The sequence below is a fragment of the Cavia porcellus genome, unplaced genomic scaffold (genome assembly GCF_034190915.1).
Source record: "Cavia porcellus strain 051 isolate PalLab524CR breed Dunkin Hartley unplaced genomic scaffold, mCavPor4.1 scaffold_5, whole genome shotgun sequence".
Lineage (NCBI taxonomy): Eukaryota > Metazoa > Chordata > Mammalia > Rodentia > Caviidae > Cavia > Cavia porcellus.
The window spans coordinates 13,465,082-13,752,278 of record NW_026947488.1 but is presented as its reverse complement, the minus strand read 5'-3'; the positions used below and the strand labels follow the sequence as shown (position 1 = coordinate 13,752,278).

The 287,197-nt window shown below is 52.8% G+C and overlaps 1 protein-coding gene across 2 annotated transcripts; it reads right to left on the bottom strand.

Moving 5' to 3' along the window:
* Positions 1–86,997: 86,997 nt before the first annotated feature.
* Prex1 (phosphatidylinositol-3,4,5-trisphosphate dependent Rac exchange factor 1) lies at positions 86,998–251,240 on the bottom strand. Of its 2 annotated transcripts, none has more exons than XM_023564245.2 (40): positions 250,863–251,240; positions 179,939–180,010; positions 176,100–176,222; positions 168,315–168,419; positions 161,415–161,516; positions 148,322–148,483; positions 142,160–142,293; positions 134,602–134,720; positions 133,287–133,436; positions 131,535–131,682; positions 126,112–126,212; positions 125,059–125,162; positions 124,768–124,817; positions 123,188–123,263; positions 117,725–117,797; positions 114,856–114,998; positions 113,477–113,569; positions 112,412–112,560; positions 111,025–111,110; positions 108,965–109,101; positions 108,246–108,366; positions 106,986–107,173; positions 106,535–106,696; positions 105,880–106,090; positions 105,181–105,454; positions 102,345–102,551; positions 101,137–101,225; positions 99,835–99,917; positions 99,584–99,674; positions 98,050–98,178; positions 97,131–97,172; positions 96,139–96,359; positions 94,796–94,895; positions 92,939–93,082; positions 92,729–92,843; positions 91,683–91,749; positions 90,646–90,818; positions 89,408–89,510; positions 89,214–89,281; positions 86,998–88,491 (listed from the first exon to the last, which is right to left on the bottom strand). In XM_023564245.2, exons 1-40 carry the CDS (start codon positions 251,088–251,090, stop codon positions 88,449–88,451), a joined length of 4,986 nt encoding a protein of 1,661 aa, XP_023420013.2. In that variant the 5' UTR covers positions 251,091–251,240; the 3' UTR covers positions 86,998–88,448. The 2 variants fall into 2 exon arrangements, with proteins under 2 accessions (XP_023420013.2, XP_063104275.1); XM_063248205.1 differs by lacking the exon at positions 250,863–251,240 and adding an exon at positions 233,900–233,968.
* Between the last annotated feature and the right edge of the window lie 35,957 nt (positions 251,241–287,197).

Below are 287,197 nucleotides of genomic sequence, written 5' to 3'. Positions count from 1 at the left end.
TTCAGTAAGAGTCAGCAGAGAAGATTCGGCATTAGGCAAAATACCGCGGCAAACTCAGTCACAGGAACTCAGACGTCCCCCGGGATGCAATCAAGGAACTTGGTTACTTAAAACACAGCCCCTTGTGGAGGGTGGAATGGGTAATGATTCTTATTTTTGTCTTTATGCAGTTTCTCTGCTGTGTGGAGACTCTGGCAATGAGCCTGTCGTTTCTGTAATCGGAAGACAGCCGTAGCCAGGAGACAAAGTACAAGCTCCTGTCCATATGGTCAGGTTTTCCCTGGATCAGCCCATGGGACCAGGAACTGACCCCTAAGCAGGGCAGGCTGTGCTGCCCATGAATCAGGAGGGTGAAGGTGCCCCAAGGTGGGTGGTTAGAATCACAGAAAAACAAAATGGCCAGTGTCACACCTTGATTGTCTTTTCCTAGGGGATGGTCATCTCACTGGGTTCTCCAGGTTACAGATCTAAGCTAGTGATTGTGGAGCACAGGGCTGGGGTGGGGTGGGGTGGGGACACTAGTGGCTTCCTGGTTCCTCCATACACCACTGACAGGCCCCACACTGGCTGCTCCAGTGAGCACACCAGAAATTGAGGGCTGAGCTCAGGGACTCATCACTAGCTGATGTGGACTCGTGGCCACATGTACGATGGAAATCAGATATCGGCTGATTCTTGAACCTGCTGACCCACAACCATCAGTATTATCTGCCCTCTTTGGAAAGGGACCCTACACACGCTTGCAAGACATTACCAACAGGTTGAGGGTTCTCAATCAACTCATAGAGAAATCATCAATTGGGAAAATGTAACAAATTTCATGTTAACACCAGCCCTAGGCTTTGAAGGCCAGCAGCTATCAGCTCTTAGTATTGGGGACCTCCCCGCCGCTCAGAGGCAGCAGCAAGGACATTCCTCAAGAACTCTTGCAGCCACTGGAAACAGCAGTTCCCAGGAATTTATTTCTCTTTGGCTGCCAGCTGTCTTTAGTGTTCCAGCCCCTGCCACTGGCCACACAGCACCACCAGCCCTTGGTGTCACCAGCCCCACGCAGCCTCTTTGAGGAGGAAATCCTGAACAGCCAGGAGTGCGCCACCCAGCGGAGACTTTGTGAGATCTTACTCAGCAGCACTGCGGCATTGGGGAAACAAGGCACAGTATGGTAAATGGGTTTAAAAGGGAAAAGACTTACTATAGGGCATATAATTTATGGGATTATTTTAAAATAGTCACCCAAAGGGTCAAATGCAAAAGAGTGAAGAAGATCTGTCCACATAGGAGACCCAAAGAATGTAGTAGCTGAGGGCCTGGATCCCACAGCAACGTCCTGCATGAATCCAGCTGGAGGCCTAGAGCTCATGCAAGTCTGTACAAGGATCTGCGCTGGGAAGACTCAAAGGTCAGTGGTGCAAGCTAGAAAGTCTGCACCAGCTGGGTGAAGGACCCATGCCAGTACTCGAGGCAGGAAGCGATGCTCAAGATGAGGACCAGAACCCTCTCAGAAAGAACCACAGCTATCCTCAGCCATAGAGAGGTCTCAAGCTCCTCCGACAGTGAGAACAGCTGAGTTCACATCAGGAAAGCCAGCACGACACACTTCTCCAGGAGGATCAACATCGCACCATCTTCCCAGGCCCCAGTTCTCCTTTATGCTGCTGGCCACAATCCTCAGGTGGGCCTTCCACACCCAGCGCCACGCTGACTCAGTTCAGCTGGGCGTTACAGGCTGACCATGAGTTAGTTCACCACATATGGACTGGTCCAGACATACCCAAGGGGGTTGCTTATACGAGAGACCTTCACAGGCCAGGATGGGGAGGGCTGTGGTGAGGAGCTGCCTGTGACAAGTCCATGACAAAAGCCTCCTGCAGCCAAAGCACAGGAGCTGACAGGAGCTGACACAGCTGCAGCCTAGCTGCAAGGTACCGGGGCAGCTACAGAATAAAAGTCCCTTTGTGGGGAACATTAGGCCCCTCTCCCCTGTCTCCTTTCCACCCAGGACCTTTGCACCTGTTTCATGTTGATGTATCCTTTAAAAATAGCCCTGTTTACCCCCACCAATGCTCGGGGGACTCTTAGGACCACACGTCTTCCTTCCCGCCCCCCGTGAAGGGAGCCTTGTCCAGTCCCGGGTGGAGGTGCTGGGATCTACCACCCTTGCTGGGTTACACCCTAAGTGTGCGGTCTCTTTCTCTAAGATCCTGGCTCCAGCCCATCAGGAGAACCCACACTGTGGTGCTGTGCTCCTCCTGGGTCCTCTTGCCCCAAGGCCATGAGCTTCAACTCCAAGGAACTGGGCGATGGGTAAGATGAAGAGGCCCAGGCAGCTCGGGCATTTGAGAATATTTCTGCAGATCTAGCAGCACAGGAGGCTGGAGAGACATGAAATACCTGGATAATCTTTCTTTTCTCCTGATGCTGGCAATTTGGGGACAGCTCAAGTGGAGGTGGAGGTGACACAGAGTTCTCAGCACTTTTTTTAGAGGTGCTGAGAACTCTGTGTCAGAGGCTTCTGAACTCTGAAATGTATCTGAATCTGATTTTTATCAGGGGACATGAAGCTCAGACACTGTCAGTGACCTGTCAGTGACCTGACAGTGGCAGGGGACATCTGATGGGCGCCACAAGGTGTTGACCCAGGCAGGCGTCATCTCATCCCCATCTCCTGGCGTACTTGGAGGTTGGTGTGATGTCCAGATCTGTGCTGCAAGTGAAGAAACTGAGTCACAAATTAGGCGATGTGGCTATGGGTTCATGAATCTCTAAGGCCCAAATATAGTCTCCAGCTTTTCCCCAAGCCCATGGTCTCAATCCAGGAGCTCCGGTGATGGACACTGAGTCCTCCAGAACAGAGAGGGGCGACAGGGACCAAAAAGCCATGGAGAATAGACGGACTAGGGACACACAAATTTGCCCACTGGGTGTCTGCCATCCCTGTGTCCTGACCTTTTTGGCAAAGCCACCCCAGCTCTGCATCCACAGGAGCGGGTGGGCGTGGTTCTGCATGCTCCTCAGTCCAGCCCTGTCCACAGCCAAGGCCATTGCTGCATGGAGGACCTCGTGAGACTCCATTCAGATGAGCTCACCCAAGGTTGGTTCTGGTCCAGAAGGAAAGTCCGGCTCCCTGCCCACTGGGATAAGAAGCTGGGGGCAGGAACACTGGGCTTCTGGTGGGCTGCCACCCACTGTAAGCAAAGAGCCAGCTTGCGAAAGGTCTAAGGAAATGGGACTGGAAAGATGCAGAAGCCCCGTCCGGGGGCTGAGTACCAGCTCACAGCCCTGCCTGAAAGCCACTTGCCTCTGAACTTTTCAGTGACATGACTCCTTATCTTCTTCCTTGTTCCTATAAGTCAATTTAAACTGAGTTTCTTCCTCTAACCACCAGACTTCTGACAAAAACAAAGTCTCAGAAATCGTGGGCCAGCATGGTTTGGAACAACGGGGCTCATTCATGCTATTTCTGTATAAATATGAAATTTTATCACGGAACCCTTCCCCAGAAACTTTTTATGGGCTCTGCAATTCACTGAGAGGAAGGACAAAGACAGACGGGGGAATAAAATTATTTTTAATTCATACATTATGCAAAGTTGGCCTGAGCTCAGCTTTTGCAAACTCTTGCTTACTCTGAATATAATATGACAGGCTTTGAGGAGTGGCCTGGTGCTGCTGGTCCTGCAGAAGTGAAGGTGATGGGCTCTGATGAGTTCTGGGAATTGATTCTTATATGAAAACAGAAAGTTCACTGTGACAGTGGACGCGTGTGCCTCAGTCCCCGGGGAGAAGGGGGCCACTCGTGAGATAATGAACTGTTCTGACTGAGGATGCCACATTGTCCAGGAGTGTGTGCCGGTGAGAGTGGACACACGGCTCTCGTGTCTTCCAGAAGGAGGAGTATGTGGTATCAAGGGCATCCTCACCTAGACAGAGAGGTGGGCCATGGGTGGGCTCTGTGCCGCAGAGAACATGCAGGTGGCCGAGCAGAAAGGCTTTATTAGTGGGGTCTGAATCCTCCAAGTGGACAATAAGTGGGAACCACAAAGCTCATGCAGCCAGGATGCAGCGTCTCCTATCAGGACCCGGAGGGTCAGGACACTGCCTGGGCACAGGCTGCTGCCTTTCCCCTGGCTGAAACTCAGAGGTCCAGAAAAAAGCAAATCTGTCTGACCTCTTTGGAAAAAGTGTAAGGAGCAGAAGCCTGGAGAGAGAGAGAGAGAGAGAGAGAAAGAGAGAGAGAGAGAGAGAGAGAGAGAGAGAGAGAGAGAGAGAGGCTGACCAGGGATGCACCCCACAGAATGGGATGCGCCACTGTAGAGCGTTTTGTAAACTGCGGAGGCCTCTGAGAAGCCCGTCCCAGACTCACTGTGCTCTGGTGGAGTTTATATTATAATCCCTTGTAAGTTATTACCTGAATTAAGTTATTATTGGATAAAGTTATTATCAGAATTCCAATAAGTTCATTCCAGTGTACCATTTTCAACGCAACCCATGGTGAGAATACACTAAGGCATATTTGTAGTTGGGGGGAGCCAAGGGGGTCCCAGGTCCAGTCTGAACAATGGCTAAGCAGAACAAAGGCCTCGACCGAGCGCGGAACCTGGGTTTTATTAATTCATGAAGAGGGGAGTAGCTCATGGATGAGTGACAGAGAGAAAGTGGGAAGCACCTGAGTGCTGTGATCTGGGCCAGGTGGGAGGCCTGAAATCACCTCTGCAGTTTGCAGAGACAGTTGCAGACAGTAATCTGCATGTCACAGATTGGGGTGGTACCTAGTGTTTTGGGGCCAGTGCTTCAGCTCTGATGTGTAATCCTCATGCCCTGAGAGGTCACTGCCTCCTTCTGAAAGCCCAGTCTCAGCTGACAGTGTGGTGTTACTCAGCCTAACTCACGCATACAACTTGGGGGCTACAGGTAAGACATCACCCTGTCCCTTTGCGTTAAAGACCACACATCAGCACCTCGCCTGGACCCATTTGCATTGCTTAAAGCCAATTAAGGGATTAAAGAAATATCCTGGCCAGTCTGTACATATCCATACATGGACATAGGGCCAAATGCTCTTCTTTCAAGGACAGCCATCCTGTGGTCCTCCCAGAGGCCTGTCAACCTCAGGCTGTCCCTCATGACCTTCATAGTAGCTGGTCAACAGCAAGTGGTCCTGCATGTCACACATCTCAGACAAAATTGATCGCATGATGCATTATTGCTTCCTGCACCACTAAGAACAAAAAGCCTGGTAATCAATGGTGATGCTGCTCAGGCTCCATCGATTATGTGGCAGATGCAGCGCAGAGAGATATTAACCTGTGAAAAAAGTGCACCTCGAACTTGGTGAAATTCAGTGTCCCTTCCATTTTACAGACTCAGCAATGGAAGCCCCAAGGGGTTCTAGTTTGTTTAAATACATCGGGCCAAGGGTTGAGCCTGGAGCCTATCTCCAGTCCCTGAGGGGCGGGGAGATGCACTGAACTAGTCCCCCTCAAGGAGGCACTTGCTGCCTGGCTACTACGGTTCAGTTCTATAATGTCCCCCAGAGTCGCCTGTTTGGAAGGTGACTGGATCATGGGGGCACCGCTGAGTTAATAGCTTGCGTATTTATAGGTGTGGCGTGGTCAGAAGTGACAGGTAACTGAAGGCCTGCTGAAGGGCGTGTTCTTGGCCCCTGCTGCTCCTTTCTCTCTCTGCTTCCTGGCGGTGATGGGGTGAACGACTGTCATACCCCAGGCCCTTCTTCCATGCTCTTTCTGCTTTGGAACCAACCAACCATGGGCTGAGCCAAATAAAACAGTGGCCCAAATAAACCTCTCCCCCTTAAGGTGTGGTGCTGAGTATTGTTTCTCAGCAACTGGAAAGCCTCTAGTACACAGCCTTGGGGTGTGTGGTTAGCAGACCATCTCACTTCTTTAACGTGACCCCAAAGCCCCCTAGAGGACAGTCGGTGCATTGCATATGCAACAAGCAATGGGAGACCGTGCATCATGTCTTCCTCCATGTCTTCCTCCGCACACTACCAGGATGGACGGGAGAGGCAGGGTGTGCTAACCAATCAGCCCCAGAGCAGTGATCATGAAAGTCTGTCCACAAGACAAGGGGAGGGGCCCAAGGTGAGGGTGGACAAGACAAGGTGAGGGAAAAAGATGGTCCCATCCTCCTGTCACTCTACCTCGTCCTGGGTGATGAGCGTGTGGAAAGTGGGGGAAACTATAATGTGTGGAAGACCCCAAGCTTCTGCCTGCATGTGGCCTCCCCAGGGAGGTGATGGGGGAACACAGCGCTGGCACCTCCTCCACAGGCGAATGCCATGCAACTGCTTATGTCACCTGACTGGGCTGAAGGATGCCCAGTGAGCTGGTACCACAGTTTTTGGTGGTGGTGGTGGCCGGGGTTGCATGCTTCTAGCGTGGTGTGGTGGTGCACACCTGGAACCCCAGCATTTGGGAGACTGAGGCAGGAAGAATGCCATGAATCTGAGGCCAGTCTGGGCTATATGGTGAGTTCAAGATCAGTCTGACCTTGTCTCAAAAAAAAAAGGTGGGAGGGAGAAAAGTGTTTCTGTCAGATTCAACTCGGGCGTGACTTTCCCAGCACCCAACCTGTTTTTCAGCACCCACATTGATCTCAGCAAAAAGAAAGAAAGAAAGAAGAAAACCCTACAGCCTGCCCCAGGTGCTACCTTTAGCAAGCACAGGACAGGATGTCGTAAAGAAGACATCAGGCAGAGTCTGGACTCTCCCCAGAGCCTGGACATCTGATGACATCCAGACACTTGCACCAGATGCTCTGAGAACTTGGACCACCGCCGTTTGCTCAGACCTGCTCACACAATGTCCCTTGCCAGACCCCCGTCCTTTTCCAAGTCCTATAAAAAGCCCCACTTTTTTGTTCCCCAAGCCGGTCTTTCCGCCCTCCATCTGCCTGCACCAGGCATATTAAATCTTGTGCCTTGTTACCTTCACAGAAGTCTGTCTTTGACTCACATCATTCATTTCCAGAAGAGATGGGAGAGCCTTCGACTCTGCAGACAGGAAAGAGGACTGAGCTCACCAGTGTGAGCAGGACCATCCCTGAGACTGCTGATCAAACAGTGGAGTGAAAAGGCAGAGTGGCCTGCTCACTCTGCAGGAGCTGCAGCCTGCATCTTCCGCCTGTCGGCATGAGCCCCTGCCTCTCAGACCTGGAGACTTGCACTGAATTAACTCCCTGGCCTTCCTGGGTCTCCAGCTTGCAGGTGGCTTCTCACCCTCCCTGATCATGTGAGCCAGTTCCTAGAATAAATAAAATCATTAAATAAATAAATCCTGGTGGCTCTGTTTCTCTGGAGAATTTGACTAATACAGAAGAATCACATCGTTAGACTTTCCCAATCAAGGTTTTTTGTAAATGTCATAACTTGTTCCATAGATGTCTCTTGGAGTCCTACTTTAGTACATGCAGAAATCCCACAAGTGTTTGAGATTCAGATATAGATAGATAGATCCCCAAACTCCTGACTTCAAGAAGTATTTTTTTCTAGTGAGGAAAGTTGGCAAACTCATAACCTCAAAATGGAGGGACATGCACCAGACCTGTGTGATGGCCCCAGCTGGAGTTCCCTGCCTCTCACTGCAATGAGCTCAGCCCAGCCCCTGGGATTCCACTGTGGTCCCCAAGCCTCCCGTGGGCTCCATTATTGGAGGAAAGAGCCTTCACCCTGGTGGTGTGAGATGAACAAATGCCTAACACTGGATATTTCACTGAGGCGAGGAACAATAGTTTGCAGGAAGACTATTATCCAAACGTTTACATTTATGGCAATTTCTGTCAAATAAAAACTTTACAATGTGTGTCTCGGTTACTTTTCTCATGACTAGGACAAAATACCCGACAAGTTAAAGGAAGAAAAGTTTATTTGGGCTTTGTAGAACTTTCAGTCCACAGTCTGCCAGCTCCAAGGCTAGGCAGCATGGCAGAGAGATGTGATAGAGGAGAAACAGTCCTTGGTAGGCAGGCAGGAGGCAGTGAGCAGTAAACCTCGCTTCATGCAGGCCACAAGCCTGTTGCTCAGTGCCAGGCTGGGTCTTTCGTCTTCAGTAAATCCATTCAGCCACACTCAGAACCCACTAACCCCATCAGCGTGCTAATCCAGTTATCACACCCATCATCCATAGCCACACATACTAGATCTAGGCGCCTCCAAAAGCCCCACATGTGAGCACACAAGGATTTGGGGGAACATCCCAAAACAAGCCATAGGTGTGTCTTCACACTTATTTACTGAATCTGGCATTCTCCAACTCTGGTTCTTCTCCAAAGTCAAAATGACCATGAAAAGTAAACATTTTTAACAAATTCAGGACCTTGAGGCAGCCACAAGAACACAACTAAAGACACTTATAAAAGAGGAGTGCCAGAAAGGGCTCAGAAAGGGCAAGGATGGTGGGATAAGGGAGTTCAAACTCAGGGCGCATTTTGAGAGATATTAATGGCACGTGTGCCTGTTTCTGAGGGAGGCGTGTGAGCTTGTGTTGACCAGTCCCACGCCCGGCAGAGAAGGAGAAGCTGTTATATAGAGGACCAGAAGAGAACAGCAGGTGGGGATACTGCCCCACCCGAGGTGCATCATCTGCTGACTGCAGGGAGCTAATTGTCAGCCTTTGTGCTCTATGAAGCTTTAAGACTAAGCTGTACCTAACCCAGGGCTCTGGCTTCAGGCTGTGTACAAACACGGGCTGAAAACAATGCCCCAAAGTTCTGGATCCTCCCACCAAATCTGCTCTCAGGTAAGGTGCCACCAATGACATATACAAAAGAGAGAGTTTGTCCTATATATCTGTGTAAACAAAAGAGCCCCCTGAGGCACTCACCAAATCTCCCCAATTAGTCTCACTGATGGGACATGACCCATCTGCCTATCAACCAATCACCAAAAGCTCAGTGAAGAGACCAGGAAGAAACTCCACCAATCGTAATCTGTCCCTGGCACTGGAGCACACCCTTCTTACAATATCTAAGCAAACCTGGATTCAGGGCGGGGTACATGAGTCTGCTTTCCCATCACCAGACCCAATAGCCATGACTCACAGGAGGAGAGGTTTATTTAGGCTCACAGTTTTAGTGCATTCAGTCCATGGTCAGCTGGGTCAAAAACGCATGGCAGATGGGAAGCGGCTCGTCTCTATGGCAGCCAGAAAGCAGAGAAAAAAAGGAGCTAGGTACAAGAATATGCCCTTCTGGGTCAGGGTGTTCGGGTCCAGCCTCCCAGAGCGTCAGTGGGTTATTCAAGTATAGCAGTGCCGTTCAGTCACTCCCCAGACACAAGAGACCTAGGGGACACATCTTAGATCCAAGACTTAAGAGAGGAAGGAAGATGTTTGACTGTTGGGGTTCACACCAGACTCAGCTTGGTGACACTTGTTGGAGCCCTGAGGTCAGGATCTTCTTCTAGGAACACAGACAGAAGCACTTCATCTCTCGGTCCCCTTTTTCTTACTTTAGGTGACACGCAGAAATGGCATAAGGACAGTTTATCACCAGGGTACCTGAGCCCGGGAGAGAGGAGCTGGTATGCTGCTCTCCGGACTGGGCTGGCTGGGCAGGAACCAGGGCACATGCTCACGGACTTTCAGTGACACATCCCTGCGTCCACGCGGGCTGGCATGACCTGAGGCTCATTCACTGGAGGCCGTGATGGATGGACTGTGGCAGAAGCCACAGGCTGCACCTGGATGACCTTGAACTTCAGACAAAATTCTTTGTGACCCGAATTGTTAGAGACACTCCCTCCCCCAGCTTCCTGTCCAGTGGCTTCCCATGAACACGAGGGCAGGTGTCCAAGCCTCCATTGGTTTTTTTCTACCAGAGGAAAGGTGACCAGGGACCTTCACCAGCCTGGCTCTGACTCCATGACGGTGACCTGAGGTCGTGGGATGGCTGCTTCACCAGCACAAAGGCCCCGCTTGACGTGTGGGTGACTCAGTGTCGCATGGCAGGGGGTGGAGGGCGGCTGCCTGGTTTCCCAGCACCCCTTCCCTGGCCTCTTCGCATTGATACAGATCAGGGCCCACAGGCCGCGCCAAGGAGCTCATGAACTACCCGCCCCTCACCACCACCACCAAGGTCTTGCTTTCTGGATGGGTGGTTGATGGTAATCAGATCTGTGGGTTTGACATTGCTGTTTACCTGCCAGGGACCTTGAATTTGAGGCTGTCCTCACCTCACAGTGGTCCAGGTGGTACTTGTGGTGTCAGGAACATGAATTTGAGCAACAAGAAAAAGGTGGACAGGAGGAGAGGCGTGCTGCTGATCAGAGTATCACCACCAGACTTCCAAGAAGTGAGGGACACAGTGAAGCCCCAGAAGGCACAGAAAAGTGACTGCCTTCAAGCCAGAGGCCATTACTCCAGGCCATCACGGGCTGCCCGACTGTGCAGCCAGGTGCCAGCCTGACACGCAGCAAATTTCGAAGGGTGCTCTGATTATTCCACAAGTTCCAGGTGATGCCCTCGGGGCCCTTTGAGGAGGACAACTGGCCGCTGGCAGGGAACTTGCCCATGTCCTCCTTGCCATGGTGAGGCAGGGCAGTGAGGTGAGGCTCCATCTCCTCCACGCAGAATGCAGCATTTTCCGAGAAAGCATTGCAAAGTTTGTAACAATGGAGCCCGAGGAAATACAAACACCTCTGTCTCCTCAACAAATAAGATTTAATTAAGGGGCCCTGCGTGCTGGGAAGCAGGTCTTGTGTGACAGGCTGAGGAATGAGCCTCCTTGAAACGCAGCCACGCATGGGACCCTTAATGATTCACAGTCATCTTGTCACTGAATTCCACCGCTTCAGGCATCTTTGGTTAATTCTTTAGTTTTGAGACTAAAAATCCTTATGTTGTGAGTCCCGCTCCGCCAGGTCCCCCGTCTGGTGGCCTGTGTTAGACTCACACCATTCTCCCGTGTTCCGAGTGGAGATCCGCTGCCCCCACACTGCTGCTCCCCTGAGGACTGAGGTACAGGCTCATGGTCCTAGGGAGGAGCCTCTGAGCCGGTACCCCCGAGTCAGGTACAGAAATAGTTGCCCCACAGCATGGACCAGTGAAGCAGGGAAGCTCTTTTGGCCTCTTAAGGAACTTCAGCAATTCCACCCGTTACGGGCATCACAAGTGGACATGAAGTCCCTTGCAGAGAAACACGTGGGTCCCCTGCTCCCCACACGACCCGCAGCCCTGGCAGAAGGTGAAGTTCCCGTTGGTCACTGGCACCAGCCCACACACTGGGGTCAGGCTCTTTCATTTTACCCCTTGACTGCTCCTTGCACTGCTCTTTTATCCCCAGACACATCTTGAAGCTTCTCCTCCACACCCTGTAACTGCTGTAGTCTCAAGGACAAGACCCACGTCAGTCACTGGCCACTGTGTTTATTCAGTCATGGCTACTCTGAACTCCTCTCCATACTTGTCCATGCCAACACCCCCAGCACCTCAGGACCTTTGCACATGCTGCTCATTTCCTGGAAAGTTTCTCTGCCCCGACCCTGGGCCTTCACCCACTTATGTCCAGTGGCCTGGTCACTTGTCAGGTCTGGGATGAAGTGTTACTTCTTTGGTGACTCTTCTGGTCTTTTGGCCACCTCCTAGTCCCCAAAAGTCCCTCCCATAATATCTGGTACCTTTCTGTCCCAACAATCAGCCCTCCCTTAATGACACAATGTCCTGTGACCTAAGGACCATCATTCGTGAGGACAAAGGCCATTGGAGGGAAATCCAAGTCACATGGGCACCGAGGTTTCCCAGAAGAGGCTCTGTGATTCACTTTACAAACACCAACATGGCCCAATGCTCTCAGGCTCTGCCCTAATAAACCGCTCTCCTCCCAAGCACACAGCTGCTGCCACCTTCCCTTCCCAGTCCCAGGCACAGAGAAGGTGCATGGCGGCCGCGGGCATTATGAGAAGCAGCTGCCAAGGGTCTGCTCAGGGTCCCCGCTCTGCACCACAGTGCTCCCTGACTCTCTGGGACAAAAGGCCAGAGCTAGCACAGCGCGGGGAGACGGGCTGTGTGCTTGTGTCCCCTGTTGGCAGCATCGTCCCTGTGGTAAATGGGCCTTACTCTCAGGTCCTCGGTGTGGCTCAGAGACTGATTTTCCTGTAATTTTTCTGATACAATTGCAGCTGCCGGCTGTTACCTTCTTCCCTCCGGGCCTGCGCTCTGCAGCTGATGAAGGGGGGGCCGTCTGCAAAGGTCCAGGGGCTCCTCGGGCTCCGGGCTCCCCCTCATCCCCCGCCCCTCCCTGATTGTGCCCATCTTCCTTGAACCCCGCAGGAAGCTGCTGGTTGGGTTCTGTGAGTGAGCCCAGCCTCCCGCTGTGTGTGGCAGGGGTGCTGACCACCACCTCTGCTGGGAGACACGCCCGGCCCGGTCTCTCACAGCAGCTGGGTGCTGAGCCCTTTGTAAAAGAGGCAGGAAAGGGGCTGGGGATTTAGCTCAGCGGCATAAGCGTCTGCCTGCCTGCCTTCCAAGCAAGCAGTCGTGAGTTTGATTCCCGGTACCAATAAAAAGAAAAAAGACCAAGGAAAAAAAAAAAAAAAAAGAGGCAGGAAAGTAGGGGTTGTCAAGTCTGGAAATCAACTGTGAATAAATTCCCACCACAGAAACCAGTGATTGCTACAAATCATGATGTTTTTCTCTTTTTTTTATCCCTTAAACCCCAGTTTACCAACTCGTAGCCACATCTGATGCATAGCCTTGAATTTTGGTGAAAACCACTGTATCTGATTTGGGGGTACCCACTCAGAGACACCACGGGCCAGTGCCAGGGGCTCTGGGCTCCGGATTTTCACCTGCAAATCCTCCCCGCACAGCCCCGCGTCCTCTGGGGAGCAGCATGTGGGGACATCGGATCTCCATCAGAACACGGGAGAACGGTCTGCGTCTAACACAGCCCACCAGATGGGGGACCTGGCGAAGTGGCGCTCACAGCTTCATCACCCAAGACCACACAAATACATTTCACTCTTGGAATACCCACACTTCCTTTGGAATGTGTACTTTTTCTGCTAAATAAATCTTTTACTGACACATCCCGAGAACCCATTTTCTGTTCTTTAGTAGAGTGAGCTGACGATCTCTGTCTCCTTTTGAGGGACCCTTCTTGGACCTGTTCAGTAACATCCTGCTGGTCAGTCACTCCTGCCCAGTCTGGGACAGCCACAGGGTGGGGGACAGCAGGCCCCAGAACGATTTCCTCTCAGGAAAAAGCATCTGAAACACCGTCGGCCCTGCCGCCCTGGGAGAACACTGTCACCTGCAGACCTGCTCATGTCCTGTCTCCTGTGTCAAACAAGGTGCAGCTCCTTCTGGCCTGCTGTGACCTGACCTCAGGAAATGCTGACCCAAGAAGTGTGCACAGAGGGAGCAGAGCTGTCTCTGCTGACACATGGATACCTGCTGACACCTCCTTGGTCCTGCTCCCAATATCTCACTGTCAGACCTGTGCTGGGCCTGACCTGTCCCGGGCCCCAGGCGAACTCCTTCCCAGGTGAGCCCAGGACTTCATGTCTGGGGTAAGCTGCGTGACATTTCCGGCTGTGGAGTAAGAGCCATCCCAAATGCTCCCAGCAACCAAGACATCTTTCCTTTGAATGTGTGCATCAAATGTGGCTTTTTCTTTCTGAGATGTTGATTTGGTTTCTATTTTGGACTCTGTCCACATGGGACTTGAGTCTCAACTCCCTGGGATGTGGAATGCAGTTGGTGTGCAGCCTTAATTGGTTCATTTGCCTCTGTCTCTCCTGCTGTGCAATCAGGAAGAGCCCTCATCGATGCCCTTCAGACGGCAGAGATGTCCCTTCCTCCCCATGGCAGGTGTCCTGGCTGGGTGGGGCTGGGGAAGAAGATATATTCACCCTAAATGAAGTACAGGACCCTGCCAAGGCACCTGCCATGAGACCCTCCCTCGGGAGAGATTCGGGCTGAGAATGAAGCCCCCCCAGGGGCCTGCTGTTCTGTCCAGGCTGTGCCACAAGAGTGGTTCCCTGAGGAGAAAGGGCCAGTGAACCCAGCAAAAGGATCATCCCTGTACTCACTCCAAAACCTGTCCTCTGGGCTCAGATCTCAGCCTACGTAGGGGTCAGGGCATCCCCGGGGTATCTCAGCCTAAGGACACAACTTCCCTCTGCAAAGCCTCCTTCCAGGACTGGCACACCCTGCCTGGAATTTGAAGATCTCTTGGCCCCAGTAACCTTTGACCGCTCTCTCCTGTGGCTCATTGGTTTAATCCTGGCACTTTACTGGGAATCTGCAGCTGCCCGCTGAGCAGCACAGCGCTTCCTACAGTGTGTGATCTTGCTCAGCCTGCTTTCCTGTTCTTCTAAAGTCCCGTGATGGATTATCTGATAGCTTGTAAGGCCCGACTGAACTGAGTCAGCAAGGTGCTGGGTGTGCGCTGGGTGTGCAGGGCCCGCCTGAGGGTGGTTGCCAAGAGCATGAAAGGAGAAGTGGAGGGGAAGATGGTGCTGGTGATGCTCCGGGAGAAGCTTGTCGAGCTGGCTTTCCTATATGAACTCAACTGTGTTCATCAGCGGAGGGGCTCGGGGCCTCACTGTCGCTGAGGATGGCTGTCTTTGGAGGGAGCTCCGGCCCTTACCTTAAGCATTGCTTCCTGGCTCCAGTGCAGATCCCTCAGCCTGCTGGCACAGATCCTAGATTTTCTAGCTTCCAACACTGACCTGTGGGCCTTCCCGGTGCAGGCTCGTGGAGGACATGGCCCTGGGTTCTAGGCCTCCAGCTGGGCTCGTGGAGGACAGTGCTGTGGGATCCAGGTCCTCGGCCAGATTCTTTGGGTCTCTAACGCATGGACAGATCTTCCACACGCTTGCATTTGGCTCTTTGGAGGAATATTATAAAATAATCCTGTGAATTGTGTGTCTTATGTTAGATCTTTTTCCCTTGTAAACCCTGACTACATCAGGGTCCTCGCTGGACTTTAAGCAGTGATGTTGGAGGAGGTGCTGGCCATAGCCCTGGCTCACATTTCCTGACCGCCTCGGGCCCTTGGCCACCCCACCACCCTGCCTTAGAACACCTTCCCCTGGCGTGAGACAGAATCTGTTATTCTTCAGCTCTGTCTAGATTTTACTCTTTAGAGCTTTAAAAAAAAAAAAAAAACAAGATAGAAAAACACTCCTTGTCATGGTGTTAGCAACATTGAGACACGTTTCAGCGAGGCAGGCTGAAATCCTGGCTGTCCCCAGTCCTAACTAGGAAGCCGTCCTGTCTGGTTTTATAATTTTTTTCATTTTTTTCCCCATGTTCAGAGTCCTACAACGAACATCACATGTCTGGTGTGGGTCACCAGTTGGGCATCGTATACCATGTGAGGTCCTCTGTCTCCAGGGGAGTGACCGTGCAGTGTGTGTGTGTGTGTGTGTGCGCACGCTCGTGTGTGGGCACATGTGTTTCCTATTCTGGAAGCCATCTAAGTATGTGTAGAGACCGTGCTGTTTCACCTCTCAAACATTCAGTGCTTTTCCTAAAGGACATTCTTATATAATCTCAAGATTATTTTCACACCCAAATCAGATGCTGAAGACACAGTCATATAGCCCAGGGGCCAAATTTAGAACTTTTGCTTTCAATTCAGGATTCAATCAAGGGTCACACAGATGTAGAGATGGAACCTTTGCCATCAGGAATCTGTGTCCTTGGGGTCTTAATCATTTGGACAATTTCTAAAACGATGTCACCTTCTCCAGTAAAGGAAGAAACAAAAATACAAAATCCTTGTCACTAGAGATTGCGCTCAGGAGCAATTTCTGGGCTCCTGATTGTCCCATCGAGCTGGATGGCCGGGTAATTGGGACCATTACCATCACCATCACGGCTGCCTCAGGACTCATGGCGGTGACAACATCAAAGGGCGTCTCCTTGGAGCCTCAGCAAAGCGCAGGTGAAACGGGAGCTGTAATCCGCAGTGGCTCCAAGCCCCTCCCCAGCGCTGCTTCTGCCGGAAAAACCGACTCGGCCGCAGCTGTCACAGGCTCCAAAGCCACCCAGAGAGCAACGGCAGGTGAGGTCTGCAGCTGCCCGGCCACCTAGCCCTGTCTGGAATTTGAGTTCTTTAAGGTTCCCAGTGTCCAGCACAGCAGCCCAGGAGATGGACCGCAGAGACTCTCAGCACGTAATCAGAAGGGTCAAGCGGGCCCGCACAGTGATCACAGAGCTGGGGAGGAACAAAAGGTACCAAAAGGGAGAAGCCCAGGCCACAGGGAGCGTACAGTCCCCAGGAGAAGTGACAAGCAAGTGACAACCGGAGACAGTAAGTAAAGCAAGCCCACCAGGCCCTCAGTTGTCCTGCAGAGGCTTCTCACTGCCCACGTGGACCTTTACCTGAGGTCTCCCCGGGCAGGACCGTGTGGAGGTCCCTCAGAGACCTGCCACGGTCACCCACCTGTCGTCTCACCAAGATGGCACCTTTTCCTTCTATCTCACTTCCTGCCCCCCAAGAGTCTCCTGGGACCACCTCAAACGACTGAACTCACACCCAGCCTCAGCTTGGCTTGCAGCCCCCATGTAAAGTTTGCAAGAGGTCGGACGCAGGAAGGACTCCAGGAAAGGACAGAGCTGAGTGCTGGGCCGCTGGGGGCACTGGGACAGCTCACACAAAGTCAGAGCAGCCTCCCTGGAGGCAGGTGATATAGCAAGTGCCCAGCTGGGGAGAGGGCAGAGCAGGTGTGGAGACCAAGGGACAGAGACACCTAACCCATCCTGGCGGAGCAGAGGCCACGTGACTGGGGCAGAGGAGTCATTCTGCAGGCACCGGACAGAGCAGGAAAGAAGCAGGCGGCAGATTGCTAGGCGGAAGAGGCCCGATCCTGGCAGTGGCTTCTGCACTCGTGTGAGATTTCAGGACTCAGGCACATGGCTGACCTGGTGCCATATAAAAGCTGGCCCTGTCCCAATGGAGGACAGGGCAGGGACACCAGGAGAACTGTCTCTTAACACCCCCAGAGGCAGTGGGCCCGGACCTCCGGTGAGGTGGAGAGAAGCAGGGCTCAGACGGCAGGACTGAGCGGAGGAAAGGAGTCAGCAGACGCAGGCTGAGCCCTAAGAAGGGGCCCTCCATTGCTGAGAGCCTGCAGTGAGGAGGGGCAGGGGAACCCCTGTGCCCACAGACACCGAGAGGTGCAGACCACAGCCAAACAGGCCAACCTGCACATCAGAGAAGAGGTCTAGATGTGACATGGAGATACTCTGTTTTTTTGAGACAGGGTCTCACAGGCTAGCCTTGAACTGACTGCAATCCTCCTGCCTCAGCCTCCTGAGTACTGGGATTACAGACATGAAAACAAACATTTAATAATAAAAATAAAAGATGATTCCTCATGTCTCAGGTAAATCAGATGAGAATCCCTAAAATGACACTTTCTGTCAATCTTGAGACTCTCAACTTGAGGGGCTTCATGATGAAAATACACAGCGGCCAGCAGACCGAGCCAGACGTGTGGATTCCTGCCATCTCCTCCACACCAACCGACTTCTTGTGCCTCAGGCTGGCAGCTCCAGGGGCAGAGCTCAAGGTGCTCTTAGGAATCCATGCCCGTGAAAGGAAGTGGCGGGAGCTCGTGGAAAAGCTGGCCCACAGGCAGGCCCCTCACACAGCTGTGTTACACTACGGCTCTGTTAGAGTATTGTGTTGCAACAGAGAAGCCAAAGTACAAAATGAACAGTTGTATTGAGATGAGGACTGGAAAGGAGCACACAAACCATGGCGGCTGGGCTGTCTCCTGTCTCCTTCAACTAGATATAGACAGGCAGAGGGTTGTGTGACCTCTGATTGAAGTGGCGCATGGGGCGGACATTGATGACGTGTGAGGAACCGAGTAGAATTCTCGGTGCGTGCAAACAGGAAGGGGGTTGCAATTAGGGCTGAAGGAGACGCAGGAGTGGTAGGCGGTCCTGCTTTGGCCTTCTGTCACGTTAGACCTCCGCCATAACTGTGCAGTAATTTATACTCAGGCAAGAACCTTTCAAGCTCCACTCACTTGGGCCCAGGGCCCTGTCGTCAGTCCCCAGGGGCTGCCTGTCCTGGGAAGAGCCTGACCACAGACAGAGGGCTCCCTGCAGCTTTCTGCCTCACTTTTGAAAAAAAAAAATCAAGAATCATACAATTATAGTCTAGAGAGGTTGGGCAAACTTTACAAACCAAGACTCGAAAGCTTGAAAGGACTAAAAAAGGCACAAGCACTGACACTACTGTTTTGATAATCTGTGATGATTACATGAATGAAACTTTCATGCTCTGGGAGGCTGAAGCAAGAGGATCACAAGTCCAAGCCTGGCACGGGCAACTTAGTGACTTAGAAAAAAACCTGTGTCAAAATAAAAGTTAAAAGAAGGGCAGGGATGTAGCTCAATGCAAGGGCACTGGGTTCAATTCTCAGTACCACCACACACACACACACTGAATCTTTATGCAAATTTGTAAAAATATTTGTAAGCTGTTATTAGGTGGTAATAGAGTTAATTTTTGTAATACACAAACACTTCTTTCAAGTTGACGAGAAGAAAAGGCGGTGATGGCTGTAAATATACAATTCTTAGAAGAGCCTGTCAGCTCTCAACTGCTGAAAGGCCATCCCCAGACAGAAAAGTACCCAGAACTTGTACTAATATGCACAAAAGCTGTAGCTTTAGTCCTAGTGGCTCAGGATTGGAGATAAAACAAATTCCTATGACTAAAAGAATGAGAAATTTACAAGTATATTTACCCCAAGATATTTGCACAGCTATTGTAAAGAACCGCTTTAATTTAGAGTGATGTAAGATAGCTTAAAGGTGTCCCTACAAAAAACTGAGTCATAAAATCAAGATGTAAGAGTGCCGCTTACAGGTTTATCAACTCTGCTTTAAAGAACTGATTTTAGCTTTAGTTTGTTTTGTTTTGTTTCGTTTTAGTCCTGGGGATTGAATCCAGGGTCTTCACACTGAGCTACATTCCCAGACCTTTTCTGGAAACAAGGTGTCCTAAATTGGGTGTCACTAAATCACTGAATGACTCACTGAGTTCTAACTTTTGATCCTCCTGCCTCAGCCTCCCAAGTACTGGAATTACACGTATATAGTGCCACATCTGACTTAGCTTTAATTTGGTCTGCTGACCTCTGTTTACTATGTTACTGTTTTCACTTCTTCTCTTTATCCCTCTTGATTCTATTTATACTTGGGTTTTATTTCAATCCCTTTTTAAGCTGGTACCTTAAAGTGGGATCTTAGGTCATGGTTTTTCTGTCTTTCTTGTTTTAAAATATATACTCACAGATGCCTACAACTTTCCCTGTCTGCACTGCTTTAGGTGCATCTCCCAAATTTTCATGTTGTGTTTTTGCTTTCACTCAGCAAAATTTCCATTTATTATAAAAAGTTTACTTAGAAAAAATACTGACCCTATATTTAATGACTTATAAAACAAATTATAGGCTAACCCAGGCATGGTGGCACACACCTATAATCCCAGCACTCAGGAAGCTGAGACAGTTTGAGGCCAGCCTGATTTACATAGCGAGTCAAAGGCCAGTTTGAACTATGAGGCTAGACCCTGTGTCCAAAAAAAATTGCTAATTAGTAGGCAAATGTGGCAAAAGGGATGAAGGAAAATATAGCAGTTACCAAGGTTTGGAATGCAATATTGTGACAGTAATTTGAAAATCTTTTTGCTTTAAATCTGGTTAGCGAGTCAGGAGTAAAGCTGAATCTCGTGGAGAGTCCCGGGGCGATGTTGGAATTGTGTTTGTGCGTTTGACTCTGAACTGTCCTCCTCCTCTGCTTCACTGACTGTGCCCCCAGTGCCCTCCTCCTCTAGTAGAGCCTCTGTTATTTGGCAGCCAGGACACTGTGACCCAGAATAAGGACCCTGGTCTTCACCCTCCCTGACAGAGCCGAGGGGCCAGGTGCAGAAGAAGTCCCCGTGGACGCTGAGGCCGGATAAGGCTGTCGCCCACCCCTGCCTGCCCGGTGACCTACTCCTCTCTTCTTTCCTCGGCTCTCACCAAAATGCAGTCGGCAGTGGGGCCTCCAGACCAAGAGGAAGATTCCCTGGGCCAAGGGAATGTGGAGCAGAAAGCTAGAGGGAGACCGAGCCCCTCAGAACTTCATGAACCCCAACTGCCACACCAGCCCAGCCATTTCCATGGGTAAAAAAATAACCTTGATCTTGGCTAAGCCATCATCTCTGTCATAGCCACCAAGGCTAATTCCTAACTAATTCAGGGTCCAAAGACCCCAGAGGAGCCCAGCAGGGTGTTAGGGTGCAGGCCTGGGTCTCTGGTTAATCTCTCCAACTGCCAAGCTCAGTGAGGAGCCAGAAGTAGATTTTAGAGCCTTTGAACCTAAATTGCAGCAGAAATAGAAGGAGCTTATTTTAGAAACAGAAAAACTCATGTACCTAACAGATGGAATGAATCACAGACCAAAATTAGAAGCACATTTTGCTACGAAGGTGTGCAGACAACTGTTCTGTCCCAAGCCATGGACCCCAGGCCACAGCCAGCCAGGCGACATGGGACCAGACAACAGCACGCTGGCCTAGTTGGGTTTTTTGACATTAAAAGTGAGATTTCATATTAAAGATCTAAAATCCCATCTTCCTCTGAAAAAGAAGTCATAGAAAATCGGATGGACCTTCCAACGGTGAAGTCACGGCTTACCTCGCTGGCCTGGGCAGTGGGCTCCCCGCCCCCACCACTCTCTGGGTCCCCCTCATCGAGGCTGCTCAGAGAGCCCTGTCCTTGTACCCTAAAACCAAACCTCTCCGGCATCTCTCTACTGCAAACAGCCAAACAAAACCCTAATCATGAGACATGAGCTTCTAGGAACACGGGGGCACATATTTCTTTGTGAAAGTGAATGTCCTAAGCACGAATAAATACCCTCTTCCAGCTTCCCTCTCGCATACCTGCCTCCTGGCCCCTGGATGCCTGAGGGATGACCCTGGTCCCTCTGTCCTCTCCCTCACACCCCCATCACTCAGCTGCGCCCCTGTGGTTTCACTCCCAGGGGTCCCAGGTTCACGCTTTCCAGTGACCTCATCCCCGCCCCAGCCCAGTCGCCTTCAGAGGTGGTTGCTTCCAAGCCCCAGGAACCAGTCCAAGCCACGTTTGCTCCCCGATGTGTTAACACCGCGCAGCTCTCTTTGCAACCAGAGAGCCACATGCTCCTTTAATTACACGGCTGCTATTGAAACACTGAGTGAGAGACAAAAGCCTTCATTTGGGAGGAAAATTAATTGTATACAAACAAGAACACATTTCATCCTGAATTAAAGTCTTCAGCACTCCCTTGGCAGAGAACTCTGGCTGTTTCTTTGCTGTTTGGCGTCCAGTCTCCACCCCCACTTCCCTGGGAGATTTTCCTGCAAACAGGGCCAGGCCTGCAGGTCCCCCAGGGCTGTGCTGGGCACTTCCGTGCACTGCTTCTTCTCTTGCCCGCCGAGGCTGCCACTGCACCAGCCGCCCTTGAGCTGTGACCCTCCCACGCCAGCCCTGTCCCTTCCACAAAGACCCCTCCCCTCCAGCCGTGCCCCATCCACAGCGGCTGCTCCTCCCGATGCCCACGGCAGGCATCCGAGGTAAGCGAAAGATTAAACGTGATGAATCACGGGAGCGGAAGGCACAGCGTGGGGAAGGAGCTCACATTCCCGAGGCTCCGAGATTTATTGCCGAGTGCCACAAATAATGAAATCATCCGTCTTCCGAGGGCGAAAACAGGAGTCTACACTGCAGGTTTGAGAGGGAAGTGGGAAAGTCCTGCCTCATTCTGCGGTGATCCTTTGATCCCTGTGGCCTGGCTAATGCACCCCCTCACTGCACAGCGCGGTCACCCGCTGCCCCCTGAGATCTGCCCTGAAGAGAGAAGAACCGTTAGCAACACCCTGACCTGCCCCCGGGAGGGACTGGCTGGTCACTGACTGCAGTCAGCTTAGCAGTTACACCCTGTCAGCTCCTGCCCCTGTCAGCCCCTGCCCATCTGGAATCCTGGCATCTGAGGTGGAGAGCATTTCAAGGCTGCTAGAACCTTCCTAACCACCCCTAACATGCCTCAGCCAGAGTCCGAGCAGCAGCAGCAGCAACAAAAAGTCCCCATTCATTGCCACCATCCTGAAGGGCTACAAAAGGGTTTGCCCTGAGGTCCCGGTAGCATGAAGGTGCCCGCCATCCACAGTGCTCCCCACAGGGCTCCCTTGCGGGTGTCCGGGTTGGAGCGACAGCTGCTACCGTTCCAACCACACACAGCACCAACACCTCCAATCAGATCCTTTTCAGCCTTGGCACCTGCTGTGGTCTGAGGGTCTGTGTCCTCCCAAACGCGTTCTGTGGGAGCCCAAGCCCCAGGACGATGGCATTGAGAGGCCGGCCTTAGGGAACTGGGTAGGTCAGGAGTGCTCTGCCTGTGCAGATGAGATCAGGGCCTTTCTAAGATAGCTTGAAAGGACCCATCTTGTCCCTTCTGCTTCTCCCCTGTGAGAGTACACAGAGACAAGATGCCATCTGTGAGGAACAGGCCCTCAGCAGACACCGGATCTGCGGATACTTTGAACCTAGAATTGCAGGCCCCAGAACTGGTGGGAAAGAATTGCTATTGTTTATAAATTATCCAGCCTGAGGTATTTTGTTACAGCAGCCCTGATAGTCTACGAGTAGATGCAGGAAGGAACACAGGCAGACCCCCCTCTGCCTCCTGTGTCAGCAGAGCCCAGGAGCTCCCGTATATTAGTTTCACAAATTAGAGCTCAGAATACAATCTCTGCAGGGAAGAGTGCTAGAGATGAACCCAGGAGTGCCCAACCACTGAGCGCATCCCCAACCTTACTGTGTGTCCCAGGCTAGCCTCAGAATAGATCCTCCTGTCTCAGCCCCCCAAGTAGCTGAGATTGCAGCTACATTGCATTTGATGAATAAGATTCTCTTCAATAGCCAGAGGCCAGGCCTAAAAGAGTTTAATAACCAGCAACCACTTTTCTCATCTAAAAGTTCCTTTATTACAAGGTTTTTTGAAATTATAGTATGGTCCCCACGGAGGTGGTTTGGCTCTTATTAACTGACCATTGTCTGTTTTAATTGTCTGAGACCATCTGAAGTGTTTCAGAAAGCAAGTGCATGATTTCGCTGACATTATTGCCTACCCTGAATAGAAAGGGTTGCTTGGTTTGTTTTTCTTTGTTTTGAGGCAGGGTCTCACTATGCAGTTCAGGCTGGCCTTGAATTCATTACATAGCGCAGGCTGGCTTCAAACTTACAGCAATCCTCCTGATCAGTCTCCAAAATGCTAGGATTATAGACATTCACCACCATGCCTGTCTCTAGAAAGATTTTTTTGAAGTAAATTTATTTAAAAGAAAAACTAATATTCTAGACCATCTATACAAATCCTGAAAGGCAGAAGGTCACTCGGGTCTGTCAGTTTGGGAAGCTCAGTTGCAGTGAGGCCTGGTCCTTGGGCACACAGCCTCCCTGTGCCACGCTGGCCATGTAACATCGCACAGTTGAATAAGCTCCTTGAACTGCAGCTCCCCAAGTGTCACACTGTGAGGTCACAGTGGCTCTGTGGGTCCTTTTCCTTCAGGCACGAAGACTGGTTGGCTTGTGGACTCTAAAGATGGCACCAGCACTGATGTGTCTGGAAATTCCTGCTGCCGAGATTCCTGGGGTGGCAGTGGATGTATCCCCTACACTCCTAGCACCCCGCTTTCCCTGTGCCTGAAAACACCCCAGGAGCCATCCAGCATGTCTCTGTTTGGGTGGAGTTAGGTGTCTTCCTCAGGCAGCCAGAGGACCCCAGTGCTTGTAAATGGCCCATATTCCTGGAACTTGTCTCAGATCGAGTCCCTGTGGCCTTGCTGGCCATCCCGTGCACGTCCTGCCCTCCCTTCCTGGGACCCTCTTCCTCACCCCCTCACTCTCCATGCCCAGCACTGACCACATGTCATCTGCTCTCAGGACATCTCCTGACTTCCCTTCTCTGGCCACATGGCATCTGCTCAGCTGGGCAGGTGACACCTGCCATGGACCAACTCCCCCATAAACTGACCAACTACCCCACTGGCCTGGGGGCCATCACTGTGCCTAGCCTAGGGCTATTCAGACAAGACTTCCCTTCCTCTATTGGCACTGCCCTAGAAAACATGTTCTGGTTCTTTCCCTTTACACACCACACTTCTGTATGAACTTCCTATTTCCCGGACATCAAAAATCTATAGATTTGTAAAAATAGTTTGATTGCTTCCCAGGACATAAACAGCCACAGAATATAATGGGATATTAAAACGCACATTCTGTGGATAGAGGCAGGACCATCAGATGAGTGTGGTCACATACTGAGCTTCCGCTCTCCATTAGAGCATCCTAAAGAATGCCCTGAAGCCTGCAGCGGTCAGCACGCTCTGAACTGCAGCTGTGAGGGGCAGGCAATACGTTCTCCGCTGGGAGCAGGTAGTGACTTTAGAGCTGCTCTTGAACCCTTTCCCCTTCACATTATTTTCAACTGATGAGCAAATCTGCTGACTCTGCTTTCAAAACAGATCCTGAACTCAACCATGACCCCCTTCCCCAGCTGCCCCACTCCCATCCAGAAGTCATCCTCTGCATCAGTCTGCTGCTTCCTAGCTGCTCCTTGTCCATCTCGCCCCCTACAGGCCATTTTCCACCTGGCAGCCAGGGGGCTCCTCTTAAAAGCTGCTCAGATTCTGTGCTTCTCTGCCCCAAACCCCGCAACGGCCCCCAGCACACTGGAGTCAGATCCAACTCCTCACCCTGGTGACGAGACCCTACATGTGGTCTAGAATCTTCCTGACCCTCTGACATTGTCCCCAACCTTGCATCCCACCGTTCACTCTGCCCAGGGTGAGCTCCTCCGACTCCCCTGCACCCCACTCTGGCACTCGCTCAGGGCCTGCCCTCACTGGGACTCTCTTCCCTGATACCCCAATGGCCTGAGTCATAGCTCAGCTGTGATTTCTCAGGATGGCCTCTCCTGATGTCCCCTCTCCCTGTCTGGGACTCTCTGCCTCATCCCCCCACTTTCAAGCTCAGCATTGATTATGCACCAGCTCTTCTCGGGAGACCTCCCTGACTTCCCTGAGACGCACCCCACTTGCCCACGATACACTCCTCGACACAGCAGCCCTCGGTCCTGCACAGAGCAGACCATGTGGCTGTCCTTCAAGCTGGTCACTGTTTGCCCTACAGATCCACAGTCCACCCAATCTGTGCCCTGAGGCCCATCCGCAGAGGTGGCGTCCAGGCTCCCTGGCCTCCACCGGGAATGTGACCAAGGGGAAGAACATGGTGCGGTTCAGGTGAGGGCAAGATGCCACCTTCCTGTTCTGCTGGCCCGCAGCTCCCGCATTGGCTACATCATGGAACACCCTCAGCTCCCAGTGGCTCCCAGTGGCTCCCGGTCCCCCCACCCACAGTCCCTAGGATTTGATAAAGCAGTATCCTTGTGACTTAACTGCATGAAAGTTTTCATGAAGTTTCTTCCAGCTTTACATAACCAGCCTGCTGAGGGCTGTGTAATTCTTGTCTCCCTTTACACTTAATCAAGTGTGGGGCCAAGGGGACAATGCCCCTTTCTCCCCCATCCATCTTGGGGGATTAAATGGCTCTGTCCCACTTCCCCAACTGCACCGAAGCCACCGTCCCTCCCTGTTCCTCACATCCCACCTAAAGCTTCAAACAGTCGCTTTCGATAGGGCCATAATGATCGTCGTCTTCTTTCTGTTTAAAAAGGTAACACTGGGCACAAGAAGGGTTTTAATAGAACTGGAAAACATAGGAATGTCAGTGGACAAAGACGTAAAGACAAGGCATGTCTATGATTCCAGCTACTCAGGAAGCCGAGGCAGGAGGATCACAAGTTCAAGCCAGCAGGGCAACAGCCAAAAAAGCCCCAAGTGTTTCAGAAGGATCAGGTAACAGCTCAGGGATCCCTGAGTCCAGTCCCCAGTAATACCCCCACAAAAGTGTAAAGGAAACAGGGGCACTCTGGGTAGACAAGGATAAGGATGGGCTGAGTTTTGGGGAGCAGGCAACAATAAGAAAACCTAACGTTGCCAACAGAAATAAACTTGCCTGAGCCAGAAGGCGCATGAGGGATGTTTCGAGAAGTGGGAGATCTTTAAACCGAATTACCAGGCTTCTAAGAGAGGGCGGGAGTGATTTAATGAGAAGCCCGGCTCTGCAAAAAATCCAAATTAATTCTTCTCCTGGCTGTTCCCAGGGGAAGATGAAAAAGAAGTTACCAAAATAAAGCTAACCAAAATATTTTTTTAGCAGAAGCAGAATGCATGTGTGTGTGTGTGTGTGTGTGTGTGTGTGTGTGTGTGTACGTGTGCATGTGTAAATACAGAGATGGCGTGAGCAAGAGACAGAGGAAGGAATGGGGGAACCACAATGAAGGGGAGCTGAAGTGAGCCGCTTCTGGACGCTTTGTGCAGCTTCTCTGACACGAACACACTGAAAGCCAGCCCTGACCTGTCCTCGACGCCATAGCTGATACCTGCCTGCAGTCCAGGGTGCAGGCGGCCCCCAGAGCTCTCAGGGAGCACCACCAAGGTCCTGCGCACTGTGCTGCGTCCTGTGGGCCCCACACCACCCTGCCCACGAGGGCACCCGTTTCCCTGCCCCAGGATGGGCACGATGCTTCCCCCACCTCCCTGCGCCTGGTCCTGCTCGCAGCCTCCCGAGTGCCAGCGCGGACCTCAGCTCGCACCCGCGCCCTCCGCACTTTCCATCCTGCACTGATTCCTTTCGGTTCTTCCAGGTACCTCAGAGAAAGCACCTTGATTTGGTGCGAACGTGCTCTCAGCTCCTGCCTCAACCTAGTCATCATCTTTTTGAGCAAAGAAAGAACTGGCCAGGCTCCGTGCGGACGCAGCCCCTCTGTTTAGGATGATTGTCCTTACTTACGGGTTCCCTTCCCTCCCAGCAAGAGATGCGGGAGGCCCATTTACTCCAAGTACAGAGCTCTCCTTTCAAATAAAAATTGCTTAGTGACAACAAAAGTGGGCTTTTTAAAAAGAACACTATTGAGTAGATCGGGGATCAGCAAACTCCAGCCTGCAGACCAACTGCCTGTTTCTGTAAATCGTGTTTTACTGGGCCACCGGGCTCCACGCTGTTTATTTACTGTTTCTGGCTACGCCCGTCCCCACACACCACAGCACGGGAATGGCTGCAGCAGAGACCAGGAGCCCAGAGAAGCCTAAAGTGTCTGCTCTCTGGCCCTTTAAAGAAAATGTTTGTCCACCCCTGGAGTGAAGGATCGGCCAGGGGGGCCCCAGCTACCCCACTGATCCCCGAGTCCGGTCCCCTGACTGGGCCTCGCCTGTGGCCTCTGAGAGGAAAACAGGCCCCACTGCTGAGGCCCCTGTGTGACGTGATGAGATCACACATGAAAGGCTCAGGCCCAAGGCCCCGCACAGAGCACCCAGCCAGGAAGCGGCCACCGGGGTGACCACCGGTGTAGACAGTGAGAAAATCCACTCTGACAACTGGGTGACTGAGCCTCAGGGGAGAGGACGTTCACAGCCAGGGAAATGACCCTGACAGCTACTTAGGCTTGGAGAGTGTGGGCCCAGGACGGAAGTACGGCCACAAAGTAGCAGCTCCTCAGACCTGAGGCGGGATGTGGAGGTCAGGGAGGAGGGAGGAGGGAGAAGGGGAAGGGTTGCTAAGCAACCCGTCCTGATGCTGGAGTTGGCAGAAATGGCTCAGGTGCCAGGCATCCATAAAGTCACCCGTGATATTCCAAAGTCATCGATGGGATGTGTCCTTCACGGCTGCCCTGGGGAGGCCCACACCTTATATGGATGGATGGACTCCTGCAGGGGCACAAGAGGCAACAGAAAGTCAGGGTACAGAATGAGAGGAGGAGGGCAGGGCTGCTGGGGGAAGATGGTTCTGTGGGCAGCACCAACCTGCAGGACACCCTCAGACACAAGCTATGAGCAGCTGAGTCCCAGTGAGACCCTTTCCAGTGGATACGCTGGGTGCTTCCTGCTTTCTGTAGGTTTGCAAGCCAGAGCTCTAACACAGCTGTTCATCTTCCCACCATGTTGCTTTTTCCTTGAGTTTTACAAAGTTGAGTATCTTTTTGTCAGTGTCTCCATCACTGGCTGGACATGCCACAATAGCAAGAGACTATTATTTGGGGTGCTGGGGATTTAGCTCAGCGGCATAAGCGCCTGCCTTGCAAGCAGGCGGTCGTGAGTTCGATCCCTGGTACTGATAAAAACCAAAAAAGACCAAAAAAAAAAAAAAAGAGAGAGACTATTATTTGGAATCCCAGTATAGAATAGATGTGTATCTTGCTTTAAAAATGAAATGAACAACAATAAAAACCTCTTCCCTTTTTGGTCCCTACTTCATAGTGGGTTATTTCTGAAGTGATTCCTTTCTGGAATCTTCCTGAGCCAATAAATTTTTTGCCTGTGAGTTTGGGTTTCCATCATTTGACAAAAGAAAGATTCCTAATTTCTCAAAAGCAGAGAAGGTAAGTACAATTAACCTCCCAACAGTACAGATAAGGAAGCTGAGGGTCCTTTTTTCTATCTCAGTCTCCTGCCATTCCAAAAAAGAGGAAAAAATTGTATTCTTACCCCACTGGTAACAAAGAATTCTGGGAAATGTAGTCTTTATTCTAATAAGCCATGTTCCTTGCCATTGGAGTTTGATGTGAGACACTAAAGGAACACAGCAGTCCCTGGCCTGTCCTCCATGGGGCAGCCATTAGTGTGGAACAGATGAACTCTAGCCCTGCACCAATATGTCAGGCCATGTTTATCACTCTGGCCTAGCTAGGTTGTCCCTGTGGAGGGCAGCGCTTGGCCTGGTAAGTTCAAGCCTTCTGCAAATTAACAGACCAGCTGGGCATAGTGCTGCATGCCTGTGATCCCAGCACTCAGGCCAGCACATGGGCCAGCTGGGCTACATAGTGAGTTCAAGGTCACCCCGCACTATGTAGGGAGAGTCTATTAAAAACAAAACAAAGCAAAGCAAAACAGCCCAAAAGGAGATGATGAGGGACTCCCAGGGCACCTGGGTCTTCCCCAGGGCTGTCGGCCTCACCTGCCTCAGGCCCCTGAGACAGCTGCTGAGGGAGGGGACCATGGCTGTCCTGCCCTGTGCCTCGCTGAGGCTCCAGTGTTTGAAGGAAGTGCTAATCCAGGCTCCCGGAGTGCAGTCTGCCACCTGCTCAAATTCTGTCTCTCTCCAGCTCCAAAGGTGCAGCCCAGTGGGGAAATCTGCAGTCATTAGCACTGGCACAAGCAGGGGGTGACTGACTCCCCCTCAGCACCCTGTCTGTCGGCACAGGAACTGGTCTCCAAGAGTGCCACCGAGGGCCCATCAAAAGAGGCGTCCCAGCCCACTGGGATGAGGGACTGGAGCTGAGGGTGGAGGATGCACTTCCTGGAGCAGGACAGAGCTGTCTAGAGGCAGCCTCAGCTCCGGATGAGAGACATTCATCACCCCAGCTGTTAAAGCAGGGAGGATTGCACTGGGGGCCAGTTCCACCCACAAAGACCAGAAAATGGGGAATCAGGGAGGTGAGGAGGAGGAGAGAGTCTCAAAAACAGCAGAGGAGGTGAGGGAGAGATTCATTCATACATTCGTACATTCTACAAATATTTATTGAGTCCTGCCACATGCCAGGCACTGCTCAGAGCTAGACTGAAAGAGATAGATACAGTTGTAGTCCTCAGCCATTGGTCAGTTGAATGTTGCAGCAAACGTTCTGAACCAGGTATTTCCCTAGACACAACACTGAACAAACCCTCCCTCCCAGAGCAGAGATTATAATAAAGAAAGGATCTGATGCCTCCTCCCCAAGAGCATTTACAGTGGACCCTAAGTTACGAACTCAATTCGTTTGCAAGGGCTGGCTGTGACTCAAGTTGGTGGTAAGTTAAGATTATTTTTTCCATAAAGAATAATAAAAATACCCATCATGCATTCCAAACCTCCCAAAGCACCCCTTAACTACCTTTTCATAATAAAAATTGTCGTATGTGTGTAATTAACCAGAAATAATTGTCCTAGTGTATTCACCATGGCTAGTTTATCAGAACAAGTTTATGCCATTCTCACCATCCAAGCTGACATCTTTGGCTTGCAGGAAAAGAGGATGAAGTATAAAGTGTTACAGTGTTGTGTGGAAGGAAGAAATTGGGAATCCAGCTCCTTTCTTTCCTGGGGAGAGTCTGTAGCCCTCCAGAACCTGCTTCTTGGTCATTAAGTCTCAACCTTTTCAGAACTCCCAACTGGCCTAAGGTCATCTGCATCGTCTTTTCTGTAACATCGTTCTGTAGTGTGGCGTGACACTGTCGTTAGGTGAATGCAATGGTTGGCTTTTTCTCTGTCTGGGGGGTCTTCTCTATCCATGTTTGCAGCTCTGTCCATTTCCCCAGGATTTCCTTTATTTTAGAAGAACTTTGCTGCACTGATTATTGGTACTCTCCCTCCTCTTCAGAAAGCCCCTCCGCCATTCACTGACTGTGGGGAGAGAGAACAAGGCCACACCAGGAAGCAAGCCCCATCTGGGAACCAGCATCATGCCCAGGCTGCCACCAGGATGGGGACAGCCAGACCCCAGCTCCTTCTGGCATACGGACTGGCAAACAAGAAGTATTCCTCCACCCCATAAGTGAGCAGCTGATCCAGAGAAACACAAGCTGTGATGATAGCCATTGAGGTGAGATGCAGTTGGATGCCTGTGGTGCTTTGGAGTTTCACTAATATTGCAGGTCTGAGGCCAGTGGTCTGATCATAGGTTCAGAGGACAGTGGTACACAGTGTGACATCTAGGGTGTTGTAGTCAGGGGTTGTGCAGAGAACAATTAGGATCAGGACATGGAGTTTATAATATTATTTTTATAATGATCACTGGGAGTTAACACAAGAAAATGCAGGAAATCTATCCACAACACCAAAGACATAGATTATTTAGTCAAGAGCCTAAATCCCACAGCAATGTCCCACATAAGTCCAGATAAAAACCCAGAGCTCAGGACAATGCCTCCCAGGAGTCCAACTGGAGGTCCAGAGCCCACAAGAAGGACTCACACCAGTCTCTTCTACGGATCCGTGCTGGGAAGGCCCAAGGGTCAGCGGTGGAAGCCAGAAAGTCTATGCCAGCAGGATGAAGGGACTGTGCTGGTGGGATGAGTGTTCTACACTGGAGCCAAGAAGTCACACTCACAACAAAGACCAGGGCTGTCCTGAAAGGCACCACAGCCATCCTCAGTGACACGAAGGCCCCGAGCTCCTCCGATGACAAGCACAGTCGGGTATATGTCAGGAAGCAGCATGACGAGTTCATCCTGGAGACCAAGAGGCACATCTCTTCCCCTCCAGAGCCAGGAAGCAATGCTCTACGTGAGGACCAAAGCTTCTTCAGGAGAACTTAATGGCTCAGACAGCAACTCATAGAAGAACCCACAATGCCTCCTTAACGCCTCAACCCTCCACACCTCCCTTCTTCTCCACCTATTTATGCTGGCAACTTTCCTCAGATGGAGCATCTTCACTCAATGCCACGTTGTAATCCAGCTGGCGTTAAATTGACCACCAGTTCTTAATCCATAACATAGGGAGAATCTCCTTCTGAGGGTTGTAGCCATTGTTGATTCCCTATGGTCTTGTTTTGAAGTCCTGTATCATTTTCATTGTTTTGTTGGTTGGGTTTTATTCTCTTTTGTTTTGTTTATGTTAAATCCAATGGCATGAGCAGCTATTTCAAAGATAACAAGACATATTATGGTAGCCATTTTGGATTTACTATGGGCTTGTTTTGAAGTCCTTTATTGCATTGTTTTGTTCTTATTATTTCTATTCTGTTACGTTATATTTGATTTTTACTATGTCCGAAAGTATCTGCAGCTATTTTGAAGGCAACAAAAAGGCTTTATGCTAACTATTCTTGATTTCATTATGTTTGAAGTTCTGTATCACTTACACTGTTTTTTTATTGGTTTTATTCTGTTTTATTATCCTTGGCTTTATCCTCTTTAAAATTAAAAAATGGAAACCTTCAGACTGCCTCTCTCTGTGGCTCAGCCAGCAGCTGCTGGGGCTCCTCTGTAGACAGTTCCTCTGAGTGTCCCACAAGTTACTCCACATCACCACTTCTACCTGCAAGCCTGTGGACTCTGCTATAGTGACCAGATCGTCCACCACAACGTCACTTGAAGGCTCAGGCTCCCCTGTACAGCCTTCCACATCTCTTCTGTATAATTTCGGGCCCCACTTCCTTCCAGGCAGACCCCAGTGTCCTTAGAGAGACACTGGCCCAGGATTTCTCAGTTAATCCCACACCGGAAAGGATATTGTAATATTTCTCTAAGGTTAAATCTGTGTCTGAGACCATCTGCAAGCACTCCAGGAACAGTTCCTTGGAGTGCAGCTTCTTACAGTTAGCTATGACCGCGGGTCCACAGGCTGCAGTAGAGGAATTGTGTTAGGTGGGAGAAGCTCGCCTGCTAGCCCTGCGGATCCTCAGCCAGTCTTTCCTCCAGAGCTCTTGTGTGAGCGGGAGCATTGTCCATGATGGGGAGAGGGGTAAACCTTTGTCCTCTAGGTATTTTTTAACAGTAGGACAGGAAGCATCCCTGATCCATTCAAGGAAAAGGACTCGTGTTACCTGGACTTTGCATTAGATCTCCACATGACCCTTAGCCTATTCTTTATGACTTTGTTTTCTGAACACTCTAGGAGTCTCAGGGTGATGGATCAAGTGAGGATTTATCTTGAGGCCACCACTCACAGTGGCACGTAGCAGGAAGGCTAGTCTGTGTTTCATAGGTTCGTGGCCTGGCATTTTCTTCTCTGCCTGAGTTATTTACATCCTTCTGGGCATTGCCTTCCAGAAAAGGGTGGTTTCATCACTGTTGAAAACTTGATGAGTGCAAAAGCCGTTTCTCTGTGTCACCATTTCTAAGTGCTCTGGCTGCTTCACTGTGCCTACATACACTCCGAACCCCAGTTCTCACAAACATTGTGAAACCCACCTTCTACTGCCACAAAACGTTTCACCATTTTCTCTAGCTGATAGATTATCCTTTATGAGAGTTGCATGGCTTCTTCACAAATTACAGACTCAAAGAGGCTACACCTTGCCATCCGCCCTTCATTCATCCACACTCTCGGTAGCCTTTCTGCCCAATTTAACCCTGTTGATTGCGACTTACTAATTTGAGTAACACCTTTAGCAACACTAACTTCCTTCTACAAACCTTTTCTTTGTAAGATTGCTGAGATGGTGACTTTTGACACACTGTGCATGTTAGCGAGATCAGTTACGTGAATGCCACTCTCACATTTTCCCACAACTTTCTTCTCTTTTGGACTGTGATGGCTTTACTTTGCCTTCCTTAGTTTCTTCTCTAGGTTTTTTGGGGGGCATTTTGATAGCAGTAATTGAAGCAGTTACATAAAGCCATGACCAAAATCACATGCACACACACGCACATCTGGGCTCAGACTGACGCTTACATACACTTTTGTGGCATCGCTGCTGTACGCTAGCAAAAAAGAGCTTTGTTATGTTTGAGTTATGCCTAAGTTACATGACCAAAGTACCTGTAACACCGCCTTACTGTTCTGTATGCGTCTTTTTTTTTCTGGGTGACCTAATTGATATGTTCATCAATGCTGCCCTCTACAAATAACAGATGTTATATAAAATTGAGTGCTAAAATAAGTTGACAAAGGATTGTTAATTCCTGCTAGACATCTCTGTCCTCTGCAAAGGGAAACAAAGGTCTTCCTTAGCAGATTTCCTGATCCATGCCCATAACTCCTTACTTTGTAAACTGGGCTTTCTACAAAAAGTCTGGAAAGTTTTGAGGGAGACACACAGCTTTTGCAAACTCCAACTGCACTGTGTCGCTGGGCCCAGAATAAAATAAACCAGTGCTGCTTTAAAAAAAAAAAAAAAGCATGTCTTGCCCCATTTTTGGACTCGAGACTGGGGGCTCTGGGGGGCTCATTTGTGGATTACAAGAATTGCAAGTCTGTTTACAACCACACAAGCAGCCGGTATTCAGGTCATGAATCAAGACTTTGGTCATAAACTTAAAATTCAGTCCTAACCCAAATTGCTCATATGTGAGGCTGGTTGTAACTCAAGAATCCCCTGTAACAAAAAAATCATAATAGGAGACTCCAAGAGTCTGTTCTAGGCCTAGGTCTCCAGATCTACCTGCCTGGGCCCAAATCGGGGCCAGTTTTTCCACCTGGCAGCATCTTCTGCATCTATTCACCTCTTGTGTCCTTGCAAGATTCCCACACTATCAACCCTGTGTCTCCTCACTCTGGGGTCACCCTGGAAGGGTCCAGGTGACCCAGACACCAGGGACCTCTGCCTCACTTTCACCATGGGGTCCAGATGAGAGACCTGGGTTGGCACAGCTCTGTGCATGCCCAGAGCCCAAGCTGCAGGAGACTGGTTAGTGCCATTTCTCACACCCAGATCCCACTGAGGAAGGTGCAGACACCAGACACCAGTGAGGCCTGCCCTTCGTGACCTTCCCAACAGCAAGATCACCTCCCACATGTCCCTGCAATGTGCCCTGATAAGCCTGTGCAAAGGACAGTGTGCCTCCTGAGGGAGACCGGAGCCTACCTTCCCTAAGAAATGAGAGGGGAGACCTGCTTTCCTTTCCCCGGGAACCCCAGGCTGGCTGCTGTCTGGCAGCTCAGAGCTCAGCCACCCTCATGTCCACACCAGGCTCTCCCAGCACCCAGGGAGATGCCCCAGAGCATGAGCACAGCCACCAGCCCTGTCCTGTGTACTACCAGCCCAGGGAACATCTCATGTGACTGAGTCCAGCAGGGAGGCTCAGCCCAGCCTCAGCTCCTGAAGACTCCACCCTAGAACTTAGGACCCTGCGAATGCAATGGGGACACAGTCACACATCCCTCCATCCTGAAGAAGGACCGGCCCCCTGCAGGCTGCTGCTGGGCTCTGCTGGTCCCAGGTCCCCATCCATCGTGTCCCTGACATCCGGTAGGTGCACTCCTGGCTATGTCGCTTGAAATATGTGTTTAGAGTGCATGATTGCAGTAACAAATACACCTGGAACAAGCTTGTCTGGGGACATTCCAGAGAGAAGATGGGTATCCCAACCTGTGGACTTTCCCTTCCCCCTACCCTGCCCATCACAAGTGAGAGGCTGTGTATCGCCGTGGCCGGGAGCTGAGGCCGGTGCAGTGTGCACTTCCTGTGATAGACAATCCTAATGACCTCACCCGTGTCTACAGCTCGCTTCACAGACTGTGAGTAGTCAAGCATTGCCCGCCCCCGAAAGAGAAAGATAAACACAAATCAAAACATTTAGCCAGATAATGAAGGGAGAGGAAAAGGGTTGTAAGTGAGCGAGAAGTGCGTTTGCCAGCACTGAGCGCAAACATATGTTTCCTCCTGGTCTCGGATCCGAGAGGAAGCCCAGAGGAGGAAACGCTCAGAAAAGACGGGGCTTCATCCCAAGATTAGCGCACAGCCATGCCGGGAATCTGTAGGCATGGAGCCTTTGGGCAAGCGTCTAGAAATCAAGAAGCACTGATTGTTCCTCCTGCCTGGGGTGGCTGTATCGCAGGTCATCCAGGGACACTGGCCCTCTGATCGCTGGTTTAAGGATAATCACTGGATTGTCTCTCGGGAACAATTAGAAAGGCAGCTGCAGACTACCCACCAAACCCCTCAGTGCTGCTGCAGGAATCCCACTTCCTAAGCCCCAAGCCCTGGATCCAGGGCCACTGATTGACACCATTTATCTGCAGCTCTGCCTGGCACCGGCAGATGACAGTGGGGTGGCACATGCTGGGAACCACAGGACTGATTGTCCTGGGCACACTGATTTGCTTAGTCCTCATCTGGATACAGGCAGGCAGCCCACCGGTCCCCAGCTCCCCTGTGAGCAGAGTTGGGCTGGACATGGTCAGCGCTTCCTGGAGCCCAGGCTGCCAGCCTGTACTGCAGCAGAACCAGGCCCCTACCACTGACCACTGACCACTGACCACTGACTACGCTCCTGCGCTCACGAAGTGGAAGAGGAGCTTGTCTCTCCTAATGTAATGTCTCGGTTCATCCATGCTGTAAATGACAGGATTTGCTTATTTTTAGAGGCTGAATAGCACCCCACTTCCTTCATCCATGCATCCACAGAGAGACACTTAGGTTGATTCCCCTCAGGGATTGTGACCCTGCAGTGAACAAGGGTGTGCGGACGTACTGATTTTCTGCCTTCGGACGGTACCCAGTGAGTGGGACTGCTAGATCTCCAAGCTCACTTTCAACTTTTTTTTTATTCTATGCTCCCAAATAGTACAACTTATTTTTCATGAAAGCAATGGTTTTCTGTACTATTTAGTTTATAATAATGTGTTTATATTAATAATTGAAATAATAAATACAATTGCAAAAGTATGGTAGGGAATAAACCCCATGGATTTAGGTTAATGAGTAGCTCCAGGACTCTCTCCCCAAATTCTTCTTTCCTAAGAGAACCTCAGTGTTGTCAAGGGCCCCCCTTGCCCTCCCCCCAGGCACCCTCTGGCCCTAGGAAAGCAGACTCTATGCTCACTGTCAGGGTGCTCCTGTCTGGCTTGCTCTTATTTGCATTTATTTGCCTGGGGTTGGGAAGGTCCCTTAAAAGAAGCTGAAAGGACTTACAGACCATATTATCCCAGTGGACTGCACTTGATGATGTGAGGTCCACAGCAGCCATGTTGTGAGTAGGAGGGAAACCAGACTTAGATCAAAGCCCAGAGGAAGCAGCCAAGCAGAGAGGCTACATCCCCATCACCAGTCACCTCGAGTCCCTGTAGAGCTGCCCATCAACCCACCCCATCCTTTTGTCTTGGAGATCACAATCCCTGTGCCATGCTGAGAGATTCATGGTGGGGGTCATTTACTTGCAATCAAAAGCTAAGTACTTAACACACCATCCCTCCCCAAAAGCTTCTCTGACCCCAGCAACTGGAAGCCTCCCTTCTCCGAACCCCACAACCTTCTCACTGTGCTATCCCACTGTACCCTGTGTACCCGTTACAGCTACACATCTCCTCCACCAGCCACAGGCTCAGTGAGAACTCGGTTTCATTCTCTGCTGTCCTCTTCAGCTAAGTCCCTACACTGAGTAGAGACTTTGTAGATTTCATGTCAGAAGTGAATTCATAACTTAGAAGCCTGATAGCTCTGTGTTCGTTTTTGTCTTAGAAGCTGAGCAGAAATGGTCCTTTCTTTTTTCTTTTTTCTTTTTTTTTTTTTTCTCTCTTTTGAGACAGGTCTTACTGCATAGCCTAGCGCAGTCTCAAATGAAAGGGTTTTGGCCCAGATAGGACACTGTAGCCAAGAAAGCCTTAACGGGAAGCAGGAAGCCCCTATCTCCCCTGCCCCTAGGAAGTTACCTGTGACACCATCTTCCCGCCCCTGGAAATTTACATATGGCACCAAACCTGGGACCAATGAGCTACCTGTGCATCCCTAATGCCCTCCCTAGGTTCCACCCAAAAGCAAGGCTATTTACGTGCCCCCATGCCACGTGTCCGCCGAAGAGATCACCGGACGCCAGCAGTGGGGGTGCCGGTCATCTCTCTCCGTGTTCTCAGAATAAAGGCCGCTTTTTATTTTATACTTCTCATCTTTTGGAAATATTTTTCATCTTTTGGAAATAATCCTAGCATTTGGTGCCATGACTCCATCGGCAGGTGATTGACTCCTGGGACACACCCAGTTGAGTCCCCTAGCTGATAACCAGATAACATCCTGGATTAATCTTGAGCTTTTTCCTCTCCCAAGATGTCCCTGTCACCAGCCACCTGCACTCAGCATCAGCCAGATTGATTTCAGGTGAGCACTCCCCGGGGAACTTTTGGCACTGGGCAGCCCCAGTCGACTGTTCTCCCCGTTCGCCCAGGGCAGGGTTCTTTCTGGGCAAACCTGTGTCCACAAAATCTCTCACGTTCTTTGGGTTCGGATAGCCCAAAGCAGAGATTTTTGGGACCGCCCACACTGAAAGAATGCCTCACTTCCCTTAAAGCCTTGCGCTTTCACGGGCAAAACTGTTACTGACCCCACGTGGGCTCCACTCGTAAATCTCTCAGTGACGACTGGAATATACGAGTTTTTGGAACCGTAGCCACCGCATGGTGCCACAGATGAGTGACAGCTTGTTCTGGACCACGGCTTTTTTCTTGCCTGAATCAGTCACGGGGAACGTATTTTCTAACTCCCAAAAGACGCCTTTACAATGCCTAATTTCCAATTTACGTACTCTAAAAATTAAAAGTACCATAAAAACTAAACAACTAACTTTTTACTGCCAGAAAGTCTGGCCAACCTACCCACTTATCGGCAAGCCTTGGCCCAAACAAGGAACATTTGACCCCTGCATTCTCAGAAACTTGTATGATTTTTGTCAAGCTGGCAACAAGTTATTAGAACTCCCTTATATTCAGGCCTTTCTTATTCTGAGAACACGTCCATCTCTCATTAAGTCTTGTGCTCCCACTCAGATACTTTTAGCTAACACTACTGCGCTGCAAACTTTTCTGTCCTGCCCTCTGGTGTTTTCCCGGCCGCCGCCTGCCTACCACCAAACTCATTCCCTGCCATTACCTCCCGCCGGACTGCTCTCCCCTCCCCCTATGCCTGATTCTCTCAGCAGCTCTAATCCCTCTCCGTCGCAGATACCTCCCGCTGTGCGATCGTCTCCCTCTCCACCTTCCAGGACCCACAACTCTCTCAGCAGCTCTAATCCCTCTCTGTCGAAGTTATCTCCTGATGTGCAATCCTCTTCCCCTCTGTCTCCCAGGACCCATAACTCTCCCAGCAGCTCTAATCCCTCTGTTAGCGCTTCCTCACAGTCTCCGACTTCTTCTCCTGAGAATTCTCTATCCCCTACAGCATTCTCATCGCCCGCCCACCATACTAGGTCTTGGTCGCTATGTCCTTCCAGCAGGCCGTGTGATTGTTCCAGCTTGCGCCAGGAACAGTCGCCATGTTGCAAACCTCTGCCACGTGGCCGGGTGCTGCCATGTTCAGGAGGGCCACATGGCGACAGGGCGCCGCCATGTTTTGGGTCACGTGACAAGGCGCCGCTATGTTCCCAGGACCCTCACTGTCAACGGGTGCCGGCGTGCTGCGAAACAGCAGCTCAGCGGCTCCGCTCAGGCATGCTTTTTTTGCAATTTGGCTCCGCTCAAGAGATGCTATTTTTTTTATCACAATTCTCAAACCATTTAATCAAGGTTATTGGCCACCTGATAATTTTACCAGCCTTGTTTATCAATCAAAGCCTTCACCAATCTCCTGTTTAACAACTAAGGTTATAAATTCCTTTTTGCTGGGAACCACTAGCTCTATTTCAAGACAAGGGTTTTCTTCAAAGTTTTATTTTATTTGTCTTGGTTCATACTACTGCAAATAACAACTTTAAAAAGTAAATGTGTTCAAAATTTGACAGTATTAGATCAGTTTTGATAGATTTATTCATAATATTGCTAAACCTTTACTGCAAAATGTTTCCATTAAAGTCTTTTTAGACAGACTAAAGCCTTTTTTGTTAATTCTATGTGTCACCCTATAAAAAAGCGATATGCCATCCAGATAAAGCCTGTTCTCTGATCTAAAATGCCAATATTAAATTCCTACATACTTACTTAATTCTACTATAGTCCAAATCCCAAACAAAAAGGCAAAACTTGACCTTCAAACCTTATAGAGATCTTAATATGGTTTTTCATATTTTTAACACTTGTGACACTTGGAGTTCTGAGGCAGGTAAACCTACACAAGGTGGAGCTGCCTGGCCCCTCCATGGACCACGCTCAAATGCAGCAGAAGACATTGGACAAGAAAATGCCCCATCCTGGCGTTCTTTGAGACCTTACTCCAGGGCTGCTGGACTGTCCTAGCCACGAAAGAGTGAGTAAGCCATCCTAACTTCTAGCCCTCACAGGAAATGTCGACACTGCCAGATTCATCACCGACAGAAAATTGCTGCTGAAGACTGAGGGGGTTCAGGGCAACAACAGCCCCCTTTAAGGTGTCTGTCCCAGATTCCAAGTCGCACTAAAGTCTCAGGTAAGACATTCTCTATATTTGTGGACATAGAGGCCATATATACAGAGTTCTTCCTGAGTTTTCAGGCTGCTATATCAAGTCCTCAATCTCTATGACGGGGTATTGATGGTCAACCTATGCCATTTGCAAACAGGGCCTATTTTGTGTAGGTCCCAGTCCTAAATCTTAAAATTCCTTTTATACAGGCTGACTTAGACACACTGAGGCCTCAACAGCTTACACCTGTTGTCGCTGGTGTACCTCTCCTCAGTGCTATAAGACCATCCCCTTCCTTTCTTGTTCACCAATTTGTCAGACAGCCCTGGTCAAGACTGATAGATACATTTTTGTCTTGTCACTTTGTTTATACTTTTTCAGGATACATAAAAGCCTTTCCCACAACCAGGTAAACTGCTAATACAAATGGGTTACAGTGACCCATGCCTAAATCAAAGTTGCTAGACTGCCATTCTGGTTTCACATCACTCAGGCTAAGAGGTGCCCTTCCAGCCCTAAATCTGATCATTCTGAGTGGTCATCTCATTTTCTGTCGCCTACCCGTCTCCATCTCACAAAGGCCTCGCAGCCACAGTTAACAGGCTAAGTCATGTTTTGTTATCCACTTTGGTTCCTAATTTCTTTAGTTCTATTAATGATCATTTTTACAGCAGGACTCTTGACAGTCTTTCCTAAAGACTCCCACATTATGCGTAAGATCATCTTCATAATGTTTTATATGATAACAGCTGCAGTTCTTTCTATTCTCAGCTGTCTGGTTAAACATGACATCTCTGAAAGCCTAAGCCCTTACCTTCCCTATACTGGTACAGCCACTGCCTTCCCTGCTCCCCCTATTTTTTCCAGTTCAACTCCTAGACCAGAGACAAGTTTTATACACCTACCCTCTTAACTTCTATGCTTTCAGATGGGGGAGTAAGCACCTCTCATAACTCCACTCCTCCTAACCCCACGTTTAATTTTCAGAATTATGCCTTACCGTGGAACATTCTAAATCAAAGGCACCTTTCCCTCTACCTCACCTAGGTCCTTAAATATGACAGTGCCATATCTCCTCATAACATCTTGTCTCTTTGTTTTTCCAGTCTAACATACATGCATTCACCAGTGAAGTTGTCCTGGCCAAAACACCTGGCACCAGCGTCTACCTGGGCATCAACCTTCATCCCGTCAACTCCCCTAGGCTCCAGTACAGCGCCCCCTGCCAGCAGGAAGTAGTTAAAGAGAGAAATCTTCGCCCATTTTCATAATAATAATCATAAGACGGGATATCAACGGGTTTTGGCCCAGATAGGACACTGTAGCCAGGAAAGCCTCAACCAGAAGCAGGAAGCCCCTATCTCCCCTGCCCCTAGGAAGTTACCTGTGACGCCATCTTCCCGACCCTGGAAATTTACATATGGTGCCAAACCTAGGACCAATGGGCTACCTGTGCATCCCTAATGCCCTCCCTAGGTTCCACCCAAAAGCAAGGCTATTTACATGCCCCCACGCCACATGTCTGCCAGAGAGATTGCCGGACGCCAGCGGTGGGGGTGCCGGTCATCTCTCCCTGTGTTCTCAGAATAAAGGCCGCTTTTTATTTTATACTTCTCATCTTTTGGAAATATTTTTCATCTTTTGGAAATAATCCTAGCATCAAATCCTCCTGCCTCAGCCTCCCAAGTAGTTGGGATTACAGATGTTCATCATTATGCCTGGCTTCTTTTTTAATTTGAAAGAAACGCATCTATATTCTATAAACTGGTTTTTCATATGAAACAGTAATATGTTGATGTCAGTAGAAATGGATATTAAGGTGTTCTGTTGTAACAAACTGCATGTCCTCGAAAGCTCTTTCCCTCTATTTCCCAATTGCATTTATTTGAAGACTGAGTAACTCCCTTCCAGCAAATGATATTCCTCTTTAGAGTTATTCTTTAACAGATGTAGTGCTTCCCAACGAGCACATCTGGACAGGTGTCTGTCAAGATAAATCTTCATAATGGGCCCATAATGGGACTTGGGGCCACCAATGAGACTTTCCACAATTCATCCCCTTGTTAACTGCAAGGGCTGCCTGTTCCATCAGGAATAAACCTCAAACTGGAGGATGAAATGTTCTTGCCCTAGAATAAATTACTGTCCAGTTGATAGGATTTTCAGTGTGAGGAAAGAGAAAAAAGAATATAAAGAAACAGTAGCCTTTATTTAAGGATGAGGAGAAGCACCCCACAACCAAGGACAGCCGGGCTTCTTCTGAGCCAGCCATTGGGAATGGGGACATATATATAACCTCTGACCCGGGTTTGCACTTAGGGCAGGCATTGGTGATGCTCGATCAGCTCATTGGGACTTTTTTCGCGCCACTGGTAGAAGGAAAAGGAAGTTCTCATAGGAGAAGGAGGAAGTGACCTCAAGGTAAACATCGCTTTGTCCCGCCTTCCACTGCTGTAATATCCTATCTAGGGCAAAGTCTTTTCACCGTTTATGGCGATAGTCTGACGTGGTGGAAGGCCAAAGTGGGAACACCTCCCACTTCCTGCTTCTTCCTCAGCCTTCATTGCAATTCTCCTTCCTGTTTGCACATGAGGAAACCTCCAATCAGCTCCTTGAGTCATCAATGCCCACCCTAAATGCCACCCGGGTCAGAGGTCATGTGTATATCCCATGCCCCACATCCAAGCCAGAGGGACCCAGACCATCATCCATGGTCATGGACTCCTCTCCATGGCCTTGGAATAAAGGTTATTTTTTACTTTATATTCTGTCTTTTATCGCACCGAAAACTCTTTTATAATGGTGCTGTGCAGAGTGCGTTAGCTCCTGGGAGTCCCTCCCAGTTGGGGCTCCCCTGCCTAAGAACCACCTTTTTCTTCCTCCTGGACTGTTTATCCGCATGCAACAGCGACCTTCCTCACTGATCACAAGTGAGCTACCATCTGGGGTTTTCTGTTTTGATTCCTAATTTGCAAGCTTGCAACAGAAAACCCATCCTGCCCGTCCCTGGATAGAGATAGTTCCTGGATAGAGATAGCAGTTTTCACGCTCCTTAGGCCACACAGCCTGGGGCAAAAGCGTTATTTTTGTTCCCTGGAACCCTACTCCACACTCACTGGTGATGGGTCTAGGAGAATGGGTGTTGGGACTTTCCCTGTCACACATTCAAAACTGGTGACGATCTCTTTTGTGAAGTGTGACCCAGGACAGCCTCCCCATTCCTTGGGAGAGAGCTAAAGCTCTTACTTCTGGAGGCAAAGGTGTTTTCTCAGCTAACTTGTAATTCGGTCATGGGGACCATATCCTTTCCCCCAAAAACCACACCTCTGGGGTGCCTGGTTCATAATCTTGGTGCTCTTGGCCTCTAAAAGGCTATAAAAACCAAAAAACCTGATCTCTTATTTATGTTTTTGTCACAATGGTGTCAAGTTGGCAGAAACCCCCATCTTTCAGCCTTTTTCTCTTTAAGGACGTGTCCCCCTCTCACTCTGTCTTCTGTGATGGCCCAAATACTTCTGGTTTGCTCTGCTCCACCAGGAATTCTCCCTCCGTCCCCACCGGACCCCTTAGATGATGGCTCCTGACTTTACATCTCCTCCCTTGTATCTCCAAGATCAAATCCCACAGACTGTTCAGCCAGAGGTTTCTTTGTCCCCTGCACCATCCTCTCCGCCTCCCTCACCCACAGCAGCCTCTAATCCTTCCCTTCGCATCTCTCCCCAGTCTCCAACTTCTCAATCCCCCCACCCGAGCCATCTGTTCCATTGGAGGGTTCTTTGTCCCCTTCCCCTGCATGGCCATTTTCTCCACCAGGTCACATGGTTCTCCTGTAGGCCACATGGTTGTCAGCAGCCATCTTGCTGCAGCTCCTGTGGAGGACAGCTGCCATCTTGTGGCCCTCCACCACGTGACAGGGCACCCCCATCTTGCAATGGGTCTCAGGGTCAATGGCTATTATCTTGCAACCCCTCATGTGATCAGCAGCAGCCATCCTGCTGTGGGTCACATGATGACCAGTCGCCATCATGCTGTCCCTCACTGTGTTACTGGCAATAGCCAGGAACCCACCAACAGCCTGTGTTTCCTTGTTGAATGGTGACGAGCAGCTGTTTTATAGCCAATCATCAGGTAATTGTCCACACATGCCTGCTGGATGGTTGGCCACGCAGTGGCCACAGCCTTATCAGCCTCAATCTCTACTCCTGCTTCAAGAACAGGCTGGCCCTGAGGGATTAGTTAATATCCACGTTCCTTTTTTCCTCTCTGACCTATGTCAGATTAGCCATAAATTAGTTTCCTTTTCTGGTATTCTTACTTCAAGAGATCTCTATTAACTGATCTACAAAAAGGTTCACACTAGTCTTATCTATTATAGTTCAAACTGGCCAAATATATTGGAGTGCACTCTGATTTTATAAGATGATTGTCAGTCTATATATCTGTTGTCTTTCCATTTGCCTGCTCTGTAAACAGCTGTTTCTTTTTATTTGAGATCAACAATTTTTCCTCCTCTTTTACATTTTCAGATCATTTAATCACAGTTTTTTTGGGTTATGGATTTAAAAAACATGCTTCCACCTAGGTTTCCAGCTGGTCAAAATGGTGCTAAAATTGGTTAAGCAAAATCCTTTGGGGTGAGGAGACATTGGACAGGACTTCAATTGATGAATAAGAAAGTGGCCACCTGGTAACTTTAACCAGCTCTTGTTCATTAATCAGAGGCCCCAATAATCTCCATAGCCTTATGGGAGACACTCCAACTAAGACAGTTGCTGATCTGATGGTATATTATGCCTTCAAATATAAAATTGGGATGACAAGTGTTTTCTTTCAGATCTAGACATCTGCCTTTTTCTTGTGCTCCAGCCAGGAGATTTAGGTCAGACCAACGTGAGGTTACCAGTCAAATGATAATTTTTAAACAAAATTTATGTAATGTATATGTTATATTTAAAGATGCTTAAATAGTGGGCAGTCCAAACAATGTCACAAATTTCTTCAGTGCTCAAATGTTAAAACATCTATTAACAGAAAATAATAGTTCCATTTAATGTTCTTTGTTAAGCTTACTGCCTCAACTACACTGTACTGTTATCAATCTTTTCTTCTGGATGTTCAATAACTAAAACTAAGAGATAATTATAAATTCCTTTTGGATTTCTTTTGCTGGGATCCACCAGATCTTTTCTTTAAAAAGGTTATATGATGCATATTGGGGCCATAATTAACTATACTCAGCTGGTGTTAAATAAGACTACATCTGATCTCTCTCCTAAATAAAAAGGTAAAATTAATAAAACAGACTATCCTCCAAAAATCAATGGCATTAGACATTCCAACAACACAGGAGGTACTTATACAACTGTAAAACCTAAATGTGTGAATGACAAAATGAATGACATGTCAGTTTCTAAAATTCCCTGGACCTTATCCTCACCCTCCTTATGGGAAGGCATTACTAAAATTACACTCATAAATACCCTGGTGATTCTATTATTTGAGTCCTGCATACTTAACTGATTCCTTGCCTTTGTCTCCTTTAGACTTAAAGCTGTACACCTCCCCAAGATAAAAACCAGATGTCTTGTGACTGTGGAAGAGACAGATACCTTCTACTGTGGGCCAGATCCCAAGACAAAAGGCTAAACTTGGCCCTCATACCCACAGGAAGACCTTCTTAATATGGCTTTTTGTGTTTTCAACAGCAGAGATAAAAATCAAAAGGAAAAATAACAATCTGATCTTTTAGCAGTGACACTTGGAGCTCTGATACAGGTAAACTGAGACAAGGTGGAGCTGCCCAAGCCCCTCCCAGACCATGCTTCAAGTGCAACAAAGGAGGACATTGGGCAAGAGAGTGCCCCAACCCTGGTGTTCCTCTGGGGCCATGTCCCTATTGCAATCTCAAGGGCCATTGGAAGAGCGACTGTCCTAGCCACCAGAGAGCAGCTCTTTTTGCCTTCACAGAAGATCTCATCACCACCAGCTCATTGCTGACTGATATGCTGCTGAAGACTGATGGGGCTTGGGGCCCACAGCTCCCATTAAGGTATCCTCAGAGCCCCAAGTTCCACTGGAGGTCTCAGGTAGGACATTCTCAGTACTTGTGGACATAGAGGCCACGTATAGTGTTCTTCCTGAGTTTTCAGGCCCTTGTATTAAGCCCTCAGTTTCTATAGTGGGTGTTGACGGCCAACCTATTCAGTCTTTGCAGACAGGGCCTATTCCATGCATGTTCCAGACTCTCTTCATTACCCATAGCTTCCTAGCAATTCCAACATGCCCCACACCCCTTTTAGGTAGAGATCTTCTTCAAAAGCTTAACTTCTTCACTTTCTCCCTGCCCCACAACTCTCTGTCCTCCAGCCACCCTCACAGTGTACCACAAAGCCATCCCCTCCTCTCCCTTCTTCTCTGGTTGATCCCGTAGTTTGGGATACCTCCAATCCCACCTGCACTACCCATGCCATGCCTATTTTAATTCATCTCAGGGATCCTTCAATTTTTCCTTGCATCCCCCAATATCCCATAGCTCCCAAACATTTACAGGGACTTAAACTTATAATTAAGCGCCTTTTAGACAATAGTTCTCTTAAACCTACCCATTCACCCTATAATACTCCCATTCCCCTGGTACTCAAGCCTGATGGGTCTTACCACCTAGTGCAGGACCTTGGGGTAATCAATAGTGCTGTTACCCCAACCCCCCAAGTGGTGCCAAACCCTTATACCATGCTCTCTCTTATCCCTCCCTCCACCACTCACTTTGCAGTCATAGATCTTTAAAATGCCTTTTTTTTATTCCTTTGTGTTTATGTAGACTAACCCAGACACTCTGAGGTCCCAACAACTTACACCTGTCATCTCTATAGTAAAACCTCTCCTCCGGGGCACATAGCACCCCCTTCCTTTCCTGTTCATCAATTTCATGGACACACCCCTGGTCAAGACTGGCAGGTAGATTTTACACACATGCCCTGCCACAGATCTCTCAAATATCTTCTCACCTTTGTTTGTACTTTTTCAGGATAGATAAAAGCCTTTCCCACAATCAGGGAGACTGCTGATATGCTTACTAAAGTCCTGTTACAGGAAATCATCCCAAGGACTACAACCAAGGTGGAACGACCCCCACCTGCTCTTCTTGGCAACCCCAACAGTGGTTAAAGTTGCTGGACTGCCATCTTGGTTCCACATCACTCAAGCTAAGCAGTGCCCTCCCAGCCCTAAATCTAACCATCCTGAGTGGTCATCTCACCTTCTGACTCCCACCCATCTCCATCTCACCAAGGCCTCATAGCCACAACTCTCAGCCTAAGTCATGTTTTGTTATCCACTGTGGTTCCTAATTCCTTATAGTCTATTAATTAATTATCTTTTTTACAGCAGGACCTTAACAGTCTTTCCTAAAGACTCCCACATCATGCATAAGATCATCTTCATACTGTTCTACTTGACAACTGTCTTAGTTCTCTCTACCCTCAGCTGTAGAGTCAAATGTGAGATCCCTGTGGGCCTAGGCTCTTACCTTCCTTACAGTGAGTGACACAGCCACGGCCATCCTCTCCTCTACTCTGTAATTTCCCAAATATGATTCAATCGGGCCTTATATTTCTCATGCCTCTTATCCTTTCCAGCTTAACTCCTCATCCAGAGACAAGTCCTACCCTCCTACACCTTTAACTTTTACCCTTTAAGAGTGGGGATAATCGCCTCCCATAACGTCACTCCTCCTAACCCCTCACTTATTTTTCAGGATTCTATCTTACCGTGGTCCTGATGGAATGTCATATTTAAATCAAAGGCATCTTTCCTTCTACCTCACCTGGGTCCTTAAATATGATAGTGGCCTGCCTCCTCATAGCATCTTGTCTCTTTGTTTTTCCAGTCTAAGATGCAGACATTCACCAATGATAAAGTTGTCCTGGCTGAAACACCTGGTACTAGCTTCTACAGGGTCATCAACCATCATCCTGTCAACCTTCCTGAACCCCAATACAGCATCCCCTTTCAGCAGTAAGAGAGAGACTTCGCCCTTTTCCTAACAATACAAAGACAGGAATGAAAGGTTCTTGCCCTAGTATAAATTATTGTACGGTTATGGCGGTGGTCTAACGTGGCGGAAGGCCAAAGTGGGAACACTTACCACTTCCTGCTTCTTCCTCAGCCTAATTGCAACTTCCTTTCTTGTTCGTGCATGAAGAAAACTCCAATCAGTTCCTCGAGTTATCAGTTCCCACCCTAAGCACCAACCCTGATCAGAGGTCATATGTATATCCCATACCCCACATTCCAGTACAAGTAGCTAGACCACCTATGGTCATGGACTCCTCTCCCTGTCCTTGGAATAAAGGCTATTTTTTACTTTATATTCTCTCTGTTACTGCACTGAAAACTTTCTCAGGACACAATGAAGCCTGGGCTGTTGCAAAAGGAAATACAGGCTCCTCTGTGCAGGTTCAGATTTCAAGAAGGAGAGTGAAAGTCATGTTATAAAGCTGCAGTGGATGTGCCAGGACCTCCTGTGAAGATGGGCAGAGGCATCCCAGGGCAGGGCTCCCCAGTGTTCTGACTGGCGTCCTCTACTAGTCAGCTTTCAGTTTCTGAACACAATAAGCAGCACCTACAAATTAGGGGAAGAGAAGCTCCATTTGGCTTATACTTTAAAGGAAGTCAGTCCATAGTCAGCTGCCTGCAAGGTAAGCATCATGGTGCCAGGATGCTGCAGAGCAAATCTTAGTTCAGGGCATCTGAGAAGCAGAGCACAATTGTGGCAGTGAGGATGGGGTCAGGGGCCAACACAGACCCCAGTGCCACACCTTCCTGACTCACCCAGATGCATCCAGAAGTGCACTGTGCGAACCTCCTAGGCTAATTCCAAAAATAATCAACTTGATACTCTGTTGTAAAACTTCATAAAACTAAAAACCAAGTTACATCATCCCAAGGTACCATGGCACAAGGTAAACATTCCCAATCCAAAAGGCATAAAAAGGGGGATTTGAAAAAAAAAAAAAAGAATAGGACCAAAGCAAGACCAAAACACTGCAGGGCAGTGTTATATCCTGTAGCTCTGTGCCTAGCATTTGGGGTCCTGGTGGTGATGGCTTAGTGGGCAGCCCCCTCCCAATGGCCTTCCTGAATGCAGTCCACACAGCCTCTCTCGTGAGCTGACTCTGCTCACACCATAAATCTTTCCTCAGCAGATGTTCTATGTTCTGGCCTCTCTGACTTTCAGGGGTCTCCACTGTACTTTTCATCCCCACATCATACCCCACCCTCTCAGGAGCTTCTTGCGTAGCCTCCCAGGCCTTCCTTTGAACTCTGGGTGGAAGGTTTCCTGATCCCACAACATGCATTCTGCATGCTGAAAAAGGGGTACCCTGTGAATGATGTCAAAAATCTGTTGTAGCTGGGTCCCAAGGACCACCCCTGTTTTGCTAAGCACTTCCCTACGTGATCCTCAGTGATCAGGGAACCCTGAAGCTCTTTTCTCAAAGTGAAATATTTCAAAGGAGTTCAGCCTTTTGCCTCATGGAGCCTGAAAAGTGTGGGGTCTCAGTGATTCTAAGATGACCTCAAAGTATCTTTCTTCTTATCTCTGTATAAAGTACTGGGTTTTGTTTTAACGGCACTAACATCAGTGACCAAACCTCTTTTGACCTCAAGTTTACATGTGGTTCCTTCTGGATCAAAGTTCAAGTTTTTCCAATTTTTCTGCTTTGCCTTTTGCCACCAATTTTCATACTACAAATCTGGCTAAAAGCAGCTAGAAGACCCCCATGCTGCCTTGAAATCTTCTCCATCAGATTAATTAATTCACCAACCTCAATCTCAGTCTCTTACAAATAAGTCTCAGGACATGGACAGAATATAGATAGATTTTCTGTATATGCAATCTATATAGCCTCACTTTGCCAGTGGAGTTCTTATCTAACCTCCCGAGCCTGGCCTTTCCTGTCCAAATTCCTATCAGTATTTTGGTCTTTTGAGCTCTGACCAGACTCTCCCATCACGTTAGCTTACAATGTAGTGGGGCTTTTCTAACTAGCATCTCCAAATCTTTCTAAATTCTTCACACAATACAGTTCCAAATGCTTCTAAACCACAAGGTCAGACATAGCCACAGCAACCACCCCACTTCTCTGGTACCGATTTTCCCTATTGGCACCCTGTTGCTAAGACACAATACCCAACCCTGACGATTAAAGGAGGAGAGGTTTAACTTGGCTCAGAATCTCAGCCCATGGTAACTGCATCCAAGGCAGGAACATCACGGCGGCTGGGTGTCACAAGCAAAGCTGCGTAGTTCACGGTGTCTGAGATGTAAAGCAGGAGAATAGTGCCCATGAGGAAGGGGCGAGGGACTAGACACAGACCCTAAAACACACCCCTATGACCCACCCAGACACACCACTAACCCCCTGGGTGAATCCCAAGGTCAATTAAGTCAATACTGCATCCTAACTGCCATATCACCCCTGTAGTTTCTGAGGTCTCTGTCTCCCCCTGAAGCTGGATCCTCCACTGTCCTGGATCCTGGGTGGGATCCCCTCCTACCTGGATCCCGGGTGTCTTTTGGACAGGCAGCTGCCTCCTCACTGGACCTCCGATTCCACTCTCTCTGCATAGCTTATCTTTTACACATAGCCAGAAAGACTCATCAAATCCTCTGTGAAAACCCTCCCCTCTCATTCCCTCTCATCAGAATAGGATCCAAATTTCTATATCATGTATAATGAACAACTTGTCCAGACTTACAGAACTCTCCAGGAAAACCTCATGGTCTAGGCAAACCAAGATGCTCATCAACACCAGTATCTATAGAACTAAAAGTCCAATGGAACTTGGATTACTCTTGCATTGCTCATGTGATTGTGGTAGCCACACTTGTGCCCTCCTCGAACCAGTGCTGTTTGTGTCACCTCCCTTAATGAATGGCACCTCACCCACATGCTAATAATCTGCATTGTCTTGGAGATTATTCCTTTTTTTTTTTGCCATCAGGGCTGGCCTTGCACATGCCAGGCATGTCCTGTACCACTGAGCCACAGCCACAACCCTTCCTCATTCTTAAAATGAGGAAGCTGAGGCCCCAGGGGGTGAGCTAAGGTCTCCAGCCAGTGGGAACAGAGCCCCGTGAGAACCTTGGTCTGAAGGCTGCTCTGCCCTGCTTTTATCAAATCACCATGCATCAGCTACTCTGGGGTTTTCTGGAAGGGACTATAAAGATGGGAGAGCTGTCCCACAGAGCCCTGAATGACTGCACTTACGGTCAATGCATCGCGCTCTTCTCCTTGAAGAACCTCTCATCCACCAAAGAGCCACGAGGTCGCCCTGTCCGCAGCTGCACACCCAGGGTACCTCTCATCTCCACACTTGGTCAAAGCATACTCTTCACACTTGCTTCTGGGTGACTGGCCCTGGAGGGGACCATGTGCTCAATCTCCTTGCCATTTATCCAAAAGAGGATGAGAGGCGGGTGGCCGAGTGACTAGAGAAATTGCCAGCGACATCTGTTCTTAACCAGAAGCAGCCTCGCACCCTCACTGATGAACTCTCACAGCTCTCCAAGGTCACCAGCAAGCGGCACCCCCAGAGGACAACCCTACCTGTTTATAATCTCCCTGGCCCCCTGACCAGCCCTTTAATTCTGAACATGCACTCCCAGGCACCAGACATTAGTATAAATTACACTAATTATTTGTAATTAAGGGAGAAAATGTGTACTGTGCTACAAAGATTAGCTGTATTCTGCTAAAGTAAATCATGTCCACGCCAGCATGCTGGCCTGGGGAAGCAACATGAAACACGATTAACTTCTACCTTAATGGAGCTTATGTTGCTGTTTTTCATAATCATAATATTTCAAGACATGCAATTTTTCCCTAATGTAATTGCAACTTACCAACAAGACAGCCTGGGTTTAAATGAAAACGCAGGCAGGGTGTTTATAGGGACGACACTGGAGTCCTGTTATAAAACCCATATACAACTGTCCCCACGCAGGAGCTGAGACGTTGATCCCAAGTCCACAAGGGTGACTGCAGCATTGTCTGCCGCTGGGCCCTTCCACTTCCCTTTAGCTTATCATCTTATCTTATTTTTGGCAGTACTAGAAATTGAACCCCGGGACTTTCCCACTAAGCTACATCCCCCGTCCCTTTTGTAAACGTTGAGACCGGATTTCTCTAAGCCATTCAGTTACCCATTCTGAGCTCCAACTTGCAAATCTCCCCCCTCCAAAGTGCCGGGATCATGGTATGTGTTATCACACCCAGCTTCCCTACTTTTAATCTCTCTCCTTTCTACACTGATTTGCGGGAGAGAAATTATGAGTGTGACTTTTATAAAACTCATAAAGTTCCATCTGCTCGATGTTCCACTCCAAACCCAGCCAGAAAGCCCTCAAGCGGAAGCCAGTTGGCCCATGTTTCAGCCTCTTGATTTAGAGACACAGGAAGTGATAGCAGTTCATTTTGCCACTGCTCGTAAGTCAAGATTCTCCCCGAAACACTGCTGAGAGAGGCAGAAGCAGGAACATGGTCCCTATGGGGCAAGAGATGAGGTCCCCACAAGGAGAAGAGGGGAGGAATCGAGGCAGTAGGGGTCAGGGGTGTCACAGTGAGATGTCCGGGCCCGGAGAGGAGAAAGCTGTCCACACAGTGGGGATGCAGGCGTCAGGGACTGGAGACCCCGAGGTCCTGAGTTTCTGCAGAGCCTCCCGCGGCCCTGGCTGAGCCGTGGCTGAGTGACTCCTAGGCTGGGGGACACCTGACCCCTGAGCCCCTGTCTGTGTCCAGCCAGGCGCTGACGCCTGAGTGGGATCAGTGACCCCACCTGTCTGAAGGGGACCTGGCCAGCGGTCTGAGGCCCCAGCCCTGGAGAACCATGGGCTTTGCTGGGAGTTCTGGGAAGACACGGGGCAGGTGGCGCTGTGGCCGTTCCAGCCCCACGGTTGTCTGTGCTGGTGAGCAGGTCCCCACGTGGAACACGCCATGCACACACGACCCTGGCTATCAAGCCCACCCCCACCCCGTCCTTTCCTCCCTAAGGAAAGATGAGGGGACAGCAGATGCCACCTCGGGAGACCTTTCAAGAACAAAGACAAAAATAACACCAAGGTTCAGGGTGACACTGCCCCACCCAGCCCAAGCCACTCTTCCCGAGTGAGTACAACTCCCGAGCCACCAGGACTGATCGCGTTTCCTTAGAGGGAACAGAGAATCATGGAAAGCGGGGAGCCTCGGGGAGGAAGACCTCATAAAGCTGAAGCCTAGGGGCTGGGGATTTAGCTCAGCGGCATAAGCACCTGCCTTGAAAGCAGGCAGTCGTGAGTTTGATCCCTGGTACCGGTAAAAATGAAAAAGCCAAAAAAAAAAAAAAATTAAAAAAAAAAAAAAAAGCTGAAGCCTCTAGTGATACGGTGGTTTTCAAAACGATTTTTGCCACTAAACATACACCTATCAGGTCTGCCAAGTTAACACACAAACAAGAAATTTGTTTCTCAGTTGAACAAGGAATAAATTTTTTTGTATAAATGTACCAAATATTACATGGGACATAGTTATACTAAAATATTACTTTGTTATTTATATGAAGTTCAAATTTCCCTGGGAATTCTGTTTTTCATTTGTTTTTGGCAGCTCCCCAATCCTTCCCTTTCCTCCCTTCCCCAAAACTTTTCTCCTGAGGAGAAATCTCATCTAGGAACCCCCCCACCCCGCACCCCTTTACTCTTCCAAAAAAAATCAACCCAGAGGCCTGAACCACCTACAGGCTTCTGAGGGCCACCATGTGTGCAGGACCGCCACCCTCTCCCGCCATCTGTCCCCTTCTCTTTCCCGCAGTGCCTGGCTGCTCTGGAGCCAAGTCTCTGGGGGTGACAGCTTTTTCCCTGGAGGGCACCCCTAGGCCTGCTCTCTCCCCAGAATTGTTCATGTTGTAGTAAACAGAGAGACCCCTTCCCGCCTCCCCTGGCACAGTGTGAGGAGCAGTTAAAGCCATTTATTCAGGTTGAAAGGAGAAATCCCCAGGCTAAGAAAATGATTCGCCTTCTTTCCTCACAAGCAGCTTGAGGGTGGTGCCGGCCAGTCTGTCTGATGACAGGTGTCACATTTGTACTCCTGGCTCCTGTCCCCACCAGCTGAGGAAGTAAGCCTGAGGTTTGGGTTTTGGGCTTATTTTGCTGTTTTGTTTTGGTCTTTTTAAAAAAGGTATGACTTTGCCTAAAACGTTAATAACCTGTCGTGTCAATCAGTGCTTCCTAGAGAAACAGATTTAATGCACAATATACAAATATCTAAGAACTTGCAAGATTGGCTTTACAGTGGTCACCCAGAGTCCAGATGGAAGAGGGCAGAGGGTCTGCCCATGAGCTGGACACAGAAGGATCCAGTCAAAGGCCTGGAGCTCGTTTAGAATCCTGTGCGAGATGGGATCAGGAGGCCCAAAGATCTTTGCGGGGAGACTCAAGGATCTGTGCCGGAAGCCAGGAGCTGACTTCCAAGGTGCGGGTGAAGACTCAGCTCCTCCAAAGAAGCAGAAGCCAGCCTCCCTTCGTGTTCCTTTTATACTGTGCTTCCTGAGGGGTCTTCCACACCCAGAACTACGCTGGCCCAATTTCGTTGGGTGATTCTGACTCGAGTTGAGGCAATCAGCCCCTTCTCACATGTACTAAGTTTTCTGGCATCAATGAGCGATGAGTGGACTGCAGAGAGCACGGGTTGGACCACGAGCCTGCGTGCGTGTGTCTGCCCACAGGTGGCCTGACAGACGCGGTTTGTGTCTTTGCAGAGCAAACAGTGTGGAGGAAGCCTGCTGAGGCTCCGCGTCCACAGGCCTTTGATTTGGGGTGACCCTTCTCTCCTCGGGGAACTTGGCAGCCTCCTGTCCAGGTGATACAGGGGAATAAAACTCCCAACCTACAATGTCCGCGAGTTCGTGTTCTCTAAAACCAAAGAATGAATTTTAGGAACAATAGAGGTGAGAGTAGAATATATTTATTTAGAGAAAGAAAGCTTCTGTCTGGGAGAGACAGAAGGGGTCCTGAGCAGGTTGCCCAGGACTCTGTCTTTCCAAGGATTTTTATAGAGTAACACCATGGGTTCAAGGCGGGGGGAAGGCACATGGGCAGAAGGTGGGACATAACTATAGTTAGCCAGTAAGATCAACAGTTCAGGTAAAATTGATTGCATTAGGGACAAATGGGAAGCAAGTCATATAGGAAGCAGACATTCTTGGAGCTATGACCTTTTTCCCCTAGGGGGATGGGATAGTGACTCCAGGGTGATGGGGAATTAATTAGAATATCAGCCCTTAGGATGGGGATGCATTTGTGTTTGATCCTGTCTTGAGGCCTGGCCCACAGCAGGAGGTGTCTCTCTCCCCAACAGTTGCAAGGTATCTGGGCTTCTGCACTGGCTCCTTTGAGGACCCAGCCCTGTCTCACTGCCTATAATGTTTCTAATTAACTCAGCTGCCTGCAACTCGAGGATGACCTTCATTGCCCGTTCTTCGACCGCACCATTCCAGAAGCAGGAAATTCCACCTTGGAGACCACTCGCCTCAGATTCCACTGATCTTTCGTTGTTGCTGTTGTTGGTTTTCATTTTGGTTTTGTTTGCATTGTGGTATTGATAATCGAAGCCAGGGCCCTTGCACTAAGCTACATCCTCAGATCTTTTTTGAGACAGGATCTCAGTAGGTCACAAAATTGCCCAGGCTGGGCTCAAACTTGTGATGCTTTTGCCTCAGCCTCCCAGAGAGCTGGTATTAGAGATGTATGCCACACCCATCTTCTCAATTTTTTGATGTAGAACCCCCTGCACCCTGACCTCTGAACCACAGCTTCAGCAGGCCTGGCCCACAGCTCGGCTCACCCTCGTCACATTCTGTCCCAACTCCCATGTTACCCGAGCAGTTCACACATGTCCAAACTGGAGACAGGGCTATCCCCGGGAGCCAGGAGCCATATCCAGGAGCTGTGCGGTCAGATGGACCATGGAGGTGTCTTGGGAAAAAGGTATCAACAGCCTTTTTTGCTGTCTCCCACTCTGGGCCCCAGGGCTGAGTTAAGTGACCCCAGAGTCCAGAGGAGAGACAGGAGAGGACTCTTGGCTGAAAGGTTGACCAAATTATCACCACTCTAAATTCAAGATGGGCCTGTGCTCTGGTAAAAACCAGAAGGCTTCAGAGGACCTGCTCCAGGGATGGATAGCTCACCCCAGGACACAGCTCCACTGGCTGGTGGGGACACAGGTCTCTGGAGTGTTAACCACTGTGATCCAGGTTTGCCTAGACGTGAGGAGTAAACTAATCCACAGTGGCTGAGTCAACTAGTTCTGGACAACAGCTGTATTAGGCTCCAGGTACAGCCACACTGCTGCCCAGGGGGCCCCTGTGAGGAGCAAGGAGCTAGACATTGTGATCACCAGGGAAGCTCTTCAGAACCACCCATGCCTCAGTCCCATCACCAGGGATTCTGATTTAATTCGCATGGAGTGTGGCCTAGCTATTGGCTTATTTAAAATCTCCCCAAATTCTCATCATGTGCAGCCCATGCTGAGAACCACTGGCCTGAGCAATAAACGTTTAATTATCTCACATAACAAGAAGTCCAGAGGAGGGTACCCCTGTTTCAGTGGCACTGCAATGATGGGTCTCTGACCTTCTTCACTGTGTCCCCGAATTTTATGTCTCATGGCCTCAAGATGGCTGCACAGTTGCAGGCAGCACTTCATCACATAGGCAGAAAGACAGCAGGATGCTTGGCCTGCTCTCTCTTAAGCAAGCAACAAAGTCCTTCATGAATGTTAGTCATAATTCCTTCTGTGCCCCCCACAGTAGCAATATGTCCTTTTGGCCTGTCAGAGTTTACAGGGGAAAATTTTTAATACATAATATGTAACTTATAGGATTATTTTATAATATTCACTCAGAGTCAAATACAAAAGAGTGTGGGAGACTAGACTCAATCCAGATGAAGACCTGGATCCCACAGCAATGTCCTGCATGAGTCCAGCTGGAGGCATAGAGCCCACGACAATGTCTCATGCAAGTCTGTACCAAGGATCTGCACCGGGAAGGCCCAAAGCTCAGCGGTGGAAGCTAGAAAGTCTGCACCGGTGGGATGAAGGATCTGTGCCAGCAGCTGAGGGATCTGCCCTGGACCCAGGAAGTGATGCTCAAGGTAAGGACCAGAGCTCTCCCAAAAAGAACCACAGCCATCCTCAGGGACAGCGAGGACTTGAGCTCCTCTAAGGAAAACAGCTGAAAAGCCAGCTAGACAAGCTTCTCCAAGAGGATCAACAGCGCACCCCCAGTTCTCTTTTTAAGCTGATGGCAACAATCCTCAGCTGGGCTCTAGTCATGGTTTGTGTCTGTGGCCCCCAGGCCTCATGCATTTGCATTGTGCTTTTGTGATTGGTTCCTTGTCTAGCACTTGGATTGGTGGTGTGAGCGCTACACCCGCCTAGGGGTGGAGCCAGGATATTATGTAACGGCAGGAAGAAGGTGTGTCTCGCTCTCTTGCAGGTTTCTGCCTTGCTGTTTGCAGCCGCCATGAACTGCAGCCCCGCCATGCCATCCTGCCTTGGAGGCAACTGAGTATGGATTGAAACCTCCAAAATCTGTAAGAAATAAACCTTTCCTTTCCCAACTTTGGGCATTAGGTGTTTTGTCTCAGCGATTTAGTAAAAAGTAATTAAGGCAGCCCTCCACACCCAGCACCACCCTGATTCTATTCAGCTGGGTGTTACAAGCTGACCATTAGTTAATCAGTCACAGGAGGGTTACATACAAGGTTCTCACATTAACAGTAAACATGCAGACCATCCCAAATTTAAATTGGGAGATGGTGATGCTAAACTAGTATTCCACAAATATCTGAAGTTCAAATTTAACTGGGTAACCTGTGTTTCATCTGGCCCTGGTTATACATTCATAAACAATCTTTGACAAAAGGAAACACAGACATCACACTTGGCTCAGCATCCAGTTCTGCCCTCTAACCCATTCTTTACCCCTTTCTGAGCCTGAATCTCTCTTCTCTCATTGGCCAGATGTGAGTCACATGTTTGTCTCAGAACCAGTCACTGAGCAGGAGCAGCAGAATGCATGATGGGAGGGACCCTGGTGCTCAGATGTCTCCTAGCCTTCAAAAGTTACTGGACCATGACTCGGCCCAGGTCTCAGGGTGACTGCAGAACCCCAAGACTTTGGCAGCTTCCAACTGTTTTTTAACTGCAAACAGCTCATTTAAAGAAAAGCAATCAAAAGCTGTGCAGGTGGTGGACCAAGACAGCCCAGAACAGCAAGCTTAGGGACACTGGGAGAACACTTGGTTCCTAGCAGGCTGGGTGGTCTTAAAGTCCAGTCAGTCGGGGGCTGGGGATTTAGCTCAGCGGCATAAGCACCTGCCTTGCAAGCAGGCAGTCATGAGTTCCATCCCCGGTACTGATTAAAAAAAAAAAAAAGGCCAGTCAGGCGCAGGGCAGGGTCCTCCCCGGCCCATCGGAGTCAGAGTGACCTCCCCCAGCCCTTGTGATGGAAAGATTGAGTCTCTGAAAGAACTTGAGTCTGCAACTTTTCTCCTCAACTCCCCCAGCTGATGCTGGAGGAAAGTTTGGCCTGGCTCCCGGCTTTGCTTAAAATATTTAAACCTGGCTTCTTTCTCCCTTCAGGCCCATGCCTTCCGGTTCTCACCTCCCACTTGAGGTGTCTGTCTGCACAGGGCAGGCGGCAGAAGGAGTTCAGCTCCTGTTTTCATGTAAAAGATGCTGATTTCCAACCTTCTTTATTAGGGCTGCTTTAACGAAGCAGGTTACCGCCCCATGGGAACTTTAGCATGTAGTGCTGCGTATACATTGACGCTGCTGTCACTTAAAAGGAATGTTAAATTCGCTCTTTAGTAGCAGGCTGACCTAAATCTGCGTCTGGCTTGTTTGGGCAGTGAAGGAAAGCCGGGTGGGGGGCGCAAGGGTGCTTTGCAGGTGTGAGGGACACAGAGCACTCCAGGCCCTGGTCTCCTGCCCAGGAAAGTAAGAACAGTCCGCAGCCTGCGTGGTTTTTGCCAACGCAGCATTTGGGGATGCTGACTGCAGACAGTAAATTATTCACCAGGTCGTGTGGCCTCCCCTCCTTCAGGAGGAGAGTCTGACAGATGGGGCAGCCCTGCAGCTTTAGCTCGAGTCCCCGGAGACCCAGAGGAGATGAGTTCTCATTACTAACCGCTCTATCACAGCTGGGGCTGGGCAGGCAAAGGGCCGATGCTGCCTGATCGTGCTGGATTCAGATGCTGTAGAGAGACTCATAGAGTTCCAGAATGTGCCCTGGGCAATAGCACACACGCACTCCACCATCTTGTCATGGTTAACACCCAGATACAGAGCCACGCGCCCAGTAGTGAGGACCTTGCAGGGCTCTCCCAGCCTCGGACGGTGGCATGGAGGCAGGTTGCCAAGCAACATACTCATGGTCCAAGAGTGATCCCTGATCCACAGCTAGTACGGGGTCAAGGTCTGACCAATCAGAGTACACCATTCCCCAACCCTGGTGGTCGGCTTAGAGGTGTGCATGTGACCCAAGTCCCTGCTGGCCTAGCTGGACCCAGACAGGACCCAGACACATTGGAAAGAGGTGGCCATCTTCTGCGGAGGTGGCCAGGCTGGGAGGACGTAAGTCAAGAGCTGCTGAGGGTCCTCCCTCTGCCCCAGAGCAGGCTGGCCTTTGGGTAAAGACACCTGAAGGTCACAGAGAGTCCAGACAGCACTGCCCCTTTCCACCTCACAGTCCTCAGGACATCTGTGGTCTGAGGAAACTGAGGCTCAGAGCTTCAACTCTCAGTGGCCATCTTGGTCACCCCATGGGGATAACCTGTGTGTGCAAAGCCATCATGGGGGAGAGCAGAGGCAGCGATGGAGACGAGTCACCTTTCAGCTATTAGAGTCCCTGGATCCAGCTGGGACACAAGCCTGGGTCACCTTGAATTACCTGCCTGGGAAACTTTCGCTTTTCACTGAGGTCCCTCGGAGCTGAATTTCTGTCAGTTGTGACCAGAAGCCCAGAGTCGGCCCTTGATGATCTGAATAGTGGCCCTGACCCACCCACAGGAGGGCACCTGCTTCACAAAGGCTGTGTCCCCTGAAGGTGGACAGCAGGGACTGCTGGGTGGCTTTCCCGGGAGTCCCACCCCCTCCCAGCTGGCCCCAAGGCCCAGGGCAGCACCCTCTCCCAGTCCCTGTCTGTGGAATTGGCCCAGCAACCCGCACAGACCCTGGAGAGGGGCGTGCTGAGGGGCCTTCGGGAGGGAGGCTGCTTGGAAAGCAGAATTCGTGTCGTCTGTCCAGAAGGCTCTGCCCACCATGGAAGCTCCCTGAAGGCAGAGGCCAGTGCCCATCCGTTCACCATCTACAGGGACACAGCTCTTGCTGCGCACTCACATCCTGTCCCTGCCCAGCTCCCAACTAGCCCCGAACAGTGACCCACGAGCCCTAATCCACCGGCTCACCCCGTCCTGGGCAAACTGCTGCCTGTGCACCTCAAACTCCACCCACAAACAGCTCCACACTGGCCTCCGGGTCTACTGCCTGTGCCAGCGGAGCCTTCCCCGGCCACCACGGGTTACTGGCCGTCCTGCTTCTTGTCCTGCCTCCTTGTGTGCCTCGGCACTGTTGTCAGGGTCCTTACAGAACCTGAGAGTCATGGAGGTTTTGTTTATTTTCTGAACTAAGCCCTAAGCTCCATGAGGACAGCTTCTGCATCCACTGCCTTCCCTGCACACCGTGAGCATTTTCTGAAGACGAGACAGCTGCGTAGGCTCCCTGTGGACACCAGCACTGACTGTCCTTTAGGGAGCCTCTGCCCTCTACTCCTAGATCATCTGCCAGTCCCATGAAAGGTGCACAACCCAGGGCTGGCCACAGCATATGCGGGACCCCCAGGCACACCTGGGAAGGTTGTGCCCCACGGAAGGGGCTGAAACCCTGCCTGACCCTGGCATGGGCTTGCTTCTCCCAAAGGAATGGGTACCCTTTCATTCCAAGCACCTCAAGGGGTAACCCTGGCCATGGCAAAGCCCACCTTGACTCCAGTGCTTAGATTAGCACTGGGCACACAGCCAAGGGAGCCTAATCTGTTGAATCCTGAAACATCAAAGGTACCCTGGGAAGGACAGGTCTTCCCTTGGGATTTGCTTTATCAGCAGGTGGCCTCTCCCCAGGAGGGGATGGGAGGGGTCCCTGGATCCAGCCCTACCTGAAGCTGCATCCACTCTCAGCACTTTTCGGTTCTGTGAGTGCATGCATTCCCCTTTTTACTTAAGTGAGCTGGGATTGGGTTTACCATTACTAACAACCACTGGATGCCTGCTGGACTCCAAAAGTAAAGTGGTGACCCCCCAGTGGGGGACCTGGTCATTAAATTACACCCTGCCTTGAAGAACCCCGGGTCACTCTTAAACACTGTGTTTAAGAGTGCAGCTGGGGGTGTGGACTCTGACTTCACCATTCTCCCTCTGTCCAGGGCTGTCCCGGAGAATCCCAACCCCTCTGCAGGGCGCCCTCTGTCCCACTCCCAGGGGGTTCTGGCTGTCACAGCACCTCTCTCTCAGTAGAATGCTTTCCTCCTTCCCCATTTTGTCATTTTGAAAGATGGCGAATTGAAGCGCTTAATTTTCCTCCTCCAGCCCAATTAATACGAACACGCTCCGTGCAGATATGCAGCTGTGAGAGGCGAGGCATTTATATCAATTAGCAAAGCTAAGCTCCGTGCAGATTCACAGCGACGATGACCTCAGTGCCCAAAGCCCAGCAGGGCAGCCTGGGATTGACCCCCCAGGGCCTCTGGTAAGAAGCAAGGACCAGGGGTCTGAGAGGGCTGCACCGCACCCCTCTGTCCCACTGGGCCCCAGGAAGGATTCATCCAGGGACAAGCAACTCCCAGACAAAGCTGCACCCCTCTGTTCCCAGTGCCAACAGACTCCATGGCATGGCCAAGCCCCACTGGCCATGGTGCTGTCCTTGGGTCATCGTCAGAGCCTCCTCCCTGGTGTCCTGGCTCCCCCTCTAGCCCCCTTCAGTCCACACCCACACTGCAGTCAGCTGGAGCTTTGAAAAGGTAAGTCAAATCTGATTTACCCAGTGGCTCCCTAAGGCTGTTAGAATAAAATCTAATAAAATCTAAACAACTCCATCACGTTCTCTGAGGCCCTGCCCAATCTGGCTGCCACTGATCTCTCAAACTCTTCTCCCCAAGCCTCCCTTCCGTATTCAACTGCGGCCACACTTGCCTGCTTCCTCCTTCTCTAGGTGAGCACATTGGTTCCTGCCTCAGGCCCTTTGCACTTGCTGTGTCCCCACACTTTTCCCTGGTAGCTCTTTTCCATCTCTCACGTCTTGGCTCAGATGTGATTCCCATCAAGGAGAGCTAAGCTTGTACTCTTCAGCTGCCATTCCTGCCTTTCATATCTGTTCAGTGCACAAACATCTGCTGAGCGGGTGTCCAGGAGAGGGCATCCCAGGCAGAGGGAGCAGTGGGTGCAGAGGCTCAGTGACCAGCTCCCCCGTCCCGTCTGAGAAGCAGCAAGAAGGCCACAGTAGCTGAGAAGTTCCCCAAATTGCGATCCTGGCACCTGGGAGGGTGGTTCTGCCATCTTGGGAGGGATAAAGCTTTACTTGACCACCGAAGCAGGGGGCGCTGAGGCCAAGCCAGGGTGGTGGGCTTTGGGGTTCGAGTCCCAGAGGCGGGGTCACCAGGTAGAGTGACCTGGACCCCCTGAGTCTCGGGTTCCCCACCCGTAAAATGGGCGCAGTAATTGGCCTCTTTTCTGGGTTGTTGAGGAGATTCAGTGAGATATTCGTGTGCTACCCAAGTGTCCAGCGTGCAGTCCCTCATCAGGAAGGCCTGGACCTTAGATGTGAGAAGTCTAGGAATAAAATTTGCCGGTAATCCTGGGTCCAGAAATGCGAGGATCCTGCGGTGTGAGCAAAGGGGCGTCTTCCCAGTGGACGGGCAGAGAGAACCGCGTGTCCACCTCGCTGGGCTCCTTTGTCATGTTGGCCTAGTCCCAAGGCCACCCCTAGGTAGCCCCTGCTTTGAGGCCCTGCTGCAGCTTTGTCACCTGCCCAGCCCTGTCCCTCCAGCCCCTCTGACCATCTGAGCACCCTTCCTCTACCCCGGAAACCCCCAATTGCTGGAAACCAAATGTCCCAAGTGGTCACTGCACCCCAGCGTAGCCCATGTGATTTGGGTAGCGGAGGATGAGCCCCCACACCTGCAGCAGGTGGGTTTGTGAACCAAGCCAGGCCAGTCGGAGCAGCCAGCGATGCAAGGCTCCCTTAGCCCCGGGAGAGTCAGCTTCCAACACTGCTGGATCTCTCATAAGGGAGAAGGAATCTTTCCTCCTGATTTGCTGAGCTGGGGCAGGGAGATCACTTTCTTCTAAGAGAAGAAGCTTCTAGGGAATCAGGCCAATGTCAAGGTCTCAAAACTGAGAGATACAGACAGATACTTTACAGTAATATCTGAACTCCTGGATCCAGCCCCTCTTGAAACCCCTGAACCTGTCCCGCTGCTGGACTCATAACTTCCCATTTTGGTTTAAAGTGACCTTACATTGTTTTTAATTTTTTTAAAAAGCTTTGGTTTAATATAAAGATTACAGCAGTAGAAACAATTGACTTCCGGGAGAACATGGCAGATAGATAGCAGCACTTTCAGAGGCTCTCTGAGAAACCACACTTGAAATCCAGGAATGGTGCCGGCAGGAAGTTCTAGGCAAGGGGGGATATTCTTTGCTGACCCAGGAATGAACTAAATTAAGAGAAACCAACTGGAAATGCAATCCCGGTGATATAACGGGAACAGATAAGATCTCAGCGCAGAAGCTGGACCCCGCGCCACTGGAAACCGCGATTTGAATTTCCTGCAGCCACTGCTGCTTCCCAGTCAGCACGGCAGGGAGAGAGGCGTGAAGGCTCTAAGAGTGGGAAGCATTGAATAGAATTGGGAGCAGGACAGGCCGGGTGCCCTGCATCGACCTGCGGTGAGTGAGTGGATCGAGGACCCTTCCATAGAGAAGGAGGCTTCAGCAAAGGACATAGTCGGACTGGGCAGACTACCCGGAATGAGATGCTGCAGTGACTTCAGTCACATATTCCCCTCCCCAGCGGGATTGGTGGGGAGTGTCTGGCCTGCGTGACGCCACTGGCTGAGACCCAGTAGGCTAGCCCAACCCAGGTCCCAGCAGCCTGGAGGTTTGCCCTATCGGTGAAGCCTTTGGTAGGTTGACCTGGAGGGGCAGACCCAGCATAGGCTGCCTGGTCTGTATCTCCCTGGTGTGCTGTGGTGGGCAGGAACACCCAGCCGGTGCAATTCAAACAGACTGTGGCCGACAGAGAAGGAAGCTGGGCCTCCTATATACGCTTGTATATAAGGAACAAAGAATATGGGACGAGGGAGCAACAAGAAAGGGTCCTCGGCCCCCAATCCTGGGAAACATGCAATAGCAGACGCAGCACCAATAGACATAAAGTGCTGTCTCCAGAGCCTCATAGACGAGTTCAGGAATGAAGTTATTGATGACCTGAAGCAAGACATAAGCAGAATAGTTAGAGAAATGCTAAGCACCGCCCAAGAAAAAACAGATGGTGGAATGGAAGAACAGAAAAAAAGGGGAGAATTGTTTGATGGAGAAAATAGAGAAAACATAGAATACGTGAAGCAGGTTCAAAGAGATTACCAGGAAACTAAAAACTCTATCAAAAACTGGCATAACAGCTTGAAAGAAACTAAAGATAGATTATCTGAACTGGAGGGCAGATTTGTAATATGGAGCATGAAATGAAAAACTTCTTAAAAATAACAAAAAAACAAACAGCAACAATACAAAGGATAGAAGATGATAAGAGGATCTATAACTTAAGAATCAAGAACATAAAAGAAGAAGTAGGGACACAAACAAATGAACTACAAAAGCTTTTCACAGAAATAATCCAAGAGAATTTCCGTAAGTTAGCAAATGGTAAAGATACTCAGATGTATGAGACATACAGGACTCCAGTCACCTACAACCCAAACAGAGCTACACCCAGGCATATAGTAATCAAAATTCTAGAAATCCAATATAAGAACAGAATATTAAAAACCATCAGAGACAAGAAACAGATCACTTATAAGGGAACCCCCATCAGAATTACAGCAGACTTCTCAGCAAAAACCATCAAATCACGAAGAGCGTGGGGGGAAATAATTCAAGCTTTGAAAGATAATAACCTCCAGCCAAGATTGATATATCCTGCACAACTGTGCCTAGAAATTGATGGAAAAACAAGGTGCTTCCAGGATAAAGAGGAACTAGGGGAATTTGCAACCACCAATTCAACTCTACAGAGATTACTGCAGGATAGTCTAAAAAAGGAAAATACCAAGATTTCAGAAATAGTGGCAGAGAGGCCACAATGAGTGGAGCAGAAAGCAAAATGAAGAAAACAAACTGAAAACAAACGACAGAAAAAGAGCTCAACAGAAATGAGGCAGAGAAGATTGGATGGTAGGAACAGCTATTTTGGAGAAAACAAGACATCATAATAGCTAGTGCTGATTTAGTATCATCTTGTTTTGAAGTCCCATCAAACGTGTATTCTTCTGTCTCCATTGGTCTTAAAAGGTTGTATCTTATTGGATTTTATTATATGTGATAATATAAGCAAAAAATTTTATAGACAAGGAGATTATACAGAAACCATTGTTCATTTTCTGTTAGCTGGTTCTGAATACCCCGTAATAATATCATTCTCTTGAATGGTTTTATAGTGTCTTGATATGTTTGGTGCTACAGTATACGAAGTTATACTCAAAGATTTCAAGGAAAGAGACACTATGGTAACTATTCTTATGTCGGGATTATCTTGTGGTGAAACACTATTTTGCTTAAATGGTTATGTTTTGAACTGCACTGTTCTGTTGTTATGCCCTCTTTTATTTCAATCCCCTTTTTTTTAATTATTTACTTTTTTCTCTTTATCTTTTTAATTAAGGGAAAAATAAAAAATAGCAGGATACATTATAGTAACCTACTTTGATTTCCTATTAACTTGATTTGAAATCCTGTATTGCCCTCACCATCTTGTTTTGACTGATTTTCCTCTATTCTGCTTTGCTTGATAGTACCAAGTTCGAAAGTATAGGCAACAACTGTGAAGACAATAAGATTCATTATGATGTCTATTCGGTTGACTATTATTTTCTTTAAAGTCCTGTAATGTCTCCAATGCTTTGGTTTTATTCTTTACTGTTTTGTTCAATTTTATTATAACTGGCAATTCTTAAAATAGCAAGAGGCAGTATGGTAACCATTGTTGATCACCTTGTATTTTGTTTTTACATTATCTATTATGTCCATCCTTTTGATTTGACTGACTCTGTTCTGATATGTCGCATTTGGTTTTACTCTCTTCAAAAAAAGTAATAAGAACTGTAGGAGTAATAAAATCCAAAATGTGTAATTGTCATTGTACAAAAGAAAAGAAAAGAAAGTGCTCTAAAGGTTATAACTGCATATATGTTTAAGTGTATAAGATAGATAACCATATTACTGAGGTTTTTTTTGATCATTGAACAAACTGTTTGTACTCTCACTGTTTGAAAGTCCACTTTATATGCTTCAATTTTGTAACTTGAACAACTATTTCTAAGATGAGAATATGTAACCTATTAACTAGTGATTTCTTACTGTTTATTTTTTAAATTTTGTATTCCTCGTACCCTTTTTCTGTTTTTTTCTTTTTCTCCTTAAATAAAAAAAAAAGATCACAACAGTAAAACAAATAACAATTTCTACATTTATTCATGGGCAAATGGCTTTACAGACAATGATAAAGCTAAACATCACCACATGACCCATCTGCTGTCCCCCACAGGGACTTGGGTGAGCTCCTTGGCCAGCGGACACTAAAGGGGAGTCCCAGACTGTTCTCCAAGGTCAGCAGTGGGAACCCCAGATGCCTCTGCCTGCTAAACTTGCAACCTCCACATTGCAGCTCTGCATCTGGTCTTGGGCCACCCAAATTATTCCGAAACAGAATAATTGTTATATTCTAAGAAGACGAAGACAGAGCTAATGAAATGTTTAATGTCTGTTACAGCTCATATGTTAGTTTTATATCAAATTTATGGGCCTAGAGCAGTACAGTTATAATACACAATGCATACTTTTTATTACATTGGAGGACCCACATATAATCAATGTGGACTGCGGATTTATAGCCCCCTTTATAAGTCCCGGAGCATAATTTGATTACTGTTAATATCTGCAGCAGTTTAAAGTTGCGTCTCAGCACAGCCTGGTACAACGCAGTCGGTAGTGGTGGATTAAAAACCGGTGGTCAGCTGAGCACCGACTGACCTGAATCGGCGTGGTGCCGAGGCTGGAGGGCCCACTGAGGAAGGCGGGAGAGGAGAGCCTTGCTGTGGGTTCTCCTCGGTGGTGTCTGGAGCTGTCACGCTGGCTTCCTGACAGGTACTCAGCTGTGCTCGTTGTCAGAGGCGCTCGGGACTTCACTGTCGCCGAGGATGGCTGTGGTACTTTTCAAGGGAGCCTTGCTTGTTATTTTCAGTGACATTTCTTGGCGCCAGTGCAGAACCCTCAGTCTCCTAGTGCTGATCCTTCACCCCGCTGGCACGGACTTTCTAGTGTCCACCACTGACATTTGGGCCATCCCGTCACAGATCCATGAAACAGACTTGCACAAGTCATTTTCATGAGCTTTGGGTCTTCAGCTGGACTCGTGCAGGGCATTGCCATGAGATCTAGGCCCTCGACTGGATTTTCTAGGCCTTTAGTGTATGGACAGATTTCCTGCATTGTTAAAAATATTTGACTCCTCTGGTGACTATTATAAAAATACTATAAATTATGTGTCTTGGCCTGTTCTCCTTGCAATCCCCAAACGACAAAGTGGTCCTATCTGTGACTCGTCTGATGCTAAGTCCTCGTGGGGGAGAAAACCCCAAGGACAGCTGCAGGCCTGCAGTGTTAACATGAGCAGTGTTCTGATGCCAGGAGGTGGCATCTGAGCGTGGGACATCTGAATAGAAGTAATGCCAGGGCTGCTCAGACTGCTGTGACCCGAAGTCCAGGGTTGGGGCATCTGGGGAGGAGCCAGTGGGCTGGGCCTGGGAGGGAGGGGTGCATAGCAGGCAGAGGACCAGGCCCCCAAGCCAGTGACATCATCAGCTCAATGGTGAGAACCATGGCTCCTGGGAGAGGCTTCCTCCCCTCCAGAGATGCTGAGGTTGAGGACCCCTCAGCTTCTGCCTGTTGTGTCTCACGTAGATCTTCCACAGCCGCCCCTGCGGCAGAGATGGGGAGGTGGACGTGGAAGCCCACGGAGGCCACGGGTGCTGAGCAGAGGTGCTGAGTGAGGGGGGTAACTCGCTTGTTCTGCCTGCGCCGTGAGCACCAGCTAAGTGTCAGGCGTGGAATGGGAATGGGTCTTCCCAGAGGTTACCAGACTCAGGCAAACTGACTAGAAGCTGGGTATCAGTCAGTAACAAGTGCCTCAGGCATGACACAAGACTATTCCCCTCTTTAGAATCAAAGCCCAGAAGTAAGCATCTGGGGCTAATGGGGTAGCTTCACCGCCATCAAGGAGTCGGGGTCTCTCTAACATTCTGAAAACACCACCACGGCTTCTACCTGATACTCCAACAAGGCTGCTTGAGCTCCAGCGATCACACTCACATCTCAATTAGCAGTGGCAAGAAAGGTACAAAAGAACTTGTTCTTCCTTGAGGACATCGTCCAATAATCATACACAGTACTTGTGGTCCCTTGTGACAATGACCTTACACAACCATATCCCTGCAAGGAACTAAGAAATGTAGTCATTATTGTGGGGCCCTTCATGTCCCCTGAATTCATTCACTCTAAGGGGAGAACGGCAAAGCGTATTGCAGAATGGTTTAGTCGCTGCCCGCTGTTGGTTATTAAGCTCCCACTGGACGGGCACTGCTGAGCCGGGAATGAATGAACGCAGGAGGGATGGGTGAGTGACGTGGGTTGTGCACGTGGCCCACCTTACCCCACGATCTGTGTGCATGTGGAGAAATGGTGCACACATGAGCTCATTTGGTCTACAACCCCTTAGTCCACTGATAACCAGTGAGGTCACCTTGTGATGACACCGTGTGATGCTTCAGGGAGCCCTGGGCAGAGAGCTGGGGAGGCTGTCCCTGAGCCGACAGCACTGAGGAAAACATGGCCCGCCATGCCCTCAGACACCGCCTCCTGCCCAGACCCCTGCTCAGAGCGCCAGGTAGCTCCTGTTCCCCATCCCAGGTGTCCTCAACTCTGTGCGGCTCACTGAAACACGGGAGGAGCCAGGGGAGGAGCCAAGTGCAAAGGTCCTTGGACAAGAAAGGCCAGGGCAGAGGCAGGCCAAAAGGAAGGACCCAAATGAATCTGCACCTCAACAACTCCACCCGACTGCCCGCTGGGGCTCCCTGCTAGGTCAACAAACCCAAAAAACGGAAAGGAGTATCAGCCCCAAGGGTCACAGAGCAGGGCAGGAGGGGAAAGTGGCTCAAAGCAGCCATGGAAGACACGGGGCTCCTAAGTTTGCTTTGCACAACCAAGTGACAGGTCTGTGGCCTGAACAATGGCCTGAACCCCTAGGTAGACAAAAGTTCTCAGACTTGCAAGATGCTGGAAGGTGGAATAGGACCATGAGCAGGGGCCTCTCCAGCCCTGGCCACCAGAGCCACCAGAGGATGACAGAGTCCCAGGCAGCCAGGCCAGGACCCTGCAGCTCTCCCACCTCCTCCCCATCCATTAAGGATAAATGTGCTGGGCTGGGCGAGAGCAACTTTCCACTAAAGATCAAGGAGCCCCTGGGACTCGATCCACAGCTCTAAAGGGAACCCCCTAAGGCCTGAGCTCTTCCTAAAAACCAGAGGCTCTGCCCAGCTCCTCTGCACAGACACAGGAATGGATTTGTGGAGTCCGGAGCTCTGAGCCTCTGTGAGGAACAGGAGGCACAGGAGTCTAACTGTGGGCACAGATGCCACAGACCGTACCCGTCATCAGGGCCACTGTGGAAGCCCCTCCCTCCCCAGTCATGTGCTTTGACAACGTCCTCTGCTCTGCGTGGGGCCATCATGCAACTTCTGTTGAGAGATATGATTCTATGGATGTCACCCCCTGGGCTCTCACACCATAAGAGGAGACAGCAGATAAGCACATTGCCATCCCCACCAACCTTCCAGAGCAAAGGTTGCAGCTGCAGATGCCTGAAGGGCTGGGCAGGCGACCCCCAGCACCGGGGCAGGGGGGCTGCAGGACAGAGGGGGCAGTGACCAAGGGGCCACCCCGCAGCTCCAGCAGCCCCCTTTACAGGTGCTGTGTGAGGGAAGCAGGCCCTGCACGGTTTATTTTTCTGTCATTCAAAGAAACCAGGGTTTTTATGTGAGCCTGTATTTTTAAGAGCAAAAACTACAATTTCTAAAAAGCACCATCAGAAGCCAAGAAAAGCAAAGACCAAGGCACACAGAAAAGCCGGCTGAAGGAGCCCGGCTGAAACACTTCCGCCCTTCCCTCACGGACTTCAGGCTTCCTTTCCCAGAATAGCAGCCCCGGGCTGACGGGCCCGGAGACCACAGAAATTGCCACCAGCACCTGCGTTCCCCGAGGGGACCCTGCACCCTTGTAAGCAGGCGGGATCCCCTTCACGCCTGCTGTGACAGCTCTGTCACTGCAGCAGTTTGCTTTGCTCTGAGAGAACCCCACAGACTGGAAGAAACTTGCCTTCCTGGTCGCTGCACCCAGATAAGTCCCCTCCTGAGCCTCTAATAAGACGTGTCCTCAGCTAGGGAGCTTCCTTTATTCCTTTTGCCTAACACCAGCTATGTTTCTAAATTATAGTAATGTCTTATTAGAAAAATATCAAAGACCCCTGGCTCCTGCAAAGGAAATCGTAATCCAACAAATCTGAACAGGATTTGTGTAGTATAAATTATAAAACCCTGACGAAAGACATCAAGACCTCAATTAATGGAAAGACATACCATCTTCATGGACGGGAAGACTTTTTTGTATCTTTATTGAAGTCTGATTGATTGGTTGACCATGGTACTGGGGATTGAACCCAGGGCCTCAGGAATGCCAGGCAAGCACTCTACCACTGAGCCACACACCCAGCCTGGAAGACTACTTAAAATAGTAAATTTTACCTGATTTCTCTTGTATGAAAACCCAAATTATAATAAAAAAGCAAAATAAATAGAGATAATGGGAATTACAGATATAGATCTTTCTCAAGTGGGAAGGAAATCAAGAGACGGGGGAAGGAGGGCAGGGAAAGAAATGAAAGAAGAAATTAAGCTGTGACAGGTACGTGTTGTGACTTCCCCCAAGGGACGCAAACATTCTGTACTGCAAACATGTACTTTAAAAAGTATAAACAAAAAAAAATTGGTAAAGATGTGAATTCTCGCCTAGCTGATCTACAGATTTAATATGATAGTAATAAAAAGTTCCAGCACTATTTTTTATACAAATACCTGAGCTAACAGAGGTGTTGGTTCAGGTCACCCTCAGCGTCATGTCCCCAGGACAGTGTCCCTCTTTTCCAGGGACACCTTTCTGTGTTCCTCCTCAGGTGCCTTTGGGTGCCACAGTGGAAAACAGGGGACACATCCTTAACACCTCCCAAAGAGACCAGACCTGCACGGCAGGACTTAGGCATCACAGCTGTCTCCAGACAGTGGCCACAAAGTCCAGCACCCGCTCTTCCTGATGGAAAGCACAGGGCAAAGACTGGGCGCTGAGCAGCAGGGGAAGTGGCCAGGACTGGGCTGGGACTTTACGTGGGGGCAGCAAGGCAGAGCCAAGACCTAAAGCAGGGTCAAGTCTTGTCACAGTCCCCCCTAGGCCACCATGACCGCATGTGGCTCCTCTAGGAGCTCGGAGGGCTTTGCTACCTTCCTGGGGCCCCATGGGTGCTGAACCCAATTTCTGGCTCCTGACCTGGGTCCCCTGGCTCGGGTCCCAGGGAGCTCTTGCTCTGGGGTGACCTGGGCTGTGTCGCCATCAGAGCTCTCGGGCCTGGACGGCTGCCCAGGGAGGGACCCCAGGCTTCCTCAGGGCTCCTCCTCTCCCCACAGCCTCCTGATTTCTAATGAGCAGGGTGACAGGACGCTGCACAACACCGCTAGAGTTCATTTCAATGTTAATTCTGAAGCTCATTTTTAGCAGATAATTAAATTACTCTTCGGTGACAGGCACAGTGTCTGTGCCTCCCTGGGACTAGGCTCAGGTGGATGTGGGCAGAGCCAGGAAGGAGCTGTGTGGCACCACCTGGGCCCCAGTACAGGCTGTCACCACCCTGGCCCCTCCTGCGTCTCGCCTGCAGACCGAGAGCCTGTGTCCAGGTCACCCACCTGCCTGTCACCAGACAGGCCCTGCAGATGTCCCTGCGAGCTATGCTCCCTGTGGACAGATGTTCCCTTGTGATGGCTCCCTCCCTGCTAGAAAAAGAAAGGGACCAAGTTCCCACTAAATCAAAAACAGGGATTCACTTTGGGGCCAGCACTGGACAGGAGTGGCCATGAACCTGGGGTGAGGTCACAGGGGGGTCTGTGGTAAGGAGCAGGGTCCTGGCCCCAGGCTCCTTGACCCTCCGAGCCACCCAGCACAAAGTGGCTGCAGAGAGACACCGGGGACCACAGTTTCCTCCCCTCTGACACTGTGATGACTGTGTGGGGCACAGTGGCCTGTCTCCCTGCCACTCCTTAGAGCCCCTCCTGCTCTGGCAGTCACCGCTCACTGGGTGTCCAGGCTGTCCAGCCCAAGGAGAGGCCAGAGGGAGCTCCCAGGGTGCCGCCTCCAGGCCTTGTTCATTGTGGCCTAGTAACAGTCCCTGGCTCTCTGGCTACCAAGTGCTTGGGACAGAGTGTCCTAGCGGGCACAGACTTTGGAGCCCGAGGTGCTGGTTCAGATCCTGGTGCAGAGATTCTGCTTGTCACTGAAGAGCGATTTAATTATCAGCCGAAATGAGGTTCCGGAATTAATATCGAAAAGAACTCTAGCTGTGTCTTACACCCTGCTCACCAGGAAATTGGGAGGGGGTGGGGGCAGAGGAGCCAGGAGGAAGCCCGGGGTCCCTTCCAAGGCAGTCATCCCAGGCCTGAGAGCTCTGGGGCAGACGCAGCCCAGGACACCCCAGACCCAGAGCAGCCGGGACCTGGCTGCCAGCTGAGAAGGGCGCTGCCCTGGCCCTGCCTGAGCAGGAGGCTCCCCTGGGGTGAGCTGAGGCCAGAAGGAGTGGGCACAGATGGTGACAGCTGCCCAGCGCAGCTCTGCCCCGAGTCACCATCTGTGGGACCAGCCCAGGGCCCCTTCTCGGCTTCCTGGTCCCGTGACCTTTGCCCGGAGCTGCCCCTCCCCCAGAGGGTGGACGTGGGGCTCTCAGCACAGTGCAGCCCAGAGCAGATGGTGGCCCCAGCCCAGCCGCATCCCGCTTGCCTCTCACATGAAAACGGGGAGACGGCCAGACAGACGTCCAACCTGCTGGCCTGGCCAGCCAGCCAGACCTGAGGCCACGTCTGCACCAGGCGGCTGGAGCACCCACGACAAAGGCTCTGCTGGGCCCTCACTCTGTGCCTCCCAGCCCTGGCGCCCCATGGGGTAAAATCACATCTGGTTTCCCCTCCCTCCCTTCCCCGGCCACAGGAGGGGGCAGCCAGCAGGGCCCCCACGTTTGAAAGGGACACCCCGTGCCATGGGGCAGCACAGCAAGAAGAAACTGAAGGGAGGGCTGCCCCCAGCACTTTCAGGCCTCCCGTGTCCCCTCCTGTCCCCGGGGCTCTGGGAGCACCACGGTGACATCCCCGGGAGACACCAGCACAGCCTGGCTCAGGAGCGCAGTCACCAGTGTCTTCTCAGCCCTGGGCTCACTGGATGCCGTGGGAGCCATGAAGGGTTCTGAGTGGGGCGATCAGCTCAGATCTGGGGCCTAAAAAGCTCCCTGTGGCTCCCAGAGCAGAGGCAGCCAGAGCAGATGTCCACGAGGCCCAGCAGATGAGAGCCACTGTCCCCAACCTGGTATTGGCCTGAAGTCAGAGCCAGGGTGGCAGAGCCCAGAATCAGCCCTGCCAGCCTCTATTCCGAAGCCAGGCTCCAGGCTCCCTGCTGTGGTTCAAATCAGGCAGGTCCCCAACTCACCCAGAGCTGTCACAGTCCTGTGCTGTGGCAGAGCCTCCTCCAGCCCATTGGAGCCTGGAGAGGAGGCCCAGTGGCGTGTTCAAGCCCTCTACCCACAGTGGCTGCAGCGGGTAGGAGAGGAGCCCGCGCCCAGCCGGGGATTCGCATCCTGAATCCAGCTGCTCCTCCCTGTGTGTCCAGCACTGGGTCAGAGCCCTCCAGGCAGGAGAGGCCGTAGTGTGCCGTGTGTCTAAGAGCCTCCCACAGGCTCGTGTGGGCCCATGAGAAGAAGAGAGTTAATGCCCCTCTCTATCACTCCAGACTCTGCAGAGGGAGGCAGAAAGTAGCGACTGCAGTCCCTGCCCCTAAGGAGCTGAATTTCCTCACTTGCTAACGGGCTTAGGAGAAGTAACAGTCACAAGATGCCCCAGCACCCCAGCCTGGCGTTGGTGGGGAGCGCATTTCCCGGCCACCCACATTCTTGACCATGTCAGGCTCTCACACCTCCCTGTCACTCTCTGAAATTACCTTTGTGGTTTATTTATTTTCTATTTTTCCAGCACTATATGATCCCACAGGAGCAGGATTCCCTGATCTACAACTGCAAATCCTGGCTCACAAACGGGCTGGGAAGTATTTGTTCAATGAAAGGGGAAAGGCTGAACAGGGCTCATGCGACCTTGGTGCTGCCCACGGGGACTCCTGGCCCTCTCCTCCCCTTCTCTCCCCCACCACCCCAGTTATTCCTCCCAAACCCTAGCAGCCGCTCCTCTAGGCCTGTGACAGACTCCTACCGCCATCTCAGGCCCTCCCTGACCTCCCAGGCCAGCACTGCAAGCCATCCCTGCCTCCTGGCCTTCCTGTCCTCTCCACAAACTGCCTCACCCCTTGGCTCTCTTTGCTCTGTGGCATCCAGTACCTTCTACACACCCACAATGCCTCTCTTTCATTCCCTTGCTCTGCTCACTAGAAGGCCGGCTCCTAGAAGGACACCCTTGGCTGTTTCACTGACTGCTGTGTCCCACATGCCTAGCGCCACCAGTGCCTGACACACGGTGGATGGTCAGTCAGTGTTTACTGAATGAACGAGTGAACTTCAATCAGACAAAGGAGGTGGGGGAAAGGCTGAGGTGAGCATGGAGGCTTCCTGGAAGAGGGGACTTCAGCTGGGCCTGATGGGTTGGGAGTAAGAGGATTCCAGGTCACACAAAAGATTCAAGATCCAAGCCCCGAGCCCAACGCAGGAGCAGCCTGAATCTCCATCCTCATGATACACATAGATCTTACATCGCTTGACAGCAGTCCTTTGAAAATTAATTCAATGTTTTATTCATCCTTAAATTCTTTAAAGCTGTAAGTCAAACAGTCACGGGGTGCTCCGCTAACCAAGTTCTGGGCTCTTGGGTTGCAAACAACTGTGCTGTCATGCATTCCAAGCAGACCTTTCTCTGTCCCAGGAAAATGAATTTCTTCGGTGCACAATGTGCTAATTGCATCCACAGTGAAGCAGCGCAAACATCTCCTCCTGATTTGCATTATGCAAAACCTTAATCTCCCCAAGTTTCCTAAAGCCTTGTGAATGATTCACAGCCTTCCGGTGCCAGGAAATGCAGCGCCTGATCTCCCCATCCATATAAATTAGATTTACCGGGGGAGGAGGGTTAAGGAGCCTCGATACCATAAACTACCGGGAAATGATGACCCCTGAGTGTGGATTTCCCATCAATTTGCCTCTTACGAGGAAAAATGATGGGGCTGTGATCACACACAGATTGCTGGGTTTATTTCCTTTGTGCAATTATCGAAATGAAGAGGATTGTGGGTTTCTGTCTGGAGCAACTCCTGCGCTGTCCAGGGTGGGGCCTGCTGTCCCTGAACCAGCGTAAACTGGCATAAACAGCGAGCCCTGGAAAGGGATGCAGGAAGCAGAGGGCTCAGCGTTGTAGCAAGAGCATATTAGGAGAGATCCAGCTTTCAAACCCACTATGTGCATTCACCGCTTTGTGACACTGGGCAGGTGACCTAACCCTTCCGGGCCTCTGCTTCCTTACTTGCTGTTGAAGATAACACAGCTGACCAAAAGAGGAGTTAAGGGGGGAATGTCATCCTGGATTGAATCTTTGTTGGCCACGTGCTGAATGCCAGGCCCTGGCCTGGGCTCTGTGGACCGGTGGAGACCAGGACACACCGGGCCCCTGACCGCAGGATGCTTAGAGAAAACAGGCCAAAGAGAAAGCTATGGCCTGCTGAGTTGGGACAATGTTAAGGTCTGCACCAGTGCCCAGGGAGAGGGACCATGACAGCCAAATAACACACGTGGACCCATTAGTGTGGATTTCCCATTTCCAAGTGGGTGTGGTGCACACACCAGTCAGGGGAAGACCCCGTTAGAGCCACAAATCCATGTGGACCTGGCAACCAGCAGCACCAGCCATGTACATGCTGGGTTCTGGTGTTGGATGTCAGCACTGAACAGCTGAATACATTTACAACAGATGCATGATTATTGTTACCAGTATTTCATGGCCATTTTACAGACGTAGAAACTAAGTCCCTATCATGAAAGCTACATCTGCAAGGCATTCCTGGTGGATATGCACACTGTCTTCCGTTCTGTCTCCTCTGCCTGGAGCTGAGAGGAAGGGAATGCCTGTATCCTGTCATTGGTTTCTAAGGTAATGTGTCTCAGCTGAAACCCCAGCCACCCCACACTCCCAGCACCCCTGGCGCTATGGTAAAGGGCGATGACTCTGCAACCACGTTGAGCTCCATGGGAACTTCCCATGGGGATCAACAACAGGGGGCACCAGAGAAACCCAGAGCACCTGAGGAGGAAGAGAGTCCTTGCCATTTCTTGTCTTCTTCCTGTCCTGGTTTTGCTTCTTCCTATTTTTAATACATCCCTGCCAGTGTCACCATGGTGCCCTCAGACACACCAGGATCCTCAGCCAGCCAGGTGAGTTGCATCCCCAGTGTTTCAGTTCTGCAAGTCTCAGTCGCTATCTCTGTGGCCCCTTAGCACGGGGCTCAGTACGTATTTCCCTAAAGGGCACGCAGTAAATATGTGGGCTTGCATGTCTCGTGATCTCTGTTGTAACAATTCACCCCATCCTTGTGCAACTGCAGCCACAAGCAATAGCTAAACAAAAGGTCACGGCTGTGCATCCAAAGAACTTTATTTGTAGAAACAGCCAGTCCACCCACGAACGGTAATTTACACCCCTGCCTTAGTGTTCTCTCTTTGTATTTTGGTTTTTCAACACTAGTTAACAAATTTTATTATATGTAAGAGACATACATGTGAGAGACAACTCTAGTAACTCCCTTTGGATCCAAAACAGTTGCTGTGACTTTGATTACTTGGGGACTCATTTCCTTATACTGACATGTAAAAGGCTGGCCAGGGTATTTCCTTCTCTCTTCACTGGCTCTGAGCACTGCAAATCAGGCCAGCCGAGGTGCTAATGTGCAAAGTCTAAAGCCATTAGACAGTCCTGTTTCCTCGCATGGTGCTCTCCACATACAGGATTGAGATGTTAGAGCAAACAGCTCCGGGAATGTCAACTGGGCAGAGCCTCAAGATAAGAGGCTGTGACTCCCCAGGGCACAGGAGTTTGCATATCACAAAGCAAAGCGATAGCTGCCCAAAACAATTCCACTGTTACCTTAATCAGGTTATGTAAATGGACCCTTCTGCATATCTTTATCTCTGCAAATTATAGAGATGCCATCCTTGCCCCTGGCCAGCCAGCTCAAGTTACTCAGTAATCTCGGACATCCTCACTATCACTCATCCCTGAGCCACCCCCCAAGCTTCATAACATAATAAATGCTGGGAAGAGGCCTAGGACGGAGGCCTTTGTCTGCATGTCCTCACAGGAATTGGACTTAGGACTCCTTGGCTGCCCTTAACTTGGAACATGTCTTGGTGTCTTTACTCTCGCCGTGGGTTGGATTGGTGGTGGTAGATTAGGATTAACTTGCTCGGGAGTCCAATAATGGGATTACAAATATAACTTTTTGGATTGTGAGAAAAACTAGAAAGAAGATTACAATACTTGTATGACTGGACTCGATATTTGGGTTTATAATACATACATATATTATAATGACTCACACACACAGATGCACACACATATACATAGCACACACATACAGGCTATTTTTGCTGTTAAAATAACCGACCTCCCGGTCTGTTGCTGATACAGAAGTTGGGACTGTGGCTAGCAATCCCATTTGCCTTACTAAAGAAGGCATTGAATGTCCATGCCCTTTTGGGTCATCAGGTCTGAGCAGCAAAGGAGCATGAACACAGAGGACCCGTGAGCCCTTTCCCACCGCAGAGTGAGGACCAAGAATCCCTGAGGACCTGGAGGATGTGCGAGTTGTTTTATCTGAATCCGTTTCTAAGGACCAGTAGAGGGGTTGCGCCTCCCTGCCAGGGCCGCAGTGCCAGGACCGCAGTGCCCACTCACGTTGTCCTGGCCCGAGGCTGCGCTCAGCCCCCTGCCTCGGCCTTCCCTAGTAAAGCATTTTGCTCCACGAACTGTTCCAGTTGCCAAAAAACTATTAGGATGGATCTGCAGGCCTTGTGGGTCTGCTGTGATTTGTGGATGTGCCAAAATTTCATTGATTCTCTAACTTCTGTGAAGAGGCTCAGCACGAGGCCATGACTGTCTGTGGTTTCTGGCCACGGGATCCAGAGTTTTCTATTACGCAGATCAAGCAGCGCTTTGGACCGCTGCCCACCTACCTCGTTTCTAAGGGTACCGTGATGATGGGGAAAGGTCCCCTCAGGGTCAGACACTCTAATTACTACTTCTGTCCTGGTGGAAAACAGTGAGCACCCCCTTCTTCTTTAGGGGTGACTTCTGTCACTTGTCCTCACCCCCATTGACACCTCCCTTCCAGGGTCCCCATCACACCAGCCCCCTGGGAGTAACCCACTTTGAGGACAAAGGTGCTCCATGGGTGAGTGTCCCTGCCTTGGTGAATCAAGGGTGGGCCAGGCCTTTGGGCAGGGGGTAGACGGGTGGGGGGACTGTGTGTGTCCCTGACCGCGTTTCTGTCTTCCTGTGCCCTGGGGTGTCTCCCCGTACACTGTGCAGGGAACGTCCTGTTAACCCCCTGAGGGCCACTGCGGAGACCAGGCTGACCTGAGCCCTGGTCACAGGCTGTGCTCCTCTCAGTGACACTCTCACCAACTGCACACAGCATTCCCAGGGCTCTGCCATCTGGACACTGGAAACACTTTGCTGCTATTCCGGTCAGTGCCTGTGCTCTGTCCTCCTCGTCACACTATGCTCGTCCCCTGGACATGCTGCTGGGTGACTCTAGTTCAGTGGCCAAGGGTGGTGCGGACCTGGAGAAGATGAGGCAGCATCCTAAGAAGAAACCTTGTGATAAACTTACACAGAGATGCGGGAAGGCTGCTTCTCCAGGGTTCTTATAACTTTCTGCTTTTCTTCATTTTTGTGTTTGTGTGATTTCTGGGGCCCACTGTGAGGACAGGCACTTAATAGATGCACAATAAATATTCCATGGGTGAATAGATTAAAACAGTTTAAGGATAAGCATTTAAAGTGCTATTTTATTTCTTTATTCAAAATAAAGCAACAATCAAAATACAGCCTTCTTCTCCAGTTTGGCCTCATTTGGACAGAACATTGTCCAGGTCCTCATAAGTGACCCCTGGCCAAACAGGAAGACCCTGGAAACAGGCTCAGGGCTGCCACACCTGGCACATGACCTCTGGCACCCCTCACGTGCTCAGTAAGTGTGGGCTGAAAGGCTACATAGACACTGGTGGAGGTGGCCTCCAGCAGCCTCTTCAGAACCGCCCATCGGCTGGGCACTGGTCACAGCTCATCCTCCTCCTTCGTCTCTGGGTTGTTCTCAGAGATAAACCCATCTTTCATTTCCACCAGCAAATTCTGACCTGGTCACAAATCAGTGGACTTCTAGTGACCAAGAGCCAGCTCCCAGCACCGTCTTGGGACTGAGTGCAGGCCCAGCATCCCCCACCAGCTGGCTTGGTGTTTCTGCACCCAGCTCCTTCCCAGCACCCACCGAGGCCCTGTGCAGTACAGTCACTGACAGGGCTCTGCCTGGGTGTCGCCGTCCACATACATGGTTCCAACCCAGTAGCCAGCCTGGCCTTCAACCCACCTCCACCCCAGTGTAGCCCGGAGCCCAGACTGCCCCTTCCCCAGCCCAGGACATGGGTCTCCACCCCATTGGACCCCATGACCTCGCAAAGAAAGAATGTTCTTAATGATCTCTTTACTGCCCTGAAATACGAGTCATAAATAATTAACCTAGAGCATCACACACCTACTTAAAAACTCATTACGGTGCCCTAAGTGGGTTATAAAAAAGAGATAAAAGAACAATAATTTGTGATGAAATAAATCATATTTAAATATGCAAATGAGCAACTCAGGATCCTTAGGGCCCCAAAGAGATCTGGAAAACACCCTCGGAGGAGAGAGAAATCCCGAGTGGCCCACCAGAAGGGGAAGGGAACCAGAGGTGACAATGCCTGTTAATAGGACATCAGATACGTGTTAAAATCCTGCAGGAAGATTAGTCTCCATCTAAAGCCGCTGTCAGCCCTGGCTGAGACAGTGACACAGCTCCCAGAGCGGCTGTGAGATGGGGGTGTGAACCACAGCAGTCTGCTTGGGTGGACCATCCCGCGCATGGAGGACATGAACTGCCTGAATTCCGCAGAACTCTGTGGGCAAAGCCCACGGTTATCCTTATTATGTATTAGCTGCTCATTTTGGACTTTTCTAGTTCTCCATGCCAGAAATAGGGGCCACTTGTACCATTTCCATAACCTCATTTGTTTGCTGAGCAAAGACTTGTAATTTACAAAGTGCCTGAACCCTGATGTCATCTCATCTAAGCCGGGCACCCCGTGAGGTCAGGACTCCCACTTATAGATGGAGGTGGGGGGAGGGGCTTCCCCACCGTCAGGCCGGCCCGGGGGTACTAACGGGCACTTGCCGCTGGTTCTGTGCTGACCCCAGGGGCAGTGCATCCACCGCACTGGGTCCCAGAGTCTGTGATCCGACGCCTGGTCGGAGCCTCTGGACCCTAAATAGCCAGGCACGGCCAGCACCTTGCATTCTCAATATCAGGGTGATGTCCCTGGATTAAAAAATTGCATCTCTAGACATCCCTTATTAAAATACTCACATTTTATCAATTAGCACAGGAGAGGATTCGAACTGCCTAAGGGAGCTGCCTGGAGGCCTGGGCTGTGGCTCCGCCCATCACCGCCCCACCCTCTCCCAACTCTTCCTGCCCTGTCAGCTCCTGGTGGCCCGAGCTGTCCCTGCCCCTTGTCCATTTACTTACTTATTCAGTCCCTGCCCTGCCCTGGCCTGATGAGAAGTGGGGAAGGAGACTGAGCCTTACAGGGGAGAGGGGCAGCTTCCAGATCGCAGGGTCCTTGCAGGGCACAGAGGAGAAACCAACCCAGGAGGGCTCTTCATAGGAAGGCCCTTCATGGAAAGGCCTTGAGATGGTCACCTGGAGAGCTCATGGCCAGGGACAGGCCAGGGTGGCCTGGCCAGAGGGAGAAGGGAGGGTGGAGGCAGGGAAGGCAGGAGCCCCATGCCCACGCGGGGAGAAGGCCCAGGGAGTGGTCAGGAAGCTCAGAGTTCCTTGTTAGCTGGGGTCAGGACCCATCCCTTGTGCAGCCTGTGGGTGTCACACAGCTACGACTCTCTGGGGCTCCACAGAACTCTTCTCCCCCCTCATCACCCCACCAGTCCTGCGCCTGAAGTGGCCCCTCTGTCCTCCCCTTATCCCCTGGCTCCCCGGAGGCCCTGCCTGGGAGTTCACCAGGGAGGCTGTGCGGAGAATTTGGCTGGGCAGGGCCTGCAGTTTATCCTCACAAACCCACAAGGGGCAGGACTGGTGGGCGGCAGGGACAGCTGCTCTGTTTTCAGATGAGAAATCTGTGTGTTCTTTGCTCATAGTAGCGAGTGGCTCTGAACAGACTCCCATGTGCAGCAGTCACCTGTCTGTCTGAGCCCCCACCCCCTCAGGGTCACCCCCTCTGCCCTCACTGCTCCCACTATGTGAGCTCTTCACTCCTGCACTCCAGGAATGCTCTCACCTCAGGGCCTTTGCACATGTCATGTCATGTCTTCTGTTTGGAAACAGATGACTCCATGGACCTCTTTCTTAGGTTTCTATTCAAGGGTCTGCCACCAACCTGGTATGCACAGCTAGACCCCGTCTCAGAACAATAAAGAAGGCAGGAGAGAGGTTGCTTGATGCACAGGGCAGATGGGCTTGCGCTGACAGGTCCTGAGGTGGCACGCGGCATTGTGTCTATGCTCACGTATCTATGTGCAAGCCATTTGCTCTGTCTCCACTCTTGTAAAGCCACCAGGATTTGATCATGATTTTTGCTAATCCAATCCCCCTCCGAAGCCCCCACCCTTAAACATTGTGGTTCGATTAAGTTTCTGCCCTCATGTTGCCATCAGTTTATGACACTGGAGATTAATGTCCTTCAGGAGTTCAGGAACAAACCCCAGCAGGGTCCCCTCAGTGCCAGTGGCTGTGCACGGCACCCCACTTCCAGAGCATTCTGGGGGCACCCAGCCCTGCCCCGCCTCTTGCCAGGCATCGGGTCCTGGTGAGGCTGTGGCTCAGCTCAGCGTTCCGGGGAGGGAACAGAGCAGAAGGGCCAGGAGGAGGGGACAGGGGCAGCGTCCTCGCCAGGGAAGCAGAAGACACACATCAGGGCTTCAGAAGAAAAGTAAAGGGCTGGGGACGCAGCTCAGTGCAAAGGCCTTGGCTCATACCCAGGACCCCACCCCACAGAAAGTCCTCAATATGGACCGAGGAATTTCAGGACATGACAAGTCACTGATCTGCGAACTCCACAGGCAGGACTACAGAGGGTGGCGTCCCTTCCCTGCGGGCACCTCCGGGTGCAGGTGGAGTCTGCTCTCCTGCCACCTGGGCAACAGGTGCACCATTCCAGACATGTGGGGGCAGCCTAGGACCCAGGTGGCTCTCACCATGGACGTCACCAGTGCCCCTCTAGCACCTTGGACTCCATGTCCACAGGGGACACTAGCGAGGACCAGGAGACAGCTTGGTCCCTAGAAGCCCTGTTCCATGTGACTAAGAGTGACAGACCAGAGTCCCTGCTCTTGAGGAGCCCAGCATGCAGGCAGGTGGAAGACAGCGGACAAACAGGCCAATGTCAGACCTCGCCCCATAGTGGGAAACGTTCTGCAGAAAAGTTACATGGGGAGAGGGAGTAGAGGGGGAGATCTAGAGGGAAAAGTGAGACAGAGAACAAAGGAAGAGATGGGAAGAGCACGCCAGGCCTTCAGAACACGTGCAAAGGCCCTGTGGTAGTATTTACAACACAAGGGCCACAAAGCACCTCCTGTGTTCCCTGACGGCCTCCGGTCCTGTCCTGGGGAAAGCAACCTCTTCAACCCTTCCCCGCTACTGTCCTCCTTCCTGCCAGGTTCTAGGACCAAAGTCCCATTCTCTGCAATGCACCTGGACAGAGGCCCAGCCGTGCAGTGGCAGCTGTGTTCCCCACCTGCCAAGTGCAATGCTGGAACCTCGTCTGGGGCTGGTATGTGCTCAGTCTGACAGCTGTGACCTCCAGCCATTTCCTCTTCCATGGAGCAGGGCCTTGAAGAGCTGGTGACAGGGTCATAGGACACGGTGTCTGAAGCCACCCAGCAACGTCTCTGGTAGGGAGGAGGCGCTCCAAACATGGGACAGATTCAATCAGAGGTCACTACTGACCCCTTAGAGAAGCTTGAGGCGCTGGGCTGGGCGTCCTTTCTTCACACGCAGGTAAATGAGGTGCGGAGGGGACAGGAGCCCCACTTCTAGTGCCAGGAACCTACCGGGAGCCTCGGCCTGGCCCACAGCGCCGCCTGCTGGCCAGAGCGTCCTCGAGGTGCCCGGAGGGAGGCAGCGGGCGGCACTGGGGGTGCAGCTCAGGCTCTGAGCACCCTTCCCCTAGATCCACCGGAAGGAGGGGCAGGCCGAGGAGAGATGGGGAAGCACGAGAGGAAAAGCAAAGAAGAACGCACCGAGCTTGTGGACATACATTATGAGACAAAGAAAAAGCTAAGAAAGAAAATGGAGGGAAAGACGCAAAAATTAAGAAACAATGAAAAAAGAGCAAAAAGCCTCCCCCCCCCCGAAAAGAGCCTGGAGTCCGATCCAGGACAGGCCGGGGCCCACTGTACACACAGCCCCTGCCCAGGGTGGGTACCCGGAACCGGCTCCAGGGCTGAAGCCCAGTGGGCGGACCCCGAAGCGGTTGAGCGCGGGTGACCGCAACCTCGGCTCGCTGCGCGGTCCGTGGCGCCACCCGCTGGACAGGCCGGGCACTACATGGCTGCCGGAAAGGCCAGGAGCCAAGAGTCCGCTTCCACCGCTTCAAGAAGGAAACTGAGGCTCTGAGAGATGACGACACCCCAGAGATGGAAGCTCAGTAAACACAGAAGGCTGCCAGGTCCGGGGACAGGCAAAGGCGTCTGGCATCAAACTAGGCCGACCCCTCCAGCCCTCCCAATCCTGCCTGCCACAGACCAAGCCAGGCAGCAGAAGTGCATGGCTGCAGGTGTGCACTCCAGCCTTGGGCAGGTGTGACTTGTGTTCCATGCTCTAGTGGTGGTGACTCGTTGTTTTGTTTTTGGTACTGGAGAATGAACCCAGGAAGCACTGAGCTACACATCCAGCCTTTCTTGTTTTTGAGACAGGGTTGCCCAAGCCAGGCTTGGATTTGCGGTCCTCCTGCCTCAGCCTCCAACATGGCTGGGATAGGTGTGTGTGTGTGCCATGGCTAATACTGGAGATAGGTATGGTTCCTCTGCTCAGGGTGATCTGGGGAGACTGGTAAATACATACATAGTTAAGTTTTGATGGAATAAAGTAGCCAGCACACCCTGTCCACCTGCGGCTTCCTGAGTGGCCCCGCAGTCCTCGTGTCTGTGTCAAGGAAAGGGAGGCCCCTTATTGTTGCCCTGGAGAAGCAGAGAGCCAGAATTTCTGAGCGCCACAGCTCAGGGCTGCATCTGCCACTTGCCTGGACTTTGACTGACCTACTGATCCCTGTCACCAGGTCCCCCCTGAGCTGATGTCGACGTGGCCACTCCAGAGCTGTGGATCTGGAGGGTCAAGAGCCCAGCATGCCCTCAGTGAGCCACATGGGGTGCAGGGCACTGCAGAGCTGCATCCTGCCGGAAGGTGGCGGCCAGTACCTGGTAACTGGGTTGGACTGTGGGCTATCTGACCAGAACTTCTGATTTTTTGAGACACTAAAAGTCTCAATTCAAAATGAAACCCACCAGTTTTTAAGTCTAAATTATGGTTGCACTCTTAGGAAGGAGGCAAAACCTCACCTCTATGCCTGAGTTTCTGCCAGGGCCACCACTCTTGAGTCCTCCTGTCCCCTGGCTCTGAGAAGTCCTTCCTGTCCCATTCACCTGAGAAAACTCAGCCCAGGCCTCCCTCCCGCCTGGCCCATGCGCCCTGAGTCTGGGAGAGACCCCAGTTCTCATCTCTGAACCAAAGCTGTCCCAGCTGTCGCTTCTGGGGAAGCCGCTTTTCTCTCCGAAGACGCCCAGGGCAGAAGACAGTGTCCTCTGAAAGTGTCTGACTGTGGGAATATCAAATCCACCCTGCTGACCCCAGACACAGGCAGAGGTGACAGTTCTTCACTTAAGAGTGATTTCACCTGGATCTAGATGCCAGCTTTGGATAATTCCAAGTCATCAGCCCACTATGCACCCCAAATCCCACCAGGATCCTCCAGAGTGTGTTTTGGAACAGTGGGAACCAGCCAAAAGACAAAGGCCTCTTGGGGAGGAACCCAGTCAGCATCTCCGAGAACTGAACCTGGCAGGTTCCCTGGAGAAGGAGGATGGGGTGAAGGGCCATGGTGTGAGCTGGCAGGGCCGGGCCGGGGAGGGCAGCGTGGCTCAGGGGGCCCCACGGTGGCTGTGCCTTTCAAAAAGAAACTTCCATAGACTTCAGTGTTCTAATAAAGGAAGGGAAAGGGAAGGGCAGGAGGGAGGCACAGGGCTGGTGAAGCCAAACTGATGTGCGGGTCAGTCTCAACCCAGGGACTGAGATTTCTCTGATCATAACAATGGCTGGACCCAGGCAGGCAAGTGAGGGTGGCAGTCACGATCCACACAGGCTGTGCTGATTGGTCTGTTGCACATCTGTTTTGATTGGCCCAGTTCCACCAGCCTGGATTCTGATTGGCTGGAACCATGACCCCTTCTTGAGTATTTCTAACTCCTCTCATTTCTGTCCAATGGGCCTTAAAGGCTGGGGCACACACACAGGGCAACTCAGTGGCGTCCCTTAGGCCCACCCTGACCCCTTGGCACACTTAGGACACCCAAAAGGGGCAGGGAACTGATGGGAAAATAGCAACCGTGTTTTTCTATCATCAAGTGAAACAGCTCAGCATCCAAAGTAAAGTCGAGTCAGTCTATAGCTGGCAGTCACAGCCCTGTCTTGTGATTTCAGGGACCCTCACCCAGCCCCTGCAAAGGAAAAGCAAACTGAGGCACAGAGTGGTGACATTACAGGTTTAGGGGCCCTGGCTCCAGGACCCAGACAGCAGAGCCCCCGCCCACTGGAACCACCAAGACCACCCACCCACGCCACGCACCGCAGACTAAGCAGATCTCAGCCTCCTGCTTTGTATTATAAACTGGCTTTAATAATAATAAAAAATCTATCATGTATTTAACGAGAAGAATCTGTACACTTTAAAGTAAACCAGTGCACGGCACCCTGGCCCTCGGGGCCCTTCTGCGTGTCCCCTGGCAGGGCCAAGGTGGGCCCTTGGTTTCCTGTAAGATACAGCGCCAAAGCCGCCTCTTGCAATCCTGTGCACGGTGGCAACAGGGGTGGTCCCTGGGGGCTGAGCAGACCAAGATGCCTCCATGAGAGCCCCACACCCACGTCCCCAGCCAGCCAGAGTGACCAGACATCCCTTCCTTTCCTCCTTCCCTGGAGATACAGAGGGTATGGGCACTCTGCCCAGGAGGGCAGGATCACTTCCTGTCTCTCTGCCTGGCTGAGGAGTCCCAGATGCTTTGCTCCGTGAAGGTACATAAAAAATAATAAATTACAAAGTCTGCCGCCGCTGGGTGTCCCCACCTTGGCCAGGCCACCTCTCAGATCCTTCCAGACACTGTCCAGAGCAAAGTCCCCAAACCGAGCAAATGCTGGAGAACTGAGGGTGGGCAGGGCAGGAACCAGTCAATACCTGTGAGTGACACTTTCTGACCTTAATATTAAAAAAGAAGAAAGACTGACATTTTAAAATTTTTCAATAATTTAGTTCAATTCATTTTCTTTCATTTTTTTTCTTTTTTTCTTTTTTTTTAGTAGAACTGGGTAAAGTTGTCAATACTATGTTATGTTGGTCCTGTTAGACAATATACCTCTCTCTGAAATTTAAAATGTCAAATATATAATCATACAACCTTAGAAAAAAATCTCGACAACGATAACAATAACAACAAAAAAATCCCAAAGTAGAAACCGCAGAGATGTCACGCCATATAAATAAAGTCAGAGCGAATCTCCTGCCCGGGGCTGGCGGCGGGCGATGCCGGGGCTGGCTGGGCACGGGCACTGCGCCCTCCCTCTGTCTTTCCTGCCAGGCCCCAGCGTCCCACGTCTGCCGAGCAGGTCAGTGCGGGGCTGCTGCGTTTGGCAGCTAAGGACAGGGGAGACGTGCGTGGCCTCCAGGAATGTGGACCCGAGGGGTTCAAAAGTGCAGGCTGCCCCATCCTGGGGAGCTGGGGCTACGGCCTTCCAGCTGTGGCACCCGTGACCTTCTCCTGTGCCCTCCGGGATCTGCAGGGCCGAAGTCCAGGCCCTCACTGCACCCGTGAGCTCTGTGGGTCCCCAGACCCCTCGGGCTTCTGGCAGGGGGATGGAGGTCGTGCCCCTGGGCAGAGGAGAGTCCTGGGAGCGCAGGGTCGCAGACTCGTCCTCGGAGGAGGAGGCAGTGGAGGAGGCCAGGCAGACCTGGGCCGGAGCGGCCAGGGCGGAAGCTGCAGGGGGCTCTGCCGGAGAGCACAGCCCCCGCCGTGTCCATGCCCCACACACAGTCCACCCAGCGTGTCCGTCTGCCGTCAGAGGTCCCCGTCCACAGGAGGCTGGCAGAGGCGGTAAAGCCTAGAGGTGAGGCAGAGGATGAACGTGTTAAAAGGAGTCCCAGGAGAGTGAGTACCCTCGAGATCCTCCTGAGAGTCAGGGCCGCAGGCGTCTGCCTCCACGCTGGGCCCATCCAGGAGAACTGCTCACAAGTCGGATTTATTCATAGGCCGACAAGGTGAGTGTCACAGAGTACAGCAACCTGAGTGCGCTTGGAACTTACTGTATTATTTTTGCAACTTCCTGTGAGTTAAAGTATTTCAAAACAAAAAAGTTCTTTAAAATGTGTAGGTAGGGGCTGGGGATCTAGCTCAGTGGCATAACTGCCTGCCGGGCAAGGGTGGGGTCGTGAGTTCGATCCCCCGTACAAAAATAAAGCCTTTTGTTAGATGCTGAGGGCAAACTCGGTGGGAAAAAGGGGACCAGTGGGAAGGAGTTAAGGTCCCCACAGGAGTGGCAAGGGCAGGCAGCGATGGCAGGACAGAGGTAACCCTCCAAGCAGCCACCAATGGCCTCCAGTGGAGCTGCTGCCCGGTCCTCCCAGCCGTGAAGGCTCCTAGGGCAGGGTGGGTAATGACAGAGCCACATTTGTGTATTTGTGGTTCCCCAAAGCAGAGCCGCCATAAATCAGTCACAGGGTCCCCTCACGGAACCAGGGGACACTGGAGCGAGACCTGGACTCCAATGCTCAACCCAGTTCCGGTCCTGGCTTCCTGGAGGGAAGGGACACGGCAGCCACTCACCGAGGTGCACCCTGGGGCATCTGATCCTTCACTCGGAGGTTTTTGGCCAGAATCTCCACCCTGGGGCCCTGGAAAGGAAAAGCCGTTGGACCTGGGGCCTCCAGGATGTCAGGGGACTTGAGATGGGGATGGGGCCTCCAGGATGCCCGCGCCTCCCCGGCACCCGCCCTCAGCCACGGGGCTGCCCGCCTCACCTGTTTCCGCATGATGTCCGTGGCCTGCATGATGCACTTGGGCAGCAACCCGTGGCTCCGCGCCAGGATGGCCGCCTGCTCCAGGGAGACACTCAGGGTGCTCCTGTGGGGTGAGGCACAAGGGACAGGATGGAGTGGTGTGGGGTGGGGCCTGTCCTGCCGGGCCATGCCTTCACCTCCTCCCATCGTCTCTGGGAGGAGCCACCCTGGCTCCCCAGGCCCTCCTCATCCCCACCCACTCTCTCCTCCTGGCAGCCATCAGGCCCACCACAGCCAAGCCGTCCACACCATGTGAGGCTGCACACAGGCAGGGGCTTCGTGGTCGGAGGCTTCCTGGATGTCACCCAGCCCTCCACTAACCACTGTGTGATCCTGGATGCATAAGTCCGGCTTTTTGTGCCTCAGTTTCCCTCATTATGAAATAGGGACCACACTAGTGCAGGGTCGACACTGTGAGCAGACAGAGACCACTGTCCTGTGCTCTGCAGGACACCGAGCAGCAGCCCTGGCCCCCTGGCCCTGGTGTGACAACTGGGCACCCCTCCAGACAGGGGCCCATGGCCCCTGAGATCACAGTCACCCCTGGCTGAGAACCCTGGCACAGGCGCTGCTCCCCTCAAGGACACAGACCCAGGGAGTCCCCGCGCCCACGAGGATGAGGACACCACTTGCTGAAATGACTTCACGGCACATGTTTACCGGGCCCTGCCCCGTGCCGGGCACCATGCTAGGTGCTGGCCAGCACTGGGGACAAAGGGACTCCTGCCTCAGGGGTGGCAGAGAACACACAGGTCCCCAGATGAGTGTGTTGTAGTTGCATGGCAAGGACCCCCGGGGAGACAGCAGCGGAGAGGGCTGCTTTAGACAGGGAGGGCCTTGTGGGAAAGGCAGCCTCATTCTCCCTGGGCCAAGAAGCAAGGCAGAGAAGGGAGCTAGGAGGGGGCCAGGTCGCCAGCTCTGCACCATGGAACTGACCCCTCTTATCACCAATGTATCCAAAGGGGCCACACAACACAGCTCCATCACAGTGACCACAGCCGTCCTAGGCTATCACTGCTCACCCATTTCACAGACAGACAAAGCGAGGTCTGGAGGGCCAAGGCCTTGTCTAGGTCCAGCAGATAGCGGCAGAACCAGGATTTAAACGCAGCCTTCCTGCCTCCTTGCCCTGTGTCCCCCAAACTCCCTAGAAGCTGGCTCAGCCCCTCCCACACCCCGTGCACCAAGCCCTGGCTTACCTCTGCATGCCGGTGCCACACATGGTGATCTGGCAGGCCCCCAGGCGGTAGCAGAGCTCCGAGGAGACAGGGATGAGGCCGGCACCCAGGCTCCCAGCAGCACCAGGTTTGGGGTGAATGAAGGATTTCATGAGGCGGCACAGCTCGTCCAGGGCGTTGATGGGGCGTATCAGCTGCAAAGTGTGCAGCCAAAACCCGATGGTCAGGGAGCCCCACACCCCTGAGGACCCCCAACCTTCCTCCCTTCATCCTTCTCACTCAGCTCTGCCCCAACCTGGCCTCCCAGCTCCCCTCTCCCAACTGACTGCTACGACCTCTGCTCCGGAACCATCTGTGGCTCCCCACTGCCCTACCAGCGGTGTTCAGCATCCACCACCTGCTTTAGGTCCAACCTTCTGATTTACCTGTTCACCCACCAAAGCCTGAACAGGGCCCTCTCACCTCTCCAAACCCAGACCTGTCAGATCAGCTCAAGCAGCCCTTCCCCAGCATCGGCCTTCTTCCTTTAGGTCCCCAACGTTCCCTGACCACCACGTGTGAGAGGCGGCTCACTGACCACAGTGACGTTCTGCCAGGCAGACTACAATGTCCTGAAGGACTAAGGCCACCACCTCTCCCAGAGCGCCAGCCTCCAAGCCCTAAGGCTGGCAAACAAAACCAGTGCCCCAGTTGGGTGCCATCTGAGCCTGGGAAAGCAGGAATCCCAGGGTCACGTAGTGTGGGGACCCCAAAGGGCAGAGGGGACTTCTTGGGAGAGGCAGCCGTGAGGCCCCCAGAGCCCCATCTCTCCACGTTGCAAGGAAAACTGAACCTCCCGTTTAGGTGGGAACCTGGGATTTCTCAGTGTCGGTAGGCAGCACATCTGCAGCCAACGTAGAGAACATGGTGTGGACCCAGCTGGCACAGGGTTTGTGCCACTGCCCCGAGAAGCCCTGGCACGGTCAAGGGTTCAGGAGAGGGGCCCCGGCGAGAGAAGCGAACACGTCATGTAATGAGACATTCACTCCGGGCAGGGCGGCCGACTGGCGGGGACGTACCTGGTCTATCTTCACCGCGGTGGTGCTGGCGTCCGTGGGCAGGTTAGACCGCTCCAGGTAAAACGCCCTGAGGGGGACAGGCGGGCTGAGCGGGTCACCCCGCCGCTCCGTCCCTACCCCTACCCGTGTCCAGCTTTTGCAGCCACAGCCCTGCGCCCTCAGAAGGAACCATGGAGAGTGCCAGCTGCCACTGCACGGGGCCAACAGCGCGTCCTGGAGGCCCGAGGAACTCTCAGAGCCTGTGCCCCGCTGCACTCAGCCAGGTGGTGCCCCTGAACGTGCCTGCGTGCTAATAAAACTGTATTTACAAGACATCGTGGCCAGATAAAGAACAGGACTGGTTTTGCTGCCTGCTGATTCCCACGCAAGCTTGCATCCAGCCACCGTGGCCACAGGAGACCCCGTGGACAGAGGCAAATGAAGGGGGGCAGGAATGGTCATTTGAGCAAATGGCACAGAGCAGATCCACATGCTGGTCAAACCCCTGCCAGTTTTAAGTCGCATGGTCGGATGTTCTTGCCCGCACCTGGACTTTAGCTCTTCATCCCCTTTCCAAACGGCAAGGTGGGCCGGGCAGGACGGTGCCCTCTCCACCCAATCCATCTGCTAATCTCCGGCCTTCCTGGGTCCCAGGGTTCACGAGGCAGACGCATGGGGCTGTGGCAGGAGCTGCCCCCCAAACCTGTGCTCCCTGGCCTCTCCACTCCTCCCTGTGGCCAAGGCCCCCGCACCCACCCAGCTCTGACCACCACTTCAATTTTGAGAAGCAGCCAGGCTCAGCAGAGAGCACCAGCTCTGAAGGCAAGCGGACTGGGAGCTTTGGGTCAGCTGCTTCAGGCTGTGTGGCTCGGGCAGGCTAGGATGCTCTCTGGGAAAGGGTTTCCCGCCTGTAAATGGGTTAGCACGGCCTACCGTGCATGCTACTGTGAGACTCTACAAGCCAAAGGCCTGGCACACAGTGGGTGCTCAGAAAACGGTCACCACCACTACCCTGTGGTGGCGCCTTGGTTCCTGACCCCTGCGCCCGCCGCGGCCCGGGCAGGCACCTGAGCTTGCGGTAGTACTGCTGGACCTTCTCCAGGGACTGCGTGTTGATCTCCTGCTGCAACTCTTCCGCCGCCTGGCTGCCGGGAAGGGGCGGCCCCTCCACACTCTCCAGAGCTGAGGGAAGAGGAGTGAGAGCAGGTGGCTAGGTCCCCAAGTGCCCTGTGGTCTTGGCCAGGCCCCCGGGGATCCCCCAGCCGCCCGCAGCTCACCTTTCGTGAAGAGCACAGTGTGCAGCCGGAGACTGGCCCCGCTCTCCAGGCGGGATGGCAGCTTGGAGAAGTGATAGCTGTCCAGGTAGAAGACCACCTTCAGGGCCTGCCGGCTGCCCTCGATGTGGTAGAAGACGTTGGTGTCTGTGGGGGACCGGGGGACCGTGCTTAGCACAGCAGCCAAGGGGTGCCCTCCTTCCAGTGGCATCCCGGGCCCTCCGTGCCACTGCACTCAGCAAGGCGGCCTGTCACCCCATCTTCCCAGGCTCAAGGCTTACCCTGGGACTCCCATGCCACGCATCCTGGGGTCTCCTGTTCCCCTGCCCCAGGAGGCGGCCTCAGACAGGGCCACACCCTGAAGAGCAGCCTCTGTCCTCCCTCAGGTCCTGTTTCCAGCCTGCAGCCCGTGTCTGCAGAGTCCCCCGCGTCTTTCCCTCGGGCCCCACCTGACAGGAGCCACCTTCAGGGGCCTCATCCTATCTACCCAGAAGGATGGGCTCTGGCAGGGCCAGGAACGCAGCACCCAGACCTCAATCTGGACCCTGCCAGACATCAGCCATTCTTCTCCCCGGCCCAGAGCAGCCCACGCTGGGCAGCTGCTGCCTTCAGCTCCAACACGGGCCTGAAAGGAAACCCGCCTCCCGCTAGGCTGCAGTCCGCACACTCTCACCAGGGTGACAGTGCCCTGAGGAGGTGAGAGGAGGTTCTTGAGGGAGAGGGCAGGAAAAAACCACTCTTTCTACATAGAAAGCACAGGTGCAAGATACATAAACAGAATACGTTGGGAGCATTAAAATTCCCAGGCAATGTAGGAAACTGGGAAACAATGGTGTTGGGGCTTGTGTGTGTGCACACGTTTCAGTGGCACTGGGGATGGAGGCCAGGGCCTTGATCTTCATTCTGAGAGAGTCTTGCTAAATTACAGTACTCACAGCCCCCCCGCCTTGGCCTCCCAGAGTGCTAGATTTCTGGGTGCATCGCCCTACCCAGCTTCTAAAAGGGCTTTGGCAAAGTGAAATGAAGCTGGCTGTTCTGAGCAGTGGCCCTAAAGCCTGAGCTTCGGGGTCCCCTGAGGGGCTCTGCCCTGGAGTTTCTGACCCCCGGAGGTCTGGGTGAGGTCTGAGACACAACCTTCCCAGCCAGGTCCCAGGTGGTGCTAATCCAGAGGCCACACCTGGAGCAACACTGCTTAGGAAGCAGCCCGGGTTCTTGTCCACTGATGGCCCAGGGCCCAGGCTCACCTCCCACTGACTCAGCTGGGTCAGGGGCTCAGCGTTCTTTAACACCAGCTCCCCTGGTGATTCTAGGGTGTAACCAGGGTGAGACCCACTGGGCCAGACTGGAGTTCCTGGAGGGAAGAGCCCCTGGGGCCGGAAAATAAAACTCTGCTGGTCGCAAACCCCGTGTTCCCTGTTCTAGACGCATAGGTACACAGCGGGTCAGATGGACATGTGGATGGGTGGATGGATGGGTGGGTGGGTGAGTAGGTAAGGGGTAGGAGGACATGTAGGGGGAGGAAAGGACTAAAGAACCATAGCTAATTATTGTACAAATTCTTTTTTTTCTTTTTGTACCAGGAATTGTACCAGGACCTTGCACTTGCCAGGGAGGCACTTATGCCACTGAGCTGGATCTCTGGCCCTAGGGTATAAGTTCTTAAAAGTCCAAACAAGTCTTCACCCTAAAGAAGGACAGCTCCTGGGCAGAAGGTCAGTGAGAATGGGCTGACGCCAAAGGTCAGCTTTGAGACTCCTGTTGGGTACTGGTTCTGGACACCACTGGGCCTGGAGGCCTGGCAGGGACAGGCAGCCCCTGTCCCCTGAGGCCCCAAATGCAGGGGTGAGAGGCAGCACTCACTGGCCACGTAGTTCTCATCCAGCTGCTTGAAGGAGAAGGTGACATTGTCCAGCTCTGACAGGGTCACCCAGATGTCCTCCAGCATGGTCCGTTCCTCCTTCTACAGGAAGAAGACACAGTGCTTGAGTGCTAGTCCTGCCCCAGGGCTTCGCTTCGACTTGTGGGACCCAGCTCTGGACCTGGATGTGGGTCCCGAGGTGCCAGGCCCGGAGGGTGGCACTGCACGTGCGATCATGACTGGCTTCCTGTGCCTCCCAACGGCCCAAACCCAGCTCGCTGCTCATTTGCTGAGTGTCCCCCGTAAAGCCACTTCCTACCGTGCTGGGACCACCACAGCTGGCTACTAAGGCATCCACTTCTAGCCCAACCCAGCCAGATACCAATCTCCACTTCTCCCTCACCGTGCTCCTTCCGTGCCAGCCCTCTCCCTGCTCAAAACTTCAAGGGCTTTTCCGTTTCTCTTTCCCTTACCCTGTGCAGGAGCCCTGACCTGTGTAACAGGTGGGCCCCAGGATGTTCTCCGGCCCCACACATGCGCCTCCAACTCCCAGCCAGCGCCCAGATCCAGAGTTCCCACCAGGGCCACACCGGAGCCCCCAGTCCCTGCCATCCTTCTTCCCAGACCTGCCCCAGCTTTGAAAAACTCAGCCCAAGTCACATTACCAGCCCACCTCAGGCCTCTGAGCCCTTCTCTGGCACAGCCCTGGCCCCCCTGACGTCACCTCCCACCCCTTGCCTGAGCCTCTGCCCGAGCACCCTGCCCCGGACCATCCACCTGGCTAGCTGAGGTGTGGGCTGAGAAGTGGCAGAAAGGACTCCGGCAGAAAGGCCTTTCTCAGCCCAGTCTTGCCCTCCAGGGGGAGCAGATCTCTGCCAGGCACTCACTTGTCACAGGGTGGCCAGCAGAGGGCGCTGTGAGGCCACGCTTCCCTCCAGTTCCCACCTAGGCCTCCAGAGCCACCGGCAACCACAGGCCCTGGTACTGCGGGCCCTGATGGGACGTGCGGGGGCCTCCCTGGCCTCTACACACTCCCTGTGCTTCCCTGGAAACACCTCCAGAGTCTGCCCGAGGTCCCTGGAGGGTAGAGCTGCCCTTGCCCGTGAGTCACCCACCTACTACCTGTTCAGGTTCCCCTAGGACCAAGTCCTGGACGTGAGACCCTGTCCTTCCACCCAGGAGCCCCTCTGCTTTTCGTTTCCAACAGCCCCAAGTTTACTAACAGCAGTACAGGGCGCTCAGCAAACGGCTGCCACACGGAAGATGAGGCCAGTGGCGCTTCAGCAGGAGCACCCTCTGCCTGCGGGGACGGGAGGTGACCCGTGGGCCTGGGCCACTCACTCACCGCGGTGGCTGGCGAGAGCAGGGACTGGCAGTGCAGCAGGACCCCCGTGGCCGCCACCTGCTCCAGCCACTTGCGGCTGGCGTCGCGGCTGCTCTCCTCGTACTCCCCGTTGTTGTTGTAGCGGTAGCTGAGGGCGGCCAGCAGCTGCTCCGAGAAGGTGCACACGGCGGCCACCAGGGCCTGGCAGAAGATGGCATCCCGACGCGGCTGCAGCTCGGCATCTGGGGGCGCGGAAAGGCTCGGGTGGCGGTGCTCCTCGGCATCAGCAGGACACACCCCACACCCAGGCCCACAACTCCACCACCTCCGCAAAGGGCCCCCAATTCATTCTGAGTGGACAGCCCGACTACCAAGACAATTCTTCAAAAACCAGCACTCCACCAGCAAGCCAGTGTGCCCCAAACCATGCCTCTCACTGGCACAACCAGCTGCTGCCCCAGGAGACAACAGCCTTCCCCGAGGCCGCCCTGAACCCTGGACCACTGGACACCAGCAGAGCCAACTCTCCACTGGGGCACTACGTGCTCCCCACCCAGCCTCGAACCCGCCCCGTCCCGGACTTGGACTAAAGAACTGGCCACTTTGGGCAACTCATTGGAGTCCTGGGCTTCAGGAAGGATTACTCTCAACAAGACAATGGCTCCTGGCCAACTGGTTTCCAGTGACCTACTGTCCTACTGTGGCTCCCTTGGCTGGGGATTTCGGGGGAGGAGGGACAGAGGATGCTCCACGACCTCCAGCCCCTTGCAGTCCTGTCCTCTGTTGCCCACCAGGGCCAGAGCTTTGTGACAATGAGCCTCCTCGTCCTCAGTCCCCCATGCCATGTCCTTGTCCCTTGGGCACCAGAGGAAGGCATGTGCTGCTCTCCCCAACCACAGCCAGCTCAAGGGGCTTCCCTGGCAGGGGTCCCAGATGGCCACCGCCAGGGCCTCTGCTGGGCACGCCTGGGTATGTGTGACACATGTGGCTGCATTCACCCTTCGGAGTCTCACCTGTGCACTTGAGCAGGGCCAGGAGCAGCTGGTTCTTCCCATCTGGAAGGAGGAGGGTGGAGAGGGGCGGTTGTCACGGGCAGTGACAGGCTGACGCCCGGCCCTGCACGCTGCCCACCAGACACCCAGGCTAAGCTAAGGCTGGACTCTCCCAGGGAGCTTTTACTGAGCCTGGGTGAATTCCAGGGGTCCCCGGACATGCGGGGAGCAGAGTCCTACCTGTCAGCATTACCTGTCCCCACATGCCCACTGCAGAGATCAAAGGCAATCCTGTTACCTGCAGTGCGTGTGTTCACACAGACACAGACACAGCCACTCACCCACCAGCTGACCACGGCTCACACACCTGTGCACACACCCTGGAGCGTCACGGCCCTGCCCCAGCACTGACTTCCTCCTCAGAGAGGCCAAACCCAGCCTCCTTCGTCAGAGTGCTCAGGCCCAGAGAGGCCTTGCAAGAAGGTTCTGAAGGGCCTTTGGACGTAGCCCCTCCCTTGAGGTCCTTTCTAGAAGCCATGGAAAAGGCACCTCAGGCTGGGCTGGCGACAGCAAAGAGCGGGTGCCAGAGGCCCACTCACTGAGGACGAGCCGGCGGCAGGCAGGGTCCTGGGGGCTCACTTTGTACTGATGTATTTACCCAGAGGGGTCAAGGAACACGCCAGGGGGGCACAGCCAGCACTGGGGAAGCTGGGACCCAAGTCCTGGCTATCTGGCCAGGAGTCCACACCCTTAAACCAATTTCACCAGGTCCACACAGACTTCTAGCTCAGAGGCAAGACCCGCAGCTGAGGATGGCACTGGCTGCTCCTGCCCACCTCTGGCCACAAACAAATGGGACCCCAGATGGGTCCAGCCTGGTCTGTCACGGTCCACATCCACAGCCTCAAACCCCACATGACATCTCCTTCTGCCCACTGACCTTCCACGTATCGATGGATGTTGTCCACAAGGGTCTTGATGGAGTTGGGGAGGTTCCAAGGGTCCTCCTGGATGCTGATCTGGATCAAGCTCCGGCCACGAATGGTACACTCTTCTTTCTGCTTGAACTCTGGGGCAGGAAAGTGGCATGAGGGCCAGGGAAGGGACAGAAGTGGCTTCGGAGAACAGAGCCACAATGGCCTATACCCTGTCATCAGATCCCAAAGCTTGTAACCATAGATGAAGGGAGCTAGCAGCACTCTGGGTTATTATCTGGTCCACAGAGGGCGGAGTGTGTGACTGACTCAGAGTACTGCACCCATAGCAGACATCACTAATTGATCTCAGGACTCCTTTTTGGTAGTTTGAGGCTACAGTATTGTCCCAACAGCTACAACCAATCCAGTGCAAACCCTGCAAATTAGTCACAGCATCCTTTTCTTCTAGTCCTGAAGGCCATAGCCACAGAAGGCTTAACAGCTGCTAACTCCTTATTGCCACAGCCAGCTGAGCCGGCACTAGTCTAATACCTTCTTTACACACTGGGGCCTCTGCTGGGCACGCCTGGGTATGTGTGACACATATGGCTGCATTCACCCTTAGAGTCTCACCTGTGCACTTTCCCACTCTGTGGGAAAGTGACTTGCCTAAGGTCACACAGCCGGGCAATGCATCTGGCCCCGCGAGAACCATTCAAAGGCCAGGCAGACACAGGCCCTTGTTCCTCTGACCCCTGTGCAGGTTCCTGAGACACCTATGGGTGGTTTCTGCCTGCTGTTTTGGGTTTCTGAGGCTCATCCCTGGGGAGATGCATAGACGGGGTAGGTGGTGAGCAGAGCGGGCGTGGAGGGAAATGGGTACACTGGACAAGGTGGGCAGGAAAGGATGAGAAATTCCAACTTCTTCCTCCCGCTCACTTCACGGGGAAAGAGTGCGGTGCTGCCGTGGCCTTGCGAACCCCTCCCGAATCGGATCAGAGGCCTTGGCAGACAGCAGTGCCTAACCGCAGTGAGATGGTGTCATTTCCACTACGTTTATCACGGGCTTATTGTTAATTTATGGCATGGCATGCTAGCTGCGCATCCAAGGAGTTTAATCAGGTGTTTTCAAAATCAAGTTTCTAAAAGAAACAAAACTATGTCAGATGAGAGTGGTTAAATGTAAAGATGTAAGTAGGTCTGTGGCCCGGGCAATAGATGGCCGACACCTGAGGTCAGGAGACATGCTCCAGGCCGTCCACTCATGTCACCGGCAGGCTGGCCAGGAGGTCGGGGACCTGCCCAGGGCCACAGGCAGCCTCGGGGAGTAACCGTGTTGGGCTCTGCTGGGCCCGGGCTCTCCAACACACTTTCTTCCTTGTTGTTCATTTCCTTTTTTTTGCAATTCTTCAAAAATGAAATAATCATTCTTGGCCCAGACAGAAAAACAGGCATGGGCTGGATGTGGTTCTCGGGCCAGAATCCACTGACTGTGGATTAGTTCGGAGACACCCTGCAGGCCAGGAGTGTGACCAGCGCCCCGTGCTGTCCCCTCACCTTGCAAGCTGTGCTCCATGGGGAAATGTTTGGTCTCTTCAAACGCCCGGCTCATGACAGGCCCCTTGAGCAGCGCGTTGATGGAGTCCACCTGTGCGGCAAGGAACACCAGGCTGAGCACGGTCCCCCAGGGGGGCCTCTGACAGCTGGGACCTGTGGCCCACAGCCCTCGCCCCAGTCCCGGTGTCCCAGCTCTTCCGGGGGTGACAGCAGGAACCCAGAGCTGCGCCAGGGTGGGAGAGAGGGCCCACCTGGTTAAAGAGATGCTCCAGACAGCCGTGAAGCTTGTCCTGCTTGTCTGAAGGGATGCGCATGTCACAGGGCAGCTCGTCCCCTGGCAGAAGAGCAGGACAGCAACCATCAGCCATGGCTACCCCACCTCGCAGCTTCCCAGCCCCTTTCTCCAGGATGCAGCACGGCTACAGAGCCCCAGACCTAGAGGGGATGGGCAGCCTGACAGACCGGGTCACTGAGTGAACCCGACCTCCCTGAGCCTCAGTTGCTCCTCTGCAAAGTTGGCAAAAGGCACTGAAGTGTCACTAGACGGTGAGGCACCACTGTTACTCCCCCCTGCAAATGAGACCGAGGAGCAGAGAGCGGGACCTGGAGCCAGGTGTCCGGACTCACAGCCAGCAGCTCGGGTCAATCAGAGGCAGCACGGAAGCACCTGCCAGAGCCCCCGGGACAGTTTCTCAGCCGCCTGCCTCAGGGAGGAATATTTATCTACGCTCAGCAGCGTCCTCCATTTCCTTGTGCTTTTTTTCCTCTTCTGTTAAACTGATGTATAATTAAAATTAAATTTTTATGCACAGATTTCTCTGGAAGGACACGAGATGGGCGACAGGGACCGGAGAGGCAGCCTGAGAGACACAGAAGGCCGGGAACTGAGGCTGGACGGGCACTTGTCACCCAGCACCTTCTCGTGCCTTCTGAGCAGTGAACCACGTAGATGTGGGTCGTGTCACAATAGGGAGACTTTAAAAGCCTGAAGTAAACAAGACTAAAATAAGTAAACAGACATCAGGCTTTCGGCAAAAGCTGCAAGTGCAGTCTGACCTAATGTATACAATATTTATTTCTGTCCGTCCATCCAACCATCCATCGGTCTGCAAGTCTGCCCGTATAAATGTGTACTCTTAATGACCTCCACACATTAGCAATGGCTACTTCCGGGGGAGAGGATGAGATTCTGGTTTCTTGTTATGCACTATTTTGAACCTTCCTGTGTTGCTTGGGCTTTTGGTTTGAGCTGGTGTGGTTGTCACAGGAGCCCTCAGGTCACATGGTCTGAATGACATCCCAGCACTCCTCACACCCACATCACACATGATCACATACAACCTAGTAATCCCGCCGTGCATGTTTCTATTTGTTATGTAGCTGCAACACTCATGAAGACCGGCATCTTTATTCCAACCACTACTGAGTACCCAGCACCCAGCACGTAACAGGTGCTCAATACAGAGCTGCCAAATCCGGGGTAGATGGAAATAACAGGGCAATTCGATGCAGTGCAGTCCGGAACGACGCAATGAGCCCCTCTCCGCACTCACCAGACCCCATCTCGTCACTGCCCAGGTAGGAGCTGTTGCTTCGCACGCTGGTGTAGGACAGGACTGAGTCGCGGTTGCTGTTACACTCACTGCAGTGGGACAGACAGGCACGTCACCCTACAGCGCACACCCTGTGTCTCGCCCCCCCCCCGGGGGGGCTCCAGGCAGGCATGGAGCCGGCTGGCCTGGGCGGTTCCTGTGTCTCAGGGTGAGGGAGGCCCCTGCACAAACCCACAGACGCAGGAGGAAGATGGCAGCATTATGTTCAGGACATGAGGACAGTAACGGTAACATCTGGGTGTCACTACTGTCCAGTGTCCCCAGGGCTTCCCTGCACCTCACTCCTCACGGGACAGCCTTGCCAGGACAGGTCTGCCCACACCATGCTGGAGCAAAAGGGATTCAGAAGGCCCAGGGAACCAGAACCCACAACCCCAAGATTCTTTCCCTCAGCTTTTTGACAATTAAAGGAAAACTCAAGAGGACCCGAAAAGGCAGGAAAGAAAACTCAAAGACACAGAAAAATCTTGGATGGGCACAAGGCTCCAAGACGTCCACTGTGCAGACGCCAGGAGAGCTGGACACAGGACCAGCAGGACAGGCGCCAGGAGGGCCAGGCCAAGTCTTCTCAGCAAAGCCTATCGGGGCTCAGTTCCGTCCTGCTCAGAACCCATCTCGCCACAGACTGCGTGCTGGGCACCACGGTGCACGTACTCGTGGTGAGGGAGGAATCCTGCTCATCACAGGAGGCTGAGATTAGCCCATTCAGCTCGAGGAGAGCCCACTGACCTCGCTATGCTTAACTGAACCAGCAGAAATACCATTCGGGTCCTCTCAGCTAGGAGAACAATCTTATTCCCTGGGCCAAGGAAAAGTTAGCACTGGCACCAGAAACCTGTCCTGAACTGAGTTTGAAATCACACCTCAGAGCCCTGGCTTTTCCTCGGCCACCCCGTCGGCATGTGGAGTAACAGACAATGAAGGGTCCCGGGGCCAGGCCCTGAGGCGCTGGCCGTGGAGCTGGGGAGTCTGAGCCACGTTTGGGAATGTGCTCCGAGGGGAGCTGGGTTAACCCTGGAACACATGGCTGACACCGGCGCCCGCAGCCTGGAGGTGGCCCACAGTCCTGACTTCCCCAGAGCTCAGTGACCCCAAAGGTTCCACCGGCCACCACGTGAGGCCACCAATGCCTCCCACAGCCCATCTACCTGTAGGAGTCACGATAGCTCATGGTGTCGTGGCCCGAGTCCTCCTGGTCCTCTTCAGATACCTTGAAGCACACTTTCTTGATGCCCCCGTGGTCAGCCCTGTCCATTTCGCTCTCCTCGCTAACCAGCGGGGGGGAGGAGGCCTCCTCGGGCAAGGGCGGGTCACAGGGTCCAGCGGAGGTGGGCTCAGTGATGGTGGACAGCAGCCTACAGGGGACAAAGGCCTTGAAGGTGAGAACACGGACCTATAACACAGGTGGGCCCTGACCCACAGACCCACACAGAGCGGGCCACCAGCACCTCTATCAAGAGTGAGACGTCCTCATTTGCTGGCTAAGCTATCAGCATTCTTCACGGCACAGGGCTGGGACCCTTTGTGAAGGGCAGGGGGCAAACGGGATCAGTCCACTTAGCCCCAACCACTCACCTCCGCCACTGTAGCAGGGAAACACCATGGAGAGGATGTAGGCAAATGGTCGTGGCCGTGTTTCAATAAAACTTTATTAATAAAACCAAAGCAGGCAGTAACCTGAATTTGGCCCATGGGCCACAGCCAGAGTATCACAGTGAAGAATAGAGGTGAAATCAGAACCCACACTTACACCTTGCTATGCTTTTCCTAACTTAGCAGCAAAAGCTAAATTATTTAATTTCTCTAAGACTCAGTTTCCTCATTGTAAAATGAGATAGTATCAATACATCCATCCTAGACTGCCGTGAAGGTTGAGGTTAAAGAAGGGAGGGTTTAGAACAGTGCCTGGTGTCATGTAAGCAACCATAAGCCCTGGCCAAACCCAACCCTAACCCATGCCAGTGGTGCAGCCATTATGGTGACTGCTCCCACTTTACAGATGAGGAAACAAAGGCTCATACATTGTGTCAGTGTGAGAGGTCCAGAAGCTCAACTAAGTAACACAGCAGTTCTACATCCTAGGGTGTAGAGGACAGCCCTTGGCACGCTAGGATGCCCTTCATTGTGTCAACTGGAGAAGTTTAGAAGTTTAACTGAGGCTCAACAGGGGGCCAGGCACCTCACTTGTTTACAAAACATCCTCAGCCGTGCAAGAGGAGGGCAGGGAGATGGTGTGAGTGCCACACCAGCAGAGGGTGGGTAGCCAGCTTGTTGCTTTTGCTGTGTTCCACCACCATGAACCGCTGCCCCTCACCAGGACACCCTGCTTTGGAGCCAGCCGATTATGGACTGAAACCTCCATGTTCTGTGAGCTAAATAAACCCTTCCTTCCTTCATTTTGGGCATCAGGGAATCCGTCTCAGCCACCACAGCAGAGAGGTTAAGTGACTTGCCCAACACTGCACAGCTAAGTGATCCAGGACGGAAACATGAGCCTCCTGGCTCCACAACATGCATTCTTTTCTCTGCAATCATGGAACGTTTCCACCATACACAAAAGAGAAAGAGCATGGTGAACTTCAGGCACCCAGCAGTCAGCTTCAGCAGCGGAACACAGGGGCCACCTGATCTCCTCCTTCTTCTCCTTCATTTTCAAGTCAGGTCTAAGAACATCATTTCCCCAGTAAACACTTCCATTTGTATGAGCTATAAATATAGATGTGAGACGTATACTTTTAAGCCAATTCCCTTCCACCAGGGGCAAATGTGGCCCTGGACGGAGTCCAGATCGTCATCATTGGGAGTGGGGATGCTAGGTATGAAGGGGTGGAGGCCGGGATGCAACTGTCCAGCCTGCAATGCCCAGGGCTGCCCCACAACCCAGCACAATCCCCCCGAAACATCACTAGGATGAAGGTGGAAACACGATCTTAAATGCGATCACCCCGCTGTCACTGTGCCAGAAAACATTAGCAATCTCTTAGCGCCATCTGGTCCCCAGTCTGTGTTCAAATGGCCCTGCTGTCTGCAAGTGTCTCCTCCAGGTGGCCCGTTAGAGGCAGGTCCCCGAGACACACACGGCTTCTGACTGGCATCTCTCAAGTCTATGGCGTCTAACAGTTCCTCCTCTTTCTCCTCCTCCTCCTCCTCCTCCCCACTCTGCTTCTCTGCCATTTACTGTGAAAGAAATGGGGTCATTTGTCCTGCAGATTCGGGGCTGGAGATTTAGCTCAGCAGCATAAGTGCCTGCCCTGCAAGCAGGCAGTCGTGAGTTCGATCCCTGGCACTGATAAAAAAGGAAAAAGACAAAAAAAAAAGAATGTCCTGCAGATTCACCCACCCTCTGGATGTGGCCACATGTGTCCCCAAGGTGTCACCTAACCATCCCCTCTCCCCAGACTGTGGCCAAGCAGCGCCACCCAGAGCTGCCACAGGCGTGAGCTCTGATCCCTTTCTCATTGCCCAAGTCTGAGGGTGGGGGACACAGGAGATTAAAGGGACCCAGGCGCTGAGTGCCCCTGAATCAGCTCCCCACGACAGACAGACGCATCGCACATCACAGACATGTGCTAACACAAATATTTTAACAGATACTGGCTCAGTGCTGCTGGCAAGCAGCGGCACACAATAGGGCTGCATGTGTGTCCTGCTGCGTCTCGTGGCGAAGGGGACACAGGCCCAGCTCTCTCCGCTGAGATGACTAAGTTATAAAAGCCCACACAGCCTTTCCCCAGCTAGCTGTCACCTCGCTAAGATCGCTGCCCATATTCACTGTTCTGTTAGGGCAGCTTCTCAGCGGGGGCGGTTCGTCCCCCACCAGGGTACATGTGACACAGTCAAGGGACATTTTCAGTGGTCAGGGATGGGGAAAAGCTACAGAGATCTAGCAGGTGGAGGCCAGGACAGCCCCGCACAGCCAACGCCTGACGACAGGAGAGCCCTGGGGTGCACCTGCTGGTCCCCGGCCCGCAGCGCTGGCCTCACCTATTAATCTGAGTGACATACTGCTTCATCTCCTTCAGGGCCACATCCAGCTTGGTGAACAGCTGCAGGTAGGCATCCTGGATCTCTCGGTCCTCCTGCTTGAGCAGGAAGCTCAGGCCGCGGTCTTCTGGGCTGAAGGCCCCACTGGCCGGTCCCGAGCTGCTGCTGCTGACAGCCTGGCCTTGGGGGTCGCTGTCTACAGGCAGACACCTCCAGGAGGGAGCAGCCATGGTGGTGATGCAGTGCTGGGTATAGGACATGGGGCTCAGGTGGCCTACAGGGAAGGAGGCAGAGCTCACTCAGAAACACGCCCAGTGCCCTTTGTGGACGACAGTCCAAACACACTCCAGGAATTCCAATGAATGAAAAATTTCCCCTTTTCAATATACTTAATCTACTACATAACTACAAGAAGAAAATTTCTGCTTTGATGCTAACATGATTTTAACCATGGGAGTCTTTCTTCTTGCCTGGAATGTAGAAATGATGGCTAGTACTTTAGCAATTTTGTTCTACTATGCAGCATTCTGAAAGTTAGAAGCCCCATCTAGAGACGATGGTGCAGGAGGACAGGAGCAGCCTGGATCCCTAATGACTAGGAGCCATTGCAGCCTGGACTGAGGGTCTTCAGACAGCTGTCAGTTTTAGTGGCTGTAGAGCACGATCTAGATGGGACGCCTGACAGACACACTCAGGTACCTTGCTCCGGGTCGAGGCCGATGAGGGAGGGCTTGCGGCCGAAGCGGATGCTGAAGGACCTGCCGATGGAGGGCGTGGTCTTGGGGTAGGACACTTCCATGAGGTTGACGTGGCAGTTGGTGGGGCAGAAGTCCAGGCTGCACAGCGGGTGGGGCTCCAGGGCGGCCTGCTTGAAGGCTGGGCTGACCCTGCCCCTCAGCTGGGCTGCAAACTGACACATGAGGGCAGGAGGTCAGGGGATTCTGGGCCCCCGGGGCCCACACTCTGGTCTCAGTGAGACATCCCCAACTGGACAGAGCAGCAGCAGCTCCAGCGGAGAAGTGGGCTGTCCTGAAGGCGCTGCCCCAACCCCATGCCTGGCTCAGGGATGGCCTGGTGTGGCCTCCTCAGCTGCTGAGCTAAGGCTGGGCAGCCCACCCCTCGGGGACCACACAGGGCCGGGCAAGTGGCCAGGCAACCGGCAAGGGCCCTCCCTGAGCTCCAGGTAGCCTGCCTCCTGGACCACGCAGAAGGGCCCGGCTGATCACAAGACAGCATGGGGAGGCGATGGAGAGACAGACAGGCCACAGTGGGCCCTCACTGCCCCTGTTATCATGGGCTGAGAGAGACGGTGTGCCCAGGAGCCCCTGGAAGACACCCCGTGGGGCGCAGGCACCTGGCGGTAGTGGTCAATCCTCTGCCTGATGCTTTCCAGCTTGGTGTCGCAGGTGGCGCAGAATTCGAAGTGCCACATGGTCGTCATGTCTCCGCTCATGGCCATGAGCCGCGCACAGTTCTGCACAAAGGTGCTGTCGTCCGCAGCAAAGGCCTCAAGGATCTGTGGCAACATCAACCACTGCTGAGCTCTGCTCCCACCCCTGGGCCAGGGCATTATCCCAGGTCACCTCGGGCACTGCTCTGGGCCTCACAATACCCGGAGAGGCCAGGCCTGTTGTGGGTCCATTTTGTGGATGAGTAAACTGAGGCAAATAAGTCACTTCACAGTTCCATAGCTACTCATGGGGGACAAGAATGACATTTCAGAATGTCATTCTGAAATGGCTGACTCTAGGGAAATGGGAAACAGTTGTCCCCACCCTGGGCAGGGCAGGGCAGAGCCTGGAGACCTTGGCAGTGAGGCCGAAGCAGCCTCGGGGCTCCACAATCTTCTCTAGCACGTGGCACCGGACCCCCGCCGTGCTGGCATACTCGTACACCACACCATGCTCCAGGTACACGTTGTCCACCGTGAGGCTGACCATGGGGCTGTCCTCACGCAGGCTCAGCTGGGGCCCCAGGGACAGCAGCGGCAAGGCTAGGAGGAAAAGGGGAGGATACTGAGGCGGGCACCACGTGGCCAGCCGACCTGGAAGGCTCCGCTCAGGTCAGTCCTGGGCCCCATGCTGCCCCTGACGCCGGAGTCCACATGGCCACGAGACCGGCAGGCCTGGGCCTTCTGCTGGTCTGCAGGGGGAGGACCCTTCCTTCCCCACAGACTCCACACAGCCAGCCAGAGCCACCACGCAAGAGGGCAGCCGGCACAGAGGCTGGACCTGGGGAGCGGAGGGGACCCCTCAGGGCACCACGAGGCCCGGACGGAGCCTGCCCGACTTCCTCGTTTGTTGAGCCTAAGTTTCTAGGTGTGCTGACAGGGGCAGAGGTGGTCAGACTCGGGGTGCAGCAGGAAAGCGGGGTCCAGGAGGTGGGCTGCTGCGACCAAGGTGTCAGTGGGAGAAGGAGAGATTCAAGGAGAACCCTGAGACCGAAGGAGGAGGAGAGAGGCTGCGGGGAGCAGCGGGGGAGGCTGAGCGCGTGGGCCAGGCGGTGAGGAGCTAACGACAGAGAGGAGCAGCGGGCTCAGGGCTGCGGCTGGGCGCAGGGTGATCGAGGTAGCCATGCTGGGCAGAACACTGGCCCGGAACCCAAAACCTGGAGGCCCAGGAGGACCCAGGAGACAGAGGACAGAGAGGTTATTAGGCAGGCGGCTCTCGGACCCCCAGAAGAGCCAGGGTGATCCCAGTACAAGCAGCTTCACCCGACCTCTTTAAGTGAGGAAGGTGGAGGCAGACAAGTGCAAGTCTGAAGGACGGCAGCGACCCTGAGGAGGGTGTCAGTGCAGGGTGCGGGGCCACAAGCCAAGGGATGCCAGAAGCCTCAGAAGCTGAGACAGATAGGAAATGGATTCTCATAGAGCCCCCGAAAGGAACTCAGTCCTCAGACTCCTTAACAGCAGCCTCAGCAAGATGACGATGAAGCTCCTGGGTTCAGAGGGCTTTATCAGAGCCATCCGAGGAGCACTGCAGACAGCTGGCACGGGGCTGGCTGGCACAGGACCTCTCTGTGCCTCTGGGCTCAGCAGCTCCATGGCACCACCACCTTCTCTTTACCTGAATCTGGCGGATCCTCCTCCTGGGCCCCGTCACCGCTGGGGTCCTCGCCGGGCGCTTCCTGGCTGGCTCGTGCCTGCTGGGCATCCTCGTGGGAGTGGTAGACCCACTGGTACAGGCCCTGGAGGAAGCCAGCGTGAGAGGCAAACCCCACCACACCAGCGAAGAGGCAGGGTCGGTGCCAACTGAGCCCTGAACCCGAAGTTCAGGCTTTGAGCCTGTTAGTGACACCAGTTAGAGGCCTCCCAGATCTCACTCTGGAACGTTCCTGAGAACCCCATCACCCTCGGCCTTCTGCATAGTCTATGCTCTACCCAGAAGCCCAGGATGGGGAGCCTTTGAAAACATTAGAGCTCTCTCTTGTCTCCTACATCCCCAGGGCCTACACATAGTAAGTGCTCAATAAACACTAAGCAGAAATAGTGACTGGGTATGTGGATGGCTATCGCACTCCCGGGCCCTAGCCCAGTGGTAACAATTTTTACCAGCAACATGGCTGTTGACACAGCCTGTCCATGTAGTACATGCCCATTTCACAGTAGTGAAAACTGAGGCCATGAAGGCTCATAGTCCAGCTCCTCCAGTTTGGGAAAACACCAGGCAGAGGCCCAGCGCACACAGTCCCCCATGACCAGAGTGCCCCGAGTTCCTCCTAAGGAGGGGGAGCCCTCACCCTGCTGTCCCCATTGTGGGAGCCTCCCTACACCCTGGGGGCTCACCAGGGCCTCCTCTCGGCGGCTCCGAAAGGCCTGCAAGTGCTCCAGCACCTCGAGGGCCCCATCATTCATCACATTGCTGCCGTTGACCTTGAGGATGCACTGGCCGGCACACAGCCCCGCAGCCATGGCGTCTGAGCCTGCGGGCAGAGAGCTGGGGGTGGGCGCCGGGCAGAGCTGGGGCCGCAGCAGGCGGGGCAGGGAGCCAGGTGAACAGTGCCACCTGAGCTCCTTGGACACCCCTGCCAGGACGCCCCTGAGCCGCCACACAGCACAGAGAGCTGCACCGAGCCAGGCACACTGTGTCCAAGTCCTGCACAAGTTTGTAGGCCTGGACCAGGTGAGCCCCGTGTGGCAGAGAGAGAAACACAGGCCTAGAGAGGCAAAGTGACCATCGAGATCACGCGGCTAGCAGAAGCCAGGGTTCCAACAAGGGCTCCCAGGCTCCAAGGGCACTCGATTCCCAGACCACACATCCTGGACCCACGATTCTGTGTCGTTAACATGGAAGGTTTAGAAATGCAAACAAATGCCAAGCTTCCCTGCATACGAGAGCAAATCAAGCCCACTCATGCGATGGTGACAAGGACAGGCCCTGCACCTCAAGGACCTGGGCTTCAAACCCTGACACCACAACCATCACCACATTACTTAACCTCTCTGGGCCTCAACTTCCTCTTCTATGAAATGGGGACACCAATAAAATGAACCGGTAGGGTTCCAGACATTTAGTACCAAGCCTGGCACCAGTAAGTCCCAGGAAACACTGACCGTTCTGACACTGGCCAAGTGGACGACTCCTAGTTTGGATCTAGGTGTCTCTCCCAAAGGCCCACATGTTAATGGCTTGGTCTTGGGAGGTGGTGGAGCTTTAAGAGGTGGAGTCTAGTGGGAGGTGTTCAGTAGCTGGTGGTGCTCCCCTGAAGGGGAACGTGGGACCCCAGCACTTCCGTCCTCTGCTTCTGCCTCCCAGCCATGCAGGGAACAGCCTTGACCCACTCTGTGCTCTCACCATGATGAGCAGCCCTGCCACAGGCCCAAAGCAACAGGGCCGAAGACCATGGACTGAAACCTTTCAAACCGGAGCCAAAATTCATAAACCTTTCCTCTTTATGGGTTGCTAGTCTCAGATATGTTGTTACAGCAACAGAAAGCTAACTGATGCAGCTATGACCACCTACGATGACTGGTCACCAACATCTCTGCACCCGCTTCAAGGCAGCTCCTCGCCCAGGCACCACCAACACCTGGGCTGCAAAAAGAGCACTGCTGCTCCTTGGGGTCCAGGGGTCGTTGGGGTGTCCTGGGCACTACAGGCTGTAGCAGCATCCTGCCCTGGCCTGGATGTCCATGGCCACTCCCCAGTGTGACAACCAGAAACATCTCCAGACACTGCCAGATGTCCTCTGGTGAGGGGGGAAGATGACCCCAGGTTAAGACCCCTGTTTCAAGGATACTCACAAAATGCAAACCTACTTTAAATGATCAAATTCTCACCTTATTATGAGAGATATTGAGAGGTATTTCCTAATCAACAAATATTAAAGGTACAACTCAAATCACAAAAGCGGCCAATTCCTATCCAGAAGGGAGCTCTGGGTGCTGCAAGCTTGGGGTCCCTAGCACTGCAGACTGTACTGGTTTCACTCTGGAGACCTAGATGACACCTCACCCAGCACACGGGGAAAAGACATGCAGACACCAGAGGCTCCAGTCACCGGCCCGCAGCTCGACCTGGCCACAGGACTGTGCTGGGCAACCTCTGAATGCACATTTCTGGCAGGAGTGCACCCACATTCCCGCCAGGCAGCATGAAGGGCAGCCCACCCTGGCGGAGCGGACGCTGCAGGCCTCACCTCCACCCACGCTCCTCCACTCTGCTCACCCAACCCATCTGTAACTTGCTTTCACAAATCCTGGCTCAGAAACAAGTGACAAAGAAAACAAGTGACAATGGGTGCTAGCAGGCAGAGGCAGGTAGCAAGGTTTGGTGGCTCTGAACTCCAACCACAGGGACAGCCCTGTCCCCCAAGGCTGATGTCGTCTTTGAGGCTGGCACTCACCTCTCCCTACGGCATAGACAAAGGGCGGGGCAGCTCCACGGATCTGGAAGCTCAGGGCCTCTGGGTGGTCGGGGACTTTGATTGTCCTGCAGCGGGCAGACACAGCAGGGAAAGGCATAAGGAATGGCACTGTGGCTCTTAGTAACCCAGGCCACTGGGGAGACCCTGCCTCGGAGACTTCTGGGAAATCCAGTCCAAAACAGGAGTTGCACCCAGCTTCCAGCTCTCCAATGCAAGCAGAAATGAATGCCAAGAACCAGAGCCCGCACTACGGGATCCTGGGTTATCAGAGTGTGTGCAAGACCTTCCTGTCTTCCCCTGACCCGAGGGCCTGTGGCCACCCGTCCACTCTGCTGGTCATTATTTTACTCAATGATCACAGATGCAAGGATGAGAATTGGCCCAGCTCGGCTCTGTGCCGACCCTAGAATCATACACCCAGCTGTGCCCAGCTGCCCAGCCAGGGTCTCAGCCACTCTGCAGGCCACTTCCCACCATGGCACTAGAGGCAGCGCTGTGCAGGGGCGGGAGTCCCCTACCTGGGCCTCCAACACAGCTGTCCACCCCCTGCCTAGGGCGCGTTCCCACCCCGTGCTGAACCAGCGTCCTCCTTCTCCACCGCCACACAGCACTCCTGGGGGCCTGAGCTCACGCTTAAGATGTTTGCAGAACTTCCACCCTGGGCACTTCCACTGCAGACACCAGACTGAGTTCATCCTGTTTTCCCTGTCAGCCCGCTTCCTTCTTGGCCTCTGCCTGCAGCCAGAGGGGTCAGCTGTCCACGGTCCTTCCCATGGGCTCAGGGTCACACAGGGCCAGGCCCTGCTGCCTGCTGACTGTACCCCACACACTCTGCTGTAGCCCCTCATCCTCGCTGCTCCTCAGCTGTGCCCAAGCAGCCCACCTCAGGGCCTCTGTGCTGGCTGCTGCTTCTGCCTGGAACCCTCTTCGTCCTACATCACCGGCGGGAGGTCATCACCCCAGCCTCGGCACCATCTCCCTGACCCCCTTTTCTCAGCACACCCGGCTCCCCCCAGCTCCATGAGAGACCTGCACCCCACACACCACCCCTGCTCAGTATGGACCTCACATCTTTACCTGCTTTTCTGTCCCCTGCTCCATCCCTCACCTGAAACTGAGGGCCAGGAGAGGAGTGGCTGTCCCACCGCACCTGGCCACATTCCCAGAGCCTGAGACCCCCTGGATGTGGTGGGCACTCAAGGAGCATCCGCTGAATGAACAGAGGTGCCAGCTTCATGTCATGGCCTCCAGCAACAGACCTGTCCACAGGGAGCCTGGACAGGTGGTGCACACACCCAGCTCCAGCACTAACACCTCCTAGGCTGGGAGGAGGGTCAGTGGCACTGCCCGCCCTGGGAACACTCACTCTTTGGCCTTGGTGGCCACCAGGAGGCGCAGCGGGCGGCGGGAGCAGAAGGACTGGTTGAGGATGGACTCCACCTCGGAGAAGGGCCGCAGGAACACCAGGTCCTCGTTGATGGAGTAGATCTTCCTGCCCACCTGCAGGCCGGCCATCTAGGGGACCGCAGAGGCACCGTGCATGGGTTACATCTCTGTCCTCCTCTTAAAGGGACCCTGAGTGCCTTCTGAGGCTCAGTGCCTGCCCCAGAGATCAAACAGGACACAGAAAGCCCTTGGGGCACCCTAAGAAACTAAAGGGTCTGGCCCAAGGGAGATGCTGCTGGCAGAGACGCTTTCCCTGGGGAGAAAGGGCACAGCCCACCCCACTGGGTAAGGGCACACAGTGTCAAACAGCAGCCCCCCACAACTGTGAGGACTCGGCCAGCAGAGCTGAAGGTACAGAGACCTGACACAAGATCCAGCCCCTCCTCCCAAACCCTCATGTTGCGGGGAGAACCCTCACCTTCAGTCACACGAAGCCAGGTTTCCCGCAGGCCACGGCAGGCATGGCCTGGCCCTGGTCCCCACACCCCAGGAGAAGCTGAGACCCACATGATTGACTCCTCGGCCTGCCATGGTCTTGCCCTCCAGCTCTACCCTCCTCCCTGCTCCTCCCTCTCCTCTTCCTCCTCCTGCTCCTCCTCCTCAGGACTCTGTGTCTATGCTAAGAGATTACGCTCCTCCTACTCAAGATATCAGAATCTGGGTTTCCTGTCATCACAGATGAGAACTCCAATTCAAAAACCTGATCCCCCAAGCCTGCTTTTCATGCAGCTCCCAGCAGAGCCCAGCAGGGGGTGCTGGTGAGACACAGCAAGGACGTGCTCCTGAGCCTGAGTCCATCACAGCTCTGCCAGAAACTGCAGATGAAGGAGCTCTGGACTCAGTTTCCCCACACAGGTCACGACAGTGAAGCAACCTGCTGATGTCCTAGCATCAACTCAGCTGTCCGGCCTCCAGGGACGTGGACAGAGGCCCTGCTCTCCCACCTGCCCACAATCCCTGCCATGGCAGCAGCCCCGAGCCTCACCTCAGCCAGCGAGCCCCGCTGCACGGACTTCACCACCACGGCCTTGTTCTTCTCCTCGATGTCAAAGCCGTAGTCCTCCTCCTGGGGCAGGATCTGAGGGCCCAGGCAGAGGGGACCCAGTGAGACCTGGAGCAGCGCCACTCGGACCCCCACAGGACTGGGACACCACCGGCTCCTCTTGTCCAGGTCTACCAGGGGTGCAGCCAAATCCAGGAGGGCAGCACAAGCCCCACCTGGCCCTCAGCGGGTGCTCACCACGCCCCCCTCGGCTGCCTCCCCGCCCAGGACAGTCTCCCCGCTGTCCATCTCTGTCCACTGGTCTACAGCAGGTGCTACATTAATACGTGCCAGCCTAATCCAGATAGGCCCCTGAGGTGCCCAGCGGCCAAGAACTGGGAGATTAGGGGCAGGCAGCTGGACGAAGGTTGGGGAAACGGGGCAATGTGCACATCCACAGCATGTCAGCAAGTATGTACTGAGCTCTGCCCACTGTGTGCATGAGGGGTCCCACTGCCAGCCTCCTCCCTGAGCTGCTACGGAGGAGACAGACTGTAAACAGAGTCTGTGCGGACACTGAATTAAAACAAAGCTCTTAACAGGAAGGGCATGGCGCAGGGAGGGTTACAGGAGGTGAAACCAGAGCTGAGACCTGAGGGAAGTGACAAACAGAACTCACAAAGTGGGAGTAAGTGCTCCAGGCTGGGCACAGACTGTGCAAAGGCCTCAAGGCAGGCCCCACAGTGCTGGGGGGGAGGGAGGAAGGGGAGGACACGGAAGATGAAGCTGGAGACCAGAAGAGCCTCCCAGACCATGAGAAGTCTGCACTCTGTCCTAAGTGTGGTGGGGAATGTGGGAGGCTTCTAGCATGAGAGACATGGGCTCCATAGAGAGGGGCCCTCTTTCCGTTCAGGCTTCAGCTCCAACCCAGCAGAGGCAAGCAACTTCTCCGAGCAGCACTCGAGGGCCCACTGTGGGCACATCGGGAAAGGCGGGCAGACAAAATCTAGGGGAGGGCTGGCAACGTTTCCACCCAGGCTCTAGACACTCCCCTGAACCCAAGGCTGTGGACAGCAGGCCACCAGTCCAAAAGACCTAAGGCCACAGGGGACAGGGCGGGTGCCCTCAGGGACATCCCCAGCTGTAGGTCAGGGAGGACAAGAGGAGTTGGAGAGACCAGGAAGGGCGCCCAGCCGCCTTGACCTCCTTAAAGAGTGCAGTCTCTGCTGGTCCAGTCACCCGGCCTCCTGGCCACCTGGAATCCCCCAGACCCAGGCTCAAGGCTGAGCACCCTGCTCTGGCCACTGTCTCGGGGTCGCCCGGCTCCCAGACCTCCAGAAGAGTCTGAGAAGGGAGGGGCAGCAGCTCAGCTCTGCACCTACCAGCAGCCGCTTGGCCAGAATGTTCTCCACCAGCTTGAAGTCGTTACGAAGCTGTTTGTTCTTACTGCCGGTCCCCTCCATCTCCTCGTCGGCGTGGAAACGGAAGTACTGGGATTCATCCTTGAACTCGCTCTTCTCCAGCACTGCAAACCCAAACACGCAAGCACATGGTCAGACTCACCCAGCAGCGTCTGGGCAGCGTTTGCCAACTGGCTGCCCCCGGCTGGAACTGGCCCCCACACAAGTTTGGTTTGGCCGACACGGTATTTTATTAAAAGGGAACCATGTGCCAACACTAACATATTAGGGTATCTCACGTACCGATCCAAATTTCTGACTTCTCTTGAAAAAGCTAAACTTGCTCCACCTGCTATAAAGATATATTACAAAACCACAGTGACAAAAACAGTGTAAAAGTGGGGCAAAAGAGAGAAACAGCCAATGACAGAGAACAGGAATCACCAGAGAGGACTAGATATGTACGGGAATTTAGCAGATGACAGACAACCGAGGATCCGTGGGACAGTCTGAAGGATGCTGGGGAACTGACTTGCTTGAGGGAAAAAAGAGATTCAGATCCCTGCCTCACACCGTATATGACGATAAACTCCTGGTACTTTAAAGACCTCAATATGAAGAGTGAAACTGAAGCTAGCCAGGAAAAATGTAGAACATCTTGTTCCAGGGTAGAAGAGCATTTTGTGTATTAAGACCACCAAAAACAAACCGCTGGGAGGTCCACTATTTTAGAAAGTAAAATTTCACTAGCAGCAGCCGCATCCACTAAGCAGTATTGTCCGTGGTTGCTCCAAGCCACAATGTCAAAGTTGGTTAACTGACAGCGACTAGATGGTCCACAAAGCTAATCTTCTGTGACCTGGCCCTTTTAGAGAAAAAGTGGGCTAAGACCTATTCTAGAATGACCCAGAAAAATGAACAAAAATCACCAGATGGAACCTGATCCCTGAGCTTACCGGTAACTAAGCACCTATACGGCGGCGTGGCACTTAGCTTTTTGCTCCTCAAACAAGGACGGGTTTGCGCTGCCCTCTTTACAGGTGAGAAAATGAGGCCCAGAGGGGCTAAATAAACTCCCCAAGTCACAGGACCCGCAGGGCCCTGCTTTCCCCACACTGCCCAGCCAGGCCTGTTGGAGGAGCAGGGTGAACAGAAGCAGAAATCAGGCTAGGTCAGACAAAGGGAGCTAAGGTCACCGGGCCAAGCAACAAGGAAAATCGCCACCTTAGCTGGGAGGCGGAGTCCTGATCTGGTGGCTAAATGCAAGCCAGCAGGAGGTGATTCTCCCCCACTCCCCGCTGGTGTCCAGGCCATTTCCGGGGACTCTACCTGTTTGTGAGTATCTTTGTTGTCTTTCTCAGGCCACCCCAATTACCTCTTTGGAGAAAACAGACACATAAATTGCTACTTTCCCCAGAGCTGAGGAGCCAGGCTCCAGGGGGCCGGCTGGCTCCCCCTTCACTATAAACATTAAGTTAGAGAACTCGGGATTGCAGTGTTGTGCCTGGGCTGAAATGTCTGGGGAAACCGTGCAGAATCCTTCAGGTCCAAGAGCTCGCCAGGTGAGGGCTGGATTCTGTCCCTCCCAGGCAGAGCCTCCAGGAGGGCTGGGAAGATGAGCACAGACCTGGCTTCCAGCCCTCGCACAGCCCCTTGCTAATGTCAAGCCCCACAATATCTCCGAGCCTTAGAGAGCACCAATTTCCTGGGGTGGTGGGATGAAATGGCAGCCTCGGTTTCCCTGTATCTGCCTAACAGAAAGCTGGGCCACCAGCCCCGCAGGTCCCTCCCTGGGGGGACCCAGGTCCCAACAGGCTCAGCTCCAGTGCTCTGGGATGGACCACGGAAGGTGCCACCGTGGCCCCACCCCGCCCCCTCTCTGCCCCCTACCCTGTACTCAGTCACAGCCCAGCCCAAGCCTTGGGTCCTTTTCTATTTTAGTCCCAGCCTGGAGTTCGTGGCAGGGAACAGGGCCACGCCCTGCAATTTCTCTCCCTGAGAGCTCAAGATTGTCTGAGAGTCACCCCCCACGGAATGTCCTCCACCAGCAGCCTTCCCGGAATAGCCACTGGGACGGGGACCCCTAATTACCCTCACCCACAAATGAGAGGCTCTGGCCAGCTGGCTGGCGGGAGGGCCCCTCGGGGACCAGAGCGGCTTCTGGGAACGAGGGAGCTGGGTGAGTGGACCAGACGGGTGGACACGCAGGCAGCGGGGAGGGGTCCTCACCCCACAGAACCCCAGTGTGCTGGGCTCAGAGGGGGACAGCCAGGCTTCCAGGGGGAGCTGGGGAAACCGAAGCCAGAAGAGGAGGCAGTCCTGGCTTGTGGAGTGCTGGCTTCGCCTGCTGTCCAAGGCAAACTGACCTTGGGTCAGGACTTGGCGGCCCATGGCCTATTTTTCTAAATAAAGTTTTATTGGCACGCAGCCACGCCCACCTGTTTCCTGCCTGTCTGCAGCTACTTCTGCATTACAAACTCAGACACAACAGCCGTGACAGAGGCAATCACCAGCACAGCCTACAGCGCTTCCTGTCTGGCCCTGGTGGAGGAGGAGGAGCAGAAGCCCCTCCTGCGGCGTGGATTGGACACCGACCCCCTCTCGCGCCTCCACACCACCAGCCAGGGCCAAGCCGCCTCGCGTTGCGCCCCCTGGACTGTCACGGTCACCTCATGGCCACTGCTTCCTCCCACCCCGACTGCTCACCCACCGGGGCAAAGGGAAGCCAAGCAGGGAGCGGTGACCGTTCTGGCTGGGGTGCAGGGGCCTCACCAAAGCGCCCCCCAGCAGAAGCCTGAGTGACAGCGGGGTGCAGGAGGGGCAGCGAGGGCGTGGGCAGGGCAGGGCTTACCGTGGTGCAGGAAGCCGTTGTTGCACAGACACACGCCGAGCGCCACCGCCTCCTCCCGCGTCTGGCAGTCTCCCTGCAGGGGAAAGCGACGGCGTTGAGGCGGCCAGCATCCCCAATACCCCGCACAACACGGGACCTGGGTCTCCTGTTTCCCGTGTGCCTCCATCAGCGGCTCTCCTCAGTGAGCTCCAAAGGAGAACACCACTGCTCGGAGCAGCCACAAATACCACAGGGGAAAAGTGGAGGCGCTGAGTAGCAGACACCGGGGTACCAGCAACCGCCCTTTCCAGATCCTTCCCTAGTAATGAAACTCTCTCCCGTTTCACAGCGTCCCTGGCAGCTGTCGGCGGCCACTGAGGTACAAACAACCCCAGCAGTGTACTCCAGCTAAACCGCCTTTGTCCATGACCCATGCTTTCTCTTCCCCCTGCAAGAATAAAAATGTGACGGCCGGAGCTCCTGCAATCATCCTGTACCACAGTGGCCTTAAGGATGGCACACACTAGGGATGGCAGAATAGAAAGACGTAGAGTGTGGGTCTCCCAAGTGACTGTAAGACTTCCCTAGTGGCTCGGGAACATCATCCTCTGGCTACTGTCATGCAAGAGAAACCCTGATTTGTTGTGGCCTCTGTAACTATGTCACTGACACCAGAAATCAGGTTCTACTGCTCACCCAGGGTCCCAGGGAAGTTGGGGAGAGGGGGCAGGAGGGATACTTCCCTCCCCAAGGAAAGCAATCAGTGCTGCCCCTCCCTGTGGGGGACCAACCATGCAGGGAGGTTAGTGACCAAGGGTGGCAGAGGTGCAGACACCCGAGGTGCTGAGCAGGGCCAAGTGAGGGGGAAAGTCCTGGGGGCCGTGTGACACCACTGAGCCCACAGCCAGCCACTGCCACACTGGTATCCCTGGAACCCTCACAGGTTGCCTGAATGCAACGTCACACCCACATCTCAGGCCAGCATGGCCAGCATGTTGGGCGTCTCCCTGGTGGCCTGATGTCCCAGCGGGCTGGGAAGGCTGCCTACCCAGGAACGGCCCGGACACCCAAGTGGAGGAGCCCAAGGACAGGAGCAGCTGCGTGGATTCTCCCAGGCACCAGCTGCCCGGTTCCCTGGCACTATGCTCGGTGCAGGAGGGCTCCAGGTCTCCCCACCCCCTCCCAGCATGTCCCCGTCTTCTTCTCCACCTTAAATTCACCAATCTCTTTCCTTGTACAATCCCAGCACGGCCAGGGTAAGCGCATGCGTGGCACAGGGTGACAGCCAGACACGATCAAAGGCCCAGGCTGGGAGAAACTCGGGTGCAGGTGAAACCCAAGGCACAGGCTGGCAGGGAGCTGATGAACAGGGCCAGGAGCCCAGGCTGATCCCTGGTCAGACCTCGGTGGTGACAACGGGTCTGGCATACAGTTGGTGCTCGGTGCTCACTGACTGAATATAGGAGCCACAGGCAGGGACAGAGCTCTGGCCACTAACACGCCATAGTGTACAGTGCCAAGAGCCCTCCAGACACAGCGCTGAGGCCCTGGTGTCCCTCCCCACCCACAGCCAGGGTGGCAGAAGGTATTTCCCAGCCCAGGGAAGGGACACAATTGCTTTTCCAGAGGCTGCAGTCACCAAGCGCCGGCCGGACCATGTAGAAAGAAGCAGGCTCTGGGCTCTGGTTCACGCCCAGGCTGACAGAATGAAGACAAACGGCTCCGTGGGGACCCTGAGCCGGCGGCTGGAGGGCCAGGGCTCCAGCAGGGCGAGAGGAGAGGCCACATCCGAAGCAGCCACCCAGGGCTGTGCGGCCAGTGGGGAGGGACGGCGGGGCCCAGGTGGCAGCAGGGCCAGCTCTGCAGCCAGGAGGCTCTGGCCAGCATCTGGAGCCCACTTGGCTTCTGAGCCACTCACAAGCTGGGCTCCCAGCCCATCGAACCCTCAGAAAGGAGCCTGGGGCAGCTGGGGTGGGGTGACCCTAGGATCGGCAGTGTGGGCTCAGGGAACAGCAACAGGCTGGGACACAGCCCCTGAGGAGCAAGCCCAAGTCCAAAACAGTGGCACTGTCACCTCCCCAGGAAAAAGCAAGGGCTCACAGAGCACATGCAACCCCAAGGCTCTGCTGTGCCTCATCACCCCCAATCCACTCCTGCTCTCCATACTCTGAGACAGCTCACTGGTCCCTGCCGCTCCTTCTGCAGCCCCAGGGTCTTTGCACCTGCTCTGTCCCTCTACCCGGAAGGCCCTGACCTGGGCTTTGCAAGTCTCAGCACCCAGGTCCTGGACTCAGTACCATCCAGCAGCCTCCCAGGCCCTCCACCACAGCTCCTCCTCCGGTCACACCTGCTCACTGTGGAGCTCTGACAGCCAGAAATGAACGCACCCACTCACTCGTATCTGCAGGGCCTGCCACTCACCGGGCGTCAGCTCCACAGGGGCAGTGTGGCATCGGCCAGGGTCACCCATATCTCCCCACAGGAGGCCTCAATAGTAGCACTTCATGGGGTACAAAACATGGCAGTGGAGGGGTGGCTGAGAGGGGCGTCCACACACCCACAGCACAGGCCCGAGGCACCGAGGAGCGGTGAAGGCCGCAGACTCTGCAGCTGGCCCCGGGTTCAGGCTGGCTCTGCCTAGCGGTGGCCCTGGGCGAGCAGCCTGCAGCACCTCTCTGAACTCGGATCCTCGCAGGGGCTCGGTTTTATGCTCAGCATCTCTGCTGCGCACCCCCAAGTGCTCCTGCTGTGACTCTGCACCCGGCTGTCTGTGGTCCAGGGCACCACTGTCACTATCAGGGAGCATCTGAGAGTGAGCAGCCCACAACTGCAGCCCCTGAGGAAAGGTACGGGCCCTGAGCCTCAGTTTCCCTGTCTGCTAAGCGAGGGTAATAACTCCTTTCCCTGGGTTGTTCTGATTTAAATGACGGAATGCACACAGCAGAGCAGAGCTGAGACAGAGCGTGACTTATCCAAGGGCTAACGCAAAGCTGTCCTCAGAGTTAGAAGAAGTGAATCACCCAGGTGGTGACAGCAAGCCCTTCTCTCAGCATCTAGTGATGAGCCCTAAAGTCACCCTCAGCTACCCCGTTTTCTCCCCAGAGACAGTCTAGAGGAACATGTGTAACTCACCAGGGCCAGTGAGAACAAGCACACTGGACAGAAGGAAGGCTACAGAAATTTCTTCCTCTAATACATGAAATTAAAAAGATACTCCCACTTTTCTGCGGTGCAGATGTGATACCTGGAGCTGTAGTAGCCATCTTGTGACTGTGAGGCAGCAGGAGCAAGGTGAGAGCAAAACGAAAGGGCAGAAGGTGGCTAGAGGCAGGCAGCGTTATTCAGCTCTAGGACCGTGAGCTCTAACACTTAGCTGCATGACAGAAAAACGTCTTTACTGTCTAAACCAGATTTCCTGCTATGTGAAGCCGGACGTACAACATCGAAAGGGGAAAGGGCCCTCCTGAACTACGTGGTCTCTGCCATCCCGGCTGGGTCCAAGGAAGGGACGACCCTTGGAATCAAGGCTCCTCTAACCAGTCTTTATGGTCACATCCTTGTCAACCAATCATTTCGCCACCTCTCAGACCCACCCTGCCCCAGCTCACGCCTGAGTGTCACCCCTGGAAGCAAGGTCAGCTTTCTGCCGTGAAGCTCACGGGACACACAGGGCCACAGGAAGGCCACGAGGGCGGAGACGCAGCACCTCCAGGCCTGGAAAGCAGATGCATCTGGGCCGAGACACCTGAACCCCAAAGCAGGGCCCACGGGTCCTCACCTGCTCACCTCGCACCTGCAAGGCAGGACTCTGCAGACTGCCCCGCCCCATCTTGTTCCCGAACCCACAAATCCCGCCTGGATTTCTCTGCTTTAACTTTCTGTGCTGCTCCATAACCACGCACCTCCTTGCATGCTCAGCAAAAGAGACGGAGAACACCGATGGTGCCGGACCACGCCAAGCACCTTTCTATGCACGTCCCATGATTAACCTGCCGAATCCTCAAAGCAATCTAAAAAGGAAAGTATCCTTACATGCTTTGAGTCACAGATGGGGAAACCGAGGTACAAAGAAAGTAAACAACTTGTTAAGGTCACCCAGCAAGGGAGTAGCAGAGCCAGGAGCTCTGAGCAACTCGATTCAAATCTAGAGGCTTCGAGACCACTTGGGTCTTGGGGCCTCCCATCATGGCAAATAAGAAAATGCACACAGCATCTCACGTTCAAAACTGAATTTCTTTTCCAGGGTTTTTCTAAACCTACTTATTTGGCACCCAGAAATACCTACTTTCTAGATTGGCTGTGACTTCCCAGTGTTCTGGGAGGCTGAGGCAGGAGGACTGCAAGTCTGAGCCCAGCCAGGCAACTTAGTGCCTCAGTAAGGCCCTGGCTCAAAGTTAAAATTCTTAAAAAAGGGCTGGAGATGTAACTTAACGCAAAGGCCCTGGGTCCAAGTGTAAGTACTGGTGAGAAAACAAAGTAAGAAAACTTCCGGGGGGACCTCATGAGGGTAAGTGTCCTGGGAAGAGGAGCCATAGCGGGCAGAGAGGGACAAGGACCTCAGGAGAGCAGACACCTTTGGAAGCTACAGCAAATGGACAGAAAGACGTTCCAGAAGCTCCAATCAGCATCATGACAAAACCGATGTGCCCCAGTGTGTCCCAGTTTTAAAACCGGAAGCCCTCACGTGTGCCCATCAGAGGGGTAACCATGAGGGCTGCGCACACTGCCTTGGGCTGGATGCTTGTGTCCCCCCACCCCAAACTCACACTGAAATCCAGACCCTGAGGTGACAGAATCAAGAGATGTGCCTCTCCAGGAGGTGACGGAGTCCTGACAGCTCTGCCCTCCTGAATGGGATCAGACACCATCAGAAACAAGCCCGACGGAAGGGGGCGCCCACCCACCCTTTCTCCACACGAGGTCAGTGTCCCTCCCTCCACGGGGCACAGCCAAGGGTGCCACTGTGGAAGCGGAGAGCCACCGGGCTTCAGCGGACACCAAGCGTGTTGGCACCTGAACTTCAGCTCTGGAATCACAAGAAATAAGCTTCTGTCCTGTACAAACGACTCAGCTCCACACAGGAACACCTCGGTTCACAAACACATCTGTTTTCGAACAATTTAGGTTTTGAACAGAAGTGTTCAGCAAAGTTTTGCTTCCATTCACGAACTCCAATCAGGCGATAAACACAAGTGTGAAGTGGTCCCGATAAGGTGGGATCCCCCTTTGGCAAGGTCCCTGGAGGGCTCAGGGAAATAGTAAGTGGCCGGGGGAGCCTGGTTGGCCGGGGGGGCTGCTCTTGGTCAGCCGAGTTCCAGTTCTGCAGGGTAGTGACAGCCACACACTCTGAATGTGCACAAGGCTGCTGGAACTGTGTCCTGACCAATGGTTAAGAGCAACCTTCATGTAGAGTTTGCCACAATTTAAGAGTAACAGAAAATGTTTAAGAGCCCACAAAGCCCCACTCCACAGGAAGTCCCTCACCTGGGCCAGCAGCCAGTCCACCAGCTTGCTCCCGGGCAGCACAGACTTGTAGGTCTTCAGGTGGTGGTCTCGGTCCCTGTGGGAGGGCAGTAGCTGAGTGGGCAGTGGGGGACAAACCATGAGGCTGCCCCTGACCCCCATTTGCTGGGCCTAGGAGTCCAGCATGCCGGGCTCTCTGGCTGTGGTGGGCAGGGGACAGGGGCTTGAGTCCCAGTCCAACCCCTCTCCTAGGTCGCAGAGTGGTCAAGGTAAGACCAGAGGAGCGGGAGGAGGCAGCTCTGGGCCTCTTCCTGTTGCTCTAGCCTAAGAGACTCCTACTGGAGGCAGCTGTGGCCTGCAAGGGACCCTCGGCTCTCGGGACCTGTGTGGTGCTGCTGGTGTCTCCTGATGGAGGCCAGCGTGCTGCCCAACAGCCTGCAGGGCCAGGGACAGCCTACACAAGGCTGTTCAGGGGTCACAGTGTCAACACGGTCGCATGTTACCAAGTCCCCAGCTGTGCTCTGGGGGCAGCCCCTCCAGTCCTTGGCAGGCCACAAGGGCTGAGCCTGAGCCCAGGGGTACACATGGCCAGTGTGGAGAGGTCAACAAAGAAGCCCGGCTGGAGAAGGCACACAGACTGCAGTGGCTGGGGAGCCCAAAGGCCACAGGACAGATGGGGACACTTTCTCCTCTGGGGCTGGCACACAGGTGACATCAGAGCAGCCCAGATTGAGGGCATGACAAGGCTGGTGATGAAGGGATCCAGGGCCCGACCCCAAGAGCCAGCAAGTGAGGTCAAGGTCTTCCCCTGCCTTCCTCTGGGGGCAGTGAGAGCTATCAGGACAGGGGCAGCTGGGGTAAGGAGCAAGTCACCCTTTGTCCCTTCATCCACAACTGTAAGCTTTGCAGGAAAAAGAACCACCAGCCTATAGCATTCACCATGCCAGGGCCCCTCGAGTACATTTAATCTTTCCATGCATTAAATCTCCTGGCAACCCAGGAGGTATGAGCTATTCTTATGCTCATTTAACAGGCAAAAGAGATTAACTACATTTATTCAGAACTACTCTACCCTCGGCCTGCCCTTGTCCACGTATGGTCATTTTAGTTTACATTAATTAATAAAAATCAAATTAAAATAATATTATATCAAGTTAAACCTGTACTCCTCTGTCTCGAGAGTTCGCAAGTTGCCTGCAGTAGTGGCCACTGGATGGAACAACACAGATACAGAGCCCGCTAGCTCAGAGAGCTTGACCAAGCTGCACCAGAGCACAGCGAGGTGATGGGGGGCAGAGAGCACTGGGCGGTGCCCCAGAGGCAAATTGAGGGAGGAAATATGAAGACCTGCAGGAAAAAGCTGAGGCACGGGGCGGCTGGGTGACCGCGCTCGGGGCTACATAGCTGGTAACAGCCCGCAGGTCCAAACACCTGCCGTGCTCTCAAACTGACGCCTGCAGCACTGCAGGACTTCAATGAACTCCATTTGAAGGCAGAACTACAACCTGACGGGAAAGGAGGCTGAGGAAAGAGGCTGGGCTGCAGCCAAGGGCACGCAGCTGGGAGCCGCAGACAGGAGACGGACAGTGAGCGGGACTCACTTGATGACCGGGGTGTACAGGCTGTGGAGACGGCAATAAAGCCTCACGCCCTGAAAGACAAGAGGGAGAGTCTGAGATGGGGCCGTGGCCTGCCAGGGCTGACGGCTGCACACAGACGGCTCTGGAAACACAGCAGGGGCCCCGGGGTGCACAGGGCCCTGGAGGAAGAGAAGAGCTGCTGGGCACGGGCTTGGTCTGCAACAGCTTCCGGCTGGGGCCAAGTCGTGGGGTCGGGGCTCGGGTCCCCCCGTTAGATATGGTGTCAGGTCGCGGGCTCACGCGGGTCTCCACCTTGGACATGATGTCCTCCAGCTCGCTCCGGGCCTTGTAGGTGCCATCGTCATAGCGGAAGCGGTACATCACCTGCTCGTTCTTGAACTGGTGCTTGTCAGACACTGCCAGGAGGGAGTGCGGAGATTACACGAGGCCCAGCCCCCGACCTGTCCTGCCCTGCACTGTGACCACCTGGCTGCCCAGCTTTCTGCCTTTCAGATACAGACGCCTGGGGCTCCTGTTGTGCACAGGGTCCTGCCGACACCCACAGTGGACCAGGCACCCACAGAGCTGAGAGGCCCAGAAACACCTCTAACCTGGCTCGGCCTCTCCTTGGGACATGTGGGGACCAAGCTGGCGACTGAGACCACACTGCTGGGGCCTCTGTCACCCTTGGTGTTTCAGGTCCACCAGCAAATCCTACAAAGGCCTGCCCTTCAAATTACCAAGAATCGGCTCGAACACTGGCTCCCTGCTCAGAGCCACCCTCTTCTCTACAGGGACTGTCGGGGTAGCTCCCCACCAGCCCTGGCTCCCACCTCACAGTGACAGCAAGCTCTGCACACAGCTGCCGAGGGCATGGATGAGACATCTACCCCCGGGAGCTTGCACAGCTTCACACCTCACACTGAGTAGCGGCCAACATGCTGCAGCCCCCAGCAGAGCCTGGACCTCATCTCCTGCATCCTCTCAAGCTCAAACACTCGGACTCTTGCCCAGGGGCTTGGCACTGGCTGCCCCCCTGCCTGGAGCTACAATGTCCACTTGGCTCCAGCTCACCTCTCAGGCTCCGAGGGGCCTTCTCCACTCCCACTCAGAGCTGACCCTGACCCTTGATTCTCCTCCCTGGCCCCATATTCTTGAGGAATCCCTGCTTTGTTTGTGCCCTAGGCAAATGCCAAGTTTTCCAGCCCAGGAAGGAATTTTATGAGGACATCCGAGGTCCCAGGCCATGATGCACCAGGCACAGGACAGCTGCCCAGAAGCGTGGGCAGGCCTCTGGGTCAGGAGAGTGCAGCCCTGCTGGGGTCTGAGCTGTCCCCACAGGCCTGCCAGGCTCGCCCCACTCACCATGGTGGATAATGCCATTCTCCAGCAGCGCCTGGCCCAGGTTGACCCCTTCCTCCGTCTTGCTGATTTCGCCAATTTCCAGGAGCCAGGCCACAAACTCACTGCCAGAGACAAAAAGCTCAGTTGAGATGATTTTCCCAATGCTGTGGCCAGAACTAAGGTGGCCTCTGACATCCACCCCGGGGAGCAGCAGACCAAATGTCCCATGGGAAAGTGAAGTTAGGACCCTACAGCGTCTCCTTATACATGGCACAGAGGTGGGTCCACCATACCCAGGCCTCAGATCACAGGAGGAAGGAGGGAGGGAGGGGCAGGTGACTGCAGCAGGCGGGTGGGGGGAAGAGCAGATGGGTGGAGTGTGCGTGGACAGACAGGTGGATGCATGGATGGACAGGTGGATGCATGACTGGGTGGACAGATGGGTGGGTCAGTGGCTGGCAGGCTGGATTAAGGCCAGATAAGAAATGGGCAAGTGAATGGATGGGTGAGAGATACACGAGGGGTGGGTGGAGGTGGCGAAGGGTAGCGATACCTGGCTGGATGACCAGGTGGAGGGTGAGGGATGCACCATGATGGCCAAATGGGTGGGTGGATGGGTGGATGGACAGAGGAATGAATAAGGCAACAAGAGGAGGTAGCACAGAGCCCAGAAAGATGACAGGGGAATCATCAGGTCTCAGTACAAACTCAGTCACCCGCTCGGAGAAGCATTCCCTGACTACCCCATCCAAAGCAGTCCCCAGCCCACCAGATGCCACCTCCCTGAGCAGGAAGTGAGCTCCTCTCACTGCCGGCTCTGTCTCCAGCTCCAGAGGGGTCTGAGCCCAGCAGGACTCACCGTCATTCACTGAGCCATGAAGACATGAACAAATCATGGAACACAAAGGAAAGTTCTGGGTTCAGGGGAAAGGTTTTGGAGAGATAGCTGTGCTAGAAGGCCAGAGGAAGACAGGTAGCTTTCCTGACTCCAGGCTGACCCAGGGTAGAGGTTCAGCCCGCCAAGTGCCCAGTCCTATGAGCCCCCCTCAGGCTCAGGGCAGAGCTCAGCCTCCTCACGGGCCACGGGAAAGGGAGAGCCTGGGCGCAGCAGAGGCAGAGGCGGTGGCAGCAGGCCAGCAGCCCAGCTGTCCTTATCGGAACCAGCTGTCCCGCCTCCATTTCCACGGGGTGAGGGAGGCTATCTTTAGCTGCAGTGTTTGGCAGAGCAAAGACCTGCCTTACGTGGAAGCAGCAGTGTGCACTGAGAAAGGCCCACGGGACACGAGGAGCGGGCAAAGCAATGGACCTGTGTTGTGGAGCATGAGCCCCGCGTAGGAGAGACTGTTCTTGATCCTGTCCACCCCCAGTCCCATTCTTCAAGTCCCAGAACTCGGGGACGTGGAGAGAGCTGCCAGAGCTGCAGGAGGCCAACAGATGTTGGTGTCCCATTCTCAGAAGCCGGGAGCCACCTCTGGCATTGACCAGCAGTCCTGTGGTCAGGGGTTGGGGACAGAAGACAGCCAGAGGACAGCAACAGATATGTGACTGCCCAAACTGGGTCTTGCCACCTTCTTAGGGTTCAGTGAGGACCCACAGCTTGCTGGGTAAATTTGGGCATGTGATTGTCCCTCTCTGGGCCTTTGCAGGGTCAAGCTGGCAAGTGGTTCAATAAAAGGCCCTCTGGATTTAGTGGAAAACTTTAATCATATGAAATATTAAACCGGGATCCCAGTACACAGAGCCTGATAAAATTCATCTCTATGGAGGACCTCAAACGCTCATGAACAGGTCGCCCAGGCCAGGTAAAGACGGTCCCAACCCAGCCAGAGTCTGGCAAAGCCAGCAGCCACTCGGCCCCTGAAGAAGACTAAACCATGGCACAACTCTCCAAAGGAAGTGGAAATCTGCTGTTTCCGGTGAAATCTCCCAATCGCTCAATGCTGATATCCAGCAACATTTTTGGAACTCTCCATGTGGACCAAGGAAAACACATTTCCCAAATGCCCTGGGTCAGCTGGACACTGTCACCACTGGGGTCAGGGAAGGGTGTCTCAGGCAGAAATCAGTGTGCAGAGGCCTTGCCCAAGAAGCCAGGTTAGAAAGCCAGTGACGGGCCAGCCAACAGAGTGGGGGTGCAAAGGCAGCCAAGTCAGGGCTCCCGGAAAGACACAGTCCAGCACACAGTCTGCAGAGACGCAGGAGAGGTCTGGCCTTGCGTAATGGGGAGCCTGAGGGACGGGCCAGCAGCTTCCTCCCTCCTTCCTTCCTGCCTCAGGAAATCTTGGCTCCACCCACCGAGGTCAAGGCCAAGGCTGGGCACAGGGAGGCAGCGGCTTCTCTGCATCTTTCCTAGAGAGCAGATGCCCTGTGCACCCCCTTCCACCCAGCACAGCACCCCGTTCTCCAGCCTGTCTCCTGCATAGGCCTGAGCTCCAGAGGGAACAGACAGGGCCTGATGGCATCCTGTAACACCATGCTCAAAGGAGCTGTTACTGGTCATCCACAACACAAACGCCCAGCATGTGTGCCCGAAGCAGGCCAAGACAGCAAGGCCCTTCCAACTTGAACCATCGATGACCCTGGTCAAGGGTGAGCCCAAAAGCTTTTCCTTCCAGGAAGCCCACCCTGGTTGTCCCTGTAAGGCACACCTTCCCCTCGATCCCCTGAGTTTTGCCAGCTCCCACAGTGCCCTTGTTCTGGGCCTGTGTGCTGAGCTGCACCCTCACCTGCTGAGCCTCCACAGGTCCTCCTGCCTGACCTGGCCCCTGCCAACTCTTGGCACCTCGTCTCCACCCCCCCCCCAGCCACTCATGACCCCTCCCACACTGGCCCCCTCACTGTTCTACTCTTCACAGCTCACTACAACCCCTGGACCTTTGCACTTGCTATCTCTTGGCCAGGAAGACTGTTTCCTAGATCTTCTCATGGCTGGCTTTCATCCCTCAGATCCAGTTAAATGTCACCTTCCCTGGCTGAACCAGCCCCTATTCCCCCCACCCCCTGCCTTGTGTCACCCTACTGTTTCCCTACTGCAATTCTCCTCTTCACCTTGTTTGTCGCCCTGCCCACTGTCTGACACCTCAATGGACAGTCTCCCAAAGACAGGGCCTTCACCTGCCTTCCTCCCTGTGGGGACACAGCAGGGCTGAGCAAACACTGAATGAATGAATGGAGGAAACTATCCCCCACCTACTAATCCCAGGATGCCAGAAGGCACTTTTCTCCCTTGACATCCTCCATCATGAAACACCGATTTTATTGCCTGTTTGTCTTCAGCTGTTTGTTTTTTCTGAGTAGTTAGAAACAGACACCACCACTCAAGATGTGCAACACAGAAAAGTACCTATCTCCATCACCCAGCCAGCACCACCGCACGCCATGTGTGCTACGCCACTGTGCCCTCCAACCACCCTGAGGGTACACACCGGTCTCTCATTCACTCATCATCCACCGAGATTCAGAGGGGCTGGCAGACTTCCCCCGACTCACACAGCTAGGAAGTGTGGGAGCCAAGGCTTGACCCCGAATCTGCTCAAAGCCCAACCCCTGAAGGTGACAAAGCCAAACCAGATGCCTTCTGGAGTCTCAGAGCTCCACATCAGTAGCAGAGACAGAAGCAGAGAGTCATTATCAAGGGGACACGAAACATGCTGATAGAAATTAAAATGCAGAAAGACAGCAGAAGGCGGTAAAGAAAGCACAGGCCTGGGTTCAAGTCCTCCCCCCTCCCTGCCACTCCTGTGGCTGTGTGACCTTGTGCATAACTCTTCACCCTCTGTGCCTCAGTTTCCCTGCTCTTAAAGTGGGAATACGGGCAGAGACCTGCCTCACATTGTTGTAAGAGATTAAAAGATGTGGCCAAATGCCAGTGCCGTGGAACAGAGAAAGGAAGGGATCAATAAACCTGTCCCTGTGGCCACCAACTCCTTCCACCCAAGGGGAGCATGGACTCTTGGAGAAGGACACTTGGGAGCTGAGCACTGGCAGGGAAGAGGCACCAGGACCCTGCGCTGCGCGGCACAGAGCTGGGGCAGGCGGCAGCATTTCTTAGGTCCTTCAGCCCCTGGAGTCACAAAACAAGCTGCGATCCTGGCCTGAGTTCAAGTAGGCAGGGAAGAAATCTCCCCAATCCTTCCTGAGGACACAGAAAACCCGTCCAGAGCTCTAATCACAGACAGGTTATCCCATCCGGCTGGACTAAGCAGTTTGGCGGGAGGAGGCAGGAAGGCTCTTGGTCCCGGGGCCCGGAAGTGGGTCCCTCTGGAGAGCTTCTCTCTGCCAAGATTAGGAATTAGCTGCTGGGGACCAGCCAGGTTCCCTCCCCGGCACCCAGGACTCCTGAGGCCACAGTCCTCCCCCTCCAGGGAACACAGAACAGAGTGGCTGACCGCCAAGGACACTGGGCCACCGAATACTTCCAGCCACAGTCCAGACCCCACGTCACAGGCCTGACGCTGACCCCTCCAACCACACTTGCATCAATGGTCACCCACCACCCACACTGCTCCCGGAACACCCTGCAGGCATTTCGACCCCAACACACCCTGAACCAGTCCCCGGCTCTGCTCCAAACCTGCTCCCCACTTTCACCCCCCTTTCTTCCTGGCTTCTGGGACACCACCCTCTCCCAGTGTCCCCCATCTCTCTGGTGCTCCCTCAATTCCTCAGCTCCTTCCTCTTTCACACGTTTCCTCCCAGACCCCTGCAGCCTCACAGCTTTAGAAGCAGCTCAGTACCGTCTCCCTCACTCGGCTTCCACCCCAGACTTTTCTCAGAAGTCAAGATTTTATATCCAGCTGGGCGTGGTGGTGCACTCCTGTAATCCTGGCACTCAGGAGGCTGAGGCAGGAGGATTGTTGCAAATTCGAGACCATCCTGGGCTACAAAGTCAGCCCAAGGCCAGTCTGAATCACATAGTAAGACCTTGACTCAAAAAAACAAAATAAAAAAAGGCCAACATCCTCAATCCATGGACCTTGGACACAGCCAAGCTGGGTTTTCCATCTCAGGTTTCCCAACTAGAAATGGTGGATCCCAGATTGAGGTCCAGGCTGTTTGGTTCCAGCTAATCACACAGGAGCCTGCTCCTCACCTACTCCTCTCCTTACCGTCAGCCCCAGACCCCTACAGCCCTAGCTAGAGCAGGACAGAGCAGAAGCTGAGGTCCACAGTAAGTTGCAAAACACCAGGTTCAATCACATGTGACACAAGGTGTTCCTGAGCTCAGTCAGGTAGCGCAGCTCAGCAGGGGGCTGGGTCGGACCCTGGAGGACCCGCTCCGGGACCCCACTAGCCTTTATAACCTCTCACAGCCATTGCACAAGGACTCTGGGCCGTTTGGTGGCTCTGGACAGGAAGAGATGTGTGGAGACGGGTAGTGTGAAAGGTCTGCCCTCCCCTGATTCCAGCCAGGGCCAGGTCCAGGGCCCAGGGCGGCCACTCACTTGCCGAGGAAGCACTTGGGCACCGTGCTCAGCTTTCTCCGGCGGTCCTTGATCAGATTCACCTTCTTGCTCATCATCAGGTGGTAGAGCTTCTCTCCCTTCTCCGCAATCATGACGTAAGCATCGCGCTCCATACCCAGCTTCAGACCTGTGCGGGGCAGACAGGCTTAGTCAGCACTAGGGACAGCGACAGAGAGCCCAGCCTGCCTCCCACTACCCCTGCCACGCTGGCATGGCCTCAGAGACCTCCCATCTGCCAGTCCCTGCTCTGAGCACCTGCCACAGGCTCCTCAGAAGAGCCCCTTTGCAGGTGGGAAGGGGGAGACCAGAGGGTTAACCTGGAGGTCCTGTCTCCCACCCTGGAGCCAAGCTTAGAGCTCCATCCTAATCACTTCCCTCCCAACCTGAGGGTGTATGTCGAGATACAGAGGTGCTCCCAGAACCTGCTGGCACCTCCACTCCAGCCAGGGTTGCTTGTCTGGAAGCTCCTGCATCCAGTCCACACAGGACCCCAACCCTGATCTGCACCCACATTCTTCTCCACGGGCCCCAGCTCATCCTGACAGCAGCAGCAAATACCACGTGCTGCTCACAAGACACCTGTGATAACAGGGTACCAATTTCACCAATTAAGAAACTGAGGCCCAGAGAAGTTAATTTGCTGTCCAAAACTTCCCAGCTAGAAGTGGTGGAACCCAGATTTAGATCCAGGATGTTTGGTACCAGAGCTGGGCTCTTGACCACACAGCTTGCACCAATCCTGCCCATCCAGCCTCGAGATAAGGATTTGGACAACGTCCAGTTCTTACAACACAGCCCCTCGGGCCACACCCTAGTCAGGATCACACAGGCCGAGTGCTGACCACAACTCCCAGTTCTAACCACAGACACACTGATGGGTCCCACCCTGCCAGGCCAGGCCCCTGAGCTCCACCCAGGCCTGACCGCAGATGCAGCCCTGATGACCAACTTTTCAGGTCACAACTCTACCCCCTTGAGGAAGTGTATCTGGTCTAACAGCATTTCGATGCATTTTGATGGATCTTTTAACATAAGCAAATACCACACAGAGCTCCAGAAAGCATCCACAGAGGCAGCCACACCTGGCCTGTGCTTCCAAGAGGTGACAGCGCTCTGCACTTTGGTGGGAGGAAGAGGAGAGAAACTAAGGCCCAGTTTCCTCCTCAGCACAGCTGGGAGGTAGAGAGGGCTTTTCAGGACACGTGTCAGACTTCCAAGTATGGCCAAACGCCAGGCCTCATGCAGCAGCATCACAAACCTCAGAGCAGAACCTCCCGTCTCATTCATCAGCTGAAATCCCTGCAGCTAGGATGCTGCCCTAACTCAGCCCCAGGACACCAGGCCCCCTCTCCTCCCAGCCTGCGGTCTCTGCGCAGTTCAAGGCTTCAACACAGTTCAGCGCCCAACTCCAACCCTGCACCGATCACAGGCAGTGCTGTGCTCCCCTCTGGGACTGCCTCAGGGGTCCCTGTGCCCAGGAGGATCCCGAGGACCCTTTTCCCAGACCTCGACTTAGAGGGTATTAAAGAAAGAGAAGCTGGGGAGGCACCACCACGGGCCTCAGGGCACCAGCAAGTCCCAGCACAACCCCACCAAATCCCTGCTTCTTTGGGCTCCCACCCTTCTAGAAAGGCCTCACCCTGCAAAAGCTGCACACAGCCCAGGGACCCCAAAGAGCAGCCCCCAGGCCTGCCACCCTCCAGGGAGTCTAGGGAGGGCCCCAGCACTCACTCTCACGCTGCTCCCGCTCGCGGATGATGGCATCCAGCCACTTCTGCTTCTCCTCGGCTGTCTTGGCCATGCAGACGAACCACTTATTCTTCGCCGTGTTGTGGATCTTCCAGCCGTTGGTGACAGTGTAGCCATTGCTGTGGTAATCGGCTGGCAAGGGCGGGAGGCAAAGGTGGGTGAGCACGGGCTCGGCCGCATGAGCCCCGGTGGCCCAGGATGCTCAGGTGGGACAGCCAGGACCAGCTCTTCCCACAGGGGCAGGACAGAGCATTCAACTGGCAGTCTCCTTCTAGCTGGTCTCCTGCGGGCAACAAAGACCTTCTACAAAGCTCTTCACCACTACTCGGTGACAGGAACTTGGAGACCTTTCACGGGCCGAGAATATGGGAGTGACACAGGGAGAAACCTGCTTGGAGCCCACGAAGGGCTCACAGTCTTTTTCTTGTCCTATCGGGGCACCAGGGCCACATAAGCCCTCACACAGCCTGGCAATGCAAGTCAAGTTCGAGGCACTTACGCCCTGCGGACTGGGACCAGAGACAGGAAGTTCTCTGGGAACACGAGGTACCATCTAGGTCCAAGGGAGGCAGCCACACCCCGAATCTGAGGAGGCATCTGCAGGTATCACAGGACTGCAAACTGCTGTGTGGCTCAAGACCAGGAACCCCTCCCGAACAAGCCCCAGGCCACAGGCTCTGAGCAATGCAACAGGAATAGCCCAATGTCACTGTTCCCAATAACGCCCGGTGAAAACGCCCCGAATGTCCATCACTCACAGGACAGCTAACTGTGAGAGGTTCACGTGCTGGATACCACCCAGCAACGGACCACCATATGCAAAGAACCACTGTGGATGTGAGGAGGAACCACTACAGTGTGGATGGAAGGCGCAAGACGCAAAAGAATATAGACAGTATTTTACGCTAACTACATATATGTGAAAAGCTATCTATTAACACCACATCCCTAAACATGTAATCATATAACCACCTGTGTGAGGTCCCATCCCAACCAGCGAAGCTTTAATTCAAGTGCTTAGCAAGGAGCACTCAGCTCAGAAGGCAAAAATATTTTTAAAAAGCAAAAATATGATAATTACAAAATTCAGACAGAGGTCACTTCTGCGGGAAAGCAGGCAGTGCATGGAAAGGACCGAGGTACTGCTTTATTTCTCCTCTCCAACACCAAGGACCCAGGAGCTGACTTCATGTACCTGTGTTCTAAGCACTTTTCTGTTAAACAGTTAAACACTAAGAACAGAGTGTCAGAGCAGGCAGGGCTGGGCTCAGGCAGGACGGGGCAGGGCAGGGCTCACCTGTCCCATCCTCCACATTCTCCACCTCCATGACTTCAGTGTTGATTCGGCCCCTGAAGATGTAGAGGGAGCCGTTGATAGATTTGGTCCTCTTGGTGGATTTCTTGCTCCCAGTGACCCTGAAAGACAACAGGAAGTCAGCGTCCCTTACAAGGGCTGGAAACACAGAGAGACACCCAGGGACAGAGAGGAACACCGGGCTGGGCTCAGGAAGCAGGATGCCAGCTGAATGGCGGGTGACTCCAACAAGTCACTTCTCTCCCAGGCAAGGTTCCTCGCTTGGAAAACAGGCTAGTGCCCTGGCTGACCTCCTGAGCTCACAGGAGACCATGAGAAACCCACTGATCAAGACAGGAGGAGAGTTTGGCGTAGACAATCAATCACCCACTCACCCATCCACCTACTAATCCATCTACCCACCTGCCAATCCATTCATCCATCTACCTACTCTTCCACTCACCCATCCATCCATTCACTAATCCATCTACTCACCCACCCATCCACCCATCCATCCATCCACCCATCTATTCATCATGCGCCCTTCCATTCATCCTCCAAACCATTCACTCAGGCAGGTGAATGGGACTGCCCACCTGTTCAGTCCCTGCCACAGTCTGAATATTAGTGCCCCTCTAGATTCACATCCTGAATCCTAAACCTCAGTATTGGGAAGTGAGGCCATTGAGAGGTGGAGCTTAGGTCACAGGACAGAGCCCTCATGAACAGGATTAGTGTCACGATAAAAAGGGCCTCAGAGGGCTGTCTTATCCCTTTTATCATGAGAGGACATAAGTGACACCAAAAACAGCAGAAAGCAAGCCCTTGCCACACACTGAGCCTACTGGTGCCTCCATTTGGGACTTTTAGGATCCAGAGCTGTGGCTGTCCGTAAGATGTCCAGCTAATGTTATTTTGTCATCAGCCCAAATGAATTAAGATAGTTGTTCAACAAACATCTGATCAGCACTCCCTATAGAGAAAATACCCAGTTAGGGACCACAGGGCGTCACTGAGCAGTACCCAGTATCTGAGGACACATGCTGTGTGTCAGGCACACCCTGAGGTGCTGGGCTGTGACTTGAATACCACCACATGTCTGAGATCACACTTCTACTCCAAAGGTCAGGGGCTCATAGACGGACACCTGGTAAAGTGCAGAGACCAGGTGGCCAGTGACCAGGTAAGAGCTGACATGGTTTGCACACATGCACAGAAACACAGGTACATACACACAAGCATATATACAACATCTGCAAATTTTGCATGCCACACAGAAAATGTTGAAAGCAGTACATGGCTCGATTGACTTCCACAAAGTAAACACACTCGTGTCCGTGCTTTCCGCCCCCAGAAGCCCGAGCTGCCACCCCGCAGAAGGACGAGCACTACTCTGATGTCCAGTCCAATAACTTTGCTTGTGTCTGAGATTCACATAAACGGAATCACAGTGCGTACCTATATATGCTTGTGTGTATACGTACATGTGTTTCTGTGCATGTGTACAAACTATTGTCAGCTGTGCGTACCTGGCTTTCTTCACACCGGACTGCAAGTCTACATTGCTAGGCGTAGCGACAGCTACTAATATTTTGCCCATTTTTACATACTACTATGCACACGTCTCAGGAGAAATGTGTGTGCACGTCTTTGGGCTGGATTCCCAGGAGCTGGTTTCCCGAGTAGTAAGGAGTGTGTGTGTGTGTGCGTGTGTGTGTGTGTGTGTGTGTGTGTGGTCAGCTTTAGTGGACACTTCTGGATTGCCTTCCTCAACAGCAGACCAGTGTCCCCAGGCCCACTGGAACAGGAACATTCTAGATACTCTACAGTTGCTTCCATGAGTATTTTATTTTAGCCATTCTGGTGGGGATACAGTGGCAGCTCACTGAATGTTTATTTTATGTTCCCCAGATGAGTAATAAGGTCCAGCATCTCTGGATTTATTGGCCTTTCAATGCATTCTTTGGGGAAACACTTGTCCTTTGCCCAAAGCTGAGTTTTCTTTTCTTAATTGCCTATTTTAAAAAACAGGGCAAACACAGAATTTTCAGTTTTCCAGGTCATACAGTCACTGTTATAATGATTCATTCCTGTCTTTGGGACACCAAAGCAGCCACAGAATATACACAAATGAATGGAAGTGTCTGTGCTCCAATAAAACTTTATTTATAAAAGTAAGCCAAGGGCCAAAATTTCCTGACAGGACAGCTTCTGACACTCTGCATATGTGTTCTCGGGCCGTTCTAGGTATTACAGAGGTCTTCCCAACCCGTGGCTTTCTTCTCACTCTCTTCATGGTATCTTTTGGTGAAAAACCATTCACTTAAATATAATTGAATGATATTATACTGGAATGTTTTCTTACCCTCAGTTGTGAAGATGGTCTCCCACGCTTTCTTCTAGAGGCTTTACTGTTTTGCCTTCTCTATTTAAATCTGCAGTCTACCTAAAGTTGATTTTTGTGTATAGCAGGAGGTAGGGATCGAGAATCACCCCACCAGAGAAACAGGAAGGAAGGTGCACAGCTCCCCACCCTGCCCTGTGCACCAGGGGCAGCCCTGCCCTGGGTCCCAACCGTCAGCTGGGTACAGGCTGGAGAGAGGAACCTGCCCCCGCCCTGTAAGCAACTGGCTGACTGGAAGGAACACGGGCCTAAGATCCTAACAACTTAATGCTTGTATTGTTTGACTTTGCAAGCCTAAAGCCAGTAGTAGTCTGAGCAACTATTTGGAGGAAATCGATATGCAACTTAGTAACTGCTGTGGATTTCTACTGTTTTATTTCCTTAAAAAAAAAAAAAAAATCAACCCACCATCAAACACACACACACTCTGGATATCAAACTGATCAGGCACCATTATGGTACTGCACTGGCACTTTTGCCTAAATTCACATGATTAATCATGTGCGGGTCTGTTCTGGACTCGCGGTTCCGTCCCACTCATCTGCATTCTGTTCTGACACCAGTGCCGCCTTGTCACTGCAGCTTTACGGTGGACCTGGGATCTGACAAGATCTTTCACCGTTGACCTTCATAGCTGACTTGGCCATTTCCGTCTCTGTATTTCTGTATAAATTTCACAATCAGCTAATCATTCCCACACACACAGAAACAATGTCTTCCTACAGCCTTGACTGGGCAAAATTTGAAGGCAAAATAATACGGACATGCTGGTCAGGGAGGCAGGCGGCTGCTCCAAGTCAGAGACAGCTCAGGCTCTCCTGGAGCTGGGGGTAAGCGTGCTTACCTGTCTCCGCACTCAAGCGGACATGTCAGGGCCTCTGGGTCACCAGCTGCCTCTTTTAGGGCTGGAACTGCACATAGGCTGTGCCTGGTCCTGTGTGCTGGCTACAGATCTGGTGGTTGGCAGCCTCCATAATCCTGCGAGCCAATTCCTTAAACACCCTCTATACATCTGTGCATGTGTACACAGATCTGTACACACGCATGCACACACACACACACACACACACACACCCTGTCTCTGTCCCCGTCCAGTCTCTCCAGAACCCTAATGCAGGTTTTGGGGACACTAAGAATGAGGAAAACCAGAGAAGTTTGGGACAGGAGCTGGGATGAAAAAGAAGAGTCCTAGTTTAGACCTAACCTGTGCGAGGTATGTGTGAGAACCCTACGGGCAGACACGTATTTATATTTCCGCCCCTTACACTCACGTTCCAGGCCTTATTCTAACCTCCTTACGTCTCCAACCTCCCCATAATCTTACTCATTTTACAAAACTGATCCCCCTGAAATGAGAGCCACTTTTACCCCATACCACAGATAGGAAGACAGAGGCACGAGGAGCTGACGTAACTTGCCCAAGGTCACGAGGCTGGCGAGCAGCAGCAATGCCTCGGTGCTCATGGCTTCTAAGACACTGAGTGAGCAGCTCAGATACAGGAGACTCAGCGGTTCTGGCCTCAGCTTCTCCCTCTGTAGCTTGGAGGGCAGACGAGCAAAACATTCCCATCCGTTTTTGGCATCCAAGGAGCCCTGCTTTTGAATTAGCCCAGAGCACTCCATGCCATGACCCTGACCCATGTCCTAGAGGGCAATGCCCTCCCTGCATGGCACGGGCAGAGACCTAGAGAGTCAGCAGACCCCCAGCCACTCGGCACTGTGTGAGCTCACAACCAGGCAGGAATTCCTCTACCACTGCCCAGGCCCCAGGCCTCTCAGGGCTCAACACTCTGGCTTTGGACCCAGAGGCAGAGGCAGGAAGATTGGCCACATGTGGCCTTTTCTTGCGAGACTGGTGTGCTCTTTCCTTCCAGCCAGCAGCTCCTTTACAAAATCAAGGCAGGGACTGGCCTTAAAAGAGCTCACCACAGCAGCAGCAAGGGGGACCGGACAGGACCCACGTATAGAACCAGGCACAACTGGGTCAGCAGCCACCTCCAGGACAGATGAGCCTGCCTTGGGAGGAGGCCCCTGCACTGGGGAGCCAAAGGCTCAGCAAACTCAGCAGAGCTGGGAGCAGGTCACAGAGGTCCCTGAAAGCACCTGCTTCTAGGAGCCCCAGGCCAGGTGCCAGGGAAGGGCTGGTCAGCATGGCTGTGGCTTCACAGTGGCCAAAGGAAGACACAGGTGACACTGTGAGACCAGGAGAGGCGGGAAGGGAAGAGAAGCTGGGGGAGTGGGGGATATGAGACAGCAGCACAGAGCCCCTAATACTGGACGGGAGGAAAGGACAAGTGAGGAAGAGACATTGCACGGGGATGAGAGAGACACCAAGGCCCCAGTAGAAGGGCCCAGCCCGGGGACAGAGAAGGAAGGCCAGGGCAGGGGCCTGAATGCATGGTGACATGAACTAGAACCCAAGGACCATGCAGGGTCACTTGCAGCAGCACAGCAGCCAGCCCCTGCTCTGTGCACGCACCAAGCACTGTGTGCTTCCTCTGCACCGGGCACCTAGGGCATTCGTCTCTGCAGCAGCCTGGCCAGGTACATGGGACAGGCACCAGTCTGCAAATGAAGAAATGGAAGCACAACACAGGAGAAGCAACTGGACAGGATGCACTGTGAGGAGCCCTGCTCTGTGAGAAGGGGTGCACTGTCCCGGTTACAGGAGCGAAAACTGAGGCTCAGGGGGCCACTGGAGGAGGACACCACACAGCACCCATCATCTGCCCATCATCTGCTGGTGACCAGGGTTCTCATCACAGCCTGAGGAGGCCGATACAATCACACAAGGAAACCGAGGCTCAGAGACAGCAGGTGGCAAGGCTGGGACCACCTGCAAGATGGCAGTGGTGTCGCAAACGGGGCCCAGAGTCTAACTGCAGCCCACAGCTCCCACTCTGCTAGATGAAGAACTTAAGAAGCCTCCGGAAAGTCGCCATTTCATTTCCTCTCTAAGACAGAACAGCAGGGAAGGACTTGAAAGAGGCTACACTAGTCATTGAGACCATTCTCAGCCTGCTGACCAAGAAGATGAAAGCTGGGAATCTCTGCCCCAAATCCTCCAGCTACCCCCCCACCCCCAACTTTCCCTCTTCCAGTTCATATCTGTGTGTCCACACAGCCGTCCACTCATGCCATCAGAGCCCAGCCACCCTGGCCACCATCAGCCAAGCCCTGGCCATTGCATGCCCTATCTCACCTGCTTCCAAGCCTTCATCACCCACACACATTCCCCTCCCCACCCACGTGCCCACGCACCAAAATACCATGCACTAAGCCCCGTGCACCACACATCTAAATGCACCCCTGGAGACCATGGTAATAAGGTACGGAGGGAGGGGCTTGGAGCCCAGTCAGGTGCCACCCATCACGGAGCCTGGGAAGAGGGCACAGCGATTCATGCCTCTAGGCCCATATGAGAAAGGAGAATGAGATGGGGTGGACGTCCAGGGAGACCAAGTGACCAGGCCTCTGGGTGAATCAAGACCAAGAGCCAACTGCACCCACCATAATGAAACATGGGGAGGAGATGAGGGAACCAGAGAGACCAGGGGCCAGAGAGATGGAGGACACACAGGGACTTTCACAAAGACGAAGAAGAGGTGAGGGTCAGACCAGCGGGGCCAGGAGGACCACGAGAACTAGACAGGGAGGCACTGGGCCTGCTGTCTGTGTCATAAGACAGGAGCCCCTGCTTGCCTATAATGTGCACGTGCAAATGGCCTTGACATAGGACAGACTGCCTTTTAAAAATCAGAGATGGGAGCAGCCATGGTGGCACGTGCCTGTAATGCCAGCTGCTCAGGATGCTCAGCAGAAGGACTGAAAGTTTGAGGCCAGCCAAGGCAACTTAGCAAGATCTTGTTTCAAAATCAGATTCTCAAAGGAGGTCCGGGGATGTGGAGCACTTGCCTACCATGCACAAGATCCTGGGTTCAGTCCCCATTACAAAAAAAATGGGAAAAGACTTTCTCTGCATGTACGTACAGCTTCCAGTGAGATCATAATTACTTGAAATGCAAAGAAGCTGGGGTTGTGGTTCAACAGTACAGCGCTTACCTAGCATTCATGAGGCCTTGGGTTCAATCCCCAGGTATGCAACAAACACAACAAAGAAGGCCAGAGAAAGACAGACCAAAGTTACTAGTTCAACAATAATTCAAACTTTCACACAGTGCCAGGTACGCTTCATGGCTTCAGAACAATCCACAAAGTCAGGCTGGGACCCCGTGAGAAATCTGGGCTGAGGAAGCTTCCGGACCATGTACATGGAGGAAAGTTACTGTCTTTCAAGGAATTAGGAAAAGGCAAAGACAGGGCTGATGTACGTTCCCATGTAGACGGCCTCTGCCAGTTTTCCTATCTACAGTATCCAACGCTCCGACACACACATTCCCCAACTCCCCTCCACCCCGCCCACACAACCACTCCCTATGGGTTCCATCCAGCCACACATCCATTCAGCACCCCCCACGTGTGCCTTCCTCCCCACCTGCCTATATCTTTCCTCCATCCACCTCCCAAGCCTCCAGCCACCTTCCTCTCTCCCCTCCCTTTTGCCCACCCAGCTCCCAAACTTCCAGTCAGGAACTCACTGCGTCCATCTGCCTGCTCATTACCACCCTCAAAGCTCAGCAGGGAAGCAGCAGCCCTCCCGTCAAACCTCCACCCCTGGATCTGGGAATCCCAGGTGCTGGCGTCACACCAAAGGTCTCAGCTCCCAAGACCACTTAGAAGTACAGAGCACAATACGATGCACACAAGCCCCGTGTGGCTGCTAAGCACCTACAATGCGTCCTGGATGAACTGTGCTGTGGCAGGAACACACTCCCAGACTTTGCAGGCTTAGTGTGAGAGCACAAGCGTGTAAAATATAATTACAATATAATAATGTGTATGGATACGTTAATGTAAATGAAATACACCATTTAAATTCATTTCACCCTTTTTCCCCACCACTTTTAAATGTGGCTCCCTAGGAAACTTAAAAATAGCATACGTGGTTCTTATCATATTCTGATTTGGAACAAATCCCACAGCTCACAAAAGAGAAAAGGGAGCCCAGACACAGCTGTCACCTGAAGAGAGCAGGCGGCTGGCCCCAACCCCTGCCTCCAGGCACCTGGGGACCCTCGACCCACCCCAGCATGTCACCTGGACTTTCGCTTGCAGTAGACAAGGAGGTTGTCGAACAGGAAGAAGGCTCGCTCCTGGATGTTGCCCGCTGAGATTTTCAGCAAGGTCCCTTGCAGGAGGAGCTGGGTGCAGATGTCCGTGAGGTTGGAGCCCTGGAGACCAAGGAAGGGGTGGTGAATGCACCAGCCAGGTTAGGAGGACACTGGGAATATACCAGTCCTGTCCCATGGACAGAACTGACCACTGCCCAACACCCCCAAAAGGCTAATGCCCATCTACTGGCAAGTCTGTCAGCAGACAGAAGAGCCACACATATGACCAATGGCTTCCATCTGCTGAGCGCACCAGCACAACCCCAGGGACAGTGCAGCAATGTGAGCCAAGGGAAGTGTGGGGGCCAGAGGCCGTAGTGATTCGCCATCTCGCACAGCTAAGAACAGCGCCCAGTCGGCACCTGGCTGTGTTCCTGTTGTTTGGGCTAGTTTTCTGTTGCCCGTAATTCCTCCTTATTTATTTGTATCTTGACTTGCTCTATGTCCCCCCAAGAATGCCATTTTTGTAATGATAAAGCCATTATCAAGCATATGCCACTTTGGTCCTAAACATACAACACACCCTGGTACAGGGCAGGTGCTCACTCCATCAGGCAGGACGGATGTGTGATCTGGAGCTTCTCCAGCTACAGATCGCATATCAGTGGGAACCATTCCAGTGCGCTTCCCAGTCCTCTCTGGGGCGCCACAGAGGCTAAAATTTGTGAGTCTGCTGACCATTGCCAAGACACAGGTAGAGTGGTGCCAAGCCACTCAGCGTGACTGAGAAAGGCACCAGGCTGCAGTGAGCTGGGCCTGGAGAACAGCTGCTAAGACAGAGGCTGAACGCAAGGATGGGGAAGGTCCCGGACGGGCAGGGTCCACAGAGCCAGGGAGCACAGGGGTCAGTCTGCAGGTCTGCGGGACAAGGCTGGGGCACATCCCAGGGCACTAAGAGAGAAGAGACCGGAAAGGGCGGGCGCCAATGCCCACTGAGGCAGCCCCAAGCCCAGGCTTCCATCGTTTTGGGGAACGGGGCTTTGGTGGCCTTCACCTACCTGGTTACAGACACCATTCTGCAGCCTCCCTTGCAGCAGGCATGGTCACGTGACCAGGGTACTGCCAAGGTGGCACTGCCACACGGCTGCTTCCCTCTGCTTCCTGCCTTTTCCTTCTGCACAGGCAGAAAGACAAAGACAGCCATCATAGCGGGGGCCTATGCTGCCACAGATGGCAGAAAAGGAGCTGCAAGGATCCGGGTTCAGAGGGAGCAGAGCACCCACCCCAGGGAGATGGAGGAAGCCTCAGACACTCAGGCCCAGGAACACCATGCACAAGCACTTATCAGGGAGATTCACAGGACAGACCTGCAGCTCACACTGAAGGGAGAAGCAGAGAGACAGGATGCTGTCCCTGCCCAGAAATGAATTTGGGGAAGGAAGAGAAAAGGAGAATTATGAGAAAGTCCCTGACCCCCAAACACTGACCACCCAGAATAACACGAAGCTTATACCCCAGCAAGATGTGCTGACACAGTCACTCTGACAGCCAGGAAGGGGAACTGGCGTGGACAGCTCCAACATCAGGCTGTTTGCTAACTGCCCACTGGGGTCCCTTCGCTGCTGCTGCAGCTGCAGCTGGGTACAGCAACCCCTTTGCCCAGTGGTTCCACAGCCCCTGGGGGATCCTGTGGATCCTCAAGCCTCCTGTGATCCAGAGCTGTGCACCTGGGACAGCAATTCCAGCACACGTGGGCCAGAGGAGCACAAGGGGACAGGCACACAGGCACACTGCAGGCTGTTCTCTGATTCTGCAGCGCAGCCACCAGTGAGGGACCCCAGGGTCTTCGTGAACAGTGAGCCCCTGGGAGATGAGGCTCCATCAGTGGCCTGCAGGCAGCTCAGGAGACAGTGCCACCCCTCCTTGGTCTATGTCCCGTCTACCACCCTGCCAGGCTACACAGGGTTTTGGCTGTTTGTCCAAGGAGCTTCTAGATCACCTACCATTGGCCTCGCCCTGTGGCCAAGGCCACCTCAGGACTGGGAGGGGAGTGTGTCAGGGCCAGAAGCTGCCTCCAGGCCCTGACCAGGGACTACCCAGCAGAATGTGCCTGGACTCCGAGCACACTGCTGGGGCAGGAGGGAGGACTTTCGCGGCTTGTGGAGAAGCCCATGACACCTCAGCCTCGCTGGGGCTGAGGTCAGAGGGGTGCAAAGGACCAGATGCATGGGGCAGAAGCTGGGCACTGGGGCAGGACGTGGAGGGTGGAGGCCTCCATCCCAATGCAGCCATGACCAAGCGGAAGTCGTCATGCTCGGAACTGAGGAAAGCGTAAATAACATTAAAGGCCAGTTCAAAGGCTGGCGTGTGGCTCCGTGGTAGAGCCCTTGCCTGGCACGCATGAAGCCCTGGGTTCAAACCCAAGCACTACAAAAACAATAAAATAAGATCACAGCCCAGTGTGTGCATAGGACTCACCAAACTGGTTTAAGTATCTTATATGAACTCAGTTAATCATCGCCAAGTAGGCTTATTAGACAGATAAGGAAACTGAGGCACAGGGTGGTAACATGACTTGCCAGCTGCACAAGGAGCAAGCCGGGACCTGACCACTCCCTGCCCACCACTGTCCTCCAAGGAAGCCTCTAGAGGAGGACGTGTGATGACTGAGAAGTCATTAGTCTGGAGCAAGGGCCTCCGAGCAGAGACTACATTCTGCAGAGCCAGCGGGTGTGGTGGCACAAACTGGGCACACATGGCACATGCCTGTAATCCCAGCGCTTGGGAGGCTGAGGCAGGAGGATTTCTCAGAAAGAAAAAAAAAACACTCTGTGGAGGCCACAGCTTCCCAGGGTGGGTGGGAGGAAAACACACCAATTTATATTCCAACTCCTGTTCCTTCTATTGACTTTCCATTCTTCCTTCCCTCTGGCTCGCCTCCTCACCCTTGAAGGTGAGCAAGCAATCGGGGTCCATCCAGCATCTGGAAACCCAAGGGTTCCAGCCAGCAAGGGGAGCCACCTGTTCCCCTCTCAGTGAAAACCCACATATGTGGTCCTGCTACCACCCTGCACTCCAGGAAGACGCTCCGTGGCCCTGCACCCAGAGGTCCTGCTGCAGGCGGGCTGGCCAGAGCAAAGCCCAAGGAACCTCTGCACCCAGGAGGAGCCGGAAGGAGCCCCAGCCTCGCCCGTGGCTCCCAGACACACGCCAACAGGGGTGCTGTCCCGAGCACTCTGCAGGCGCCAGCTCCCCAAGGCACCCAGAAGGCGAGTCTGCCGCTCTCCGGACTTTTCAGAGGAGGAAACGAGGCAAAGGAGTTCGTCTCCCCACGCGCCTGGCTGGTTCTCACTTCCAGGTCTGGCAATAGCTGCCATTTCCTGTGCTCAGTGAGACGGATTTAGGGCTTAGGGTATCTGGTTTTAACTAAACCAGTCTCACGACAAAGTAAAGGGAGCAGTGGCTTATGACAGATCAGGCAAAACCACAAGCACAGGGACAGGAGATTAAACTAATGACAAAAGCAAAGGGCAAGAAGGGAGTCAAGAAGACCCCACCCACCCTGTCAGCCAGGTGGGGAGACAGGTGACGCCACAAGACAGGAAATCACCCAGAGTGTCTGCAACAGGACTCGCCACTCGCAGGGAGCGACAGCCTAAGCCAGATGTCCCAGCAGACTCGGGCAGCCTGGGCCAGGCAGGCAGCGTCCCCCTCCACGTTACTCTCTCTGGGTAACAAATGTTTTTCCCCCCACGATTCTGATTTAAAATCAAACTGATTTTAAAACCTTTCTACTACGTGGAAAACTGTTCCATGTTTTCCCAAGAAGGCTCATGTTCCACTCCTCGCTTCACACCATGAAATGACCCGAGGAGAGAACTTCAGCCGGACCGAGGCCCAGAGAGAGTCCCGCTCGCCCGAGGCTCAGCCATCTGTGAGGTGCACGGCTGGGCCTCCACGCCACGTCCTCACACCTCGGTTTCCTCATCTGCAGAGCACCGGCAATCACGGCACCTCTCTGCTGTGTGGGCAGCATGCGGCAGGTGCTCAGTCACTTGGGAAACACTCCCTGTGGGTTATTCACTATTTCCTAAGCTGCACTCAGAATCAGGGCCATGCAAGTTCCAAATTACAGATTCTCGGGGGCAGAAAGTATCCTATAGATCCATCATTCCTATTCCTCCTGATCCGTACCAGACAGAGGCCTCTGGAAGCCACTTCTGCTCTGGCTGCCAAAGAGCTTGCTCAATACTCTTCCCCAGAGGCATCATGTGAGAAATTTGTTTGCCAGCTGAGTGCCAGGAAATTTAGTCTTCCAGAAAGACTATTTCATTCTCCCTCTTTTTTTTGATGATGAGAGTTAGGTAATTTATCTGAGCTGTTCTTTTTAACTTGGCTGTCAGGAAGCTCAAAACCCAACCAGACAGATGCTTAAATGAATCGACTTGATTTGTCCTTGAAAGTGGCCATGTTATAGCCCACTTCTGGCCAATGAGATGTATGCAGAAGTTTCTGGGGCTTCCAGAAAATACTTTCCTCCAATGGAGAGGAGCCCGCCCTCTTGCTATGTCTGTCTCTCCTCAGTTTTGAACAGTAATGTCTTTATGGAATCACACAGGGAAGGTCAAGATCAAGAGGCACCAAATCCCAGATGTGGCATCAAAAGGCTGAGATGAAGTCCTCAAAGAATGCAACCCAACCATCAAATATGAGTATTGGGCAACTTTCGGTTGCAGTAAACAAACCAGGTCATCATTTTAAGAAGGCAGGAATGAGAGGCTTAATCATGGAATGCTCTATAGGAGCCAGAGTCTGGACCAGGCTTCCCAGAACACTAGAGACACTGCAGTACCGGCCCTGTAGGGAGCCGCTGTCCTGCCCTGATGTAAGGGAGAAGCGGACCTGGCCGGCCCGAGCTCACACTCCTGGACACTGCCCAGCTGCTCCCTCAGCTGCCAGCTGCAAAGCCACCCTGCTGGGGGATGCACATCACCCCAGCACCCAGGGGTGCCCTGTGCTTACCCTCCACACCCAGGAAGCCAGGGCCTGGGCCCTCCGCTAATGCTGCCGCCACCGAAGCCAGACACAGCCATGGCCATGCTTTCCTCACAAACAGCAGAAGGGCGGCCTGGTCCCACCTTCCATGTCTCAAGCAGTCAGCTCTGACCTTGGCCAGAGCTGCACTCGTATTTCAAACCCAAGCTGCAAGGGAATCTGGGAAACACGGTCCTTCCTCCTCTAGCTCAGCCGGGGCACAAGCTCAGCAGAAAGAGGGCACAGCACACGTCAAGTGCCAACACAAAATCCCTCTTCCTGTGCACCGGCCCTTCCCATCTGCAGCCAAAACTCAGTCTCACGCAACAGAGCAGGACAGCGAGGATCCCCAGCGCCAGGAAAAGAACGCTAAATCCCTAACCCAGCGAGGGCCACCAGGAAAACCCAGAGGGCTCGAGCAAATGACTCAGGCAGCAATCTCGACGACGGAGAGCCTCTCATCTTGGGCCTAACCTCCAGCTCCAGCTGTGTTGACTCTGCGGCTGACTTATTTACTCCTATTTTCCCATTCCCTTCTGCAGGCTCATAGGAAGCTTCTAATCACCCAACGAGGACTGGGAGGTTAAACAAATAAATTACAGACAATGTGAGAAGAATCCCATTCCCCAGTACTCATGATGAGCAGCACCTGCCCTCTCCTGAGTCCCTTCTACATGGCAGGTGCAGACGGGACCTAAAACATGTGCCGGACGTCACCCGCCAAGCGGGTATTAAGCCAGAAGTCTGTCCTGGGGCGGACACTTGAATGCCGCCCGTGACCTTGGCCTCAGAAGCTCTACGGCCTTTATATCCAGGCAGAGTGAGCCATGAGGAAGAACACAGGGAGAGGAGCGGGGAGCAGAGGAGCCTGAAGAAACACTGAGACTCCTGGCTGTGGCCTCTAACAGGGGCCCACACTAACAATTATTCAAGAGAATCTAAACCTGGACTTCAATATGGATTCAATTGGAAAATAGCCAAGCAACTTGTTTCAAATACTCTGGAGACCAAACAATATACACTGCAGACCAAGCCCAGCACCAGGCCGCAGTCTGTCCTGCTGGCTGGACGCGGGCCCTCCACAGCCCGGGGCCTCCCACCCCGCTGTGCTCACCTCCCAGCCCTCGATGTGAGACTGCAGCTGCTCCAGGGCCTCCAGCTTCTCCATCTGCCGCTTGGTCTCGTTGATGTTGGAGCAAACCGTCTTCATGGCCTGCAGCGCGCTCTGGACCGCAGGGTGGTCTGGGTGCTTCCCGGGCGTCCGCTTGGCCAGCTCCTGGGGCGGAGGAGGGGCAGAGGACAGACATCAATCCAGAGGGCGCCCAGCCCAGAGTCAGCTCCTACCAACAAGTGGGGAGCCCCACTCATTCACTGATGCCTGCGGAATCATTCTGTAAGTGTCACCTGGTCACCTCCACCATCTAGCATCAAGTCGTGATAAATGCCAAGAAGACAGGTTAGAAGAGACCAGGGGTGCTATTTCAAACACAGAGGTCAAGTGAAGTCCCCTGCAGTGTTATCCGAGCAAGGACCCTGGCTGAAGTAAGAGAGGGAGCTCAGCCACAGTCTAAGGGACGAGTGTCCCTGGCAGGGGGAGCAGTAAGTACAAAGGGCCTGGGGTAGGAACACATGTGGTACTTAAGAAAATCCCGGAGGTAATGCACGTCAAGTAGAGCAGAGAGACAGAGGCAGGCAGGTCACCAGGTGACCACAGATGCAGCCCCTGCCCTCACCTCCTTAGGAGAGTAAATATTTAAAAACACATCTTAGGGCTGCAGCTGTACCCAGTGTGCAGCACTTGCCCAGCACACACGAGGTCCTGGGTTCAGTCCCTAGTGGGGACAGGGTGGCACAGGGGGTCACCTTCGCAGGACCTGGGTCACACAGAATGTGGCCAGGAGCTCTCCCTCCATGGCCCACTCCACTGCCCCTTCTCCCTCTGCTCCCGGAGAGTCAGAGACCTCCCTGCCCCTGCAGACACGACGCTCTCCGGTGCCGAGGAGGGCCGGTTCCCTCCCTGAGCCCAGTCCCACACCCCGCAGACCGTGAGGATGAGGAGGAAGATGACGGCAACAGGGCAGTGAGCGCCTCACCGCCAAGCCGGCGTCCTGGCTCATGTGGCGGATTCATTACTCCAGGTGGCAGATGGAGAGACTGAGGGCCAAGGCCTCGAAGAAGCAGGAGGAGGGACCAGGACACGAACCCATCTGTGCATGCTTTTTATACGACGGGGTCAATCAGACATCATGGGGAAAGTGCTCAGTGTTAACAGCAAGTGCTCAGTGTAGGCCCCTGCAGCATTCTGGGTGTTACTGCGAGCTGACTCTGCCCGAGAGCGGGGTTCTGAGGCTCTGGTGGAGGCGCAGAGGGCAGATGTGGCCCCATGCAGTGAAAACCCCACCTGGAACCAGAGACTGGATGGGAACGTGGCCCAGGAAGGCCCTGAAGGGAGCAGGGAGGCGGCAGATGCCAGGCCACAGCTGTGGGCAGGTGCGCCTCCCTCTGTGCCCCCCAGCACAGCTGCCTGAGCAGCTGCGTGCACCTTCGTCCCCGTGGCCCGCAGAGAACAAGGCCCTGGGCAAGGAGAGCCAACAGTAAGGGATCAACAGCAGCGTTTGTGACAGCCGCTAATCGCAGCCCCATTCTATGGCACAGAAACTGTTGTAGCCGCCCTGACAGATACAGAGAGGTGAGACCATCTGCCCAAGGTCACCCAGCAGATGCAAGCCCAGCCAGGCGGCTCCAGACTGTGTTCTCTGAATCCTCGGTACTGGTTACCGCCTTCCAGACTGGTGCCAGAATACTTTCTGCTCAGATACCTACACCATGGTAATTCTTGATGGGTGTCAGATGAACAAAAGCAGATGGAGGGACAGAGAGTGAGGAGATGCAAGGACTCCCCGAGGACACAGGCTTGTGCGTGGAGCCTGAATAAAAAGAAGGAACGGCTCATAAACATCCAGTGGGACAGCACTCAGGATTAAGAGTACAGGCAAAGGCCCTGGGGCAGCGAGAGACAGCAAGGAGACCAGCAAAGGGAGTGACTGAGGGACTGGCCACGGGGCTGGAGAAGCACAGAGACCAGACCACAGGCACAGGGGCTGCTGGGTTCTGCCCCAAGAGCAGGCGCAGTGCTGGGGTTAGGAGCCCAGGCCTGGCACCACCTGATTTTCCCTGTGAGGGTCCCCGCTCATGCGTCTGGAAGGAGGCTGTGCAGAGGAGCTGCAGCCTGGACAGAAAAGCGAGAGAGCCACTCAGTGGCAACTGCAGGCGTCCAGGAGAGAGACGACGGTGGCCTGGACCAGGGAGGGAGCCAGGGGCCACCTCATCTGCTCATGGACTCACTGTTACGGTGTGGCCCCTGTGGAGCTGGCCCCATGCAGGGCTCTCTGTTCGGGACACAGGTGACGGATGCAGCCTGCAGCCTCTCGCTGACACTTGCTCACAGGCACAGCCCACGTAAACCACAGTCCCGTCCTGTTCACTCAGTCCTCTGCCCTGCGCAAGTGGCCAGTGAGACTGGCCAGCGGGAGACACTGTCACCCAACCGGCTCGTCCCCGAGCCCTGGAGCTAGGGGCAGTGACACTGCTCTGACAGTTCCCCGTGAGGCCACCACACCCAGGAGTTAGTAAAACAGAAAGAGGTCAGTTCTCTTTTCTGCCTGGCTGCCTCCACCTCTATTCCTGTATCTGACCAGCATGAAGGTGGGGAGCAGAAACCAAGTGAGACCCGGCCAGGCTCAGAGCTGGGCCCCAACACCAGGCAAGCACTGCCTTTAGTGTCTCTGTGCTTAGAGCAGTGCTGGCTCCATTTCACCCAGCACCAAAACCTGGGAACCTGTTCCTGCCCCTGGGCCTTTGCACTTGCTCTTTCCTCTACCAGATGCTCTGTTTTCAAGCTTTTGTAAGGCAATATAGTACTGCATGAGGACATGCGTAGAGATTCAGGTTGTCCAGAAAGAAATCCTTATAACCAAAGTTCAACAAGGATGCCAAGGACATTTAACAAGGAAAGAACAGTCTTTCTTTTTAACATGTGGTTCTGGGACAACCAGACATCCATGTGCAAGAGATGCCCTCACCCTGCCTGTAACTCAAAAAGGATGAGGACCCTAAACGGAAGAGCCAAACCTATAAAACTGTATCTGAATGACCCTAAGTTAGGTGAAAAATTCTCAGACATGACACCAAAATGTATAAGCAACTAAAAAATACAGAAAAATCAGATTTCCTCAGAATTAAAAACTTCTAAGACACTATCAAGGAAAGTAGCATGTACGAAAATGGTGCAAATTATTTATGCAGTGAGGAACTTGTGTCCAGAATACACAGAAAACTTTAATGATGGAACAAAAGTGACAAATAATCCAACTTAAAAATACGTAAGTAGTTTGAACAAACATTTCTCCAAAGAAACTCCTCAAATGGCCAATAAGCAGATGAAAAGATATTTAACATCATTCATCGTTGGGAAAATGCAAAACAAAACCAAAAAGAAATATATAATTTTACCCCTACAAGAATGGCTATAATCAAAAGACAAACAATAACAAGTGCTGGTGAAGATGTAGAAGAACTCTCAAACAGTGCTGGTGGGACCACACAATAGCTTAGCAGTATGGAAAATAGTCTGCGATTCCCTTGTGACACATTCACCCAGCCATATCTGAAATTGTATATCCATGTACTTTTCATTATGTAGACCTATATATCTTTATAGGTAGGTATTTTACATACCTGTTGTAATATCTACACTGCTTGAGTTAGTTTTTCCATCTGTTTTATTTGAAACATTCTTCAATGCTTCACAACCTCAGAGTTAGAATCCCCACTCAGTTTCAGCCAAGCCTAAAATATGGGTGTCTTCAATGCTGATGGGAGCTTGAGCTCTGCCCACAAAGATCAAACACGGAAAAACAGGGAGGTGAGGCAGCTCCTGCCCAGTTCAGAACTAAACACTGAATAACTGAGGACAGAGTCCACTTCTACATAGACTGTGGTGCTGAAAATCCTGGAACCCGATCCACACTGGAACAGCCACAAGAACCTGAAGGGCCTGGTCCAAGGAGGGGGCTTTGGAAGGAATGCAAGAGCTGCTTGCTGAGCCTCTGGGGAGTCCACAGGATGAAAAAGGCCCCTGTGTCCACAAGACTGCAGAGCCCATGGGATCCACGCAGGAGGCAGCTGCGGGCTGGAGCTCATTCATCCTCACACTTGTGGGAGGTGGTGAGCTCCCCACCCTTGCAGGTATTAATAATAGACTTGGGCCCACCTGGGTCTGATTCCAGCTCCAACAGCACATGAGAGCCTGAGACTGGAAAGCCTTAGGTCAGGAGAGGAGCTGCGGGGACAGGGAAGTGCGGGATGAACCTCCACATGGGCTGAAGCTCTGCCGCGTGACCTTGCACAAGCGATCTCGCCCTTCTGAGGCTGAGTTTGCTCACCTGTGAAGTGGACTAAGTCCCCTCCTGAGGGTCCGCCAAGTGCAATGGTGGATGCAGGCAGTAAGAGTGGGTGGTAAGAGCACAGAGCCGGTCAGCTCCACCACCACCTCCGCAGAAGTAACAGCTCGCCGTCTGCTCATTTCCATCCGGCAAGAATAACGCAGAGCAAAACCGCCGCAGTAGTCACAACGGGCAGCTTTTACTGAGCGCTGGCCGCGCACAGAGCACTGCTCCAACTTGAAACTTACCAACATGCTCCATCCCCAAGTCTCCCCAGCGAGGGACTATTATTTTCCCACCCTGTGCCCGAGGAAACTGGGACACAGAGCGGCAAATCCGCCACAGAGGCAGGCGGCCTTGCTGGGAGCCGAGCACGTCTATAGCTCTCTGGAGAAATGATGACAGCTGGGGACAAACACCCCACAATCTGGCTCTTAAAGCACACATGTCTGAACAGAGGGCCACCCTGCAGATCCCTTAAAGAAACTGAGGCCAAGCCATGTAATCTCAGCTGTCCTGGAGGCTGAGGCAGGAGAAGCGTAAGTCCAAGCCCAGCCTGGGCAACTCAGCAAGACTGTGTCTTAAGACAAAAATGAATGGATTCATAAAAAGGTCTGTGGCAGTGGCTCAGAGGTAGAGTGCTCGAGCAGGGCTTGAGGCAGCGGCGGTGAACACGTGGCACATGTGCTACAGCGCGCTGTTGGTCACTGAAAGCTCTAGACGGTTTTCCAGCATGCCTAGGCTCAATCCCCAGGGCTGCCAGAGAAAGAAAGAAATGAAAGGGAGGGAGGGTAGGGGAGAGGTGGGAAGGGAAATGAAGGAAGGAAGGAGAAGAAAGAAAACGTATGACAAGACGGGGGTGGAGCCCTCCAGCCACAGGCTGGTGACCTCCGGGCACTGCTCGCAGGCCGTGTGGTTTTGACAGCCGGCCCAGGCGAGGGCTTCCTGGAAGGGAGGATGTCGAGGCAGAGCAGCCCACATTTCCGCCAGCAGCCTCCCCTCCCTGCACCCTCCGGCTGCAGGTACGGCACTGAGCAGCCCCACTGTGCCCTAAAAGGTGAGGTCCCCGTCACAGCATGGCTGTGTGCGCACAGGCTGGGACCAGGGCCTCCCCTTCCAGGCCAGAGGGGCAAACATTCACGACCGTGGCCACAGTCAGCTCCTCCTGCCGGTCAGCCTTGCTGGAGGCCCAGGGAAGGACTGTGGGAAGCGCAAGGGCAGACAGGACAGGGCATACGGCAAGGCCTAGGCACCGCTTGCTGTTCTCCTGGCTGTGGGGTCTGCAGAGGTGAATTCCTGACCAAAGCTGGGAACAACCTTCCGTCCTCTTGCCTCAGTAAGGAGCGTGTGGGGCCCGCTGAGCCAGGGGACCTCAGACTGTGGCTCAGGTGAGAAGGTTGAGAAAGACACGCTCTCCTTTCCCCAGGAGACACAGGCTGAAGGCTGGCAGGGATCAGGAAGGCACCATGAGACAGCAGCCTCGGGAACAGAAAGCCACCGCAGGAGAAAGCGGAGTCCAGAGAGACACCGACGCACCTGGACAACCTCCTCATCACAGGAGCTGGGTGCAGCTGCACCTGAAGCCACACTCGCTCAGGCTCTTTTCTGTTGTCCTTTGTCTTTTTGAAAAAGTAAGTATAAACTGAATTTTCAAAGTTTTTTTTTAAATCATAAAAATAATAAATTGGGTTTCTGTTACTGGCAAGCAAAAGCTTGATGCATCAAGTCACAGTGTAAAGGCCAAGTTGGATTTGTCAGTGCAAGACACAACAGTACCCCTTATTCCCTGGGATCTGAGACTGGTGGAGGCTCGAGGAGAGATATGGGGGTTCAAAGCACGCTGTCCTCACCACAAAGAGAAACGGCAGCCCGAGGGGTGGGAGGATCACCAACAGGGTCTGGATGGAAAAAGCAGCACAGCTTCTGGGGACGCACGGCCAGCGCCAGGCAGGGCTGTCACTGCTCTGCACGCACAGCTCTGTCTGAGGCTCCCGCACCTGAACTCGGGAAGCAGGAGCCTCTCCAAAACTCACAGTCCTGGGTGGCGCCGGCCACCCCAGGGTGACGCAGTATACAAATGAAGAGGAGCCGAGGAGACCCGCTGCCCCTGGAAGGGGAAACAGGGAAAGAAAACAAGAAGCGAAACACACGTGGAAGTCCAAGAAAACCCAGAGCTAAAAAGCTGCCCAGCGCAGCGAAGGAAACCTCCCTGTATGCAAATCACACGCAGTTTCATACAAAAAGACCGCTGACTCCGACGCTTCGGCCCCTGCGATGTGTCAAGGAAAAGAGCGCCTCCGGGGTTGGCGATGAACGGGGAGGAGTGCATGCTTGGGGTCTCCGACACCCATCCACTTGCAGAGGCCAGGGACAGCGGGAGGAGGGCATCACGGGCTGCATCCTGGCATCAGTGAGCCTGAGCCACACAACCCGGCCCTTGCTCAGCTCAGCATCCTGGCAGTGTGCTGTGTGCAAGGCACCTGTCTATGCCGAATGCTGTCCTGCTCCCCTCCCCGTGCAGCAGAGCGGGGGCTCTGGTCACCCTGGGCTGCGTCTCCACCTGACAGGGGCAACCGCCAGTGCAGAAGTAGCTGTCCCAGGGATGGGACAGGTGCTCCCCAGGCTGTCACACACCACACAAGCTGCAGGAGGCTCATTTACCCCCCACCTCCCTGCAGGCTCCCATGTGCATGACCCTGGGTTAGAAGGTCTGTGCTGACCCCTGGATCCAACCTTCCTATAAGCACAGCTCACCCCAGAAGTCTCTTTACACCGCACGCAGGATGATGGTGCGTGGTGGTGGTGATGGGGGCTATGAGTTACAATGGAGTGGTGGCAGAAAGGAGACAAAGACACAGACAGACATACAGACACAGAGACAAAGATGGAGCAAACAGCTAGACAGCCCCAAAACTTAATACTATCCAAAACAAACACTTCCCACTTCCCAATAAATGTGCAAGATAGTGTCATATCTGATTTTAAAACAGGAACTTTATAGTGTTTATAAAAGAAGCTCCTAAAATCTAAGGATACAGAAAAGCAAAAGGATAAAAAGACATATGAAGAAAATATTGGTCAAAAAAAGAAACCCTAATGTAATTTTGTTGATAATGAATAAAACAGACTGAGACGATAAAAATAGCTCGCACTTATTAAGCTTAAGTGTTTCACAAGTATTTCCTGCTTTCTCCATAATAACCCATAACAAAGGGACTACTGGCAGAGGAGAAACTGAGGCACAAATAAAAGCCAAGACCACACCGGCATCCCTGACATTCACCACGTGTGGCCACCTGTCCAGGAGCATGCAGAGCTCTTCTCAGGCTCATCTGATCTCCATGGCAAGCCTGCCACAGATAGGGAAATGGAGACCCAGCCAGGTGCAGTGCTTGCCGCTGGTCACACAGCTAGAGGCAGCAGGACTGGATTTGCATATTCAGACCCAGTGTGGTACAGGGCGGGATGCAGCCAGGCAATCAGGAGGGCTCTGGGATGGCACACGGCTTCGAAAGAAAGGGGGAGGGAAGGCCTGCCTGCCGCACAGGAAGGAGCTCGAGCAGAGGCAGGCGCAAGGTGGGTACTGTGGGCGAGGTGTCAGGGCTCAGCCGGAGAGGCAGGATGGGGTGTGCACTGTGGTCAGGGAGGACAGAGCCAGGGCAGAAGGGGCCACCGAGAAGAGACCTATCACTTCCGGTGCCTTCTCAGCAAGCAGGTGACGCTGCCAATCCCCAGAAGACAGGAGCTCCTTCCATAACATCAGAACAGAGGAAGAAAACCCAATCCTGGAAGTGGATTTCAAGATGGGCCAGCAAGAACGCCTCCAAGGGACTCACCTCCAGCCCTGACCTCACACACCCCCGTCTGGCTCCCTGCTGCCACCCCAGCACCAGCCTGCTCCCCACGCACAGCCGAGGCCAGCCCTGTGCTGCACTGTTCTCACTTCCCACTGCTCCCACGGCCCTCACAGAGATGATGAGGACCCCACCTTGGCCTGGGAGCCTGCACTATCTGGCCCTGACCTCCCTGACCCACTTTCCCGCTCTCTGCCTCGATGTCCCTCGGAGCACCCTGCCCCAGAGCCTGTGCACCACTGCTCCTTCTTCCTGGCCTCCTTTGGGGCTCTGCTCCAACTACCCAAGCTACAAGTCACCCCGGGAGCCCCCTGACCTTCCCAGCCTGATACATCTTTCCCCACAGGCCTGCAGCACTGCAGTGAGGCAGCAGGGGGACCAGGACTCGGGGCGCAGCACTGTCAATAGCAGGGTGTGGGGTGTGTCCCCTCCTCCCCACTCCACCACCTCAAGGGCTGCAAGGGATGTACACTGCATGCTCTGGTCCCCTCCACCAGGAACTGGGGCCACCCTGTCCCAACTACAGGCCCACCTCATCCTCCCAGAGGCACTGACCCCAGAGGAGCCACACCCCTGCTGGCTGCACAGCAAGGTCCTTGTGCTGAGGTCGGGTGACACAGAAACCAGAGTGCACAGAGGGCCCAAAGCACCCTGCATGGCCATTCTGCAAAAGGTGCCCCTGCCACAATCCCCTCAGGCCACTGTGCAGGTGGACAGCTCCCAGGACGTGCCCTGTCTGCCCCCCAGTACCTGTGTCTCTAGCTGACATCCAGTCTCAGCAGTGTTAACATCTGGTTTCAGAAGCTGTGGGGCACACTGGCACAGCACTTCACAGTGAGTTACTTAGGGGACTGAATACCACGGCACATGCCCATAACCTCAACTACTCAGGAGGCTGAGGCAGGAGGGTCACAAGTTCAAGGGCAAGCTGGTCAACTTAAGTGACTCAATGTGACCCTAACTCAAATAAAAAAGTAAAAGGCCAGGTGTAGCTCAGGGCTCAAGTGCTTGTCCAGAATGTGCAAGGCCCTGGGCTCCATCCTCAGCCCAAGGGGTGGGGGTGGGAGACAGAAGCCACAGTGGACAAAGCCATGGCACTAAGTCTAAATAGGGAAAAGATCCAGGGAAGGAGCCACAGACACCTGCACTCAGGTCTCGGAGATGAGGAACCAGCAAAGGAGACCACAAACAAGTGGCCAAGTGGCAGAGACAGGGATCAGAGCTGTCCCTCCAGAGAGATTTTGGTGTCCAGGCAGCCTGGGGACCCCTCATTCCACCCACCTCCCGGTGTCCCCACCTGTGACCAGCGCCCTGAAAACGGGAACCAGGTGAGCCCCAAGCTACACTAGCAGCTGACCTGAGGCAGGGCCTTGGCGAGATCCGGTCAACAGGAAGCAGCGCTAAGGGTCAGGACACAGCGTGGTACACAGCTGGAACATGGCCGGGAACCCCTCAGGGGCCGCCAGCTGTGCACAGAGCATCACCCCAAGCCCAAATCGGTTTCCTGGACACACTGATGGAAAACTCAACAAAGCCCCAAAATGCCAACTCTGTCTCCAGCCTGGGATGAGGAGCCAAAATAGAACGCCCCAGCTATTCTTAGGCAACTCAAGTTCAGCCTTTTGGGTCTGTTCCCAAAGTGGCTTTCAAACTTGCCTCTTCCCACCCCAGCGCCTCAGTCCTGGGTGCTGCACCCTCCAGGGTTCTGCTGGGACGCAGAGTACACGGGGTTTGGGGACACGGGGGCAGGCTGGGGTCTGATCTCAGCTGCCCGGGCTCACGGGATCATCTTTGTAAAAACCCTGGAAAGTTTGACAGAAAGGACGAACTCAGCGTGGGCGGTGTGAAGAGTCCTCTCAGTCCTGGCTGGTGGCTGATGCAAACGTTCCAGCTGCAGAGCCAAAGGTCAGGACATTCTGAGCACTTCCGTCAGGGCAAGTGTGGCTGGCCCCCCAGGAATCTGAAGGCCAGCTGGCTGGTCCCCAACACTCTTTAACTCCCCTCCATAAACACAGCTGGAGACAGGAGAGGGACCCTGCCCTCTGGGAGGCTGAGGCAGGAGGATCACAAGTTTGAGCTCAGCCTGGACAATTTAGTGGCTTAGAATTAAAAAGCTAGGGTTGTAGCTTAGTGTGAAGGCCCTGAGTTCAATCTCCAGCACCACAAAACACAGGGAGAGAAAGACAGAGACAGAGTCAGAGACAGAGAGTGAGAACCCTCAGCCCTCTAGCCCTCAGCTGTAATCCACTGGGCTCCTTCCTTCCTTCCACCTCACACCCATAGACGCTGTCCCTATGGACTCTGTCCTCCTGGGAACCCCGAGCTGAAGAGCCCTGCTACACTCCAGCCCCCAGGGAGAGTCCAGCCTCGGGAAGGTCTGAGCCTTGCATCGGGCTCCAGGCCCACCTGTATGCACAAGTCCTGCCTGTGGCTGTTAAAAACTGTACAAAATGTGCTGCTCCAAGAGCCCAATGGGAGCCCAGACTCTGCCAAGGTCAGAAAGCCAAGAGTTAACACACCAGCCGCTCGGGGGCTGCAAATGTTGGGTCTTTTCTGAGTCAGATGCTCAAGTTCTGAAGCCAGGAAAGCAGACCAGGCACCGGCCCCAAAACTCAGGGCCATCAATCAGTCTTCTAACCCCTGACTTAGGGACCTGTGAAGGTCCTCATCCCTGATACCAAGCACATAGACAACCCGGAAATGCTTCTCAACAGATGTGCAACTGTGCGGTTTCAGTAATCCCTGATGCTGCCCTGCTGGGCCGCACTGGACAGGCTACTTCCCTTCTTTGTGCCTCATCTGTCCCATCTCCAGAACGGGAGTGCCCAGCCCACAGCCCTGATGTAAGCACATGTGTCCACACATGGCACAGCCCAGGAGGGCTGTTAACACAAACCCTGGACCACAGAAGGTAAACTGAGGCATGGGACAGGAAGTGACTAGATCCAAGTCACACAGCTAGAAACAGGCAGAGTTAAACCCAAACCCAGGATGCCCCTGGCAGCCGAGTTCATTCAGCTTTAATCCAGCAAATGATCAGCAAATCATTTCTGTAAAGGGCCAATAATAGATATGTGGTTTCTCTGGCCACATTTGGTTTCTGCCACACATTCTTCTCTGTATTGTGTTGTGTTGTGTTCTGTTCTGTTCTGTTTTGTTCTGCTCTGCTCTGGTCTTTGCTCTGCTCTGTTTACAAAGCTTTTAAAAAATGCAACCCGAGTATGATGGCCCACATCTATAACCCAGCACTCAGGAGGCTGAGACAGGAGGACTGCTGTGAGTCAAAGGCCAGCCTGGGCTACACAGTGAGTTCAAGGTCAGCCTGAACTACACAGAGAGACCCTGTCTCAAAAAGCAACAAACAAAATGCAAACCCCATTCTTAGCCCAGAGGCCACACGTGGGTCACAGTTCTACCAATGCATCCTCTAAACCCCTACCGTGTTCCGCCTGCTCAACACTGGACTAACAGGGGTCAGGAAGAGATGCCAACGGATCCAGTAACAACCCACAGACTACCAAGATGCAGTTCCACAGGATGGAAGCTTTCTGAGCCACAGCGCTCCCACCACCTGCCTGGGCACCGGGACGGTAGCACAGCACCAGCAGGGCCTCCTTCTGTGCAATATGAAAAGACAAACAGCTCAGCCAGAGAAGGTGCGGGGAGAACCACATCCCCAACCAAGGGCCACATGTCAGCAGCCTGTGCCACCAACACGGGGATGGCACCAGAGTTTTGTCCAGCTTAGAGGCTCAAGCAGAAAGCGAAGTTCGGGCTTTTCTTTGTACCTTCCCCTCCTCTCTCACAGCTCATGCAGCAAAGATACACATGGCCCCCACAAAAGGTACACGAATGAGGCACCAGCAGCCAAATCAAACCCCAGCAGTCAGCCCAAGGAACAGCTGTCAGACACAAGGCCTTCGGGGCAGAGCCAGCTTAGGCTCCAGCCAACAGCACCACTTGCAAAGGCAGAAGACCCTGGCTGCTAGCAGCAGATGGTGGCAGTGTCTCCATTCGGCTTGGGATCTGCCCAGCGGCTGACTCTGGAGCTCAGGATCAAGCTTTCTTAGGGCCACACATAAGCAGCAACTCTGCCTCAGCTGGTCTGACCAAGACTGGACCAAAGCAGCAGGGCAAAAGATGAAACGGCAGGCATCTGAATGTGTGCAGTTTGCAAACCCAACACCTACGCCTCCCCACTCCTTGCTTTCCAAAAATCTCCCAGATATTCCTGGGACTGTGGCCTGCGGGCTTCAGGAATTGGTTTAAGGTGCAGCACACGACTCAAGTCTGAGCTCACAGTGAGTAACTGGTTCAGGAGCAGAGCACCTGACTCAGATCTCAGCCAATCAGAACAGAACACTCCCCTGCTCATAGTCATTGGATCAGAGTAGAGTACAGGATCACGTCTCAGCCAATCAGAACCCAACACTGTCCAACTGGTAATGATTGGTTCAGAGATAAAGCAGACAGGAAGATGATAAATGGCCCAAGCAAAGGCTCTGTGTAATTGCTTCAAGTCAAAGCACATGACCCAGGTCCAAAGCATTGGGAATGTGATGTCCCACTGGCCACAGATGGTTACAGCCTGAGTGGATCTTAAAACTTTCATCACAACTACCAGAAGACAGGTTTGCTCTTCCTGCTGACTTTAAACATGAGACAGTGTGAGGCCACAGTGACTACAGCCATCTGCTACCATGTTGGAAATCAAGCTGAGTAGTGCAAGGCAGGAGGACAGGAGAAAAAGGGGCAGGGGCTTGGTTTAGATCCAGCCCGGCCCAAAGCCAGAAAAGCTGCTAGACTTCTCAACTGCCCGAACAAACACATTTCCTCTTTGGCTGATTCCAGTCAGAGCCAACTTTTCCCTGCGTCCACTGTGCGGCTGGGAGCTGGGTGTGCGTCTCACCTTAAGGAGGAGCGGGTACTTGCAGATCCTCTGGATGGGAGACAGCAGGTAGCCCTCCAGCGGGATGTCTGTGGTCTTCCGGCCTCCCAGGAGCATGCAGCTCTGCAAAGGGAAAGGAGACCATTGTTGAAACTCAACCAGGACAGCACAGGGACGTGGCCACCGTCACAGCATCACAGGAAACACTCCAACACAGCTACAGATGGCGCTCAGGACACTCTAGCAAGCCTGAGGGTGCACAAGCTTTGCAGACAGGCCTGTACACTAAATCCCACTTCCTGTTCTGGTCAAATCTTACTGGGCAGAACCACACCCATGACATACTGTCTCTCGGGCTATCATGGGGCGCTGAATAATTGCAGCAGAAACCATGGAGTTGCAAAACCTAAAACATCTGCTATCTAGCTTCTCACAGAGAAGTTGGCCAACCTCTGGTCTCCTGAAACTTTCCCAGACCCACACTAGGAAACAGGAATACGAACAGTCAAAACGGTCTTGTTTAGAGCTGCAAGGATGGAGAAGCAACCTAAATAGCCATTAGGTGGAGAATGGAAAAATAAGTATTTTTAAGTCTGTAGCAGATTTATACCACGGTGAACAAAACAGCAGAGAAAATAGGAGACCCAGAGCTACGTATCAGGGGTGGACCCTCAAAACACACTAGATTAAAAAAGAAAAGAAACTTCTGTATGGTACAAAACCATTTATATAATTTTTTTAAAGTACTGGGGACTGAACTCAAGGTTTTGCTAAATTGCCCGGGCTGGCTTCAAACTTGTTATCCTCCTGCCTCAGCCTTCAGAGTAGCTGGGGTACAAGCGTGCACCCCCACACCTGGCTATACAAATCTTTTAGAGACATGAAAACAAAGCCAGGTATTGTTTATGGCCAGCATGCATGGGGAGACAAGGGCTATCACTGTGGAAGGAGGAGCACACAATCTGGAAAATGAGCTCGGAAGCTTCAAATGAAACCGAAAACCGTTTTTTCCCTTTACCTGGGGAAATGAGTATGTGGGCACTTGTTGCATGCCTGCTATACTCAGGCTTGCTGGGTTAAGAGTCATAGCACTCTGGGGAATCCAATGCAGCTATCAGAACCGCCGCGCCCGCCCCAGCTCCCCTCACATCAGTCACCTCCACTGCTTTCCTATCCGAGCTTCCTCCAGGCCGGGACCCTTGGCCCTGGGCCTTCTCTGCCCCTTTCCCAGAATGTTCTCTTCTCTCCATAATAATAAAAAAAAGTAACGTCACTGCCATCATCCCGCACTGTGCCCAACCAGGGGCACCGACTCTAATTCTGACCTACAGACTAAAACTGACGATTCTCCCCATGTCCCAGCTCAGACCATGAGAGTCTAGAAGGGCTCATCTCTCACCCCCAGGTCAGCCCAGGACAAATGAGCCAGGGAGGTGGGACCTAGAGCGAGGCAGGCTCTGAGGACCCTGGGCTTGGAATCCACTCCTTGCTCGGTTCCCAGGAGTCCTTCCTCCCAGGGCCTCCAGGACGGTGTTTGTTTCATGTGGCTGCAAATCATGCTGCAGGTTCTACCCTCTCCTTTGGACAGGGTCCAACTAAAGAATCCCTTTGCTGGATGGCAGGAGCCGTAAGTCACAAGTCCACAGCCCTAGCCCAGTGAGGTGGCACATGCCTGAAATCCCAGCACTCGGGAGGCTGAGGAAGAAGGACACCACAAATTCAAGGCCAGCCTGGACTACACAGTGAGATCAGGGCCAGCTTGAACTACACAGTAAGCCCCTGACTCAGCAAAACAAAACACCAAGTCTATGGCCCAAGGTCCTTGGCCTCTAGGGCCCACGAGTGCCCAGAGCGGGCACAGGAGATGAATTAACAAACTAACGAATTAACAAATCAGTGATGAAGGTGGGGGTAGTTGCTCAGTTTTTCTCCTCCACGCCGCCCTGGCCGACTAGAATGAATCAGGACTCTTGGGAAAGGGGATTTCCACCCTATCATTCATCCAAACACACTGTGTGCTTACCTCAGGCTGGGCACAATTCCAAGTACGGGGGACCACCCAGCAAAGCTGATTCTCCGCTTACACTCAGGTGGGACAGACCAGAGAACACTGCATGTGGGGCACCCTACGCGGAGCCCTGAGTCTTGCACCTCATGTGTATGAAGCACCCGCGCTCACAGCCTCAGGAATAAGCAGGTGGCACTGTTTCCCACCAGCCACGGACGGGAAACTGACACACAGAGACCTGGGCCAAGCTCACACACAGACTCCACCGCCCTGCAGAGACTGGAACAGGCTTTTCCTCCAAGAAGCGGAATCCCAGTGACCCCAAGTCCCTGCGAGAGGCTCCCACCCCATGCGTGCCCCAGCACAGATGGGCTATCCAGGCTGTGGCAGCTGGGAGATGCCAGGCTCCATGCTGCTCACACTCAGGCCTTTGTCCTCCAAGCCAGTACACATCACAAGCTGCCCTGGGTGATGTCAGCTCCGGGCAGAGAGCAGAGCTGGGGCTGAGCGGTGATTTCTAGAAGTTCCGGGGCCTGGTGGGAGCAAGGCCGGCCTCTGTGTAGGGTCAAGGCATCTTCACAGGACTGTCCCAGCGACAGGACTGTCCCAGACACTGGCCACACTCCCCTACACCCGCGACTCCCTAGATCGTTGTTTCACTCTGTTTTCATTTAAAGGGCACAAAAAGCAAACACAGAGCGGCCATTCATGACTCTCCTGTTACCCTCCGGGCCCCGGGGAAGAAGTTTTGAGAACGATCTCCTTCATCCTCTTACCTCACAGGAGAGATTCAGGTGGGGCGGCAACCTGAGGCCTTGCCCGCGTCCCGATGGCATCCTGCCCTGGCTGTCCTGTCTCCTGGCTCCCTCCTCCCGTGGACGTCACCCTGACAGACACCACCTTGACCCAGAGCTTCAAACACCATCTTTATGCTGACGGCGCTCATTTATTTCCCTTTCCAAACTTGAATCCCCCCACCAGCCCTGCACCCCCAATGGCTGTCACCCAAGCACCTTAACCCGCACACACTCCAAGTGGAATTTTTTATTTTCCCCTCATTCTGCCTGGGGAAAACGTCCATTTTTCTCGTCGTTTGAGCTCCAAATAGACTGCCCTCTTGCTTAGTTCCCGGAAGCTGATATCAGTGAAGCTGTGTGAGCTCCGTACTCCAGGGGGCTCCAGTATCTGCTGCCACCCAGTTCTCAGTGCCCGGGCCTCCTGCTTGGACCCATGCACTAACCTGTAGTCGGCTGCAAGGTGGTCCCCAAAACGCCTCACCCATCCAGGCCTCCGAATGTGACTTTATTTGAAAAATAGGATTTTTCCAAATATAATTAGCTAAGGTGAGGCCACATTAGAAGAGGGGCGCCCTAAATCCACTGCCTGGTGTCCTTATGAGAGGAAGAGAGGACACAGAAAAAGGACGTGAGAACGCAGGCCAGACAGGGCAGCGATGCCCTCACAGCCAGGGAACATCTGAGGCCACCCCACGCCTCGGAGGGAGGGGCCACAGCCCTGCCGCCCCTCGGCTTTGGGTCTCTGGCCTCTAAACCCTGACAGCGTAGGTTGTGCTGCTTAGGCCACCAGCAATCGGGAAGGATCTGAGCCTCTCCTCTCCCCACCTCTCCCCTCACACGCCAGGGGAGTCTTTCCAAACGCAAATCAGCTCCGTGGCTTCCCACCCCATGCGGAATGACACGGACTGTTCCCCAGCAGCACCGCACGGCCCCTGCATGCGAAGCCCACACACACTGCGTGGCCCGAAGGATCCTGTCGGAATCCATCCACACGGGTTCCAGGAGAGGCAGCCAAGCCTTGGTCAGAAAACCACCCGCATCCCCCTGGAGGCAGAGGGCACGGCTGGGAGGCAGCGGGAGGGGACCTTCCGGAGCCACGGAAGTGTTCTGACTCCATCTCCACGGGAGCGTGGCAAATGTAAACAGGCGTCATTCTGCAGGTGCGCTAGGCACGAATGCTGCACTTCCATTTACAGTCCTGTGAAGCTCCGGACGCTCCTCAAGGACTAACCACTCCCACATCACCGTCCTCTTTCAATGCCTGATCTCATGGCTCCTCTTCCTCTCCAGTCTTCATGCTTGTCCTTCCAGCTGCCCCTCAAACATTTCTACCTCAGGGCCTTCGCACTGCAGTTACTCTATCTGTAATGCTTTCCCTCCAGACTCTCCCTGCCTCCCCTCCACTTTACCTACTCCTCTGTTTAAGTGTCATCTAAGACACAGCTTCCCCAAAGACCATTCTAAAACTGCAGCCACACCCCAGCTCCCTTAAAACATCCTGCCATCCTCTATTCCTTTATTTCCTTAATGCCGCACAATGTACCAAGTCTCCCCTTCTAGAATGGCCACTCCATGAGGACAGTGACTTTCTTGCCCTGTCCACTGTCGGAGCCGCAGGACCTAAAATGATGTCTACCAGACAACAGGTGCTCGATCAGAAGCTGCTGAATGAAGAAATGACTAAATCTCCCCCATTTAACAGACAAGAAAATGGAGGCACAGGAAAAAACTCAAGTCCCTGGCCCATCGCTCAGCTGGTGCACAGCACAGCATGAATGAAGGCCAGACTCTGTTCCCAACGCCTTCACGTCCCGTAACAGACTCACAACAGCTCTTTCGCAGGTGGCCAAGAGCTGGGAGATGCCAACAAGGAGGGAGACAGATGGTAAGTGTGCTGGCACCGCACGCATCCTCCGCTGCCCTCCAGGCCCCGCCCAGCTGCTGCTGGGGAAACGCAGTTTGCCGGCCAGGGAGACGGCACAGAGAGCGGCAGGAAGGGGATGCCGGGCTCTTCCATTCCCATGGCCCTGCGCTCACCTTCCTGGCAGCTTCCTGCTTCCCAGGACCCAGCTGAGGCCAAGGGACACCCTCCAAGTGGGGAAGGGGGACCCTGGGCAGTGAGGACCATGGCAGGATGGTGCTGCCTAAAGAAGGCACAAATGTGGCCATCTCCATCCTCATGTGGCCTGGCACTAATGTGCCATTATCTTTGCATTCTGCCCACAGGATTTTGTGAGCGAGGTGCACAAAGGTTAATGTGAAGGTTCAGACTGCAGCGGTAAAAAGGCTCAGTCAACTCAGCTTGGTACATTGGAGGCAAAAACGAGACCAGTCAGCCAATGCACCTTCCTCAGATGGCCAGGAGAACAAGGCTGAACAGCAGGAACTCAGAGGGAAAATGTATGTATGACGTTGTGAATCAGAATCACAGAAATGCTGTGCTATAGACTGGGTACTAAAGAGAAATAGGACTGGGAATTTCGTGGTATCGTCTAGCTGTCTGGAAAGCTGCCACCACTCCTTATGCCGTGTCATTTAACTGGCTTTGTGTGCTGAATTCCATATGGGTTGATGGAAAAACAAACCATAGTACGGGCATGACAAGAGGAGAGATTTTGAGGTGAAAGACTAGGCCGGGGACTGGGATGAACTTACTACTTTTCAGGTGTGGAACCACCAAAATCAGCTTCAGCAAAGCCTGTGAGGCCCCATCCCCAGTATTCATCTTTCCCAGCAATACAACTTTTAACTGGACGCTGCACTGACCAGAGTAAAGCCTGTATTTCCCAGCCTCCCTTGCAGCTAAATGTGGCCACATGATTATAGTCTGGCCAATGAGACGTGAGCAGAAGAGATGCACACAGCTTCCTGTTGTGCCCTTAAAAAGACACAGTGTGCTGTCCTCACCTGTCCTGCAGCCCACGACCTGAAATTAGATCAGGGTGGGTTGTCATTTTAGCCCTCAGCAGTGAGGGCCACACCCTAAGGCCTGGACTCCTGACCACCCCAGCTATCTACAACCACACTGTCAACATAAGGGGGAAATAAATGTCCATCTTGATTAAAATAATCAACCAGTTCATTGGGATGTCTGCAAAGCCCACTCATACACACAGACAGTGGTCTGGAACACCCAAAGGAGGAACCAAATGAGAACCTGGTTTACCTGGAAGAGAAGTTCTCTGCAAGTGTGGGAACGCCATCAAGAATGTCTGCTTTTTTGCCTGACCAATCTCCATTCCCACCTCTTTCTCGAATTCTCATACATACAAACAACTCTCCTTTTGGGATCCATGCCACCCTCAAACTCCACCCTCCACCTCCGGAAGTGACCAATCAGAACATCACTCAACCAAAGCAACTGGTTGAGGGATTATGTTTTTGAGCTAAACTTAACCAATGAGCATCAGGCTCTGCTCTGCACTGCTATTATGGGAACAGAGAAGCTCTGTTTATCCCAAAGTTGCTCTAATTGGAGAGGTAAAAGTGGGGAGATTCTGAAGGCCGTGTTGCTACTACTTGAGAAGATCCTGCCAGGAATGGAGCCAAGAATGAAAAAGGCAGAGCTAGAGACACATTCTGGACGTGACTTAAACACCGAGACTCTGCTGTGCCTGAAGCCCATTAAGGTCTTAACCTTACCAGAAAAGTGAACCAGTACATTTGTTTTACTGTTGCTGTTTTGTTTAGCCAAGTTTAACTGGATTTTCTTTTGCTTATTAGATAATCCTAACAATACTATAATCTTAGTAATAATGGTAGTAACAATAATTACCACTACCGCTATCACTTCCACTAGTACTATTACTCCGATGCAGCATTGGCACGGTTGACCTTAATCCAGCCCTCTGCCTGTATTTGCCAATAAAGTTTTATTGAAACACAAGCAAGCTTGTTCCTTTACATGTTATTCTGGCCGCTAATATTTACGGCTATAACAGGACAAGAGGAGCTGTTGGCCTGTACTGTCCAGGAAGTAAAAAATGTCCATTCGCCGGCCCCTGAAGGAGAAGCTGGCGATAACTACAGCCAGGGAAGAAGAGGTGAGGCAGCGCAGGCCGGCTGAACGCCCAAGGCTGAAGCCAAGGGACGGGCGGCAGGGATGCGGACACTCACCAGCAGGAAGGCGCGCACCGTGGGGATCTTGTTGAGCTCCACCAGCAGCCTCAGGGCCTTCTCGTGGTTGCTGCAGTATTCCTCGTACACGCAGAACTTGTCCTTCTGCAAGACAAGGATAGAGTGCATGGGTACAGCACAGCAGGAAGGCAGGCGCCCTGCGAGGACGAGACGTTTAGGACCCTGCGGAAGAGGCCACGGCAGGAAGGGTAGCCCCGGCTCACTCCGGGACCCTCAGCTTCCATTTCTCCGGTTCTGCACCTGGCAGCTTACGGAACCTCTGGGGAAGCAGCACAGACCAGGCCACGCTGCCTGGCTTCAGCCTGGCTCTGCATTTCCCAGCTATGAACTCGGGCAGGTCACCTGCTCTCCCTGTGCCTCAGTGTTCCCAATAGTAAGGTGGCATCATGGAGTTTTTATGCCCCTGAACCCAGAGCTGGGTTCCAGCCCAAAGGTGACTTGAGGGTCACCAGGTCCATGCTCATCAGTCATGGTTTCCTGGACAGGATGGGACAGCAGCTTCCTTAGAAGGAAGTTCTCAGCCAAGTGTTCCTGGTTCCGAAAGCCTTACGGTCTGGCCAAAGCCCAAACAAGGATGTCCTGGGGGAGCCCCCAGGGAGGAAAGCTGCAGGGCCTGGACCTGGGCTGGGGTGGGCAACAGACCCTAAGGAAGGAAAGGGTGGGTCTGCAGAGCCAGCAGCTCCTGAAGGAGCCCCCAGCTGGCTTCTGATGGGCAGCTGCAGGAAGGAAGCAACCAGAGAGGAGGAGCGAGATGGCACCAAAATAAGTAAGCGCACAGGGCCACCAGCACCCCAGCCAGGGTGGACGGCCACACAGAGACTGCACTGGCACCCAGCGCTGCCCACGCTCTGCTGCCGAGAATGGATGCATGCATTTGTACCTCACCTCAGCTGCCCATGGTCATCACTGCAGTAGACCCACTGACACAGGGACAGACCAAGAACAAGTCACGCTTCTTAGCCTCCACATGATGCCCAGCTCGGGGTCATGGCATGCATCAGGGAGGGAAGTAGGAGGCGAATGCCCAGGGTAAAATCTTAAGTCACAAACCCCCAGGCTGAGCACCAAAGGGCACTTGGCAGAATGGTGAAGCAAATCCAGCTCCACACACCTAAGGAGCAGGTGAGTGGGGCAAGTTGCCTCCCCATTCTGCCTCAGCTTCTTCATCTATAAAATGGACATAAGAACAGATTCAATACATGGGCTGCTAGAGGATGAAATATTAGAACAGTCCTGGCCACAGTAAGCACAAAGGATATTTCAAAATACTATAAACATGGGGCTGGGGATTTAGCTCAGTGGCATAAGCGCCTGCCTTGCAAGCAGGCAGTCATGAGTTCGATCCCTGGTACTGATAAAAAGGAAAAAGACAAAAAAAAAATACTATGAACACGACTGGCAAGTATGAATCATTAAGGGAAAATGCCAAAACAAACAGCATCACAGTAACACAAAACATAGCTAGGTGCGATGGCACACATCTGTAATTCTTGCACTCTGGGAGGCTGAGGCACCAGGATGGCATGTTTGAACCAAGCCCAGACAACTTGGTGACTCAGTGAGATTCTCTCAAAAAGAGACAGAAGGGTCCCTGGAGATGTAACTCAATGCAATAGCACTGGGCTCAGTCCCCAGTGCCACAAAAAAATAACCTGAAATGGTTGCACACACACACACACACACACACACCCCACAGGACTGACAGACTCCATGCCCACTCAACCTTCTGAAGCGTCAATGCATACAAGCTACATGCTCCAAACACCACCAGGCATGCAAAAACATACAAATCTCAACATTCTACTCCCTCCCCCAACCTGTGCAGCCCACCCAGGGGCTGGGATGTAAAAACAACAACAGGCAAGTTAAACAGTAGACCCTCGGCACCCCAACAAGGTCCAAGCAGATCTTTTCCATTTTGGGGCATCCCAAGTAAGCTTTGGCTCATGGACTATGACCAAAAGAGAGAGGCGAAGGGACATCAGGACCACAGGGGCTCAGCAGTCACACCTAAAACCACAGGAGGGACATGCACATTTGGCTCTGGGGCCTGAGCTGCAATGGGTGGGAGGGACCTGGTGGGAGGGACAGGAAGTGGCTGCCCCCAGAGCTGCTCAGCAGAGGATCCCTGAAGCCTGAAGTGAGCCAGGCTCAGGAGATGGAGAGAGACACAAAATCTGTGGCCCATGGCCTGAGTGGCCCCAGGACCAACAAAGCCCACTGTTAGTGCTGCTCTGAGGTGAGACACCAAAAGCCCCCGTGACCACCCTCAGCACCCACCATCAGCAGGTTCAGTGCCGAGCACATGTTCTGCGGCCACCCATGTACCTAACCTGACGCCCCCAGTTCCCAGCTCTGTGACCTCAGACAAAGCAAGTTTCTGAGCCTTTGCATTTTCATCTACAGGTCATGGACAGTGACGGCATCCTCTTCATAGAGCTGATGAGAGCACTAACAGATGAATTTATCTTAAGTGTCTAAAAGTGCATTATAGAAACCAACTGGTATCATTACTGCATGATCATGCTGTTGTCACCATCATCACCATTGTCATTATTTCAAAAAAATCCACCATCTCATGGATGAGCAGATCTGTGACAGGGCAGAGCATGGGATGGGTAGGTTTCCAAGGCAAAAAATGGGACAGAGCAGGAGGGACGCAGCTGGGGAGATATGGGGGTCTGGGGAGGCAGCTGTGATGCGGATCTCAGTCCTACACTTTCCATCTTCCCCACGTCCCAAGGTGGGACCTCCATGGGTGAGACCTGCCTCTAAAGCCACTATTGCGGAGCCTGGCAGGGACGAGACATCGTGACTATTTGACAAATGAAAGAAAGCAGGAACAAAGTAAAAGGAGCCAGGAAAACCCAGCTCCATGCTCTTCCAGACTGACCCAGCGCCCCCGCAGCACCACAGATGAACAAGTGACCCCAGCCTAACCAATCAGGCCAATAGCAGCCATGTGGCCCACACTCACTGGTGAGCCCTTGTCTTCTGCAAGATTCCAACAGGAGGGCTCTCTCTGTTTGCAGAAGACAGGCTCTCTCTGAATTGCTGCTGAGCTGAGCGTGTCAGCCCAGGGCTGCTGAGAGCTACCTTAGGCACACGGGTGCCACGTGTCCTATACAGCACCACCATCCTCTAAGACCAAAGCCCACCTACAGGAAAACGGAGCCCAGGTCCTGCAAACACCGTATGGGCTCTTGGATCCAGCTATGCCTGAAGCCAGCCCATCTCTCCAAACATTTCATTTATATTCACCCCCAGAGTCCTTTGTTTAAGCCTGGGCTGGTGTTTTCATTATTTACAATGAAAACATCTTGCTAGAGGCATATTCTGAAAAATGGAAGAAGATGAGAAGCACAATCCAAGCTGACCACAGTGGGGCGGGGCGGGGCGGGGCGGGACTGGGCGGGGCTGGGAAGCAGAAACAGGCTAACCCACCTGAGATACCACCGGGAGCCCAGGGACACAAGGCTGTGACCAATTAGTGGTGTGTGCCTCAGACACGTGAGAAGAGAGTAAGTGACAAGATGCCTCATCCCCGGAGATCCTTCCCTGAAGTGGTCTGCAATCTCATCCTCTCCTCCAGCTCCAGGAAAGGGGTGGGCCCTACATTGGAGGCCTGGAGATGTTAAGTCCAACAAATGGCCACCTCCCCACCTCGAAAGCCAGGCAGTCACACCACGGCCTTCCACGGAGCCGCCGCAGCTGCACCTCAGGCCCGAGACCCTCAAGTCTGCAAAGGCTGCTTAGACAGCGATGGATCCAAATGTTCCATGTCCTCCCCAGGCCTTGTGGTGTGTAACTGTCATAGGGAGAATCCAATACACGCTTGTGCACACACCGATGTGGGGTGTGGGAACCATGTGGCTGCAGGCTTGGGGTATAAAGAAGAAATGGACAGCTGCCAGGAGGGGACAGCTAGGAGGGAACCCAGCCCCCCGGGGGAGGGGGGCAACATGAGAATTGTCACAGGTAGTAGCAGCTATTCACAGTGCCTGGGTGGTGACAATGACTGAGGGGACCACCTCCTCCAACCCACTCATTTCACAGCCAGAAAGCCTGAGACCAGGCAGGAAGGAGCTGGGAATGTGGGCACCCCCTCCAGCAGGGCGGGGACAAGAGACAGGTGTCCGTACTGCGAGGTTTCCCCTACTTGTCACTGATTCATCCACCCAGCACAGGGAGGGGGTGAGACCCAGTCAGCCACCCCACAGCTTCCTGTGACTCTCAAAACAAAGCCTATACTCCTGGTGTCCGCCACAAAGCCCTCCTGGACCTGGCCGTGACACCCCTGCCTGCTCCCTCTGCCCTCTGATGTGCCAGGCTTGCTTCTGGCTCAGCCTGGACCACCTCCAGAGGTCATCCCACTTCACCCCCTGGGGCAGGCCGTCCCTGTCTGGAGCTGCCACACAAAACACAGGACACACAGCTGAATGCTGAGCTCAGATGCACAACTGAAAACCATTGATGTACGTCACGACTACTGCGTGAGATGTACTGAGATTTAAAAAAAGACATCTCTGTGTGCTGTTTACCTGGAACTATAATTTACTTGCACGTCGTGTTTTCCTTTGAGAAGGACTGCAGCCCTGACTTTCTGATTTGAAGCAGCAGCCTCAGTCACAGTCAGTCTTGAGGTCCCCTTCATTTCATGTTTGTCACGATCCACACGGCCACCTGAAATGCCCTTGTCTGCTAATGTGCCCTCCATCTCTCAGCCTGTGAGTGTCCCAGCAGTAAGTCTGTTCTGCTTCGTGCCGGGTCCTTAGGACCTAATACAGTGCCCGCTGCTTAGCAGATGCTTAACGTGTATTACAGGAGACTTTACAATGTAAGATGTCCCAGCCACAATGTCCAGCCTCCCTCCCACTCTGGCACTTACTAGCTATGCAAACGTGTGCTACAATTGCATCTATCTGGCCTCCGTGGACAGCCTGTCTGCGCAGTCTGTTCCCAGTTACCTCCTCCCCGGCCGCCCTAGCTGCCACCTCTTTGGCCCGTGGGAAAGCATATCCAGCAGGTAGCTAATCTTGGGAAAGAGACTGGATACGGGGCCTTGTTCCTTTGGGGTTATTCCATCATCGGGGGGCAGAGACGGCCTTCCTCCGGGCACTGGAGCCTCCAGCCTTCAGCAGCCTCCACAAGGGACCCACTGCCGAGGCTCTCCACCTATTTCAGGGGAGGGCCACACCCCGACCTGCGAAACACAGGTGCCCACGCTCGAATGGCTGCTGAGAGAGGACACCTTCGTGCTCACCTCCAGCCTCCAGCAACTCGGCCAGCCGCAGGGGCTGCTGCTCAAACCCCTGAGACAGGATGACTCAGTGACACCCTCAGAGAGCATGGAGGCAGAGGGGATGATTTTAAACTGGAAATTAAAAATGTGATTTGAAATTACAAACACTGACTCACACCGAGAAAGCTGGGTCCTCTGGTGACTGTCACAATTAGCTCAAGGAAGGACTCAGGAGGTGTGACGTGGCAGCTTCATGGCAGCCTAACGCCGTGGAGCTTGAGGAACTCGAGGGCGGGCCTGGCACTCAGACGCCCAGACGCGGGTGGGCAAGAGTTTGGGACAGAACGTGGTGACACAATTTGGAATCTATGCATTTGTTCTTAGGAAGCCTATTTATAGCAAGTATCATTTTTCCATTTCCATTTTCTATTTCCAATGATGATGAAAATTTCCCCTTTTCAAGTTTGTTGAAGGTTTCTAAGTGAGTCAACCTTTAAAGGACTAAACAAATAACACAAGGGGTACAGAGAGAGCAGAAACCACACACGCAGCACCTGAGTCAACGTGACCTTTGGCTCTGCCTCCAGGAAGGTTCAAAGCCCAGCTCTGCCTTCCTCCCTTCCTTGGCCGAGGCTCTGCTTCTGAGGCAGGGACAGGACAGTGCACACGACCAAGTCCCTGCCCCTGGCTGCTAACATTCCAGAAGGAGACACGAAAAACACAGGAGCAAAATATGTGTTAAGTCAGAGGGAGCGAAGACCACCATCTCGGGGGCAGGAAGGTGGGCCCGCCAGCTTCAAACAGGTGGATGTGAGAGGACTCACAGAGAAGGGTGCTTGGAAAAGATGCTGAGGCAGAGGGAGCGCACAGGGACTGGAAGGATCCACCACTCAAAGCCTCTGGGGACAGGCTCGGCGCATTCCAGAAGACGGGTGTGGGCAGCCTGGAACTGAGGTCCCATGTGTGGAGCAGACCGGCCAGCAGGAGAGAGTGGATTATTCCAGCATGGGTGCCTTTGAAGGGGTCTCAGAGGAGGCGTGAAGAAGCCAGGATTAGATCCCCGGCAGGTCTCTCTGGCAGCTCGAGGAGACGCCATCTCCAAAACACTTCATTCCTGTCACCACCTTGGACACTGGGCCTCACAGCAGGTAGGAAGGACAGGCTGGGCAGGGATCTTGGGCAGCTCATTACAGATCCCCAAGAGCCTAGCACGTGGTCCAGTGAGCCCAGTCCAAGGGACCGTGCACACAATTATGGCCTAGAGGACCAGGCAGTGCCAGAGAGCACTGAATCCCATAAACAAACACACATGCAACTGAGCAAACATTAACAGAGCACTTATGATGTGCCCACCACTATTACCTTGACTGATTCTCTCAAGCACCCTTGAAGGGACATTGTACCATCTCTGTTTTACAGATGAGGTAATTGCACATAGTAAGTTTTATCCATTTTACAGATGAGAACACTGAGGCACACTGTTATGGCTTGTGTCTAGATGTCCCTCCAAAGACTCAAGCAGTCATAGGTGAGGCTTTTTCAGAGGTGGCTGGATCTAGAGTGTGGGACACTGGGATTGATTCATGATGCCATGCTGGGGTCAAAAGCACTGACATCAAGGGTGTGAGTGCGACCTGCCCTGAATAGTCTGGAGAAGACAACAGGGACATAAAGATACCTTTCTAACAAGGCCCCTTATCACCTGGTGACCTTCTGCCTGCCATGAACTGGTCTTCTCTGTGAAGTCACCTTGCCCTACAGCTGGCCTATGATGACTGAAACCTCTACAAACTGCAAGCTAAACAAACCTCGTCTTCTTTAACTTTGGGCGCAGGGTATCTTGTCTCAGCAACAAGAGAAAAGTAACTAAGACACACACTAGCACAGCCTGTGAGAACAGCACGGCGAACGAGCCGCTCAGCAGCCTGGCCAGGAGCAGGCCCCCTGCCTGTCACCACTTCTGAGCTGCTGCTCCCTGGGCACAGGCCACCCACGCCCCAGCACCCTGGGCTGTGGCCATCAAGAGGCGACCTGGAGGAGTGAGGTGGTAGTGAGGCTAGGTTGGCTCTCTCCCTTGAAGGAGGTCCCATCAGTGCAGCACCAGAAGGTAAGGAAAGCTGTGGCCATGGGTGGCCTAAGCCCCGCCATTCCCAGGGACCTAGGGCCCCCAAGAGAGGAGACACCTTAGGGTGACAAGCCCCGAGACGGGACCAAGCATCACACACCTCACTGGACAGAGGGTGGCCAAGCCCAACTAAGCCCAGGTCCTTCTGATGCCAAAGCCACCCCCTTCTCCACTGGCTGTCTCTGTTGGTCATTCTGTGGCACAGGGTTCCCCCAAGACAGCCAGTCCGCAAGAGTCACGCTTCACAACAAATCGAGCGGAAGGATAATCTGCTAAAATCTCCTGTGCTCTGCAGGTCTGACCCGCTTCCTTTTCCCGGGGTGCAAGGCTGGGCTGCTGCCCACCTGGTTGCCCCCGACAGCCAGGAGTCCCCTAGGGGCTGGAGCGTTATACTCACAAATTTCAAGAAAACATTCCCGAGTTCATGCTGAGACTGAGGCTCCGGGTGTAGACAGTATTCCAGGGCAGCCAGGAAATCCTTATGAACTTCCAGGATGTCTTCAATGTTTGAGAACAGGATCTGTGGGCACAGGGGAAGCCAAGGATAGCGTTAATCACAGCGCAAACCACACACGGCTGGGATGTAGTTCAGGCGTATGGCGCTTGCCTGACACCAGAGGACCCAGGCTCAGCTCTGCAAGGGGACGACGATGACGACGATGATGATGATGATAAGGGGCAGGGCGAGGAAATAAGAGCACTTAGAGCCAAACAGGCATTCTCAAACACGGTAGCCAATTTACCATTCACAAAAATAATCATGGCAGAAATATGACCACCATTTATTTACTAATCAGGATTAACGACTGATCCCATGATAAGAGCATTACATTCAGTTATGGCATTTAATCCTCACAAATCCTCCATGATGTAGAAACTATTCTGACCCCCAGTTTATCAGTTAGGAACTGGGGCTCAGAGAAAAGCAGTAACATACATTCCCAGAGCCACCTGCCCAGCACGCAACAGAGAGAGAAGACTTAGTACACAGACATCCGCCACACCCCGAGCCCACGGTGTCCAACCATCAGGCTGATCTGTGACGGTGAGTGCCTCACACACACGGCCAGAACAGTGACGTGGTACAGGCAATACACGGCAAGGATCTGAACTGTGCTACTCAAACTGTCATAGGGCATGCGAGATCGTCTGCTGCCTTGTATTCAGTCTAAATGTCTTAAATGCAAAGATCATTTGATCCAGCAACATTAAATTTTATTTGCTTGGCTTTTGGTTTTGTTTTTCTGTTGCTGCTGTTTTGAGACAGTGTCTCACTATGTTGCTCAGGCTGGCCCTGAACTCACGATGATCCTCCTGCCTCAGTCTCCCGAGTGCTGGGATGGCAGGTGTCTGCCAGCTCTGTCTCTTAGCATTTAAACCTTCAGATCAGTCATTTCCAAGCAGGGGGACTTTTGCCCCAGCAAATGTGCAGTGTTTGGTTGTCACGAATCAGGAGTGAGAGAGGACAGTGCCACGGTGTTTCACACAGGCTGAGCGCACCCTGAGGTCCCCACAGTGGCAGGGAAGAGGTAAATTATAGCTAAATGAATTCCACATGCAGGAATGCTATGCAGGATGAAAAATGAATCTGTAGGTCTATATTCATGGGTACAGAATCCTACAGTGATCCTCAGTGGGTACTGTTAGGTGGGAGGGAAAAAAGAAATCAAGGTTCTGGACAGGGTTCCATTATGGGTTTATTTGTGTAAAAGAACACCAGAAAATGCCAGTTCTACGGATGCTAGGACAGAGACTTCTTGGATGATAACTTAGCAACTGTAGGACTTGGGGGGGTCTAGGAGACATTTTCTTTTTATTTAAGGTGACTTTAAACTGAATAAACTCCAGTTTCCTTTTATTTAGTAAGTATATTTGACATTTAAATTTTGAAGTGATCACATAGTTCAAAAATCAAACACAGTGAATAAATGCAGGGAGAAGAAGCTGCTCACCCCGTCACCTACTGTGAGCACCTACGATGTACCAGGCTCAGGGAGAGGCCGGGGCTCTGCCTCCACAGCAGGGACATTCTAGTGGAAGAACACGGCCAACAGGAAGTTAGATAAGAGTTTTTGGGGTGGTGAGAAAGGGAGAAGAAAAGAATAAAACCAGGGCTCTCGGGACAGGACACCTGCAAATCTAAATAATGGTGGCTGCCAGGGACAGTCACTCTGAGAAGGCGACAGGTGAATCAGGACCTCAGGAAGGAAGCTCAACCCTGAGGGTCCTTCAGACGCACCAGAAAGCCTGCAGATGGGGACGATCTGAGGGTGGCGGGCAGAGGCCAGGAGCTGGAATCCTCTCCCTGCTCTGGTCTGAAGGAGCCAAAGTATCTTCCTCCTTGACCTTGAGGGGGACTGGGGGGACCCATCGTTGAAGTGGGCCCAAGGTATCTACGCTGTTACTTTTCCCTTTCCCCCCGCCAAGCTCACGGGACTGAGTCTGCTTAGGTTAAAGCCGTATCTTACATGCTACTGTTACACTTATTTCAAGGAATGGCTACAAGTTTTCAAAATATAGTAATTTTCAATAAGACAATTGCATTATCTGGTGACACAACCAAAAGAAATGAGAAATGCCCTCCCAAAAAACATATGCAAAAGTGGACACAACAGCCAGAAACTAAAAGAAACAAGGACAAGCATCCATCTACCACAGAATGGCTATGTAAACCATGCATCATTCACACTATGGAGTACTACAGAGCAATGAAAAAGCATGAGCTCAGGCCACATACGACAACATGGGACAATGTGGGACAGGAAACCCACCTGCCCTCACCTGGCCCATGTCATGTGTGACCACCACACACCCACAACTAGAATGATTGCCCCTTGGCCCTGGAATTTAGCTCTGCAGTGTAAGTGTCTGCCTGGCAAGCGCAAGGTTGTGAGTTCAATGTCCGGTGAAAGAAGGAAGGAAGGAAGGAAGGAAGGAAAGAAAGAAAGACCGACAGACAGACAGACAGAAAGAGAAAGAAAGAAAGAAAGAAAGAAAGAAAGAAAGAAAGAGAGAGAGAGAGAGAGAGAAAGAAAGAAAGAAAGAAAGAAAGAAAGAAAAAGAAAGAAATTAATTCTAGCACCTGTGCTCCTTACTCTGTGGGAATCATCCCTCATGAAAAACATAATACATTGCAATTCAAAAGTAAAATAAAGGCCAAGCACAGCAGCACATGTCTGTAATCCCAGCACATCAGGAGGCTGAGACAGGAGGATCATTTAGAGGTCAAGGCCAGCCTGGCCTACCTAGTGAGTTCAAGGCCAGCCTGAACTGCACAGTGGAACCCCGTCTCTAAATAAATAAATAAAAGTGTAATAAGGAACTTTAAATTAGAATGGCATGGAGTAAATATAACACACAGTAGGTGCTTAGTAAATGCTTGCTGAATAAATCAGTGAGTGCATGAATACATAAAGAGCTTCGAGCCTCAGTGCGCCTGTGCCCACACACGGGCGCCAGCACACACACACACACACACACACACACGCATCACCCTGTCTCCCAGGACCAGCCGTGCAATGACACTGTGACAGCTCTCACCTCACCTTTCCTATACAAAAAAGTGGGCTTGGAATTACCAAGGGGCAGGTAAGATAACCTGGGACGTGTGTGCATGTGCATGTGTGTGTGTGTGTGTGTGTGTGTGTGTGTGTGTGTGTGTGTCCTTGACCACGTGTGCTGCCAACTGCTGGGCATCTGGATGCCCTTAGCCCTCATTTTCCATTCCTCCAAGGACCAGGACCTTTGGAGGACCGAGGCTGGAAACGCAGCTTCCCAGGGAACAAGGTCACTCTGACAGCCGGGCCGGGGCGGCACACAGAGGCTCATTGATGCTCTCCTGACTCCCCAGAGCCCCGGCCAAGAGAAGCCAGGGCCGATTACTCACCAGCCTGCCTGACACAGTGCAGGGCAGGGAGTGCAGCTGGGGGTGCCAGGCTCCCCTGCCCAGGCACATGAGAAGGGATTTTCCACTGGCTCTAAGCCAGGGGGCCGGACCCGAGGAGGTGGGAGTGAAGGCAGCCGTGGTCCTGCGAGGTCCTGCGCAGGAGCAAGTCCCGGGGTCCACAGCCCTGCAGGGCCCCAGCTCCAGCACAGAGGCCCAGGGGCTGGGAAGGGGTGTCGGAGGAAGCAGAGCCAGTGGCCAGGATGACACACCTCGCCATCCCCCACAGCCCTCGGCCTGGCACCCCACCCCCTGGCAGGGACCCCCGGGAAGGGCTCGGCCCAAGGGCCCACCTTGACGTTCTCCTCCGTGAGGCCCTTCTCCACCGAGTCTGCCACATTCTGCCGGATGCGGTGCAGGAACGCCTAGGAGAGAGGAGGGAGAGGTGAGCATTCGACACTCACAGGAGAGACGTGGCTTCGATGCCCACCAGGCCCCGGGAGGCACCAGCAGGACTCGGGCAGGGGCCAAGGGGATGAGTCCAGTCTTCGGCCATCCCTCCAGCAGGGAGCACGGCCTGGGCCCACAGGTGCTCGCACCCCATGCCCCCCCACCCCAGCCCCTCCAGGCCACAGCTGATCTTCCCGTTTTAATTTCTCCTTTTTCTGCAAAATTTAACTTCCCAAGTGAAACATTCACATGGCTCAAAAGTCAAAAACACACGTGTCAACAACATGCAAAGTCTCCTCCCACACCTGGCCTGGGCCGCCGAGTCGCTCCCCACAGCCGTGCGAACCACAGCTGCTTCCTTCAGTTTCTGGCCAGAGGACCTTTTATGCAAAATAGACGTGCACCGGGGTGTTGTGCACCGGGGTGTCACTGCATGCACACACACACACACACACACACACACACACACACACACTCGCCTCTTCTCATTCTTTCTTTCCTTCTGTTTTCAGGGACTCGGTCACTAAGTTGCCGAGGCTGGGCTCGAACTTGCCATTCTCCTGCCTCAGCCTCCCAGTGTACAAGGATGACAGGTGTGGGCCACCACGCCCAGCTTCATTTTTCCCTCTTTTTGTACAACAAAAAAAGACAGCGTGCGCAGATGCCCTGTTCCTGCTGCGCCGGTTCACACGGTGCAGGGCCCCATCCTGTCCCTCCAGCAGCCATGGGCAGCCCCCAGGACCACTGTACGGATGGCTCCGGGGCCTCCAGCCACCGCCTCCTCTGCGAGACGTGCAGTGTGGCAGAAAATGGACAGAATGGTGGGATCATCGAGGAGCAGCCACCAAATGGAAAGGCACCAGCCAAGTATCACCTGCTGCTCTGATTTGGGGAGGCAGGGCAGAAATCAGGATATTTTTCTGCAGTCTCAGAGTTTTAAGCACTGGTGAAAGAGTTTGGTTATGGGGGGGACCGATTACGACATTAAGTATAACCGGGTACAGGGTACCAAAGGGAGACAGCCAGGAGTATGAGACAGGCCTGGAGTATGGTGTGGGTAGGACAGGCTGGCTCAGGGGATAAAATGAAAGGTGGGGCGGGCAGCTGGCATCTAAGGGAAACTGAGGCCAGCACCCACAGCAACCTCTGCCTGGGTTACGTCAGCATACAGGTCCTGGCCCAGGCTGGCCTAGCAATAGTGGCCCCAAGACTCCTGGGAAAAGGAGTCCCTGGCTCTGTCACAGCCTCGGGGACACATGAGCATCGATGGGCTGCCAGCCACCAGCCCTGCCAGGGCTGGTTAAGCCAGGGGCCTGGCAGGAGGCCACGCCGGTAAGCACATGGTCTCCCTGTCACAGAGCCCGGCCGCAGGCCAACTGGGAGCGCATTGTGTTCCGCCTCGCTTGTCTGAAGAGATCTCTGCGTGCTGGGAAGGTGGCAAGGGGTCAGGGCAAGGCAGGTGGCAGAGGAGGCTCAGCCCTTACAGTCAGCTGTCAGACCCTTTCCTGTCACCCAGAGTGACACACATGGGGCCACCACAGACCCAGCCACGGCTCAAGCTCAGCCTGCTAGGACAGGAGCAGTGGCACGCCAGGGGCAGGTCACAGAGCCAGCTGGGACACAGGAAGGCAGTCCTGTCGCTGCCTGCTCTCAGCACAGGCAACCTCAGTCCCCTTGCACTTGCTGACGACCCACCCGGCCCCCATTTACACCCCGACCTGGGCTCCTCCACTGGAACCCAGGCTCATCTCCAGCTGCTGCCTCCACATCCCCCTGGAGGCTCAAGGGATGCCCCAAACTTGACACAGCCGAAACCTAATTCCAGATCCCCCCTCAAACCCACACTGCCCCAATCCTCTCCACCTGGTTAGGGACACCTCTGCCTTCTAGGGCCTCCAATCCAAGGCCCCCAGCCGCTCCCAGTCCCTATCTTGGTCCACTCATGCTACCCTATGTGCCAGGCACCGCCACTGTCCCTGAGAACGGAAGACCTGTCCTGCACTGCCTATCCATCGGCAAATTCAATCTGCTTTACCCGAAAAACGTGATCATTTCTCCTAACCTGCAGGCCAACATCCAACAGCTATTCCCGCCTGGAATAACACAGTTACCTCTTTCCTGACTCCCCACACCCTCCTGAAAGTTTATTCTATGCACACACAGCCAAAGGGGTCCTTTTAAATACACAAATTAGAGCCTGTCTATCCACCGCTGAAAACTCTCTATGGCTTCCCAGCATACTTTAGAAAAAATAAATCAAAATCCTTTCATGAGCCATAAAGTCTCCATGAGCTTCTCCTTGCTAAGCTCCCTGGTCTCACTTCCCAAAGCTCCATCCACACATCAGCAACCTTCAGCCAGTCTACTGCCAGCCCAGGATTCTTGCACATGCCATTCCTGCCAGCAGGGCATTCTCCACCAATCCACCCTTACCCATCTTCCTTCTTATCTATCAAGCCTCGGTTCAGGCCCTCATTCCCTTCTTGAATTACGAGCCCATCTGACAAAAATGAAAACTAAATTTATGTAATAAATTAAGTATAAATAAATAAATTTATGTAATAAATTGTCTCATGGATAGGCCAAGATAAGAAGGGAGCCCGGCTGGGATGAAGCTGAATTCCTATCCAACCATTGGAGGTGATTACAGGGGAACTAACATGTAACTCCTCCCAGCCTCTCCCAACCTGCTGGATGTCAGGCAGATAAGCCATCCTCACGTTCTTCAAAACCAAGGAGTGAATTGTAAGGAACAGTGAAGGTTAAGAGTAGGGAATATCCATTGAGAAAGCAAGCCCCTGAGAGATGGGGGAGCCCAAAGTCAGCTGCCAAAGAACTGTTTTCTCAAAGGAAGTTTCATGGAGGGAATCACCAGGAGGGTACAACATGGGTCAAAACTATGATCCACCAATAAGATTGCAAGTATAGCCACGTAGGTAACACTGATCCACGGGGAAGCAGGCCACGTGGCAGGTGTACACGGAAGGAACAGGGACCTTTTTCAGGAAAAGGTTAATCAGGAAGTGTTGGTCACCCACCTGGGTGACTGATGGCTATCTAAGACTTTACTGGACCACGTGATAACAAGTACCGTACATCGCTTATCTCTTGGGAATGTATGTGGGCCTGGTTATTCCATCTGTCTCCTGCGGCCCAGCCTCCAGCCACAGCTGGAACGTGTTTTCGTCCTTTGCAGTGACTCGAGGGTCCAGCCCTGACTGTCCATAGTTTCTACCTAACTTAGCTGTCTATAAGCCAGGTAACTCTGAAACTCGCGGATTTAAGTTTAAATTTAAGTTTAAAGCACAGATTTTCTTCCTACCTGCTGTGTGACCTCAGAAAGGTGTACCAACTTCCCTAAATCGTACACTACCCTTCCCGGCATGGGGACCGTAGTAATACCATGCCTGCTTTCCCATGTGCTAGGATAAAGGGGATGAAAAGCAGCGGCCATGCTCTCCTGTTCACGACTCGGTCCTCAGGGTTGGCGGCAGTGTCTGGCACTCGAAAGGCAGAAAGTGTGGGATGCACCTGGTCCAGGACCTGACACACGGCAGAAGTCTGCCGATCTGGCTTTTGAAAGGATGGCGGGGAGGGGACAGAGGCCAGGAGTTCTTTAAGGATGTCTTAGCAAGGCTTAAGGGTACTGACAGGAAGTCCAGTCTCTGCCCCCGCCCCACAGGAGAGAGACAAAGGCAGCCTCACCCCACAGAGGGGAGGGCAGGAAGCCTCACTCCGCTGGCCTAGATGAGGCTTCCTGTCCCAGTTTCTCCACAGGAGCTTGGCCACCACTATTGTGCAGGGACAATGGGAGGCTCAGGCCACCCACAGAGGAACTGCAAACAAGCCAGCAAGATGGCACAGCAAGCAGCTCTGACCTGCAGAGAATGGGCCGGCAGGGGCTCTGGGCCCGGCCCTTGAACCAAACACCCAAGGCACACAGCAGACACAACTGGCTTTTTCCAGGCAGCCAGGGCGTTGAAAGACCCCGGAGGGTGTCTGTGCAAACCTGACAGCTCTGGAAAGCTGCTCTCATAGAAAGTGACCCAGACCTGAAACCATCCTTGGGATTTCCACGGCTCCCTAGAAGCTAGAGCCAGCCGTGGACACTGGGTCCAGGCCTGGACCACCCACCCCCACCTGCCCTGCTTTCTCTTTGATGATGATGATGATGACTATGATGAAGAAATGCATCCAGGACCCAGAAGAAGAAAGAAATAACAACCAGTACAAATTCATCGCTATCAGGTTTGGCGAACCCCAATGTGATGCCAAGTTTTCTTGAAACCACTGTCGAAAGGAAATCCCTCAAGCCCAGAGACAGGAAGGTGTAGCCCAGAGAGAGGACACTGATGTGGCTATCTCCTGGTCAGAGCTGTGTGACACAGGTGACTGTGACGCAGGCACCCGAGAGCAGCTGCTTTACCCACATTACGACGACGTGAATGTCAAACCCCAGCACAGAAAAGGGAGAGAGGCGGTACCACCAAGCCAGTGCCACCATGTGACTTCGCCCTGCCGGCTGGCTCCCCAGCTCTGTGGCCGGATCCTCGTGCACACCTTCCCCGCTTACCACACCACTTGTATCTACAAGCAACACAAGAACACAGCTCTGCATCTTCACGAGATTGCTGTAAACGACGTGCTGTTAGCAACTTGCTTTTCTCACCCAACATCCCGCACAGTATCCACAGTATCCACACAGCCTCAGCCCAGGCATACTATGTCCAGCTGCCAGCAGTGTCTCCCGGCTGGAGTCCCCTCTCCCATGCACAGGACAGTCCTGGGCCACGACCGGCAGGAGCCGCACACAGACAGGAACATTCCAGACCTCCTGGGACTGCCGAGAGCTACTCTCTGGCCCTGAGGATCCGCTGTGATTACTGAGGTGCGGCGAGGTCCTGGCCTTGCGGGGCTTCCCACCCACCTGACCCTGACAGCACTGCTGTGACTCCCAGATTTGGGAGCCCTAAGTAAGATGCCATTTCCCCACGTGTGCTCACAGTGTGTGGCACCAGTGACCCACGGGGCAGCAGTTTATAGCACACTGCCAGCTTCAGCGGTACACGCCTATAATCCTCGCATTTGGGAGGCTGAGGCAGGAGGATCATCATGAGTTCAAGGCCAGCCTGAACTACATAGTGAGACTCTGTCTCAAAAAAACCCTAAAGTCAGCCTTTTTTTTTTGGTGCTGGGGATCAAACTCACAACCTCATGTTTGCCAAGCAGGCTAAAGTCAGCCTTTTGACAGCCCACCTGCCATAGCTGCCTTCTCCTCCCTGCCTCATACCCCAAGGACGATTCCCAGGGTGATCCCCAAGCAAACAACTTCCTCTGGTATCAATCCCAGAACCTTTCCTGGGAAGCCCATGCTCAGACGGACCTTGAGTTGCCCACTTCTTGCTTAGTTAAAATTAGTACAAGGTAACCAAGATCACACTGCAACCCTTCAGGGTGCTTCTGATGCCCTCACTGCCAGCAGTGCTACGATAAACAGGTGCCCTGGGGCGCAGGTACCACGGCCGCTGCAGGTGTCCACCTGCCTCTCCTGGGTGCCGTGATGCAGTCTGCTGGCTTCCAGGCCTCCGGGGCACACATAGGTCTTCAGGCTCACGTGTGCACACTCCTCTGCCTTACAGATTAGGGACACACTCAGCCTGCTCATTAGTGTCACCTGGCTCAGACGTGACATCCCAAGCCACGTGCTAAACAGCACCACGCCCGCCCCAGGACAAGGTACACAGGTGTCATTCATTCACACGACAGACATTTTGCTGACAGCCACAAGATGCCATCATTAGTTCTTTCAACCTGCACCCCCAGATTTCAGAGGAGGCACTCAGAGCTTGAGTAACCAGACTGAGGTCACCCAATCAGACACTGACAGAGCAGAACTGGAACCCAGAACTGTCTGGCTCCTGATGGCTCCCGGCAGGAGGAGACCAGAGAAGCCGCTCACTGGGCTCCTGACCCAAGTGTCTGGATTGATTAGTGATGCCTGCTGAGGCATTGGAGGGGAGGGGGGAGGGAAGTGTGGGGCAGGCAGCTATAGGACTGTCAGTCTGCCACCTCTGACCAGCTGGGACCTGATGCCGTGAGCTGCTGGTCAGAAGCCAAACAGCTACTTGGTGGCAGGACACTCCAGGGGCTGGGGATTTAGCTCAGCGGCATAAGCACCTGCCTTGCAAGCAGGCAGTGAATTCAACCCCCGGTATGGATAAAAAGGAGAAAGACAAAAAAAAAAACATGTCTCCGACTGCCAGGTCTGTCTCACCCTGCCCTGCCCCAGCCCAGCACAGCAGTTCCCGACCTGAGGGGTTCTTTGCCACCCAGCAGGCTTTTGGCTCCTGGCATCTGATGGGGAGGGACAGGGCTGCTGCTCCTATGCATTCTCCGGGACACGCTGGTCACACAGAGGCTCAGAAGGGGAAGCCTAGCTGAGACCCAGGGAGAAGTCAGGCCCTTCCCAGAGGGCCCAGTGATGACCCTCCTCCGCCCTCCGCTCCTCGAGGCCCCAGCCTGATGGCCGCCTTTTCATACCTGAACCTTGGGCCTGACTCCAAGCCACCCCACCCTTCACTCAGGCCTTACAACCTGCTGCTCCCTGTGGAAAGCCCCGGCCCCAGACGTTCCGTTTGCAGGGAGACCTCTCCTCCAAGAGGCCTCTCCTTGGGCCCCAGCAAAGGAAGGTCTCAACACCCCCTACACAGCAGGAGCCAGTACCTTTCTCAGGGTTCTCACTAGGGACATCACACTCACCTGTGATCTTACACACCATCACTCTGTCTAGGGGACCCTTCGCGGGCTGACCTGGAGCCTGTGACCCTCCTGCTTCAGTCTCCTGAACAGCCGAGATTACACGTGGCCACCCCTGGCTTCAGTGTATTTTTTATTACTGGTCACTTTACCTAATATTTTTGGGCTTTCATCATGTGTTAGGTGGGTCTCTAAGACGTTTGTTGGGTTTGGTTTTGAGATAAGGTCTTGCTATGTTGACCAGTCTGCCCTCGAACTCCTGGGCTCAAGGAATCATCCCATCTCAGGCTCCTGAGCACGGGGACTACAGGCATCAAGATGGTGCTCATCCATTCTCCCCTGCTCTAATCCTCAAACAGTCCTGGGGGTGGGGGGTCCCCATCTTACAAGGCAAGGAGCCAAGGGCTACGCAGGAAAGAGCTCCCTCCAAGCCATTCCGCTGGTGAGAGCAGAACCAGACCTTGGCCTGGCAATAGGGCCCCGCCCCCAGCGCACACCAGTGACTCACTGTGGGTCACAGACACCATGGAGTATCAAAACAGGTAGCAGCTGCCCTGTGGGATGCCCCGGGGAGCCGCCATCTGTCCGGATCCTGTGGCTATGGCCCTGGGGGGTAAATATCTCCCTGGAGGGAAAAAGGGCAAAGAGCTCCTGCAGTCTCTCTGAGACCAACACCGGCAACTTGATCTTCTGGGGTTGGGGCGGGGTGCCCCTAAGGACCCCTGCCTCAGCTGGGGTGACCTCACTAAGCATATGGTGAAACCTGAGAGGGCATGTTGGGGGGGAAGGGGGATGGGACCCCAGACCACTGCAGGGACACGGGGAGGGCAGTGTCCTGAGGACTCATCCCCGAGGTGTCCAGCGGCCAGGGGTCCAGAAAAGGGCCATGCAGTGGCAGGAACCTTGTCCTCCAGGGACAGCAGAACAGCCACAGTGACACAGAGGGGGCTTGCACAGCCTGCCCTGCCCTGTGAGGTCCCTCACAGCCCAGAGTCGGGGAGACTCAGGTGCCAAACGCTACCTCTGCCCTTCCGAGTTTCTGGCATTTACCCTGCGGAGAAAGTGAATCTCGCCGTGGTATGCAGATTTAATTCTGTATGTCTCACACCTCCATCGCTGGGGGTTCATTAAATAAATTGTCATCCATGTCGACAAAGGGCGGTCACGCCAAGATGGCTTGCAGGAGCTCACTGAGTGACACAGGTAAAGGCCACTGATGTGTCCCTAACTAGGAAGAAAACCGAGTTATGGAGAGTACGTAAAGTATAATAGCATTTTTGGTTCAATAAATTACCTCTTCATAAGGTGGGAAACAGAGACTGAAGGCGACACCCTACACCGTGTATGGGGGTGACCAGGACAGGCTGCCACCCTGTTCTCTGTTCTCTCCTTTCCTTCTAGTCACAAACCTCCAAAATGAGGCTAAAAAACGTCTCTCCCAGCCTGCCTTGCAGCAAACTGAGCACGTGACCAGGCTCAGTCCAATCAAGGCCGGGTAGACATAATCAATGTGACACCTGAGCAGTGTCTCAGCAGGTGCGGCAGGGGCTTCCGTCCCTCACGACAGTGAAGCTCACGCGTCTGCCTGGGCTCCCTGTAATTATAAAAGAAGGAAATGAACTTCTGCCTCATTTAAGGCACCGGTATTTGGGTTTGACCCGAAGCCATGGAACCTAACTGACAGTGCAGAATTACAAATTTCAAATTACAAATTACAAATTTCAGTTTTCTTATCCTTTTTTCCCCTTCTTTTCATATTTCCGTGGTGAACACGCTGCAGCTGAAACGTAGTGTTTATTGTTGCTGGAGGGGAGGGCTTGCTAAACATACCAGGCTTCCTCTCCCGCCCCATGACCACCACGTCTGCATCCAAAAGGCCGTCCACCTCCTCCTGCTGGGTGCACGTCCCTGTTCGGGGATGTCAGCGCCACCAAAGGGGACCAGGACAGGGCCAGGCCATATCGACCCAGAGGCTTCCTTCTGCGGTGACTGAGCAGACCTCTCCTCCCTCACACTATTGACTCTGGTGACCACAAAGCCATCAGGAAAGTGTCCATGCCGGTGGCCCCCCACGAGCCAGCGGGGCACTTCCCCAGCCCGGCAGGACTTGAGAACATCGCTGCCCGCAGTTCCCACGGCCACCGGGGCTGAGTGGGACCTGCTCCTCTCTGTTCTGAGCACACAGCCGCCCCACGGGCCTGGCCCCGGGCCACAAACGCAGAGCCACTGGCCTGGAACAGCTTCCCCAAAGGCCCAAATTTCAGATGGGAGACCTCATCTCTAGGACGGTGACCGACGCATCCCTACCCTGAAAGGACCAAGAGAAAAGTGACATCCATTCCACAGCCTCTAACGTCCTCCTCTCTCCCCGACAGCCCATCAGGAAGCACATGTACACAGTCTGTCATCACACAGCACAGATATGTCAGCTCATGTGGCACCTGTTCTTTGCTTTTTTGCAGTTGAGGCCAGGGCCTTCGTACGGAGCTTTATCCCCAGCCCCACCCCTCTGCAAAATTTACTGACCATATGTTTATTTGGAGACAGGTCTTGCTAAGGTGCCCGGGCGGGACCTGAACTTGCCTGCCTCAGCTTTCCAGACTGGGGTTACAGGTGCGTACCACCACCATCCGCAGCTTGTGTGGCACCTGTGACTTCTTCCTGTCAGCACGTTCAAATAAGTGCCTCCTTCTTATTCGGGAACAACCACACAAGCAATCTCCCTCAGGGCCTTTGCACTTGCTGTTCGGCTACCTGGAACTCTATCTGCAGGACCCCTCCTCCTGTCTCTTCTAAGAAGCTGGCTGCATCTCCCTCCCCAGTTTAGTACAAGCCCATCTTCCCCACCCCCACCCCAGCATCCTCTACCTCACCCCTCTGTGCCTCCTCCGACTGCATTCCCTGAAGCCACGCCTATCTGCTGTTTCTGAGCCAGCTTCAGGAGCACAGTGGCTTGTGTGTGCAGCATCCTCCAGAGCCTGGACCAGAGCCTGCACAGAGTAGATGCTCAGTACAAGGATGCAGTTTGCCTTCCTTCAGGATAGCGTACTAACCATGTGCACCCATTGCCTGATCATGAGGAGGAAGTCACCATGACAGCTCTGGATGGGACAGTTGTGAAGGGCAGCTGCTGACCTGAGGACTGAATTGCACAGCCCCAGCATCTCTGGGAAGCCCTGTGCCCCACACTGGGAGCCCCTCTGTCCCTGGGACGTGAGGAGCCTGGTATGGTGCCCATTCTGTCTTCAGGAAGTAGCCACTATAGGATGGACACTGCTAAGAGTGACTCCCTCCCCTGGACATGTAAGGCCCTGCCCCCTGGACCTTGGACAGAAGCACCAGAGGCTTCACAAATACATGCAACGGATCTCGGCTTCACCATCTGCAAAGCACACCTGATGTCAGCACATCTAACACTAACCAGGGCCAGAGGGCAGGGGCAGCCAATGGGGTCCCCAGGGTGGAGGCTGGGAAGGCCCCTGAAAGCTGCCCCTGACCAGAAACGTGGCACCTAGTAAGGTGGGAAGGGAGGGAATAGAGGCCGTGGAGAGAGGTGCCATGGGGCCAGGCAGGCAGGGCCCCGAGACAGGGAGGGACGAGCCCCAGGGCTCTGGGCGAGGAGGGGGCCGGGACCTATGCAGGGTCCTGACAGCAGGCGTCCCTTTGGGGCTGATCCCTGGCACCCTCGGTCTTCCCTGTGCACAACACAGCAGCTATGCCAGCCAGACAAAGACAACGGGCAAAGGGGCAAGGTGCTGGCATTGGGAAGGACTGAAGTGCTGCAGTGCCCGGCAGGGGCTGCAGCGTCAGAATGCAGCCTTGAAAGAGAGAAGGTCCAGGGCCAGCCGGCAGGAAGTGGCCCAGCAGGGCGCACAGGCAGGCCAAGGCCACCAGCTCCACCATACCGGTGTGAAAACACTTCTAAGCTGTCAGGGAAGCCTCGAGAGCGCAAAGCCTGGGGTCAGAGCAGGTGGTGATGGCCGTGGACCGGCACTGGGCACTTCACCCTGAGGCCACGTCTGCAGGGATCCCACACCACTCGGTGTGACTCAGACAAGTGACCCGATGACCTCCCTGCGCCTGGGCCCTGGCATGGACGGGAAGACAGGGTGAGTGAGGTCACAGGCCCCGGAGAGACGCTGGTGAGAGGCCCGGCCCCAGCTCCACCAGCAGCCCTCTGTCGGCCTGGTCCTCCTGCTCCACACACCAGGACAAACGGGCATGCAGCATCACAACAGGACTCACAAAGGCCAGCACGCACGGCAGGCACCTTCGGGGTGCTGTACACAGTAAGGGCTCAGTGTGGCACTGGCTGTCACCCCCTCACAGAGTCCACGGAGCCCTGGTGTGGATGGACAGCCTCGGTGTGTCCCGAGGAGGCCTCCCGCAGCAGGGTGGCCCCAGTCACTTGCAGCGTCCCTGTGCACCCTGGAGTTCTGTCACCTGCTCCACCCTCCCTGCCAACCAGTGGCCACATGACCTCGGGAAGGTACCAGCTTCTCTGAGTCTATCTCCCCACCCAAAAGAGGAGAGCAGTTGTTGAGATTTAGCAAGATGATGCAGGTGGATACTCTGGCACAAAGGTTTCCTAGAAGGGGCAGAGGCAGGATGACTGGAGGAGACAGGAAGTTGCTTACGATCTTGTTCAGGAGGAATCATCTCTAAGGTATAAGGCAGGGAGCTACTTCAGAGATATTCAGGGGAAGCTTGTCTGAGATGCAGGCATTTGTGCATATTGCAAACTGCAGGTGTCTGAGGAAACATCATTCTAGGCAGAAGGAACTGCCAGTGCAAAGGCCGTGGGGCCATCACTCCTTTTAAGACAATTCTAAGACCTCGGTCCCTGACCCACTCTTTATCATCCACAGCCATGCAATGGACACTTCCTCACGAGGGACACTTTGTTTGCTCGTGTATCAGTCTACTGTCCATCCAGCCCACCAGAATGTCATCTCTGGGAGGATAATGTTTATCTGTCTAGATCACAGTGGTGTACCAGAACCTAGCATAAAGCCCTTGGTAGCTGTGTTTAAACAACCGATCGACTGTCTGGCATGGACTACCTCACCCCTCCCAGCTCCCCAGCCCTGGTAACAGGCCTCCCCTCTCTCACCACAGAGGAAGCTGAAGCAAAACCCCAAGTTGCGACAGCCTGTTGTGAAGAGGCCTGATGCAATAGTGAGTCCGCGAGGAGACAGGGAAGTGGATACTTCCTCACACGGCCCGACTACACTCACCAACAACCCGCCATCCTCAGCCAAGACCCAGGCCCAGCCACCTCCTCCACCAGTGAGGTCCGGCCCACACAGGGCTCTGAGAAAAAGCCCCACCTACACGTGAGTATCAGACTTCCCGTTAACATCTGTCTCCAAAGACCTACGGTCCTCAGATGCCCACAAGGCTTCTTCTAAGGGGCTGAGGCAGAGAAGCAGCCACCACCTTCACTCAGAATGAGTGATCTTGTTTTCCAACCCACACACTGCCCAGTCAGTGGACATCTGAGCTGAGCGCTCTGTCACAGACACACAGACACCGTGGTGGCAAACAGGAATCCTGCCCGTTCTCCCCACACCCTCACCAGGGCAGACATCACTAATGGAGCACAGATCTCCGTCCTGCCAGGTCCTTCCTAGTCAAACCCCAGTTCCTCCCTCCTCCTTGGGCCCCTCAGCGCTTTTGTTTCTTGAGGAACAGGTTCATCAAAGTGGGATTATGACGGGGATTCTCAGCTCCAGCACCTTGACGTTTGAGTCTATAATTCTCTGGTTCGAGGCCCAGAGCAGCTTCTCCAGCTTCTACCCACAGGATGCCAGGAGCAACCAGTGCCTTAGACACAGTGCAGGTTGTTTTTGGTCTTTTGTTTTCTAATTTCAGTGGGGGAGACCACTGTGTCAGGACATAGAAAAGAGGATCCAGAGCCAAGGCTTTGGGGTTTGACCCCTCGGCAGCCTGGAAAGCGAGAAGATAAAATGCCACTGCTGCTAAGGAAGTTACCCGAGTTTCTCCTAGCGGGCAAAAAGTGTCCCCAAGTTGGGTGGCAGTGACAAAGGCACAACTCCATGAATACAGTCTAAAAGCCGCTGAATCAGTGAATCACGTGGTGGTGTGCAAATTACATCCCGATTCGCTGTCCCACCAAAAGCAAAACAAAAAATCCCTCTGCGGGGCAGCCTGGTACAGAGGGTCAGGATGACCAGCGCCGGGAGCCTTGTCCTGTTATCAGCCCCACTGCCATGGCTGGGAGAGGCCTGAAGTGACCAGCGGTGGCGGTGGGAACGGGCTCCTCTCTGGGTGGTATTTCCCCAGGAACACAGGGACAAAGCATCACAGGGCCCCAGGATGCAGGGCGGGGCGGCCGGGGTCCCTGTGCCGTCTGCACAGGACAATGGCTGGAATGCGGTCGCTCTCTACGGGGCTGACACTTGACATCTGAAGACAATGACTTTTAAGGAGTTTTGTTTTTTTCCTCAGTCCAGTTTTTTTTTTCCATCTCCCCAAACAATCGCGACTGGGCAGGCGGCTGAGCGGCGCCCCACCCCCACCCCCAGCTCGCACAGGATTGTGTTTGCCGAGTCAGAAAACAATGCACAAAAGTGAGAGAATGTAAAAATAGTGGCATTCGGGACGGGATGGCCAGGGTGGGGCACGTCATGGAGGCCCTCTGGTTTCTTTTTCCCAGCACCTGCTAGGATCCCAGGGAGGGCAGGCTCTCAGGGCACAGAAGGTGGCTGCTCAGCTGTGGTCTGGGGTCCTTGGCTGAGGATGTGGGGATGTTCCCCTGGCTCCCCACCCACTGCCTGGTCCTAGAGGCTCTCACTCCCAGGCACAGAAGAGGAGGCAGGGGTTCCCAGAGGCTGAAGCAGCAGCCCCAGCGTGTGCAGACAAGTGGACAGGGCTGGGGCCTGACCACTAGGCCAGCACAGTGCTGGCGCTGGCTTTCCACCATGCCACTCAGGCCCAGTCCTGTGCTCTCGATAACCTGGCTCCTGCCCACTTTACCAGGACATGAAACTGCCCACCACCCCAAGCTCCTCAGGGGCAGTTACCTTTACCCCCAGGTCCAGCACTGGGCAGGAGACTTGTGGGACAGAAGCGACCTACAGCCTATGGATATCTGGGGTTCTTAAAGAGGTCTCACACCCTAATCCAGGAAACCTGCAAACAGGGTGCCTTCCATGACAAAGAGACTTGCAGATGTGATTAAAGTAATGGTCCTGGGGCTGGGGGTTTAGCTCAGCGGCATAAGTGCCTGCCTTGCAAGAAAACAGTCGTGAGTTCGATCCCTGGTACAGATTTAAAAAAAGAAGCAAAAAAAAGGTAATAGCCTTGAAATGGGGAGCTCCTCCTGCATTATCAGAGGTGCACCATGCAGGCCCTTAGAAACAAGAGTGAGGATGAAGAGAAAGTCACAGACGGCAAGCTGCTGGCCTGAGGACAGAGGGGCCACCAAGCCAAGGAACTGGAGCAGCCTAGAAGCCAGAAAGGCACCCTTCCCCGGAGCTTCCAGAGGAAACCCAGCCCTGCCGATGACTTGACTCCAGCCCCATAAAACCCACTTGAGAGTCTGACCTCCAGAAATGGAAGATAATAAAAACATTTTGTGATACTGGGGGTTGAACCCAAGGTCTTCCCACTGAGCTACCTCCCCAGCCCTTCCTTGATTTTTGAGAGTGTCTTATTAAATAAATTGCCCAGGCTTGTCTTGAACTTGTGATCCTCCTGCCTCAGCCTCCCAGATTCTCCTGTAGTCCTGGGATTAAAGGATTGCCATGCCTGGCAAATGTGTTTAACCATCAAGTTTGTGGCAATGCCACAATCACCTGGCCTGAAACGTGTGCCTCACATCTCCACGAACCACAGATGAACACAACTACCCTTTGTGGCCCAGATCTGTCCAGTTCCTACTCTGAAAAGCCCTTGGGAAAAGGGATGAGGGACCCTCAGGACACCAAGTCCCGAGGGTGGACGCTGCACGATGCTGGCGTGGTCAGTGGAGGAAGGACGCAGACCTGGCCTTGGCACCAGCAAGCTCTTACTCTATGCCAGTGTCGGGCATCGGGAAGGTGCCCGCCACGTCCCTGTTTCTCAGACAAGGAACAGCCTGGGAGAGCTTAGGGGCCTCTGCCCAAGGCCAGCTTTGCAGGGAGGAGGATGGAGCCTGCATCCTGGGTCCCCAGAGCCAAGACCCCTCCATCAGACTGCATGTGCCCGGGTGCCACACAAAATGCAAACCTAGTCGCCACCTTCCCGCTGCTCTGAAGTAACCAAAATGATCCGAGGGGCGGGCCTGACCTCTGCCTCCACCCGCTGCTTAGCTTCTCCCTCAGCCAGACACCACGGCCCCCCAGCTCTGGGTGAGAGAGCCGGGCCCACACACCCTACCAACCCCGCCACAGGCTGTGACAGGCAGCAGGGCTGGAGGGGGCTCAACCAGGGACCCCAAGCGGAGAGAGCAAAAGCACCAGAGGGGTACCAAAGACTCCCCAGAGAAGCACCCTCAAGTGGGGACACCAAGAGCTGGGGGAGGGGACTGTGGTGACAGACAAGCTGCTCGGGTCCCCACCAACCAGCTGGGGAAGGTGCATGAGGCTCTGGACCCCAGCTTCCCCTTCTGTAAAACGGAGTCAAGCACCAGCTTCAGAAAGTGAAACTGCTAATAAGGCTTCACTTCAGTGTCACCCGTGCCACAGGGTAAATGCCAGTGCTTGTGTTACCGTCACTGACAGCATTTTTTATCTGTCAGAGGAGCAGTGTGATAAAAGATCCTCTCCCCTGCCCAACACAGACCACATGGTGCTTGCCCGACATCTCCCTGAAACTGTGCACCAGCTGGTCTGCCTGTCCTAGGATGCCCCACTCTTGCTCCACCTCAGGGCCTTTGCACGTGCTGTCTGCATTACCACAGGAAAGCTCAGGTGTCACCTCTTCAGACAGCTCACCCTGACAACCCTGGCTGTGATGGGCTCCTCAGCTACTTCCCACTCCCTCCTTCCCATGCCACCTGTCTTAATTCCCTGTGAAGCAGGAGTCACAATCTAAGTGTCAGCTTCTGATTCTTCCTAGTTTTGTATCCTCTCCCTGGAGCGTTGGCTCCACAGCAGGCAGAGATCTGTATCTGTGCGGTTTGCTGTACCATCTACCTCATTTAGAAGGGACGAGGCAGATACGACACTGGATCAGTGCCTGTTAAAATCAGGGAGCAGGCATCTGCCTAAGCCTCGAGTGACCGCTTACACATCTGGAACAGGATAAATACGCGCCTCTATCTCTTAGGGCTTTTTGAGGACGAAAGGAAACTTCACCAGGAACATTAAGTGCTTTGCACAACGAAAAGAATGGGATTAAAAACTCCAATTCAGGAAGCCACAAATACAGGCTTTGCAGCACAAGCCTGTGGTCCCAGCCTCAGGAGACTGAGGCAGGAGGCTTGCCGAAAGTTCAAGGCCAGCCTGAGCTACTACTGAGTGAGTTCAAGGTCACCCTGAGCTGTATGGCGAGTCCGTCTCAAACATGTACACACGCACAGACACCCATCACCAGGAGAACGGACGGAGACACCGTGCAGCCTGCTGACTGTGAACCAGCAGCCCTGCGATCCTAGAGGTTCGGGGCTCCTTTGGACGGCAGAGGCTGGGGCTGCGCTGTCTGGTGGGGAATGCGGGGGAGGAGAGGTTTGCGTTTTCGTCTGTGGTGACGCACGGATGCCCAGGCACGGAGCTGCACGCTCACCATGTGCTTTCTGGGACGTAACCGCATCTCAAGAAGTCTGCACAGACTTCTCCAGCATTCACGGCTTCGGAGGAGGACTGTTCACATCCTCCACTGCAGGCACCCCAAGCCCCTGCCCTTCCCTCCACACCCCAGATCCCCCTCTCCCCACACCCACACCCGTGAGGCTGTTCCTGTCAGGCCTGCTGCCAAGAGACGAGCACCTGCCACACACGCACACACGTGCCCTCTGAGGCGATGTGGGCACAGGAAGCCCGTGTCTGCTCTCAGGCTCTCAGGCAAACAGGAAATGGGCAGCAGGCAAAGCCGGGGAGGCAGAGGCAGAGGGCTCCCTCGCTGAAAGGGATGAGCCCTGGATACTGCAGGGGATCCTCGGCGTGTTTGGCAGTGTCCCCCACTCACCCGAGGACACAGGGACAACTCACTTCACAGTTGTTTTGTTTTGTTTTTGTTTTTGTTTTTCTATACATTTTCTTGAGTGATACTTCACAGCTGTTGATGGGCATCACCATGAGCCCAAACACAGACAAAGCACGGGCCATGTGGCACAGATCAAAGCCAAAGCCACTGCATGTCACTTCCCTGCATCCCTCCAACAGTAGCTGCCACTGTCAGAACAAAATCACACTTTTGCTCCCACAGCCTTCCAAGCCCTCCATGACCTCTTTGCTTCCTACCCTCTCTGAGCTCCCTCTCCCTCACTTCCTCCCACACTGGCTCCCTTGATGGTCCAGGACAGAGCTAACAGGTTCTTGCCTCAGGGCCTTTGCACTGGCTGTCCTCTTTGCCCAATTGCAGGCATCCACATAACCCAATCAATCAGGTTGTGCTCAGACATCAGCTCCTCAGTGAGGCCCACCTCCCACATCTTCCCAGCACTGCGCCCCTTATCTTGTCCTTTTTAATGTGGCATTATCACCTGCCAACACTATACATATTTTTCTCAATATGTATCATTCCCTGTCTTCACTGCCTCTCCCTCAAACATGAAGAAGAAATGGGCTTTTGTCTCCCTGTGCTGCGCTGGACACCTGCAGTATTAAGTCACTCAGAGGTACAGGGCGGTAAATCCCAGCTTTATTACCAGGCTGCCATTCCTTTTCTGCATCATTCCAAATTTCTGCCAAGAGCATGTGTCCTCTGCATAATTTAAGAAGCACAACAACAGATCTGGTTCTACGAGGAGGTGGGGCCATCCCAAGGTCAACGGGTCTGATGTGCTGGGGCGGACACATGGCCCAGCAAGGAGTGTTTGAAAACACTGGATACATCCCGACCTGACTCAGGAGAGCTGGGGAAGGTATGGAACCCACTGCTCCTCCAGTGATCGCGAGGGGCTGGAGGGAGCACGGGGAACTCAATCAGGCAGATGGCCAGGGAGGGCCGCCCGGAGGAGGAGGACCCCAAGGGAGACCCTGACAGGCAGGCAAGGTCTGGCTAAGCAGCCATTGGGAAGAAGGGAAGCAAGAGACCCAGACTGCAAACCTCAAGTCTCAAAGCAACCTGGGGCTTCCAGGAGAACATGGCGGACAGATAACAGCAACTACCGGAGGCTCTCTGAAAGACTTGGCTCAGAAGTCAGGAATGGTGTGGACTAAGGAGACATAAGCAGGTAGAGATATGCTCTGCTGACTCAGGAACGAACTGGGCTGAGAGAAACCAACTTGGAATGCAGTCCTGGTGCTAAAACAGGAACAGAAAAGCCTCGGTGTGGAGGCTGGACCCCGCGCCATTGTAAGCCGTGATTTGGGTTTCCCGCCGCGCGGCGGCTAGCTGCCTCTACAGCGGCTCGGCAAGGGGAGAGACACGCAGAAGCTCTGAGAACGGCAATCTGCGAACGGCAGGGAGGCGTGCACTGACTTGTGGTGAGGTGAGTGAGAGAAACTGACTTTCTACCACAGTTCGACTCCAGCAGAGGACTTTCTGGGCCCGAGCAGTCCTGCGGGAGCAGGGTGCGGTGGCGACTCCAGCCACACATCCCCCTCTCGGGTGGGATTGGTGAAAAGTGCCTGGCCTGCGTGACGCTGCCGGCAGACCTGGTAGGCTGTCCCAACCCAGATCCCAGAGCCTGACGGTGGCCGGGAGGGGAGACGCGTAGGCTGCCTGGTCTGTAACTCCCTGGTGCACAGCGGTGAGCGGGAACACCTAACTGGTGCAATTCGATCAGGCTGTGGCTGACTAGGAGAGAAGCTGGGCCTCATATAAGTTTGCATATATAAGGAACAGAGAAGAAGAGGCAGCATGGGAAGAGGCAGCAACAAGAAAGGCTCCTCGGCCCCCAATTCTGAGAAACAGGCAATAGCAGACACCGCACCAATACACATAAGGCGCCATATAGAGAGCCTCATAGACCAATTCAGGAATGAAGTTATCAACGACCTGAAGCTAGAAGTATGCAGAATAGTTAGAGAAATGCTAAGTACCACCCAAGAAAAAACAGGTGGTAGAATGGAAGAACAGAAAAAAAGGGGAGAATTGTTTGATGGAGAAAACAGAGAAACAATAGAATACGTGAAGCAGGTTCAAAGGGACTACCAAGAAACTAAGAAGTCTATCGAAGACTGGCATAACAGCTTGAAAGAAACTAAGGACAGACTATCTGAACTGGAGGGCAGACTTGTAATATGGGACAATGAAATGAAAAACTTCTTAAAAATAACAAAGAAACAAACAGCAATAATACAAAGACAAGAAGATGATAAGAGGAGCCATAACTTAAGGATTAAGAACATAAAAGAAGAAGTAGGGACACAAACAAGTGAACTACAAAAGCTACTCACAGAAATAATCCAGGAGAATTTTCCTAATTTAGCAAAAGGTAAAGATACTCAGATGTATGAGGCATACAGGACCCCAGCTACCTACAACCCAAACAGAGCAACACCCAGGCATATAATAATAAAAATTCCAGAAATTCAATACAAGAACAGAATATTAAAAGCTGTCAGAGACAAGAAACAGACCACTTACAAGGGAACACCCATCAGAATTACAGCAGATTTCTCTGCACAAACCATCAAATCACGAAGAGCGTGGGGGGAAATAATTCAAGCTTTGAAAGATAATAATCTCCAGCCAAGATTGAGATATCCTGCACAACTGTCCCTGGAAATTGATGGAAAAACAAGGTGCTTCCAGGATAAAGAGGAACTGGGGGAATTTGCAACCACCAATTCAACTCTACAGAGAGTATTGCAGGATATTCTAAAAAAAGAAAAATACAAAGAATCCAGAAATAATGGCAGAGAGGCCACAACGAATGGAGCAGAGAACAAAATGAAGAAGACAAACTGACAGTTACTGACAGAAAAAGAGCTCAACAGAAATGAGACAGAGAAGATTGGATGATAGGAACAGCTATTTTGGAGAAAATGACATCTTAATAGGTAATACTGATTTAGTATCATCTTGTTTTGAAGTCTCATCTAGCTTTTGTTCTTCCGTCTCCAATGGTCTAAACAGGTTGTATCTTATTGGATTTTATTATGTACGATAGTATAAGCAAAAACCTTTTAAAGACAAGGAGATTATACAGAAACCATTGTTCATTTTCTGTTAGTTGATTCTAAATACTCTATAATGCTGTCATTCTCTTAAATGGTTTTACATTGTTTTGATATACTTAATGCTACAGTATACGAAGATGTACTCAAGGACTTCAAGGAAAGAGTCAATATGGTAACTACTTTTGGGTCGGAAATATCTGGTGGTGAAACACTATTCTGCTTAAATGGTTATGTTTTGATCTGCCCTGTTTCGCTGTTATGCCCTCTTTTTTCTCAATCTCCACTCCATTATTTACTTTTTTATTTTTATCCATTTAATTAAAGGGAAAAAAATAGCAGGATATAATATAGTAACCCACTTTGACTTTCTATTATCTCGATTTGAAGCCCTGTATTACTCTCACCATCTTGTTTTTGACTGAGGTTCCTCTATTCTGTTTTGCTGGATAGTATCAGGTTCGAAAGTTTAGGCATAAGCTGAGAAGATAATGAGATTCATTATAACTCCCATTCTCGTTGACTTTTATCTACTTTTGAAGACCTACAATGTCTCCAATGTTTTGGTTTTGTCGGTTTTGTTCTTTACTGTTTTGTTCAACTGTATTACAACTAATGATATAGGCAATTCTATTAGAGATAGCGGGAGGCATTATGGTAACCATTGTTGATCACCTTGTATTATGTTTTTACATTATCTATTATGTCCACTCTTTTGACTTGACCGATTCTGTTCTGTTATGTCACATTTGGCTCTACTCTCTTCCAAAAAAGTAATAAGAACCGTGGGAGCAATGAAACCCAAAATGTGTAATAGTCATTGTACAAAAGAGAGGAAAAGAAAGTGCTCCAAACTATATAACTGCATGTGTATTTAAGTGTATAAGATAGAAAATGATATCACAGAGTTTAATTGGATCAATGAACAGAACTGTTTGCAGTATCATTGATGGAATGTCCACTTTACAAGCTTTAATTTTTTGACTTGAACAATTATTTCTAAGATGACAATATGTAATCTATTAACTAGTGATTTCCTACTGTTCATTTTTTTCTGTAAATCTGTATAACTTGTACCCTTTCCCTGCTTTTTTTTCTTTTCTCCTTAAATAAAATTAAAAAAAAAAGAAAGAAAAAAAAAAAAAAAACAAAGCAACCTGGGGGTGTCCTGACCCGTGACCTCGCAGCCACGGCAGCAGGATCGCTGAGTGCTCGGGGGAAATGCCGGTTCCTGGGCCCGGACCCTCACTGGCTCTAACACAGGGGGACAGAGAGGGCAGTGCACTTCCACGTGCTGAGTTGGGCAGACACTAGAGAGCGCCGGGGGAGTCTGATCTTGTGACCTGAGTACACAGAGTTGCCTTCATCACAAAAAGTAGAAAGGCCACGACGAGACAGCTGAAGTCCTGCACTAACAGCAGCACCGGGAACATTTTGGGGTGTCCCCTCAGCTGCTTCCCCTGTGCAGCGCTGGGGCACCACAGTCATCACAGGCTGAACACCCCCCGGAACGTCACCTTCCACGGCCCACAGAGGTAGACACAGACATGACCCACAGGCCACATTCCCCTGTTCAGGACCTGCAGGTGGCTCCCACGGAAGGTCATTTCTTTAGTGTTTTTAAGCAATGCACCCTCAGAACATCTTAGCACCTAAAAGTATCGAGGGTTTTCCCCCCAGGCTTAGGATTTTCTCTTAGATTCCATTTTCAAAAGTGGGACCCCAGGCATTCCGGATGGGTTTCCCCAAAGGGTTGCAGCAATTTGCCGCCCTAACTTGATGCTGAAGGCAGCAAATCCAAGTCTTGTCGTTGGTGTAGCCCACCCTGGCACAGAGGAGCCTGGCACAGAAGCAAAACCGTTCGTGGATGACGTTTGCTGAGGATTCAGGGCAGGGCAGTGTTCAAAGTGCTTTAGCCACAAACACACATAATCCTCACAACCCCTGGGAGCAGGTGCCACACACCGGCACACGGTGAGCTCTCAGCAAGTGACCATAAGTACTACCTGCATTCAATTCTTCTGACAAAACAACTTGTCCAACTACACCGCTGGATAAAACTGGTCCAGAAAGCTGGACCAAGGTTCTTGGGTGGCATGGGTTGGTCCAGGGGAACAGCATGCCCCCCATCGGGTGAGAGGAGTCATCAGCGCTCCATGGCAGGGCTCTTCCTGGAGGTGGGACCGGCCCTCGGCGGTGTGACTCTGGATGACAGCTAATGTGGTCAGCTGGATGGACACTGCCTACAGGAGCTGTGGCGCAGCCGGGGCCCAGAGCCTGCAGCTGAGATCTTGGAAACGTGGCCGAGAACTAACGGCTGGATGAAGAGAGGCTCTGTAGACGCATCTGTGGAGAGGCTGCCGGAGGAGGACAGGCCCCAAAGATCACCCCAGCCACCAGCCATGGGACCAGACTGGCTCAAAACAAATGTCCTGGTTCCTTTTTTCTCTTCCGGAACTTCCCACCGCACCATGCTGCAACGGAAGTCAGCAAGCCAGAGGGAAGATGTGACAGCAACACAAACCATGTCAAGTCTGCTAGGGAAAGAGGAAGAGGCCGCTCGGGCTGGGTCAGAGGTCTCTTGCCCACCGCCATCCAGGCAGGACGCCACCTGGCAGAGAGCTGAAGCATGTGGAGACGTCTACCAGAGAACCCAAATCTACTCAGTGACCCCCGTCCACCCCTGGATTTGGTTTACTCATCAGCAAAATGGGCAAAATACTACCTGCCTAGGGCTACTCTGAAGATTGAAATTAGATCTAGAAGGTTCTCCTAGCACAGGGTCCAACACACAGGGTCAGGCTTTTCAGCCTGGCCTGAGGGCCTGCGGGGTCCTCTGGTGGGCTGGGGCCCAGGTCACCCGCTTCTAGGGCTCCTCATGTCCCCTTTCCTGATCACCACTAACCAGCTCCGTGTCACACAGAGGTGCAAGTAACTTTCCTGGGACAGAACCTTTACACATTCACTTAAGTCATTCCACACGTATCTAATGAGGAGGTAACGCAGGAGCTGAGACCTAAACCAAGCAGGGGAATCAGCCATGCAGGCGTCTCGGGGGATTGTTCCAGACAGAGGGAACAGCATGTGCAAAGATACAGAAACAGGAACAAACCAACTGGGCTCCGAGGATAGCAAACAGCCAGCGAGCCCGAATCACAGGAGGCCAGGAGAGAGAGACAGAGGAGCACGTGGGGCCGGAGACGTAGCAGGAGCCCAGCATGCAGCACCTGGGCACCTGCGGCAGGCATTTGCCGCTGTCTGGGCTCGGAGGGTTCCGAGCAGGGGAGGGGCGGGCGGAGCTGACGTGCATCAAATGCACCGCACCGTGTGGCTCTGCGTGCGGGACGGACTGCAGCGGGGCCCAGGCATGGCAGTGGACACGGTTGGGCTGTGGTAATATTAAGAAGTGGTCAGATTCTAAGGCGTTTTGAAGGCAGCATCTGTGGGATTTGCTGATACGATGTGGGGAAGGAGAGAAAGAGAAGCCAAGGCCGAGCTGATTTCTGTTCTGCAGCACTGTTAGGACGGAAGTGACTTCTCCTGACACAGGGCAGACTGTGGCTGGGGTGGGACGGCGGGTAGAGTGAGAACGTCTGAGGCCTCAGTCCTCTTCAGGCGGGTCTGGCGAGGGAAACAGACCATCCGGCAGCAAAGCCTGGCACCAGAGCCTCCACTGCAGTCAGGAGAGGCACTAGGAGGAACCGGGAACCAGGGCCGGGGCACTCAGGGCAGACTGCCTGGCAGAGGCAGGGAGCGGGGGCCAGGAAGCAGTGAGAGCTGCGGCTGCCATGTGCTGCCCACCTTGCACCCAGTGGGGACAAGTCCGAGCAGAGGCCTTGTGGCTCCCGAGATCAGAACTCTGGAACTGGCCTCAGCCAGGTTCAAGGCCCAGCCCGCTGTCTTCTTGTCGGGTGGCAGATTCATCTCTACATGCCTCAGTTTCCTCATCCATAACAGAGGATGTCTGTGCCTACTTGGCCGGGGAACCGAGAGCAATGCTGTCTCCCTCCCCAGCCCCAGAGAGAAGCTGCTTTGTCCAGAACGGGGAGGGTGAGGGGACCGGAGCAGCTGGTCCCGCGGGGATAAAGCTGCAGGCCTCACAGCCCTGGCTGGGGATTTTCCACCCATCCAAAAGAGAAACTCAGGGAAACGCCAGCCTCAGGGCTGCCACCAGGCCAGGGTATCTTTCCACGGCCAGGCCAGACTGCTCACAGCAACAGAAGCCGCTTTTCTCCACAGTCCCTAGTGGCCAGGAGCCCCGGCCTGCTCTCCTCCAGGCCTGGCCGCCTAGACTCTGTGGTCAGTGTCACCGAGGGCCCTGTGAATTCACCCTTCACTCACCAGACGAAGCGTGTGTTCACCAGCTACTTAAGGGCACAGCTCAGAGCTGTGCTCTAGAGGGCAAGGGATGCGGGGACACCAAAACAGACAAAACTACAGTGGACAAACAATATGGAGAAAATCGAGCAGGGAAGGAGTGATGAAGTGGGGAGCTGGGTGCTAATTTAAATGCAGTGGCCAGGAAGGACCTTTCCCGATAAGAGGACATCCAGCAGAGACCCAGATGAAGCAAACACCTGAGTCACTGGATTCTAGGAGACAGCCCAGTCAGTGCAAAGGCCCTGTGGCAGGAGGGGACTGAGGACTGCTTGATTTATATAAGGACTGCCATGACTGAAACAGAGCAAAGAGGCACAAAGCCCTGGAAAGGATGGCACGGGGTGACGGGGTAGGGGTGAGAGTGGAAGGGAATGCAGAGGCCAGAGCATTCTAGAGGGAGATGGGATTCTGCTCTGAGCACGGTGGGAACCCACTGAAGAACTCTGCATCCCCCTACAGCGTGAAGATCTGAGTACCAAGTCCTCCCCCGTTCCCAAGGGCAGCACACAGCACTGCAAGGCTGCACCCGAGCCCTCCTTCCTTCCCTCCCTAAGCCTTACTTGGCCCATCTGCCGGATGGCGATGTGAGTCCTACCCAGCCTGGAGCAGGGGTGTCTAGGGAGGAACAGAGCAGTGACAGCAAAGTTGGGTGCTGGGTCACCCTGAACCCCAACCTCAGGGTTGCTCGGACCTCTGGGATCAACGCCCGCTGTAACAGAAGCACACAGCCCCCAGGGACTGAGCCCGCCTCCCACCCAAAACAGGCACTCAGGGAGCCAAGGTGTCCAAGGAGGTGGTGCCTGGCAACCAGACGCCTGCCTAGCAACGGTGTGACGGGATGGCAACTGGCCTCCATGGCAACCAGCAACTGGGGCCCAAGGCCGGGTACTGCTTTTGGGAGTGGGGGGCTTGTTCCCAGGCTCCTTTCTAAAGCAGCGATGACTCATGGGCCTCAGAAGCCCAGCGGGTTCCGGATTCCAGAGCTCGGCCTGCAGGACTGGAGGCCTGGGCTCCACTCCATACCTAGAAACTGCCAAGCGCTGGGCCCCTGGGCGCTCATTTGGCTTCTCTGATCAGCTCAGCCCTCTCTCCGGGAGGGAGATCGGTGCCTACTGTGCAGGGACATGTGAGGGGGCCGCGCTGACGCATGAAATAATAAGGCCAGCGAGCATCAAGGAGCGTTCCAGTCACACGGGGCCCTGTACCCCGAGTTCCGGAAGACATTATCTCACTTAATTCTTGACTTCCTAAGGCAGGCAGTGTTCCTGTTAGTAATCCCGCTGTACAGGTGAGGACACAGGGGCGGTGCGAGGCAAAACCTCACACACACAGTCGGCAGAGGACGAGCCAGAGACCGAGCTCCTCTCCAGGGCTCAGGACTACACACAGCCCATGTGAGATGTACAGAAGGCACAGAGATGCTTCTCACGCTCCTGGGGCCCTCAGCAGGTATTTCCACTGTGTCAATAACGGACGATCACGACCACTGCTAACATCTACGAGGTGTGTTCTATGGATGGGGTGCATCCTACCTGACTTCATCCCACTGACTTCATCCTCGCAACCGTGAGGTCGACACTACAAACAGCCCATTGCACAGAGGGGTATGCTGAGGCACCAGGAAGGAAGTCACTTGCCTACCCAGGAAACGGTGAACCTGCAGCTCAGACGCCAACTTTCTGATGCCAAAACCCACCACAACACACCAGGTACTTGTTGACGTTTTCACAACATGAGCTGGTCTGATATGGCATGGCCTCCACATCCCCAACTCTCAACTCTCCGGCCTCCAGCCTGAGGCCCAGTGCACGCTGGCCCATCCACTCTCTCCTGAGGGTGAGATGCCTGTTGCTGGAATCACCCCTGGCCAGGAGCACAGAAGGCTGATAGCGCAGGGTCCCTCGAGCTGACCCCTGAAACACTGTACCGTGGACATTCACCCAGCTCCTGCTCAGAAGCATCTACAGGCAGGTTCTACAGGGCAAAAACTGCCCCTTAATGTCCTACAGCAAACATCTGAGGGCAGGGCCTGCGAGCCAGCACCCAGAGCAGGTGACAAGTGAGAACCTGAGACGTCATCTGCTCTCCAGGGTTAACAGGCTCAGGAAACCTGAGCCACACGCACACACAGAGTGGATTGCACAGAAAGACCCCGCGCATGAGGGGCACAGCGAGCCAGCCCAGGGGACCGGGAGCCAGCAGCACTGCACCTCCGAGACTCAGCTTCCACACTGGGCATGATGGGCATGATGACCGCAGGAGACCCCGCCCCAGGGGCTGAAAACAACGCCCAAAACAGCTCCGACCGGAACTTCACCACCAGTATTTCAGGTCCCACAGGCAGAGGTGCCCAAGAAGTCTACGCCAGGGGCCGCAGTCACCCAGGCCTAGCGGAGCCCAACCAGGAGGGGAGTAAGGAAAGCCGGCCAGGGGAAGGGGGACGTCAGCAACCAGAGAGCAGGGGCCCAGCTAAAGTGGCAGCCGCTCCTCTGCTCCAGTGGACTGTCACCAGGCAGGACAGTCAGACCTCTCGGTTTCATGGAACCACCAGAAATGCAGATTGTTGATGACTCTCTGACGTTTAAAATCCTATGTTAGCTAATTCTAAAATGTACAAGGAGGGGCTGGGGATTTAGCTCAGTGACATAAGCGCCTGCCTGGCAAGCATGAGGTCATGAGTTTGATTCCTGGTACGGGGGGCGGGGGGATGTTAAAACGTGCAAGGAAAGGCAAAGGTTTTCGGGGCGGGGGTTGTTTTGATTTTTTGAGACAGGGTCTCATTACATAATTCAGGCCAGCCTTGAGCTCACAGCAGCCTTCCTGCCTCAGCCTCCTGAGTGCTGCGATCACAGGCACCCACCACCACGCCCAGCAGAAAGGCAAAGGAATTAACATAACCACAACAAATTTGAAAACCAACGTGTTGGACGACATACCCTACTCAGTTCTGAGAGTTACTATGGCACTGCAGTAACTCTGATCATACGGTGCTGGCAAAAGGGCAGACAGAGAGAGCAATGAAATGGAACCAAGAATCCGAAACGGAGCCACAGGGGCCAGGGACACAGCTCAGCGGCACAGCGCCGGCCTGCCAAGTGCCTGGTCATGAGTTCAATCCCCAGGACCAAAAAAACAACAACCAAAACAAAAACAAGACGGAGCCACAGAGACATGGCGATTTGCTGACAAAATGCAGAAGAAAATCAACAGGGAAAGGGCAGCCTACTCAACAAAAGCTAAGAGGACAGACAGATCCGATGTGCAAACCAATGAGCCTCAAGCTAAGCAGCCTAAACTATACACTTTATGCAAAAGTTAACTCAGTATGGATCACAAACCTAAACGTGAACCATAAAACTATGAAACAGGTAAGAGAAAGTTTTTATGACCTGAGCTGAAGCAAAGAATTCTTACAGGTCACATTAACAGTAAGATTCATAAAAGAAAAGTGACAAATTAGAACAAAACTCAAAATTTTGCCCCTGACAAAGAAAAAAAATACTTTAAGTAAACAAGAAAAGTAAACTAGAAAATACGTATGAATGACAGACCTCACTGATGACTTATATCCTGAGTACAACCCCACATTCCACATAGAAAAACAACCCCAAACTTGAGCATCTATGTTATAAACTCAGACATGAAAAGATATTCAAAGCCTTTAGGGAAATTAAATTAAAAGCATAGTGAGCTCCCGACACATCTATCAGAGCGGCTTAAAAGAAAACTGACAATCCTCAGAGCAGACAAGCACATGGAACCAGAGAGAAAGTAACGTGACACGGCCCCTGCAGAAAACAGTCTGATGCTGTGGCATGAAGCTAAACATCCCTGTCCGTGTGGCCGACAAGCCCCTCCCTGGTGTCTGCCCTAAAGAAGTGAAAAATTTGTCATCACCCAAAACTGGAGACAGTCACTACGTCCTCCCATGGGTAGCAGAGAAAAGACAGCACGTGGAACAGAAAAAAGCTGCCCAGCACAGAAGAGACAACTGTCCACTCACAACACAGGTGAGTCCCAAAGGTCTTAATGTCGACCTGCAAAGGCTGCATCTCTACAGTTCCACTTATGCGGAGTGTACACTGTCCCTGGGGACAGAAAGCACAGGAGTCTGCTGGGGCATCTCACCGGGAGCTTGTGTCTATGGAATGGCAAAAGTGGTTTTTGGGGGTAAGGGAACTGCCCCACATCCAGAGTATGATGCCCCACATCATACAGCCCTAAAACGCCCCAATTCATCTTTACTGTATGTAAATTTTAAAATTAAAACCTTTAAAATCTCTCAGTGGGCGTCAATATGGATACTGGGTTTTTAAAATAAATACACAGGTAAAAAGCTACAGAAGTTAACACAGACATAAATCCATGCACAATTTAGTGTAGACGGACAGACTGCCAGCGCACCCAGTAGTGGGGAGCACATCTGACATCCGGGTCTTGGTTCCCAACCCCACCCTTCCACAGGAAGCCCAGGCCCCCTTAGAGACTGAGTTACTCCAAGGCTGGGGCAGGAAAACCTGAGTCTGGAATATCTTGTGGTGCCAGCAAGTAAAGAAGTGCTCAGCAGAAAAAGAATGAAAAAAGACAATAGCGGCAGGTCAAACACTCACTGGGGTCAGCCGGAGTCCTAGAGGACAAAGTTAGCACAACGTGGACAACGAAATAAGTGAGACAGGCTGGGTACAGCTGCGCGGTAATCAGAGAAAACGGGATCTCTGGGACAGGCGGGAGAGAGAACGTGATGCAGGCTCACAGACAGCACTGTGAATACCGCTGTCAGGGGAGGTCGCGGGCCGGGGGCTTGCAAGGCAGAACAGCGGGCTTTGCCACCAGACGTGGGGGACGCGGGGGAGACAGAGCAAAAGTGATTCCAATTTTGGACCTGAGCAAGTAGGTAGATGGGGCTGCCATTGGCTGATACGGGAAAGAGGGGAGTGGGGCTGTTCCAGGGACACGATGAGGAGCTGGGTTTGGAGCTGCTCTGTCGTGAGACATCATTAGACAGCATTACGACAGTGCTAGGCACGGTGACACACATGCTAGAATTCCCACCTACTAGGAAGCTGAGGCAGGAAGATCCTAAGTTTGAGGCCAGCCTGGACCAATTAGCAAAACCCTGTCTCGAAATTTTAAAATGGAGTAAAAATAGGCTAAGAATGTCGGTCAGCGGTAGACCACTAACGTGTGGGGCTCTGGTTCCATCCTCAGCACTACAAAAAGAAAAAAAGGTATCAGGTGGTGATGGCAATCAGGCAGTGCCACATAAATGTGAAGTCTCAGAAGGAGGATGGTGCTAGAGACACACACAGGGTCACTCGGAAGGAGAGAGGTCCCCAGGCTGAGCCTGGCACACCCCACACAGTCAGAGGTGGCGGGGAATCGGCAAGGGACTGACCGAGGGGCTGGAGAAGGAAGAAAGCCAGCCAGGTCCCCCCGTGTCCAGGCACCAGGTCTAACGGTCTGTTTACTGCCAGCTGATTCCTCTACGACTTCCTCCAGAGCAGACACATCCCACTGTGCTCCCCCAGTGTCCGCCCCACTCCCCTTATCTAAGTTCCCCCGAGTAAGAAAAGACTTCATCTTCGAAACACCCCAATCAAGACGGCCTCAACCCGCTCACCCCCTCAGCCTCCCTCCCATCTGCGCCACTCACCACCCAGAAAGGCCCCATCCCAAACGCCAGCATCTCAAATGCTCAAATCTTAAAGGATCAAAATCCTGAAAGACGAAAACACTGAGTGCTGAATCCTAAAAGCCGAAAACTCAAAATCCAGAATGGAAGAGAGGTAGAAAGTCCAGCTCTAGGGAGGGGTGCAGTGGGTATCTGCATGTAGGCAGGACAGCTGTCACGTGACTAGGTCCGCTACACCCTCACCACTGTCACCTCAAAAGTGTCCTTCCTCAGAAAAAAAGAAGGATCTGACAACCTTGTGAACCAAAGGCACTTTGCTGACACACGGGTTCCACGTTCGTGGCAACCTCCTTAGTCAAGAGCTTGACCATGAGAAGACAGATTTTGCGCATTCATCACTAAATCTGCTACAGAGGAACCAGCACACACACTTCAGCTTTGTCTACTGGGTCGCCCCTTGAAAAGCATCCACAAATATAAGCAATGTGTGGCCCTGTCAAGTTCGAAAGTTCTAGAACTTATCAGCTCTTCTAGGGATTAATCACTAAAGAAAGAGAACAGTGCTTATTTGAAAATCTGGCGGGTTTTGCAAAAGAAAACCGATTTCAACTGAATCTTCAAACCATCATGGCAGATTTGGAATTAGGCGCCATCCAGGCTTCTAGAGGTAAATTCCAAGGCCTTATGAAAACAAAATTTCCCACGTAGTCAGTGCGTCTGATGAGAAATTTAGAATGATATTGAAAACTCCAGTTTAAAAACATTGTCTGCTTGGCATTCCTGCCAGCTGCTGAAACTGCAGGAGCTTTTAACGAATCAAAACCACATCTGCATAGGGGCTGGGGATTTAGCTCAGCGGCATAAGCGCCTGCCTTGCAAGCAGGCAGTCGTGAGTTCGATCCCTGGTACCGATAAAAACGAAAAAGACAAAAAAAAAAACTACACCTGCCTGAAGAAGCTACTGACGGAGTCGGAAATGATTCCGTGCAGTTGGGTAAGAAGACCCTTCCCGGTGGGGTGCACTGCTGCTCAGCCCCTGAGGCTGTCTCCGCCATGTGTGACCCGTGCACCAGTGGCCATGGGTGATACACGCAGAAAACGCGTGGTCTGTGCGTGAGCACACACAGAATGCGGCAGTGGCGGAAGAATACATGGTGAAGTACTGTGTACTGTGGCCACTACCCTGGTACAGCCAAAGGCACGTGACTCCCTCTCTAGCACTGGCCCTCTGCCCTTCTAATGGTGGTTTCCCCAAAGGGGGTTTGAGTTTTTAAGATTTCAACATTCAGGATTTTAATCTGTCTGGATCTGATTTCCAAGTTTTTTGCTCTTCAGGAAGTCTGAACTTTTGGAATTTGGACATGGGGACCACAGTGTTTAGAACAGTTTGTCAGGAAAAGGGCTCAAACCTCCACGTCTGCGTCTTTACAGTTCCAGTTTTCCTAAACATGGCACAGTCCTAACACAGGGCAAACTGCAAGCAAATCAGGGACAAAGTCACACCGCAGATCCTGCAAAAGATGCGGCTTTTGATGCTGGAAAAGAACAGCTGGGGGCCAGCAAGGCCCTGAGCAAAGGAAGAGCCCGAGTCAGGCCGAGTCAGGCCGGTTCACAGCGAAAGAGAAAACAGCCAGGGAAGAAACGAGACAGGAAGTCCCCCAGGAGGAGACCTCGGCATCAAAGAGCAGCAGGTGGAGGGCTGAAGTGGGGCTCTTGGGGCGCACACAATGACGCTTGATCATCACACCGCAAAGGGTAACTCTGTATGAATCACACCACATCACACAGTCATTTAATTGTACCAGAAAAAAAAAAAAAAAAAACTCTGCAAAAAAGTCAACACTTGAGCTCCTCTCGGTTGGTTCCAGGAATTCACACCACATTGCTACTACACGGTAATGAAAGGATGAAGTGCACCCTGGTTGTAGGATGTGAGCTTTCTTCATGGCAAAGGCTGCATGAGCTCCCCTCAACGCCAGTACTGCTGTGGGGCCGAGGTTCAGAGGATACTCCCAGCAGGCCTCTTCTGGCTCCAGTTACTCAGTGATGGGAGGATCTTTCCACCTCTGAAAATTGCTCGGCCCCACCTCACAGTACCCTCGAGACCCCCCTCTCTTACCTGGAGAAACCTTTCACTGAGGCAAGGAGCTGGTTTGCCCGCAGGAACCAGGACCCACAGACAGAGCGTCCAGTGAGTGCACCAGTGGGCAGGACACCTCGGGTGAGAAGTGCCCAGGGTCCTCTCTCGGCTCCCCCCGACCCCATAGCAGCCCCTTCCCATCCCACTCCTGGGGGAGCAGCTGTCCTGCACCCATGGGAGTGGCCTTGGCCCCCAGACAACCACAAGCACTGGCCCCAATTGGCTGGGCTCACAGGCTTGCGTCACCAACCTTCCAGACCTGCCTCTCCCCCAGGGCCCCTCTTCTTTCTCTCATGCTGCAGGCCCAGAGTCTGCAAGGCAAAGTCTCAACAGGTTGGTGTGCACATGTCCCCACGTTTCTCCCACAGGCACTGATGAGGTCCCCTGCCATGGGCCAGCAACGGAAATGCAGGGAACGGGAAGGCTCGGCCTTCCCTGGAGTAGAGGCTTCCATGTTGCAAACCAGCAGATTCTGACACCCAGCAGGAGGGGCCAGGGCCACGGAGCAGAGGGACAGAGGGGACTGAAAAGAGCCTGTGAGGACCTGAAGTGGGGAGCAGCTGAGGCTGGACTGTACAGGGGCCAGGGCAGGGGCAGGGCAGCTCCAGATACAGGACAGGGGGGGACCCAGAAATGAAGACTTGTACATACACACATACCCCGAGCAAGGGGCCTGGGGCCACCCTGGAGGTGGCAGGGCAAATGCCTGGCCCCTTCTGGAGAATAAATTAGCTAAATGACTCCCCAAATCTAAAAAGCCAGGTGCCCTGAAAGCAAACCAGTCCCCACTTCTGATCTGCCCTACAGAGACCCCCAGGGATCTGTCACACCCTAAATGTAACAAATAAGGGGAGGCCATAGGAGAAAGAGAGAGGAGAGGAGGGAGAAGAGAGGGAGGGGAGGACAGGAAATAGGACAGAGTGGAAGGTGGGGGAGAGGGAGGGGAGGGGAAGGGCAAAAGGTCACCAGGAGGGGCAGAGCCTCTCTGGCCAGTGACCCCTGACCCTTTCTGCCCCCTCGCCCCAACACACTCCAAGCAACTCTCAGGAGCCCCGTAGGCACGGGATGCTGGTGACACTCTGGGGCCCTATTCCTGGGCCTCTCGGGTAGCCAGACATGGTCAAGCAGAGGCTGCTGAGGAGCTGGGGGCCACTCCTGGCCCCTCCTCCCTCACCATGGTGACAGGTGACGGACATGCGGCATCCCCAGCCCCGCCCTCCCTGCAGAGGGGTGAGAGCTTCCTTCTGGCCCTTTCATCCTGGAACCCAGGCTGCCATCGGCTTCCCGGGGCCCAGGCACACATCACTTGGTACTGTATCAGCCTCATGCAGTAAGAACTGTTCTAACCGTCCAGGAGTTCTGTTCAAAGCCACCAAAATGTTCTTTTATTTACAAAGCATTTTTGAAGGGCTGATTCCAAAACATCACACATTACAAGTATTTGAAAGAACAATCATGCCAGTGAGCAGCAAATAGTGCCTGGCCTGCAAGTCCACAAGAGAATCAGCCAGAGGGCAGTGAGCATCTCTACCCCATCCCCTCTTTCCGAGACTCTCCACGTGAGAGGGGGCCTCCTGCACACACAAACAGTCCGTATAGATATGCAGATCTGGAAGACAGGAGAGGGACTACGGAAACCCCTTAAGAAATCCTGTTGCAAAATGTTTTAAGAAAGGAAAAAATAAATTTAACACAGGAATACACGATGGTACATTTTTAAAGTCTAATTCTGAAAAATGATCAAAACACTTTCCCCCAAACATCACAAATGACAAGTGGTCACCAGATGTTGGGGTCAGAGGAAATATGGCTGTGGTTTGTTTTCTTTTCTTTGTTTTCAAGAAACCTACAAATTAGAGATGTCACAAATGCCCAAGCAAAGAAGGAATAGGAAAACTGCTATGTGGTGACTAAACCTAAATTGCAAACCGCTGAAGACTTTGAGATGAACGTACCCCAAAACCAAGCATTGTATGCCAGCTCAGGGCCCACAGGGGAATGCGCGCAAACCCAGACTGAGCTTGTAATTCGCTTGGGGCGTTTAAAAGGCCCGTGGGAAGCTTTCTATAAGCCGAGAACATGTTATGGTCAGGACCGATCCACCACCCCAAGAACAGGCGGGCAGCATCCCCAGAGCCTTCTTGGGACGCAGCATGAAATGTCTGGGGTATGATGTCACCCGGGCAAAGTGAATCCATCCGAGTGAGTCACGAAAGAGCCCTCAAATGTCCTTCAGAAGCCTCAGCTGCAGAGCAGAGAACTCAGACCCAACGGTCCGCCTGCCCTCGTCACACAGGAGGTCCCCTCCCTCAGGAGCCCTGGCCCTGGCAGTGACAGCAGGCACCTCGCCTTTTGCCAAAGCTTTTATTCTCCTTTTGTGGTCAAGCATCCTAGTGCTGGCACTTGAGTCACCCGGGGATTGACTGGGCCAGTCCCGCACCCACTGAGCTCCCCACCAAAGAGCCCCCAAAGCTGGTGTTTCAGCTCCATGGCTTAATCGCCCATCATCTAAAGTAAACCCTGACTGCAGGAACTCACCCTGTCCAGGTATATCCATCTCATCCCCAATTCAGAAGGGCACAAGTCCTGCCAGGGCCCGGATGGTGGCACATGGCAGGCACATGGCTTCTCCCTGCCTCACGGCATGGCCCGGCACCCGCTCCACCGTTGTCTCACTACGGGACAGCCTGGGGAGTCACGGACCCTGACTCTGCCCTGGCCATGAACTTTCCTAGACGGGACAGTGACGGTGGTGGTGGGGATGGGATGGGGATGAGGCCAAGAAGCAGAGATGCCTGGGAGCTCAGGCTGCCTCCTGGGACCACTCACTGAACGCAACGCCTTCGGAGCTGGGGATCTGATGCTATTATCCTCACGCCACAGACAAGGAAGCCCAGCACAAGGAGTAAGTCAGCTGCTCAGGACACAGTCTGTGGGGGAGGCCAGGACATCACCTAGACCCCCAAAGCCATCTCCAAAGCTGGCTGATCTATTGTCACTGGCCAGATTCACTCTTTTCTAAACCTCTCTGGTTCAGCCCCTCCATCCCTTTGTGGCTCAGGGCTCTTTTCAAAGTGTCCTCATCAGTTGCTTCAGTGCTGTCTAATTAAGCTCAGGCTTAGCCTCCCTATATTGTGATTCAGATCAAGTTCCTCCATTGTTCCAACTGCTCCAATGGCTTCCAACCCACTGAAAGCAGAGCCCAATGTCCCCATCATGGCTCAGAAGGCCACCCCTAACCTCATCTCCGTACATCAGTGATCTCCACACTGTGCCTCAACCACACCAGCATGAGCCCCCTGCCCCAGTGCCTTTGCACTTGCTGTTCTCTCCAGCCAGAGTGCTTTGGTCCATAGACACTACTAGCTCCCTCCTCAACCTGTCCCTAAACTTCTTATGGATCTCTGTTCAAACATGACTTTTTCTCTGAAGCCATTCCCCCTCGACCTAAAAAGAGGTAATCACTGCCTCCTGCTTGCCTGTTCCCAGTCCTTCCCTATTTTTCTCCCTAATGTTTATCACCAACTGGCACTCTGTCTTGTTCACTGTCTGTCTTCCCACCCAAATGCCAGCTCCACGAGGGGAGGGACTCTTGGTCTTGTTCACTGACATAGTACCCAGAGGCCCAGCACCTGTAGGCAGTGCCCAAAACCTGCCCACAGCTGGATGACTGAATGAATAAACACAGAACTCTGTAGTCTCAGTCCAGTCCGGGCTACCCTAAATTTGGCCTCTGTCTTGCATGGGAAGTCCCAGTATAGCAACTCTTGTCTATGACAGCAGAAAAAAAGCTGGAAGATTGCAAAAAGAGCCGGAAGATGAGTCTGCTGACCTGGGCAGGAGGCGGCCACACCGTGACACAGGAAGCAGTCTGCTGCCTCCTGGCCAGAGCACCATCCTCTCGCACCTGGGCCTCCACGGCGCCTCCTCCCTGCGCCAATGGTCCAGACCTCTTGTCCTGATCCAGGCAGCTCCAGAGGGATCTTTTAAAAACAAAGCCCCTCGCATGCCTCCTGCTGCCCCTGCCACTGACTGGCTTCCCACGTGCCAGAAGAAAGTCACAGCTTCTCGGTCACTGCTCATCCCACAGGATGTGTGGCCCGTCGCACCCCTGTCCCCCTGCTCCCCACACCCGCCCCACACCCTTGCACGTGTCCCTTTTGCCCAAACACGTCTCTATAAAAACTGCAGTGCTGCCTTTCTGGAGCCCTTCCCCGAGCCAACTGGCTCACATCGACCATCCAGATGCACGGCTGTGCCGTCAGCCACGCTCCCCGCTTCATCCGTTCCGAGCCCTGGCCACTGTCTGAAATGACCTGTGTCCATCTGTCAGGGCTGTAAACCTCATACTCACCTAAAGACAGGAGGGTCCAGGTCTGCCCCACAACACTGGGGGAGGCCACCCGGGGCAGTGCTTGGTGTATCTTTATTTTGGTATTAATAAGGCTATTATATCACATGGAGGAGCTCACAAATGCCATTAAGTTGAGACTGTGACTTTACAAAGGGAGGTTCAGGCAGGTTCAGCAAAAACATACAAATACTGCTGGCAGCTAGGATCTGAATATGATAAAAAAAAAAATCACAGAACCAATCAGAATGAGCATAGTTTAAAAAAACAGTGATAGGGTGGGCAGATGGATGAGAACGAAGAGAGGAAAGGAAGGAAGGAAGGAAGGAAGGAAGGAAGGAAGGAAGGAAGGAAACAAACTGGCCTAGCACACAGTAGGTGCTCAGGAGTACACTGAATGAGTTTTCAGCACCAGGGGTACGGTGGTGGGGTGCTGCACGCAAACCCAGAACCAGACTGCCCGTTCTGAGGGACCCTGGTCATGTGACACAAACTCTGTGCTCGGTCTCCTGGTCTGTAAAATGGGACGTCAGAAGACGACCCTTGAGGCTATGGGAGGGAACCAGCGAGCTGTGAGTGCAGAGGGCTCAGGACACAGCTCCACAAAGCTGACTGCACTGGGCAGCGGTCGCTGATAACTGATGAGACAGGGCTGAGTCCACCCTGGACGTGGACCAGAAAGATACCCCAGCCCCCCGCCCCTTTCAGAAGTGGCCTGAAGCTGCACGGGCCTGCCCAGGAAGTCCTGCAGGAGGTGAAGAGAGAAGAGAGGAAAGCAGAAGATGTGCGCACACGCACACACATGCACACACACATGCACACACGCGCACACACACACACACACACACACACACGGGTTCACCAAGAAAAGCAGGGCAGCGGGCTTTGAAGTAACTGTAAGGCATTTCACAACAAAGCCTGCTCTTTGGCAGGAATAAAGGGGAAAAGAAGGTAACTCAGGCGCTGGCTGCCTCTCCAGACTGCTCAGTTCTGTTGTGCTAATTCTATACCCTTCAGCTTTTCTCAGACTGGAGGCGATTCTGGCTGAATCAGTGCCCGCGACACACTGAGCAGAGGAGAAGAAGGTGAGAGGTGGCAGAGGGAGGCCCAGGCTGGGCTCCCCGCAGAGGAAGCTGGGAACTGACCATGCTGCCCAGCACCAAACACTCCGACGGGGAACCCTGTGCCTCTCCCACAGCGGTGGGAGTCGCAGCCACCCCCTGCACTACCTCCCCGTGCCAGGGCATCCCGCCCACCACAGCCCCACCTGCCCAGCACACCTCTGGCTTCTCCTCAGGCACCAGCTCTGACCCCTCCCCGGCAGCCCCAGCTCCCCACCATCCATCACACACCTGCTGCTGACCCTAATGTGCATTTATGGCTGCGAATGTGTGAGAAAGCGTGAACGTGGGTGGGAGTGAGCGTTGTGCATGAATAATGTACACTATTTAAGTGGGGAGAGGTGCACGTGCAGAAAATAGCACCCAGCTCTCAGGCTCGGATATGTGCACATTCAGGTACGCGCGCACACTTGCCTGCTAAAACCGCAGCTTGCAGGAGCACAGAGGGAATGCGCGGAAATAACCACCTTCGCACTGCCGGTGCCGAGCGGCAGAGCCTTGAGAATCCTGGTATAATGGTGCTGCACCTGTGTGTAATAGTAACAGTGACTGACACCGCTGAGCCGTTCCATGTGCTAGGTGCTGTCTGTTGCCCTACTTGGCAAATGGGGATACTGAGGCAGAGGCCAAGTCACTTGCCTCCTGGTTGAGAGCCAGTAAGGGCTGTACTGCAAGCATCCATGATTTTGGGACCCCGGCAGGTCACAGGGAGGGATCCCAAAGTGACCTGTATCACCAAGCCCATGACAAGCCCACTTCTGTGAGGGGTGAGATTTGAACACAACCAACACATACACAAGCCGAAACTTCCTGGGGAAAGTGGGTGCCCAGGGCTCTAAAATGCTATGAAATCAAGGTCCCTGCCAGCAGAGTCCCTCCCCAGCAAGTCGCCTTAGGGGCACAGTGTGCAAACTGGCAGCCCACAGTTTGGCCCACAGACGTGTTTTGTTTGGCCCATGAATTGTTTGTTAAAAATGTGAGTAGGGTGCCAACTTTTAAAAATTGAGTGATTTCATACCCCAAACCCCACATTTCCGGCTGTTGGAAAACAGCTTCTAGAAGTCAGGAGATTTGGCAACCCTGGCCAGTGTTGCCCCCAGGAACCAGCACCTGGGCAAAGACGCAGCTTTTACAGGGACCGCTGCGGGAGAGGCCAGGTCACAGCTACCAAGCCAGACTACCAGACCCGAGTGGGTCTGAGCTCTGGCCTCCTCCCAGATGACCTTGGGCGTATTGCCCCATCAGTTTACCCATCTGTAAAACAGGCCACCCCACTGGACTGGTGACTGGTGCTCAGTAGCTGTTTATAATGGTTGCTACATTGTGTCAGCTGGAAAAGTCCAGAAGCTTAGTTAACTCAGCAGTTCTACATCCCAGGGTAGAGACGCCCTAACCCTTTACCTCTAAGATGTTGTTCATTGTGTCAACTTGATAAGTTTAGTTTAACTAAGGGACTCAGCAGGGGCCCAGGGGCTAGCAGAGGCCTCACTCTGTAAATATCCTACAAGACGAGGGCAGAGAGAAGGTGTGAGTGCTGCACCAGCCACCAGCGTAGGGCCGCTGGCCTGCAGACAGTGTAAAGGGGGGAAAGGGGCTTGTTCTCCCTCTTCTGCTCTTGTGGCTTTTGCTTCTTCTGCTGCCTTGAGCTGTTGCCCCTGTGCTGTGCCATCCTGCCTTGGAGCCGGCTGATTACGGAGTAAAACCTCCACAGGCTGTGAGCAAAATAAACCTTTCCTTCCTTAATTTTGGGCATCGGGTATTTTGTCCCAGCAACAAGAGAAAAGTAACGAAAAGCCAGCACTCAACAGATGATAAAGAACATTGCTGCCTCCCAATATCAAGGTCCCGCTCTGTAATGACAGGGATAACACTCATCCAGAGCCCACTCCAGTACAGTCAAGAGCTGGGCTCTCCCAACTCAGTCACTGTTCCCAAGAAAACCCCAAGACCACATCAAGGTATGAAACCAAGAAAAATGACAGCCTAACTTACCTCTGTGCAAAACGACACATGTGTGACTGCTCACAGCAACATTATTCAAACCAGCGGAAACCCAAATGCCACCAGCTGACACATGGAGCACCGAAATGTGGACATCCCTACCCTAGAATACGATTTGGCCGCCAAAAGGGAATTCTGACACATGCTACACCACAGCTGAACCTTGAAAACATCACGGCCAGAGAAAGAAGCCAGACGCAGAAAATTCTGCTCACATGAAACATCCAAAGCCATAGAGATAGAAAGTAGATCTGTGCTCAGGGATGGGGCTAGCTTTGACCTGCTAGTGGGTGCAGGGTTTATTTCTGGGGGGTTGAAAGGTTCCGGAATTAGAAAGTAGTGACTGTTGCACAATCCTGCGAACACAAAACATGAAAAGCCATGGACAAGGACCTGCTCACAGCGTGAATGCCACAGCACGTGAATTACATCTCAATAAAACAATAGAGAGAAACACCTGAGAGAAGTATTCTTGTGAGTCCCATTTTAGAGACAAGAAAACCAAGGCACAGAGAGACTGAGCGAGGAGGGATATTTCTCTGGATCCGCACTGTAGTGGACAGCGGACAGCACTGGACAGCGGACAGCACTGGGAGCTTCCTTACACCTGGCTGCTTTATCTGTCAGAGCAGGGGCATCTGGGTTCATAGTCCTGACCCACACAAATCGTTTCCCCCTCGGTCCCCAGTCAAAGGCCAGACTGCGATGACTCAACCTAGATGTTTCTGTGCTCCCCAAGGACCCCTCAAGTCTGGAGCATTATAGGAAGCATTACTTATTCATTTCTACGGGACCACTGTGGTATTAATAAATGATGACCTTAACCACCCATAGTGGGACCTGGCTCTCCCCAGGTGGATGAGGAGAAAACCCGGCTTTTCTGAGTCAAGTGCTGCACACGGCTGCTCAGATGTCAGTCCTGCTGGGGTCTTGGCCGGCAGCACTGTCCTGGGAGGCTGGAGGAGCCGCTTCTTAGCAGGACCACCTCCACCACACAGGACGCCTCACTCTTCAAGAGGAGCTGCTATGGGACAGGGGACCCCGGTCCACACCCTCCCGTCAGGGCCAGCAGGAGCTGAGCTGAGGGGTCTATGAACAAGCTCCTCTAAAGCCCGGTCCTCTCTGAGCATGGAGGGGACCTCAAGGGCACCTTGCAGCTGGGCGGATGAGGCTACCACTCTCCGGCGCAGCAGCCTGAGAATGAACCAAGATGCAGGAGCACAGGAGTGAGAGGGACCAGGCAGAAGAGATGGGGAAAAGGGAGCTGGAGGGCACGGGGAAGCCGTGGGCTCACAGAGAGCCCAGCAGGGCTGGAGGAAAAGCCCGGGAGACAGATAACCTGGGGGTGAGAACCAGAGCCTGGCAGCCAGGACGGGCTGGGAGGCAGGAGCTGCGGCAGGGAGGCCTTCCCTCGAGGTCCTTCCCACACCGCAGGGAGCCCCTGCCCGCCCAGGAGCCCCCATCAGTGGGCGGTGGGGGGCTTCCCAGCCAGACCGGAGCCTGCCAGGAGGAGGAGGAAGGGCTTGGAAGTGCCAAGCGGCCAGCCAGGTTGCCATGGCTACAGGGACAAAGCAAGGGGCCAATGAGAGGCCCAAGAGTGGAGTTTCCAAAAGAGGTCCCAGCTGCCTGTGGTCCCTGGGGAAGCCCCACCTCCCCCTAGCACCTAGGAACCTAGGGACACCAGGCTGTTGGCCAATGGGCACTTTCACAGGAAGGCCTGTAGGTCAGGGCTTATCCAGGTGCCTGGTAGAAAGGGCCAGTGAAAATCATGGCCCAGGAGGAGCTAGCATCAAGAATGCCCCATGAGCCCTAAGTTGCTGACCTGCCCAGGCCTCAATTTCTCCATCTGTTAAGTGGGAAGACCTCGCTGCTTGTCCCAGCTCCCAGCAGAAGGAGTTCACGTGACTGCACACTTCTTATGGCCCAGCTCTGCTCCAGGCCCATTTCCTGCCCTCTCCCCATCTTTTTCTTGGTGCCAGGGACCAAACACAGGGCCTCACTGATGCTAAGCTCACACTCCATCACTGAGCTGCACGCTCAGCCCCCACACTCCCCATCTTAACTCAGGCCTCCTCCTCCTGTCTGTAGGGAAGAACGTTTTTCTTTATTTCCAATCCATTTGAGACCAATGCTTCTGTAACATGCAATAAAAGCAAATTACCAGGAAAGAAAAGCAAAAAGACAGACTACAAGTCTAATTTCTTAAGAACTGGATTCAATCGGCATAGCTGCTGTGCCAAATGAAGTTTAAACATTTGCTCTCGGTTTCGGACTATACCTTGCCACCCATTACACTGGGGGCAGCCAATATGCCAGTACGCGGGGCAGGGGGACAGCATCACAGGGGCCAGGAACTCCAGCAGCCTGGGGTCTATTAGTCCTGCCACACCTTAGCAAAGGGCTTAACAGCCCCGTGCCTCAGTTTCCCCACCTGCAATCCAAGAATAACATCAATAGTACTGCATCTTATGGGGTTGGAGATGGGGATTCTAGGAGTGAACCCTGGGTAAGTCTTAGTGAATTTCTCCCCGTCAGCTATTACTGGACAGTGTCATCAATCATCAGGTACCAGTATCACTGTGATGCTCTTCTGTCCTTACCCTCGCCCACTAGCCACTGCCTGACATGTCACATATGCATCAGTGTCTGGCTTACAGTCTAGATACTAGAGTGTTAGGTCCATGAGGATGGGGGACGCTATCTGTCCTCTTACCTGCTGAGCACACAGCCCTGCCTAGAACCAGACCTGGTGCTTGATGGTGCCCAACAAATGGAAAGAAGCATTAGCTGGGATCCTGATTCTGCCTCATATTTGCTGTGTGACCTCAAGCAAATGACTCAACCTCTCTGAATCTCTGTTTCCTTATATTGTAGCACAAGAATAATGACAGCCTGGCTGATGTGTATAAGGAGGTCCACAGAGGGTGCTCCCTATAGCATGCTCAGTGTAAACCAATGACTTATACTGAGTTTATACATCTAGGGGCAACTATGCCCCAGGGGATATGTGGAGACATTCTTGGTTATCGAAATTGGGCAGGAGGTGCCATCCTAGGAAACAGCAGGGCTTCAAAGGAGCGGCTGGGACTGTGTAAAACAATCCACAGAGGTGGGCCAGCCAGGCACATCCCACCAACAGAGCCGGCTGCAGAACACCAGGGGATCACTGCAGCTCACCCGGAGACAGGGGAGCCAAACCTCAGAAGCCAAACCTCCTCCAAGGGAGGACCCGGAAGGGGAGCGCAGGACCAGCAACAGAGCCTGGGGCTGCAGCCACGAGACTGTGAAGGGGACGACAGAGCGACCTCATGGGCCTCAGTTCAAGTCCCTACTAAGAGAACGCTCCCAGACCCGCCGGGTTGTCAAAGGTTAACAAAAATGACAAATGCATGCACAGAGATCCACTTCTGGAAGTTTACAGACCTATGAGTCCGGGGGCTGTGTCTGCTGCCTCATGGCTTTTAAAGGCTAATAAGACGGATACAACCAATAAGGGACAGTTTAAACACACACACATACACACACACATACACACACACATGCACATGCAACACTTCCATCCATTCCATCCACCGGAATTCCACACTGCTGCTGCTGCTGCTGTATTTTATGTGAGGCGATCCTCTGCACCATTATGGAACATGATGCTGGGAGAGGCAGAGGGCAAACATGCGTGCCTGTGTGTCACCACCGATGATGGAGACCAACTTCATTCCGCATCACTGCGATTTTTTTCAATTTAAACCTGGGGGTGACTGTGCAGTTTATATGAATGTAACACACATAATATACAAGCACATGTATAACACTGTTAGCTGTGTATATAATACACATATTAGTAGAGATATACATGATATGGCACACACAGTATGTAGAGGTGATATATAATGTGTACATCCATGAACATACACATGCATATATATAAAATATATACTGCATATCCACATGTAATTATATTTTTAACTTCAAAGACACAAAAATTGGGGCCAGGGATTTAGCGTAGTGGCATAAGCACCTGCCTGGCAAGTGCAAGGTTGCGAGTTCGATCCCTGGTACCAAAAAAAAAAAAAGGCAATGATCAAAGACACAAAAATCATATACTGTAGGATTCCAGTTTATATAAAGTCCAAATACACGCAAAGCTCATTTCTGATAACAGAGATCAGAACCCTGGTCGCTTGGGGGAGCCCTGCCTGGGAGGGACCACCTGCTGGACGCTGGCAATGTTCACTTTCTGACCTACACGAGAGAGGTGTATCATGGCAGAAATTCACCACGCCACACGCTTAACGGTGTACATTCTGCACACTGGATATATGTAAACAAATTAAAATTTACTTTTATGAGGAAAAAAGGACCAATCGTGACAGGGAGCAGTTCCAGAGAGCCCCCAAATTCTATCATCCCCTCCCCCATTCCAGAGAGAGCTCTGTGCACAGGGGCCTGGGAGGGGGTGAGCTGGGGTTTTACTCCCCCAGAAAGAAGCCGAACAGGAATCAAGCCGGCCTTTGTGGTTGGCCCAGCAGAACAGGACAAAGGGCCAAATGCCAGCCCTGCTCCCCAGCCCCCCCAGGACACTGAAGCCCATTCATGTTGGAGGCTGGCCATTTCCCCAGGGCCCAGCCGCCCTCCTCTCCGGGCTGGGAACAATATTCCCTTTTTCCACCCTCTTGTCTCCCACTTCCGCATTTAATTGCAAGTTCATGGGTATTAAGTGGCCCATACAGCTGACCTAGCTCCTCCCCCACCCCAGCCCTCAAACCCTAGGCCGACAGCGCGGCTCTGTTCAGGGCCCCTCTCTGTGCCTGCTTCCTCAGGGATCTTCCCAGAGAGGAGAGCAGGGGCCTCCATCCCCAGTCACCTTCCCAAGGGACTGTTCTCACCCAGAGGACCCTGGCTTCAGGCCCAGCGGTGGCCTCTGCTATGACATCCAGGCCACCACAGGCTCTCTCCATACCTCTAACCCATCAGTGCCTGGGGAAACTGAGGCCCGCTGTCCAGCCACACCCGGTGCTGAGAGGACTTTCGGTCCTCAGCTAGCTGTGTCCTTGCCTCCACTTACAGCAGGTGACCACGGCCTTTGACCCATAATCTCTCCTCGAGCTCAGAAACTCCAAGCACACTCTGAGCTCATCCAGGGACCTGGAAGGGTTGGGGAGAGGTCACCTAAGCCAATCTCCTGTCTTTCTTACAAACTCACTTCTCTCTTCTGGGGCTCCCTACTGCCCAAAAGTCCCCAAGTCTGTTGCATCTGCCCTGAAAGTCTCTGCCTCCACTAGGGAGTCCCGCTCCGCTGCCCACCATGGTCCTCCACAACAGGTCCAGTCTGACACCCAGCTCCATCTCCAGCCTCCGTTTGTCTCCTTCTGTCTGGTCACCGGACACTGAAGTAGCCACCAGCCCAGCCTCCTCAGTGCACCTGACAGGTGACTCATAAAGCACATCGCTCTGCTTAGAAGTCCTCATGGCATCTGGAACCTCACGGGAAGTCCCTGCTCCTCCCCTGCGGCTGGCAGGCCCTGCGTCACTGCGCTGACCCGACCCTCCTTAACTCACCCCCTCCCCACCCCATGGCAGCACCCCAGGCTCTCCATTGCCAGTTCTCACACTCACACGCGGCCAAGTTCTTTCCACCTCCTGGCCTTTGCAGGGACCCACTGAAATGCGCCCGAGAGTCACTTGCAGGCTCATGAAAAGCAGATCACGAGCTGGGACGTGGTGGTGGTTGCCCGTAATTCCAGCACTCTTGGAGGCTAAGGCATGAGCTCACCCTGGGCAACTGAGTGACTTGGCAAGAGGCTGTCTCAAAATAAGAAAGAACAGGGGATGCAGCTCAGTGCAAATGCCCTGGGCCCACAAGCGCAAGGTCATGAGTTTGATCCCCGGTACCAAAAAAAAACAAACAAACAAACAAAGACCCTGGGCTCAACCCTGGTACCACACCCACACACACAAGCAGATACTGACACAGTGGGTCTGGGGGTGAGGCCAGACCCTCACTCGCAGTGATGCTCTCAGTCCCCAGAGCACACCTGAAGGAGGGACAGGTTCTAAAGGGCATTGATCCATAGCAGGTGCTCGATAAAATTTATCTCCCATTTCTATCCTCTGCTAAATCAGACTACAGGAAACAGTGCGCATCTAATCCTTCTAGTGGGACACAAACTGAATCTCTTTACTTAAATTGGTAAACATAAGTAAAACTGAAATTTTAAAAACTAGCAGCTATCATTTCTTGAGCACCCACATATTTTCTTCCATGTACCTCAAGTCCCCCCTGCACACTGGGTTGGGAGACCCCAAATCATCAAGGCAGAGGCCCCGCCTATGGGGACAGAGGTGTGATGGAAAAGCAAAGGACCCCCCAGACCCGCAGCCCCATCTGCAGCGTCTGAGGAATGAACATGCAGCACCTCTGCTCTGCCCCGTAGCCGGCACTATTTCCCCACCTGAGAGCCCAGTTTTGTACAGCCAGGAGGCGCAAAGAGCCCAACATCGTGCGCATCCCCTAGGGGAGGCTTCTCCAGCCCCGCTGCACAGAGGCAGGCGTGAAAGGGTCCGCTAAGTGGTGAGCTTTTGCCATCCTGGGTCCTGAGCAGGGTGGGGCGGCCGCTGGAGCCCTGCCCTGCTTATCAGTGGCTGCCATGGCCTCTCACCTGATAGGATCTCCCTCTAATCTGGCTCTGCACCAGGGGCTGAGGACTGGGCCATAAAGGGGGCCTGGGGAGCTTTGATGTGGTGGAGGATGGAGCCAGCCTGACTCAGGGCCCAGCCCATGCTGGGGGAGGGGAGCACCCGAGAGGCCCAGGCCTGGGCCCCAAACCAGGCTCTATTCCTCCCTTCTGACCCTGGACAATTTGAATAAAACTATGTCACCCAGCTCTTGATATTCATCGACTCATTTAAACCTCATGGCAACCCTTGAACACCTGCATTATCGCCCTTCCCCATTTTACAGGTGGAGAAACTGAGGCACAGAGAGTCCTAGTTGTACAGCCAGGAAGTGGCAGAGCTGGACCCAAATCCAGGCTCCAATGACACCAGGGCCTGAATTCACTTATGAGTGCTTTTTCAATAGGATACCAACTATTTCTATTCACTGCTTCCTGGAAGATGGGACTTGGGCTTAACCTAGGACAGTCCCAAGCAAAGCTGCGCAGGTGGTCACTCTACTTACCACTCCACTCATCTGCAAGGACAAAGCTAACTGTGACCATAACAGTTACACCACAACACGTGTCCGAGCACGCAGGCTCAGACAGCAGAAGGAGCCCTTCCTGTGCAATGAGGTGGGTGGGGCTCCCATTTCACAGAAGAGGAAACTGAGGCTCCAAGTGGCTGCCGAAGCTCCCAGGTGAGGTCAGCCCTAAGTGGGACAGCCTCTCAGGTGGCAAAGTAGGTCAGCTCTCTACATGCCAACAGCCTAGGAACTACAGTGCATGTCAAACACAGACCTCTGTGACAGCAAATCTTAATGTGCTGACATGTGACCAGACTCTTAAGGATGTCTAAAACTGCAGGATATCTAAATGTGTTAGTTTAAAACTGGCCACTTAGTAGCCAGGTGGCCTTGAGGTGAGCCTCTGCACGTGTCTGGCCCTCATTTTCCTTAGCTATAAAATGGGCACAGCAAAATGACCTCCCCCTTGGGTTCTAACAAGCATCCTCTGGGCTCACACAGCTGAAGGACATGGTCCAGCTTGTATGAAGGACCCTCCTGCTGGACTCACCCAGTAGTAGGCACAGCCCCCTGCTTCCCATGGCTGGCTTCTGGATACCCAGGTCCCAGCTCATCAGTCTGCGCCTCCCCTGGCCACCAAACCCAAACCAGCCCCCAGCTGGCTTCAGCTTACATCCGCGTGCTGATGCCTCCTAGCTCTTGGCACCAGCAGGACCGTCCTGTGTGTCACTTGTCCTCTTTCCATCTCCCCCACCAAAATGTCAGGTCTGTGAGTGTAGGGACTTTGGTCCAGCGCTGTGTGACAGTGCTCCCGTGCAGAGCAGGACCTTAATCAGTATCCGCGGACAGAATCAAGACAGCAGAAGCCAAAATTTCTGGAGCTTACAGCACATCGGATGCAGGGTGGGACTCGGCTGTTCCCTCCGGAACAAGGGTTCCAAGAGACACTGTCACGGGGACGTGCCTGATCCGGCTGGTGACAGCGAGGATGATGCAGGGGCTTCCCTGAGAGATGCTTGCCCCAGGCCCTTGCCACTCAGCGTGTCCCTGAGCAGCAGCATCTCAGCTCTGCTGCTGGGGTTTGTTGGAAATGCAGAGGCTCAGGCCCCATCCAGACCTGCTGCTAACGGCTCCCCAGGTGGCTGCTGTGGACAGTAAAAGGGAGGGCGTCCTGCTTTAAACCCAGGATTGTCAGCATACAGGGGTATCCCTGGGAACTGAAGGCAAGCACTGCGGCCACACTCAGACAGAGCGGCTTCCCAGCACCACTGGACAGAAAGGAGCATCCAGGGAGCCCGGGTATCCTTCCTCCCTCAGGCCCGAAATAGGATCCCAGATGCCCAGCGCCGGCAGATGCAGGTGGGGGAGGGAGAGCGGGAATATGAACCCAACAGATTTGCATGGCAGACGCCCTGAGAGCCGCACCATCTGGACCCCCTTTGTGATACGAAGACGGAAAATCGCAAGAGGCGGGAACAGCCAGCAGACAGGCTGAGGGGTCAGCGGAGGTGTGTGTTGGGACAGGCAGAGCCGCCTGTCACCACCAGAACCTCCACACCCCCATCCCCCTCCCAACTGCCTACAACAGAGCCACACAGCCCAAAATGGCCCAGACAAACCCCTTCTGCAGCTCCCGGAGACTGGGTGAGACTGGGTCTCCTGGAAGTCAGGCTTTAATCCTGTAAATGGTGCATTTGGTCATGCAGGAGCCCACACCTTTCCAGCTACAATGATGCACACGTGATCCAGCCCAGCCAATCAGAGCTCAGGCCCCCAGCCCGGGGCAGCAGTGCTTGGCTCCTGTGCAGTTCATGGGTCACACAAAGGAGCACCTAGTTCCAGCTATGCCTAAGGCCCTTGCTCCTCAGTCAAGTGAACCCATAAAAGTTTTGGGGTTTGCTTTGCTCTGATTTGTTTTGTTTGCTTAAGACCTTGCTGAGTTGGAATTTCTGCACATACAAGACAAACAATCCCAAATGATCTATTCATGAAAGCACCTACCACTCACCACAGTGCTAGAACTCTGTATGTTCCTTCTTTCCTCTAGCTTGGAGCTCTCTGGGGACACACATACCATAGTTTGACTCATCTGTGTCCCTGACACCTAAAATGCAATACAGTCTCAGGAGACACGTGACAATGACTGCATGGTTCTTCCATCATCCCACAGACACCTACTGATCACCCACTGCATGGTTCTAGGTGCAAGGGTACAGTAGAGAACAGAAAAGACAAAAACTCTTGCTCTCTACAATCTTAAATTCTACTGAGGAAAGGAACAGATAACAACCAAATGAATAAAAGAGTGATAGAGAAGAGGGAAGGGACAGTACTAGACAGGAGGTCAGGGAAGGTTGCACTGAGAAAACAAGATACCTGAGCAGAAATCTGAAGAAGTAATGAGCAAATGGACACTTTGGAAGTATTCTGGACCAACAGGACAGCAAGTGCAAAGGCCCTGAGGCAGGATATGTTTGGTAAGGAGATCGAGGAAGGAGAGAATGAAACTGGTACTGCTGGGCTTGGGGGCTTTATCCGCCCTATAGCATTTACTCCAAGTGAAGTGGAAGCCACAGGAGGGTTCTGGGCAGAGGAACATGGTCTGACTTATATAAGGTGTGTGGAGAACTAACTGCCAGGGCTAGGGGTGGAAGCAGGGGCCAAGGAGGGGGCAGCTACAACAGTCCTAGTGGGAGACAATGGTGGCTAAGAGGGGTGTGAGGGGAAGATGTGGCCAGATTCCAGGTATGGAGTCACTGGAGCCAACAGGATTTCTTGATGGGCGGAAGGCAGGACAGAGAGCAAGAGCAGGGCAGAGAGAGCGCCGAATGCAGGCTGCAAGCTAAGAGGCTCGGGGTCTGCAGTGCCCACTGGACACCCAAGATGAGACGCCCAGTCGTCACCCGAACACGACGCTTGGAGGTCAGGCAGGGAGTGCACACTGGGAAATGTCAGCAGAGGGACGGCTTCTAAAGTGACTGAATGTGAGCTGGGGGCCAAGGTCTCACGCACCATCTCCATCCCACTCCCCACCCCACCAGTGCCCGGGCAGGAAACTGAGGCTCAGAGAAAGAGAGGCGATGCACAGTGACCACGGGGCAGCCCACAGAGCTGGGACGCCATGTGCTGTCCATCCAGGGCAGCTTTTCCCAAGCAGCAGGGACCTCCTCCCACCCTCTCGGAGGCTGCCAAAGACCTGCCAGGGGGAGAGGGAGCTGAGAACGTGTCTTGGCCCAAGGCGGAATGGTGACTGGCGAGACAAGTGCTGGCACCACGCGGGGCGGCCGGGCCAGGCAGCCAGCAGCGACAGCAGGACAGGGGCTTCTGTGTCCTCTCAGCCTCAGGGTTTCCCTCCTCCTCAACTCCAGGCCAGCCCAAGCCCTGAGCACCACTGGCCTCCCTGCTGGTGCCCTGTGACAGCCTGCTCTGCAGAGTGCTCCTCTCAGCCATGCCTCAGGGCTCAACCTGTGGAGACCAAGCCCGGTTCCAAACCCTTGCTCCAGCAGTGCCCAACATCAAGGCTTTGGCTGAGTTGCGGCACCTCTTCAGGCCTCAGCTTGCTCCTCTGCAAAATGGGTGGCAAACAGAAACATGCTGGTCACCGCTAGCATCACAGCTAATGCTTGCTGAGCTCTTTTACTCTGTGCCAGGCACTGGACTAGCCACAGTTTCTCACACTGCATGGCTGATGTTCAGGGCCAGACAACCCATGTGGGGTGTCCTGGGCACTTTGCGGGGTTCAGCAGCTATCCTGGCCTCTACTTATAGATCCCAGTGGCATCTTCCTCCCTGGCTAAGCCAACTAAAAATGACCCCAGACACTGCCATTATGTCCCCTATGGGGCTACACTGCCCTTCAAGAACCACTGTCCCATGCCCACCAGAATGTCCACTGCAATGCCATGAGGGCAAAGAGCTTGTCCGTGTGTCACATCTGAGGCTCAGATTTGACCTAAGTGATCTGGCTCAGCTACCCCACTGTCCTGCTTCTCAAAGGACCAGGGGAGGCTTCTGTGACCCAAAAATATCATCTACAGGTCTGGCACCTTGTTAGGGCTTATATCTAGATGTCGCCCCCACCACCAAGGCCTCAAGCGCTCATAAGTGGGGCTTTTCGGAGCTGGCTGGATCTAGGATGCACGATACTGGGATTAGGGATGTGTGGCACTGGATTAGCTCACTCTCTGCAGTTAGCAAAGTTCTGAGTGTGGGTCATGGAAGCCCTACCTGGGTGCAGGAGGCACCAATCCAAAAGTTTATCATCTGAAAGCAACAGAAAGGGGGAGAGGGAAGCCAGGCTTGCTGCCTGCCACACCATGAACTGTTTCTCTGCCGTGACCCTCGGCTACGCCACCCTGCCGTAGAGCCCCCCAACAACAGACAGAACCCTCTGCAGGCTATGAGCTGAAACAAATCTCTCCTCCGTCAACTTTGGGTACTGAGTATTCTGTCTCGGCAATGAGAAAAGTAACTAAGATACAATCACAGGTGTTCTCCAAAGGGTTATTTTTGTACGTTCTAAACTCCAGACTTGGTTCATTATTACTGATGGCACCTAGCATCAATTAAGCATTAATTATCTGCAGAGCACCACACTAAACATCTTTTGTATATCATGGCTCATTTCAGATGTACAAGGAGCCCAGGAAGCTCCATATTATTAATCCCACTTTACTGAAGACAATGACTTTCCTTGGGTCACACAGATGGCTAAAAAGGAGGAGCTGGGGCTGGCAGACCACGTGCCAAGGACTCAAACTTCAGGTCTTCAGACTCTGAAGTTCCTCCATGAGGGAGCAGCAAGCATGCACTGAGCACCTACTCTGTGCTACCAGTGGACTCAGCATCAGGCACCCACATCAAGGTGAACCCAAGGAGCACTAAGCACCTGCTCTGGGCCAACAGTGACCCAGGATCAGGGACACCGTGCTCAGGTGACCAAAGCACCTCCAACGCCAGGCAGAAAGTGATGAGGGCCCAGGACTGACGAGAAGGCCAGGGAGGACGAGGGTCACGGAGCTTAGAGGGGCAGGAATGGCTTCTCAGAGGACATATGGGAAGTAAGGGGACGGCTCAAAGTAACCCAACGTCCACGCTTTATGGGACCGTCAGGAAAGCAGACAGCGACATCTGAACAGAGTGTGGCTGAAGACAGAGCCAAGCCACACCGATCTCTGAGCCACTGCGAGGGCCCGGAGGCAGGGCTGTGCCCGGTACAGAGAGGGAAAGGCACTCAGCAGAGATGACCACAGGACCTTAGGGCCTGAGCGGTGTCTGCCTCGGCACACAGCAGATCATACTGAATTCTCTTTCAGGCTTCTGACCCAGCAAGCCTGGGAGCTCACAGGAGCCCGAGCAGGGTCCTGCACATGCCACCATCACCACCCTAAGCACAGAGGTGCACACATTGGTTGAGCAGGAAACCCAGCATTTCCTCCCTCAGCCCTCACCATTTCAAAGGAAAAAAAGGCCATCATCTGTCTTGCTCTATTATTAGTCAATATTAACTTTAAAATATTTTTAGTTATAATTAGTGCACAGTGCAAAAAAAGTACACGACAGTACAGTAAGAAAGATTCTTCTCTAGCCTCCTCCCTATTCTCAGCCCGAGGCCACCAGTGCACAGCCTGGTGTACATCCTGCAGTACCTTTCTCCACCCTGATGCGGACCATCATGCTACAGTTCTTAAATGTCCCACAAGAGCTCACGTATCAAAGACTTGGTCGCCAGCCCATGTGGATATTGGGAGGTGGTGGAGCCTTCAGGAGGAGTTAAGTCACCGGGCCATCCCCCTGACGGGACTATGGAGACCCAGCCCCTTCCTGTCTCTCTGAGCTTCCTGGCCACCGTGATGCAAACAGCCTCTCGCACTAAACATTTCATCCCCACAATGTGCTGCCGCATCACCAGTCCAACAGTATCGGGGCCAACCATGGACTCAGACTCTGAAGCCATCAGCCAAAATCAGCTGAGCCCAAATACCCTCCTTAAAGCTGATTTTCTCAGATATTCTATCAGCGTAACGGACAGCTGACTAGTACACATACCACCAGGACAGCCCTTTCTGTGCTATTTTTTTTTTTTCCTAAAAAGTAGGATCACACTCCATAACTGACTGCCACCCAGCCTTTCTTACTGGACCGTCCAGCTCGGGGCAGCCTTCATGCCCATCAACAGAGAGGAAGCGCATTCTTTTACATACCAATCCTAGACTTTTATGGACCAATGACCACGACTGTGCTTGTCAATTTTTGCATCATGAACACAACCGGAATAGACATCTTTATAATTTACAGCTTTTTCTCTTGTTTCTAGATGACAGAGACCCAAGGAAACTTATCCAAAGAGTATTGTGAGTTTTTACTTTCAAAGATGCTGCCGAACTGTTTTTCCCCAAAGACACCAGGGCTTACCATTGGCCCGGGGGCTGTTTCTGGACAACCTGCCAGCCCTGAGCTCCTGAGCAGGTGGGAGGAAACTGAGGGATGGGAGGACACAGTGACCGGCGGCCGCTCAGCAGATGTGGGGCCGTGTGCAGCCTCCTTCCTAACATACAGCCACGTCAAGAGCACCAGGCTCACCTGGGGACAGAGGGTTTGGGGACTCAGGCCATCTACCCACAGCCCCAGGCTGGACGAGGGCCTTCCTCTCAGCCCTCCCCCGCCCCTGGCTGACTTCTGGGCAGGCACCCCGCTTCTGTGATGGATTTCACACCCCGTGAAACAAAGATGCCTTTGTCACTTGGAAAGAGGAGCGGGTGCTGCCAGAACATTCTGGGTTCTGTTCATTCAACCTCCGTGTGTGGGAGGTGGAAGGCAGAGGGGGAAGAACAGGATGCTCCCCATTGGGCTGACCTCGGGGGTGGCCACGCTGGCAAGACAGAGCTGCCCCAGATGGCCAGTCACTCACTCACAAGTTCATGCCCCGTCACCCGCCGAGAGCTTACACTGTGCCCGGGTCACAGCACACACTAGAGAATGACGCCACCAACACCTTGGGAAAGCCAAGGCCAGCAACACTAATTCACACAGCCACTAACACGGGAGCACAAGGCAGGACAAGCACCTCACCTGCAGATCACCCGGCTCCAGCGGCCTCCTCAGGTTCCAGGGTGCCCTCTGCATGCGCTCCGTTCTCTTACTCTTCCTGTTACCCCTGACTTTTTCTCCTGGCTCACTTGGCAACAGCCACCCTGGCCTTCTTGTTCTCCTTGAAACGTGTCTGCCTCTGGCCCTTTGCACATCCTGTTTCCCCACGCCTGGTACACTCTCCCCCCAGAGACAGACTAAGTGGTTTTTCCTGAAGTGACTCACCTAGAAGGCCTGATTCAACCTCACACTGGGTGTCTTTAGGGAAAACCAAACACACAGCTGAATCTCCAGCAAGAAAGGACACTGCATGACACTGAACCTCCCTGGCTTCTCCTCAGTGAAACAGCATGCACCCCAGGAGGTTCCTGGGAAGCTATAGAGCTGGGAGAGGGTCCACTGAGCTCAACCCCTCAGCCAGGGGGACAGTGATGTTATCAGTGCTGCGCTAAGAGGCAGGCAGTCAGGGAAGACCTGAGGAGGCAGGACTCCAGCAAGCCCAAGGGGCACAGCATGCAGGCCAGGTGACAAGAGCTCCTTGGGACCCACAGCTGAGGGCTGGCAAAGGCTACCATGCTGGGTGGAGTCCCAGCAACGTGAAGCGGGAGCACCCTGCTTCCCTCTCTGGTCAACACCCTGGGGTCCTCCTTCTTGGACACTCAGAGGGTTCTCACCAAGACCAGGCCTGAGTCTCAGGGATGGGTCAGGGATGGGTGTGGCCAAGGCAGCCAATCAGTGCCCGAGCCCCGCACAGGGGGTGGAGCCTTCACTAACAAAGCCGCACGATGGGCTCCTGCAACTGCCCTTCTTGCTAAAGCCAGCTGTGATGGGCTTTCTGTCACATGCAACCAGTGAATCCTGATGACCAGCCAGGCCAGACAGTGTCAGGGTCCTGTAGGCCAACAGGAGGCTCTGGACAGTCCCTGACGGCCCTCCGCTACCCACAGGGAAACCCACTGCTTCCTCAGAGAGGTCTGCACTCAGGTCTCCCAGAGGAGCGGAGCACAAGAGCAGGAAGTGTGACAAACGGATGTGGGAACGCTCTGTGTAACAGCTGATGTTGCAAAAAGAAAGGAAGAAAAGAGAGTGATTGCCCACAGGCCACAGGAAATGGAAGCTGGGTAACAGCATCAGCCCCCTAAGAGAGCACCCTGTCTCCTCCATTCGGTGCACCAGAGAGACCACCCACAACTGGAAGGCGTTTCACACTCAGCGCCAGCCAGGCCAGGCAGGCACAGGAAGGCGGGCAGCTGGGTCTCCCCGAACAGCCAAGCGCCTCTCTGTCCCTTACACACAGCACCGTTCTCGTCTTCCTCAGGGAAACCTGTCACCTCCTGCTTTTCTCCAAACACACGGCCCTCTGGGTCTGGCTTTAGTTATTTTACTTTATAGAAATAATGTTTAGAAGAAACGGTCCTTTGTCCTCTTAACTATACAATTAAAAGCCAGCAGGGCCACTGTGGTGACCATAGGAGCCAGCACTAGTCTCGGTGTCAAGGACACGCTACGGAGGGGTGGCCACTGTGGCAAACTGAAGACCACAGGCCCTGTGCCCCGCAGAGCTGCGGCTGCCATTCAGCTCCAGCCAAGCACTGCCTGCTGGACTGTGAGTTCATCTCCTGATTATTTCAGAAGTCAGACAGCAGATTTTTACATGAGATTTCTACATTTTTCAATATTGGTGGCTTGTTAAAAAGATTCTTTTTCAGCACTATGCAGGGTTGTCAAAACCCGCTCAGGGGTCTGATCCAGCCTGAGGACTCCCCAGTTTGGAACCAAAGTTTTGACCTTGCATCACAGTGGTTCATTCTGTTCTACTTAGTCACATTTCCCTTGGTGGCCACCACAAGACCTGGCCCACACAAGAGGCCAAGACATGACATTTGACAAACTCAAGCACACACACACACACACACACACACACACACACACACATGCACGCACACACGCACACGCACGCATGCACACTTATGGTCACTGAAATCAAAAAGTCTGAGACAGGGACCGAGCCCAGGCATGTAGGATCCCTCCAACTTAGTTGGATGCAACCTAAAACTCGCTCTGGGCTCCCCAGGTAGTCTTAGCGCTGGATGAAAGCATTCTATCAGGGGTGGAGTGAAGACCTGGGTTTGAGTTGCATCCCAGCCCCACACTCACTCTGTATTTCAAGCCTCTGAATAGTTTTGTCCTCAGTTTCCCTTTGTAGAAAAATGAGATCAATGGAGGAAACACTGTCTCAATCCCTTCCCGCTCTGACTGCCTGATCCTAGGCTTCCAGTGCCAATGGCTGGCTGCCCTAATAAAAGCCAAAGGTCCCAAGACCAGATTTCCTCAGCCCCCTACCCTGCACTATATTGAGAAAAGAACTGACAGCACTTGAACAAAGATACACACAGTCTGCGATTTAAAAAAAAAAAGAACAGTACCTCAGCGCCAATGGGAACGGACTGGTCAGATAGTAAGGATTTTACTAGTAATGCTATTATATTACACATTAGCAGGGTTACTATTAAATTAGCATGGTATGTATTATTACTTATTGACACGATTGTTACAATGCTAGCTAATACATACGGAGTGCTTACTATGTTCCAGGCCTTGTCCTGAAAGCGTCAGGGGGCCTAATCCTCTACCTCCCTCATCAGTCTGCCAGGCGGGCACTCCTGCTGAAGACGAGGAAGAAGGTAAAGAAACATAGCTCAGCACTGGGCTACTTTCTCCCCAGTCCTGCTCCACGGGGCCAAATCCTGCCTATCCTGAACGCTGCTGCAGCCAAGCATCTAAAACAGGGCCAGGCACACAGTAAATGCTCAATAAAATGTGTGGCGTGCCTGAGGGGTAGGAACAGAGATGCCCCATTTTACAACTGAGGAAACTGAGGCCCAAGGCTCAACTCTCCAGGGTCCTGATTAGTGGTGGCACTGGGCAATCATAAACAGATCTGCTCTCTTAGTGGAGAACTTGCATGAACAACAGTCAAAACCATCAAAGAGACCGGGAGGGTGGCTCAGGCGTAGAGCACCTGCATAGCATGCATGAGACCCTGGGCTCCACTCCCTGCACTGCAAAAAATAAAACACCAAAGCAAGGGGCGAACAAGCACAGTGCTCTGGTGGGGATGGAGGAAGAATCCGTATGGAGGACATCTGAGGGGAAATCCGCGTGTTAGCTGTGAACCGAATATTCAGCATCAATATGAAGCTCCTGGCTTTGTTCCCTGCACTGTGGTTACCTAAGAGATATCCGTGTGCTCAGAAGAACCCTGAGGAATCGGGGGCCTCCGGACTCTCAGACGGACCAAATCAGTACGTGTGCACACTTGTGAGGGCATGAAAGTTTCCAAAGGGTCACCTGTGAAAAAGTGCGACCTTGCCCATAAACACGTGCTCGGTTCTGTGTCCAGACCCGGCAGGCACGTAGAAAGGAATACACGAACACTATTTTACCACACCTGGTTCCCAACTGATCAGTCACGGGGTGTGATTTTCACACACACGCGTTCGGATGTACTACCTTCAAATCAAGGAAAATAAATCTTAAGAACCATCCAGTCGGCCGGGGGTTTAGCTCAGCAGTGTAAGTGCCTGCTTGGCAAACACAAGGTCGTGAATTTGATCGCCAGCACCAAAAAAAAAATTTAAAAAAAGAACCATCCAGTCAACAGCCCAACTAGGGATAGCTGGTGGCTGAGACCACCAGGGCTCCCTAATGGGGCAAATGAGACACTGCAAGCCCCTCCCCCAGGAGTCCAGTCCGTGGCTGCCTGCCCCACTCGGTTCACACTCCCCAGATAAAGTCTCGGCCAGGCAGAGTGTCACACTGTGCGCCCATTTAACCCTCTTCCCGCACGCATTCATTCGTTACTGAACACTAACAGGGGACCTACCATGTGCTAGGCACCAGGACAGGTCCATGGACAGGGCACACAGGCTCTGGCCTCTGGTGACTTATTCTCCTGGACGACACAGATACTAAGGAAGGAAGCAGACACGGTAACTCAGGCAGTGACCAGTACCCAGAAGAAAACCGATGCAGAGAAGGGGACCAAAAGGCTGTCTGAGGACATGGCCTTGAGCTACAGCTCCAGAGGAGGGGCCTGCAGCTTGGAGGCAGGGACCGGTGGTACACAGTTCCAGAACAGGAAGGAATCGGTGAGGCAGGACAAAGGGAGTGAGGAGGGATGGGAAGGCAGGCACAGTAAGCCCAGCACCTGTGACAACACCTTCCTGCGTTGTGTTGTGTTGTGTTTTCTGTGGTGCTAGAGATCCACCCCTGATCTATATCCTAGGACTTTTCTTACTTTTTTATTTTGAGGATCTCAGTAAATTCCCCAGGCTGGGCTCAAGCTTGTGGTTCTTCTGCCTCGGTCTTTCAGAGTAGGGATTATAGACAGAGGCCTCCATGCCCAGCTCTGGGTGACAGTAACTTCTAAGCTTTCTCCTCACCGAACCTCCAGTACATTGGGAATCTGAGAGAATCAGATCCTTGTGACTGTTATTGTTCCCATCAAACAAACCAAAATGAATTATTGACAAGACGCTAAACCTAAACCCAATCCTGTCACTAACTACATTAAATGTACATGAGCTAAACTGTCTAACTAGAAGGCATAGACTGCTGATAAGAATTTTTTAAAATCCTTTTTTGTAAGAGATGTACTTGAAATACAAAAACACAGAGGCTGCATGAAAGGAAGACACCAAAAGACAAAACAGACCCAGTACACATGGCACAATCCAAGGAGAAGAGGAGTATTTCATAGCAAAAGGGTCCTCTCGCCACCAGGAAGACAGAATCATAAATGTGCATCTCATCAAATTTTACTTATTTTTGTTTTTTTCTTTGGATGTGCATGCCAAATTCTACACTCCCACACAGAATTTTAAAATATACAACACTAAAATACACAGAGTAAAAACTAGCAACACCCAAGGGAAAAACAGGCAATGCTCCACCCATAAGTAGAGGCTACATCAAAACCCAAGGTTACAGGGAGCCTTAGTCCACCAGCAATAATCACCTAGCTCTAGAGGACATTTGTAGGTCCTCTTACCCATCAAAGGCACACGTTTTTCTCAAATGCTCAAGGATCAACTGGTCAATCAGTTGGACCATATGCAATAGGTCATAAACCAAGACTCAGTCAACTTCAAAGCCATGGAAACCATGAGACACATTCTCTAAGCACAAAAGATTTCAGTTAGAGATAACTGGACAATAAGTTATCTGGAAAAGTCCCTGTGTTACAAAATCAATGCAGCCAGAAAACCTTCTGCTCCCAGAAGTAAGAGCAAAGAGCACCTGACACAACTACCCAGGAAAGGGACAGTCCAGCAGCTGCCCAGCTCCCCAGAGAGGAGGTACCAACAGGGACAGAGGCCGTAGGCTCATCCTCAACCGGCAAATCATTTGAAGAAGTGCTGGGGGGGGTCTGCAGAATACATTAGAGAGAGCCAGTCCTGCCAGAGGGGAAATTGTACCCCACTATACACCCCACATTCCCACCACACTCAAAACAAAGCTGAATGACCCCAACAGCTCCCCTCAGGGGACATTCTGGGCAAAGTCAGAGAGGGAGTCAATTAAGACACAGTGGTTAGAACTGGGTTTCTGACATCAGGCAGTCCTGAGTTCAAATCTACCACTAAGCATAGTCCTGAGAAGATCTACAAGATTCCTGACCTCCATTAGGACCCCCCCCCTGCCCTGCTTCATGTCAGTGGGACTGCAAATGTGAGCTGGGGCAGGCTGAGCTTATGTCACTCACAGATGAGGACATATATACAAGTGTAAGGACTCTGCAGCTATCATGAAGGTCCCAAATCCGTTGACTCTAGGTGGGCCTGACTTAATCAGGAGAAGCTTCAAAAGTGAACAGATGGGGGGCTGGGGATTTAGCTCAGCAGCATAAGCACCTGCCTTGCAAGCAGGCAGTCATGAGTTCGATCCCCGGTACCGATAAAAATGGAAAAAAAGACCAAAAAAAAAAAAATTTTAAAAAAGTGAACAGATGAGGATAAGGCCTAGATTGGGAGTGGGACTGAGTCCTTCTAAAAGGGAAAGGTTTGAAACCAGAGATTCACCTGCTAACTGTGAAGCAGTAGCCACACCATGAAAGGACCACATGACAAGACTTGAGCAGGTGGCAATGATCACCAGCCAATATCCCACAAGTAAAGGTAAACCTCAGTCCTACAACCACGAGGAACTGAATTCTGCCCAGAATCTAATGCACAAGCCTCCCTCCACCAGCCTCAGATGGGGTCACAGGCCCAGCCAACGCCCTGACCACCACCTCCTGAGACCATAGCAGAGCCTAGTCACACAGTACCGACCTCTGACCCACACATACCTCCAGAAAATGAACGGGTGCTGTTTTAACCACTAAGCTTGTGGTCATCTCCTTGGCAGCATCAGGTAACCAGTGCACCACCTCTGCACCACCTCTGCGCTCAGGCGAGAGCCCTCAGCTGCCTGGACCTCAGGGGCCCCTCATCTGCAGCACCACAAGGGTGCAAATGAAGCAGGGTGCGCGACTGCCTTGCCCAGCAGGTAGAAGGAGCTTGTTCTGGATCCTGCAGCCTCATGGAGGAATTCCATGGTACAGGATGGGAGCAGCCTCCTTGTGTTTCTAGGCAGCTTTCTGTCCATCTTTGGGAGGGTTCCTCAGAGAGGATGCACAGTGTCTCTCAGCCCCAGGGACAGTCATTCCCAAGAGAGCCCTGCTCCCAAAGCATGCAGAGACCAGGGTCCGGGACAAAGGCCACTTGATCAAGCCAAGTTTGGCGGTTTATCTCAAGCTCCAAAAAAGAAGCTGAGACAGTCTGATCCAGATGATATGCTGTAACTGTCTTTGTGCAAAAGGCAGGCAAAGCTCAAGAACTTAAAACATCTAAAAACAGACCACTGCCTGCAGCCAAGGCCTGACCATGTGCCAGGCACCGAGCCAAATGTCCCAACCCATTTTACAGACAAATAATCCAAGGCCCAGCTCTTTCCCCAGGGTCCTCCAGCCAATGAGGGTCACAGACAAGCAGCAGATTCTGAAGGTCTGGGCCAGACCCTGGACACTTGAGGAAGATGCAAAAATTCTCAGATGCCAAATCCTCTCCACCACCACCCACCCACTTTATCTTTGGTTACAGAAGAGAAACATCACACAATCTTAGTCCCCATCCCCAAAAATCTGCACAAAAAATACTTAAGTTACGTAATTCAAAACAACCATATTATGTAATAAAACTTGAGCACACATACAGAGAAAAAGTATTTTCCCACTCAACAAATATTGAGTGAGCATCTACTATCTGTCAGGCATTGTTCCTGAGGCTAGAGAGTTAAAGTACATGAAAATGATAAAAATCCCCATTGTCATGAACTTGACATTCCGGTGAAGGAGACAGACAATGCACAAGAAATAAGAAAACTATTGCCTGGCATGGTGGTGCACACCTGGAATCCCAGAACTATGAAGGCTGAGGCAGGCGAGCACTATGAGTTTGAGGCTAGCTTAGGTAACACAGTGAGCCCAGACCAGCCTGAACTGCATTAGTGAGACCGTCTCAAAAGAGAGAGAGAGAGACCAGGCTCGGTAGTGCACACCCGTAATCCCAGCACTCAGGAGGCTGAGGCAAGAGGATTATTGCAAGTTTGACACCAGCCTGGGCTACAAAGTGAGCTCAAGGCCAGCCTGAACTTCATTGCAAAACTCTATCTCAAAAAGAAAAAAAAAGTTGAGTGTGGCCAGGCATCACAATGCATGCCCAGCATTCCAGCTACTTAGGTGGGTGAGGCAGGTGGTTGCAAGTTTGACTGGCCTGGGCAGCACAGCAAGGTCCTGTCTCAAAGTAAAATTTTCAAAAGGGCTAGCGATATAGTTCAGTGTTTCCTGTGCTCAATAGTCCCCCCTCCAAAAAATAAAATCCATTATGTTATCTAGTGGGAAAATATACAGGAAGTGATGTGCTGCTACCGAAGCAACAGAGAAGACCTAGAGAGCTAGCCGAGAAGCAAACGGAGCAGGTGAAAAGGCCCTGAGGCCATGCACACTCGGTACCACTGCAAGGGCAAATGTGGCAGCAGGGGAGTGAATGAAGGTTTATGTCACATGGCTCATACCTCAATTTTTAAAAAACTATATGAGAAAAAGAAAGCAGTAAGAAAAAAGATGGGAAAGCCCACAGCAGCAGAGGCCACCTGGCCCAAGGATCCAGCTTGCGCCCTGAGCAGGACATAACTGACTTGGAGCCCAATGGGATCACCCTGGTTGTAAGTGGAGAAGAGAATGTAGGTCCAGGGAGAGCAGGGCGACTGGACAGCTCTGGCCGGCTCCGGCCCACCTCCAGGCCCCAGCGTTCCTCCCTGGGAAGTGGGTGTGAAGGAGCCCTCTCCAGGGCAGAGGCAGTGCTGTTTGCTGGCTACGGACGGAGTCTAAACTCCCGTGAACAGTTTTTAATCAGGCTTTCATGAGCTTAATCATGAGCTTCCTGAACAGAAAACAAGAGTACCTCCCTCTGTCACAGGAAGCAGGCCCCATCTCATAGCAACGGCCCTGCTACTCAGGGTGGCTTCTCACATCTTGCCCTCACCCTGGCCACAAACAGGGGCCCAGACTCCTCCCTGGGCGTGGCAGGGGCTCAGCTGGCCTCCCCCAGGGACTCTGCCTTGATCACCTGGTGCCACACACCCACAGGGACAGGGGACAGACCAGCCCCGGGTCACAGCAGGCAGGCATGTGGGACGAGGGCAGGTTCCTCCCTCCTCCATGCTGTCCCCCAGGCAGGAGGCCGAGACCCTGGGAAGAGGCTGCACACACCTGGCTTTCAGATCATCAGCTGGACCCTGCCACACCCATGCTGCTAAGCCCCGGGCTCCTCACACCTCGAGGAAAAAACCCACACTGTTCACCTGCCCTTGCCAACCACAGCAGTCTCATCTCCCCGCCTGATCTCATCACAGCAAGCCTGGCCTGTATTTTGCTTTGTTTTGTTTTGTTTTGTTTTGTTTTGTTTTGTTTTGTTTTGTTTTGCTTTGCTTTGCTGCTTTGCTTGTTGCTGTATCATGGAGCAACCCAGGGGCTCATGCAGGCTAGGCAAATGCTCTACCGCTGAGCTACATCCCCAGCCCCTTTTCTGTACTTTGAGATAGGTTCTATCTCAAAGTACAGAAGATTTGTAATCTTCCTGCCTCAGCCTCCCGGAGTGCTAGGATTATAGGCATGCACCACCATGCCTGACCCTAACCCAGCCTCTTACTGTTCCCCCAACAATCCAAGGACAACCCCTGCCTCAGGGCCTTTGCATCTGTATCTCCCTCTGCCAGGAGCAAACTTCTTTCCACAGCCACCTCCTCCCCCTGGAGGTCTCAGGTTGGGCACAGTCCCTCACCACCCCATCTAAAGGAGAGCTCACCATCCCTACCACCAGCATATCCCCGCCCCGCATTTGATTTCCTTCTAAGTGTGTGCACTCCCCAGCTGTAGGGTTTTGAGCAGTTTGCAACTTCTCTGGGCCTTGGTTTCCCCAGCAGGGAAACAGGTGTAATATAATAACTCCTCCAAAGGGCTGTTGCAAGGAAGCAGAGACGCTCCACGCAAAGCACTGGGCAGAGTAACAGCACACAGCAGGGCCTCGGCAAAGGTCATAACAATATTATGACAACTCTTGTCATCCTCAAGTGGTCTCTTTCGTTGCCTGAAGATTCCATGAGAGTAGGAACCATGCCCGTCCTCTTCCAGTCTGACACACAGTAGGGCCTGGCACATAGTAGGTGCTTAATATCCATTTAGGGAATGGAGAGGTGGATTAATGAGTGACAGCATCCACTGCCTGTGACCGCTGGCCTCGCTCCTCTTTACAGAAGCTCCTCGCAGTGGTGGACACAAGTGCCCAGGTCCTGGTGACAGCTACCTGCTTGCACCAGCCTTCCATGGCTCCAGTCCTGCCTGCTTGAAATAGCCTGGCCTCCCCTGGCCCAGAATCAAGGGATCAGCTGTCAGTTCTACCCTGGGGAAGGAACCAGGCCGTAAACACAGATTGAGTGTCGGACTACAAGACAAAAGAGGAGCAGGCGGACAGATTCCCTTCTGCTCCTGAAGGAGCCAAGAAAATAAACTTCCAAGTTCATCCAGCACCTCAGGTCTGAAGGGCCCCTTCCTCCCTGGCCTTCCCCTGGAGGACAAGCAAGCCTGTAAGTCCCTGCAGCTCCCAGGAGAACAGCGATCATCCCCACTTCGAAGACAGGGAACGTGGGGCTCTGAGTGGCTCTGGGTTACATCTCACATCATACAGGGGTGCAGCTGGGATCTGAACTCAGTGACAGCCAAACCCTACCCCTGGATGAACCTAACCACACACATCCACATGGATGGCACAGATTGCCCACACGCCCATAAATGCCCTGATTGGTCTGAAAGCAGAGCTGGTGAGTAAAGGAGGGTTTGACCCAGTGGCTCTCAGCTGGGAGCTATTCTGCACCGGGCACAGGGATATATGGCAGTCTCCACAGACATTTATGATGGTCCCTGAAGGAAAGTGCTAGCATCCAGCAGGTGGAGGCCAGAGATGCTGCTCAACACCCTACAGTGCAGAGAACGAGGCAGCCCCAAATCCCCATAGCCCCTAACTTTGGGAGCGGGACAGGATTTGTCCCCTATCCACTGCTAGAGCCAGAAATGACCTCAGAAAAACTTTCTGGCTAAAACATACAGCCCCAGAGAAGCATGCGGGCCACGCCAGCCTTCTCCCTGGGGCTCAGAGATAGAACCCCAAGACAAGCTGTGGGGCGGCTGCCCTTTACCAGGCCAGGCTCCCCTCCCCTCTGCGGTCCACAACTTGTGTCCCTTGCAAAGGAGGAAGTTAGAACAACTCCAAGCTACCCCCAAACTCTCTGTCCCCCACACTCTGGGCCACAGGCATCTCTGGCCTCGCCCTGTGTCTGAGGATTGGGCTGGGGACAGGCAGCCCATCCTTTCGTCCCCTCGAACCAGGACAACAGCCCAGACAGCGTTGTCTGTTGGAAAAAGAAAAGAAATCACACAAATCTGAGAGGTCAAGTTCTCCTGCAGCCAGGCAGGTCTGCTACAAAGACTTAACTTGCAGGGCGAGGCAGCTGCTAAGCAGAGGATGTGGGTTTCTCGAAGGAGGGAGGAGCCCTGGGCCCAGCAGGCCATCGGCTCACTGGCCTGATAAAGGGGGCACTCTCTAGACAGGGGTGCCCTGAGGTCTCACAAGCAAGGAACACCAACGCCATCCATCTCTTCTGAAAGTGACAGATAAAGGCTAGCAAGGCGCCCACCAGGATAATGGTGAATGGGCCTCCAGTGTGCCCGTGTGAAGAACCCGCTCATTCACATGCAGGAGCTCGCGTCTCCCCTGGGCATCCTTCTTGGAAGGACAGGGACCGCATGTGCCCAGCCCAGCACACTGCCCGGAAGGCACAGTAGCTGCCCCAGCACTACCTGCACACTGAGCAGAGCAATGTAACGTCTTCATGGCTTTTCCTGTCCACAGCTCTAGTTGTCATAAACAAAACGGAGGTGCTGGGGAGGGAGGCATCTAACCCCACTGACACTTAGGTTTTTATCATCACAAGGTTTTCACCAACTTCCTGACCCTACCAACAAGACAACTTGGACCTTTTGGTTAAATTCTCGCCTGCCTCAGCAGCCAGACAGTCTCACAAGCTGCAGGTTGCTGCAGTTCAGGGTCGTGTGTATAAAGCACGCTGGCCACACACGTGGCCAGGAGTTCTAAGGCCAGCTCTCTCAGCGGTGTCGCCTTGAGAAACTGACCGAACTGCTCTGTGTCTTTGCTTCAGTTGTAAAATGGGAAGCATAAGAACACCTGAAACTTCTGGGTTGGGACATAGAAAGGGGGTGAGGGAGAGCTACCAATATGTGATAGCAATGCAGAGGCACAGTGACCCACTACTGTCATCCCAGCACTATGAGAGGCTGAGGCAGGACAATCTCGAGTTTGAGTGCAATTCAGGTAACACAGAGATTTAGGGAGACCCTGTCTCAAAATAACAAATGAAAGGGCTGGGAGGGAAGCTCAGTCCGAAGGCCTGGATTCTAATCCCCAGTAGAGAAAAAAAAAGTGTTACCAAGCTATTATTACTATGATTGTTACACTAATCTAAAAACCATGCTGAAAATAACATTTCTTCTTGTTGATGTTTTCTTGAATATATTTCCATATTCATAATTTTACATGAAAAAGGCAAGGAGCATTTCTTGGCATATTTTCCCTTTTTTATCTTTCTGCTTGCCTTTCTTCACAAGATATACATACTTCCCTCTTTTTCTTCAAAATCCTATAGCTTACATACAAATAAATACACAGTATTACAATTATCGTTTATTTTCTGAAAGAGAACTATGTGACACACATTTGTTAGCATCTTACCACGTGAAGGTCCCCCAAATCAGCAGGGAAATCATTCTGTCTCAGTGATCCTGGAATCAAAACCACACTCCCTAACCTCACTATCCTAGATTTTCTCCCTCGTATGAGCCTAAAAGCATAGAATCTTTAAAAAATAATAATAATAATACAAACACAAAATAGTGACAACGCAAAACCACAATGTCTTGTTTTGGCAAGAAGAGCACCAATGAGAAGAAAACCTTTGGTCTCCTCCCCCCAAAAAGCAGAACCACAGAATGCATTGTGGGAGCTCTCTGCCCACAGTGGCTGCTCCCCAGGGCCCCCAGCTCAGCCAATTCCGGGCAGACCCTCTGGGAGCCTGAGGGTGACAGAACCCTGTGCCTAGCCAAAGCAGGCCCTCCAGGGGGCCGCCGCTGTCCCCCACCCGGGGTCTCTGCCCACCCATGCCCTCCCTCTCATCCCACCTAATGTGCCCATCTTGGGAGCCAGCAGCACCTGCCCAAGGCCCGTCCCCCCCACACACAGGCACGGCCACAAGACGGATCCAGCCGAGAGGCAGGAGGCCCAAGACTCACACCTTTTCCTCAAAAGAGGAGGCTCTGAGGCCAAGAGACAACCTCGCCTGCCCCTCTCTCATAGCTGCAGGTCCCCAAAACACCACCCCAGCATTCAGCGGCACTGTTCGGGGACCTTCAGCACATTCCTGCCAGCCAAAACCACCAGTGGTGCATGTAGGGCTGCGCCATGGGGCGGCTTGTGCCCCAGGTGGGATGAACAGGTCTAATCACTTTTCTCAGTCTTTTTATTAATAAAATTTTCTAAAAGCCACCCAATGGGACAGCCATTCATATGAATTACGGCCCATGCAGAACATGTTAACCTCAGGCTCATCTAAGCTTCATGATGTCCCTGTCACACAGATGTTGTATTATACCCTGTACAGATGGGGAAACTGAGCCACGGAGTAGGTTGGCAATCACCCAAGATCACCTACAGCTGTGTAGGGGAAACCAGCATTGAACACGAGTGGCTTCGTTCTCTGGTCCCACACTCAGCTCGTACCACGGACTGACCCCGAGTGCAGAGGAAGATGTAGACCAGTTGTGCCTACTCTGCAGAAGACAGACCAGATGTCACAGAGGGCATGTGGCTAGAGGGAAAGGGTCACATGACAAATCACATCCATGAGGGGCTGGGATTGAGCTCAGTGGCATAAGTGCCTGCTTGGCAAGTGTGAGGTTGTGAGTTCAATCCCTGGTACCAAAAAAAAAAAAGATAAGCAGATGCAGTCCACAAAGTATCTAGGAACTGAGTTCTAGGGTCAGGCAACCTGGGCTTAAACCTTAAGGATGCTGTCCGTATGACACTTTGCCTCAGTTTCTTCGTCTGTCAACGCAGATAATAAGGGCACTCCTTAGAGAAGCTTAATGCCAAGTGCCCAGGTGGTAAATGACAAGCATCAGCTCCTACGCAGTGACCACTGTCATGTCACTATCCTGATTATCTCAGCCACAGAGCACACAAGGAGCACCCCTGTGGCCAGGCGGGGTTTCAGAAGCTGGGATTCGAATTTGGAGTCAGGTCCTCAGACGTCGTCCCCCAAAACCTCTGAGGTGCAGCCTCTGGTCTTTTCATGACTGCCAAATAAACACATGCAAAGCTCGGAAGTGGGGACAGGGTACAGTCCGGTGCCAGAAGGGGATGAGGAAAGATGGGGAGATTTTGGAGGAACCACAAAGCCCTAGACCCGGAACAGACCAAAACCACTGATTCTTGTGGCCAGAGTTTAGCGGGTCAAAAGGAGACTTGGACTAAGCCCTACCCTCCTTTCAAAGCTGACTCAGACCTGGCTCCCTCCAGGCAGCCCTCCTTGATCATCGCTGCGCTCTGGATGCTCAAAGCCTACCCTAATCATCTGTGCTACTAGCTTCATTATCCTGCAGCAATAGTAACTACTGTGCATGTATACCGCACAACTGCCAAAATCTACCCCCAGTGCTTTAACATATGACTTACTATCCTCCTCAAAAACCTATAAGGCAGGCTCTATTATCACCACCCATTTTACAGATGAGAAAAGTGAGCCTCAAACAGGTTAAGCAGTTTGCCCAAGGTCACAAGACCAAAGACTTGGCCCAAGCAGCCCGGCCCTGGAGCTCGGCCTTGGACTTGGATTTCTTAGACACTCATTTTATCTCCATGCGCTGGAAGACAGGAGCCTGACCTGGCTTCTCAGCATCTCCTGCAGTAACCAGCCTGCACCGAGGCTTCATGTCCTCTGGTTACCAGGACTTTCCAACTAGGAACACCAGCGGGCCGGGCAGACCTGTAAGTCCTCCTGCCTATGCCACACGGAACTGAGGGCAGACAGGGAGTTCCACACTCTCTTCCCAGGCAGCAGGGAGGCGGAATCCCTGAGCTACCATAAAGGCTGAGAAGGGTCACAACTGGGAGAGAAAGCCCTGGCCATGAAAAGGGCCTACAGCAGCAGGTTCCCAAAACTGAAAGGCTTTGGGTTCCACGGTCCATTCCCTACAGGCAGCATGCTGGAGGGCTCCTGTGGCTCACAAACCAGGTCTGGCTGCTCAGGTTACACAATCAGTCCGCTTCTGGCACCAGCTTGGGGACACACAAAGGGACAAGACAGAAAAGAAGCCTGGAATTCCCTCCCTGCATTGTACAGATGTGGAAACTGAGGTCAGCCAGGTGGCACAACTGGTCCAAGACATTCATCAAAGTCAGAACCAGCCAGTTTTTCTCACAAACAGACACGTCAACGCCAACAACAGAAATGGGATGATGTGGAAGGTGAGAAAGCTCTTTTTTTCCCCTCTCAGTTTCTTTAATAATAAGAATGTTGACTCCCATCAATTCCATTATTCCAGCTTCCTCAGACTCTACACAGGGATGATGTAAAACCACAGTGACCCAAAGCGATCTGGATCTGTTGCAAAAGGAATCGCACTATCTCAGGCAAGGGAATGGGAGGGAGCGGTGTATTTTCCTTCCCATTAAAGCAAAAACTGGTTTACATTTTCTGTTTGTCTTCCAGAGTGAGGAGCAGGGAGTGGCTTCAAAGGAGAAGTGAGGACTTTCCTAAAATCTGACATTGCTCAGAGATGCCAGGGCTGTGTACATCTTTAATTCAGAAACTGCCAGCTTCAAACACAGCAGATTCTTGGAGAGGGTGGGGGGACCTTTGAGTGAGAAAGAAAGAAATGGGAAAGATGGCCCACCCTGACTTATTCGCACAGCCTTTGGAGAAGGGTCCTTTGACCAAATGGCTTTCAATGCCTCTGCACACCCCTCTCCCCTCACCCCTTCTTTCCCTGGGAAAGACAGCAGGCTCCCCACCTCCCCGAGTGGAAACTGAGGCCTCACAGAGAGCCTCCCCCACCCCCAGACGCGCACCTCCGAGACAGCAGAGCCTCGGGAAGCCTGAGTCTCCCTCTTTCACCTGGGGTGGCTCCAGGGTCTCTGAAACAGCCACCACCACCACCACCACCCCCCCACGCCAGCCCTTCCCGAGCCAGGATTAAGACTTCCTCGAGCAGAGAAGGGAGTAAATGAGGGCCCAGCAGGAGGCTTGGAGATTAAAGGCCCTGGAGTCGCTAACTTCCATCCCGGTCTCTGCCCTGTCCCGGGCCCACCCCCTCCTCCACCAGCGCTTTTCTCACTTCCTAGGAGAGTAGGGAAGTGGCCCCTTCCTCCCTTTCACAGATGAAAACAGAAAGGGAAGCAACTGCAGCTTAGAACAGGAGTTTAAAGCCCCGGCTGGGACTACTCGGGTTCAAAGCCCAGACTGTCTCCCCACTTAAGCAGCTGGGTGATCCTCCGCAAGTTACTCAACCTCTCTGGAGCCAAACTCTCCCGATCTTAAAAACGGGAACTATGTGTCCCTATTTTATGAGCCACTTGCGAAGGTTAAACTTGCTAACCACAGATGTAAGATGCCTGGCACACCACACCGCGCGCGCTCGGTTGTTATTTTACAAAGACTGAGCCCGTGGCTTTGCAATGGGGGCGGCAGGGAGGGCACTTAGGGAGCCTGCACTTCCGAATACTGAGCGACTGACCCGCTCTCCTGACCCCTGAAGGGGTCTGCCGGGTGTCCCTCCGCGTCCTTTCTCCGGGCTCAGTTCTTTATCCTGCAGCGCGGGGGACGCCGGGCTCCAGGATTTTCAGAGTGTGCCCACAGGCGGAGTGGCCGGTGCACCAGCCGGCGAAGTTGTTCCCGGGAAAAAGCAGCAGCCGCCAGGAGAGCTCCCGGCGCCTGGTCCCGGAGCCCCCGGCCTCGCGGATGCAACTAATTTTAAAACTATTTCAAAGGCGAGGTGGGCGGGGGGGGGGGGGAACAAAAGGGCAGCGCGACGGGGGAAACCGAGCAGCGAGACCCCGAGTCGAGCCGGGCCGGCCGGGGGGTCCCCGCTTCTCGTGCGCCCTCCGCCGCGGCGACTCTCGAGTCCCCCGGGGGCCGCGGCCACAGGTTGTGGGGAGCGCGCAGGGCTCACGCCAGCGCCCCGCAGAGGCTGCCCCTGCACCCGGGCGACACTCACCGACTGCAAGAAGCGCAAGGTGCCCACGTAGTCCCTCTCGGTGCCCAGGATCTCGTTGAGGACGCAGAGCCGGAGGCGCAGCTGGCGCTCGGACTCCCGAGCGGCAGCGCCGGGGCCGGGACCTGCGCCGGGCGCAGCGGCGCCGGGGACCCGGGGGTCGGGGTGGGCGCCGTCCGCAGCCCCCTCGCCGCTGGGGTCGCCGCTGGGGTCGCCGCCGGCTCCCTCCATCCTAGCGCGGCCGCGCGGCTCCGCTCCGTCCCCGCGCGAGGCGACTCAGGCGTCCAGGCGCGCCATCCCGGACGGGGCGCGCCGGCGGCCGGTCAGCTGCGGGCCCCGCTGGAGCGGCGGGCGGGCTGGGGGCGGGCGCTGCGAGGGCGGGAGGGGGCGGCCTGGGACTCGCCGGCTACCGGGCCACCGCGGCCGCCGCCGCCGCCGCCGCCCCCGCCGCCAGGGAGCGTCTGCCAAGTGCCACGCCGCGAGCCCGCCGCAAGGCGCTCCCGCGCACACGGGCCTGGAGACGAGACGCGCCGCGCGCTCGGCGCCGACGTCGGAAGCTCCGCGGGCGCGGGCGGGAAGCTCCGGAAAGGCCCGCCGAGCCGGGAGGCCCGAGCAGCGCGCGCCGCGGCGAGCGCACCAACTCGGCGCCAGGACGCGTGGCGTCCCCGCCCGCGGGCTACGCCACTCCCACCCGACACGCGCGACACCCGCCCGGCGCAGGCACAGCACGCAGGTCTGGGCCGCGGCTGCCGCCGCTAGGCGGAGGGAACCCCGGGCTCGAGGAGCGCGAGAGCAAGCCCGCCCGCACGCGCGCCCCCGCCGCCCGCCCGGGGAAGAAAGGGGCGGCCGCTGCCCGGTCGGTGACGCCCCTGCTCGACACCGGCGCCCCGGGTGCCCTCGGGCCTGCTTCGACCTTGGAAAGGAACACGCAAGCCCGTGCTGACTGGCTGTTTTCTCCCTCCCGTATTCTTTTCTTCCTTCTTTCTTTTTCCTCTTTCTCCCTGAACTTCTCGGCCCACAACCCCGCTTGTCCTGCCTTCCAGGGAAGTTTTATTTCAACCGCCCTGCCCTCATCCCCTCCCATGCACCTGGGAAACCCAGGTTCTGGGCCGCCTGCTTTGTGACCTTGGTGAGCAGGGAGCTCCTTGGCCAAGCCCTTCACCTGTTTTAGAGGAGACACAGAGAGTGAAGCGTAGGATCCAGAGTCAGCTGCTCACGTTCAGCCCGGCTCCCTCACTTGCTATTTGGGTGACCTTGGCCATAGGATCGTCCGGGTTTTCTTCACTGCAACAGGAATAACAGAGCCCTGTGCTATCCCATGAGACCTACTTGGTGCAGCTCCCTGCACTTAGAAAGTCATCTGCCAGTGTCACTTCTAAATTGGCTTGGCGCTGGATGTGTGAACTGTCCCCTTGGCCTGGCCCCTCTCTCTAAACTGGCCTAACAGTCCTTACCCTCCTCCAGCTGTCTCTGCAGGGAGTTAGCTCATTCACATTATGGTCCTCTCTGACACTACAATCATCCTTGGGACAGGGACATACTGCTTGTTTATCTCTATGCCACATGCCTACGGTTGTCTTTCAAATACCTCAAGGACCTAGGAACACAGCGTGGGGTGGCTCCTGCCTCCCTGGAGCTCTGTTTCTTTAAGATCTTGGGCAGGGTGGCATTTGATCTGGGCCTTGAGTGAGTGAAGGTATCTCCAAGCATAGAGTTGAGGATGACAGGCAGGCACTGAGCCATCGGGTGTGGCTGGTGGAGTCAGTGGTGTCCAAACGGTGTCTAGACTTTTGTCCTCAAGTCTCCCAAAATACTGAAAGTCTCTGAAAGAGTTCTGCTGTGTGACCTTAGACTTGTCACAACACCTGTTTGAGCTTCAGGTGCCTCTTTTTGAAATTAATCTTGCCGCCCGCCACAGGAGCACCAGGAGCACGCCGACGCTGCACCCGAAGGAAGCAGGCTTACATTTGCCTCCCAGCGCTGACTCCTAATTGGCTGGATGGCCTTGGCCAAGACACTGCCCCTCTGTGTGCCTCAGTGGTCTAATTTTAAAATAGAAGTCAGGGAAAGCAAACAGAGCTTCTCATCCTCAGGACTGTTAATATTTGGGACCAATTAATGCTTTGCTTGCAAGGGTGTGGTCCTGCACTTGGGCATTTAGCAGCTCACTGCACCCACTAGATGCCAATATGAGAGCTCCAGACATTGCCAGGTGTCCCCAAGGTAATGAATCACCCTCCTTTGAAGATCACTGGTGATGTACACAAAATAGGTTATAGATAGAATCCATCCTGGCCTAGCCTCAGGGCCCAGGTGTTGCCCATCCTTGCGCTGTCTCACAGCCTTTTGTCTGTGCCCTCGCCTTGCCCATCCCTGGTGACAATGGCACCATTAGATGATAAGTTGCTGTGGCACTCAGGCCTCCTTTCCCTCTCCTCCGAACTGAACCTTGGTCACAGGGTTGTTGCAGGATTCCTGTGCGTGCCCTGGACGGAGCTCAGAGACTCCCTGAGCGCTCAGAATGTGAAAGCTTTCATTGACTCCACTCATGCACTGAGTGCCAGATCCATTAGGATGCATTTGCCTACCAGGAGGAGGAGAATTGCTGATGGCTCAGAATATAAAGACACTGTTTAGCAAGAGGTCCAGAGGAAGTTCCCAAGGCTGGTTCAGAACGTGTTGATGTCATCAAGGCACCTCTGACCCTGCAATTCCCATCATGGTGGCTTTCTGGTCCAAAGTTTGGGACCTCAGGGTCACACAGTGGCTGCTGAAAGGGCACCATCACCTCCTCACACAGCAACTCTGGTTGGAGAGCAAAGAACAAAGGGGATTATCCTCTGCCTCCCTTTTATGGGGGGGGGAGTACTTAAACCCAGAGCAGGTCAGGACACGATTATGTGGACACTCTTAAAGCCTGACCAAAAGCAAAGATTGCTACCATCGAATTAGGACAGTTCTGCTTCTGGCATGTGGCTGCCTGAACAACGTGACATCAGCATGGGACACCTAGCAGTGTCTGCCACAGCACCTACTATGCTCTGGGCCTCCAGGAAAGTGCTGAGACTGCAGCAGTGACCAGCCAACAAAGTTCAGGCCATTGTGGAAGAGCCAGCAGGTGAAGATGAGTTAGACAGACAGCAGGGTCCTTCTGTCTTTCAGCAAACATGTGATGAGAGCCTACTATGCGCCAGCTGGGCCATAGCCCTGAGCACAGGAGATAAGCTCCCTGCCTCTGGCACATTCAATTTGGAGCCAGGGAAGAAAGAAAATAACCAAACGACAAATAAACAAGATCCTTTCAGCTTCACTAGGCCTTGATGAGATGATCGCGGGAAGCCAGAGCTGGTGGGTGGCACCTTCGGCTTCTGCAGCAGCAGCCCACTGCCTAGCCCGGGCTCGTGACTCAGACAGGGGCACCCACCTTCGGCAGGATCAATGGGGACTCCCTGAGTTCAGAGCCTGGCTGCCTCCCAGCTAATCTGGCACAGAGGACTCAACTCATTGAGTCAAGCATGACTAAGCAATCAGTGCCAAGCTGGGGAGATTTCTCCCTCTCCCCAGTTCAGTCAGCTCAACCCCTCCTCCCACCTTCCCATCCCCGCACCCATTTCTTCTGGCGTCTCTAGTGGGAAGTCCCAGGTCCCATGCATCTCTCTCAGGGCTGGGCCTGAAAAAGGCTAACGCTAGCAAACCATCACCCAAAGAACAGGGAAGAAGAAGAGGAAAGAAAAAAAATTCAACTTTCAGTTCAGGGGGAGAAAAAAAGTGATGACAACAGCAGGGAAATTCTCTTCTGCAGGGACATCTTAGTCTCCGTTGCCATGTCCTTCTCCGAGGCTGGGAAATACCACTGTGCTGGTTGCTACGGTGGTGGGGGCGAACACTGCTCTGTGGAAATGTCACAAAGATAGTTCCTTATTCCCAAACGAGAGGCCCTGTCAGGTTGGGCTGGCTCAGGTTCTGCACGCCCTCTCCCTAAGCTCTGTTTAAGAGAAAAATTCATTAGCTAAAGCAAGGAGAAGGTTGGCAGAAGGTTCCCTCCGCCCATTGCCAAGTCAAATGAGTGAGGTACAAAGTCAGTTACTGCTGGCCAAGGAGCCCCAGATGCAAATGAGTTCTCAGCAAGTCAGGCTTTCCCCACTGCGGCTGAGAGGAGCTTTCTGAACACAGGAGAGAGGCTCCTGCACCCTTGGACCTGGGCAGGACAGCTAGACAGTCGGACCCAATGCTGGACACCCAGCCCACCCTTCATTGCTTCCAACCTAGAATTCGCTTCCATGGAGTCTTAGCTGAGCTACTGCTCCTAAGGAAGCCCTGATATTGGAAGCAGATCTCTCCAGAGGGCTCTGGTTCAAGATCTGATTGGAGCATAATAGATATCAGATTAATTCAGGGCTCCAGAGCTTTGCCAAATGCTGACGGTGCCAGAAAGTGCTGGAAGCACAGCTTGGAGAAAGTAAAGAGGGAACTGCCTCAGACCCGCTGTTCAAATCCCACTCTGCCACTGACATTCATGCCTTCTTTTCTAGCCTTTGGACATTCTGTGGCTCTAAAGACCAGCGGCCTGGGTTCAAATCCCAGACCAACCACTTCCTAATTGTGTGACTTTAAGCAAATGACTTCACTTCTCTGAAGCCAATAAAGTTCCTGACTCACATGGTTGCTGTGCAGATTCAGACACCTCAGAGATCCAAAGTGTTCAGAATGTTGCCTGACCCTGATCAGACTGTAAACTGTTCTGAGTGAGGCAGGCCATGATGTCTGGAAGGATGGTAGCCATTCTGAGCCCTTGAAGAAGGCCATTGCTGACCAACTGAAGATGCAAATGGCAGATGGAAAGAATCTTAGCTCCTGGATTAGCCAACCACAGAACTGGAGATCCCCCTTATTATAAAATATAAAATTTCCTTGTTATTTAATTGCTTATTTTTTCCTTATTTTTTAACAATAAAGCATTAAAAAAGATGTGCCTCCCTTGCCCCGGGGCCACTCCCTACTTTGATGAACTGATTCCTTTATTGGTGCAATAATCACACACCCAACGTGCATGAGACAACTCCAGGTGATGCCTCTTGTCTCAGCATAATTAGTAACAACATCCCAAGCTTGGACCATATATATGCTCCCCTTAGCCTTGCAAATAAGCATAGCTGTTTTGCTATTTCTCTTTTAAAATGCAGATGTCCCCAAAAGGTGCTGATCTCTATCATATCATTTTCCCAATGAAGCACAGCCCTAAGACTCATGAAGATTGAGTCAGGGTAAAATTAAGAAAACAGTTGAGAGGGGCTGGGGATTTAGCTCAGCAGCATAAACATCTGCCTTACAAGCAGGCAGTCGTGAGTTCGATCTCTGGTACCGGTAAAAAGGAAAAAGACAAAAAAAAGAAAAAGAAAACAGTTGATGAAGAGATCAGTGCATGGAAGGTAAATTCTGCAACTTCATCAAGGCCAGCGACTGACCTGGATGGGGTATCTTGAAATTCTGCAGCCAGGAATGCCAGATGGTTTCCGCAGACATACTGGACACACATTTATATGTCTGGGTTTTTTACTTTTTTCCAGTTTGTTTCCTGGACCAAAAGCTCAAAAATAGAGCTGCCCAGTCCAATCCAGACACCTGGCAATGCCAGTGGTGACTTCCACTGAGTGCCAATGGTCTCCTCTTCAGCCAGCAGAAGCACAAACAGCCACACCCTGTGCAAAGCCACCTCTGCTGCAGCTGCCTTCCAAATTTCCAAGGTGAACCCACAACCTGGAGCCTTTGTCTGGGGTGGGGTGGGGTGTTTGACAAGAATCATCCCCATCCTCAGCGAGCTGGCTATGCAGTGGACACCCTGAGATGTGACACCAAAGCTCACCACTGCCCTGCAGGGTAGTTCTTACTGTGCTCCTGTGTTACAGATGGGACAGCAGGATCAGAAAGGAATCTGAGCTCTAAGGTGTGAGGTTTGAGCCCAGCCTGGGCAGTTTAGCAACTCAGCAAGATCCTGGGTCAAATAATCATAATCATAATCAAGGCTGGGAACGTAATACACTGCAAAGGCACTGCGTTCAATCCACAGTACCATAAAAAAAAGAAAGGGAAGGAAGGGAAGAGAAGGGAAGGGAAGAAAAGGGAAGGAAAAAGAAAAAGCAACACAAAAATTCGCTGTATTGACTAGGCTGTAGGTTATCCAGGGCATCGAGTAACAAATAGCAATAGATTCTTTGATCAGAAGCTTCTGTCATGCCGTGTCCAGGCATAAACAACCTAACATAGGTATTGGGTCCCCAACGTGTGGAAACCCTGGCTGCCTCCAGCCTGCAGCTCCACCTCCTTCACTATGGATTCCAAGATGGTGGCTTGAATGCCACAGACCAACCAGCAGAAGGAGAAAAGGGGAAGGGGAGAGGATGCTGATCCTTTAGAGGACTGAGACAGGAAACTTCAGGCATCACTTCCGTTCCCACCTCCCTGGCCCAAACTCTGCCACCCTGGACTATCTGATCCTAAATGCATGCCAGACCACTTCTCAACTCTTGGGTGCTGCAGGTGGACTGTGGGAATCTCATTTTGCTGTGGGGAAAACGAGGACTTTGGTTCTGGCCCTGTAAGAGGCGAATTTAAATATCCAAGTACAGCTGTGCAGTGAGAAGTAAACATAATCCTGAGGTTACAGGAAAATATAAATAAAGATCTTATAAAGACACAGAGATGGTGAAAGCCTGAGTTGGATGCGATCGGGGCTGGGTGTTGATGGAGCAGAGAACAAGGGTGAAGCCCTGGACCACAGCAGTGCTCAGAGCCAGGCAGCAGTGAGCGATGCCAGACAGGTATGAGAGCCAGTTTCCAAAGTTCACCGAGTCTCCCTGGCTCCTTGAAGAAGACAGGACGGAGTGACGGACCGTCTTCGACCTGGTTTCCCCTTGTGCAGTGGGCAGAAGGCAAAGCTCCCAGTCCTGGCTTCATTGCTTCAGTCTGAACCCACAGCTTCCTTCTCTGTTAAATAGCAACACTAAGCACTCTGCTTTCAGCCAGGCAGGGGTAGGTGAATGCCTGTAATCTCAGCTACTCAGGAGGCCGAGGCAGGAGGATTACAAGTTCCGGACCTGCCAGGGAAACTTAGCAAGAACCTGTCTCGAAAATATATGAAGGGCAGGGGGTGACTCAGTGATATAGTACCGCTGGATTTGCTCCTCGGTTCCAGGAAAAAAAGGGAAAAAGATAAAGAACTCCCTGCTGGGTTTCCAAAGGAGAGTAAAGATACCACAATGTCGTACAGGTCTCAAAATGCTTGAAAAAGAGGAAAAGGAGTGGCCTTCCCTGACGCATAACCTCAGGTTCTCCAAAATGTGAAACTGATGCAGACAGAAAGTCAGATGTAACTCAGAGAAAACAAAGAGAAGCCACAGCTGGGACAGAAGCTCTATGAGATGGAGATGAGTTTTGAAACATCAAGGTGAGCTGAAGGAGCCGGACACAGAAAGGCACATTATATGCGACTCCACTCGAGGGGCTCAGGGCAGGCAATAGGAAATTGTCGTGCCTGAGGTGCACACTTTGGGGTCAAAGCCATCTAGGAACGAGTGGAGCTGTAGCTGCACAAGCCAAGCCGAGGCACTGGTTTCCTCCTGGAGTGGGAGGAGCCTGGGACTCCGATGGACTTAGGCCTGCTTATGTTCCACCTCTAAACCCACATGGTGGTGCGCAGGGCTTTACTCTATAATAACTCTCCAGGTTTTCCATTTTTATCTTTGCCATTTTTCTCTGTTCTCTGTTTCCCAATTTAAACATGCATGGAAGGCTTTAAAATAATTATGACCCACCTCTCCTTCATACCCTTTGACCAAGTTATTTTCACCATGGTACTCTAAACCGCAAAAATAATCACATACTCAGGCAACTCTGAGGCGTGAAGATGTTTGTCTGGAGCGTCATTTATAAAAGCCCCTGGTTCAGCCAGATGTGGTGGCACACGCCTGCTCTGTGATCCCAGCACTTGAGAGGCTGAAGCAGGCAAGTCGCTGCAAGGTCGAGACCAGCCTGGGCTACATAGTGAGTTCAAGTCCAGCCTGAACTACATACAGAGACCCTGACTCCAAAAACAAAAAAACAAAAGCCCTGTGGTTGAAAGAGGCTATCCACTCACCAATAACAAATAGTTAAATACTTTGCAGTATAGCTACCATGTGGAAAGTTATTTAGCCATTGGAAAGTCTGCTCAAAGAATATTCGGTGGAATAGGAAAAATGCTCATGCGTGACAAATGGAAAAGCAGGGAGGGAAAAAGCAGACCATAAATATGTACTGCATTATTAAATATGTTATTCTAATACATAGATTATGTGTTGGCTGTGGCCCCAGTATTGTCAATGTATGTTATATAGTCATGCAAAAAAAAAAAAAAGACAGCAAAGAAATACAGACAAGCAGGGACAGTAGTTATATTTGGGAGTCAGATTGTGAGTACTTGTTTTCTTCCTTATGCATCTTTTAAATATTCCTAATTGTCTGCACTGGACGCGGAGGACGCTTGTTCTTTGCTAGGGGGCGAGAGGAACCGAGAGGGGGCCGAGACGCAGCGTCAGCAGCTCCCGCGATGCCGGGGACACACCATCAACCATCACAGCTCGAGACCGTGGCCCTGGTTTTGTTTTCTTTTCTTATTTTTGCCTTCATCACCCATCGCCAGGGCTCTGACTTCCTCTCGCCCACAGACACCCACTCGGGTATATTTAAAGGATGTTCTTTCTATCCATCTGCCATACATTTATTTGGTTATATGTGTATCCAAATACACATAGTAAAAAAAAAATACATGAGGAGATAAAGTCAGTGTTGTTTTATGTGTTTTTCAGTTTTTATCTACAAGGTACAGAGTCGTGCGTACCGTGCTAGCTTACTTTTTTCTCCCAAAAGCTCGATTTTGAGAACATGCCTCGTTGCTCTTTGTAGCTGTGCCTCCACGCTTGCTGTTCCATATGTGTATGAACCACCTGGTACAGACTGCCGGCTGTTCCCCTAATGCAGCCTCGGTCTCTGCTGGAGGACTACATTTCCCAGCCGCCCTTGCAGGTGGGTGGAGCCACACAACTGTGGGGGTTAGCTCTTGAATGCTCACAGAGGGCCTGATCCTCTGAACCTAGGGGTTGAAACTTCTCCCATGTTTTCCTTCTCCTCCTTGCTCTTTCCTTTCTGGTTAATTAGGACGGATAATTGTGGTTAATTTCAAGCCTGACCTTGGAAGCCGTGGTTCAAAGGTGGCCGAGCCACCCTCTGCCTAGGTTTGAACATCTGCGTGGAAGGTAGCTAGACGCAGACCAGTACGATGTCCACTCACCACCCACCATGGACTAGTATGCGAGCAATGAAGCTTTCAGTGAGTTTCAGCCTCTCCTGGCTTTACGCCATTCTTACAATGGCTACTATTAACTTTAACCAAAATAACATATTCTATCCCTTCCATTCCAAAGTGTAGACACTGCTGTCCCGAGCTCCCGGAAGGAAGGTCGCCTCAACTCAGCTGTCAGCAAGGTGCTCCAATCGTCTCCTGGAAATGGAATGGTGAGGCCACAGGGTGCGTATGTATCATGTTCACCTGACCAAAGCAACGCAGACACGTCGCCCCTTGGGAAAAATGAGGGCGCAGGCTGTGGTGTTCAGTTACCCCCAGTCAGCATTTCCGGTGGTCGTGTGTCTGCGCTGGGGGGCTTCGGAGGAGTCAGGGCCAGAGCAGTCCCACGCAGGGTTCCGTCAGGGATCTTGGTGGCACAGCCTCTAAGTCTGGCTTCCTGGGCATCTTTGAGATTCTGTGAGCTCCCTACACCCATTAATAAAAATACCAAAATGAGCTCCGTTGTTCGCAGTTGCAAACCTTTTTTTATAGGGCAAATCAGGGAACAACACATTGCTTCTACAAAGGCCCAGATGGTAAATAATTCTGATGCATATAGTTTGAATTCTGCTGTACAGGTGCTAACACAGCCAAAGACAATATATAAATGAACGAGTGTGGCTACGTTCCAATATAACTTTATAAAAACAATGGCCCATAGGTGGAGTTTGCTAATCCCTGAGCTGGAAAACAAAGGGGAAGAGGGAAGAAAATAGATATGAATGAATCTCCTTTATTTAAAACTCTGTGTAGACACTTATTTATTATGTATTTATTTATAGACGGAGCCTCACTATGTAGCCCTGGCTGGCCTGGAACTTGAGGTGGTTTTCCTGCCTCAGCCTCCCCAGTTCTGGGATTACATACATGCATGAGACCATGTCCAGTCTCTATGTATACATTTATGCTGCATTTCCTGTCTTAGCTCCTTGGTAGTGCCTCGTTCCTGTCCACACAGAGTGGAGCCACACAGCACCTAACACGTTCCCTTGCCTGCCACAGAGTGACTGAATGAATGAGTGAATCCATGAATGGGTTTCACGTAGAGGTGGTTCCAGGGAACAACCCGGGTAAAGACCAATGAGAAGAGGAGCCAGCAGTAGGCAACCTGTGCAACAGCATCACTTGCACCAGGAAGCCCAGTCCTGGCCAGCGAATCACCCTTCGCCTGCACCTGCTTCACTGAGACCGTGCTGTCTCCCTCTCGCCAGCCACTGAATTGGGAATTTAAGGGTTTGGTTTCCCAATTCCAAAGCTAATGAAGAGCAAGGGCGACCGCAGGGGGCTTGGTTCTCCAAAGCAAACTGTTCCAGTGACTAATCCATCTTTCGCCCTGGGTATTTTTATTTGTCCCAGCAGAAATGTGTATGAGTCACAGCTCTTGGAGGATTTTTTTAAATGCATCATTGTGTGTATATCTCGGGCCTGCAGACCTGCAAGGTCTGGGTGCTCTTGGCAGGGGGTAATGATTCCAGCAGCAACAACAGATGCTGTCAAGTCACGCCAACCAGGACTCCTTCCTTTGTCCCCATCAGCAGCCAGCAAATAAAAGAGCAGAGGAACAAAAGAGTTACTCTCTGTTGGTGGAGGTAGCACACACAGTGCCTAGGCTTGGCGCCCCCAGACTTACATACTGTCCTGCCCGTATCTTCCTCCTGTGAGAACCTACCACAAGCAGCTTCCTCTCAGGAAGCCCTCTTGGTTAATATGATCAAAAAGACCACCTGTGCAGCCACCATCATCTGTGACTCTAATCTCCCCTGCTGCAAATCACGTTTCTGTTTCTGTCTTGCACTTTGTTCCTGCAGCCTTTATGTAGAAAATTTCTATTCAGATCCTTGCAGTTCACTTGGAGCTGTCTTTGACGTGTGAAGTCATTTCCACATGGGTGTGCTCTCTCTCCAGCCCTGTGTGGTGGACAAGGCCCACTTGGAAATTAGGAAGGGATGAAGTCAGAGCTCCCTTGGCCTCTCCCCGGCTGAGTGACCTCACCTCTCAAGACCTCTGTTTCCGTGCCTATAAACGGGATGACGGTAATCATAATAACAGAACAAACGTAGATCAGATTTCCGGAGCCGCATACAGGCTAGGGGTTTTACTTTGCTGCTTGCTGTGTTCCCAGGTCATAGAACACAGCCTGCCACCGCGGCTGTCCTTGCTATGGTTTGAACGCAGCCCCCAAATTCATGGGTTGGAAAGCTCAATCTCCAAAGCAACCGTGCTGGGAGGTAGAGGGGAAGAGGGGAATTATTAATGAGGGTTCTGTGCTTATGAATGGAGTCATCTCATTAACACGGTGGGTGGGTTAGTTATCAAGAACAAATTTGTCATCAAAGCAAGTTCAGCCCTCTCTTCCCTGACTGCCTCTGACACAGTGTGCAGTGGGAAGACTCTCACTGGGTGCTGGCACCATGCTTTTGGATTTCTAGTGTTTAAAAACCACATAAATCCTTGTTCTCTATAAATTACACAGTCTAAGGTGCTCTATTACAGCAACAGAAAATGGACAAAGACAGTGCTCAACAAACATCTGCTGAGTAGGAGTAAATGGTTGTTTTTCATGCTTACCTAATCTGAAGAAGCCCCACCACCTTTCCAGTCACCCCTGAGGTCAGTTCTGACCCTCTCATTATCCACATCCAGAGCTCTCACCTCTCAGATGGCTTCGTTTCCATGTTATTCAAGGATGCTGACAATGCAACAGCAGGAACCCAACACAAATTCAGGCAAGACAGAGAACATACTGGTCTAAGTAAAAGCATCCAGGTTCAAGCATAGCTGGGTCCAGGTTCCCAAAGGAACGGGCCCTTTTCCAGTCCTGTTGGATGACGTGGGTCTTGTGTAATCACTGTAACTCTAGAAGGCAAGCCTGGGTCATGTCTCTCACACTAGAGGGAAGCAGGTGGGTCTCCCACAGACTCTGGACCAAGAGTGCAGTGGGACAGTTTCCCGAGGCTAACCAGGACCTAGCACTAGCAGAAGGGAACAGATCCCAGAAAGGTTCAAACAAAAGCACTCCAGACTCACCAGCCTCCATGCCAACCTGTACACTGTCGGGTAACCCCTAAAAGAGCAGCTCTGCTCAGGTTCCTCCCTTGCTCCAGAACCTTGAGTGGCTCCCTATCCCTCACTGATGGACCTATAATCTTCAGTGGGATGCCCAGTCTTCTCTGGCCGGAGGGGTCAACGAGGAAGTTGTTCTAAGGATCCAGATGAACCAGGGAGATACGGTGGTGGGCAGCTAGAGTGGAGGGGAGTTACGGATTCCAGGGAAATCATAGCATACTGAGCCTGCTTCACTGAGCTCGACAGTGAGGATCTCTGATCCAAGCCACAGGGCTGCCTTGCCACCTTATACCTACTCAGCCTAGTGACGCCATCTCTCTCCTTAAAGTCTGCTTCCTGCAGCAATGCAGGGGTGCCCTAATCTCCATCTCCTGGCACGACCCCTTTCACTGGCCTTACCTGGCAGCCGAGTGTGCTTGGTCTTTGTCCTCTACACCCGCTGGAGACCCCTTTGGTTACAAAACCAACAGCAATTCCACTTCCCTATCAAGAGCCCAGTTTTGGCCACAATATGCTTCTGGGTCTTCCACCCTCAACAGACCATTCATGTCTCCGCCAATCATGGGAAGCAGGCCAGCGACACGTTTCTAAGTGTTCCATCTACTGGTGGAAGAGCTAGAGACTCCAGAGAAAGGTTTCTTCCATTTTAAAACAGGATACAGGAAAGGAAATTGGCTTCTGTTCTGATCTGTGGGAGTTGCCCTGTAGCACAATGCCCAGAGCTATGGCAGCCATCTTGGACTCACAAGGGAACACCATGCCAACATGGTGGGTGGAATGATGGGAGAAACCTGGATCCTCAGTACCACCGTTCAGCGTGAATTAACCAACTCTGGGACTGCCCCCCCCCCGTAAGACCCACTACTTACACCACAACTGAGTTTGGACATCACTTACTAGGAAGAAAAATCATATGATGGGTATATCTTGTAGATGGTAAACTTTCAGAAACATGACTCCTTCTAGAACCTTCCAGTCACTTCCAGACCTATGAGAGATGAGAGATGTCTGAGATGTGCCTACTTAGAGAACAGCTTCCCAGGCAGGTCTAGAAGCACTTCAAAACCATGTCCCAGCTTGAACCGATTATCTGTGTTTCCCCCAAAGACCTCCCTCAACTTGCCCCATGACAGGGACAGTGTCTCATCCATGGAGGAGCCTCCAGCCTTTCTTCAACCCTCACTCCTTTAAGGGAGGGAGCTCCGAGTTCCTGAGCACGTCCTCCGTGCTGGGGGCCTTGGTTAGATGCAGGAGAATAAACTCAGAGCAGTTCCTTCCTTTGTGAAGATTATGTTCTGGCCAGCAGCTGAGAAGTAAACAGGTTGTTTCTTAGAGAAACAGAGACACGATGCCGGGAGAGGGCGGGCGCCAAGGTGGGCGCGGAGAGGTAGCAGTTGTAACGCTGAGACCTGAATGCAGAGCGATGCACTGAGGTCTGAGAATGGCTTTTTAGCCAGAGGAAATGGCAATCGCCAAGGCCCTGAGGCCGCACCGAGTGTGCCATATGCCAGGAAGGGCAGGGCCAGTGAGATGCACGGCCAGGAAGTCTGGAGGCTCAGACGCTGAGCTTCACTAGGTGCAGCGCTCTGGGGGAGCGTTAAACCGCTGAGACACAGGTCTGACTCCGGTTGGGTGGAAATGGGAATAATATTACACACGAGCACGCCAGCTGTGTTGGAGTCTATACCACAGAGGCCAGGCACTCTTCTACACACTTCTCACACTCAACCCTGCCCGCGAGGTCGGCAGCGTCATGATTCCCATTTCACAGACGAAGAAAGTGAGGCACAGAGAGGTGAAGTAACTTGCTGGGGTCACACAACGAGTGGACCAGAGCCAGGAGTGCAGGGAAAGGGTAACTGGCAGAGGTTGTGGGGTGGATCCAGTTGGGGGACCAAGGAGGGGAGGGGGGACACGAGAAGCACGAGGGCCTGGAAGGAACGAATGTGCAGGTGGCAGGTGGGCAGTGTCCAGTCCCTCTGACTCTTGGGCTTTCAGCAGGGCTCGTGGCTCCGTGGTGTGGCCTCCGGCAGCGTGGCACCAAGTCCCTCCCACGAGGCCCCGCCCCGGCCCTGCCCTCCGCGCCTCCGCCCGAGTCCGGAGACGAAAACCCGCCAAAGCCGGCAGGAGAGCACTTTGCAGACGCTCCCTGGGCCGCGGCAAACTTCTATTGTGCAGCTCCAGCCTGCAAACAATGCGCGTGGCGCGGCGCTCTGTCCCGGCCAGAGGCTGCGCCGTGCGCCCACCCGGTCGCCGAGCCGAGCGAGCGGGGTGCTGGGAGGCGGGGCCGGAGGGCGCAGGGGCCCCGACCTTTCCAGGGCGCAGGGCTTTCTGCGGAGCGTCGGGAACCCCCGCATCATCCCCGCACCCGGCCGGGACGGCGAGGGCGCCTCTCGGTTCCTCTTCAGCCGGCGGGCGCTGGGGGTGACTGCGTGGGGGGCGAAGGTGTGACAAGCCGGGACCCACCCCCCACCTGGGCCTGCTGGGGGCTTTCTGCAAAGGCCAGCTCTTGGAGCTCAAGAGCAGGCGGCTTGAGCCAGCCGCGCGCAGTTCCAAGCTCTCAGGGAAAAGCCAAGCGCGTCCTGCAGTCCAGGGGCTGAGCTAGGCTGAGGGCAGTGCAGGAGAGGAATCCCGGAAGGCTTCCTGGAGGAGGCAGGCTTTTCCAGCAGCTCAAAAGCGCTGAGAGGATTGATCCCTTTTTATTTTTTAAACACTGCCCTCTCTCCCTCTCTCTTCCTTTCCTTCTTAAAAAAAAATTGCCTCAAAGGCCAACAAACTTTTAAAATGCACCACAGAGGTACGTGTCCTTTTCCCATAAATGTATAGTGCACGTGACTTTTTAAACCTTTTCTCTAAAGGAATGTGTGTGTGCTGCGGAATAGTTGGAAACCCAGAGGAACACAGAGAAAATGAAAATCACCTGTATGCCCGTGAGATTCGGGGTCATCACGTGTTAGAAGTTAGAATTTCCTGGCTGGGGTGGGGGCGGGGCTCGTGCTGTTGTGGTCAGGAAGGTAGAAGTTACTTACAGTGAAATGCAGAGATCTGAAGAGCACGATTTGATGAATTCTGACAAATGTCTACCCCAAGTGTACCCCTCCAGCCAAGATCTAGAATGTTTCCCCATGGCCCCCAAAGCTCCCTCGGGGCCCCTCCAGCCGGCCCAGCCTCGCAGACAGCCATCCTGACGTCTGTCGCCATAAATGAGGTTTGCCTGTCATGTAATTGGAATCATATGGCCCCTGTGTGTTCTCCTGGGTCTGGTTTCTTTCACTCAACACACATAATGTTTTCAGATTCCTCCTCCTCCCTGGCTTGCTCCTTTTTGTTGCTGAATAGTGCTCCATTGTGTAAATACACCGCCACTGTCCGCCATTCACGTGGGATAAGCTGCTGGGTCAGCTATGTAGGAACACTGGTGCACAAGTTTGAACGCCAAGTTTTCTTTCTGATTTTGTTTTTTACTTTGTTTTGTGGGGTTGAATCCGGGAAGCACCAAGCACTACATTCCCACCCCTTTTTATTTTATTTTGCAATAGGATTCCAATAAATTGCCTACACTGGCCTTGAACTAGGGATTTTCCTGCTTCAGCCTCCTGAGCAGCTGGTATTTCAGGCATTCAGGCAATGTGCAATCAGCCTAGAAAAAATGTCTTCATTTTTCTTGAGCAAATACTTAGGATTAACTTCTATATCTATGTACATTTTTTTGAGGCAAGTGCCCAGGTTGAGTTTCAACACATAATCCTCCTGCCTCAGCCTCCCCAGTACCTGATATTACAAATGAGTGCCACCATGCCTAGTTTCCATGATTAACTTTTGTAAGAAATTACCAACTGCTTTGCAAAGTGCTTGTCTTAATTACTTTTTCTTGTTGCTGAGACAAAATTAAAGAAAAGTTTATTTAGCTCATAGTATATAGAGGTTTCAGTCCATAATCGGCTGGCTCCACAGTGGTGGCAGGAGAGAAGCAGTTCATGGTGGACAGACAATAGCAAAACAAGCAAGGACATTAACTGCATCTTTCTGACCCTTATATTTTATCCAGGTTACTTGGAGCAAATAGCACAGACACCCTTAATCCTAATGCCCTTGAGCCTAACATTGCACCATGAATCAAACCCAACGTCACACACTCTAGACCCAGCCACCTCTGAAGAAGCCCATCGATGAGTGCATCAGTCTTCAGGGAACCATAAAATTCTGCATCTGGCCCCCCAAAGACTTATGTACATTGTTTTATAAAGAAAAGCATTTAGTTCATCTCCAAAAGTTGCCAAAGTCATAACAGTTTCAGCATTGCTGAAAAATTCAAGTCCAAAGTGTCCTCTGAGAATTAAGGAAAATTCTTAGCTGCAAGACACTATACTGTATGAAAAAAATTTTCAACACTTTCAACATTCAACAGCACAAGATAGACATTTCCATTCCAAAAGTTACAAATGGGGATACAAAGGAATGAGAAAAACAAATCCAAAATCCAGCATGGCAAACATTAACTCCCACGTTTCACTTCCAGCATCCCCAGAAATCTGTGGCAAACGGTGAACTCAAAAGGGTTTGAGTGGCTCCGCTCCCGTGGCACTGCTGGTGGTTTAGATTCCGTGGCTTCTAGCCTGGGTGGGCTCTGCTTCCTCTCTCCTCAGACCATCCAGGAGCCACGTTCCTGGCACCTCCGCTTCACAGTCTCACACACTGCCTGGCCTCCCAGGAGTTTTTCTGAAATCTGGGTGAAAACCTTCCTGAGCCCACAACTCTTGAATTCTGCATGCTCCTAAAACCCATGCAGTGTAGATGACACCGAGATTGCGTCTCTCTTGGCTGTAGGAGTCCAGTGTGTATGAACCAGTTCCCAAAGCACAACATCCCTAGGTCACCAACATTCTGAAACGTGATACTCCGGGACTTCCTTCTCAAAGCAGTCTTTCACTTTTGCAATTTTGAGGCTGCAAAGAGTGGTGCCCCGCTGCTTCTTAGGATGCCCTCAGGCCATCTTTTCTATTTTCCTGTTTCTTCTCAGCAATCAAAATCTCCTCTGCTCTCTCTTTGCTGTCCACAGCTTAGTGGAGCTTCCTTTCTGGCCAAACTCACAATGTTTTAAATCATTCCGCTGGACTCTTTGATCTTCATTTTCAACATACATCTAGCTAAAAGCCCCCAACAGTAACCATGCTGCTGCTTCAACATGAGACAGCCTTGAAATTTCTTCTGTCAGATAATTAGTGTGCCACCCTTAACCTCAGCCTCAGGCAGGCTCTGGACACAGCAAAATGCAGACAAAGTTTCGGCCAAACCATACTATTATAGGCAGCTAAACTGAGTAGAAACATTGTAGGCAGTCAGAGACCCTCAAGGGAGTCAATGCAGAAGATAAGAACGCATGAGAACTGGCTGGAGGCGCACCTGAAGGTTAGAATCATAATGGCCAGATTTACATACTTCCCTAAGGGATAAAAGGGAGTTTGAGATTAGTGTACCACTCTTTTGAGGTTTAAATAATGTTATGGTTTGAGAACTGGTGGTCAACTTAACGCCAGCTGGTTACATCAGCATGTATTGAGAGAAGATGCTCCACCTGAGGAGGGTTGCCAGGATAAATAGGTGGAGAAGAAGGGAGGTGTTGAGGGTTGAGGCGTTAAGGAAGCATTGTGGGTTCTCCTATGAGTTGCTGTCTGAGCTGTTGGTTCTCCTGGAGAAGCTTTGGTCCTCACATCGAGCATTGCTTCCTGGCTCCCGAGAGGAAGACATGTGCTGCCTGGTCTCCAGGATGAACTCGTCACGCTGCTTCCTGGAAGTACCCGACTGTGCTTGTCGTCGGAGGAGCTCGGGGCCTCCTTATCGCTGAGGACAGCTGTGGTGCCTTTCAGGATAGCCCTGCTCTTTGTTGTGTGTGTGACTTCTCGGCTCCAGCGTAGAACCCTCATCCCACTAGCACAGCTCCTTCATCCTGCTGGCATAGACTTTCTGGCTTCCACCGCTGACCCTTGGTCCTTCCAGGCACGGATCCGTAGAAGGGCCTGACATGAGTCCTTCTTGTGGGCTCTGGACCTCCAGTTGGACTCGTGGAGTCATTGTCCTGAGCTCTGGGTTTTTATCTGGACTCATGTGGGACATTGCCGTTGAATTTAGGCTCTTGACTAAATAATCTATGTCTTTGGTATTGCAGAGAGATTTCCTGCATTTTCCTGTGTTAACTTCTGGTGACCATTATAAAAATATTATAAACTCCATGTCCTAATCCTAGTTGTTCTCTGTGTACAACCCCTGACTACAACAAATAAATAAAGCCTTATCTCATTAAGGGTGGGCCATCCTCTCCCACCCACTAAAGCTAAAACTAAGACTACAGATAATAGACTAAGGTTAATTGGTGTCATCACATGCCCTATTGCTGCTATTAGATTAATATTACCTAACTGGCTTTATTTGTATCCTTTTGGTTGATCATAATTTCGTACCCACCTCTTAAGTTTGCTCTATAAAGCCTCCCCTGTAAGTGAATCAAAGGCAACCCATTTTCTGGATCCCTTTCTGTGTCTCTCACGAGATGTTCTCCAACAGTAATTTCCTACTCTTAAGCTCTGTCATTTATCAGAATTCATTCTTCAGTTTCAAGGAACATGAACTCAGTGCATCAAGCAGGTTGAGAGTTATAATATTCCTTCATTTGGAGGGCTCGTTGCTGTAACACACATCATCTGGAATCCAACAGCCAGTGCAGTCTTTTTTCCCACAGAAACGTCCCGAGCCATGTCTTTACTGGCCTCATTTCGGAAGTCCTCTGACCAGAACTCCCACCAAGCACAGCCCAAAGCGCTCCAGTGCTGCTTTCCCAGTGGGCAGCTCTGACTCTTCTGAACGCTTCTTACAAGCCAGCTCCGAAGGCTCCTGAACGACATGGCCAGCAACAACCTCACTTCCGTGATACCAAGTTTTGTCTTAGTTACTTTCTCATTGCTGAGACAAAACACTCAAAACTCAAAGTTAAAGGAGGAAAGGTTTCCTTGGCTCGCAGTTTGTGGAGATTTCAGTTCATAATTGGCCAGCTCCAAGGCAGAGCGGTGTGGGGAAACTTGCAAACAGGCGTCACAGAGGAGAACACTCTGTGGTGGGAAGAAGACAGCAAAACAATCTGGGAACTTAACAGCATCTTTCTGACTCTTTTATCTTCTCTAGACTACTCAGGGCAGGTGGCACTCACACCTTTAATCCTAGTGCTTCTGAGCCTAGCACTGCATCATGAACCAATCCTAGCATACACACTCGAGATCCAGCCACCTCTAAAGAAGCCCTCTGACCACATGAGGCTTTAGGGGGCCGTCTAGACACAAGCCATAACAGTGCTTGTACCATTTTATATGAGGGTTCCAGGGGCTGACTTGTCTTAATCTGTAAATGAAATTGGGACATAGGCAGATGATCCTTCTGGGCTAAGGGAACTTGACACCCCCCATCTCCTCTGCAGAACCATTGGGGTGCTTCCTTGCAGGTTTGTAGAGGATGTAGATATAGATGTATCTTACAGTATTTGTTTCTAGTGATTCTGTTTTTTAAAAAAAATGGGAAACTGGGACTGGAGATCAGATGTAAATCAGTGGTAGAACTTTTTCCTAATGTTAATAAGGGCTGTGTTTCATCCCTGGTACCTCCCTCCCAAGTCTAACAGTATATATTTCTTAACACAAAACATACACACTCTCTCTTTTCTTTCTTTCTTTTTTCTTTATTTATTTGATACTAGGCATCAGTCACTGAAGTTGCTTAAGGGGGACTCAAACTTGCAATCCTCCTGCCTCAGCCTCCTTCAGTGCTGGGATTACAGATATGCACCACCACACCAGGCACATTGTACGTTTAGTAAAACCAGCCCCGAAGTTAGGATTTCTACCACCAGATATTACAAGGAGCCTACCACACACTGTGTGCCTGAGATGTACAGGGGAAGAGAATACTGGTAAATGGTAGAATCTCCATCATTTGGCAAGTGGGGTGGTAAGAAGGTGGCATCACACTGTCCAAAATAAAAGAAACTAGTGAAGATGGGCAAATGAAATGAAGAGATACTTCTTAGAAGAGGTAGATGGCCAATACATACATGAGAAGATGTTCAGCATCACTGCTCATTTAGAAATACAAACTAAAATAACTCTAAGGTAGCATCTTACTCCAGAAATAATGACTATCATCGAGAAATCAAACACAGTAGTAACTAGTGTTGCTGAGGCTGGGTAGGGTCGGGGGAAGGTTCCAGGCTGCTGCTGGGAATGTAAACCAGCACAACCACCATGGAGACGCCTCAAAACACTGAGACTAGAAACTCCATTTGACTCAGCGATTCCGCTTCTAGGTACGCTCCTGAAAGAGAGACAGTCATCGTGTTACAGTAATACGTACGTGCACACCCAGGCTGACGGCGGCACAGGTCATCGTCGCTAACTCTTGGACACAGTCTGTCTGCCCATCAACAGATGGATGGATAAAGGAAATGTACACGCAGTGGAGAAAGATAAACCTGTGGCATTTGTAGATGACCTTGAGGCCATAATCTTAAGGGAAGTAAATGAGCCCCACAAGCTTAAACATTGCGTGGTTTCTCTATTATATGACAAACTCAAAATATAAATAAAGAGAAAAATAAAAGATATAATAGAAAGTAGGAAGATCTTTTTCAAGTAGGAAGAGGAACAACAATTAGAGGGAACAAAGGAGGACAGGAAGAGACGGGGACAAAAGAGAATTAAGATGTGTTCTGTACATGTGCCAACTCTGCATGATAAATGTAATCATTGCATACCGTAAACATGTACTAGTAAAAACCACAGCCAGGTGTGGTGGCACATGACTGTATGCATTGCTCAGAACAGAGCAGGTGGCTTGAGCCTGCCGAGCACAATTCCAAGCTCTCAAGGAAAAGCAAAGCGTGTCCTCCAGGCAAGGGGTTGAGCTAGGCAGAGGGCAAGTGCAAGTGAGGAATCCAGGAAGACTTCCTGGAGGAGGCAGGCTTTTCTAGCGATCTAAAAGCACTGAGAGGATTGATCCCTTTTTTTTTTTTTTTTTTTTTTTTTTGGCACACCTCCTAGCAGTCAAGAGGCTGAGGCAGGAGGATTGTTGCAAGTCTGAGGCCAGCCTGGGTTACATAGTAAGACCCTGTCTCAACTCCCTCAAAAATAAATTACAAATAAACACACACACACACACACACACACACACACAGAGTTTGCACAAGGAGGTTATTATGCACACTGTGGAGCCCAGAGCCCTGGATTCAAATCAAGACTGTCACTGTCAAGCTCTATGTCTCAGTTAAGCTACACAACTTTGTGTTCCTGTTCTCCACCTGACAAAAACAAAAACAAGCCAGAAAGGATAACAACAACAACCAAAAAAACCCAGGTATAATAATAGTAGGCACCCCAGGCATTGTGAGGAAAATTGAACTTATCTGTAAAGTATTTAGAGCACTTATCAGGTGTTCTCAGTGTCATCTATTGTTATAATACAACAAAAGTGTCTGCGCCTGATGAGAGTTTTGGGCACACTGTGGTCACCTTCCTTACCTCGCTGGTCCTGTGGGCACTGGCTTTGTGTCTGCCTGCTTCAAGCCCTCCTTGGAGTGGCTGGATCGGAGAACGACAACCCGGAGGCACTGAGGTCGGTGGGGAGGGAAGGCCGGGGGCGAGGTGTTACTGGAATCCAGACAGAGAAGCATTTCCAGAGGCCGGACTGGTAAACAGCTCCAAAACCCAGCAGCAATGCGGACCCTGAAGATCCTGCTGTGTGTAGCTCGGAGGTCAGTCACCAGTGATTTGGGGAGGGACACTGGGGCAGGAGGCAGCCTCAGAGGGACAGGGCCAGGGCCTTGGGGGCAGTCATTTGGCAGCTGTCAACTGTTCTTCTGAGAACCCTGGCCTGTGTTTTTTTAAATGGTTGGGGGGGTTAGTTTTCTTTTTTTTTTCTTCCTTTCTTAAAGATAGTTTCTCATTAAATTGCCCAGTCTGGGCTCAACGTTGTGATTCTCCTGCCTCAGCCTCCCAGAATGCTGGGCTTATAGGCATGCACCTCCGTGCCCAGCTAGATGTTTTGTTTTTTAAAGACAAAAATCTCTGTGCAGATTTAAAGGGGAAACATACTTTTAAGTACTACACGTCCACAGGGTCTGAGAGGTGCAGAGCTGGTGCAGAACACAGCCCAGAGCTGCTGGTCCCAATTTCTTTTTTTTTTTTTTTTTTTGTCTTTTTCCTTTTTATCGGTACCGGGGATCGAACTCACGACCGCCTGCTTGCAAGGCAGGTGCTTATGCCGCTGAGCTAAATCCCCAGCCCCCTGGTCCCAATTTCTGTGTTGAAGCTTCTCTTCCCTGCCACTTGTGGCTCCCGCAGCTGCCAGCTGTCCAGTCCAGCGCTCCCGTCCTCTCCGCCTGGCTCCCTCCCCATCATCTCTGAGTCAATCCTGCCCCACCGCCTATCTCTGTCCAGCTTGTAAGCTAAATGGTTTCTAAAGTTTTAAATGATGGGGGTGAGGTGGACAGAAATCAAAAGACTATTTTAGGGCCCAGGATGTAGCTCAGTGGCACGGAACCTGCCTGGCAAGTGCAAGACCCTGAGTTTGATTCTCAGTACAAAAAAAAAAACAAAAAAAAAACAAAAAACATTTGTGACACATGAATAGTATACAAAATTCAGATTCCAGCATCTGTAAATGAAGTTTCACTGGCACACATCTCCTGGTTCACTTGTAGCCTGGCGCTTTGTGGGCAAGCCCAGCAGTTACATCCGAGCATGGCCTGAAATGTTTACTATCTGGCCTTTTACAGGAAACCTTTGCAGACTCCTGGACTAAGTTCCTGCTTAAGATAAACCAAAACCAAAGCCCAAACCAATGGCTTCCTCAACCTTCTCCCCGCTGTGACTTTCCTAGCACCAGAAGTCATCTCACAGGTTCTAGGAAAGACAGAAAGACAGACAGAGACAGAGAGGAAGAGGGAGAGAGAGAGAGAGAGAGAGAGAGAGAGAGAGAGAGAGAGAGAGATTGTAAATATTTAAACCTGGAAGGCCACTCATTCTATAAAGTGTGTGCCACAGTCCTTAAGATTTGGGACACTGGGTGGAGGAAAGACCTCTAAGTCCTCACCAGCCAGTGTGGGATTATTGGCCAAAACTCAGGATATTTTGATAACATTCGTAGTTGATCACAGACCCTTGGACCATGTGAACAATCTCGGCCCAAAGATGTCTTTTGCTGGGTTTGCAGCTGGTCTAACTTCTTTTGGACTCCAAGGTCAGCACACACCTGACCCAGCCCTCGTCGGCTGCACGCAGTGTCCACCTAGCCCGTGGGCACTTGAGTTGGCCACACTTGGATGAACAAAGAATGTTACAGCCGTGAAACCCGGGAGCCTCAAGGAGCCAGAGAGAGTAGAGTACCAGAATCCCCGAGTAGGGAAAGAAATATAAATTCCCGCAGCTCACAGCCTGCCCGGGCAGACAGGACTTTTTAAAAATATCCTCTCCATTGCTTATGGTGGGAGCATGTATTGAATTAGCCTCTGAGGTGCCAATTTAGCTGCGCCCATCAATATTATAAATGCGCCTCATTTGAGCCTAGCAGTCTCCAGGAACCTGGCTTCCAGAGCAGTGCTTCTTAAACTTTAATGTGGTCATTGTTTTTAAAATGCAGATCCCACAGATCTAGAGCAGAGCCCTAACGCTGATTCTCACAAGGTCACCCTTGGGTTTCCCGCTGGTCCTGGAACATTTCGAGCCTCACAGCTCTAGATGTCCCACACCCACACACCCACGACGCATGCACGAGACGATTCACTGCACCTTGGTCTGCAGATGCAAGAATGGGAAATAACCTAAGAGCCCATTGGTGAGGATGACTCAAATACATCGTGATGCACCCCTCGAAGGGAGAGCACCACGTGACCTCGAAGGGCATCAAGGGAGCTCTGATGACATGGCATGGAGTGACCCCCAGGATGCATTATGAAGTGGAAAAAGCAGGGAACAGAGCAGTTGGGGGGGGGTTGTGAACAGTCACCTTGACTTATAGCAGCACAGAACTGCCAAGCAGAAAAAACTGAAAACTGGGCACCTAGAAACAGGGGGACAGAGTGACCGGTGACAGGGGAGGGGAGGCAAGGTTTTACTACCACCGTTTGAACTTTGAACTACGTGGACATCATCCCTGTTCAAAAGTAAATGCAACATGTACTTCATAATAATACACAAACAAAAAAGACTCAGCACATACATCTAGAGTTCTGACATAAATTTTGACCATCACAAGAGCTGAGCTGCACCCAAGGGTGGGTTGCCTCCTCCCTCCACACACCAGGCACAACCACACGCTTGCTGCAGCTCAGAGGAGAGGTGGGGCAGGTTGATCAGCAGGCTGGGCTTAAACTCTGCAGCTTCCCCTGCGAAGTGACCTCAAGCAGCCTCAAGGAGCCTCTTCACATAGAGTGGTCAAAATAACAGTGGCTGCCTTGCAGACCTGGTAGGAAACGCTTCTTACACTGTCTAACAGGCACACCAGAAGATTCGTTATAACCTGAGCCCTGAAGGTGAGCAGGGACAGGGCAGCCCCTACTCTGGCCTCTGTGGGGTCCCTGGGTGCCTCCCAGGACAAGGGAACCAGGTGGAAACTCAATACCTTGACCTTTGCAGTCAGGCAACTGCTCTGAGCAACCCCGGCAGCGCTAATCTGCATCCCTCCTCCCGCCATCTGGTCCAGCTGCCAGGCTGAGTCACACCCAGGCTGAGGGCCAGCACATGACCTGGGCATGGTGCTGATGGGAGGGTGGGGGCTGGCGGGGGGTGTAAAAGCCGCAGGAGATGGTCACTCTCGGAAACTTCCTGCCGGGGGAGGAGTCTAAGCTTGACCCTGGGTCTGGGCCACAGACCAAGGATGGTGGTGGCCTTCTGACCATGCTCTTCCCCAAGGAAGCCCCAGGACGTAAGCATGCATGTTCGTGAGGGAGAAACACAGAGAGACCGTGTATGCAAAAGGATGATCCTGAAAACACCTAGTGTGTGTAAGCACTTTCTATGTGCCAGCCTCTATTTCAGGCACTGAGATTAAATTTGATGAATCTCCATTGCTACCAGTTCTATCGTGACCTCTATCATCCCCACTTTCCAGATGGGGAGGCTGAGGCACACAGCAGCTGGATTCAGAGCCCGGCAGTCTGGCCCAAGGGTCCCTAATCCTGATCTCCAGCCCCAGGCCCTGCATTGTTGACGGGCTCTCAGGGATCACCTGGCCCTGTCCCATGAGCGGTGATGATGGGACGCTGTCGCTTAGGTTTGCCCTTGGCTGTGTGACCCTGAGGCCCTCCCTGTGATCTGCTATTACAGCATCCATCGCCTCCCCTGTGAAACTGGACTCACGATGACAACGCCGTCCTTCAGGGCTGGGCCGAGGCTTTGAAGGCTGGCGCTAGGGGAGAGTCCTCCCAGAGACTCATTAATACAATCATAGCAGCCTGTGAGAGCCAGGACTATGGAACGAGGCATTAAAAAGCAGCTAGAAAACACCTCGTCCTGAGCCCGGAGAAATCAAAATCTCTCTTTAGCAATTTGTTCATAACATTCACTGCAATACATGACTTCAGTCTCTCGTCTTTTCTCCCCTGTTCTGTCCATACTTCTAAGAGAGCTGGGGCTGGAAAAGCCCAGGCACAGAGCTTGGTCAAAGTGACAACCCCTCTGTTCTAATCCTCAGAGTCTTGGTTTCTGCTGAGAGGTTGTTACAGAAGACAGAGCCCCCTGAGCACCACGTCCAGCCCATGGCAGAGGGATAAATAAAACCTTTTAAGGTCATTTCCAACTCTGCATCCTGAGAGACTAATTGGATTCAACAATTATTCAGAGAGGGGACACTGTTCCAGACACCTGGTAGGGACCAGAGACACAGCACTAAACAAGAAAGACAAAAATCTTCACCTTATGGAGCTGACATTCCAGGGAGGAAACAGACAATAAAATGCCAAGGTGTTATCTGATGTCAACTTTCAATAAATGCCAGCGGGTAAAAAACAAACTAGTGCACGAGAATGGATGACAATCAGAGGAAGGCTCATGGAGATGTTTGAGAAGACAGCCACCGAAATGAGGATATGTGGGAAAAGAGTATTCCTAGTTGCATGAGTGCCAAGTGCAAAGGCCCTGAGGCAGGCTCAAGGGAGAGAATGGTAGGGGATGAGTTTGGAGAGGCAGGCAAGGCCTTACCTCTCTCGTCCTTCCTTCTCAGCTAAATGGGTGAGGGCAGAGGCCAGCTGTCCCACCTTCATCCCAAAGCCACAGGAAGATAATGGACAGGAAAGTGCTTTGGGAGAATGAGCAGGGACTGGTAGTGTTTTAATGGATGCCCTGGATGGGGCCCAGGCCAGGGGCACTTTAGGACAGTGTGGTTCTGCCTGCCTCCTGGTGAGTCCATGTTATCCTAAACACTACGTAGAGAAAGCCCACCGTCTCATTTGAGGGATGCAAACAGCAGGGCCCTGAGAGGGGAGGACAAGTGCCCAAGGCCGTGTGGCAACTTCTGCCAGAGCCCCAGCTTTCAGGATCCGGCTGGAGACCCTGACCAACCCGGAACCCTTCCCTTCCCAGGTGGAAATTCCCTTCCCACTCTGTCCTAAATAAAGCCTGAATTCTCCCCTCCTAAAGAAGTTGTGACCTGTCCCAGGCAAGAAGGGATGAGACCGTTTGCTAAAGGGCTGAGGGAGTTCAAAGAGTTACATGAGCGGCTCCTCCCCTAGACGGGCCTGGGTGCTCCCCCAGCCAGCAACTTCTCAGTTCTGTGCTTTTCAAAACATTCCTCTAGTTTTCTTGGGTCCTCTCCACCCATGGTAACCAAGAATCAGAGAAGAAGCTGAACTCTTCGCCCCTTCTACAAATGAGGAAACTGAGGCCAAGAGTAGCAGAATGACTACTCTGAGGCCTGTGGGCCCCACCACACAGGGTTGACATTTTCTCTGAAACTGATCGTGAATAAATTAAGATAATGTAAAGAGCAATGCAATTGTAGAGGGTACAAAGAACTACGGGTGGACAAAGCAGAGGGATTGGCAGAACTAATTTAGTGGTGGTCGGAGAAGGGTCTTGGGGGAGGTGACATAGGAGCAGGGCTGTCACTGGACAAGCAATCAGCCATGCCAGAGGCAGCCAGAAAAGGTTTCCAGACCTAGCGATGGCAAGTACAAAGGTCCTGTGGCTAGAGTGAGGTTGCTGTTGGAGGAACAGAAAGGCAAGGTTAGTGGGCCTGGGGCAGAGTAGATTGGAGGAGAGAGGGAGGTGATGGGATCAGAGAGGTGGGGCAGGGCCAGTTTTGCCTGGTCTTTCAGGCCACCATGAGTTGGGTGGCTTGATCGCCACCACAAAGACCCCTTTGAGGCTCCGTGATCTGTGGCAGAGCAAGGCGTTAAAACCCAGGGCTCCTTCAGAGCTGATGCTTGCACTGCGGCAGCTCCCTCTGACCTTTCCGTCAGTTTGTGGTTCCCGGCACGCGTGTGACTGTGCCTGGCCTCTCTGGGCTGTCAGGCGACTCCGCAGGCCTGGGCTCCCACAGCCTCCCTCAGGGCCAACGCTGCCATGCTCTCGTGGGCTACTCTCCACCCCGCCCCCCGGAAACTCCATCTGGGATCATTCGGCAGCAACCAGATAGATTGTTATCTCCCTCCCACACCCAGGGCTGCAGAAATTGAGATGAGAGCAAGACAGACAGATGACAGACAGACAGACAGAGAAACAGAGATGGAGAGACGGAGACGGAGACAGAGACAAGGTGGGTGACTCTATCTGCAGCCTGGATAGCAAGGCCTAGGGGACTTGGGCCAGAGCTGGCGTGCGGAGCTGATTGGCCGAGTCCTGGAGCACTGGCACCCGGGCCTCTCTCCCGGTGTCCAGAGGAGGCAAAGAGGATTCCAGAGAGGGGCTGGCTGAGCCTGTGGGGGGCCCTCGGGGGTCCGGATGCCCCATCATTGCCCTCGAACCTCTGCTGCACCCCACCTTGATGTCACCGGTCTTTGATGCTGGCGGCTGAGGTTCTCCTAATAGTGATGACAACAGCTCAGGTTTGTTGGGCATTCAGGTGCTGTGCACCGTCCTAAATATACAACATTTTAAACTCACATTTCTATGTCCAGTGGGGATAAAAGGATTCTTAAAAAACTTGGTGGTTTTTATGAATCATCACAGACAATGAAGTTGCTACCAATAACAAAAACAAAAGCAAAACTAGTGAGCCTGTCCTGCCAAAGACGCTTTCGTGCAACAAATCTGGCCGCTCACCCGCAAACCATGCAGTGCCACCCGGAAGGTCCTCCCTTGTGACCACCCTGCGCCACCCTGGGGAAGAGCTTTCAGAGACGCAGAGATGGTCCTGCCTCCCTCCCACCCGTAAGGACAACTGCAAGTGTTGGTGGGAAACGAGAGCGCCTGGAGCCCTTGTTGTCCTGGTGGGAACGCGAAATCGTGCAGCTGCTGTGGAGAGCTGCATGGCAGTTCCTCAAAACAGTAAAAATAGAACCATATGATCTAGCAATTCCACTTCTGGGTATGGCTCAAAGAAATGAAAACAGGGGCTTGAACAGATTTTTGGACACCGTGTTCATAGCAGGATTCATCATGATAGCTGCAAGGAGAGATCTACCAGGGGCCATCAGCAGGTGGACGGCTAAGCCAAACGTGGTCCTACACATACAGCGGAACATTACCCTTAAAGACGCAGAGGACCCGGCCACACGCTGCAGTGTGGACGAACCCACATTTGCTAAGTGAAACAAACCAGTCTGAAATAGGCAAATGCTACGAGATTCCACTTACACGTAGCTCCTAGGCTCATTAAATTCATAGGTACAGATGGCCGCATAGTAGTTGGTTGAGACTGGGTGAGGGGAAGTGGACTTACTGCCTAACACATTCAGAGAGCCAGTTTTGCACAATAGAAACTGTCTTAGTTACTTTTCTGGTTGCTGAAGCAAAATACCCGACACTCAAAGTTAAAAGGGGAAAGGTTTATTTCAGCTCACAGTTTGCAGAGGTCTCAGTCTATAACCAGTTGGCTGCAAGGCAGGCTGGCTTTGCAGAGAACAGTTCATGGCAGGCAGATGTAGCAAAAGAAGCAAGTGACCTCAACAGCATCTTTCTGCCTCCTCTAACTTTTTCCAGACCACTCACAGCGGGTAGCACTCAAGCCCCTAGTCCCAGTGCCCTGGACCCCAGCATTGCACCATGAATTAATCCCAGCATCCCCCATTCTAGATCCAACCACTTGAAAAAGCCCCACCAGGGCTGGGGATTTAGCTCAGTGGCATAAGGGCCTGCCTTGCAAGTGTGCGGTCATGAGTTCGATCCCTGGTACCAATGAAAAAGACAAAAAAAAAAAAAACCCCACCTATGACTCCATGAGGCTTTGGGGGAACATCTAGACATAAGCTATAACAGAACCCATTCTGAGGTGGATGTGGGGACAACTGCACAACGGTGTCACTACATTTAATGCCCCTGAACTGGGCACTCCAAAATGGTAAAGATGTCAAACTTTACGTTTATGTGTATTCTACCATAATTTTAAAGTATTTCATTCTATATTTATTGATTGATTTTTTTGTGACAGAGTCTCACTATGTAGTGAGGCTGGTTTTGAGCTTACTATGTAGTACAGGCTGTCCTTGAACTCACAGCGATCCTCCTGCCTCAGCCTCCCAAGTCCTGGGATTATAGGCATCTGCCACTATGTCTAGAAAAAAATAAGTATTTTAAAACAGAAAGGAAAAAAATGATGCCCCTGCCTCTCTGTTGGGGCCAGGAAGCCAGTCTCATACTCTGAAGGAAAGGACAGCAAAGGCCTCACTCTGGCACCCTGGTAGCCATACCCAGCTCCCCTGCAGACATCAGAGACCAAAAAACAGCCTCTGTAATCCTACAAGAAGCCAGGTCAGACTTGCAGCACAGCTCTGCGACCCTAGAACACAGCCCAGGGAAACAGAGCTCTCACACGGGTCTTGGATAATTCGATCCACTTCCTGGACCTGTTTCTCCATCTTTCCAAGCAAGTTGAACTTTAGAAGTTGTCTAGTTTGGCCATCATTAGATTTAAAAATTGGGTGATACCCTAGAAGGCTCAGACACCCAGATGCTCCGTTCCTGAGGCCACTGTCATCTGGAATCACAACCGTTGGAGAAGCCACCTGGAAGGGGCCGGCACTCCCCGTCCCCCGTCCCTGAAATTCCCTCAGCCTTCCCTGCCAGGCCCCTGTAGGTGGCTGAGTTTGCAAAGCCGACCTAAAATGACAGCAGAGGGCCCTGTGACTTCCAGGACAGCTTGGTTACTGTCCCATGGGTATCAGGTTCTTCTAAAACATGGCTCTGGGGTTTTTGATCATGGGACTCACCATTTCTGGCCCTCTCAGTCCCCTCCCTCGGATTTCACAGGCTAATTTCCCAACTAAGGTGCTACTAGGAAGGTCTCAAAATTCCCACCGCCACCCCACAACTTGACTTCCTGCCTCAGTTTGCTGGAATTCCCAGGGGGAAAAGAAGAAACTCTACGGTGGACCCCCATGGCTGGCTTGAGGGACTTTCCTACAATATCCCCATCTCAAAGCATATAGAAAATAAAAACACAAAAACCAAAGAGAGTTCTTAGTAAAATCTCATAATTCGTCCTGACCACTCATGCAGGAGAGACCAGATCTGGCATCCCTCCTCCCCGTCCTCTTCCTCCTCCTCACAATAATTTGACATTAACTTAGGTAACTTTTACTATGCACCAGCCCTTCTTCTAAGCACTTTGCACATTATACTGTATAATCCACCAACAATTCAAGGAGATGGATGCTATGAGAGGCCCATTTTACAGAGGAGGAAACTGAGGTAGAACCTGCACAGTGACTGTCAGAAGCTTGGGGTAACCTCAGCTCTCTCCCCTCTTATTATGTGGCCTTGGGAAAATCACTTTCTCTCTCCAGGCCTTACTTTTCTGTGAAATCTCCAAGTTGCACAAGGCAGTCATTATGATCGAGTTTATTATTCCTTGAATACATTCCCTAAAAATTGAGATACACGTGCACACCTAAAAAAGAAGAAAAACTGCACTGTGTGTGTGTGTTTTTAAAGCCTATTAGTGAAGCTTTTAAATACCTACTGCAGAGTCCGCTGTTCCCTGTCCCCTTCCTTCCTGGCGTTTCCTCCCTCACTGACACATGCAATCTTGTGGCCCATTTGTTGCAACTGAGGGACCAGTTTTGATACATTGTTAGTAACGGCAGCCCACAGTTTACCTCAGAGTTATCTCTGGGTGTCAGTCATTCTGTGGGTTTTGACAAATGGGTGACACCATGTGTCCACCAGAGTGGCACCAAGCAGAGTAGATCCGCTACTCCCCAAATCCTTGGGCTTCACCTACTCGCCCTGCCTTCCCTCCTCTCAAAGCCCTGGCAAAGGATTTATTCACCAGTGATACAGTTTTGGGTTTTCCAGAACCCACATAGTTGGAGCCTTTACACACGGTTCCTTTCACTTAGCAATCCACAGTGACGTTCCTCAACTTAGCAATCCACGCTCCCTGTTTGCATAGCTTGGTGGCTGGGCTTTTTTTAAAAAACTGCATGTTTCTTTTCTTTTATTTTTATTTATTTATTTTTGGTCTTTTTCATTTTTATCGGTACCAGGGATCGAACTCACGACCATCTGCTTGCAAGGCAGGCGCTTGTGCCTGAGCTAAATCCCCAGCCCCAGCTTACACTTTCTTTTATAATTTTTTTCTTCCAGTGGCAAAGAAACAACAACATCAGATCACTGTAAATTAGGACAACAGGAACAAGCCCAGAGAACAAAATTGAAGTCTCCCTTCTTGCAAAAGAAAATGGAGGCTCAGGGAGGGGAAATGACACAATCCCTCCCTTCCAGCCTCCCTTCCATCCATCCTCCCTTCCTTCTCTTTTCTGGTGGGTGCTTATAGAAGACCCATGATTTTCGGGCTCTAGAAATAGGAAGGGGAAGGCTTTCCTGTCCCAGAGCTGATATTCTAAAGGGACAATAAATGGCAAATAAATGAATGCTATGAATATTGAAATAGCAGCCAATCTTTGTTGTGCACTTTCTTTGAGCCCAGCGTGTCTCCACAATTTTGAGTACACGAAGGCACCAATTCTCACAAGTACACCAAGAAATAATCCTACCATTATCCGTGTCTTGCAGATGAGAAACAGGTTCAGAGAAGTGAATTCACTAACCTATGGCCACATTGCTCATAAGAGGAGGAAGCAAGATTTGAACCAAGGTCACAGGGCTCCTGAGTCCGTGTGTTCAATGAGGGATAAATTTGGACCAAGAGTGGGGGTAGAGCCCAGGGGATGCGGATTTCAGCTTCTTCTCTCCTTTGTGTTGGGCACTTTGCCTTTCCGGGTTCCGAGCAGCCCGGCTTCTTCCCCATTTCTCTGCCGTGGTCCCGGGGTGGGGACAGGGCCCGGATCTTGTGTTCATGACTGTTCATGACTCCGACATGCAATTGGATCCCCTTTATTTTTAAGCCGTTAAATCTCTGATGACAAGTGCTGCTCTTTGGAGGAACAGGCTGGCCTGCCCAAGAGAACAGAGAGGCTGGCCGGGAGAGCCACGCCTCAAGTGATGTCTTTGGCAGTCAGGCGGGGAAGGCCAGTCCTGCGCAATTCTGCTTACAGCGGAGCGGCAGGGGTGTAGCTCAGTGGTAAGGTGCTTGCCTGGCATGCACAACGGCCTGCATTCAATCCCCAGTACTCAGAGCAGAGAAAGCCTCATTCACAAGCCAGCATCAGCGAGGCTCAGGGAGGGCAGGTACTCCGTGCACTTCCAGACACAGAAAGCTGCTGTCACTTTCTTGGAAAACAGCTGATGTCACCTGCCCCACTTTAAGAGAATCCATCAATTCCAGGGTAGGGGTTCAACTCACACATGTGACAATGGCTACGCATTTTAGCTGTTTGCAGTGAAATGACTCCCTCTTTTCCTTGTCATCCATAGAGATGCCCAATTACAGGAACCAAGTCCTGCCTGGTACTGTGGTGCAAACCTGTAATCCTGGAGACTCAGGAGGCTGAGGCAGGAGGATCATTTGAGGCCAGGGGTTTGAAACCAGACTAAACAATATAGTGGGACTTGATCTTGAAAAAAAAGGGTAGCTATGTAATAATTATTATTACCATTCTGCACAAAGTCTCTCAGCAGGAAAATACAGGAACACAGGAAGTGGGTCATAGGCTATGACCTCTGGGCGCTGGAAGGGCAGGGAGCTAGCACCAGGGGCACGCACACACTTTGAGAAGTTTTTCTTCTGTGATTGTCCTGTTGTTGCAGTGCGGGAAACTGATTCCAGCACTTAGGCAAGCGCTAGCACCTGGATCTTTATTGTTTAAAAACCTTGTAACCTTGTGCATCCATCCCAGGTTTAAAGGACATTACTTAAAATAGGGAAGCAGGGCCAGATGAAAATGGGAAGGGGCCGCTGAGTGGTTTTTCGGGTGATTTTTGAGCTGGGTTTGCTGAGTTAATTGTGAACCGGGCCTGAGGCCCAAAGTCCGGTGCCCTCTGGTAGTCCCAGAGATGGTGAGAAATGCGGCGGGGCACTGAACTGGGTCAGGATTAGAGGGAGGCCCGGTGAGCTGCAGGCGGGTGCAAGCTGGAGGGCTGCAGCCCTAGCACCCGCCCAAGGCCAAAAGACTAGCGCTTTGCCTCTCCAGTGGATGCAGTGAGTGGCCCGCCCGCGGCATGGTGCGGGGAAAAGACAAGAGCAAGAGTTAAGAATGCCTTGCTTGGGGCTGGGGATTTAGCTCAGCGGCATAAGTGCCTGCCTAGCAAGCAGGCAGTCGTGAGTTTGATCCCCGGTACCCATAAAAAGGAAAAAGACAAAAAAAAAAAAAAAAAAAAAAGAATGGCTTGCTCTTTCCCCACAAGAGTGCAGCATGTGTGTGAGACCCACGACATGTGGCTTTTAGCAGCTCCCCGCTTCAGGTTTAAAATAACTTTCTGGTTAGAAAAAAAGGAAAAGGAAAGTAAGGAAGAAAGAAAAGAGAACCTCCTACCAGAGCCCACAGAGCCCAACAAGAAAGGAGGTCCCCTGCTCCACACGCCCGTCCGCCCACTTGAGCTCCCTTTGGAGGCAGGGAGGGGAGAGCTGCCCCAGGACCAATGAACCGGGCGGGGGCTTTGCAAGCTGCAGGACTTGGAGAGGACCCAGTTCAAGCTTCTCACTTACCAGCTGGGGAAACAGAGCCCAGAGAGGAGAAGGCTCTGTCCAAGGCCCATCCCAAAAGTTAGGGGCAGAAGCCTTTCAGGAAAGGTAGTGGCAGGAGAGACTTGGGCACTGCCCACTCCAGGGTTTCACACCTGAGGAGCCACACAGGGAATGCCTGAGGGAGAGGCAGATCCCCAGCCACCATCCTCTTGGGTCCTCTCAGGTCACAGTCGAGGCACGGGGCCATGAGAATCATTGAGAAGCCCAGGCAGACCTCTGTGTCCACCTACAGGTGTAGAACTTTACACTTAAAAAAACCATCAAGGTAAAAGGCACACAACTTCGCTGGGCATGGTGGTACACACCTGGAACCTCAGCATTCTGGGAGACTGAGGCAAGAGGATCACAAGTTTGAGCCCAGCCTGGCAACTCAGCAACTTAGCAAAAAAGGGAAAAAATAAGAAAGGGTTGGGGATGTCGCTCAGGTACTGCAAAAGATTAGAAAAAAGAATACAACCAAGATTAACCCCTGTGGCCACGCTGACACCTGCCACTGGTGGCAGTGAGCACATTTGCACTGTCCTGCTGCGACGCCGCCTTGGTCAGGACACACACCTGGAAATGTATTTTGCTCTTAGGTCGACTTCTCTCCTGGTGTAACGAAAATGACAAGGAGCAAACTGATAAACGGGAGTGGACACTGGGTCTGGGGGCAGGGAGGGGGCAGGGAGAGCTGGGGACGGCAGCAAATTGGAGAAAGAGCTGACCCCTACCCCAGAAGGACCGAGACTGCGTCCTGCCAGCCTCCCCATGCCACCTCCACCACAGGGCTTATTCAGTGCCGTGAGATCATACACAGTATGTCCCACCTCTGCTCATGACGCTGTTTGACCCTGTGACCGGCCTTTTGGGTCTTAATGGCACAAATGAGGAATCTGGGGATATCTTATCTGGGATCACCCGCTTCTTCAGCAGCTGAATCAGGATTCAAACTCAGGACTTTTCAAATTTTCTTTCAACTACAAGGAGTCCGCCTTTATAAAAGAGGCATTGTACTACTGGACCTGTTGTCAGGTTGTCAGGACCACGAGGAGGGTGCATGCGTGTGTGTGTGTGTGTGTGTGTGTGTGTGCGCGCGAAAGTGGGGGTCGCCTGTGCTTTGGGAGAAAAAGGGTGTAGAGCGCTGAGCCAGACTTGTGCTCGGGCTTTGGGAGGTGCCCTAGAGGAGAAAAGAGCCTCGCACTCTGGTCACTGCCGGAGCCAAGGAAGCAGGAGCCTCCTGAGTCTGGTTTCAGCATTGGGCACAGCAGGGTGTTTCACAGTGGGTCCGCCTAGGAGAGCTCGGCTGGGGGCTGCTGTCCTCCTGGCTTTGGGGAGGACACAGACCTCAGTCACCTCCTTAGAGAATGGGTGGGCCTGGAGAAGAGGGTGGCAGTGCAGCGTGAGACTGTGACGGGGTTCGGGTTACCTGGGTCTGGGGGGGGGGGGTCTTCCAGCGAGGGACAGTCCAGTGGGCACTCAGCAGTGTGGGAAGAAGGTGAAGAACAGGGTCCAGAGACTGTGGATGGGCAGGGATTTAGCTCAGTGGCATAAGGGCTTACCTGGCAAGTGAAAGGTCCTGAGTCTGATCCTCAGTTCCAAAAAAAAAAAAAAAGAAATACAAAGAGACACGCAG

What these genes read in the sequence shown, in the direction of transcription:
- Prex1 (XM_023564245.2), bottom strand. Translation starts at nt 251,090, where the DNA reads ATGGAGGGAGCCGGCGGCGACCCCAGCGGCGACCCCAGCGGCGAGGGG. An exon ending in AGTACCCGCTCCTCCTTAAG is followed by an intron (nt 148,484 to 161,414) that starts GTGAGACGCACA and finishes CCTCCGCCCCAG; the next exon opens with GAGCTGGCCAAGCGGACGCC. An exon ending in GGCCCTGCTCAAGTGCACAG is followed by an intron (nt 96,360 to 97,130) that starts GTGAGACTCCGA and finishes CCGCGCCCCCAG; the next exon opens with ATGCCGAGCTGCAGCCGCGT.